Consider the following 288,358-nt stretch of genomic DNA (forward strand, 5'->3'; position numbering starts at 1 on the left):
CCTTTGTAACAACTTCTTCTTCTTTGTGTAGTGTTTCTATGGGTGCTCCACTGCAGTGTGGAGCTCCTGAGCAATATCCCTTTCTAATGGCTGTCAGCTAAGTTACAGATGATAGTACTGTGGAACTGAAAATGGCATTGGAGGCAGAGTTCCAGTGATCGCATAGTGTTCTGAGAAGGTGTGGGCTGACACCCATGTCGCTGCTCTGTAGTTCTCTGAGATAGGGACACCCTTGAAGACGAAGACAGATGAGGAGATTGATTCTGTAGAATACGTACGGATTGAATCGGGGTGGGGGTGGGGGTTGAGGCAAGAGGTTTATTATATCCTTAAGGAACCTTTTAGTGGTTGGTTGCAATAGTGCGGAATACCCATCAATGGGTTGGTGAGAAGCAGCGATAGCTGTTAGATGGACCCTAAGAGGGTTTAGGGATAACTCTGATATTTAAGGGTCAAAGCATATTTCAGAATATGTGGAAGAGTTGCTGAAACTGGAGAGATTTGTTGGGATGTGCACCAAATCTGAAACCGGAACCACTTCTGCAGGTAAGTGTGTTGGGTGAAGGGCTTTCTACTGTGTAATAGAATGTCTTGTACTTCCTTTGAGCAAGAGCTTTCTAGGTGCTAGAACCAAGCAGGAACCATGCTTTGAGGCAGACAATCCCCAAGATGGGATGCAAGATATGCTCTTTGTCCTGTGAGATGAGGTGAGGAATGGTTGGAAGGGAGATCGGAGGGCACATCATGAGCTGTGTCAGGTAAGGCTACTGGGTCTGTCTTGGCCAAGTAGGAGCAATCAGGAGATGTGAGCTCCACCCCTTTTTATTTTTAACAGGACCTTCAGCAGTAGAAGAAATGCAGAAAAGGCGTAAAGAAGATCCTCGTCCCAGGGGAGAAGGAGAGCATCACCCAGAAAGTACTGTCCCATCCCCGCTCATGGTGGCAATGGCTCGATGAGCCTCCTGGAGTGATCAGGCTCTGATGAGACAATAATTCAGATAAGAGTAAATCATTATTCCCTGCAAACGTAGATAAGTGGCTACGAATGAGATAACTTTGGAGAATCTCAGGGGGAGGACTCTGTACTGGTAATGGTTATGTTACAGAGTGAAACTGAAATTGTCTGTCGGTAGTATTGAAATATGAAAGGTGTCCTGTAGATCGAGAGTTGAAAACCAGTCTCCCTATTCCAGTGATGGAATGATCATTGATAAGGTGACTATCTTGAACTTCTGAGCTTTGACAAACTTGTTGAGAGGTCTGAGGTCCACTATAGATCTGCAACCTCCCTTCCTTTTGGGTATTAGGAAGTAATGAGAGTAGGACCCTTGCCTTGAAGATGTTGAGGAACTGGTTCTGTATCTCCTAACTGCAGGAGTCAATCTATCCCTGAAGAGGGATGGAGAAGGGTGTTGTGGAGGGGGTAGAGAGGTGAAGTGGATGGAGTATCTGGAACGGACCCATCTGTCCAACATTATGCATTCCCAGGCACTGCAAAATGCTGCCAAATGGTGGCCAAATGGGTGCATAGTAATAGACAGTGGTGGGGAGTGGTCTTGTAGTGCCTTGAGCTCCCTGTCAAAAGTGGTGCTTAGAGGCAGGGAGCTGGGTTGAAGATTGTGGACTGGATGGCTTATGTTTCAGGAATTTTCCATTTTTACTTTGTGGATCATAATGGCATTGTGATGGGAATTGAGATGCATAAAGTCTGTGTTAGGATTGAGGGCTAAATGTCTCTTTTGCCCCTCTGTGTAGATTCCCAGCAACTTGAGATTGGATTTGGAATCCTTCAAGGTGTGGGGGCAGGTGTTGGTCTTCTCAGTGAAGAGCTTCACACCCTTGAAGGGGAGATCCTCCGCTGTGGTCTGCAACTCTTTGGGAATCCTGACAAGTGGCGCCATGATGCCCGTTTCATAACCCAGGATTAGGGGTTACTGCTGGGGGGGAGGGCAGAACTCTGATCAAGAAGGGCACCAGGGTCCATGAAGGACACGGGGGCCAGCGACAGGTGAGACACCAGCCGGCAGAGAGTGCTCTGGGTTGGAAGAGCTAATTTCCTTGATGACCATCAGGAGGTGCCACACTGGTGAGTCATCATCCCACCACAGGTGTCTAAAGCATCCAAGTTCCTTTGTGGACCAGGCCACAAAGCTCCATTTGAACTCAGAGCCAAAACCACTGAAATAGCTAGAGGGGCAACGTGGGCTGAAGAGAGAGTAAGTAAAGACAGAGACACACATGTTTACATACCCTTCGCATCAGTTGTAAACACCACTATCCTTCAGCTTCCTTGGTTCCTTTCACAACATCTTTATTATGTAACCAGACACGGTCTTGTTTGTTCCTGTTGGTGTTTACATTGGAAAAGTCAGGTCTTTACCACCCTTTTTGCTGAAGGACATCAGCAAGATCCTTGGAGTATCTGCATGGTAACATGACAGGAGAGCGAAACTTGAACTGCAGCTCATGTCCTAGCCTCCAAGTCCCCAATTCACTTGAGCATGTGCATAACTTTCAGCTTATGCCCATATGCTCGAGTGCCCTGCTGGATTGGGGTCCAACTGGTGGCTCAGGTGACATACTCAGCCAGATAGAGTTCCAAGATCTTGCAGTATTCTTCCAGTCATGAAGACAGAAATGAGCACCTAATCATGTAATGAAAAAAGTTGAAACTCTGGGTTTTACGTCATAAAGCAGCGTTAAAAAGCTTCTTTTTGTCTGGTTGTTTCAGAATTCACCCTTAAAATAACCTGTTGGGTAAATCGCCCATTACTGCTATATCCAATATATCCAGTAATGACTATGTTTTCAGAGTAATTATCTCTAGATAATCAACCTAGCAGAAAAACTTTGCTTGGTCTCATACCTCCTTTATATAATACTATTAGTAATGAATGCTTTAGAATTGAACATAATTTTGATTATCTGGCCATTACTTTTGGTTTCTCGAGCTCAGAGACAGCTGGATTTTTATAAGCTCACCCTGCTGTATTGAAGATAACAAATGTAATACAATAATCAAACTTCTGTAACATAGAACACAGAAAGGGTGTGCCTATAGATCTGTCTATCTATAAACACACACACACACCACCTTAAAGGAATTTTATCTTCAGAGGGAGGGGTATAAAAAAATTTGCACAATGCTCTTATTCATTATTCATACCCAGAGCAAAATGTTTCTTTCAGTATCAATATTTAGGCTATGCATTAGGGAATGAAAAACTTATGGTAATTTCATTAAATTATATAAACTTATCCCACCATGAGGCTTACTAAAGCCTGTGTTAATAAAAATCATAGCATTACAAGAATACTGCATTTAAAAAACTTAAAAATAACCCAGTGAAGATGGTGGAATAGGAAAAAAATACTATACTGAAAGAAATCACACTAAATCCTAAAGAAACATAATTTGATACATCACATTAAAAAAGTTAAAAGACAAGGACAACTTAGTTTATTTACAAAGGACCTGAGAATAAAAATAAAAACTTGTAATCAAAGGGAAGGAAGAAAATAAAAATACAAAGTCAGGCTTGCCAGGAAAAGATAAGGAAAGTAAAAAAGGAGAATGAGTTAATGAAAACCAAAAGAGTTTTACAAATATGAAAGCAGAGGAAAAATAAAAATGACTAGAGAGAAATATCATGTGTTACTAAGGGAGAAGAGAAAAAAATCAATTATTCTAAAATGCTTTTAAAAATCAACATTTAACAAGGAAAAAATCAAGGATCCAGGCAACAAGAAAATTATTGACTTTGTCTATGTAGCTGTTGATTAAAAAGCCACTATGGGAATATTAGGAAATACGGAATATCTAAAAGTGTCAGCAAATCTGAATGTGATGCATCCTGATGGTAAGAAGGAGGTGGCCTCTGCATACTTAGGAAAGGAGGGATTAAAGAGGTGCAGCAGTTGTACACCACTCTGGGTTTTCCCCAAACCCCAGGAGTTCACTTTATTCATGTCCTCCACAGATGGAGCTACAGAAGGGCCATTCCAGAGTATGTGGGCAGTGCACATCTAGTGTCTCATCCAGATTATTCCTACCAGGGGGCTCTATAGGAAGTTACTGGGTGAGTTTAAGGGCTTGTATTAATGCTGGTTTTGTGACATTGGTATATATCTTTGTGTGACAAAAATCAAAATAAAATAGCATCTGAATAAGGCTCCAGCACTGAAGAGAGTCAAGCAGTTGCTTTACTGAATTACTGGCAATTGCTCTACAGTATTCTTACAAGGCATAGAGATCTGCAGAGGTACCAGTATATAGGAAGAAAAGTAATTTGTTGTGCTAAACTTCAAAAAAAGGAAGACTGTTATCCTGGCAATTACCATCTGCCTTCAGTCTTCAGCATAATATAGAAACAAATACAGCATTCGGACTTTGATTCAGCGGGTACTTAAAGCACATGGCTAATACACCAGAGGAGGAGAGGAGTCTTTGCAGAGGAGTCTTTGAACCCCTTATCACATGGAAGGTGGCCCCATGTCAGCCTGAAATAGACCACTATGGAAGGGGCTGGCCAGTGTGTGCGTGTGTGTGTGTGGGGGGCTGCTGGATTGATACTTATTCAGATCAAGTTGACCAAACCAGAATGGGGGGAGGGATAGCTCAATGATTTGAGCATGGGCCTACTAAACCCAGAGTTGTGAGTTCAGTCCCAAGGAGGGGTATTTAGGGAATTGGAGTGACAAAAACAAACACACACACACACAAACTGTCTGGAGATTTGCCCTGCTTTAAGCAGGGATTGGACTAGATGATCTCCTGAGGTCCCTTCCAACCCTGATATTCTATGATTCACAGGTGTGCAAAGGGGTAATGCCCCTTATTCTATTTATATACTAGACAAGCAATGATGGACATTGCTGAGTCCATGTGCATAGGCTGGAAAGGTATATTCTGCTTTCCCTTACCACCCCCACCCCTACTCACCTCCCCACTGGGCTGGGTGTTTGTGTGTGTAAGGGTGAATTCCATCCTGTTATAACTGTTTATATTGTAGCAAACTCAGTTAAGATAAGAGTCTCATTGTTCAAGGCCCCATAGGAAGGCATGATCCCTGCCTGAAAGAGTTTGTAATCTAAGACGACATGATAAATGGATGTAACAAACAAGGAGGTGGAGGGTATGGGTAAGCAAGGCCAAGGGTAGTGCTATGAATAGATAGCTGTGTAAGCCACAGGCTACAATATGCATGACTTGATAGTTCTGAGATACTAAAAACTGCATAAATAGATGAATATACATTATTAAATAAATATTGGCACAACCCCAGATCCTTTACTATGTAGACCACCAGAACCACGCACAGTAAACAATACAAATTTGGAAAGAAGAAATCATACCAAAGCTGATCACCTTTGATAGAATTACACAATGAGCAGATGCAGGAAATACCATCACTGAATCTGGCATTTCATAGTGACGCTAAATTGTATTAGACAAATTCATTCTAAGTGGCTTAGATACAATGGGTGAGTTCATTACTGGGCTAAAGAACAGTCAATTAAGTGCCTTCATTTTCCATTTCCAGCCAATCGAGGCCAGCCTGACAGTTATGAGGTAGGATTCTATCTGCCCACCCAAAACAGGACCCATTACCCACCTTTTGTTCCTAAGATAAGGCATGTGAGTGCTTCACCTAGATCTCCTGAATAAAGTAGAGCAGTTTGAGAGTCTGAAAGGAATCTGCATCCAATTCTCAGAAGACTGCTGCATGGGACTATTGAGGTGTGAATAAGAGAGTGCAAACATAGATATTCTTTTGGCTGGGCGAGGGGTTCTGGGTCCCCAGAAACAGAAAAATAAACAAGACAAAAGAAAACAAACCAGCCAACCTCCAGAGCAATAGTTGATTTCAAATGGCTCTCAACACCAAAGCAACCATGCTGCCCTTGAACTGAAACAGGTGAAGTAAGAGAAAATAAGCTATCTAAAATGTTTTCATTTGCAATTAATAGAGAAACATTGCCTCAAACTAGTGCAATTCAAGCATTAAGTTAAACATTTCTTTTGGCTTAAAATGTAGTTATAAACATTTTATAAAGGTAATGCCAGACAAAGGAACTGGGGGTGGGTGAGAAATAGTTCAGGTTGTAAGTGTTAAGCAGTTACCATCTTGCCAGTACAGATTTATAGAGTACTTATGATTCAGAAGGATCCCAAAGCACTTTACAGCTACTGCACTGCCATTAACTGGATCAGCATCTGCTCTGGTGAAACCTGCAGGAGGCGGCTAAGGGATCCCTTCGTGTAGATTCTGCCATGTCATTCTGTTAGTATGTGATAGGTATGTAATTTTCTCCTTTGTGGAATGAGCAGCTGAGTTCATCTCCAAGCTCTAAAGACCTCTGATGATCCAAAGGAAACCAGATCCATCCATACACAGGCACTGTGTAGCCATGTTGGCTCTGTGTCCCCACTGATCACACCCTGGTAATGTGTCTCTAATGGATCCATGCTATAACAGACTCCCCATTTAGGAGACTAGCCATTGTGGAGAGGCTGACATGGGGAAGATGACATGGCTTTACTTTTTGCCAGAAATTTTCAAAGGATATGGACTATGTGTGTATAGGGGGAAATACATGTTCTTCAAACCCACTACCAAAAATGAGGCTGCCTATTCTCAAGTTCCCAGATCCCAACCCCATGGAGCACCTCTAAAGGGCCTGGAGGAAGGGATGGTGCTAGAGAGATGGCTGACCAACTACCCTTCTGCAGATAAGTCACATATCATGGAGATCCCTGCATGAAATATGGGAACATAATCTACCACCAGGCTTTTAGGGAGGGAAGAATAAACTTGAAATTCAGGGGAAATATAAGCAATACACTTTGTCTTGTAAAATATGTTATGAAATCATCAGTGGCCGTAAGTGCGAGGACCTTTCTTTTGTCTAGTAGACAAAGCAATGAGTTTTATATCCACTACTGCTAGATTCCAAAGTAACTCTAGATTGAATTGTGTGACTACTCTGATAAAGATAAATGGATATCTCTCTTCTCAATGGATGTATGTAACTCCTATTGCTGTTCCTAAGACCTCTGCATTCAGAAAGAGATGGCTATCATATTCCAAAAGAAAAATGTGATACAGAATAGCTGTAGTATAGCAGGTTTGGCATTCTTCACATTTCCTGCTACCCTCCCTTGTATTTAATGTAGACCGGGTGAATATCTTTGACTGACCTTTCCATTTCGCAGCTACTTGGAAAAGCAGCAAAAAAATTGGCCACTATAATTAAATACATTTCTGCATCAATTATAGCTGCTGGGGAAGCAATGAGGACTGCTGTATGTTAATAGGGGCCTTTTGCCTACCTGTATCATTTGCATGTATAAATCTAGCTTCCTAAAACATGACAACTTTGCTCACTTATGCACACACAATCATGTCTTCATTTGCTCATTTTCAACTGTCTATACATCCTTCCTCATCTCTAAATAATAAATATACACACATTTTTAATAAAGGAAAAAGCTCATTGCTAACTTTCACACCTTATTTAAAAATTAGACAGTCAGAGTTAGTTATGATTAATTACAAATATACAAAACATCTAAATAAAAGAGCCATGGGATGTGGAGACACTAAAAGGATCCATTCTGATCCCATGCACATCTATGCCAAAGTTTCCATTGATTTCAATGTGAGCAAGATTGGGCCATAAAATGAACAGGTTCATGAGGAGCCCGTTTAAGAAAGTACATAGTCTGTTTGGTAACCCCAGTGACATAGGACAGGCTAAAGATAAAGCTCCATTACTTAGATTGCCGGCTACACCTTTAGAACTTGTGTCCAAATCCTGAAAAGAGCCTGTGCACACAGGAAATGTGTATAGAAGGCAATGGGGCTGAAGAACAGAATCCTTAGCCTCTCTATGCAGTTGTGTGGGGACCCTAGGCTATGTCCCATTGACAGTACCAGACCAGAGACAGCTGCCACACTATCTAAGAGAAATGAAGACCTTCACTGCTTGACTCTCTCAGCACACAGAGAAAATGTGACGTTTCTGCTAAGGTGCTTTTCAGAATTTGGCCCTTAACGTCTGAAAAAGTATGGATTAAAAATGGGCAGCGAATAAATTAATTTCTGTGCCTACTACATTCATTTGATTTGTAAATCAGTCGTTAAGTTCGAAGTTTACCTAGTAATTACTACCTACAAATAGTACTTTTTACAAATATCATTATTCTACTGAAAAAAACGTATGATTTTAAGGAACAATTTGAAGGGCTTGATCTTACTCGTATGGGGAGTACGGACGTGGACTTCAACATAAGCAGTGTTAGGCATTGGGTGATTTGCCAGGAACTGCAAAGCCTTTCCAACCTATTATTATATAACCAGTATCATAATCATCCCATTATTAAACCAGAAAGTATTCAAAGAGCATGCCAATTTGATTCTTTGGAAAACGTATGGTAAAACTAAGGAGCCATCCATTTATTTCAAATGAGTTCTCAAGGTTTTGCCTTAATAGTAACACTACAGCCTATTCCTATTTCATTTCGACACTCTGCTTCCAAACTTATAACAAAATTCCGACCTTCTCCTAGCTTACATATAATTTATTCACAGATCACATGTACTGAATGATGAAAAACTACACACACTTTTTCACTATTATTCAATGAAGCTTTAGTATCTTGTATTTTTTTTTTTGCTGCAACCAGAGCTGCTCAAGTGCAAAAGAAGTCCAAACCAGCCACTAGATCCAAAATTAGCATTTTATTCAGAACGTTGGGGTCAGAGGTGTATCATTTATATTCTGGTACACAATACAGAGGCAACGCTGTTGTCAGAAGTCTTTTCAGTTCAAAAGCTCCTTTTTCCAACATACTGTGTATTTACTAGTACCACCAGTATCAGGCCACCCCATCTTCTTTTTGGTACAAATTATGTAAAACGTTTGTGCTAAGAACTTTTCTCCCGCCCCAAACAAAAAAAATTAACATAAGAAATAAAAAATAAAATTGAGTACTCTAACTACAGTTCAACAATTGAATCAATGTCACTTGTTTGCAACCTGTTTTGTAAATACTTTATCCATAACGAAAGATATAAACATGCAAAAACCTGAATCCATAGTCCAAATAATACATACACATGTTCTGAAGTTTCTGCACTTCCCAATAGACTATGCCAATAAAACATTATGTACACATACCATTTTTACAGTGAAGTGGGAAAAAAAACAGTACCAGAAATTTTAAAAAAAGTGTACATGGATTAAGACCAAAATGTGCCTAACATTCTACCATAAGGAAAAAAAATCAATTCTGCTACAAACTGGTGATATGAAAACTCCCTTTATTTGCAACCAGCTGCATAAGTTTTAGAATTTTAGTGAAAAAAACCCTAACATCTAAAACTAGAAGTAATGTACATTTTTCAATCTCATGGTCATCTCCCCCCGATAATAAAATGGCTCCATGAGGGTTTTTTTTTGTTTGTTTTTAAAATGTCCTTATTTTAATAAAAGCAATGCAATGTAACAAAAGCATGTTGAAGCATACTGTGATTTAATTTACTCCTCCCCACCCCAACATATTTTGTCTCTTTAATGCATCATTTCAGAAATCAGTACCATTAAAGCCTTAAACATAAAACTAATTCCGATCTGTAAAAGGTACAAAAAGGCACATAAAATCCCAGTGCTTCTGTACTGTAAAATTCAAGTGTAACTGAGCTCAATATTTTTTTCCAAACAGCATTGGATTACTGATATTCCCACTGAGCCCAAATTGGTTTGCAGCCTATGCCAAAGCCTTCAGCAAGCACTTGTGCTAGTAGACTACAAAGTTAAAGCCTAGCTTCTGTATGCTTTTTGGGAATATCAGTTGAAATGTTTGTACTTGTCCAAAAACAAAGTTCACTTTGAAGTTCAGTCATCACCTCCACCATACATATCAGCAAGTTTCTTGAAACGTGGGCCCCAGTCATTTAGGTAGTCATAGTCTTGCTCACCACCACTACTTGAAGAGTTAAGAGAGCTCAAAGATCCAGCAGTGGAGCCACTACCTTCATAGTCAAAGACTAGGAGGGAGTCATATGGTGGGGCTGTAGGGTCATTGTCAGCTGCTTTAAGTCCCTGAAATAAGGAGAAAAGAAGAAAGACAAAATTCTATATGTGATACAGGGAGCAAAAATGTAACAAGAATTTCTCAATTCTATCACATCCACTGCAGGCTGAAGAAAACAGATTCTTGCTCTTATCCATTTCCTCAGATTTCAACTAATGAAACAGCATTCATAGTTTTGAAACTTCAAAAATATAAGTAATGAGTCTTCTGTTCTTATGGTCAAGTTCCCAGCATTAGCTGATTTTGAATTTAATTGAACATATGGTTACACTTCTTCAGAAAACATTATTATTACTGTTCTTTCTATTGCAGTAGCAACCAAACAGGGATTAGGTGTTGTACAAACCAGTACAGACATTCCCTGAGCCAGAGAGCTCATAATGTAAGATATACAATCGGGACCATCACTTGAAGAAGAACTAAGATATGGACAGTTTATGATAACATGAACAAAACCACAAACCATTGGAGTCAGGGGTGTGGATGGGTAAAGAAAGGAAAGGTTATAGGACAGACAAGTGTGTTTGTATAGATAAGTTACAACAGTGGTCTCACATGGTCACATGTAAGACAGTAGGCCTTTGGTTAATCTGCATATGCCACAAGACACTAGTATCTCCATAAATAAGTAATTGGGAGATATTTAACTTCACTTCTGCTCCCTAGTTTTCAGCACTCAGGTCACTTACCTCTAAGCCCCACCACGAGGAAGAGAGCATTAATACATAATGGCCTAGGCTTTATGGGTTTTACAGTGATCACACAAGAGCTCTCGTGCATCACGTCACAAGTGCAAATAATACATTTCACAAGAGATCAATGCTATATGTACGATAAAAAATCTAGACATGTGTTAATGTTTTATTCAATTATTGCTTTCTTGTGATTGTAACCTTTGTTTCAAAGTCTTCAATCTATCAAACAGCCAAAAGATAATCCATAATTTTAAAATTCTGCTTCTAAGGTTGAGGAACATAAACCAAAGAAACCCAGCACCCTGGGTGTCACCATAATGATCAATGGCCCTCCAAGGTTTGGTGAAGAAGTAGGAATAAGACAGATCTGGCAAATACAACAGCCTGGGTTTGCTTTATTGGTGGGGCTTATTTCAAGGCAGGGATAACAGACAGCTATTGCCAATCTCATTTTGGAGAGACGAAAATATTTCATTTTCTGGGGACATTTTGAAATAAATACAAAGCTGAGCATGACTTATGTTGTCTTCTGTAGATGAAGGATTTCAGTTATCAACATCCTGAAGATAATTTAGAAGATCACTTCTTTAGCCTGTCCTGAGGAAGTAAGTGACTTGAATTTCATTTTTTAGGGGAAGGCCTGAAGGGTTTGGAGCACGCCCTAGAATTCAGCTTTAAATGAGAGACTGTATTTTGGTGAAACAATTTGATGCGTTAAAGGACAGATGTCATGGCCATCCATATCTGCCAACCAAGGAGAGAGCCAGAATGCTCCATGACTTTTACAGCAGAGCTTCTCAGCCCACAGGATACATCTTCAAATGAGCTGCAAGCAGAAGTGGATGAAGGTCTTCTACCCTAGGTCAGAAAAAGTGGTGGGCCCCATGCCAGAACTGTGGCCCCACGCCTCCCCTTCTGCCTGTGGCCCCACCTATTGCCCCCCCCCATTCCATCCCTTTCCCCTGCAGCCCTGTCCATTCTGCCCACAGTCCCGCCCAATTCTACCTCTCCTTCCCCACTGTGGCCCCAAGACCAGAGAAGCTCTGTCCCTCTGCCATTGCCCAGGGGCCGCAGCGGGAAGTGATAGTGTTGAGTGGCTGCAAAGAAACTTGGGATTTAGAGGGTCATGGCAATACAATCGGAGACCATGGTTACACACCTGACACTTCTCCTCAGCAGCTAGTGGGTGGGAGATTAACAGAGCCATTGTTGAAAAGGACTACAGCCAAAGCACTCCTCCCTTGAAGCAAGGGCAGAGTAGGGAAGGAAATCTCTCTTTCTTCTCCGCTCTCTCTCTGAAACAATTCTCTCCTGGGGCTCCCTGAACCAGCTTCTTACCCAGGTTTATGCCTAAAAGCTCTGCCTGGCCTTACAGATTTTAGAAGGTTAAATTAGCGCCCTTTGCTAGAATCTCAGCGATAATGAAAGGAATGGCCACAAAGGCTCAACAAAGAGGGTTGACGCGTGGAAGACAATATAAATAGAGTCACTATCTTCAGGGGTTTTCAACCCTGCAGTTTCTTTCACTGGACGTGCAGAATTTTTTCAAGGTTTTCAGCTGAAGTATGTACTTTGGCAGCCACTGTCCACAGATTAATTGTCAGCCAAAATGCTAGAAGGCTTAGTGAAGAATTTAAGAGTGAGGGCCCTGTCAAGCCTTTCACTCTTAAATTAGCACATAAAAATTTCTCCTAGAACAGCTTTCTGACAAAATAGATTATCTGCAAGATTGAGTATTTCCTTGGAGATTATCCCTTTTCGGTAAACTTCATTCAATATGGTTTGACATGGCATGTTGTAGGTCTAATCATGTGATGTAACAGTCTATTGCATGGATATTGATTTTTCTAGAAAACATCACTAAATCAGTTAATCAGGCCACATGTCACATCTGGATAAGAAAAGACACACCAGTAAAACTATGCACCTGATTCTCTACTGCCTTGTGTAACCATTCATAAATATGTAAAATGAGTGTACAGTGTTAGCAATATGATTTAATAGCACGTTATGCCCCCTTTGCATGGGTGTACATGACTACACAAGGCAGCAGAGAACCTGGCTCTGCATATTTAGTTTTGTATATTTATGATACTAATAACCTCAGCCAAGAACACTTCTAGATTTTAAATAAATGCTTTGGGTTGTACAACATCACTGAACTGGTAATCAGTAGCCAGCACTCCAGTCATCTTTTCGAATTACCTAACCAGGATAATTGGGACCCTTTGTTATATTTCTTTTCTGAGTTTTCTATCCTGATAGCTATAATAAGGACAAATGAGTCCATCAACCTAAATGTCTGTAGCTGGAGTGAAATGTCTTATCTGGTCCAACTTCAAAGCTCTAGTCTTTTTTGTTCATTTCTGCTCTTGAAACAGAAACACAATTTTACTTACTGAGCTATATATAGCTGGGTCTACATTGTTGAATGTTCTTCTTTTCAGTCAGTCCTTTAAGCTTGCTCGGGGCTACAGACTCCCATCCTTTTGGATGTAGGTAATGGGGAAGGAAGAGAAGTCCTGCTTCAGCCGAAGAGGTTATATGGAAAGTATCAGAGCTATCTTGTAAAAGCCACTCACAATGCTGGCCTGGAGCAGAAATTCTCGAGCTATTCCTAGAGAGTTTTCACAGTTGATCCACTCTCAGGATGGCCAGCTTGTGAGTCTGACTCTGGGATACTAGCTTAATCGGTATCTGTAAATAAAAATAGTTTTCCCATGCAACAGTAGAAGTTCTGCCAAGCACCAGACATCTACAGCATGAAGCCAAGCTTACATACTGAACAATCTCTTATTATTTTCAAGTTGGTACTTGGATTTTCCTGGTTCAGCATCCATTGCTGGCAGTGGACGAAATAAAACTGTTGCTGTGCCATTGAGTTTACAGGATAGAATGACAATGAAAAGTTCACTGTTCCAGAGGCTGTACTTAATGTGCAAACTGTGTTCTTGAGAAAAGGTACCAAGAGGCAGCGTTACGGTGATATCAACATGGTTAAACTTAAGTTGACATTTGCACTTAAAGCAAGGTTAAAAATCTCTCTATTTCATCTTCTGATGCTCCAAATTTAAACACAATCACTCTTGGGAGGACAAGTGAATTTTCCACAATATATCCTTGGCAAAATATTCACTAAATTTTACAGGGGAAATTTAAAATGAGACAATTTCCCCTTCCTGTTGCTGAATACAATCACCACACTAACCCAATCTTCCATCTACTTCTGTTGTCTGGTGCTATTTCTATGACTAGCGAGCTCTCCATGCCTTCTTCAGATCTGTTCAGTACCAGGAGGAGTCCCTGTCTAAAGGAGCCGGTAAGGTCATTTGGACTGGCCTTTCCAATCTTAAGAACCACAGAAGGTTTGCCAGATGGCTAAGCTGCCTGGCTTCAACTTTCCCCTCTTTCTGCCCAGGCCCCGGCTCCTGTTACTCAGAGGAGGCAGGAAGGAGAAAGGGGAATTTGCACCCAGAGTTGACCAAAGAGGTTCAGCAACCTTATGTTTACATAAGCTAAGCACACACAATGCTCTCATTTTAGCTATTGTTACCAAATGATAGGAAAAGGTAAACTACAGAATCCTGAACAGAAATGGGGAACATTAGAAAATCAATGTTCTTGTGCTTACATTTTCATAAATTCCTAGTTCTTTATCAGATCTGAGAGATGTGTTTGGTGGTGCTTGGAGCGGGATTGGGAATAAGGAAGGGAAGCCTAAGGGTTATATGAACAATTGTAACAATCTAAGAGTTGGCTTTTGAAGAGAGAGCACATTGAAGGGCTCCATCTTGCAAAGAACTTAACACTATCAACAACAATTTTACTTCAAAGTGAGTGAAGGGTCCTCTGCTTCTCATGGGATGGGGCCTTTGGTTTGTGATTTACATTTAATTTACCTCAGGCTATGTCCTGTGTTGATTAGAAATAGATCTTCAAGATGATTTAGTTGGTGTTGATCCTGCTTTGAGCAGGGGGTTGGACTAGATGACCTCTTGAGGTCTCTTCCAACTCTAATATTCTATGATTCTAAGATTTCTGTTCAGGGACAGTTGACTCTTGAAAATGTACTGTTAGCCTGAATAAAGCTATTGCACCGTATGCTTAATTTACACTGGTATGTAAATCCTCAAGTATTCTAAGTGTTAATAATGTTCCACTTTTTAAACTCAAAATAGAATGCAGAATGTCTACAGAGGATTGCTAATAACACATGACTTATCTTCCCAACTTGTTTGTACACTGGACTGGAAGAAAAGGAGTTTTTTCCTTAAAATTAGAGACTCATCTATCCACTGAAACAGACAAAGCAAGCAAGTCCTTGTGGTAATTTTTGTTTATGCCCACAAAACATATAACTGAAAGTCACAACTGGAATTCTTTTCTTTTTGGAAAGTGGTTATCGATTAAAAATAACTGTTTTAATATTTTCAAAATGCTTGAATGTTTTAAAAGTATTGCATATTTTAATAGTTGTTTTCAACTGACAAGTCATTAGGATGGTACAGCATACTCAGTTATATATTCCTCATCAAGATGGGTAGATTTCCTTGTGTATTACTTGAGTAATTTGGACCATCTCAAAAAAGATACATTAGAAACGGAAAACATATACAGAAGGGCATCAAAAATGATTAAGTGGGTTGGAAATCTTCCATATGAGGAGTGATTAAAAAGACTAGGACTGTTCAGCTTGGAAAAGAGATGGCTAAGGGTGATATGATAAAGGTCTATCAAATCATGACTGGTGTGGAGAAAATTAATAAGGAAGTGTTATTTACTCCTTCTCATAAAACAAGAACCAGGGGTCACCCAATGAAATTAATAGGCAGCAGGTTTAAAACAAACAAAAGGAAGAATTTCTTCACACAATGCACAGTCAACCCGTGGAACTTGTTGCCAGAGGATGTTGTGAAGGCCTGAACTGTAACAGGGTTCAAAAAAAGAACTAGATGAGTTCATGGAGGATAGGGCCATTAACGATTACTAGCCAGATTGGGCAGGGATACATCCTCATGCTCTGGATGTCCCTACCCTCTGACTGCTAGAAGCTGGGAGTGGATGACAGGGGATGGATCACTCGATGATTGTCTATTCTGTTCCTTTCCTCTGAAGCACCTCGCATTGGCCACTGTCAGGACACAGGATACTGGGCTAGATGGGCCATTGGTCTGATCCAGTATGGCCATTCATATGACTAGGAATCTAAGCCTTGCACTACCTGCATTTTTATAAGATTCTCAGCACATACGGTAGAATGAAAGGAAGAGGCTTGTATAGAACTTTGAAGCTCCTGTATGCAAATGCACATTACAAAGTTTCATTCCAAAGACCTTTTTTAGATGCTGGTAAGTAGACAAAGGGACTGCATTGCCAATTCTGGTAAAGACAGTTCAAGTTCTTTTGTATTCTTTGCTGCTAATTTCTCTAGCATTTCTCCCAACAGCTTTTCACCTGTGACTTGGATGTGCAGAGTATCCACTCTGATGACTGCCTGCTGTCCATGGATGTAGGCACAGCTTCCTTGTAGCCACTGAATTAGAGACCTTGTTCTTCAAGCAAATCATATTAAGGCCAATAATTTACATAAACATTGGTTGGACCTGTCCAAAATCTGAACCCAGTCAAATTCGCACAAAGCAAGCATCATTCTCTGAGGCTAGTAAGTCACCAGGTTACCACAAACATATTTTCCTGAACAATGACAAGGAATCCTTTTGATTCTTAGATCCATAGCTGCTGATCCTGCAATGTCTGTGATTGCTAACACTATCTACGTAGCTGGTGATGAGGGCTTCAAAGAACTTCCCACAAGATGTCTTTTGTCTTAAAGTCTCAGTAATTTTTTGTATATAAGTCTGTGTGAGGCTACTCCTCTTCTGACTTTAGGGACCTGTGGTAGTTCATGTAAAGGTATGAGATTTTTATGATTCTATTTAACATTTTAATTTTAACTAGGACTTCCCATTCGGAACCTACCATGTCCTTCAAGGAGGAAAATAGGTGAAACATCGGTGGGAAGATATTTCTCTTTAGTTTTGGGACCTTCTTCTTTCATTTTGCCTGGTTGACTGCCTTGCAGCTGTAGTATTAAAGCACTCGGTGAAAAACCTGAGTGTATGGTTCTCCAGATCATCACCAGATGCAGAGAGCTCGCCCTCCTTAGAAGCATAGCCAGCAGGAGAAGGGAACTCTTTTGTTGTAGTTTCTCACGAGTGACTGCTGCCCTGTGCAAATGGGGGTGAGGTTGCAATACCCTGACTGGACAAAATCTTGCCATGGGGCCCTGGGAACCATCTGAAAAGACATCTTCCTGCTTCCCAAGCTCGTTAACTTCCATTTGAGTACTTAAGGAAAGACTTATGAGCATTTGGGGGTTTGCTAAACAAAATATTACGTTTTTTGAGAACAGAAAGACTTCCCACTGCTGAAAAACAAATTAAAACTGAAATTATAATACAATTGTTCAGGATAAGCCAAACTTACAATTTGTTCAACTGGCAAAACCTGAGGCAGATGTTCATGAGGGGCATGGCTTAGTCTGAAGAGCCCCAGCAACAACACTGGACTGTCTCTAGCTTCCACAAGCAAGAGGTGTAACTCATTGTTTATGGCTGATGCCACGTGCTAGAATGATGCACTGTGGTAAGGACTGCAGAAGGTGCTGAAAACTTGAGTCTAAATGGTTTAAAAAACCCTTTTAGCATTAGAAAAGTAACTGTTATAAAGACTTCTTAAAAATAAAATGATGTGTTTCTGAAATTTGTTACATATTCAAGGATCAGTCCACCAACCCTTACGTACATAGCAGTCAATGGTACCACTTACATTGGTAGACGTTTACTCATGTGAGTAACGGTTTGCTGGAACAGCTCTCTACATTGCAAAGTAAAAAAAAAAAAAAAAGCATAACACTGAAGTATAATTATAACAGGGTAGTTGGCCCCTTAAATGGAATTGGGCCCAGCTCTCTTGTTCCAATCCAGGTGTGCCCTAGTTTGGTGTAATGTCCCTAGAAATTAGAAGTGAGAGACACCCCAAAGGCAAGGGAGAGTTTAGAATGCTGAGTCCATAAAGAGAAAGAGAGAATCCAGAGTTCTGAGAGGAGCAAGAGCTCAGAGCTTCAGGGAGGGGAGGCCCCTAATACCGGGAGGAGTGGCGCTGGTGAAAGCAGGAAGCAGGAAGGCAATCAGGAGGTGACCTACAAATGTCCCCAGACCAGAGAGCCAGAGCCAGAGAGAACAGCAGAGGGAGATGCCTGCTGGCTCTTTCAGCAAAAGAGCTGAAGCCAGGAGTCCAGAGAGGGTTGAATCTGGGGAACAACATAGGGGTCAGCCCGCTGACATTTCTGGGCAAGTGCTGGAACCCTATCCAGGAAGGAAACAAGGTGGAAACCAGTGGGGTTGGCATGAAGAGTGGTGAGAGACACCAGAAGTGTTTCTGAAAGTCTAAGAGAGGCGAGAGATCACTGGAGTGCGGTGAGATGCCAGAGCTGTACTTAGTGTGTTGATGGACTGTTGGGCCTTGAAAGACTCGATGTTTGCACCGTGCTGGGGAATTCTGGATTATGGTTGCGGGACTTCAGAAATAAATTAACCTTGGAGAAGTGCTATTTATATGTGAAAAGCTTTTGTGGAGTTACTGGGGACTCCATCATGTGAGAGGCAAATGGGGAAGGCAGTCCAGTCATGCTGTGGGCTGCTGCAGAAGGGCACGCACCCAAGGGCCTCCATATGCCATTATGAAGGAGGATGCAGGCAGGCAATCCGCTCCTGGGCAGAAGACACCAGAAGAGGTAAATCAAAGCGGGCAACCACTTGCACAGCCAACCTGAGGCCATGAGGAGAAGGTGCCTTGAAGGTAGGCTCCCTGCCTCAATTTCCCCTTTCCATGGCCCAGGATGTCCACAGTCACGATAAATCACAACTGGATAGTATAACATCATTGTACAGCACGCAGAAACTATGTCACAAGAACAGCTGGATGAATAACATGTTAGAAATAATTAAAATGAAGCTAGACCATCTCTGGCCCTTGTTTGGTTGTGCAAGGAAGTTAGGATCATCCTTAGAGAGGGGATGGAGACAAGGGACCCATGATGAATTTCACCTTTCTCCCCATTTGATTCAATACTGTCCACAAGCAAATCATGATTTTCTCAAATATTTATTATTTGAAAAGTTAGCCATGTGACTGGTTATCTTGTCACATAGTTGGTTTCTATCCCCTGATTCGAAGAATGCTACTCTCAGAATCAGATTTCTAATGCAAATTTTGAATGCTCATCAAAACTGAATATAGACACTTAGAAAGGGAGGTCTCCGTGTTCATTCTTGGGATTAATCTTGTTGCATCCAATAAATATTCTAGCAAACACAAAAGAGGTATGAACATCATAGCAGGGATTTTGTTAAAAAAAAAATCAAATATTCACAAGAGCATTTTTGCAAATTTTTCCTAGCTCCAATCAGCGGTTACCTTAAACTGTTTATTCAGGTAACAAACACTTGAGAAAATCAGAGAATATAAATGACAAGTTATTCTTTAATATTTTTTCTGCTCAAAGTAATAAGCATAAAGAACACACTGAAATGTTTAGCATTTTAAGTTGCACAAAACAAATGACTTAAATATACCCAAACATTTGGTCAATGATAACAATAATTTTAAAAAAAAGGTTTGTGGGCAAATACTTCTTTCATAACTGAAAATATCTTTTAAAGTACATTCTAAATCTCCATTCACTGTCAATTATCTGTTTATTACTTTGCAAGAATCAAAAAGGCACAGAGCCTCTTAAAAACTCTTTGACAAGGAAAGTACTTAAAGCACTTACATAACATTTAATTTAGCTGCCCTACTCACTAATCTTGTTTGCTGGAACTCTTTTGGTCTTTTTCAAGCATTGAATTTCCACTATTATCTGGATTCAAAGGGTAATGTGTGAGGAAAATCAAAATGAACTTCTCCCATTATTAAATTAATCTGCATTAATAAATGAATTTAGGCTAAATTATAATTTTGTTAGTCTATTTATTACTTGGAACCCATGGTATAATCCCTCTTGTAGATATTGTGGTTAAGGCTGATAACATAGTGTGAATTCAATTAATACAAATGTACAAAAGTTAATTGACATATCTTCTCTTTCTATTTGAATGAGTTAATTAAATTTGTCTGCACTTAAAAAGGCCATATTTATTTCTATCCACCAAGGTCATTTTAATTGTATAAGCAAGTTTTAAAAAGTTCTTATGTTCCAAATGTAACAGCTATTCATGCAGAGTGCAATTAGCAACATAGAAAAGCCTATCTGATCCTGCAAGGAAACGATTTTTTCTCCTTTACCTCGTTAATGAAGTCCCCGATATCCCCAGGATGAGGAGCAGCTGATCTGACTGGGTACTGAGGTTCTGCATGGATTGGTCTTTCATCAAGTCGTCTGATCCCCACAGGTTTGATGGCATCTGGTTCTATGGTATCAGGTTGCTGAAGCTGGCTTAAATCATAGTCCTGAAAAGAAGGAAACAAAGAAAATGGGTCTAGAGATTTTTCAATACTTTTTATAGGAAAATAAAATAAAAAGCACACATTCAGCAAAAGACATACCTTGCAAATCATAACATTTATTGAGAATGATTCTGTAGGTATCCTAATGGAAATTTTCCATTTACATTCATGAATAATGAATAAAACCATCATTTCTTTTATACTCCGTGTGTACCTTCGCAATATCATGTCAAATGTCTACATCCCATCAGCTTTGCAGTGCAGCTCATCAATTTCCCATTGAGAAACAAAGATTTGGAGTAGCACTATTAAGCAACTAAACAATTTGCCTAGTAAATGCTGATTTACAGCATGTAGCACAAATGCCAAATCCGACTTGTATTTTTCAAACCAAATAAATGCCAGACACTCTCATTCTGAGACATATGCAAGTGCAGAGTGCTGCAGTTTTATAATATCTTCAAAGACTGAGTTTAAGACTGCTTGCTGATTTCATGTGGCTTCCATAACAGGAAAGCTAAAGGGGGAAAATGTCATGAAAAGTACAAAGCTTCTCAGATTTGGCTTTAATTCTAAGCACTTTCTGGAGATTACTCTTGGATCTGATCGTTAAGTACTCGATTCTGCAGATTCAGAACTCTGGCTGATTGATGACACTCGCATAGCATTATGAATTCCATGTCAACAGAAGAGAAAAAAAACTTTCATTAGTTAAATATCTATAGATTTAAGATATAAATCCCCATCCTAGGCTGCATCTGAATAGTACCCAGCAGCTGGATGCCAGTCCAGTCCCTGGTATATAAATAGCATAACCTCAAGGCTGCTCTACATTATGCCAGCTGGCCACTGCCCCACGGGTCATTCCAGCAGCCAGGGGTCACCCGGCCACTCACTCCCACATTTTCTGAGACATGCCTCCTATTCTGGGACTTGGGTTGTGAGGCGTGTAGAAGCTGACGTGGTGGTCCTCTGCCATCAGAGTCTCCCCTGTATAGATGAACTCCTCATGGAGCTGGATCCATTGGTTTTCTGGATGCTTTGCACACTGAAGGGGGGGATAAGGATCTGGCTCATGAATCTTCAGATTAGGACTATGCCATGTCTGGCTATCATCTGAATTCAATATAAAGATTGTTTTTTAAAATTATGGTCCTGAAGATACTTTCAGAGGAAGATGTAAGGAGTTAAACCATGCCAACTGTATTTACTGGAAGTGTTAAAAATCCCATAATATCATTTAACATTACTTTCCCACATAGAATTGGCCCAGTAAAGATTATCATTTATAATCGAAGCTCTCTGTATGTAGTGGGTCTCATTAAAGGCAACTGAGAAAATGTGACATAGGCTGTTTCTGAAAATGTTAGTTTTTGACCCTCAGAAGATGACTAATAAAAGGGGTCGTGCAGATGGGTTGGTGGACAGGTCTGCTGATAGCAGTAAAATTTGTTTGGAAGAATTGTAACAAATGGTCATTTGCACTCTCCATCCCAAAAATTGTTACTGTTCCTCAGCTTTGGGATTGAGACCTTTTGATGGCCATAAATATGTAGTTAAAAAAGGTGGAAGAGCATTGATGAGCTCTGGGAATGGAATTGAATACATTTAAAATTTATTGCCTGTTTTTTAATTAGCTGCTAAACTCTTCCTCTTTAAAGTGCTCAATACACAAAACAGAATAATAAAGCAGTCTCTACTAAATAGTATGTGTGGTCAATACAATGTAAGAACTGATGAAAGGTATACAAAAGGAGGAAAGAGCCTTTCATCCTTTTCATTCTTTCCCTCTATTAAGTAAAATAAGTCAAAATGTCACTATTAGAAAATTTAAGTAGAGGTAAAGCAGAATTTAGACTTAAATTTTAGAAAGTATGAAAACAGATTCTAAGTGTACTTCCCACACCCACACAAAAGACAAACGTGGAAAATGTCAGAGTACTCAGCATTTCATGAGGACACTTGAGAAAATATGGTTAATAATCAATTTAATACAACTGTGAGAGCCTCTCTGATCATTTAATTTTTATAATGATGTTAAAAAAAGGCATTTTTTGAACAACAATCATACAGCAATACAATAACAGACAAGTCAGGCACAATAATTTAAATATGTTAGGGCTCTTTTTTTGTAAGTTTCTAAATATTCCTGGTCTCTACAACTATGCAGGTTACTCCCTATTGCCAGTGGGTACTACTAATGCCAAGTTTGTCTTTACACAGCCACCTAGACCTGTTGGTTCCCAGGGCTCAGTCTATGATACTCCCCTGCCTTGTTTTCCAGCTGTGGAAACTGGTCTCACAAGAATGTCATTATCAGGGATGGCATGGAACATTCACCAAGGTACATATTGTGCCTATTATCAGCATATATTATTCTCTGATACCATTAAAACATCATTAAAATCAATACCTACTATATCTATCTATCTATCTATCTATCAGTGAGCCATGTGCAGGAGCCTAATCACTCCACCAAAATAATTCTAAATTGGCCCAAAGCCACACAAGCAGCATTTCCAACTACTTGTCCAGCCTGTTGCTATAGACAGTAACACTTTACGACCAGAATGAGAAAAGAGATGGGCTCTTCACTTTGATCTGGAGTTCTGGAAACCAGACAACCGAAGTGAATTCCAGAGTGGAGAACCCGACACCAAGAACATTCTATCTAAAACCAATTCTACTTTTTGAATTAAGGGAAATGGTAGATTTCAATATGCTTTTGAAATCAGGTAGAAACGGTGACTCAGTGCTTTTTACCCAGCCATTACAGCTTGATGTGTCCTTTCTCTCAGATATGCCGTAAGTCTCCATGACCCTTGTCACCCTCTGGGGTTAACTGTTTTAGCACACACTGCTTAGGACTACCCCTGAGGACAGCTCCTGAGTTTCATTTAGTGCAGAAAATGTTGGCCTATCTATTTAGTAGTGCAATCACTGTTTAGCACCTACCACATGTGCTGCATGTATTGCATTGGCTTCCTTTTAGCAATTCATGGAGTTGATATTAATCTAGAAAGCCCTATATATATAGCCCTATACAGTGTGGGTCCTGACTATTTAAGACATTTCCTTTTTTCCCTCTTTAAACATGCAGCCAAATCACTGTTTGGCCCTAGTTTACGAACATTATGAACAAGGCTGGAAGACTATCAGTAAAGACAGTAGGCAACGCCTGCCAAATCTTTCAGGGTATCTCTACACAGCCAAGGTTGACAGCCTCAGGCATGAATGGCTCACGCTAGCATTTTAAGGGCTGATCTACACTACGGGGGAAAATCAATCTTAGATATGCAACTTCAGCTACGTGAATAAAGTAGCTGAAGTCGAAGTATCTAAGATCGAATTACTCACCGTCCTCACGGGGCGGGATTGATGTCCATGGCTCCCCCTGTCGATTCTGCAACTCCGTTCAGGTTGGTGGAGTTATGGAATGGATATAAGCGCGTTTGGGGATCAATATATCGCGTCTAGATGAGACGCGACATATCGATCCCCGAGCAATCGATTGAAACCCGCCGATACGGCGGGTAGTGAAGACATACCCTAAGAATAGATCTATAGACAGCACTTTGAAGTTGTGGCTTGGGCTGGAGCTCAGGCTCTGATGCCTATGGAGGGGGGCAGGCTTCAGAGCCTGAGTCCAATCAACACACTGTCTCCTCAGCTATTCTTAGAGTTCTAGCATTAGCCCCGCAAGCCTGAGTCTGTTGACCTAGACTGAGAGATTTGCTGCCATGGACTGTGTAGACATATCCTCAGAGGCTTTCTTTACTTATCAGCATCTTCATCTTCTGTCTAGCCCAATCTCCAGCAGCTCTCATATTAATCCCTCCCAGGGGCTTTCACATCAGGTAGATCAAATTAATCACAATTTATGACTAGGTGTAAGAAAAGACAGTTAATTTTTTCTGTAACTGGTGTTCTTTGAGATATGTTGCTCATGTCCATGTCATATTAGGTGTGTGTGCTCGCCACATGCACTGGTGCCAGAAGTTTTTTCCTCAGCAGAATCCATAGGAGACCAGCTCTGGCGCCCTCTGGAATGGTGCCCGCATGGCGCGGTATAAGGATTGCCACCGGCTCCCCCCATCCTCAGTTCCTTCTTGCTGGAACTCCAACAGTGGGGAAGGAGGATGGGTCATGGAATGGACACAAGCAACACATCTCAAAGAACAGTTACAGAAGAAGATAACCGTCTTTTCTTCAAGTGTTTGCTCATGTCCATTCCAAATTAGATGATTCCCAAGCAGTACCCATGCAGGCGGGTAGGATTTCACAGAAAGGTATAAAAAAATGAAGAGGATGGATCCGGGGAATAGCCTGGTGCAGTGGGGGGCAACCTGTGGCCTGCACATGGCCCATCAGGATAATCCGCTAGTGGGCCACAACACAGTGTTTACATTCACCGTCCGCAGGCACTGCTGCCCGCACCTCCCAGAGGCCATGGTTTGCTGTTCCCGGCCAATGGGAGCTGCAGTAAGTGGCGGCCAGCCAGTCCCTGCAGCCGGCGTCACTTCCCACAGTTCCCATTGGCCAGGAATGGTGAACAATGACCACCGGGAGCTGCAGGCGGCTGTGCCTGCGGACAAGCAATGTAAACCCTGTTTCACGGCCCGCCAGTGGATTATCCTGATGGATTGTATGCAGGCCGCAGGTTGCTCACCACTGGTCTGGTAGGTTACCTTCAGGCACACCCTCAAAATGATCACTTGGGCCCCTGCTTGTTTTGGGTTGAGCTTGACTGAGCAGAGGGTGGAGGAGCGTGATTCAGACAGCGTTTATGGCCCTTGGTTTTCTTGTGAGGCAAGTCCTGCCGAGGTTGGCTCCCTCTGAGGCTGCTGCGGCTTGAACTGCTTATGTGTCTGGCCTGGGACATAAAGCCCCAGAGTTTTCAGGGTGGTTTGGGAGTCCTTTAAACCATGCAGCTTGCTGTCTGTCTGTTCTGCAAACAGGGCCTGGCTGTCGAAGGGAAGGGTCGTGTATCAACTGCTGAGCCTTGCTGGATAAGCCTGAGAGGAGCAGACAGGAAGTCTGCTGCATGGAGATGGCAGAGCCCATGGAATGGGTGGCACAGTCTGCCATGTCAGACGCTGCCTGGAGGGCCGCCCTGGCTGCGGCCGTGCCTTCACCGAGAATCACTCAGAATACCTTCCAGGATCCTTCAGGAAGGGAACCCTCGAACTTCGCCATGGCCTGCCACATGTTAAAGTCAGAGCGGCCCAGGAGGGCCTGGTGGTTGGCCACTCTCAGTTGCAGACTGGAAGATAAACAAACTCTGTGTCCAAAAAGATCAAGGCTCCTTGAGTCTTTCTTTTCTGGGGTAGCACATGCCCCATCCCCAGGCTGAGTTCCGTTTGGAACTCACAAAGACTCTAAACTACTGCTAAGGGTAACTAATTCAACTACTGACTATATACAACTAAACTACAGGTTATGTAAGTTCACAAGAACGGAGAACAAGTAACACTAGTCGAAGCAGCAGACGTTCCAGCACCCTTACTGGTGGCAAGAAGGAACGGAGAGTGGGGGGAGCCGGCAGCACCCCTTATACCGCACCATGCGGGCACCACTCCAGAAGGTGCCAGAGCCGGTCCCCTATGGATACTACTGAGGGAAAAAATTCCAGCACCAGTGAATGTGGTGAGCACACACACTTAATATGGAATGAATATTAGCAAGCACTTGAAGAAGAACCAGCAGGACTAGAACCTGAGATGTTCTTGGCCAGTGTTACTTCTGCATTGCCATTGGAAGCTTGGGCTGGGTTTATGCTGGAGGACCCTGTGAAGCCAGGCTCTTCAGGAAGTACCGCTCTGCATGGCCTGATTGGCAGCCCCTCACAGCCCACTAGTTGGCTTATCCTGGTTACTGGGAAGCCATCATGGGGAGCTGTTTGAGCAACAATTCAGACTGCCTGCTTGCTTCTAGACCTTTCTTTACTATACATCCTATATTTTCGCTTCTGACCCTAATTTGTCCCTAACTCTGCTATTTGCTTGCTGTCTATAACTTGGGGCCTGACACTAACTTCCTGGTATCCTGACCTAACATGACGCCGCTACTCATCTCCTGACTGCAATTTACTAGCTGATCGGTGCCCACAAGCCACTCAAAACCCAGCCCTGACACTAGGCAGCTCTTGCACTGGATCAGATTCAAAAAGCTATATCTCCTTCCCAGCAATCTCCTAGGTTAGGTTCATTGCCGTACCCCTTTGTACTGTGCCAGTATTGTGCCAACGAAATTATCAGACCAGATCTCCATAATATAATCCTAGATGATTGCATTATATGGTCAACTTGAAAAAAAATTACCTTTTAATAGGAAATATTTTGCCTATTATTGCTGCTAAATACTGAAATAAGTTTGCTAAATATATGATTTCTCACTATTTTTCAGTTTGTTCTCTTGGTGCATTTGGTGGCACTTTGTATATTCTCACTCTCTTATACATATATGAGACAGGAAGCTCAGGTTGCCTTTGGTATTGTTTCTCAGCCTCACTGAAAATACCCTTGTAAATATTAGCACTGAAGCAGAAAAATCTTAATTTTTTCCCTTTCTTTTTTTAAAGAAAGGTATAAAGAAAAAAAATCTGGACATATTATTGAAAGGGTGCGCTAACAGAAACTTGAGATTTTTGAATTAGGCTATTTAAAAAAAATAAAGTTGACATTATGCCTTTAAATCATGAGTGGTGGTGACTTTGCTAGGGACAGCTCTGAGGGGAGATGTGGGTCACTGTTAGATCCTGCCCTGCATTCCTGAACCCAGACACTGGACGAGACAAGTATTAAATGTCAACAAATTGGCCAAGCCCTAGAGATTAACCACTTCCTAACTAGGAGGTGGGTAAAAGGGTCCAAAACCCCAAAGTTGATTCCTTTCTGGATCTCCAACTCCATAGAACCTGGAAGCACATACCAAATTTCTCAACTACCAGAATAAGATAAAATGTCATTTTACAATCCTCACAAATCACTCATCCAAGAGCATACCCCACTCCAAACAAACAGAGAGGTTCCTCCCCAATTCCCTTGACATATGCCTAAACAACTTTCTCCTGACACTACAGAGCAATTGACCTCCTCCAGTCCTTAGTCCTAAATTGAAAACCTCTCCCCTTTCATGGTGTAAGATAGCTGTAATCCAATCTCAACTTTCCTTCCAAAGACCTAGGTCAGTGAGTACCAAAACCTGACTGTAGGAAACTGGGGAAGGTCCCCCGGATATGCTCACTTGTCTCCAAAGGGGTAAGTAAAAATAAAAAAAGCTTCAACTTCTCCCACAGCAACAAAACACTCTCCCTCAGCAGTTCAATTACATGAAGATAGTAGTCTTCTCAGCAGCCTAAGAGAGTGTTGTCACTGTAATTTCTCCCTGGCTAATATCTTCATTATAAATACCACTGAAGGACAGGAGACTGGGTTGGGGGCGCACCCACCTGAAGGCTCTTTCCCATCATGGCAATGAAGGGAAGAGAAAGGAGCAATTCTCTACTGAGCAGGTGAAACTTCCCTTCTTATAACAGCACTATGGGATCAGGTCTTGATCACTAATTGGGGGCAGGAAAGGTCTCACCATTGAGTCTCTGCAGAATCGCAGCAGATGAGGAGACAGATCAGGAATCAGGAAGAGTGGTGCTCAGTGGCCACTACACAGATGCTTTGAGCCCCTCCAATTTATTTTGCTTTGGACAGTGGGCAGAGCTTTTTCAGGAATAGATACGTCTAATGTATGTGCTGTATTCAGGAACAGCTATGATCCCAGGAGCCCACCTACATTTAAACTTAATAGGTCCTAAATCAGAAAAGTATGGTAAACTACATTAAACACATACCTAGAAATACTCATTTGATGGTTATTAGAGTCTGTAATGCTATCATTATAAGGGGAAAAGCATATACAGTGCTCATATAGTTTCTCTGTCTCACAACCGGCAGACAACTATCTCTGACTGATAACTGAATGAAAAATGTTTGAAAGTGGTTCAGTTTAACAAATGGCGCTGTCTGCAGAGAATATTATCAAGAACAATCTCTTATGTAATTTCAAGGACCAACAACTGACCTTCTAATAAGTATGTGACACTACTGCTTGTGGGAAAAAAAAAACTAATTATGCCAAGGAATATATAACTGGAAACTGGGTTTCAGCAAAGTATCAGGGGTAGCTGTGTTAGTCTGGCTCTGTAAAAAGCAACAAAGAGTCCTGTGGCACCTTATAGACTACCAGACGTATTGGAGCATGAGCTTTTGTGTGTGAGGAAGTGGGTATTCACCCACAAAAGCTTATACTCCAATACGTCTGTTAGTCTAAAAGGTGCCATAGGACTCTGCTGGGTTTCAGTAAGTGCATCAGGAATACAATACAAAGTACTTTTATGCAACATCCTTCATACTAAGCATCTCAAAATGATTTACAGATAGGAGAAATTTTACCATTCATAAAAAACCCAAATCAGGTGTATTTGAAGGGAATCCAATTACAATGTATCAGTTCTCCTAAGTAAAACTTAAAGAGTGGACTGCTGCCATGCATATTTAAATTATACAGATAAGCACACATTATAGAGGTTATAGTGTTAAGCAAAGAATACGGTCATATTCCCAAATTTAATGTGTGAAAGCTGACACGGTTCCATTGGCTGGGGCAAAGCAAGTATTTGATACAGCTGTGCAATCCAAATTGGAACAAAACAAAATAATAGGAAATATTTTGATATGCTCAGTACTTGAAAGCTGTTAAGAGTTTGGAAGATTGTAGCTCTGAAATTGGCCAAATTATACCTTATCCTGTCTTCATGTCTTGGAGTGAAAGAGGGAACAAGTCTAGCAGCTGAGGGGGAGGTTGTACAATTCAATAGGATGGAACCATTGCCCTCTCTTCCCCCAGCATATACCTACAGGCGAATGTCTCATAAGTGCAGGCTACATCTTTGCAACAAGGGTAGCAAGAGACACTGTGCTGGGACCCCTGGAAGTATACTCATAGTCAAACCAAACAAACGTATATCTAGCCCAATATCCTATCTTCCAACAGTGGCCAAAGCCAGGTGCTCCAGAGGGAATGAACTGAACATCTAATTATTAGTGATCCATCCCCTGATGCCCATTCCCAGCTTCTGGTAAACAGGGGCTAGGGACACCATTAACATGCCACAGTTAACATGCATCCTTCCACACTACTCCAGAGAAGAAGGTGCTTCTCGTGCCACAAAGTTCCACCATGCATAACATCTATAATTTAATTTAATCTAATTAGAGAAATGCTCAGCAAAACACTGGTATCTTTCAAGATTAAGTTTCCTCAAAGAGGATTTTTATATACCATGTTTTTTCTTAACGTGGAAGCAATGTCCTAGCTCCGAAGGTAATTTTAAAAAATGCTAAAAGGCTATGCTTGTTGTATTTGATTGTGGCTAGAAACAGCTAAAAATGGGTAGGTAAACCTGACAAAGTATTAGGTATTAATACTACCAGACTGGGTAGTGTCCCTTCTGTCTGAATTGCAGGTTCATGCAGACTCCCGATGAATGGGGCAGCTACGACCTTCTCTTCCTGTTCTGGACCAGCTGCTCTGGTTGTATTTGAATGTTAAGATATTTACTTAAATCATTATCAAGAGTTTAACAGATTTTTGTTGTGGTACAGTGAATTATACTGTGTGTAACTGGATAACTGGATCTGGTCTACATGAATATGTATCATAACTGCACAAGCCAGATTCTCAATCAAGTGAACGGGCTAGCAACTGCTGTAAAAATACAAAACAGTGCACAAGTAGGGCCAATTTTTCAAGATAATGCTCAGATCCATGAATAAACTCATAAGAGTTCAAATATGACTGTCCACAATTCCCGTGACTGTGTGCATAAACTGCATGACTGCATACCCAAATGTCTAGTTGGCCACCTAACTAGCTATTTTCAGATACAATTACCCAAGCTGCATGCACAGCCAAAGCAACTGTGTGTAATCACAACTGCCTTTTATTTTAAATGTAGAACTTTTAGAAATTATTCCCAGACACTCCATATTGCAATTTGATTTGACCAATCTCTAAGGCTCAGACCCATTCACTAGAAGAATTATCAATTTCAGCAGAATTTGTCTGCTGTTGCACCCACTTAGCTTAAGTTACCTCTTAAATAATATTAAAACACCCCCAAACCCTAACTTGGGAGGCAATTTACACTGAAAATATTGGCCCCGATCCTACAAAGTGTACTTTGCAGGCTGAATCCTAGACTGGCTCAAGTCTATAGGCTACAGGGAGTGCAGTGATCTACACAGGTGGTGCAGTTTTGCAGGAGTGCTGCTATTTATGAAAAGCCGTATCTGCACCAAGAGTTGATGGCTTTTTTTATTTGCCATTCACTTTTCTTTTACTTTCTGCTGCTTTGTTTTTTCCCATTCATTTTTATTATCAATCTATCTGGAGCACAACAACTTTATAATTTCCTAAGAAAACCAAGGAATCAGCTATCATTTTTTATTAATAAAAAGTGAAAGTTAAACCTAAGCTGCAAATAAAACTCTATACAAGGCCCCAGATTCTAGATAGGATAAAATATATTGCAATGATTTTTTGTAATGGAATTAAGAAAATATTACCTTTTATATAATGAGGTAATGGTTCATAAAGGAATGAAAACAATTCCTGCACATGAGCATTGTATGTAATCATTCAGAAAACAAAGTCAAAAATTTTAATACACAAAATTTGATCCCAGTAGGAATTTCCTTTTAATGATAATAATGAAGATGCCTACTGGCTTACAACAGTTAGTTTATTCATTATCATTAAGAACTTGATATAAAATTAATGCCAATCTTATATAACACAAAACATAGGTTAAATGATGAAGGAAAATGATCTGATAAGCTCTTTTATGTCATTTTCTGATAGGAAGGTGAAAATAAAACATGATAGTTTACACTTTGATAAGGTAAATGAGCAATATCTTAATATATAAGAAAAATACCAGTAGGGTCCACAGCACAAAACTGAACAGGTCTTAAAAACTAGGTATCTATGAAAAGATTACTTAACATTTCCTTAAGTATATTTTCTTTTGGTACATTAAAGAAGAGAGCAGAAAGAGTCAAAGGCTGGCTGGATAAACCCAGAGGGCTACTTAAATATAAAGCATATTTCACTAATTAAGTGCTGGAACAAGTTTGTTCTTCTAATTGTCAGGAATTATAAATAAGCTTGATCATTCTGTAACATGTCAAATACTTCATGTGCAATTTAGAAATTAGATCCATTCTTGCACAAGTTCATTCTGTTTTTATTTTTAATCTTCTGAGTAATATTTATTTTAGAGGTGATAATAAGTATAATAATGCTAGTGAATGATTTCTGTCTCTCTCATACACAAAATAATTCTTATAATCAAAATGATGACAAACATCTGAGCTGTGGGCTTTCTGAATAGTTTTTGAATAAGAGAGAACTAAGATCTTAAGGGAAAATATACTCAGAAAAATCTTAACATTGACTTAGAAATTCTTGAAATGAGGAGGGTTGTAGGCAAGATAAAAATACAAGTCTAAAACCATAGGTCCAAATCCTGCAGCATATATAATGAGTAGCACTTACTCACTTGAGCAGTCCTGCTGACTTCAATGGACCAACTGCATAAATGCTATTCAACAGGAATAAGGATTCCAGAATTGGTCTCAGAGTTAATAGGGGATTTGAGTATCAATGTATGTAATATACTAAAGAAAAATTGTTATATAACCTAAAACAATGAGAAAAGAATGGAAAGATTCAATGCTGTTTGGTCAACGTTTACTTTGACATCCAAGTGTAATATCCCAGTGGCTCCATGTAAATCACATCAGTGTCCTGATTTATATTTTAAAATGAATTACTGATGCTCATTGGTTGTGAACGCTATATACATCAACTGTGTTGCACGCATGTGATAAGTGCATTAACACTGAGTCAACATAAGGTTTTGATATTTAGAGTTGACTGTAGTGGTTACAAACTGAGTGCACATCATGTCAAGGGAGAGCATTATAGTGTCAGTCATCTGTCTATTGCACCTATCACATTTACTAACGATGGCAACCTCAGAGTCATGAAATCCGTTCATAATCAGTGTTGCCACTGGTGACTACAGAACTTGTCTAAAACCTAAACTAGATATGCAAATCCAGGAGATAAGTATGAGATAATATTCAGATTGCAACGATTTTCATCCCCTATAAAAATGTTGGGCTAGATCCTCAGCTTTTGAAGTCAATAGAACTATACCAATTTACACCAGCTGACAATCTCGTGTCTTCTACTCAACTGACTATATCAACAAACATTGTAAAATAAACAACTTCCTCTCCTCCCCCCAAAAGTCAACAGCTGTCTTCAGTACTTAGGAGATGTTTTCTACCCATCTTAAATGGAACATCACCTCTTTATGCTGGGCAGTCTCTCTTGCCAATCTAAATGTATTTGCCTATGATACAGTGGTGATATTGGGTATGTCTACACTATGGGATTATTCCGATTTTACATACACCGGTTTTGTAAAACAGATTGTATAAAGTCGAGTGCATGCGGCCACACTAAGCACATTAATTCGGTGGTGTGCGTCCATGTACCGAGGCTAGCGTTGATTTCTGGAGCGTTACACTGTGGATAGCTATCCCGTAGCTATCCCATAGTTCCTGCAGTCTACCCCACCCATTGGAATTCTAGGTTGAGATCCCAATCCATGATGGTGCAAAAACAGTGTCGTGGGTGATTCTGGGTAAATGTTGTCACTCAATCCTTCCTCTGTGAAAGCAACGGCAGACAATCATTTCGCGCCCTTTTCCCCCTGGATTGTGCTGGCAGATGCCATAGCATGACAACCATAGAGCCTGTTTTGCCTTTTGTCACTGTCACCGTATGTGTACTGGATGCTGCTGACAGAGGCAGTACTGCAGTGCTACATGGCAGCATTCATTTGCCTTTGCAAGGTAGCAGAGATGGTTACCATCCCTATTGCACCGCCTGCCATTGTAAATTGATGGTGAGATGACGGTTATCAATCATTTTGTATCGTTAGCAATTGGAAATTGGTGATGACAGTTATCAATCATTTTGTACTGTCTGCTGCTGTCATGGGTGCTCCTGGCTGGCCTCGCTGAGGTCAGCCGGGGGCGCATGGACAAAAATGGGAATGACTCCCCAGGTCATTCTCTTCTTTATGTTTTGTCTAAAAATAGAGTCAGTCCTGCTAGAATATGGGGCAAGTCTACTGGAGAGCCAGAGAGCACAGCCGTTCTGGGTCTGAGCCCCAGAGATCCCGCAGAAATGATGAGCTGCATGCGATTTTAGAGAGAGCCCCCGCAACAACCCCACCCATTGCTTCCCTTCTCCCCCAACCCTCCTGGGCTACCATTGCAATGTCCCCCCATTTGTGTGATGAAGTAATAAAGAATGCAGGAATAAGAAAAACAGACTTTTTAGCCATATAAAATGAGGGGGAGGCAGCCTCCAGCTGCTATGATAGTACAGGCAGGACATTAAAGGGTGGAGGGGACAGGAGCGCAGCCTCCCGCTGCTATGATAGTCCAGGGAGTACAGAATCTTTTCTTTAGACACGAAAGGGGAGGAGGGGGAGGCTGATGGAGCTCAGGCTCCAGCTGCTATGATGAGGATGGTTACCAAGCATTTTGTCCTGTCTGCCAGGAATGACAGGGAGTCATGACATAGGGTGACACTGAAAAAAGCCAAGAAATGATTTTTTTTCCCTTTTCTTTCACAGAGGGGGAGGGGAGTAAATTGACGAGATATACCCTGAACCACCTCGAACAATGTGTTTGACCCTACAGGCATTGGGAGCTCAGCCAAGAATGTAAATGCTTTTCGGAGACCGCGGGGACTGTGGGATAGCTGGAGTCCTCAGTCCCCCCTCCCTCCCTCCATGAGTGTCTATTTGTTTCTTTGACTTTCCATTACACTTTCACGTAGCACTGTGCTGAGTCCATGCTGTGGCCTCTGTCTATCATAGCTTGGAGATTTTTTCAAATGCTTTGTCATTTCGTCTTCTGTAACGGAGCTCTGATAGAACAGATTTGTCTCCCCATACAGCGATAAGATCCAGTATCTCCTGTATGGTCCATGCTGGAGCTCTTTTTGGATTTGGGACTGCATGGCCACCCCTGCTGATCAGAGCTCAACGCTGGGCAAACAGGAAATGAAATTCAAAAGTTTGCGGGGCTTTTCCTGTCTACCTGGCCAGTGCATCCAAGTTCAGATTGCTTTCCAGAGCGGCCACAATGGTGCACTGTGGGATACCGCCCAGAGGCCAATACCGTCGATTTGCGGCCACACTAATCCTAATCCGACATGGCAATACCGATTTCAGCGCTACTCCTCTCATTGGGGAGGAGTACAGAAACCAGTTTAAAGAGCCCTTTATATCGATATAAAGGGCCTCGTTGTGTAGACGGGTGCAGGGTTAAATCGGTTTAACGCTACTAAATTCAGTTTAAACGCGCAGTGTAGACCAGGCCATTGTCTGACATCAGAAGGATATATCTGTTGATGTGCTGGCCATGGTAACCTTCACACTCATCTCTAGCCCTCTGCTTACCACAGGACAAGTCAGTGCTGAAGGGACAGAAATCATGCCCCTTGCCAGTGCTGGGACATAGGGAGAAAGTGCGATACATGCAGAATCTGTAATACAGTTTGTAATACAAGGCTATCGCTGCCTTGCTTTTAAAAATCAGAATGACCAAATATTGCCACAGAACCATCAGTATTATGTACAAGATGTAAAACTGAAAATAACATGACGCTGCTCTCAATGCTAATCTGAAAGAGATTTCTATTAACTAGAGAAAGAACCAATGTTTAGTTTGTATTCAAATACTGCCAGTCACATCCCATCCCTTCAAATACCATTGTAAAAATCTCAAACATCAAATAGCATAAGGCAGTGTTTCTCAAACTTGGGAATCCGCTTGTGTAGGGCAAGCCCCTGGCGGGACGGGCCGGTTTGTTTACCTGCCGCGTCCACAGGTCTGGCTGATCGTGGCTCCCAGTGTCCGTGGTTCGCTGCTCCAGGCCAATGGGAGCTGCTGCAAGCAGCGCGGGCTGAGGGATGTACTGGCCATCACTTCCAGCAGCTCCCATTGGCCTGGAGCAGCAAACCGTGGCCAGTGGGAGCCGCGATTGGCCAGATCTGTGGACAGGTCAGGTAAACAAACCAGCCTGGCCTGCCGGGCTTTCCCTACACAAGCGGTGTCCCAAGTTTGGGAAACACTGGCATAAGGTATTCATTCACATGACTTGTGAATGAGAGCTGTAGCTGGACACAACATTCAAAGGCAGGCAGTCATGCCATTGGTTACTGAAAACTCCATTTTGATTCTTTGTAGGACAGTGAGACGGTGACACACGTCTTTCAGGAATTTTGCAATGTTTGCAACAGCAGCTCAGAAAAAAAAAAGACTGCATGACTGGTAATAAAAGAACATCTCTCAGTAATTCAATTTCAAATTGCACTACAACAACTATTTAATGAATTAACTGACATTTCTATGGCACTGATCACCATATCTGAGCACTAAGATGAACCACATGTAATTCAAGTGCCCCAAGGTACATGAGGGAAAAATTTAAAAATGTCACGTGCATCATTATTAGCTGTTCAAAAAAGTATACTGCTTAAACAATTTTTAAATGACTGAGATGCAAAAATAAATAAAGTGTTAAAAAGCCATTGGTTGGGGAAACATCTATTGCTGTTAAAATATGCAGTGCTTTCACTGAGCTGTGACAGAAGCTTTGAACATGGAATCTTATTCTGCTGTGGAAGACAAGGTTTGGTTTGATTCCTCAGTGTTCTGGAATCATATTATTGCTTTCCATCAAAGCTTTTTGCTCAGTCAATCCTGACATTTTTGGCCTAAAGTTAATATTGATAAAAAGCAGTTTCTCTGTCATTCACTGGTCACTTGTGGATGTGGAGTAACAATACAATTTTTCCTTCATTTAATTTCACACTGGATTGACCTTAATCGTACTAAAAGGACGGCAGTTTTCTCTAGGAGGCCTTATTTTGAAAAGAGACTAGAACTGCAATTTCAATTGCTATTCTGAAAGTGTTGGAAATATGGGAGCTAGCAGAAGAAAGCTCCCTTACTATCGTTTATGGCAAAGACACAAACATTAAGAAATGGCTAATGGCTAACGTCTATCATTTACAATGTTGTATAGGTAACTCTGCATCTGCAATACCTTGCTATGCCCAGTGCCTGTGGCAGATGTGACTGCTACTTGCAGGGAACTTGTTGGGACATTTCAAACATGCATTTCCTATATCAACATTTTCCATTACACTGTACAAAAAGAACTATGAATGCCTATTAATCAGTTAAACTCAGATGGAAGTCTAGATTTTACATGGTAAAATGTCTTAGTGGATCCCTTCCTTTCCCCACTCCCCTGAAGCCACTCCTCACCTCAGTATTGAGTGTACATTTTGGTTAAGAACCTAACACTACTCAATAGAACTTTGCAGTGACAGGGCTTTGTGTATGAGCCACATGAGGTATTAACTCCAAGATTTATCTTCAGGAGGCGTCCATGGGGTCATGCCCCAAATCCCTTAATTTTACAAAAATATCCCTCAGCCTTCTTGTTTGCAGGTATGAACCTTGACTCAGTGGGAGACAAGGAGACTCTCCCTTCCTTCCTTCCTAGCTGTTATCATTTGCAGCTCCTTCTTCTACCACATGTTCAGTACCCAACACTGGTAAGAAAGCTCCATCTATGGAGGGTATGCACATTCACCAGAAATATGTCTATCTGTCCCAGCATCCTGGTATTCCAATGATGGTGCTCCCAGAGGTGGAGGGGAGATGGATGCAACCAGTACCAACTTGTAATCATATCATAGGACAGCATTCTCCTTTGGGGATGGAATACCCAACACCCTTGTCCTTGACATGCAAATGAAGTGTAAAAGGTTTCCAATCTGCTGCTCCAGCACTGGCCAATCTCTGAACAGCTAGTATTTACAAAGGACTTTTCATCCACAAGAACCCCAAAAAGTTTTATTGACTTTAAAATATAGGAAGCATTCACTTACCACTGAAATATAGTGATGTTCAGAGTGGAGTGCATTAGCCATTCTGCACCAGTGACACTACACAACAGTATTTTAGAGAAGTAGTGAAGAACATCATTTAAAAACAGAAATGACAGAGTATTTTAATTTTCTTTTAAATGTAATTACCCATATTGGAATTTGGCCAGAATGTGAAGGGAAGTTTAATGCCTATAAGTGGACAAGATACTGCTTTTGTATTTCATGCAAAAAGCAGGAGTTGGACACCTGTAAAACTGATGAGACCTCACTGGAAAACAGTGTCTGCTTTCAGGATTCATTGCAAGAACCGGCTATGTTATATAACGTGGTAATGGAAAAGAAGATTTATTGCACCTTCAGGTCTAAGTCCACATATTAGAAGCACTAACTACATTTCTTACCTGGTCTTCTTCTCCACCACCTTCTTCATCATATTTCAGAATATTGTCCCTTACATCATCTTCTGGATCGATCAACAGTTGTTTGGCCTGACGCTCCTTATCGCGGCGTTTCATCCACACTACAAACATCAAAACTAGAACTAGATTGGAAAGGGGAAGACCAGAAACAAAAACATTACTACTCTCCACATTATACCATAGTTTACACCTTACGAAAATCACCTCCTTTGATATTAAATCAAAATTCTACACCATGACATGGTTTTGAGTAAGAGATTTCACTGAATTATTTCGGTAGCTGAAAAACACTGTATCTCACAATCCATACACTAATTATCCAGGATCTGAGGCATATATAATGACCTGACTCTGGAATTACAGCCAAAGAAAAGGGGGAAAAAGTGGTTTTAAGTTAGAGGTAGCTTTAAACCTAGGGGCTACTCTACTTTATGATGGATTTGAGTGTCCACAGGTGGATCACTCCAACCGCCCAGAAGAGCCAGAGATCGGAGTGGTCTGGCCAGATTTCACCTCCCTTCAATCTACCTCCTCCCCCCTGCCAGAATACCTCTCCTTCTTGGGGTTGTGTGGGGTGAGGGCAGTGTGTAACTGAGGGCAGTGTGTAACTGATCAACTAGCCCTACAAGACCTGATGAAGTTCCCTATGCATGTGGTATTTGCTGGAAGATGATTAAGCCACCTTTCTGGCCCCTTTGCTTGCTGAATTAATATAGTAAAAGGCACGCAGCAGAGTCCAGAAATAGGATTTCCATATTATATTAATTATCATACAAAGAAACTGTGTTAAAAAACTACTGTTAAGGCTGTAAAGTTAAGCACTCAACGGTTGGGATGTTTCAGAAAATGAAGGAACTTTGACTTTTCTAATCTTATTTGTAAGGGCAGTGTGCATAGTTTTGTTTTCTGAAGTTGAGAACTGCTCTCAAAATAAAAAAAAAAGTTTGTGTAAACTCATGTGACAAAGATGGCTGCACACTGCTGATGATTCGTGGGCTGAAGTCCTAGGTATCCTCTCAAAGTGTTGGATTATCTCTGGTCTCTCTCAAGGAGGAGGTCACTCACTAGTGAAGGCTCAGTGGAAATGTGAAACAGACTATAGTTATTTTACATAAAAACACTCTAAGAGCTAAATTCAGCTCTCAGCTATGTCAGTCTATCACCAAATTATTTCTACTGACTTCAGTGGAGTTACTTTGATGTAACACAATTCAGAACTTAGGACCTAAAATGGCATTTCCCCTCTGAAACATAGAATATCAGGTGTGGAAGGGACCTTGGGAAGTCATCTAGTCTAGCCCCCTGCTCAAAGCAAGATCAATCCCCAGGCAGATTTTTACCCCAGTTCTCTAAATGGCCCTCCTCAAGGATTGAACTCACAACCCTAGGTTTAGCAGGCCAATGCTCAAACCACTGAGCTATTCCCACCCTCATGCTGAACCTCAGTACTTTTGTGTTTTCTGTTTGGTGGGACTCAGTTGTGCCTTAAAGGCACAGCCTTGCATTGGGGGCATTACAGAGTTGCAGCACTCCATGAGCAGTGCTAGGAATTTTGTCTGAATGAGGAAGAATGCCTCCCAGAGCCTGTGTGTGTGCAGCAAATGCAACCACTGCTTGCTAACTGCTGCACATGGTGGAGCTTACTACACTGCCCCCAACTGCATGGCTGTCCAACTCTACTAATATTAGTTGGACTTCACATAATGCTTTTCATCTATAGATCTCAGATAACTATTACAAAGATGGAGAAACTAACAAATAGGTTAAGTGATTTCCCCAAGATCAGAGGGACTGAGACAGTAAGAGAACCTAGGTCGCCTGACTCCCAACCCTGTACCCTAGCCACTAGATCAAGCCGCTTCCCCGTGATTTAGAAATTAATAATTCATTGTTGTACAATCTTTTAAATTTCTTATCATGATACTGCTGTTTCAGTTCAGAAGTATTTAACAGAATGTTAGTTCTAGTTAGGATGATATTCTCTGCAATTGCTGCATTTCTCATCAAAATGAAACAGCTTAAACTCAGAAATACTTAGGCCTAGCTCCAGTTAAGCAATGACTTGAACACCAATCACTTGTTCCAACAATACAGGGTCACAAACCTGTCTCCTAGCCAAGACTGCAAAGTAAGATGCACACTACAGGCAAGAATGATTTAGACTGAGTTTCATAATGAGATGATTCACCAGTGAATCTCTCTCAGAGAGAGACTGAGCTCTGAAGTTGTATATTATTTATTTATACAGTGCCACAACAGTGCATGGCACATCATATGCTCTGAAGAGTTACAGTCTTTGACTTTGATCCAGAAGTCTGAACCATGTGGATGCATGGTACGGGGTCAACCTGAACAGATCAGTTTGCAAGACCTAAGTTTAGACTTGGGTTTGGAGGCAAAAAAAAGAGTGACTAAAAAGGGAAGCTGTGTTTTTTGTTTGAACCTTGACAATTCTCAAACTTCACTTATTTTGTTAGTTTATAAGCTAAAGTTGTTGAAAAAGTAGTATAAAAAGGTAATTCTTGTAGCAGGAGGTGGGTGACTTCATTCCTAGTACAGAATGTACATTTCAAATTAGAACTAAAAAAGCATCCTGGTGGCAAGAAATCTCAATTCATCTGCCATGTAACTGTCTGAAAAACATTTGTAATTGATTTGGTAATTATGATAGCACTTCACTAAATCAATGGCTAACATTTTAAGAATGTCTCAGTAACACAGAAACATGTTTAATGTATCATCTCTGTGCACAGCCTGCTTTTCCTGGACAAACTCTACTATGCAATTCTTTGCCAGGCATGGAAAGTTTACTCTTCTTTATGACTCCACTCCATCATTCTGTATATTCAGGACTGGTGCTGAGTACTCTTAACAGGTGAATCCCTTTCTTGTGTTTCCATTGCAATCAGAGATCAGCTAACCAAATATGTAAGAGAGTTATAGTGTCTAATTTTATTACACTGGACATATAGTCATGGTGTTTGGTCATTTCCCTCATCAAATGCACTAGATACAAAATAGAATAATACCACTTTCAGCTTTATGCAGCACTTAGACCAGGGGCGGGCAAACTTTTTGGCCTGCGGGCCACATGAGGTTTCGTAAATTGTATGGAGGGCGGTTAGGGGAGGGGGTCGTGGCCTGGCCTCCACCTCCTATCTGCCCCCCCCGGCCCCCGGGACTCCTGTTCCATCAACCACCCCTCGGTCCCTGACGGCCCCTCTGGGACCCCTGCCCCATCCACACACCCCTGCTCCCTGTCCCCTGACTGCCCCCAGACTCCTGTTACCCCAACCAACCCTTCTTCTCATTCCTGTTGCCTCCCCCCGGGACCCCTGCCCCATCCAACCACCCCTTCTCTCTGTCCCGACTGCCCCCAGAACCCCTGCCCCTGACTGCCCCTTGCTGTCCCATCCAACCCCCTTCCTTCCTGACTGCCTCTGGGACCCCTGCCCCATTCAACCTCATTTCCTCCGACCACCACCCCCACCCCCGCCCCCGCCCCCTGACCACTACCCCAAACTCCCCTTCCCTCTATCCAATCCCCCTGCTCCCTGTCCCCTTACCGTGCTGGCTGGAGCACCAGTGGCTGCCGCCACCACCACACAGCACAGAGCACCGGGTCAGGCCTGGCTCTGCAGCTGCGCTGCCCCAGGAGCTCACAGCCCCGCTGTCCAGAGCACTGCACCAGCAGCGGAGTGAGTGAGCTGAGGCTGCGGGGGAGGGGGAACAGCGGGAGAGGGGCCAGGGGTGAGCCTCCTGGGCCGGGCAGGACGGTTCTGTGGTCTGGATGTGGCCGATGGGCCGTAGTTTGCCCACCCGTGACTTAGACAAACACATACCTCTGCTCTTGCATGACTAGCTGCTTGTCAGGCCTTGTAGAAAGGACTGTGATGTGCCACCTTCCCAAATCATAAAGTACTTCACTTAATTCCATTGGGTTTGAGATAACAAAGCCAAATTGTGCCTTACAGGCACTGACTCCTGTTGGGGATGGTGTTGAGTCACACCTGCAGCAGCCTGGGGAGAGACTGGGCCTCTGATGGCCATGGCTGTGGCCTCTCCTCTACTCCACCCACATGACGCAATGCGTGTCCCGCAAAGTGCCTGGAGGAAGGAGTCTCTGCATTCCTATTAGCACAGAGTGTGGTAAGCATAAAAAGGTAGCTCCTGAACCCCCAATCTTGAGGTGCTCACACAAAGGCCACTTGCCAGCTGGCTCACATATTCCTAATATTGTATTAGTAATTATCACCAGAAAATCTTAACACTGCATCAAAGCTATAAAGCTGAATATGGGCAATTCTTTAGGAGGCAAGATCCTTGTCTGGTCCTGCTAAGGGCAGAGAGATGTGCTCTAGGAATTACTTTGGGGAAGTTCTATGGCCTGCGTTATATAGGTGGTCAGACCAGATGATCACAATGGTCGTTTCTGGCCTTGGGATCTATGGATCAGCACTTGGATGGCTGAGGGGTAGGTATACTATTACCATACACGTAAAAATCTTTTTGAAAAAAACCTCATGTTCTCTGTTTAGCTTTGCTCTTGTGAAATACTATGAGAAGAGCTTAAAGAACTAAATTTCGAAAGACTCATGTACTTACTGAGCAAGATGATGATACAGAGCAGAATTGCAATGATGGCACCCGTGCCCAGTCCCGCACCAACAATCCGATCTACATCAGTACAGTCTCCATTTATGTCACACTGGCAAACCTTCACCTTTAGAACAGATGTGCTGGACTTGGGAGGATTTCCAGAATCTGTGATTATTATAGGAACATCATAGATACCAGCCTCAAGGAACCTGATCCTTAACGAAAGTTGGGCATGATCACCTATATGAGAAAATATATTAGGTGTAAAAATAAAATTTACTGCTTATGTGGATGTTAAACAATGATGGGAAATTTACAGGTTTCTGAACTTTATATTAACCTTCTGTTACTGGATGTACCAGATGCCATCTAGGGTGCCAGAGACTTCGTATTACTGTGAACATTAGTTTCTAAATCTTACTTTTAAAATATCTTTCTCTCATTCTCAAGGGAGCTCACTTTAATGGCATTTGGTAACATTTCATTCACATTAATCTAAAAAATCCGAGCATCCAGGGAAATAACCATCGCCAGACAAAAAGAAAAGAAACAAAATGCAGGCAGCAGTTCATTTAAAAAGATTAAAGTTTCCATTGTGTAAATTAATTTTACCACTAATACGAATGATGGTCCAATTCCTCTTAATACTAGGAGGAGTTTCTGGCAGTTCAAAGGCAAATGGTCCTGCATTCGGATCAATATCACGGTCTGTTGCTGTGATGTTAGTTGCATTGGGCTGTAGCGTTTCACAGGTTGTAGCCTCTTGAGGATGTACTTGGGGTGCATTATCATTAATGTCAAGCAAATATATCTGAAGAGTGCCAGTTCCACTCATAGGAGGAATTCCTTAAAGAAAAAAAAATTGGTATCTTAATTTTGCTTCCTATTAGAAACCTATTTAAATATTTCACACAAGCATATTTCAGCTACCCATGTACATGTGTTCAGTTACAATGTAAACTGAAATTTGATTTGAAAGGATAATTAAAACACCGACAACAAAACACGCTTCTTCTACCCCTACGTTACTCAAAATATACCAAATTGTTTTATAACGTTTTTCATGTTTGATGTCTCAATGTCACCTATTCATAAACCTTACACATGCTTTTGAAATAACTGTGAACACTTCATGCTAGACTCTGACTGGGCCTGCCCAAGAACTGCTTGAGCCGAGCATTGATAGCAGTATCAGTGTTCCCTGAGGACAAGAGTGGAGCCAACTGAACAGGACTGGAATTGATGTGTACTCTCTGCAGTCTCTGAAAGCACAAAGCAGGGGCTGCTTTGACCTGCCATCAAAGCAAAATACCTCCAGGAGCTCATGCTGGGGCAGTGCACTTCCACATATCTATATTTTAGGGCTCTGGCTTTATAAACAAAATCTAGTGCTTGGCCTCGAGGCTGCAAATCTGCACATGAGTAGTTTCACTGTCTTCATAAGGAATGTTCTTTGAAGGCACAAGTGTCTGCATGATTAGGGCCTTGGCTGGTGAATACAAGAACAAAGGAATTGCCATACTGGACCAGAACAGTAGTTCATCCAGTCCAATAAGCTATCTCCAACAGTGGCCAACACCAGATGCTTCAGAGAAAGAGGGTAACAACCCTGCAGTAGCCAGATCTGAGATAATCCCACCCTCCAGAGACCTTTCCACATAACCTCCAATAATTAGATTGACCTAAACCCCTAAGCATGAGATTTTACATCCCTTCCAAAACTTTTTTTTTAGTATTTACTTTTCTAACTCTGGGTATTCTTATCTGTATAGTATCTAATACTTCTTTAAATCTTGTTAAATTCTGTCTACAATGACAACCCATGGTAACAAGTTCCACAATATAATTACTTGTGTGAAACTTGCCACTTTTCAATTTCATTAAATGCCCCTCTGTGCTTATGTTATGAAATAAGGAAAATATAAGTTTCTGTTCTACCTTCCTTATACCATTTACTATTTTAAATACTTTTATGATATCACCTCAATCATCTCTTCTAAATTTTCTCTTCATATGAGATGTTTTTCCACACTCTGAATATATACCCATAAATCCACAAAATCCTTTTTGGAGATGAGGTAACTAGTAAGTAACACAGTATCCCTGGTGAGGGTATATCACTGATTAATGAAATTGTAATACACCTCTACCCCGATACAACGCTGTCCTCGGGAGCCAAAAAATCTTACTGCGTTATAAGTGAAACTGCGTTATATCGAACTTGATTTGATCCACCGGAGTGCACAGCCCCGCCCATTCGGAGTGCTGCTTTACTGCATTATATCCGAATTCATGTTATATTGGGTCACGTTATATCGGGGTAGAGGTGTATTTCCCATATTAGTTCCCATCCCATTCCTTGTGCATCCTACAATTTTGTTTGCTTCTCTAACTGCAGCTTAACATAGAGGAGAGATCTTCTCTGAGAAATCCACGATGATGGCCTGGTCTTTCCCCCCAGGTGTTGCAGTCAGTTTAGAACTAGAAAGATATAGTGCACTTTTTCATTCCAACATGCATTACTTTGCATTTTAACACTGAATTTCATCTGCTATTACGTTGCCCATTCACCAAGCTTGATTAGAGCCTCCTGCAGCTCCTCACAGCCTTCACTGGACTTCACTGTCCTAAATAATTGTGTGTTATCAGCAAAATTTGCAACCATACGGGTTAACCCGTTTTCCAGATATCTGATCAATATATTAACTCCAATTTTAGTACCTTCTGCCATGGTGAAAATTGACCATTTATTCTTACATTTTTGCTTTCCGTGCTAGTACGATATAATGTTATTCAAATATATAGAATTAAAACTTTCTGAATATATATAAATGTGAATACATACCATTGTCAGATGCAAGGAAAGTCGCATTATACATGTTATTTTCCACATACTGTGACTCTCTGTCCAAAACTGCAATTGTAGTTATCTGTCCACTAACTGGGTCAATTTTTAGCCAGTTTGCAGGATCTGAAAGCTTTGAGTACCTACATATTTGACAATAAGAAATGTTATTTATCCTCCAACAAGGTTTTCAAAAATGAAACAAATATATTTTAACTCATTTTCTGAAAACGCATATATCTGGTACTATAACAATATTTTATGAGTTTCAGTTTATTAGCTTGCATTCTAGAGTTTTTTTGGATACACGCACTGTTTTAATAAAGTTTTTAAAAGCCTTGACATGTAAGTAAGCTGTTACCTAAGTCTATTTTAAATCAGTTATATACAACTGTCTGAAAAGTGAACATACACGTCATAAATTAGTAAAATGCATAATTTTCTTAAGTTGCATACGACTTAATCACTACAAGAATGCAGATTTCACATTCAACCATTATTAAACTATTTTAATAGGAACTCCTACTTCAGTTATAGCATGAGAGCCATTATTGCGGCCTTCTCAATTCTGTTAACCATGTGTGCATACATGTGCAAAGAGAGGGAGGAGATACTACACATATTCTGAGTACACATATTCTGATTTGACAGAAGTGACTCCATTATTTTAAGCTCTTTCAGTTCCAGTTGATGACAATAAATCATTGGTTTTCTATGGATACTTCAGTGTATCCAACTAGTTTTACTGTACTCTCTGATTCTGATTTGAAGGAATAGGGTCATTCAAAACCACCCTTCCTTATAAAAAGTTGTCATTATATCAAGTATTAGTTTAAATAAATTACAAATGATCTTAGCTCATGTGATATTTAAAATAAAAACAACAGTACTAGGCTACAAAGTATAGACCGATATATGACTTTTATGGCCCCAAATGAGCAAATATCAGCAACAATAAAAGACGGTTACTCACCTTTGTAACTGTTGTTCTTCGAGATGTGTTGCTCATATCCATTCCAGTTGGGTGTACGCGCCGCGCGTGCACATTCGTCGGAAAACTTTTACCCTAGCAACTCAGTGGGCCGGCAGGTCGCCCCCTAGAGTGGCGCCACCATGGCGCTCCATATATACTCCTGCCGGCCCACCCGCTCCTCAGTTCCTTCTTGCCGGCTACTCCGACAGTGGGGAAGGAGGGCGGGTGCGGAATGGATATGAGCAACACATCTCGAAGAACAACAGTTACAAAGGTGAGTAACCGTCTTTTCTTCTTCGAGTGATTGCTCATATCCATTCCAGTTAGGTGAATCCCAAGCCTTACAAAGGCGGTGGGGTCGGAGTGAAACGTGGCAGAATAAAACTGCCGAGCCAGAGGCTACAGCCTCTCTTGAACCAGGCATACTGCGAAGCAAAGGTAAGGACCGAGGACCAATGGAGCTTCGCGACAGGTCTCGTGGGTAGAAACACGAGCCAGCAAGGCGGCAGATGAAGCCTGAGCCCTGGTAGAATGCACGGTGATGTGGCTTGGGGAAATATGAGCCAAATCATAACAAGTGGGGATGTCCGCCATCACCCAAGATGAGATCCTCTGAGAGGAAAACAAGCAAGCCCTCCCTTTGGCCCGCTACCGGGGCAGAGCTGGGGCACCTTAGGAAATGATTCTGTCAGCACAACATAATGCGAGCACTCCACAGATGTCCAAGGAGTGCAACGGTTATGCCCATTGCGTTGAGCTGTGGGTAACATGAAAGGCCAAAACACCTTAGGGAGGAAAGCCGGGTGCGGTCATAACTGCACCTTGTCTTTGTGGAACCTTCGTAAGAGCTCTGATCTCAGAGACCCGTCTGGCCAAGACTAGGTTGAGGCCCCAGGGCGGGGCTGGGCGGCGCACCCGAGGGTGCAAGCGCTCCAAGCCCTTGAGGGACCTCGAACCCATAGTGGGACACTGAACGTCCATCTTAGCCTGCTGGAAGGTAGGGATGGCTGCTGAGAGTATCCTCAGCGATGATACCGCCAGATCCTGCCGCTGAAGGCCAGAGGCAGGCCAAATAGAGGGGATCGAGACCTCAGCAGGAGCAAGATCGAGCGTACTGCAGCTGTAAAGGAAACGCTTCCACCTGGCTTGGTACGTTGACCAGGCGGAAGGCTGCCTGTTACCCCGACTCAGGTACGTGAGGCGAAGAGGCTGCAGGTCCAAGTGACGAAGCCTGTCATTGCCCTGAGTGATGAGGTCTGGGCTGACAGGCCGAGCAACGTGGTATGTCAGTGCGTAACGAACCAGTGGGAACAGCGGGAAGGCATAATGCAGTTGGCCGTTCCACGGCATCAGGAATGCGTCCAAGATCGATTCCGAGGAGAGACCTTGGAAGGAGCAGAACACCTGGCATTTCCTGCACTCGCGGTGAGCGAACAGGTCTGTGTGAGGAACCATTTCCACTTCCGGAAAGCGGGACGCCTCACATGGGGCAGAGTGATGACTCGTAAGACAGGAAAGACCTGCTGAGTCAAAGAGATAAGACGTTCCGAACGCCTGGGAGAAAGGACGTCGCCAGCTCCATCGAGTGGGCCATGCAAAAGACCCGGAAATGGATGGCCTCCTGACAAAAAAAGGGGGGAGGACTATGTCCCCCCTGAATGCTTATGAAGCACCTGGCCATTGTGTTGGCTGTAAACACCGAGATACAACGGCCTCGCAGCTGCCGCTGGAACCCCTGGCATGCCAGGCGGACTACTCTCATTTTTGGGGCATTAATGAGGAATGCCAGCTCCCTAGAAGACCGAAGGCCTTAAGCTCGGAGGTGACCATGAGCACTCGAGCAGAGAGATGATGCGTCCGCCGTCAGGGGCAGTGAGGGCTGGGGCGGATGAAACCGCATCCTGTCCACACCAAGGAGGGAGTTAGCCACCACTCTAGGGAGCCTAAGGCGTTCGAGGGAACGGTGACTACCATGACCATTGGCTCCCTGTCCAAGCGGTACGCCGAGGTGGGCCGGACTTGGAGAGGACGGAGGCGGAGCTTGGCGCGTTTGGTTACAAACTTGCGGGCAACCATGGACCCAGGAGACTGAGACAAGAACGAGCTGAGGTCGTTGGGAAAGCCTTCAGACCTCAGATGATTGATGCCATCGCCTAAAACCGCAGTTGCGATAAGCAGGCTCCGGCTAGGTAGGAGACCAAGATAGCCCCTAGGAAGCCCAACCTCTGCGTGGGAACCAGAGCGGATTGCTCTAAAGTAATCATCAGGCCTTGATCTGTGAATAAGACCGTGACGATGCCCACGGGCTGAGTGGTTTGTGTGTCAGAGTCTCCTCGGATAAGCGAATCGTCCCAATACGGAAAAACGCATATCCGACATAGCTACGGTAGGCGGCGACTATGGCCGTAAACCGGGAGTATTCACCGCTGGCTATAAAGCGGAGGCATCTCCCATGCGGAGGGAAGATGGCATTGCGAAAGTACGCGTCCTTCCTATCCAGGGCGGCATAGTAGCCCCCCGGAGGCAAGGATGGAATAATGGTTCCCAGGGATACCATGCAGAACTTCAACCTTATCCCAAACCGGTTGAGTCCATGCAGGACCAGGGAGGTCTGAGACCTGTGGTCGAGTGGGGGACTAGGGCATAACGGGAGTAAAACCCCTAGCCCCTTTCGTCCGCTGAAGGGGGACAGGGCTGGAGCAATTTAAAGGTGGTACCTATGCTCCATCGTGCGCAGGACCCAGCGATCTAAAAGTAACTGGGGCCATGCCAGGAGAAAGCGGGATCAGGATCCCGTCCTGCGACTGGTACACCGCCCTCCGGCGAACCTTGGAAGGTCCGTCTTTGGTCCCAGTGGTAATTGCGAGGGACCTTGACTTTGGCTTTTTAGGGGGCCTGACGTTTGTCTGCGACCACCTTGGCCTTGCCGTTTTCCAGAGTTCTGCCTCTGGCTAGGCACAGAGTATGGCGGCTGGGGCCATAAAGGCCTGCGTTTGGTCGCAGGCGTATACATGCTGAGACGCATTAGGACCCTATTGTCCAGCAGGCTTCGCAGTCTGGGGCTGTCTCTGCCGCGAAGATGCCTTTACCAACAAAGGGTAAATTCTTTCCCCCGTCCTCCAAGACGGCAGCGAACTCTAGGTGGGAGGTTCGAGGGAGAAACTCCTCCACCCAGGTGCTATAATTATCGCAGCTAAGCAAGGCTTGTTGCTTTGCTACCCAGAGGTGCAGGGCCCCTGCAGAGTACACCTTGCATTCGCCAAGGCTCTTTCTGCTTCGGGGCTGGCGCCCGCTGGCCATGATATCAGGATCGTGGTCCTGAGCATAAAATCCGCGCATATGGGGTGACACGGATGCGTGTCCGGACGGCCATGGAGGTACTAAAAGAGGGCACGGGCCGAGTCTCTGACTCACTCGGACCTTGCCCAACTCGGCACCGGGGACCGGCATCGGGAGGCGTATCGGTACCTGGAACGAGATCCAGACCCGCAACCAGAACGGTGTCGGGAGGTCGACCGAGATCTCGAGGCTCGGAGAAGAGCTACAGGAGTCAAGGTACCTGCCCCGGTGCCAGATGTCGGAACGGTGCCGATAGCGGGTCGGCAAACGGGATACCGACCGGTGCAGTGAGTGTGACCAGTACCGAGGAAAACAGTACCGGAACTGCCAGTGGTGTCCGGCGTGCCGACAGGACTTGGAGCGTCTGCGGGACCGTGATCATGGACGGTGCCGCTCTGCTGTACTGACAGGGGACAGTCCCTTGAAGAGACTGTATTACCCGTACCGGCGGTGCCCGGGTCAGGCAGCACTGACTCCGTCATGGCACTGAGAGCCCTCGCCGTTGGTAACATCTCCGGCGCGCAGGGAACAGCAGGCTCAACCACAGTGCGTACTGGGGAGCTGTCAGGCACCGGATTCGACGGCCCTCGTGGGGCCGGGATCCATGGTACCGAGGTCATCAGAGCTTCGGTAGGTGCCGGTGCCGGGAGAACCGAGTTAGATAAGCCGTCTGGCTGGGGTGCCGTCAGCACTGAAGCAGCGGGAGTAATACGCTCAACCACGGCGCGTGCCGGGGAGCCGTCGGGCACCGGATTCGATAGCCCTTGTGGGACTGGAATCGACGGTGCCGATGGAAGCAGCCGGAACAGGAGCTCAACCACGGCGCGTGCCTGGGAGCCGTCAGGCACCGGATTCTACGGCCCTTGCGGGACCGGGATCGACGGTGCCGACGTCATCGGTGCCGCAGCAGGTGTCGGTGCCGGGCGATCCGACTTAGACTAGCCCTCTGGCCGCGGTGCCGTTGGCACGGAAGCAGCCGGAGAATTAGCTCGACCACGGCGCGTGCCGGGGAGCCGTCAGGCACCGGATACTACGGCCCTTGCGGGACCGGGATCGACGGTGCCGACGTCATCGGTGCCGCAGCAGGTGTCGGTGCCGGGCGATCCGACGTAGACGAGCTCTCTGGCTGCGGTGCCGTTGGCACGGAAGCAGCCGGAGCAATACGCTCAACCACGGCGCGTGCCGGGGAGCCGTCAGGCACCGGATTCTACGGCCTGTGTGGGACCGGGATCGACGGTGCCGACGCCATCGGTGCCGCAGCAGGTGTCGGTGCCGGGCGATCCGACGTAGACGAGCCCTCTGGCTGCGGTGCCGTTGGCACGGAAGCAGCCGGAGCAATACGCTCAACCACGGCGCGTGCCGGGGAGCCGTCAGGCACCGGATTCTACGGCCCGTGTGGGACCGGGATCGACGGTGCCGACGCCATCGGTGCCGCAGCAGGTGTCGGTGCCGGGCGATCCGACGTAGACGAGCCCTCTGGCTGCGGTGCCGCTGGCACGGAAGCAGCAGGAGCAATACGCTCAACCACGGCGCGTGCCGGGGAGCCGTCAGGCACCGGATTCCACGGCCCTTGTGGGACCGGGATCGACGGTGACGACGTCATCGGTGCCGTAGCAGGCGTCAGCGCCGGGCGATCCGACTAGACGAGCTCTCTGGCTGCGGTGCCGCTGGCACGGAAGCAGCAGGAGCAATACGCTCAACCACGGCGTGTGCCGGGGAGCCGTCAGGCACCGGATTCTACGGCCCTTATGGGACCGGGATCGACGGTGACGACGTCATCGGTGCCGTAGTAGGTGTCAGCGCCGGGCGATCCGACTAGACGAGCTCTCTGGCTGCGGTGCCGCTGGCACGGAAGCAGCAGGAGCAATACGCTCAACCACGGCGCGTGCCGGGGAGCCGTCAGGCACCGGATTCTACGGCCCTCGTGGGACCGGGATCGACGGTGCCGACGTCGTCGGTGCCGGGCGAGCCATCTTAGACGAGCTGTCTAGCTGTGGTGCAGCTGGCACAGAAGCAGCAGGAGCAGTAAGCTCTACCACGGCGCGAGCCGGGGAGCTGCCAGGCACCGGATTCCCTGGTCCTGGGGGACTGGAATCGACGGAGCTGAAGTCATCGGTGCCTCTGCAGGCCGGATAACGCAACTGAGGCGAGCTCTCTGGCTGCGATGCAGGTGGCACGGAAGTAGCGGGAGCAGGGGGCTCAACCACGGCGCGTGCCGGGGAGCCGCCAGGCACCAGCAGGAATCGTAGACTCTCTCGACCTCGGAAGAAGGGAACGGTGCCGAGTCGACATCGGTGCCGGCGACGGTCGGTGCCGAAAGGCCTTGGTGGTACCGGCGGGGTCCGGTGCCGAGGAGGCGCTTCTGCCCGCCGCTTGAACATCGCTCCGCGCCCAAGGTGGAGGGGCAAGTGAAAGTCCCGCACCTTTTTGTTCTCGGCTTAAAAGCCTTGCAAATGGGGCACTTATCTGTCAAGTGTGATTCCCTGAGGCACTTCAAACAGGAGTCATTTAGGTCTCTCTTCGGCCGCGGCTTCTGGCAAGCCGGGCCCCTTTTGAAAACCCGGTGAGCCATTCATGGCTCCGGCACTGGGCTCATGGAAGGGGCTACTTCCTGAACCCCGCTAACTAAACTAACCATGTTAGCAAAGGAACACGTATAACCATACAAATATATATATAAAAGTGTTATAACTGCATAATTATATACGAGAAAACGAGTAGCTAGGGAAGTGGAGGTCAGCTAAGCCGCGCTCCACTGTTCCAACGACCGACACGGGCGGTAAGAAGGAACTGAGGAGCGGGTGGGCCGGCAGGAGTATATATGGAGCGCCATGGTGGCGCCACTCTAGGGGGCGACCTGCCGGCCCACTGAGTTGCTAGGGTAAAAGTTTTCCGACGAATGTGCACGCGCGGCGCGTACACCCAACTGGAATGGATATGAGCAATCACTCGAAGAAGAACTAATTAACTAAGGCTAAAACGCAACAGTGGCATAGCTGCTTATTTCTCCCGTCATTCTAGTAAATCCACCTCCCTAAGAGGCAATAGTTAGCTGATGGAAGAATTATTGTGTTGACCTAGCTCTGTCTACAGGGAACTCAGGTCATCTTAACTACATCGCTTAGAGGTGTGGATTTTTCACACTTCGAACAACATAGTTGGATTGATATAATTTTCTAGACCAGCCCTAAATAATATAGAAACAGTAAAATTATATGAAGTCTCATTTTAAAAGGAAAGCACAAATGAAAGATTTTTTTGCCTGCATGAATTGGGGATGGGATAATGAATCCTGATCTGATGCAGGGCAGCCATAAAGTTGAGCCACAGCAATCACAGCCTACGACTCTGATCAGCAAGATATGTCAGCATGAGCATAAACTAAAGCCTGACTCAATTCACTGGGATAGCCCATATGCTTAAAGTTCTGTATGTGTTTAGGTACCTTGATGAATTTGAGCCCTATGAGCAGAAGATGTCATAGTTTGCTCCAGATGCAGATTTATTTGCAGTCCACCCATAATTCCCTCTCTGGGGTGCTGCAGTAAACAGAGAAATCATACATGGGCTCTTCACTTCATGGCCAACCCCAAAGAGAAATACAGCATTCTGTATTCTGTTTCAAGCCTTCGGAATCTGCGCAGAGGGCTAGGGAATTAGGCCCAATTTTGAGATTAACAGCATGGGATAAGACGGGAATTATGCTTTACATCATACCTTAGAGCAGTTTGCTGCATGTAACGATCTGGGTCCTGAGCGGTGAAAGTAGTTAACATGTTACCAGCAAGAAGCCCTTCCTCCTGCCTGATAAGCTTAGGATTTGGGACAAAATATGGACTCTCATTCACATCAATGACGGTAATGGATACAGTTGCTGTTGACTGAGGAGGATGCTGAATTCCCTTGGCCAAAGGCACTTGATTTTCCGCAGCTACAGTAAGTACAAACATCCTGTTGGTCTCAAAGTCTATTGGCTGGCAAAAACAAAAGGGGCAAAATATTAGCAGTTGTTCATAATAGTGACTGGCATGCAAACAAAAAAGTATTTTAAAAGTTCTTCTGTTTTATAATGCTTATATTGAGCTAGATGAACACAGAGCCTAAACAAAAGAGAACCACTGCAAAACTAGTACATATAAAGTTTCTATATGTTTTTCTGGACTACGGAATTCTGCAGCACTTTAGGACAATTTCTGCAGCAGCTCTTCTAGTGCCAAGGGCAGCCAGGAACATCCATGGGCAAAGGGATTCAAGGGGCAATGATAGCTTATCTGACCCCTGCTTAGTGGGTTCAGCCACTCCTTGTCCCTCAGGGAGCACGTTCCTTTTTCACTGTGGCTGGTGAAGAATCTCCTGCCAAATTCTGCCCCCTCAAAAGTCCTTAAGCCAAATTAGTCCAAATTGGTACTTACAACTTTTCGGGGGGGTTTCCCCAGAATGTCATTTATTTACCTAGATTTACTTTTTTGCCTCTCTACTGTCAGTTTAAAAAAATAATTTAATTTTAAGTATTTCAAGCATATTATGCCCTTGGAAATTTTATTTGATTCTCTATACTGGTTTGATTTGAGTATTATTTTGTTTGCTCTTTCAGAGGCTTCAAGTTTCTAACTGTCAATAGATCTGAAACGGATTAATACGTTCCTAAATACAAGGAACACAGGCAGTCAAGTGTGTCTTGTCAGCAGAATCAAACACAACTGGTATCTCTCAAGAAATGACAATTATACAGCATAGGGACTTGTGGAAAAAAAAAACAAGCATGCAATGTAGCCTAGATTGCTGTATAAATCCGTAGATTCCCCCTGCTCCCCCCCCCAAAAAAGTACTGAAGGATAAATAAATAAATAAATAAATAAATAATGCCACCATATCCCAGACTGGAACACAGGCATTTCAAGCCCGAGTGCTGGATTTCATATCCTGTCACCCACTTGAGTGGATGTATCCAAAAATGAACCAGACAAACTAAGAGTCAGGACCCTTATCAGACAGATGAGAGGAAAGGGGACTACTTCTTGACAGATTCAAATTGTAGTACTGCCTTTTTATCATAACTTAAAAATACAAGTCATTCCTTCAGTCCATGACTTTTTTGGCTGGTGAATGAAGATGAAGAACCTGCTCCATACAAGGCTTTTGAATGAGGTCTTAAAAATAGCATCATCCTTTAGAAGCCTGTTGAAAAGTAGCTTCCTGCCATTACTAACACCACTCTCCTTCCCCTCTGATATCATCCTGATTGGCTATTTTGAGTCAGCTGCCTAATAGGAACAAACTGGCATCTTATTTGTGGGGAAAGGCATCCCTAGGCCTGGAAGATCAATGCTGAACAAAAGATAGAGAGCAGTTTGTTTATTATTCCAACAGATAGCCGTTAATGCTAGTTCTGATGCCACCGCTAGGCGCATGGCTTTTTCATAGGCTAATTTTTATTTGTGGCAAATAAAGATTTTCTAATCTGCCATTTAAACCTGATTTTCAGAATTGGTATTTTAGATTGTCCATGGTAATGTAAGTAGGAGGACCATTCAAAAGGTGAACAAAAGTTACTTTCAGAACAAGCATGGTGCACATTAATTTTAATTTCATATTTCACACTGGACTCAGGATTAAACAGCAGGGAGATACTTATTCTCAGTGCTCTCCTACTTCTCTGTCTCTGCTTAATTCAATGAGTTGTGGATATCACTTACCTTCACAACAGTTACCAACCCATCATTACTATTTGGATCAGTTAGAATAGTAAATCGGCCTGTAGGATCTCCACCAGTTACTCGATACATTGCGTTCCAGGCAGGAGTGTGTGGCTGATCCTTATCAGTTACAGTTAGATTAGCTACTATGATGTCCACTCTATTTTCAGGTACCTCGCCATAGAACTACAACAAAAACACATACATTTTTACATATTTTACATTCTGTTTGACAGAAGCTGGCAATGGGCAACAGTGGATGGATCACTTGGTGATTACCTGTTCTGTTCATTCCCCTCTGGGGCACCTGGCATTGGCCACTGCTGGACGACAGGATACTGGGCTAGATGGGCCTTTGGTCTGACACAGTATGGCGGTTCTTATGTTCATATTATATATATATCAGTGTATAATAGCACCATGAAATACTCATCAGGGCACAGAAAATGGTATTCATCTTAGTTCAATTGTACACTAAGAGGCAGAGCCTCAGCTGGTTTAAATTGTCTTCAATGGAGCTATGACAATTTATATCACCTGAGGATTGAAAACCTGTGAGGATTCCTGATGTCTTGCTTTAGTCGATTTAATCAAAATTCTCTGTGATCCATTTATTTGGAAAAAAAAATCTGACAAATACTTTAATAAAGGAGACCACCAACTGCAGTCTACCATTATCAAACAGGAAAGTGAGCTAGCAAACTAAAACCTATCTGAAACCACCTAGAAAACGAGGGGGTTGATTCCTTAGCTAAATATTGTATTTTGAATTAAGTATGGTATGTCCTAAGGGACAGGTTCTCCTCTTGGTTAAATCCCTGCAACACAGCAGGTTATTAGATAAGTAACAAATATTTTCAATTCATATTTTATATATATATATATAATGTGAAAAATTCCTTAATAACAGCCATAAACATTCATACCCTTCATTTACTTCTATCTTGTACTTACAGTCATAGCAGTGAACTCTGGAGGATTGTCATTGACATCTGTCACTGTGATGACAGCAGTTGCTGTGTTTGAAAGACCATATGTTGGGTTTCCTTCCATGTCCGTAGCTTGAATTATTAATGTATACTGCTGTACTTTCTAAAACACAAAATGACACCAACATAAGTTATAGACAAAAACAACATTCCAGTAGGACAGCAGGTGTTCCATAAATTGTGCTTTATTACGCAAAGAGCCTATCATACTGTTTATTCCAATTAACATCAGTTGAAATGACTGAAGCAAAGTTTATATCACCAGAAGTACAGCAGTGGTTTGCATCTAAATATATTAAATTGCCTGCATTTTTCATAGATCACTTGTGATTGGGGAGGCTTGCATGATATGCTCTTACTATGAATAATGAAAGAACTTTATACAAGTTACTGTTATTACCACAGAGGTAGATTTTTGACTAAACTTTTTTTTTGTTTTGTTTTAAATGGAAAAAAAATATAGTAGTTCAGCCTAAATACGTAGTAAATCCTAAAGGGTTTTATGAGATCTGAGCCAAAGAATATCTTTGTCCAAAGGACTACAACTGCCAAGGCTTTATTGTAGCAAAGCCTAAGTATTAGAATGTAGCTGCAACTTCTTGATATCACTATGGAAACTGCAGCTGTCAAGGCTAACAGAAACTAGTAAAGTGACTGGAACACCCCCTTCCCTCCGTTCCTGATTATTTCTATAAATGTTAAACATTCCAAACAAGCTATTCCCTGCCTTCTCCCAATTTGCCAGTGCCAGTTGCTTTATGTGTTGTTAAAAACAGCACACAGTAAAGAGAATTTGTATTCTTAAATCATTGCTGGAAGTATGCCAGATCTTTCCGAGGCTCAGTGTTAGTTCTATGAAAAAGAATTGCCTGACAGATTAGATCTCAAAACCAGCTAGACCTTACTACTGAATGTATAAGATTTTTTAAAAACAAATTACGAAGATTTTCTGTATATTTCTATTGCAAAATGTAAATAAAGTTTTTTTTAACACTTAATTTACCAATTCAACTTCAGCTTTAGCACTCCCTAGCTTGGTGGGATGATACTATGGCATGAAATTCAATTCTTCCTCCAGCAGAAAACTGGCAATGACATCAGCATTTGTTATTACTCTGAAATATTACTTTCATGAATGGTTTATGGAGACAGCTAAAGAATTTTTTTCTGTTAAAATAAGGATACTTAAAGAAAAGCAGTTTTTTTTTTATTTCCTACAAAAACATCATCTCCCCCACACATTCTGGTAGCTTTTAAACTGGAGGTATACAACTGATTATTTCACAACATAAGTTATAAGACAGCAATCTTTGATTTAACCCTTCTCCCACAAGATAATTACTTTTAAGAAAACTACCAAGGGTCCATTCAATTAAAATTTCTCATTTGCTTTCAAATCTTGGATTTATATTATCATATACATAGTGGCCTAAGTTTTTAAAAGAATGTACACTTGTAAGAGTATGCACACTTGCACCTGACTTTCACACGCAAAAGATCCAGGGTCCAATTCACGAAACCATCCCTATTTAGGGAAGCACTTAAGTGCATGTTTAAGTCCCTTAAGCATGTACTTCCATCCTTTTCTATACAGGACCCTGGACAGTGAGAGCAAATAATTCTTTATAAAACAATATTGTTTATACATAAAACTGATTCTGCTTCTTCAAGAAAATACAGGTGCAAAAATCCTCTTAAGGGTTTGTTCATGACACATAAACAAAACATGTAGTGATGAAAGAATCAAAGGAATACATTTGTTACATTTATGCTATGGAACAACTGTGCATTGCTTATTGCAAAACAATAAACATAACACAAAAATATCAGGCCAAATCCTGGGCCCAGATTCTTCTGTGGCAGAAAGACTGCAGGAGCTCTATGACTCGTTTTGGCTCTGATGTCACAAGTCCTGAAGCGCTGGAGAATTGTGTTAGGATTATATGGCTACCCAAGTCCTCCTCTTTTCCAGAATCATCATCTTATTTATTTTTGATGTGCACGCTACATATCGAGCAAACATAGGGTCCCACCCCAATGACCGTGCAATCTAAATATTCTTCTTAGTCTGACCTTCATGTATGAAAGATGAACTACTCGGGATGAGATTGTTGGGAGGCACTGGGCATGCACAAGAAAGGAACAAGCCCAGCATGCTTCAGCCTCTGTAGGAACTTCACAGCAACACCCCTGAAAAAGAACTGTCAGATAGGGAGAGAAGACAGTCCCACTGGGTGAAATCTTTCCACTCCCACCCCAGCCAGGCAGGAAGAGAAAAGAGCACTCCACCTAGCTAACCTCAGGGTATGTCCAGACTACCCGCCATATCGGCGGGTTAAAATCGATTGCTCGGGGATCGATATATTGCGTCTAATCTAGACGCAATATATCGATCCCCGAGCGCGCTTATATCGATTCCGGAACTCCATCAACCCCAATGACGTTCCGGAATCGACACGGAGAGCCGCGGACATCGATCCCGCGCCGTCTGGACGGGTGAGTAATCCGATCTTAGATATTCGACTTCAGCTACATTATTCACGTAGCTGAAGTTGCGTATCTAAGATCGATTTCCCCCCCCTAGTGTGGACGAGCCCTCAGACACAAGGTAAGAATAATTGGTTATTGTCTACCCTACAGTGACTACAGTGGCACAGCTCCGATGTGGCGGCAGTGCTGCAGTAGTGCAAACAGTTCCTACACTGGGGTTTTTCCAATAATGTAGGTAACCCACCTCATAGTTAACTTTCACCTGGGAAGTGAGTGTGGGTTCTCTCATTTCCCCTTTTACACATCAGGTCCAACACTCCATACCATGGGTCAGCTTGATATTCAGTTGGTTCATCAAGCTACCTAAAGCTAACATGCCCCTTACTACTCTGTAAACAGGCCTAAAGGATCTGGCCCACATAGTTTAAACTTTTGCAAAGAACAGGTATATGTCCAATGTTCTACAGGCCAAATTAAAGCTCTTACAAGGGGAACAAGATGTTGTACCCAAGCCGGGGTAGACATGAAATGATAAAACAGTAGTCAGGTGCAGCCCAGCACCTTCAGGATGCTCACTGGCAGCTCCTGTAACACTGCAGTATGCACTTCCCCACTCTGGGTTAGAGCATCTGGCTAGTGAACGAGTACACATCCCTCTACTAGCACTATTAGAACTGCAAAGTATCTGGCTTCTTCAACATGATCTCCTTTATTGAAGCAACCAACCGATGGCTGCCTCTGCCTGGGAGGAACACTCAATATCCTCTCCACTCCAGGGCAGTTGTTTTAGAGCAGCCATAATTTGCTCCTAAATTTCCAAATGTGCATACCATTGGCTCCCATCATCTGGAAATATACTAATGTTGTTTTAGTCTATTATGGATTAAAATGCCTTTATCTTATTTTTGTCTAGTTCAGTATTTTAAATGAATATTTCTCAGGCACTTTAATGCAACAATATTCAACAAAGATGTCAAAAGCACTTATTTTTTCCAAACAATTATTCATTTGGACATCAGTAAAGCAATCAGTGAGTAGAATTAATGGCAAACTACTGTGGTGGAAGGCTTCTTTTATTGTTAGTTTGAGGGTCTACTGGGAAGTCCTGATGTGGCAGCTGATTTCTCCTATGGTAAATCAGGTACTGCTAATTGCTATGTAGTAGAAGACAGAGATAGCATTTATACAGACTGTAAGCCCTTCTGAAAGTACACATGTCAAAGAAGATCCCAGGGTTCCAAAACCAGAGGTAGATGAAAACCCAAACCTTTCTTTTAGTTTAAAGGGGCAACATCAAGTGAATCTAAGTGACTTTTCCAGCACCACATGGAGGAATTATTCTTAGAGCCATAGAAGAATTCAGAAGTTCTTAGATACTAGTCCTGGGTTCAGAACAACTGACTAAGACAACTATGACATTATTGGCATTACTGAAACTTGGTGGGATAATACACACGACTGGAATGTTGGTGTGGACGGGTATAGTTTGCTCAGGAAGGATAGACAGGGGAAAAAGGGAGGAGGTGTTGCCTTATATATTAAAAATGTACACACTTGGACTGAGGTGGAGATGGACATAGGAGACGGAAGGGTGGAGAGTCTCTGGGTTAGGCTAAAAGGGGTAAAAAACACAGGTGATGTCGTGCTGGGAGTCTACTACAGGCCACCTAATCAGGCGGAAGAGGTGGATGAGGCTTTTTTCAAACAACTAACAAAATCATCCAAAGCCCAAGATTTGGTGGTGATGGGGGACTTCAACTATCCAGATATATGTTGGGAAAATAACACCGCGGGGCACAGACTATCCAATAAGTTCCTGGACTGCATTGCAGACAACTTTTTATTTCAGAAAATTGAAAAAGCTACTAGGGGGGAAGCTGTTCTAGACTTGATTTTAACCAACAGGGAGGAACTTGTTGAGAATTTAAAAGTAGAAGGAAGCTTGGGTGAAAGTGATCATGAAATCATAGAATTTGCAATTCTAAGGAAGGGTAGAAAGGAGTACAGCAGAATAGAGACAATGGATTTCAGGAAAGCGGATTTTGGTAAGCTCAGAGAGCTGATAGGCAAGGTCCCATGGGAATTAAGACTGAGGGGAAAAACAACTGAGGAAAGTTGGCAGTTTTTCAAAGGGACGCTATTAAGGGCCCAGAAGCAAGTTATTCCGATGGTTAGGAAAGATAGAAAATGTGGCAAAAGACCACCTTGGCTTACCCTTGAGATCTTGCGTGACCTACAAAATAAAAAGGCGGCATATAAAAAATGGAAACTAGGTCAGATCACGAAGGATGAATATAGGCAAATAACACAGGAATGCAGAGGCAAGATTAGAAAAGCAAAGGCACAAAATGAACTCAAACTAGCTATGGGAATAAAGGGAAACAAGAAGACTTTTTATCACTACATTAGAAGCAAGAGGAAGACTAAGGACAGGGTAGGCCCACTGCTCAATGAGGAGGGGGTAACAGTAACGGGAGACTTGGAAATGGCAGAGATGCTTAATGACTTCTTTGTTTCGGTCTTCACTGAGAAGTCTGAAGGAATGTCTAGTATAGTGAATGCTTACGGGAAGAGGGTAGGTTTAGAAGAGAAAATAAGGAAAGAGCAAGTAAAAAAGCACTTAGAAAAGTTAGTTGCCTGCAAGTCACCAGGGCCTGATGAAATGCATCCTAGAATACTCAAGGAGTTAATAGAGGAGGTATCTGAGCCTCTAGCTATTATCTTTGGGAAATCATGGGAGACGGGGGAGATTCCAGAAGACTGGAAGGGGGCAAATATAGTGCCCATCTATAAAAAGGGAAATAAAAACAACCCAGGAAACTACAGACCAGTTAGTTTAACTTCTGTGCCAGGGAAGATAATGGAGCAGGTAATCAAAGAAATCATCTGCAAACACTTGGAAGGTGGTAAGGTGATAGGGAATAGCCAGCATGGATTTGTAAAGAACAAATCATGTCAAACTAATCTGATAACGTTCTTTGATAGGATAACGAGCCTTGTGGATAAGGGAGAAGCGGTGGATGTGATATACCTAGACTTTAGTAAGGCATTTGATACAGTTTCGCATGATATTCTTATAGATAAGCTAGGAAAGTACAATTTAGATGGGGCTACTATAAGGTGGGTGCATAACTGGCTGGATAACCGTACTCAGAGAGTAGTTGTTAATGGCTCCCAATCCTGCTGGAAAGGTATAACAAGTGGGGTTCCGCAGGGGTCTGTTTTGGGACCGGTTCTGTTCAATATCTTCATCAACGATTTAGATGTTGGCATAGAAAGTACGCTTATTAAGTTTGGGGATGATACCAAACTGGGAGGGATTGCAACTGCTCTGGAGGACAGGGTCAAAATTCAAAATGATCTGGACAAATTGGAGAAATGGTCTGAGGTAAACAGGATGAAGTTCAATAAAGATAAATGCAAAGTGCTCCACTTAGGAAGGAACAATCAGTTTCACACATACAGAATGGGAAGAGACTGTCTAGGAAGGAGTATGGCAGAAAGAGATCTAGGGGTCATAGTGGACCACAAGCTTAATATGAGTGAACAGCGTGATACTGTTGCAAAAAAAGCAAACGTGATTCTGGGATGCATTAACAGGTGTGTTGTAAACAAGACACGAGAAGTCATTCTTCCGCTTTACTCTGCGCTGATTAGGCCTCAACTGGAGTATTGTGTCCAGTTCTGGGCACCGCATTTCAAGAAAGATGTGGAGAAATTGGAGAGGGTCCAGAGAAGAGCAACAAGAATGATTAAAGGTCTTGAGAACATGACCTATGAAGGAAGGCTGAAGGAATTGGGTTTATTTAGTTTGGAAAAGAGAAGACTGAGAGGGGACCTGATAGCAGTTTTCAGGTATCTAAAAGGGTGTCATCAGGAGGAGGGAGAAAACTTGTTCACCTTAGCCTCCAATGATAGAACAAGAAGCAATGGGCTTAAACTGCAGCAAGGGAGATTTAGGTTGGACATTAGGAAAAAGTTCCTAACTGTCAGGGTAGTTAAACACTGGAATAGATTGCCTAGGGAAGTTGTGGAATCTCCATCGCTGGAGATATTTAAGAGTAGGTTAGATAAATGTCTATTAGGGATGGTCTAGACAGTATTTGGTCCTGCCATGAGGGCAGGGGACTGGACTCGATGACCTCTCGAGGTCCCTTCCAGTCCTAGAGTCTATGAGTCTATGAGTCTATAAGAATACCATTTCCCCTGTTCATTATTAATCCTGATGTACTCATTTTAATTATGTTATCAAAATGTAAAAGTAGTAATATTTTTCTGTTTATTTTGCTCAAAAAGTTTAGATCAGATAACATTTGTTAATTTTACTACATGGTGGCATTAGAAACCCTCAACGAATCCTCCATCAATCTGAGTGCCAGAAGATTTATCCTACATGCCACTAGTGCGGTCCAGGGATGGAAGGAAGGTTAGATCCTTCCTCTTCATGTGGAGCTCCTGATCACAAGCCACGAGAATTGGCTCTATTTCCTATCCCCCTCTTTTCCTGAGGAGCTGAGCAGGAAGAGGAACTACTGCCACTCCTGAGTCATAGCTAGCTCCGGCTGTCCTTGTCAGCACTGTTCTGCCACAGCATTCTCTGTGTGCGATTTTTAATTCAAAAAATGCAAGCTGGCAAGCGTGTCTGTGAAGGGTGAGCAATTATATCACGGTTGTGTAAATTAATTAACACTAAAATACTGGTCACAGGACAGTTCACAAAAAGTTTTGAGTTATGTGCAAAGAAATGTAAAATGAACGGTGTTCAATAAATATATATTAAATAACGTTAAAGAAATAAATATATATTTTTATAAGAAAACACAAAAGGGAACTTTTCTGCTTTCTGTATGTGTCTTATAGATACAGTTTTCAAAGGCTGTAAAAAAATAAATCAGAAAGTCAGTTTTTGTCTTTTCGACAGTGGATTCTTGGTCTAAGTAGAGGACAGGGTAAACAATGACTAATTTATCAGCCAGGCCCTAATCCCGTTAGCAAGACAGACTAGGGAAACTGGATAATGACTGGACAGAACTAGCCAACCACTCCAAGGCTACAAGAAACAGAGAAGTAACAATAAGACAGCTGTTGTAAAAAATAATGAATACATAAGAGCAATGGTTTAAAAAATAAAATAAAATGACAGTACCAATTAGAGTTGTAGCAGAATAAAGTAAAAATGTATTAGAAAATATATTTAGAATGGAATGTTTATAAATGGGGCAATTTTAATATTTTGAAATCGTGTGCCTTTACGAGACAAAGTATAAAAAATGTGTGTTTAACAAAGGCAGGTGTGTGTGTGTGTGGGGGGGGGGGGGCGCAACACAGGACATACACCAGATTGGACCGGCATAAAGTCGGAAACAGCCTACCTGCGCCCAAGGACTGGGTAATTCATCACTACACTATCCTGCTCCTCTGCTTTACTTCTGTTTTATCCTTAATTAAGGTGGTAAAATCTTGTCTTAAAATGTTCTTATTAAACCTTTAAACTAGTTAAGCTCAGTAAACGACGCAGACTGTGTTTTTTATCCAACATACAGTAAGGACGTTTGCTGGAAACTGCAGGATGAGTCTGTTTCTAGACTGAAGTAAACTCACTTCCAGGCCATTCCATCTCATCCTCTCCCCCCAATCATATCCATGGCAAGACCCCCACCTTCCTTACTCCTTCTCTCCAAGATCCCTTCCTCTTTCTGAGCTAACTCCAGTGAATGTGAGTGAGATCAGATGCTTTACATTCTATGCAAAACAAAGCTTTAAATATCTTTTACCCCTAGGATATTTGCCAAAATCCAAGTTTTCAAATCTTGGAGCTGGCCAGCTCTAAGGGAGTACTGGTTAGGCAGTGCTGTGCAAGGGGGAAAAAATTACATTTGAAAAAAATGTGTAAATTACCTACAAACTATTTTACATACGCACAAGAATGGACAGCATTTAAAATACAAACTATAAAATTCAGGCCCGCCTTACCTCTCTATCAAGTCCAGCTGCCACTGTGATAATGTCACCAGTTTCATTGTTGATTGTAAACATGTTCGGTGAGGGGGTGCTTGGGGCCTGTGACAAGATTCTGTATCTCAGCATCCCATTCAGTGCATTAGGATCATCAGCATCAATAGCAGTAACAGTCATCACATAGGTTCCTAACAGCACGATACATAATTAGTGTTAAATAAACAGTTTACTTGAATTACACACGGTCACTTACAAGCACAAAAATGGTCAAAACATTTACTTCTTTTGATAAACATTACAAATTATCTCTCTTACCCAAAGGAAACTGAGTAGGCCTGAGTCCCAGGATTAATGAAGCAATTAAGATACATAACAGAAGATAACAGCACTGGTGTTTATAAAGTATCAAACTTGCTTATTACTGACAAAGGTCCACAGGCAATCAAACCCTGCATTTCTGCCATAAACATATTTAACTAACAGTGAAGCTTCTAAAGTTTAAATAGCAGGCTCAATCGCTGGGCCAAATGAAACATTTGATAATCAAAACATGTTTAATTTTAAAATGTGCCGCATGTGTTAACTGTGTATGAAACTCAATGCAAAATCAAAACAAGGGCTTTTCTAGATACTAATGCTTTCCCTTTGCAATCCTGTTTAAAATCATGTTGGTTCTTGGCACTTGAACTTGGCATAATATGTCTTGAAAGAAACTGAAGGAACATGTCAGTTGTCCGAAGAATTCCTTGTTGCACTGCTAAGAAAATGGCTTCTGACACAAAATTTGCATCTAGATGTAAATCTGAACTTATTCCAACTTTGAAGGTGGTTCAGAGACATAATTTTGGTTCTGGAGAAAATCCTAAATTGCACAGTTTGGTTCCAAATCCAAACTTCCCCAGAATTACTGAGATTCACATCCAGGTCTATATATAGGCTCCAATCCTGCAATTAATGGCATGGACTGTACTACTGCACTTGTGTACTATCAACTGCATGATTGCATCTGTATATAGATATAGACTCTAATTTTAGACTCTCATTTTTGTCACCCTTGGCCTAAATAAACTGTATCATACAGATCACATACTCTGTTATGTAATACATACTATATTAGCTGTATTTATTTTATATATAAAACAGAGAATGGGCTTAAAATGTATATATATAATTATATAGACTCTCCAGAGATATTACATGGCATTTCCTTTCTAACAAGGAAGCTATTGTAAAACTTTTGTTTTTAAAATGTCAACATTGTCTTTTCTAGACATTGGGTCACTGGTTTCTTGCTTCATTTGAAAAGGACACTCAAGTAGGTTGCTAGAGTACAACACATACAAATCTTCAGGATGTACAAATACCCCAAATTGCCACAGGATAAGCAGAGAAAAATTTGTTCCACAACCATACATGGTATCATTACTGTAAATCTGTTCAACTTCTTTTAGTTTTTATTTTTAATCCCTTAGTGTTCTTTTTATTCAAAAACTGACTAGTCAGGGGAGAGAGATATTTTACAGGAAGAGGCGTATTAAAAGGTCACTAATCAGTTGTCTAGCAACAAGCTAATCTTCAAAGTTACAGAACAACTGTTTGGTCTCCTTTATTTTTCCAATCTTGAATGGGTGCTGCCATAATATAAATATTTGGGTGCTATCCAAATAAAGTAGTCCTTCCCCATTTTCCTTCTCTCTGCTTTGTCCCTTACTCATTCCCTAACATGTGTAATGAAGTCTTTCTTTTAAACTGATTTTTAGCTTGCAAAAATGTAAATTAAAAATTAAGGGTAGTGGCAATCTAGCTTCCTGAAATTTTTGTCAATTGCATCTTTCAAAAATATTAAGACTTCTAAATGTATTTTCCTCCAAAACTAAAAAAACATCTATTTTCACACACAAAACCTGCTATGTTTTACCTGGCTTTGATCCTTCAGGCACTGTCCCATTCCAGACTTGATGTAAGAACTCAGGCCTATTGTCATTCATGTCAATAACATTAATGACAATGTCAATAGGATTCTCCACCTGGTTTCCATTTACATCCACTGCATGTGCTCTCAGCTGCAAAAGCCATTGGGAATTGTGTGAATGTGCAAAACATATGAACATATATGGACATTAGCACAGATAGGAAATTTTACACTAACCATTTTAGCCTGATATATTTCAATATCTTTTACTGCTCCCCCATCTTGATGACTTAAATTTTCCGTTTATTGAGGGAGCCTTTGTAGACAAAGTTCAATGGGCCTAACACGTGTAACTGAGGGCAGAACTGAGCCCTTTACATTTAAGGAAGGATACCAATTTCTTTGTTTTTTCTTTCTATTTTTGAAGGCCTTTTTTCCTTCTGGAAATTTCTTGGCTTGAGAAAGGAAAAAAAAAACCCTGAATAGTTCACCCAGAGGGGACAGATTTCTGTGGGGCAGGTTTCACATTCCCATCAGCCTAATTTACAGACTCCAAATTACTTTTGGAATAATAATACTACCTAATGCTTTATAGGCTTTTGTACTTCTTAACCCTGATTGCCAGTGGAAAGTCTCCAGGAACATCCAATCCTGCACTATCCATATAGAGGTCTTCTGTCCTTCATCAGAAAATGTTTGTTGGTAATCCATCTGGAATTAATATTGCTTTATTTTTGTAAACTTTGAAATGGTATTATGAAAACTGTATTGCAAGAATATTTTAAAGGAAAGAGAAGACTCTAGACAATATTTTTAATTTAAAGCCTAAAAAAGAAAAAGACTAATTGTGTATATGTATTTAGTTTTGCTGGCAGGGTATGGAAAAAACTGTTCTTACTAAACAGCTGAAAATTCAAGGGTCTAAAATTTATGCTTACATTTTCCGAAGTGGTATTTGGTTGCCCTACTTGAGACACCTTAAAGAGCTGATATAGACAGAGTTATGTTGTGGGAGAGCTTCTCCTGCCAACATAGCTACCACCTTTCGCAGAGGCAGGAGTTATTAAGCCAATAGCAGAACTCTCTCTTGTTGGCTTAGAGTGTCTCCACCATAAGCATTACAGCGGCATAGCTGCCTTGGTGCAGCTGTGCCACTGTAAATGCTGTAGTGTAGGTGTATCCTAAATTGAAAATTTGGGAGGTAAAAACTTGTCAGTGTAGCTCAGAAGTAGTTTTGACACAGAGTTATAGGAGGCAGGGGGTGAGATTAATCTACCATATACTGGAAATGGTCTTAGAAGTTGTCATAAAATTCCTTAGTCACTATTACTTAAACTGGAACTGAAAGGGAAAGACCTAAAACAAATTGTATTCGTTAATCCAAATTCTTGGTAAAATCCCATGAATTCTAGAGCTGCTGCACCTTAACTTCGTCAAACTCCATCTATGAATAGCAACTGCTAAATCTTCTGTACAGAAAGTAGGATTACACTTGCTCCTCAGATGGGCCAACAAATTGTGCACTAAAACTATTCTACTCTAGAAATTCTCTCCAGGAACTTCTCTCTTGTCTATTGTTTCAAGTGGGGACCATTTCAGGTCAAACCTTGGTTTCCTGCTTTGCAATCAATTTTTTTTCCCTACTAGTGCTGCAGAAATATTTGGTCCACTTTGCAATTTCTCTAAAGCAAAGAACATAGCTTTCATAAACAGAGAGATCTAATTTACAAATATAATTCCATTAAAATGCTTAGATTTGCCCTGAAAATGAAACCTCATAGTTTCTCTTCTCATCCATTTCTCAAATTTTAGCTGCTGCAATTCCAGTATAATTATGCCCAAGTTAGGGTGTTATATTCAAAATAAACTTCTGTCAAACAAACAATATGGTGGAATTTGTAATCAATGGTATAAATCAGGAAAAAAAACTACAGCATTCACATTTCAGCCTTCTTTAATTATCTAAATACACTAACTCACATTTGTTAAGCTGTTTCAACATGCTAGAAGTTCCCTGTATTATGTATAATAAGTAGAATAAATATAAATTCCAATCCAGTATAAACTCTTTAAATCACATCTTGTAGAAAACTGTGCCAGATGCATGAATCAAATTTGAAGCAGATGTTAATCTTTGACTTGATAATTTGGTAATGGTAAACTAAAATCTTACATGAAATGAAGCTATCTGCTCCCGATCTAAAGGTTTCGTCACTGACAGTTGACCTGAGATGGGATTGATGATGAAGATTCCAGTTGGAGGTTGGTCAGCTCCTGGTCCAGTAACACTGTACCTCAGTGAAAGACTTTTATCACGATCAGACCTAATCTAAATGTCAAGAAGATGAGGTTTATGTTAGTTAAACCGAACAGAACAATGTTTGGGCTTTTCAATAATATAATACATTGTCAGAAAATCAGTCACTGAATTTTTCAGAAAAGTTTTCATGTAAAGTGACCCTTCTTATAAATCTCTACTTTTTACACAGTGGGATGAATTATATAACTAAAAACAATTAAATACTCTTATCTTTAAATCTATTGTTTAGCTCCTAAAACACTACACAAGATTTGTGAACACTAAAATATACTGTAAGACAGTCTCTTTAATTTACCTTTCAAAACCCATGTCCAGCATTCTGCATTTTTTTTATAACACAGTAACTCCTCACTTAATGTTGTAGTTATGTTCCTGAAAAATGCAACTTTAAGTGAAATGATGTTAAACGAATCCAATTTTCCCATAAGATTGAATGTAAATGCAGGAAGTTAGGTTCCAAGAAATTTTTCTGGGGGCAGACAATAAGCATTATATACTATACAGTACTATACTATACTGTGGTGAGGAGGTGCTGCTGGCTTACCCCTGGGGCTCAGGGCTGGAGTGCAGGGTCTGGGAGGGAGTTAGGGTGTGGGAGGGCACTCAGGTGGGGGTGTAGGAGGAGGCTCAGGGCTGGGGCAGGCAGGAGGTGCATAGCACTTATCTGGGGCAGCTCCTGTTTGGTGCAGGGGGTGTGCAGGTGGCTCTGAGCAGTGTGGCACCACCCCCATGGCCACAGTTCTGGGAGTTGCTCCTCCCCCCGCCCCTCCCCGGGCAGGCAGGGCCACCCGGAATGAAGGGGTTTAGGGTCTTTAGGGCAGGGCCTCCCAGAGAATTCAGGGGGTCTGGGGTCTTCAGCAGCAGGGGTCCTTTCGCTCTGGGACTTCAGGGCTCTTTGGCGGCGGGTCCTTCCGCCGAACCGCTGCCGAAGACCCGGAGATGAAGGAGCCCTCACCACCGAAGACCCGGAGTGGAAGGAGCCCTCACTGCTGAATTGCTGCTGAAGACCTGGAGTGGAAGCAGCATCGGGTCTTTGTCAGCGGGTCCTTCGCTCGATCTGTGTGAGTTCAGCAGCACTGAAGGACCTGCCACCAAAAACCTGCCGAAAACTCACTTGGGGGCCCCTGAAAACTCTCATGGGCCCAGGGCAAATTGCCCCACTTCCCCCCCCCCCGCATGTGGCCCTGCTGTAAGGCCCTGGGCTAAGGGGGCCCAGGGGCCCTGGCCTGCAGCTCTAAAGCCCCTTTGGGAATGCGGCCCTGCGAGCATGGGCCGGAGAACTCAGGTGGAGCAGGGGCAGCCACACAGCCAGTGCCTGGTGAGAAGCAGCACTTTCCCCTTCAAAGCTGGCCGGAGAGAAGCAGCGCTTTGAAGGGGAAAGCGCCGCTTCTCTCTGGCCACTGGCTGCGTGGCTACCCCTGCTCCACCGGAGTCCTCCAGCCCATGCTCGCAGGGCCGCATTCCAAAGGGGGCTTTAGAGCTTCAGACCAGGGCCCCAGGACCCCCTTAGCCCAGGGCCCTGCAGACGCTAAAGCCCCTGAATTCCAGGTGGCCCTGCCTGCCTGTGGGGGGCTGGGGAGGGGCAGCTTCCCCGCTCACTCGCTTGCTCCCTCCCTCCCAGAAAGTCCTAAGCACTGCCAAACAGCTGTGTGGTGGTGAGGGGGAAGCGCTGGGAGGGGGAGGAGGTGAAGAAGAGGAACTTGTGCAATGCTCCCTTGTAAAGTCAGCCAAACGACGTTATGAGGGAGAACTGCACAACTTTAAACGAGTATGTTCCCTAATGGAGCAGCGTCGTAACTTCAAAACAATGTTGAGCGGAGAACGTTAAGTGAGGAGTTACTGTACTCGATAGTATTACTACCATTTAGGTGCTTGTGATCGCATGGTTATTGCAGGGGGAATACTGAACTTTGAACTGAGTTCCTGGCTAACAAATAAAGTAGAAACTGATTTTACAGTATGTTCACTGGTAGCCTTTGCTACACCTTTAAGAAAGTCACTTGCAAGTGCATAGACAGGGTAGAGCCATGTTCACACATCTGTTACCCTGTCCACACAAACACACACACCTTTTGGTAAATTGACTGTGCGGGCAACACTAATGGAACACCTCCCCGCAATCCCCATGCATCTTGTGCAGGAATGCCTGGTAATAGACACCTACTTGCTGTGCATTCCTGCACAACAGGTAGTGTAACCTCAATCAGCCTTCCCTGTTCCCTTCCTCTGATATGCTTAACTCTCCCCTCCCTACCCTCAACAAAAACATACACGAACACAAAAGTGGGGAGTTCCAGTGCAGGATGCCGCAGAGTTGGCTGAATCACAACTGCCACCTTTTGCACCAGCAGAGGTTCCCCCTACTTCAGGGCAATTGCTGTCTGATTTAAATTCATTGTAATTCAATGTAAGAAGAACAAAGAGAGCTTGGCAGACCACAGAATTTGGCCCAATATCTTTTATGTATAGATGTAACAGCAGAATTTGGTCCTTTAATCTTTGATAAGCAGAAAGACTATCAATGACACCGGAAGTTCACTTCCAAGGAATTCTGAAATAACTTCTCTGCCTTCTTGGTTGTTAATTACCTTACCCTAACTAATTCCTGAGGAAAAGGTCCTCTGGAGTTTTCTGGTAAGTTGATTGGAGGGATGACCCAGTCTCTCTTCTGTCTCTGCAGATGACTGCTGGGCTTATAGTGTTGCTGTGGAAATACTATTTCTTCGATTTTCTTTTGGTCCTTAAAACAGACATTAGAATGAGAATTGGTAAAAATGTGTATATTGAAGAATGCTTTTCATACTAGTACATGACTGCCTGGGATGCACTCTTCATTACATGTTTATGAAGCTATTTGTTGGGTTCGGTTCACAGTACAATATGGAAATAAGCAATATTATTACATTTTTCCTATGAAACAGTAGCAATTCCTTCATTTTTCAGCATGCCACTTGGAGGTCAAATGGAATTATAAGTAATTTATTACCCGGTACTGCTGTGTAAACTACTTTGCACTTTCTATATTCCAGTTGGATAGTAGTTAATATTGTGCAGAATTTTAATAGGATGCCTTTATATGTATATAATCTCATTAATTGGAACTACAGTACAGGTAACGTGAAGCTGTATATTAAATTTAGATCTGGGTGTGCTAAAATATAATTTGAGTTCCAAGAGAAGCTTAATACATACTGGTAAGGAATGTCTGAAATATTTATGACCTTATTAAATCCCATAGAATTAATGCTGTAATTATTTTAAACCTATGTCACCCATGATGGATGTTGTAGATGACCCACTTTGCACAGTGGGCATTAATCTCTGCTGGGTGTCAACATTGCCTTTATACTCCTCTCTACATCTGCAGTTATTTCAGCATTTAGCTCTTGATGCACATGTGCATGCAGACATGTTATTCTGGGTAGGGAAAAAAGCCCAAAATACATTCTTCAGTTACTTTGGGGAAAAAGGTTATTTTTAATCAAGTAAATGTGTTGTAGGCTAGAAACCGCAGGTGCAAACTGAGGGCTAGTTTCTGCTACCCTCACTCCCTTTGAGTATGCCTTACAAGTGAGTAGCCCAAATCTAGTAAGGCTACACTGCAAAGAAAAACCCATGATGCTGAGTCTCAGAGCAGAGTCAATTGGCTTGTGGTCGTGGGGCTAAAAATAGCAGTGTAGATGTTCGGACTTGGGTTGGAGCCCTGGGTCTGAAACCCAGTGAGGATGGAGGGTCTCAGAGCCCAGCTTCTAACCCAAGCCTCAGTGTCTACAGTGCAATTTTTGGCCTGCTGCTCAAGTCCAAGCCCAAATCAACTGACCTGGACTCACATTTGGTGCAGCAGGTTTCTCTCTGCAGTGTAGACAAACCCTCACGCGTAAGGCACTCTCCGAGTGTGACTGAGGGCACCAGAACTGGGCCCAAAGAGTTTGTCTTTGCTGCAAAAATGTGACCTGGGTTAAAATAGCAATGATGACACAGCAACTTGGCTTGTAACTCTGGTTAACAGCTGGAATTCGACCTCAGGCTTTCCTAGAGGCTCTAATTTGAGTTGCTAACTCAAGTTAAAAGCTGAGTTGTCACTGCTATTTTAACCTGAGTTTCTTAATTCATGTTAGCAAATCCAAGTTAAGGACACTGCTTTCTTCGCAGAAAAGACATGTCCTCTGAAAGGAACAGTTTCTTGTGCGCATATTTAATGTGAACCACCACATGCTTTATTAAGACTTGGCCTTAAATATCTCAAAAACCCAGAACAATTGCTTATTCTTAGAAAAATATCTAGCACAACTAAATGCAATCTATTTTGAAACAGATACTTAAGTCTTTGATCTGTAACTGTAAGTTTAGTGTGGCTATATCAACCTATGAAGAATATTTATTTTTGTAAAAGATGCTTTGTGAAAGGAAGTAAAAAAAGCAGGCAGTTGTATAAGGGGTGGGTGTAGTATAACTATCACATTTACTATAGAGAGTATATTAGGTTAACTGTATATTGGTAGGTTCGATTTTGTGTTACTTTGGCTTGGCTTATACTGGTTTCCACCAGAGGGAGACTATCTTCCTTAAAAGTAGGGCTGGAATCCTAAATAATTTCCGGTCCCCAATTTGATTATTAAGGGACAATACAAAAACTCTGTGTCAGGAATGCTTTCCCGCTACTGCTGTAAATCTACAGTTCCAGTCTAATCTTGACTGATGGATTCTAGCAGAGATTTGTTTATTTTGTGGTTATATTTAACTGCTTGAATAAATACTGTAATGCTCTCCAGCAATTTAAAATAAAGAAATGACCACTTCCAATTTAAATTCAGGTACAAATCTCAAACTGTACAAACAATATGTTCAAATACAAATGATTTCTGGTTCTTTAAACAGATATGGGTTTCCATGACTTTAGCAGGGCTACAAAATAATAGATTGTGGAACATTAAAGACTACAGCTTTATAATTATGTATGCACTAGTTACCCACGAGCAGGAGGTCAGATGTTGAGGTGTGTGACAGATGTAGTCTAAAACCTATTTTCAAAAACATTTCCAAAGGCAAATGTTTTACCTTCTCTGAAAGCTCTGCAAATGTTGGCTTGATGCTCAGCTTCACCACAACTTGCCACTGTTGCTGGGTTTCCTTGTCTTGAGCGTATATGATGAATTCTGTGGGATCTGCAGAAAGCTGAAAGCTTCTTGCTGCATATACCACACCATCTTCACCTACTGTAAAATCCGCTGGCTCGCTGATATCAAACTGTACTTTTCTCTTTTCATCACAGCTTCTAAACCCCACTGTAAAACACAAAAACCATCAAGAACATAAGAACTGAAAGAGACAGAGCCTGCTTAAACTCAGTCATCAGCTGGTGTTAGGTCAAGAACAAAAACCTGCATCTTAAAAGCCTATTCTCCGCAGTCACAATAAACGCACTGGCATTTCATCGTGTTAAGTGCATACATTATTTAGGAATTAAAAATCATATTTTATGGATCAGCCCATATAATAGTGACATCCTTCAGAGAGGGAAGACCAAGTTCTATATCCCAATCAGATTGCCTATCTTCTACTAGAGAGGCCTTGAGCTCCACAACAACCATCCGCGCTCTCTCTCTCGCAAAGGAGCAGAACTGATTGGTTCCAAATACAGCTCCAGCCTCTTTGACCTTGACTGGATTTACTATCACTAATAAGTATATATGACAGTAGAACCCAAGGGGTGTCAAAGGCAATAGGGGATTAAAATGAAGAAAACGTCAGGCTCTTCTACCCCACACAGAGGAGCTCCTGTCAAAGGGAGAATTTTGTATTAATAACTTTTTTTAGAAAAGGATAGTTTTTTCATATCTAGAGTTAGACTGCACCATGACCTCATTAGACTTTCTGCAGAGAATGACAAAACAAGTGCACAAAAGAACATGCATTTTGAAAATTTAAACTGTTTTTTTCCCTTTATGAACACCTAAAACTAGTGAAAAGGATTGAGTGGAGAGAAAGTAGTCAAACTGCTATCATGGACGGGGGAAAAAAAATGCCCCAGATATTTTTAATACGTGGCAATCATCATCACAAACATGGTTTAGATTCAGCACCTCTGGTGCTAATGGCTGTGAAGTAGCAGCCTAGAGGGCAGTACACAACGCTGGGAGTTAGACCTACTTTCTATTCCTGTCTCTGCCACTGCCATGCTTTATTACTGCGGACAGATCACATAACAGCTCCGGTCCTCAGTTTCCCCATTTGTAAAAGGGGAATTATAATATACGCTTACCTCATAGAAATGCTACAAGTCTTAAAGGGATACAATTAACTTGAAATCCAGTCAATTTCAAAAAGAAGATTAAAAGCAGTTGCAGGTATTAGTCCTGCCTATAAACTCCCTTTAACAATCACATTTTCCTTCTTTAAAATATTTTCCTATTTACACGTTTTCCTCTCCTCTTTTGCTATGTGAAAGATCCACAGTGAAACAGAATATACACACAGTACTGTAAACGCACTAAGTACAACTGATTTTTTTCTCTCTGACCCCCTTCATTTCTAGTTACCATCAGTGTTACGTGTAACAATAGCAAGTAAAAAATATCAGATGGAAATATGGCTTTAAAATTGATGACTTTCCTTTAATGTTTTCGGAACATTTTGAGACCATTAGACTGTATGAACAACAAAAGAGTGAAGCATTATTATTAAAGGCTGGGCTGAAATGCAGATAGTGAAGATGAATCCTATCCTTGTGCCTCATTCCAGTTATTGGACCTTTACACTGAAATGAACGATGCACAAACAATAAGTCTCCAAAAATCTAAAGATTCCTCTCAAGAGAAGCCCTGCTAAACGCTGCACATTATATGCTTTTTTTTTCTTCTTTTTTAAAATACTGTCATTATAAGGAAGGTAGTGAGAAGAGAGATTATAATTTTTGGTACTTGAACTCCAAGGACTGGGACCGACGTTCAGATGACAGATAAATTTAGTTTCCTTGCTAATCCTTTTGTGTTATGCTGGATCTCCCACATGCCTCCCTTTGACCTTCTGACACACACACGCACATAAAGATGATGACAACTGGAAAATTATATATATAAAACTTTATTTCTTTTTTCAAAAATACAGCAAATTCAATAGAAATTTTAAAATGTCAGATTTGAAGGAAGATTAAACAAACATGTTCATCCTTCATGGCAGTAAAACCTGCTTGAGTTGTTCAGGGGGGTGGAGGGAAGAATCTCCTTGAGGAATATTTCATGAAGTTCCCACCATATCATTCCATCAGGGGCAAGGTTCATTTCCTCCAGGGAAAAAGGGACACGAATGGCCATCCAACCTGGCAGATCTCATTGAATCTGGGGAAAGACAAGGCTATCCATGCAGAAGCTCTGAATCTCTGCGCTGTTTCTGGCCCCTTTTATCCCTGCCTGGCTCCTTGATAATACTGCTGCAGCTATCCCATGCTGTTTGTGAGGATGCTCCACCAAAAATTTCATCCAAATTGGGACTCTACTATTTTTTTTTTAGGAAAGTTCCCTGGGGCTGTCCCTCCCAAGTCCCGACTATTTCACAAGGTAGAGCCAACCCCTTCTCCAACATGGCTCCACAGATTTACAAAGAGGGCTCTGAGGGAGGAAGGGACAGTGACATGGGGCAATACAACCCCAGTTCCACATGGGAGGGAGGAAGGAAAGCCACATGGAGAGGATCCCCTTCTTAGATGTGAGCCAAGCCAGTAACTTCTTATTCCATTATCCATACTACTTCATTATATGACCCAATTTACCAAGGCAAGTTCAGACTCTGAATTGCAACAGCTAGCCAAAGAAATATATGCCTTCTAAATCAAGTAAAATAATTGGTTACAGTAACTCTAGCATTATAAAGAAATTGTTATAGTCCTAATTAGACATACTTCTGTGTTCTGACCTTCTAACCAGAATACAACCTCACACTAGACTCTATTAATTATAGAAATGTAAGAATAAAAGTACCCAGAATGGGCCTTCTTAATTATCCTGAAATCTACTATTGCAATATCCTCAAAACAGCATTAAAATAAACTAAGGTAACAGTATTCCACATTCCGCTTTAGACAATGCCATTAAGAGCAATCGTGAATCCTATTTACAAATAATTAGATCAGTTGTAGGGCTCTGTGGAGAAGAGAGGATCTTCTCAATGACTTTTTAAATCGTTTCAAAGAAGAAAGTGAGCAATCAGAATGGAATGGGACAGAAGCTAGAGTACCCAAGTGCATGTCTTCATGCTGGCTCTGCTCCAATGGAGATGCAGAACTCCCAGTGGAGAGGGAGCCCTGCAAGACACTTTGTTAAAAACAGTTATGTTTGAAAGGGTCAGCAAGGAGTCAGAACCATGCACACGACCAATGGGTCTTTGTCAGCCTTCCCCCACTGGCTGGGGGCTCCTACTTAACAGGGGCTTTCTCTTCTGGGGAAAGGAATAATGATATTAGTCTGTGGATCTTGGGGGCATGATCTAACTATTGACAAATGTGTGGGTGTGTGTGTGGGGGGATTAAATGTAAATTGTAACCTGATTTCTTTTTTTCCTTTTTCTTTTTTAAAGGTAAGACTTAAAATAAACACTGCAATGAGCATGGTTCAAAAGAACTACTAAGATATAATGATATGAAAAATATAATTTAAAAAATATTATTCAGGAATTTGATGAATCCAATTTTATATACTAAAATCCATGAGAAAGTGAAAGATTCCCCCCCCACCGCACACACTCATATAGATACTAATAACTCAAAAAAAAAATTAAGCTGCAATCCACTACATTGAAATTCTTCCTCCAGGCAACTATACGTTATAAGATTCAACGAAAATCGCCGTCATATGACAGCAACCTGCCTAAAATGTATAAAATTGTCAGTGCCCTGGCAGAATTATCCTCCTTCTGCAAAGAGCACATTAACAAATTACAGAGAAGTATAACTGTTCATAATTAAACTACCTTGACAGAGTACAGGTTGAGTAGTAGCTACCTTCTCCCCAACTGCATGGCTATTAGTCTTGTAAATTTGATTCAGTTTAGTTTGCTTCATTTTTCAGTGCTTAACTGGTATCAACAAAGATGGAATCCTAATTATTTATTTCAATGCTAATTAGTAGTAAGATTTTGTAGCAATAGTAAGGAAACATTTTTCATTGAGAATAGACATTACTGGTACTAATCATGTTCCAAACACCTTGAAAGGGATGCATCTTTCCAAAACAATGTTACTTTCAAAAAATAATTATAATGGATATTTTTCACTTTAAACAGATTTATCAGCTATATTTTTACAGCACATTGTTGTTTCAGTGCCAACAAAAATAACAGATATTTACACACTCTTTTATTGTCCTTTATTAGTGGTATCCACATAAATAATCTAATACAAATCTCTGCAAGTTAAAGGAAGCATATTAATTATGAAAGGCTGAAATTTAGATTTCAAAAAGTCTTAGACCACAATCCTACCAACACTAACGCATATACTTAACTTCAATGATGTGAATATTCCCATTGAAGTGAGTGGGACTACTCATGGGTTTAAAGATATTCCGGTGTATAAGTATTTGCAGGATATGGGCTTTAATCCAGAAGCAAATTTTATATTTATGTTATTGTTATTCGTATTGTTATTATTTTGCTGTTAAAGATGGAGTATTTTAAAAGGTAATCCATTTGACAGTTTTGAATTTAGAGAGTAAATCAAATTTAAAGATTTAAGATGGCTTTTTATTATATGCCAACCAAAACAAATACATATTTGTTGCTTAAAAAGGAAAAAAAATGATGTCTGCAACCACAAAAAGATAAATTAGATTCCTGCAGCTCTGTAGTATTAAATAAAGCTCTCAAATTTTCTTGTATGCAATTAACAAAAACATATGTCTTAATGTGTAGTGTACAAAACCTGAAGTACTACTAAACATGCAATTTCATTTAGAGTACACTAGAGAACTAAACCTTTCACACACTTGTGTCTAATGAAATGAATGATTCATAATATCTGTAAAATACATCTCTGCTCTCATGTACCTTACTAGTAACCTTCAATTAACTAGCATAATTTCTCATACAATTAAAATATACTTTCAGCTGCTCTATTAACATGTCGGTTTGCAATTTGACAGCCCGCTTTTGCGATCTTCTCTCAGGCAAAACTCCCACTGAAATCAATGGGAGTTTTAACTAAGGACTGAGAAAAAGAGTATAGGAATGGGCTATGTTAGTATAATCAATAAAAACATGTTCACACAAAACATTTATTTGTGCTAATCCCAAGACAGTGAGGGGGTACTTTGCCATTTATATTTTTCAGCTTTAAAATGTGAGAGTCTATGCTTTCAGGTTAAAGGCAGAAATATGATTCAACACTGGTTTTATTTTACAGAAGAAACATTACTTATCTTAGCCTAATGTTGTCCTCAGAGCTCATGTCCACTCAGTGGATATTTTGGACATTATAATTTTCAAGTGCTATTAAACACATACTTCCTAAAAATAGCAAACAAAATATGTCATAAAATGGGAAACCCAAATATATTTATCCCTGCAGGATAACTTCTCAGTGAATCAAACAAATAGCAACAAAAGTAACCATGATACAATTACACATCAATTACCCAATTTACACATTTCTAGTCATGTTTCTTTACTTCTGACAGTGCAAGAAAGCATTTAGGGATGCTCTGCCTTGATTTCTGACAGTCTAAAGATTTTTAACATCTGAACACTGTACTGTTTCCACAATGGAAGGACTATTTTTTAAGCCTCTCTCGTTTCAGGGATAGGGAAACTGCAAAAAAATATATTAAAAAATATATACACTGCTTTATAACACTGTACTTTGTTCAGACTGGTTACCCCTTTCTTTGTAAGGGGATCTGTTACCCAATTTAAACATCTGAATGGAACCACTCATATTTCAACTCGTGGTACAGATTGACACAAGAATCGTCCATGAGACATCCTTCAATACAAACATAGGTAATCTTCAAGTAATATATAAAGTTTGATTTGTTTATACTACCAGAAGTGTAACATTATTGTAGCTATGAAGAAGTATATTCTAGCCTGCCTTATGCATCATTTGATTTCAGAATCTTTATTACTGATAATGTACATAGAAGAAAAAACAAGTTTGGTTTCTGGACAACAGGATGAGCTGCAGTAATTGCACTTAAATATATCTTGTGTTCACCTGCAAGACAAGCAAATTTGATAGGGAAATCATTAATTGGAGAATAAATATCAAATATTAGGTCATTTTTACATTGTCACTTTTCTGATTATAACCATGCTTAAATGTTATATTTAAACTTTTCGTTGTCTCTTTCACAGATGCTTCAATATCAGTATTTGTTTTAACATGTTCTTTAATTCTTTTCTGTAGTACCTTTCAGTTCTGTCCTTACACACATGCACTACATTTTATAATTATTCCATGCACTACTGAAAAGATTTTCTTAAAAATCTAGTTACTTTGAGGTGCTTCTGTTATTCGGGTGCCTAACTTGAAACACCTTAAAGTGGACTGTCATAGAGAAGTTCCTTAGTGCTTTCAGAAAAGTGAGCATACTAATCCACTAGTCACTTTTAAAAATCTTGGTCTACAATCATAGGGCATCTCTACAGAGCAAAGCAAAACCTGCGGCTGGCCCATGCCAGCCGACTTGGGCTCATGAGGCTTGGGCTGCAGGGCTGTTCCACTGCTGTGTAGACTTCCAGGCTCAGGCTTGAGCCTGAGATCTGGGACCCTGCCACTGCGTATGTCCTACTCCAAGCCCAGAAGTCTATACAGCAATGAAACAGCCCCACAGCCTGAGCTCTGCGATCCCAAGCTGGTTAGCACAGGGCAGCTGTGGGTGTCTAGCTGCTGTGTAGACATACTCTATGTGCTACATTCTGACATCCTTACTCATGTTGAGTAGTATCTAACTTCAATTAGTCATATGTAGTACATATGATACAATGGGAGTTGAGATGCTTATTAAGGGCCATATACAGCTCTTTGATTGCAAATCCTCTCCTCTCATATCATGCTCTGCAAATTTGTGCAAACTCAGGGCAAGATTGTGAAACCCTTACTCACGATGATGTGGAGTTAATCACACAAGCAATACAACTCAAATCAGTGGGACAACTATTCATCTGAGTAATTGTAATGTTAAGAGTTCCACAATCTGACTCTTACTAGCTCAGCGTTCCACATCTTCATGTTGTGAGGATCCCTCACTCAGTTCACTAATCCTTTAGTAACAAACAAAACAAAAAGTCTAACTAAAGGGAAAAATATATTTGCAGAGTTGAGACCTAAGTCACAGGGTTTGTTTATCTCATCAGCTGAAAACAGTACTAATATAATGGTTTAAAAACAAGTTGTGATATGTATCAGTTTTAACCTACTGCTAGAATACAAGTGTTACTCTATGAAATTTATACACTTTTATACTGTGGATGAGTTATAAGGGCAATATCCTGGAAAAACACTTTGTGCCAGTTTCTGCTATTTTTTTGCCATTCAGTACAAGAGCTAATTTCTTTCCAAGTAGCAACAACACTATATGCCATATCATCATCAAACACATTGAGTATACTAAACACTGTTGTGCCAGTCAGAGTGCCCAGGGTTCATGGCACCCAATCAGGCATTGTGGTATATATGTTGTCCTGAAATACTGCATGTTCAAGGTAATCTCGGTGTTTATGCCAGAGACAGAGCAGAGACAGACAGACAGAAGTTTCACCTTTATTTTTCTTATTCTCAGTGAAGTTTTACAGTTTTTAATTTTAAAAAGTACCCTTTCAGCTGTACTGAATATTTTTGTTGCAAAATATAAATGAGAAATATTGAAAACAGAAATGAGAAATATTAAACCTTACAGTCACTTTTTAAAAGGGCAAATTTTCATATTCAACACTACTTGGTTTCCTCTTAAGCTAACTAAATCAATATAAGGGCCCTATATTTTAAAAGATACCTGTGAACGAAAATACTATCACAAGACTGTTCAGTCCTTCAGTTTGCAGTGAAAGACTTGCACAGTTCTTTAATAAAACATGTCACCTACTTTCCATTTCCCATAATCCTCTTTGCTTGCTGAACAATGTCATAATAGGCATGCCAGAATGAAAATAGGGATAAAGTTCTTTCTGTTTGATAGAAGTGCCTATGCAGCTTTTCAAAACAGGAATACTGGCCGTCAGCAAAACACAGATTTGGTATCTCAAACAGAGCCCAAATTACATCTGATTCACTGATCCTTTTCAGTTCTTTTTCCTACCGCTCACTAACACAAAGTCTTCCTGAGCTCCGACATCCCTTTTGTCTTTATTTCAGAAAAAATAAAATGCAAGAGAAGAGAGTAAACATCTTGGGGTGAAGAGGGAAAATGTTTATATTTAGACAACTACTTTAGTTATATATATGTATATATTAAGAGATTGCAGTCCTCCTTCATGTCACATTATTTAATACACTGCTGGTAAATATAAGGCTATGCATCACTGCAGAGCTCTGCTGGGTTTTTTTTTAACTGGTGCCAGCTGGAAGAAAACTCAGTAATAAGTATCATTTCTGTACTCTGAGTGTGCAATACACCTGCAATACTTTCTCAAGTATACAATATTGGATAGTTATAAAAAGCAGAATTAAACGCTAATCTCATGTGCCCACAATGCATCAGCTCACTACAACTGCTAAAATCCAATTTGGTAATTAAAGAATATCTGTTGAACAGTCAGACGACTGAAGGGAAAGTGCAGCCTTTCACACAGCCAGCACAAAATAGACCACCTTCACAGGCTCTAAGTAGGGACATTTCTTTGTCTTCAATATATTGTAAAATAATGGCTTCTTTTCTAAGGCAGTTTTTTTGTGGTTTAAGAAACTGAGATGCTACTACTTGTCAGCACATTATAGAATTCAGTAGGCTGTTTAACTACAATAAAAATAATTAAATATTAAATTGTAAAAGGAAAACAATGCATGTTTTCTGTTTGTTTTTAGTCATCCCTAGAAAATGCAAGAGACAGCTCTTCCCCTACTCCTAAATGCAAAAGCCCAGGGTGCAGAAGAGAGTAAGTGTCTGTGTCCCCTTTGCTATTTTCTCCCAGTCCCAGTTCCTGCACTGTATTTTCCACCATCTCTACATATTCAGGCTCCAAGTTCTATCTTATTTTTTGCTCTTCCCTGTATCCTACTTTCTTATTCTGCCTGAGTTTTCTGTTTTCATATTTTTTATGATTTTGTCTATCACTTAGCCTCTCTTTGCCCCACCTTTCAATCTACAAAATTTCCAATATCCACTCTAAATTAGGAGGTGCTGTGGCTGTCCTGCCAGTAGGCTTGCAACCTGCAATCATGCCCAGTCAGAGTGAGTTCATCACTTCATGTGATCTGACTCTAAGTATAGGGTAAAGATGGCTTGAGAAGTGAGGCTTTGTAGGGTTAGCAGTATGAGAACAGGCCTGGTGTGTTGATCTTTGGTTGCTACACATGCTTTCAGCCAATCTACTGTTCACGTGTGGATGAGACAATGGTGTTCAGTGGACAAATTTAGGTTTGTTAGGAACTGTGGAACATTTTGAGAAAGGAGGAGCATATAAAATTAAAAAGGTGGGAGAGGAGTTTTTAAACTAAGGCTGGGGTAAAAGCCACCAGGTACAGAGGAACACATGGTTTGCACAGACACATCCCTTAGAGGAGGACTTATTAAAGGGGATACTCTGTATCCTATTAAAGAAGAAAGGAGAGCAGTTGATAAAGCATAGATAAGAGCTGAAGAGAAACAAATGAAAATGAGTCCCATTCAATTACATCATATGAAAACAGACAACTAAATATTGACAAAGTTGATAAGTGATTGTATACAAATACAAGCAGTTTAAATACTAAGATGAGTGAACTTGAGTGCCTGGTATTAAATGAGGATATTGATATAATAGGCAGTGGAATGATGTTAATCAGTGGGATGTGGTAATACCAGGGTACAAAATATATAAGACTGACAGAGTAGATCACATTGGTGGGGGAGTGGCACTATATGCAAGAGAAAGCATGGAGCCAAATACAGTAAAAATCTTAAATGACTCAAACTATAAGAATATAGCCATAGGAATATACTACTGGCCACCTGATCAGGATGATGATAGTGATTGTGAAATACTCAGGGAGATTAGAGAGGATACACAAACAGAAAACCAAGTCATAATGGGGGGATTTCAACTTATCACAATATATTGACTGGGAACATGTCACCAAAGGATGGGATGCTGAGAGAAAATTTCTAGACACTGCTTTAGTTAGTCTTGGATCCCACAAGGGGAGATGCAATTCTTGATTTAGTACTTAGATATAGCCTAAGAAGTGAATATAGCTGAATTGCTCAGTAACAGCAACCATAATGTAATTAAATTTAACATCCTCATAGGGGGAAAATACTAAAGAAACCCACCACCGAAGCATTTAACTTGAAATAGGGGAACTATAAAAAAATGATGAGGCTCATTAAATGGAAATTAAAAGAAACAGTCACAAGAATGAAATGCCTGCAAACTGCATGGAAACTTTTAAAAACATCATAATAGAGGCTCTAACTATATGTATCACTCCCCCCTCCCAATAATAAACACTCAGGGAATCAAAAGAATGCCACCATGGCTAAACAATAGAGTTAATTTGGAACTTAAGAGACAAAAAATATATCCTTTAAAAACTGGAAATCAAATCATACAGAGCAAAACAGAAAGGAGCATAAACTCTGGTCAATCAAATGTACAAGTATAATTACACAGGCCAGTGACAAATCTGAGGAACTGCCCCTGACTGAAGTGTCAGTAGACGCGGTTTTGGAACAAAATGATAAATGAAACAGTAATAAGTCACCAGGATGGTATGCACTCATGAGTTCTGATGGAACTCAAACACGAAATTGCAGAACTACTAAATGTGGTATGTAACCTATTGCTTAAATCATCCTCTGTACCAAATGACTGGAGAATAGCTAATGTAATGCCAACTTGTTAAAAGGCTCCAGAGGTGATGCTGGAAATTACAGACCGGTAAGCCTAATGTCAGTACCAGGCAGTTGAAACTACAGTAAAGAACAGAATTATCAGATAGATATATTCTGGAGAAGAGTCAACATGCCTTGTGTAAAGAGAAATCATGCCTCACCAATCTATCAGACTTCTTTGAGGGGGTAAACAAATAGACAGACAAGGGTAATCCAGTAGATATAATGTAGTTGGACTTTCAGAAAGCCTTTGACAAGGTCCCTCTTGGGTCTTAAGGCTCTTAAGCAAATGAAGCAGTCATGGCATAAGAAGGAAGGTCCTCTCATAGATCAGTAACTAGTAAAAAGATAGCAAATGAAGGGTAGATATAAATGGCCAGTTTTCACAGTGGAGAGAAGTAAATAGTGGGCCCCTCCAGCATCTGTACTGGGACCAGTGCTGTTCAACATATTCATACACGATCTAGATTAAAGGGTAAACAGTGACGTTGCAAAACCTGCAGATGATACAAAATTACTCACAATAGTTAAAGTCCAAAGCAGGCTGCAAAGAGTAACAAAGAGATCTCACAAAACTGGGTAACAAAATGGCAGATGAAATTCAATGTTGATAAACGCAAAGTAACGCTCACTGGAAAACATAATCCCAGCAAGAGATACAAAATGATGGGTTCTAATTTAGCTGTTACCACTCAAGAAAGAGATCTTGGACTCATCGCTAATAGTTCCCTGAGAATACCTGCTCTATGTGCAGCAGTGATAGTCAAAAAAGCTAACAGAACGTTAGGAATCATTAGGAAAGAGATAGATCATAAGACAGAAAGAAAAATGCCACTATATAAATCCATGCTACACTCACACCTGGAATACTGCCAGCTATTCTGGTCACCTCATCTCATAAAATATATATTAGAATTAGAAAATGTCCAGAGAAGGGCAACAAAAATGATCAGGGGCATGGAACAACTTCTATATGAGGAGAAGTTAAAAAGATGGACTGTTCTGCTTTGAAAAGAGATGACTAAGAGGGGATACAATAGAGGTTTATAAAAATCATGAATGGTGTGGAGAAAGTGAATGAGGTGGTGTTATTTACCCCTTAACATAACACAAGATCCAGGGGGCAGGTCACTCAATGAAATTAATAGGTAGCAAGTTTAAAACAAACAAAAGGAATTACTTCACATAATGCACAGTCAAGTTGTGGAACTCGTTGCCAGTGGATATTGTGAAGGCCAAAAGTATAAGTGGATTAAAAAAAAAAGAACTAGATAAATTCATGGAGGACAGGTCCTTCAGTGGCTATTACCCAAGAGGGCCAGGGACGCAATCCCATGCTCTCGGTGTCCCTAAGCCTCTGACTGCCAGAAGTTGGGACTGGATGACAGGGATTGGATCACTTGATAACTGCCCTGTTTTGGTCACCCCCTTTGAAGTATATGGCACTGTCAGAAGATAAGATACTGGGCTAGAGAGACCATTGGTCTAACACAGTATGACCGTTCTTATGGTTCTTATGTTATTCTCATCACCACAGCTGGCTGGTAGCTCTCTCAGATGGCCAGTCTGCAGGGGTTTAAAAAAACAGAAAAAAAAAAGAGTTGCTGTATAAAACTGACATGGATGCTGAGACAGGCCCTGAAATATGGACACTCTCACTGTCTCTCTCTAGTTTATGGACTACTTGACAATTAGGCTATGTCTACACTATGGAGCTTACCGTGGCACAGCTGTATCACTGCAGCTGTGCTGCTGTAAGGTCTCCTGTGTAGCCACTCTATGCCAGCAGGAAAGAGCTCTCCCATCAGTATAATTAAACCACTCCCAACGAACATGAGCGCTTTTGTCACACCCCTGATCGACAAAAGTTCTAATGCAGATATAGTCTTAATCATTGTCATCATACTTAGTTCTTATAGAGAAGTTTTCCATTCATAGATCTCAAAACAATTCACAAAGGATGGTGAGTATCATCATCATCATCTTTATTATATAAGTAAGAGTCTGAGGGATAGAGATGAAATTATTTGCCCACTCATTACATGCATCTTTCACCACTTTCTAGCCAACATTTCTGCAATAAAAAAGTCCTATTACCCAAGGCTGTATGACCATTAAAATGTACATTTTAATTAAAGGCTGAAATCTTGGAGATTTCAGCCTTATACTTTGTAAGGGATTTCATATTTAAAAGCACAATCCCTCCCCAAACAGCCCAGTGTGCAGAAGACATTGGGTTCTGCGTGTTGCTGTTTGAGCCTGTATCCTTATATATCTGAGTTGCTCTCTCAGCCGCCTGCTGTGGGAGTGGTGAGGGAAGGCAGACATCTTTTCAGAAGTTGCCTGATTCTTTAACCTTTGAAAGAGGTGCATATTTGTGATGGAGGAATGCAATGAACCAGAGCTCATGCTGCTCTCTCCACCTGACTTGTGTCTCTCTGTCAGCTGTCCTATGCCCGCCCTCTCCTAGTCTGGCACACTCAAAAAGACCTTCCCCTGGGATTCAAATACACTGTGGTAATAATTTCAGAAACTGTAAATATTTATGACAATGCAGTGGCCTCTATTAATCTTTAATACAGAACAACAGTGTTGTGTAATATGTTCTGGTGATGCTTTTAATTTCCAGAAGATGTCTTGTTTTTAAATAGCAAACCAGTTCTTTAGAGAGTCTAGTGAAACTCCTGGAAAGTTTAATTAATGGGGAACACTGACACAGCTCTCTCATATATAAGTATTAAATATAAATGTACTTGGTATTATGCATCAGTGTTTCCAGTCAAACTGTGAGTACGATGGAACTTAAATAAAATAGAAATCCAGATCTAGAGATTAACTTTTAACCTATATTTTAAGAAAAAATAAAATATATTTTTCAGGAAAAAAATCCTTAATTGTACAAAAATATCTTACTTGTTTTAACTTGGTGATTTTATATTCAGAAGGCAAGGAATCTGTAGTTACTGCAGAAGAAACGCAGTGTAACAATGTTTACACCGATATATTAAAGAGACAGAGCAATAAAACTCATAAATAATAAGGATTATATTAATAATGCATTATGTCCAGTCTACCTATGGCATGGAAAGTAGTTGCAGTGGTTGCTTAATGTTGACTCAGAGTTTTTTCTTTAAATGAACAGTTGCACACTGATATCTACCCTTAAAAACCATCCAGTAAATTGGTGAGCTAGTGCAGTACATTTCACATACAAAGACTGCCCTAGAACAGTTGTGAAATTTCAAACAAATTGTTCCTCTGGTATTTTCTAGTACACTTAAAATAAACTAAAGATAAGATAACTAGCAGTACTTAGACTGACAGTGAATTGATTGTATTTGAAGAGTATCAATTACATTTTCATAGTCATTTGAATGCATTTTAAATATATTTTATGCATATATATGAATGAAAACATAGCTATAGCCATTTATAATAGTAAATTTAAGGAGAGCATGTCTGCAACATAGTGATTAAAGAAAACAAAGACGTATAAAGATACCAAAGTCATTGACAAGGTAATACATGTCTCTCATGCTGGAAGGAATCTGTTAGTATCTAGATTTTTCACCATTCCGATGGCTCAGTGCTCCTGCATGTATACATTCTTGCCCCCTACAAAGGTTAAATAGCCTCAGCGAGTTTCATTATTCTTAGAAATAAAGAAAGAAGGGTTAATATTAGGCCTCACATTCATTACAATTGAATAAAATTAATTGGAGGGCTTCTTCTGATACCACAAACCCTGAAAACTCATTTAAGTTTTATAAACTACAGCAGCATCTCATGGATGAACACAGCCTTATGTTCATTTTAGAGTTAGACAATACTGAATATGTGCTTTTTAATTTTAACTTTAGTTCTTTTGAACTAAAACATTAAGAAAAAGTATAATCACTAGAAGAAATCTACTGCCTAAACACTCTGCAGTGACTGGTACTCTATGGATACCATGGATGACTGATTATCTATGAAAGAAAGGGTATCATATCCTCATTGACATCAAGGGCAACACTCTTCTAGCTGGCCCAGTAAGCAGAAAAGAAGAGGAAGAAAAATGTGGGTCTCTGGTGTGTCAGCACAAAGAGATACCACTAGGTTACTAGACCAGCTTTGTTACTCGTGTTAATTAGAGTTCTTTGAAGGCCATATTTTTGACAGAGTCTCATGTTAGTGTCGCTTTTGCCTCAGACTCAGGCTTCTTTACAAAATACGTAAAATTACTGAATTCTTTTACATAAGGCTCACCTGGCAGTAAAGCAGATAGAAATACTGATTGTAGAAAGCCATTGTATCTTTCCTTTCATCTCCATGCCTAACTACACCATAAAGTTCAAGCCCTTGAAAACGTAAAGAGCAGATAACTGTGCTTTTGTATGAGAAATGTCAAATTACAGGTAATAATTATTTTCTTTCAAAGACGACGTCCCTCCCTCATATATTCAGTCTAGGAGACTACAAAATTGCAAGGCTCAAAAATAAGCCACTTCAATTAGCATAAACAGAGAATAACCAAAATTAGAACAAAAAAGTGTAATGCTAATAAAAATAACAGAGAATTGTTTTCTTGTTGAAATGCAGATGAGTGCAACAGCTATACAACATGAATACATATGATAATACAGGATAGGAAGAAGATCCTTGGATGTGAAATGCAGACAAAGGGAAGGGGTTGCAAATTTTACAGCATTCATCTAAGAAGCATCTTATGTTCTTATACAGTCAACACAAATTAAGACATACTTTAAGTGACAGTATCAAGACAACGCTGTGCTAATGTATGCAATATATTCCAGGTAACATCTTATTAGGGAACAGACTGCCACAGACCTGGCTGAATATGCTTTAATTTAACCACCATGATTCCTTCCAGCAACTGAAGAACAAAAAGGGAAATGAACAGACCTTCTGATATGTTTGAAGATGTGCTTCCTGTGACAAATGAAGCAAATTTTTATCTGGATTTTCCAATGGGTCTTGCTAAGCGCAAAAGACAAGACAGTGTCATTGAGATTCAGCTTGTGTTGGATTGGCATATTGGATGAAAATGGCTGGAGGGTTGATTGATTAAAGTACAACTAAAAGTCTACTTTCAGAAAACCGTAGGGGCAGGAGTAGAATATTACCTTTCTGAAATCTATTGCAGGGTGACCAAAATTACAAGAGTTTGGAGATTACCAATTACATGTACCACAACAAAAATTGTACTGAAATGTTGTTCCTGAAGGATTTTCATTAACATTATCAGAAACAATCCTTAACCTCTTATTACCTACAGCCAGCAATACATTTTGGCCTGTGAAATCCTGATTCATGAGATTTTCACATTTCTTCTGTGTCTGAAGAGAGATGTTACACATCAGAAACTTGTTTGCCTTCCACTACCTAGACTGAAAACTCTGAGGCTGCAATTGTCTTCTTTGCTCTATAGTGACTAGCACAACGGGGTCCTGATCTTTGATGGGAGTTCGTAAATACTACTGACAAATAAATAGTAATAATTTCCAAAAATATATGAGTTATTCTCAAGCATGTACCAACATTTGGGTAATGGAAATGCAATGTTTGGTAATTTGCAAAGAAAATAACATGTTTGTTTTCCCTAAAGGCTACTACTTCTACTTCTTCCTCTTTTCTCAGCTATCTGGGGTCAGGTTGCAGGATTAATCTTTTTCCAAACTTTCCAGTCCATGGCCCACTCCATATGCACTCTATCCTCCCGTACACAATCAAGCCACAGTTTACTAGGCAATTCTCTTATTGTCCGCCTGCCAACTCTAGTCTCAAATGCTTCCCTAACAGGATTCCCTTCATTCATGCCCATACCATCTCAACCTCCTTTCTTGCAGCTTCTCTCTAATATCACAGACCTTGGCCTCACTTCTGATGACATCATTCTGCAGATGGTCCAACAATATCACCCCCCACATACACTGCCCTCAACCATCTCATTTCAATTGCTGCAAGTCTACTCAAGTGCCTCTCTTTGGTCACCCATGTCTCTGACCTGTACAGAAGAGATGGTCTTAACCATGGTTTTGCACAAGTGTTCCTTAAGTAGTCTAGGCCTCCATTTATCATAAATAACTCCACTTATCATGACCCAGACTTCCCCCATACTCAGCAGCCTTGCTTGCAGTCATCCTTCTATTTCTCCACTTGTCACTAACCAGCCCAAGGTACTTAACCACAAAAACCTGATTTAGATGCTAGCCTTTGATGCTAAAATTCATCTTTCTAGATTGCACGTGAGTCACCCACGACTTGTCTTTTCTTTACTAATTTTATAGCCATAGTTTGTTAGTACCCTGTGCCAGACATCAAGTGCCTTGAGCGATTACTACTCATTGATGGCCATTGACACAATATAATCTGCCTAGACCAATTTCATACCACTTTCTATTTGGATATATTTACTTACAAAGCCCATCACAATTAAGAATAGTAATGGACCAAGCACTGATCTTTGCTGGAGCCCAACTTTCATCTCACAACCCACCATTACACCAAAGTGCATCCGCACTTTTGTCCTGGAACCACCATGAGCACCTATAACCATCTGGATAAGATCCTCTAGTACTTCATAGAATCATAGCAGAGGCACCAGCAGTTGCCTGCATACTTTGCTGAATGCTTTCTCCAAATCCAGGAAAGCTCAACTGTGTGCAACATTTCCCTCCAGCTTCTTTTCCACCAGCTGTCTAGCAATAAACATACCACCTGTCATACCTTTCCCTTTTCTAAAATAAAACTGATCCTTTCCTACAGTGGGCTCCGCTATTCAACAAATGTGGCTCTCTTTGATTCTCTCTAGTAGTTTTATGCAGTGAGACAACAGCTTCATTCTTCAGTAGTTCGACCAGTTGTGTATGACACCTTTTTTTTTTGCACACCAGCAGCAGTATAGACTTTCTCCAGTTTCTTGGCATTTAATTCTCTTTCCAAACTGCGTGCAGGACTTGTGTGAATCAGCATATACCAACCTCTCTCAAGGCTTTGATCATTTCCACCATGATGTCGTGAGGACCTGCTGCTTTTCCAGGTGCCATCTTCAGCAGTGCAGTCTTGATGTCTGCCTCTGACATCCATAATTATTGATTCGCATGATGGTAATATAGCGCATAAAGGGTTCTCCTCATTAAGCAGACCTGTATTAATTGCCGTATTAATTGCCATTAGTTACGTACCGTGTCCTCTGTCACAAGCAGTCTACTCCTGGAGGAAATCCGTGCCAAAAAATTTAAAATACTGTGCACAGTATTTTAAGCTTCTGCAAACTTCTGCATATTTTATTTGTCAAAATAACACAATATAATCATGTCAGTTTCAATTATTTTGGTAATTGATTTCAAAATACCTGTCAGCAAGTATGTTTGTAATAATACAGACAACCAAAAAGATTCAAGAAATGTTTTTTAACAAATAGATTCCTTGTTAGGAATATTAATACAGAACTTTGAGAAATAATTCATTTAAACTACAATACTGAAATGTACTTCCTGCACCCCTCAGAAGCAGTGAAGGCTTGGGGGAGTCAGGGCTAATGGAGAAACTTAGAGAGAGGGAAGTAGTTTCTGGGAAGGAGCCTGGGTGTGAACTTCAGGGGGCATGGGTGGGAGAAGTATGAAACAGTTTTTTGAGGGGGTGGGGAGGGCAGGGATTGTTAGGGAGTTGAGGAGCCTCCCCCATACAAATCCTGGTTGACCCCTAGCCTCCCTCATTCAATCAGGCTCATCTGCCCCATCCTCATTTGTCCCTGCACCTCCACTCAGCAAGCCCACTCTCCCCATGTATTGCTGAGCCCCCTTCCCTCTTGTATCCCGGCACCCACACTCGGCCATCCCCGAACCCCTACTCCCATTCAGCCTCCACTCCAGTCTGTCCTCCCACCACTAACTGTTCCGAACCTTGGTCTGCGATCACCTCTCCCTAGCAGCCCCATGTGCCCAACACTGTCTGTACCCCCATATCACGTGTCTCCTGAATTGGCCCCATGGGCAGGAAGCTGTGAGGAATGCAGTTTTTCTCTTCTCTGTTCGCAGCTGGGGCTGCTGTCTGTTCTGATGCCAAAGTGGCCCCTGGTTGGCAAAAGGCGTAACTGTAGCGCTAGCACTTCTGCTGAGAAAAAAAATTCTGCACAGCACATGAATTCTGCACATGCAGGGTGGTGCAGAATTCCCCCAGAGTAGGAGTCTACCTCCTGTGCTCTTCAGGAATGGTGTGTTCACTCTGTCTTCCTTTCTTTTCTTTCTCGTCTGCATGATCACATATATTTTCTTTTCGGCAAGTTGAAGGTAGTTGTTAAACTCATTACACAGCTCCCCTAAAGTTAGGTTTATTGCCTGACTGTTTGCTTTGGTTCTTGCTTGGAGGCACTATATGTGGCAATCACTTCTTCTGAAGGGTTATTTTCCATCACCTTTCTGGCATCTTTTTAATTTCTTACTGCTTTCTGAACCTCTTTTTTCCACCACGATTCTTCAACAAACTGCGGTCTACCCAGATTAGCTCGTCCACATAGCATCTCAGATTTTGGATCAATACATTCTTGAAGAGACACCACTCCTCTTCTGCTGTTCTAATTTGTGTATCTCTTGACTCAAACTTTATGAGTGTCTCAGTAAACTTGTCTACAATCACACTGCACGGTTTAAACATTCCAATGCATGTTTCATTGGAGCAAAGCTTACACTAGGTTCATTTGCCAGTCTTGTCTTCGGGTGCGACAGTGTTGCTTGCAATCACTAACCATCTTTCTCTAGTTCTTTTAGAATAGCTAGAAATCTATTTGCACATTTACTCCACCACTTCGGTAAGTGTAAAGATGACTTTTTTTTTCTTAAATCAAGTATTGGTAATCACCAATTGATTGCCATGTCAAGCAGTGCAACACACTCTGTGCTCTGCAATCCCAGTTCATACAGTCGCAGAGTCTGCTCATAGCCTGATCAACCTGAGCCAGTCTGAGCACTGAAGTCTCCCAGAATGAATAGTAATTCCTCTGGTCTGGCCATTCCCACTAGGTTCTGTAAGCTCTGACTGACCTCTTCCTTCTCTTCCTCAAGGTAACCTTGTTATGGGGTCTATATTGATACCACACATAACTCATACTCCTTCACTTGTATTTAGATAGCCATTAATGGTCATTCACCCTGAAGATTTCTCAAACAGTTACCCTAAAGGAATCTGAGATGAAAAGCCACACCTGTAACCAAAACCAAACATGATGGCTTTTAGAACTGTGGTTTCCTCTCAGTTTTTCACAAATGTTTAAATCTGTAGAAAAAGCACATGTGATTTCTTTCCTACTGGAGGGAACATACTGCATAGATGGTGTCAATGGGAGGGCTTCAGCTTCCTCACCATGCAGTGCTGTCCCAGAAAAAATATGAAGCCCACTTGACCAAGAAGAGGAAGAGCATCTTTGCGCACCAACTTACCAATGTACTGAGGAGGACTTTAAACTAGGATCAAAGGGGACAGGTGACAAAAGCCCATAGGTAAGCATAAAAAAGGTGACCTTAACAGAGGACTAAATGTTGACGTGGGGGGCATGGAAAATTACGATAGGATCATGAGAGCAACAAAAAGGAAATTAGAGAGGGATTCTGCTCAACATCTTAGATGTCTATACACAAATGCAAAGAGTGTGGGGAATGAACAGAAAAAACGGGAAGTATCAGTACACAAGCTAAATTATGGTGTAACTGGCATCACTAAGATTCGGAGGGATACGTCTGATGACTGAAATACTAGTATAGAAAGGTATCGCTTGTTCAGGAAGAAGAGGCAGGATAAAAAGAAAAAGGGGTTGCATTATACGTCAAAAATATATGTATTTGTTCTGGGGCCCAGTAGGAAGTGAGAGACAGACCAGTCGAAAGTCTCTGGGTAAAGAATAGAGGTGAAGTCATGGTAAGGGTCTACTACAGATAGGGTTCTACCAAATTCGTGGCCATGAAAAATGCATCACGGACCATGAAATCTGGTCTTTTGTGTGCTTTTACCCTGTACTATACAGATTCCAGGGGGGAAACCAGCTTTTCTCAAATTGAGGGTCCTGACCCAAAAGGGAGTTGCAGAGAAGTCACAAGGTTATTTTCAGGGGGTTGCAGTATTGCCACCCTTACTTCCCCACTGCCTTCAGAGCTGGGCGGCTGGAGAGTGGCAGCTGTCAGCTGGGCTCCCAACTCTTAAGATAGCGCCCCACCAGCATACCATGCCACCCTTAGTTCTGCACTGCTGACTTCAGAGCTGGGTGGCTACTGACTGAGGGCCCAGCTCTGCAAGTAGCAGTGGGGTAAGGGTTACAATACCATACCATGCCATCCTTACTTCTGCACTTCTGCTGGTGGTGGCTCTGCCTTCAGAGCCAGGCTCTTAACCAGCAGCCTTTGCTCTCCAGCTGCCCAGCTTTGAAGGCAGCACCGCCACCAGCAACAGTGCAGAAGTAAAGATAGCAGGATTGCAAACCCACCCGCCCCTACACAACAACTTTGTGATCTCCCCACAACTCCATTTTAGGTCAGGATCCCTACAAATTACAACTCCATGAAATTTCAGATTTAAATAAATGAAATCATGATATTTACGATTTTAAAATCCTATGACCGTGAAATTGACCAAAATGAACCATGAATTTGGTAACGCCCTAACTCTAGATCACCAAATTAGGAAGAGATGTATGAGACATTTCTATAATAAACAACAGAAATATCCAAAACACAAAACTTCTAGTGCTTACAAATTGTTCCAGTATCTTTACAACTAATGGAGTCAGGCTGACTGATCTATTAATCCTTAGGTCCTCTTTGTTCCCTTTTTTAAAGATAAGTACTATGTTTGCCCTTCTCTAGTTCTGTGGGACCTCACCTGTCCTTCATGAATTCTTGAATTTCCAACTGTTCCAAGATTGCTTCAGCGAATTCCTTAAGTACCCTAAGATGAATTTCATCAGGCCTACTGATTTGAATACATCTAACTTATCTAAATATTTTTAATTTGTTCTTTCTCTTATTTTGCTTGCATTCTCACCCCCTAGTTGCTGATATTAATTGTGTTGAGTATCTGGTCACCATTAACCTTTATAGTGAAGACTGAAGCAAAACAGGCATTAACACCTCAGCCTTCTTGATGTCATCAATTGTTAGTTCTACCTCCTCCCTAAATAGAAAACTTACACTTTCCTTCATCTTTCTCTTGCTCCTAATCTATTTAAAGAACTTATTGTCTTCTATGTTGTTTGCTAAATATAACTCATTTTGTGCCTTAGCCTTTCAGATTTTTTCTGTACATGCTTGTGCTGTTCTTTTGTACTCCTCCTTAGCAGTTTGTTCATACTTCCACGTTTTGTAGGCTTCCTTTTTGATTTTCAGGTCATTAAAGAGATCCTGATAAAGCCATATTGGCCTCTTACTATTCTTCCTACTTCCTTTGCATTGGGATAGTTAGAAATTGTGCCTTTAATATTACCTTCTTGAGAAGGTTACAGCTCCCCATAACTCCTTTTTCCTTTAGATTTTCTTCTCAGGAGAATTTTCCTACAGTTCTGAGTTTTGTGAAAGTGTGCTTTTTGGAAGTCTATTGTCCTTTTTCTGCTTCTCCCACTCCTTCTTTTCCTTAGAATCATGAAATCATGATTTCATGATCACTTTCACCAAATTGCCTTCCACCTTCAGATTTGGTAACAAGTACTCATTCTTAGTCAGAATCAAGTCTAAAAAGGCTGTTCTCCTGGTTACTTCCTCCACTTCCTGAAATAAAAAGTTGTCCCTAATACATTCCAAGAACTTACTGGACATTTTTTGTTTTAACACATTATTTTTCCAACAGATGTCTGGGTAGTCACCTAGAGGGGGTGAGAATGCAAGCAAAATAAGAGAAAGAACAAATTAAAAATATTCAGATAAGTTAGATGTATTCAAATCAGTTTTTTAAGAACAGGTTGGACAAACCCCTTCCAGGTTTACTTGGTCCTGTATCATCACAGGGATCTGGACTTGTTGACTTCTCAAGGTCCCTTTCAGACTCTATGTTTCTGTCTCTTGCCTCCTTTGCTCCAAGAGAAGATTGCCAGTTTTCAAATGGAATTTATGGCTAAACAGCTTGACTGCACTTGAGAAAATACATGCCCAGCACACCCTACTGACATGACTACTTCCTCTGTGAGGTTTTTTCCCCCATACATAGGACATTATTATGAATATCTTGTATAAGATCACCTAAATGTGGCATCTTGAAAGCTAATATAAGCATATTCATGATCTATCTACATGATTGTTACAGTTATACATGAAAGACTTCTTTTTTCTTCCAGTGCATGAAGTGCAGTTCACCTCTAATAAATCTCAGACACTTACTACAACCACATTGTGTTTTTATATGCATATGAAAATGCTTCTGGTCCATAAAGGCATCAGTTTCCACTATCTAGACTATAGAAAGTTGTTCAGTGAAACAATATACTGAATTTCTGTTGAAACAAAACTGCAAAGTGTAAATAGCAACCTGTCACCAGACATTGGGAGCTTGATGTTCATCAATGGAAGGTAAAACAAGCCTCCTCTCCCATCTGTGTCTGAGCAAATTGACAAATACCATCTGCATGGCAGTGAGAGTGCAAGTTCTGCCAATCTACTTACTGCACCCCAGGACTATATTCCAGCTCTGGATTGCTATTTGGGGTCTATTTCACTCTCTGAACATGACTGTTCCTCCAGGTTGTGTGATTTAGGAGAGAGAGATTAAAACAACCAAAACCAAACTTTCTTCTGCTGGTATCATATTGTTTAATGCAGAGGTTCTCCACTGTGATTGCTTTATTTGGGAACATCTTGCGGTAAAAGACAAGTTTGAAAATTATGGTCCCAATTCAGCAAGGTTTTTAAGGTCATAACTTTAAGCATGTGAGTAATCCAATTAAAATTAACCATGTCCTTATGTACCTTGTTGAATTAGGGCCTAATCATATGCTTAAGTGCCATCCTGAATAGGTATGGACCTGCATGAATCAGGGCCTTAGAGAGCTGAGAAGTCAATCTGACCAAGTCAGTCAATCGCATCATGTTACAATGTGTTTACTGCAAGTCCACATAGAAAAACTTACAATGACATGAGGTGTAGGCATGTAACACACAGATTAGATGGCTGCAGAGCTAAAATTATCTGTGCATACAGTGTCTACATTATATAATGGTGTAAGTTATAATTTTGGCATACAATAGATATGATAGCTGGGAGTGATTGATATTCTGTTCAGATTCTCTCCTCATGGCTTAAAATATGGTCTTTAAAGCTCACCTTCTGTGAGAGATGGATCTCAAATCAATTTTAGTGGCAGCAGGGGCAAGAAACAGCACTAAAAACATGAAATTGAGCAGCTATGACCCTACATTAGGCATTTGAGCTAGATTTTAAAATACCAGCGCCAAAAAACTAGTCGTTTGCTTTGATATGCTGCCAAAGGAAGCCTGAATCCACTGAAAATTCAATGCTATGCAAAACCAAGCATCCATTATTAAACAATGCTTGTAATTCTTTAAACATAAGCTGGTGATTTTACAAAAGACAACAGACTGTGATATCACAAAGTCATAATGTTAATGTGAAAGCCCCGACGGTTCATTGTCTCTCATCAGGAAACCTACAGAGGTACATTCAATTACAGTGTGCCATAACTGAGCAATGTACAGTACCCGGGACATGGTGAAATAGGTTTGGGTCAGCAGCCAGCCAGTCAAATTAACAATTTTCTTAGCCCACAAATACATGATATGGCTGCTGGTCTTTATTAGCAACATTTGACAAAGTTCATGACATGTTTCAAGTGGACAGATGTGCCTTTTAGTGTCCATGACTGGCACAGGTTCATTACAAACGTAGTTAATCAATTTTCAAGAACTTTTTGCGTGACTACATTTTTCTCTAACCTTTCAGTTGCTGCAGTGCATTTTTTTCAGCGCTGCTCTTTCATTTGTACTGACAATACCAGAGAAACAGACTACATAATCTAAGACATTTGAATATATAAACCATATATTTGTGCAGGATCCACTAAACTCACTAGTGAATGCATATATTGGCTTGTCTATTTGTTTCCAAATCACAGTCAGACTCCTCATCTTCAAGGTACTACACAGTTCTGCTTCTCCTATATCTCAGCTTCAGTTTCTCTATTCCCTTGCTCTTGCCCTATACTCTGCCAAATCAGCTTGCTTTGACACTCCACAAATGACTCCATATCTTTCCTCATGCTGCCCCTGTGCATGACAGCACCTCACTCTTCACCTTTGTGTTTTAGAGAAAAAAAATCTCTCAAACAATATTTAATTAGCCTGAAAACTAGTAGTGCCCTTACCATGAAGTCCAATATGCCCGTGTTAAGAGGGGCAATGCTGGTGCTATATCAGCCAGCATGTGTTAGGAGTCAACCATCAGTTTTCCTCACCCATTGACCTCTCCCTGAGTTAAAGGGCCAGTTTCTAATCTCTTTTCCATAGGGTAGAGCTCTCCAGGCAGCGACCAGAGACATGAAAGGGCCAGCAGGAGAAAGGACAGCTCTGCTTAGGAAAACAGTCAGCTCTTCCTCATGAAGGCTGTAGGGGCATAATATGGAATATGAAAAAAAATCTCTGAACTACTATTCCCTTATAACATAGAATGAGCAATCTTAACTCATTCTATGTACATAAAGGTTTCCTACAGGAATTCCTTGATTATTTCTCTGCACCAGACAAAATAGGAGAGAACTGAATTCAAAATCCTTTCATAAACGAATAAAAAAATAGTTCTAAACTGGGCACGATTCCTCAGGAATAGGGGATCTTGTGGCAGCCTCTGATCCTTATCTAATCAGCCAATGCACATTGAAATTTGCAGGACTTTTCTACAGAAAATAGAATAAACTAGGTTTTAGCTGCCATCTAATTAACTCCTTTTTTTAATGTTTAAATTTACAAGGATTAAGGCTTTGTCTCCACATAAAAGTGGTATCACTTTAACTGTATTGGTAAAGCAGTACACAATCCCACTTGTGTGAACATAGTTATACCAGTATAAAAATGTTCATACCCATTTAGATATTCCCACACAGGAAGGGAAGGAAGCTGTACTTCACTTGCATTAATATACCATTTTTATTTCACAAAAAATTACACTCATAAGTGAAATAGTTATACCGGTACAAAATCGGTGTGTAGACTAAACCTAAGGGACATCTTCCTAGTCCCCTCTATTATACTGAATACCATGATTTGTGTTAAGACCATCTTCCCCCATGCTCATTTTTTAGTAGATTACTACTATAGTTCACATAAAGCAATCTTCACCTGGTAGGAAAAAAATATCAAATTTATTTCGTGCTTAAAACTAGTGAAGGGCTATATACAAAAAGAAGAAAGGAAAACAACCAGAATGAACAAAAAGCAAAGAAATTAATAAAATAACCTTCACAAAATGCAGACATTTCAGCTACTACAGTTATGTTGAATAATACACAACAATCATGTTCTTATCTAACAAAAAATCATTAAACAGGTTAATTTTATCCATATGCTCTCTCCTGATCAACGGAAAGACTCCCTCTTGCTAGCCTCAACAGATCAAAACTGTAGTTGGACATGATAGTCATGTAAGGGAAATCTAAGCCTTTAAAGGAAAGTACTCAGCTCAGCTCCCAGTAGTCCTCTCACTGGCTGAGTTTGGGATTTTGCTTCCCTTTCAGGGAAAGCATGAATCTGTCCCCAAATGATTTTTCAGTCAGACCGTATTTTCAGCACTTACGATATTTATTTAAAAAAAAACATACACATGCCTGACATTTTTTTTCGGTCTCATATTCATAAATTGAGAAATGTTGAGACACTCTGGCCAACTCCATTTGATTGCATCTGCGAAGACTTTGAATGGGTATACAGAACAGTTTGGAAAGTCTTAGAAAGAAATCTTTGACAAAGTACAACATTTACAAAACTAAATACAGTTTTGATTACAGTTTAGTACCAGACTCAAAAATATTTTCCTTTCTGATGTTAATATTTAAGGTTCTGGAAGGTGCATCAGTGCTTCTTGAAGCTACTTGACTATGCTTTGGAGATCCACAAGCCAAGTCTACATTACCCACTGAATAATATATATTTGCATATATAAAATTGCAAATAATTTGCCTGTTATCGTTCCCATCCCATTAACTTCCATCTACTTATCTGACTCTGGATTGTGAGCTCTTCAAAGCAGAGATCATCCTTCTTGAGTGTTCTGGAAACTCTCCAGAACAAAGTGTATGCTACTGTAAATATATATATATATTCCACATCCTCTCTAGTTCCTCTTTCAGGCCCTGGTACTTCTGCAGCTTCTCATACTCCTTCTTCCTGATGTTGCTGTCACTTGGCACTGCTATATCTATCACCATTGATGTCTTTTGGTCCTTATCTATTACCACGTCTGGTTGATTGGTCAGTACCTGCTTGTCCGTCTGGATCTGGAAGTCCCACAGAATCTTAGCCCTCCTATTCTCCACAACCTTCTGTGGAATCTCCCATCTGGTCTTGGGAGGATCTAGCCCATATGCCGTGCAGATGTTCCTGTACACAATGCCAGCCACTTGGTTGTGCCATTCAGTGTATGCTGTTCCTGCCTGCATCTTACATCCTGCCACTATGTGTTGGACTGTCTCTGAGGCCTCTCTGCACAGTCTGCACCTTGGGTCCTCTCATATGGTAGACCCCTGCTTCAATGGATCTGGTGCTCAGTGCCTGTTCCTGTGCTGCTATGATCAGTGCCTCAGTGCTGTCTTTTAGTCCAGCCCTTTCCAGCCACTGGTAGGATTTCCCAATGTCAGCCACCTCAGCTATCTGTCGATGGTACATCCCATGCAGGATCTTGTCTTGCCATGGCACTTCTTCTGCTTGGTCTTCCTCCCATGTCTGCTGCTGCCTCAGGCATTCTCTCAGCAACTCATCTTTGGGGGCCATCTTACTGATGTATTCCTGGATGCTTCGGGTTTCATCCAGGACAGTGGCTTTGACGCTCACCAAGCCCCGCCCGCCTTCTTTCCTGCTGGTATACAGTCTCTGGGTGTTGGACTTGGGGTGGAAATCTCCATGCATTGTGAGGAGCTTCCAGGTCTTCACATCAGCAGCCTCCATGTCCTCCTTTGGCCAACTCACTATACCGGCAGGGTATCTGATAACCGGCAGGGCGTATCTGTTAATGGCGTGGATCTTGTTTTTCCCACTGAGCTGGCTCTTCAGGACCTGTCTTATCCTTTGATGATACTTGGATGTTGCTGTCTTCCTTGCCTCCTCATCGTGGTTTCCATGTGACTGTGGGACGCCAAGGTACTTGTAGCTGGTCTGTATGTCTGTTATGTGGCCCGCTGGTAGTTCCACCCCATCAGTCTTGACTACCTTCCCTCTCTTCACTACCATCCGGCCACACTTCTCCAGTCCGAATGACATCCCGATATCCTCACTGTAAATCCGCGTCAGGTGGATTAGTGAGTCGATGTCTCGTTCATTCTTAGCATACAGCTTGATGTCATCCATGTAGAAGAGGTGGCTGATGGTAGTTCCACTCCTAAACCCATACCCATATCCAGTCCTTGTAATTATCTGGCTGAGGGGGTTTAGGCCTATGCAGAACAGCAGTGGAGACAGTGCATCACCTTGGTATATGCCGCACTTGATGGCCACTTGTGCAAGCTGCCTTGAGTTGATTTCCAGTGTCGTCTTCCATAGTCCCATTGAGTTCTTGAGGAAGGTCCTTAGTATCCTATTGACTTTATATAGCAGCAGACATTCACAGATCCACGTGTGTGGCATTGAGTCGCAGGCTTTCCTGTAGTCAATCCAGGCTGTGCTCAGATTGGTCTGTCTAGACCTTGAGTCTTGGGGTGACTGCTCTATCTATGAGCAACTGGTGTTTTGAGCCTCTGGTGTTGTTCCCAATGCCCTTCTGAGCTGTGCTCATGTACTGGCCCATATGGTCCTGTAGCTTGGCGGCTATGATACCTGATAGGATTTTCCATGTTGTGGGGAGGCAGGTTATTGGCCAGTAGTTGGATGGTTCTATTCCCTTGCAGGGGTCTTTCATGATCAGCACTGTCCTTCCTTGTGTTAGCCAGTTTGGGTGGGAGCGTGGGTTCATCTGTGCTGCTAGGCGTTCATGCACTGCTGTTAGTTTCTTTAGCCAGTAGGTGTGGATCAGGTCTGGTCCAGCTCTTCATGTTCTTGACCCGCTGCTGGGTGTCTTCTACTGTGATGGTAACTGATTTCTGTTCTGGGAGATTGCTGTGCTCTGTTCTCAGGTCCTGCAGCCACTTTGCACTGGTGTTATGAGTCTTCTCTTTCTTCCATATGTTCTTCCAGTACTGTTCAGTTTCTGCTGCTGGTGGCTGTGCTGTTATTGTGTTGTTGCACTGTAATTGGGAGTACACCTTAGATGGTTCTTTAGAGAACAGGGCATTTACTTTTTTGGCCTCTGCTTCTCTAGTGTATCTCCTTAACCTGGTAGCCAGTGCTGTGAGCCTTTGTTTAGCAGTTTCTAGGGCTTCAGATGAAGTCAGGCCCTTGTATTTTTTCAGTAGCCAAGTCTTATCCTTAATCTCTACACCCTTCTGTAGTTTCACCAGCTGACTAACTTCTCTCCGAGTCGCCTTGGTCTTATCCTCCAACCTCATTTTCCAGGGTGGGTATATACTGTTGTTCTTCTTGATCGTACAGCCAAGCATCTCCAGGATTACAGAGGCTGTAGCGTATACCAGTTCATTGGTTTGAGTTATGGTGGTAGTAGGGATTGTCATGAGGGCCCTATTGACATCTTCTAACATACTATCTGATGGTACTTCTCCACTGAGCCTTGGTAATTGGTCTCGAGGATTGACTGTAGCTAGTTTCTCCATGATCTTATGCCTCATATCAGCTGCTGTGCTCTGCAATGGAGGGGGTGGCAGTGAAGTTTCAGCTTCAGGAGTGGGCTGCACATCCACTTGTTCTTCCAGGCCTTCTTGAGTCTGGGATGTAATGTGGAGTTGGTCTATCTCAAGCTGTGAGAGCAGCTTCCTCTTTACTATGTTGAAGCGTTGGGTAACTAGCTGTTTCTCAGTAAGTGTGGATGTAGGTCTTTTGTCTAGCCATAGCCCCCTCATACGTTTCATATATCCCCTCTCCTTAGGTCTACTGTTATAGTAGCATTCCCTCAGTTCCAGGTTCTCTTGTCTCGTCCATGAATGGTTTGTTCCAGTAGCCCACTTATCATCAGATTGTCCTGGTTCCTCGACATCTGGCGCAGACCTTGTTAATCCAGGTGACGTCCGAGCCGGTATGGCTCTCCTAGTTCGTGTTGCTCTCATATTTGAGGTAGGCAGGTGACGCATTAGGGGTACCAACCGGGATTTGAACCCTGGTCTCCTGTATCAAAGGGCAGCGCTCTTAACCACTACACTATGTCACCTGCACCCTACACCCTATATATATTCTCCAGTAGATAAGAAAGAGAACTGGATATATGTTTTTTTCCTGCCTCTCTCATTGATTCACTGTGTGACCTTGAATGAGATACTCAACCTCACTGAGATAGTTCAAGTAACCTCTGTACATAATTTTTCATATTTATACAAACTGGAAATAAATAATGTTTAGCAAACCTTTATGAAGTGCTTGGAGATGAGCTGATGAAAGATGGCATGAAAATGTTAAGTATTCATTATTATTACAATTATTGTAGCAGAGGATTACTCGTATTATAGAACCCACTAATAAGAACGCTCTGATCTGGGCGGAGAAGCTTGCTAGCACATAGGTATATAGCGCCTTAAATATTTCTCTGATCTCAATGGTAACACTATTTCTGCACTTCCTTTAAACGTCAAGAACTCCTCTCTTCTTTCCAAACACAGAAATGAGCTTCCACTTTCTCTGGAATATGAATTCAAACTTGGCCATATAAGCATTGATAGGTAAGAATTTCAGTGGAAAATGTAAATGCCACAGAAACGTTTCAGCCGCTGAGTTTTCCATCTTTAAGCTGCTGCAGGGTCAACGTTACCATTTAGGGAGAACAAGAGGTCATCAAGGGCAACAAAATACCAGGGGCAGCAAATTGTTTAATGACTATTTTGTTTACTGTGCAAGTAACTTTTGCCTAGGAGGGGAAGTAATCTTTCTGGTTTGCCTGGGCAGTCAATTTATAAAAGCATTTGTGCTTGACTGGTGTCTGGGGAAATCAGAGATGGAGAGTTCTAGATCTGCTTCTTTATCAAATCTGCCAAGTCTTCTCTTGCATGTGAAAGACTTCTATATTTTTCATTTTGCTCTCACTTTATTTCAAGTCATATGACCAAGAACATTACTAAAGGTCTAAATAAAGGAGTATGTATTTGACAAGTTTCCCTTTCCAAAGGTTTGCAGTTTAAACAAATATTTTTGCCTTGTTTCTAAAAGAAAAAACACAACATATATATTTTACATACAAAAAAATTCAATACTGATAAGTACAAAGTAATGTACATTGGAAAAAAAATACCCCCAACTATACATACAAAACAATGGGGTCTAAATTAGCTGTTAACACTCAAGATAGATCTTGGAATCATCATGGATAGTTCTCTAAAAACATCCACTCAATGTGCAGCAGCAGTCAAAACAGCCAAAAGAATGTTAGGAACCATTAGGAAAGGGAAAGATAATAGAAATAGAAAATACCATTATGTTACTGTATAAATCCATGGCATACCCACATCTTGAATATTGCTTGCAGTTCTGGTCACTCTATCTCTAAAAAGATATATTAGAATTGCAAATGGTACAGTGAAAGGCAACAAAAAGATTAGGGATATGGAACAGCTTCTATATGAGGAGAGATTAAAGACTGGGTCTGTTCATCTTAGAAAAAAGTCAACCGAAGGGGGCTATGGCAGAAATCAATAAATTCATGAATGGTGTGGAGAAAGTGAATGAAGTGATGTTATTTATCCCTTCACATAACACAAGATCCAGGGGTCATCCAGCAGCAGGTTTAAAACAAACAAAAGGAAGTACTTTTTTCATACAACACACAGTCAACCTGTACAGCTCGTTCCTGGGGGATATTGTGAAGGTCAAAAGTGTAAGTGGGTTCAAAAAAGAGTTAGATTAAGTTCATGGAGGCTAGCTCCATCAATGGCTATTAGCTCAGGTGGCCAGGGACACAATTCCATGCTCCAGGTGTTCCTAACCCTCCAACTGCCAGAAGATGGGCCTGGATGACAGGTGATAGATCATTCTGTTCATTCCTTCTGAAGCATCTGGCACTGTCCACTGTGAGAAGTCAGGATATGGGGATAGATGGATTATTGGCCTGACCCAGTATGACCTCAAGGTTCTTACGTTCCTAGGCTGAGAATTTGTATGGCAAGTTAAACAGAAATTATAAATTAGTGAAAAATTATTTATTTGTAAACTGACAAAAATTTATAGCTATACTATCAGGTACTGATTTAATAACAATAAAGATTGATTTTTTTATTATTTATTGGTAATTTATTTTAAATTACATTGCTTTCATATTTTACATATGGGAAATTATAAACACAGTTGATGGCAGAGGACCTTTAATAATAACCTTGAATATCAATTTATCTCTCTTTCACAAATCTTATCTAGGCAAAGGAGCTATTTTTACCAAAACTACTAAAATAACTGTATGAAATGAGCCAAATGTAAATCATTCAATTTCTTGAAGACTGAGAAGGTGACTTTGGTAAATATTGATCTAATATCTATTTACAGAAAGGCACAGTCAACCTTTCCAAATGAAAATATTTGTTTAACATGAAACACAGAAATAACTAATCACAATTCATAATCTCTTAAATAATTAAACTCAAATACTAACATCATCTCTGAGAAAAAGCCTTAGTTTTGTCTTTTTCATTATTTTGATGCACACTAGATGAAATTATAGTTTCAAGGTCTTCATAATTATGTAAACTATGCTCACAACATCAGTTGATTTACTAAAAACAGCACATACACATGAAACAAAATGATTTATTGTGCAATTGAACGGATAATGCTGGGCAGACACATTATTAGTGTGAAATTATACAAAGGCTGAAAAGCTTATTCTAAACAGAACCAACAAGCAATGTCCTGTTAACGCCCAAAAGGGAAGCAGATTGGAATCCAATCAAATCAATCTCATATTTTCAAAAGTCTATACAAAATGTTGATAATATCTAAAAGCTTATAAAACTTAAATTGAGAAAGCCAGACTCCAGATAAAATATCATTTCACTGTTCCATTAAAACTGTTGGACAGTATACTTGCAGTATCTTCTTGCTATTTAATGTAACCTCAGCTCATGAAAATCAAAATCTGAAACTGTTAGAAGGTTCTTTGTATTATGCTTGCTATAAATGCTACATGAGAGAAATAACTTAGGAGAATACTGACACAATAATAATTAAATAAATGCTAATTTTCAATTGTGACTTCATTTTGAAAGTAACACCAAGAATATCTTTGGACTACAATCATAAAGCACAACTTTGTTTTTAAAATCTAAATAAATAAATGCCAACAATAAAATAAAAGAAAAAATTCTGAGGACACATATAGTCACTGCTGTAGAATAAAGTGACTGGATCTGCAAAGACAGCGCTAAAGGGAAGCAAAAGAATATTGCAAATACTCCAGTTGACTATACCAACTGATTCCAAAGGGAGTTTTGTGTGAATGAGCACTACAAGAATCGGCCCATACTTGTCTATATTAGGGGAAAGTCCTCAGCTGAAGTCGATGGAGATATGACAGTTTACACAAGCTGAGGCTCTGCCCCTAGGATTTTTCTCTCTAAAATTTCCCACCATTGTTACCCCCCGGTGGTAGGAAAATGGGAGCACTAGTATCGACAGGGCATCAAGCAGACATTGGCATTTCAAGCACTGTACCATATAACCTTGCTCAGACCAAGTCTAGATGACAGTTCTTAAACCGCTAGCTACCAAAGGCGCCTGGTCTATGCTAGAACTTCCATCATTGCTCCTGTCAGGGCAGTGGAGTTAGTGGTAGCATTGGTAGAAAATATTCCAAAAATCCTAATATAGGCAATGTTTAGGGAGTACAAGAGTTGGTCTCCTTAACTGCAAGTGAAGAAGAATGGGAAATTTCTTCCAAATTATTTATGGTAATGCTCACACCCAAAAATACCATGTTTTGCTCTCATCAATGGCACAGAGCACAAAAGCTTCATTAATACATGCTAACCAATGCCTTAGTATTCCCATCTACATGCAAAACTGAAAGTCAGTGGGAGCCAATTTACCCTGAAGATGCCAGTGTGTGAAGTTTGAACATATTAATCATCCGCAACAGGGGGTTTAGACCAATTTAGTGATCTCAAACAGATGGGAATGCATATACTTATAGGCACTTCTGGAAGCATCACATTTAGTTAAGGTTTCCTAAACCCTTCTATTATAAAAGACTCTCCTTTTTTCAACAGCTTATAAAACTTTCCTAAACTTCAACCATTCTGGCTGAAATTTTCCATGCTGGGCATCTGCCCTGGATTGCATTTTTTTTTTAAAGGTTCTGAAAAATAGTTCAACTACTGCTGAGAATGAGGTTAGGAGGAAAAATGTTTAAAATTTTTGTACAGTTGTTGATCTAAGAGGCTCCTCTATACTAGGGAGCAGGGACTCAAAATCTAGCAGAGCAATCACCCTAGTATTGAAGGGGTGTCTTTTGCTTCCCTGAGAAAATCTGGTTGAATTATACACCTCAGTCTGAAAACAGCCACTTGTACATGCTCAGTAGAGGCTGGCAACAAAATTCTGTGAACATTCCATCCCCACTGAGAATGCTCCACTCTTACAGAGTCCCATGCTAAACACTATGAGCTTGCTTCACATCCACAAAGCACCCTGAGCATGTTCCAGCCTGGGGCTGTGACTCTCCTCTTGGCTGATGGTGCTGCAAACCAGAACTGAAAGAATGGAAACCGTCTCTCCTGTGTTCTCAATTCTCCTTTCCCAGTACTCAGGCAGTGAGGAGAAGGAGGAAGCAGCCTGAGTGTTGAATGGAGAAAGGTGAGGATTTGGGAAGGGAGGATAGGGTGACCAGATCACCACACTAAAATATCGGGACACACTGGAGTGCCATCAGCAGTCAACCCCCGCTCCTCCCAGACTCCACCCCCATTCGGCCCCAGGTCCTGCCCCCTCCTCGCTCAGACCCCCCACCACACCCTTCCTCATCCCCCGGCCTGCCGCTGGCTTGCTGCATCCCTCCTCAGTCCCCATCCATTGCTCACTTCTCTGCCCGCTTGCTCACTCGCCCGCCGCTTGCCTCTTCACCCCTCTGCCTGCCGCTCATTCCTATGGTGCTGACTTCCCCTCTGCTGGGTGGGTGCTTGCCCACCCCTCGCCTCTTCCCACCCCTGCACACTGCCCTCGCCCCACCCCCATTTCACCCCTTTCCCCAAGTCCCCGCCCCTGCCCTGCCTCAGTGTGCCGCATACCCGCTCCTCCCCCATCCCTCCTGGAAAGTGCTAAGTGCTGCCAAACAGCTGTTAGATGGTGGGAAGCACTGGAGGGGAGGAAGAGCGGGTATGTGGCGCACTGGCGGGAGGAGGGAGAAGGAGACGAGGGGGAGGAGAGCTTGGCTGCAGTTTTTCCCCGTTGGTGCTCCATCCCTAGAGGACCCACAGGGTCAGCACCTCCCTCTCGCTCGCCTCATTAGCTGACTATCAGGACAAATGGCATCCCAATCGTACATTGATTGGGACGCAGGACAAAGGGTTAAATATCAGGACAATCCTGATTTTATCGGGACATCTGGTCACCCTAAGGGAGAGAGAAGGGAGAAACAGGTCAAAGGGGGACTTTTACAAAATAGAGGATGGGACAGCAACAAAGGTGGGGGAAATGCAAGAGACAGAAGGGGACAGGCTAGTGGAGACAGGAGCATAAGTGTCTAATCACTAAAGAACACTTCCCTCCAGAACATGGGTTAGAACCCATGATGTCTGAGTCCCAGTATTCCTTCCTTGCCCACTGGCAAGTGTTTATCTCACTCCATCAAGCAGATAACCGACACAGAGGACAACAGCCTACTATTACCACCAGTTACTCAGTGAGCTCAAGTGACAGAACACTATAGGGTTAGGAAATACCAAATTTATGGCTGTTCATGCAGCCTTAATTCAGTCCTCTTTTACATATGAATTATGATCTAATCTCTAATTATGTGATCATATTCTGCTTTTCCACATCAACTCTGCCTCATTCAGTGCACAAGATGGATAATAATACCACCAAGCCCGTGACTGAATACACTGATACACTGATTTAATTGTTCACTATACTTATTTCAGTGTCTATTTGTATGTGATCTCTGCAATATACAACATTCTGTTAAACATTCTCCATAAAATTTGTGAACATGTATATTTTTTGCATACTTAAAACATTAATGTATTATGTAACACATCATATGACAGATTGCTACTGATAATAAAGAGAGATATTTATCTATCTGTAACCGTTGTTCCCTATCGCTATAACAGTCACCACTCTTGGGGCTGGCTCCTGCTACAAGAATAGCGGAATTTTCCATAGCTTAAAGTTTCAAAACCACTGACTTAACAGCTCCTGAGCTGCAGCCTCTGGAACCCTTAGCACTTCCAACTATTAGCTCTTTCTGAGCAAAACGTGGAATAACATGCCATTAGGAAAGTTTGGAGGGCAGGTGAACATGGACATGCAAAATTATGTGCATGTTTTGAAAGTCTAAGCTTAAATTTGCGACTTGCAATGATGTAAAAAAATACAAAGATATGTTAACGCAGCAAAGAGCAAACAGAATAAATCTGAAAATGTGCCTCCCATCACCCAAAGAAGAGCACTAGGTAAGCTCAAAAGCTTGTCTCCTGCCAACAGAAGATGGTCCAATAAAGGATATTCCCTCACCCACCTTGTCCTTTCATTCACTGGGTGAGAAAACTCACCCACTGAATGAAGAATGCTTAATTTTAAATTCAAAACTGGCCAAAATGTTATACTGTTAAAACAAACAGTTGAGAAAGTCCAGCCACAAAATAATTAGGAGACAGAAGAGTTGGGACACTCAAAATTTCTTTAACATCGATAAACCAAACATTTTAAGTCTTGTGTTAAGCCTGATTCCAAGCAACATTGCACTTGCAAGAGTATACAGGTACCCTATGCACTTTACGTGGCTGTTCTAAAACTCTCCTATATAAAACATGACTGGAGGTTGGCTGCAGAAGCAGACCTACCAGTAAGCCTATTACAGAGCAGCAATGAGAGATGCAGTCAGACAATCTTTTCAACATGGTTGTCTTGGAGATAACAGAACCTACAGTATTGGTTACAAAAGAAACAAAAAGCTGGGTGCATTTTCTAAGGCTTTTAGTCTACTCCCTTTCATGTTGATTTTGCAGAGAAGCGCCTTGCTAAGATGGGCATGCAAAGAATGTTGGCAGGATGACTAACTGACTAAGACTGAATTCTAGCACTAGCTTTGGACAGCATTTAGGATGGGTTCACAGCACCACTTTATCCTTATAGAACGTAGTATTTCTATTTGGTGGTCAATTGACAGATTGAAGATGGCTCAGTTGGAGAGTTTAACACTGCAGACATGTTACGCCTTCCATGTAAGAAATTTAAGCTTGCAAGCTGAAAAAGAAGTCCCATCAGCTTTGTTAGGACCATATTAGTATCCCATGCCACAAGAAGTTTTCTGAATGGGAGATTTTAAATGCAATTAGCCTCTCATGAATCTGAGTGATGAGTAATTGCAGCTAAATTGATAAACTTTTAAACATGATTATGAAAGCCCAAATAACTGCAAAATGTACAGTTAGGGAAGAGGTCTGTGACGCAGATTGACAAATAAAAAAGGAAATGTCTAGCAGCTTGTCTAAAGAGATTCACACAGACCTTTTGGAACCAAACTGTGAACTATTTCCACTTGATTGGAATGCTCTTCTGATAGATTCCTTCAAGCAGCTGGAAGCAATTCAGATATCCAACCTCTGGCCATGTGTGTGTGTGTGATACAGTGGCCACTATTGCAAATTAGCTTTTGTCAACAAGTAAAGCATATTGTATCTAAGAGACCAGTTTCCCACTATGCATAGAATAGGAAAGAACTGTGGTATCTGTGTGTTAACTATTCTTGGCAAATGATAACCATTTTACTTCATTTTCTTATTTGCAATCTCTGATTTTTTTTAAGTGGGCATTACTGCTTCACTATATTAGTAAAAATATCAAAGTATCAAATTTTACAAATCCCCCTCACTTTTGGAGTAAGACAAAGCATGAAAAATTTCAGCTCCGAGGGATTTTTTAAATCAAATTACAGTGGAATGAAGACAGAATTCTGCAGTTCTAACTACAGAGTTGCTACCACAACTCCATAATCCAGTAACTTCTCTACTGAACTATTCAATTAATTAGCATATTACACCTTTAAATATCTGATCCATCCCATGCAAGTAACTGTTCTGCACCTTTTAATTGCTAGGAACGACTACAGCAATAAAGTAGCATTCAGTTCAAGCTGATCCCTCCTGGGAGTTTCTATCAAGTGCATGCTGGATAAGGATTGTTTCTATTTTTCATCATTTTTCTTAATAATCTAATTCAAAACTAAGTTTTACTGAGTATAATTGTCTTATCTTGAAAAAGTTAAAATTTAACTAAGGAGCCATCACCACTCATGTTGTTATTTGTTTTAAACAAAGGGGCTAAAAATCACAGTATTACCATTGCAACTGTGGTGATTAATATCAGTATCAGGATCTTCAGGTACATGCTGCCATCCTGCCTGTAGTAGTGGTGGGTGGTGGCTGGCTTCCATGACATCTACCTGAACATATGTGCTATAAGGACGTTGACACGATGATTACCTACCCCCCTACCTGAACGTCTCGCAGGACAGACTTCCTATTGCTTTGCACTGTTGTAAAGAGGTGCTATTAGAGCTGTACTCATTTCTGATAAATAGGATTTGGATTCTACTCCTGTACTGGGTAATTTGTTTGTGTGTGCATGTGTGTGTATTTGTAATTGTCATGATTTTAAGAGTTACTGATTTTTTGTACATTCATTTTAAAATTCTATATCTACACTAAAAATTTGGCTCAATACATCCACATTAGTTTTGATTAATGTAGGGGAACATGCGATGATCTAGAAAAGACAATTGCTCACTGATAATACTCCTCATCATAGTCTCTTTCTTCATGCTACTTCCCTCTTCATCTTATACTATATTGTTTCTTGACTGAAGAGGAAGAGTCTAGCAAAACACACATCATTAACGTTAGTGACGGTTTTTGTCCGCCTACTCCTTGTCTTCATAGACTCACAGCCTTTAAGGCCAGAAGGGGCCTCTGTGATCATCTACATCACCTCCTGAACATTGCAAGCCAAAGAACTTCATCCATCTACTCCTTTAATAGACCCATACATCTGCCTGAGTTACTTAAGTCTTTAAATGATGATTTGAGGACTTCAAGTTACAGAGAATCAACCATTACTGTAGTTTAAATGGGTAAGTGACTCATTCCCCATGCCGCAGAGGATGGCAACCCTCCCCCCACCCTGGGTTTCTGCCAATCTGACCTGGGCCCTCCCCATCTGGTATCTTGAGCCCTCCCCATCTAGTATCCCATCCCCGGCTGTTGGGGATATTTACAACTAGCAGTTGTATATGAGTATACAACGATATGTGGCCATCTCATTATACCATCCCCTCCATAAAAACTTATCAAGCTCAGTCTTGAAGCCAGTTAGTTTTTTTTGTCTCTAGCACTCCTCTCCCCTCCCGCCCCCTCGGAAGGCTGTTCCAAAACTTCACTCCTGTGATAGCTAGAAATCTTTATCTAATTTGAAGCCTAATCTTGTTGATGGCCAGTTTATATCTATTTGGTTTTGTGTCAACATTGGCACTTAACTTTAACTCCTCTCCCTCCGCGATATTTATCCCTCTGATGTATTTATAGAGAGCAATCATATCTCTCCTCAGCCTTCATTTGGTTATGTTAAACGAGCCAAGCCACTTGAGTCTGCTCTCATAAGGTAGGTTCTTCATTCCTCTGGTCATCCTACTAGCCCTTCTCCGCACCTGTTCCAGTGTGAATTCATCTTTCTTAAATGTAGGAGATCAGAATTGCACACAGTATTCCACATGAGGTCTCACCAGTGCCTTGTATAATGGTACTAATACTTCCCTATCTATACTGGAAAAATGCATCCTAGAATTGCATTAGCCTTTTTCACAGTCACATCACATTGGCAACACAGTCTTCCTATGATCAATCAATATACCTGGGTCTCTCTCCTCTGTCACTTACAACTGATACATCCCCAGTTTATAGCAAAAAATGCTTGTTGTTAGTCCCTAGGTGCATGACCTGGCACTTTGCATTATTAAATTTCACCCTCTTCTATTACTCTAGTTTTCAAGGTTGTCCAGATCTTTTTGTATGATATTCCGGTCCTCCTTCATATCAGCAATACTTCTCAATTTCATGTCATCCACAAATGTTATTACCATAACCATGGCACAAAAAGTGGGACTATCAATGAAATATGAAATAAGATTGGTCCAAAGATCAATCACTGAGGAACTCCAGAAGGGTACTCCTGGGGGAATTGTGCGCCAAAAAATTAAAAATTCTGCACACAATATTTAAAAATTCTGCATACTTTATGTGTTAAATAACACAATGTAATCACGTTAGTTTCAATTATTTTGGTAATTTATTTCAAAATACCTGTCAGAAAGTATATCTGTAACAGTACAGACAATAAAAAAGATTCAGGAAATGTTTAACAAATAGATACCTTGTTAGGAATATTAATATAGAACTTAAGTAATAATTTAAACTACAATATTGAAACGTTCTTCCTGCACCCCTCAGAAGCAGTGCAAAGATTTGAGGGAGTCAGGGGTAATGGAGGAGCTGAGGAAAAGGGAAGTATTTGCTGGGAAGGAGCCTGGGTGTGAACTTGGAGGGTTGCTGGGTGTGGGTGGGAGAAGCATGAAATAGTTTTTTTGGGGGTGGGGATTGTTAGGAAGTTGGGGAGCCATCCCCAATAGATGATGACTGACCTGTAGCCTCTCCCATTCAGTCAGGTACATCTGCTCCACCCACGTGTCCAGGCACCTCCCTCCCCAATCCCCATGAGTCCCAGCACCCCCACTCAGCCACCCCTCCTCATGTGTCCCTGCACCCTCATTCATCCACCCTTCCTTCCCCCATCCCCATGTGTCCCTGTACCCTCACTCGGCCACACCTCACACATCCCCATGAGTCCCTGCACTCACTTCAGCCACCCCTTCCCCCCGTCCCTATGTGGCTCTGTGCTCCCCCACCCCATTCCCATGTGTCTTTGCACTCTCACTCCCACTCAGCCCCTGGCTCAATACTGTCACCCCACTAGCTCCTGTGCCTCCACCCCAGTCTGTCCCACCCCAGTCTATGTGAACCCCCCAGCAGCCCTGTGTGCCCTGCTCTGTCCAGCTCCCCCATATCCCATGCCTCTTCACCTGGCCTCCCTCTGCACAGCTGACTGAGCCAGCCGTCCTCTCTTTTGGCACCACAGCATCCCCTGGTGGGCAGAAGGTGTAATTGCAGTGCCTACCCAGCAGAATGTATTTTCTGAGGGTGTGGGGAAATCTGCAAGAGACATGAATTCTGCATGTGTGCAGTGGCACAGAATTCCCCCAGGAATACCACTGGTAACCTCCCTCCAACCTGACAATTCATCTTTCAGCATGACCCACTGTAGTTTCCCCTTTGGCCAGTTCCTTATCCTCCTTTCAATTCTTAAATTAATCCCCATCTCCTCCAATTTTAACTAATAATTTCTTATGTGGGACTGTATAAAATGTTTTACTGAAACCTGGGTAGGTTAAATCTATGCATTTCCTTTGTCTAAAAAAATAATCAGTTAGTTATCTTTTCAAAGAAAGAGCTCAGACTAGTCTGACCTTTGAAAAAACATGTCACATTTTATCCCAATTACCATTTACCTCTATGTCCTTAACTACTTTCTCTTTCAAAATTTGTTCCAAGATCTTGCATACATTTGAGGTCAAACTAACGGGCCTGACGTTTCCGGGATCACTTTTTTTCCTCTCTCTTAAAAATAGGTAATATATTAGTAGGGCTTAAATTCTCATTGAGTATTTCCCAGAGGCTCGGGGCTTCAGCCCCGTGGGGAGCACTGGGGATCCTGCAGGTTTGGAAATATTTACTGGAGCTTTGCTCCAGACAGCTCTGTTGAATTTAAGCCCTGTATATTAGCAATTCTCCAGTCATAAAGGTATGATTCCTGAGTTTATGGATTCATTAAAAATCCTTGCTATTCTTTAATATTCTTAGATGGAGACTTTCTGGGTTCTCTGATTTGGTCCCATTTAACTGTTTGATTTCAATTTCTACCTCTGATGTGATAATTTCTACTTCCATATCCTAATTTCCATTAGCCACCCTGCTGCTACTCCTATGCTCTTCACTACCCTTATTAAACACTGACACAAAGTATTTGCTTAGGTGTTGGGCCATGCCTAAATTATCTTCAATCTCCACCTGATCCTCAGTGCTTAGCAGTCCTACTTCTTCATTCCTTGTTTTCTTCTTATTTGCGTGACTATTGAACCTTTTATTGTTGGTTTAAATTCCTTTGCAAGATCCAATTCTGATTGGCTTTTGGCAGCTCTCACTTTTCCCCTATACTTTCTGACCGCCAAGAGGTAGCTTTTCTTACTGATCCATCCCATCTTCCATTCCTTGTAACCTTCCTGCTTCCTCTTAATCTGTTGGAGATGCTTGCTCATCCAGTTTGGTCTGCAATCCTTCCATATTCTGTTCTGACTGGTTGTAGGATAGATGAAGAGATGGCACGTGAATAAAGGCTGTTTCAGTAAATTAATGAAGAGTAGAATCTCTTCCATTATTTTCATTTACAATGATATGCCTTTCAAGTGGATATATCTGAACCAGCTAAGAGATTTCAGAAGCAATAATGACAGGGCCAGAAAACCTAGGTCAGATTGTACCTGGTTGTGCAATCAGATGAGGTGAGACGAGAACTTCATGGATCAGTTACTACCAATCCTCACAGGTTTAAAAATCAGATTTCCCTCAGCTGTAAGAGGCTGTTAAGACCATAGACATTGTCTCTCTCCTGAGCTCGGTCAGGATTTTTGCTACCAAACTGAGCAGAGTAAAAGGCACACTGTGTTAGTTAAAGTAACTGGCGACTGGCTGGGAAAATAATTTTGAAAAATCAGGCCACTTAAACACCTACATATGAATTTAGGAACCTCACTTTAGGCAGCCAGTTTTTTTTTAATCTTGGTCCAAATTTCTTGATTGTGGGCTTCCTCTTCAGGGTGAGTGCATCTGCAATTACTGTACTACTACAGATCTGGAAATCCTTTCCCCAGTGTAAAGCGTATCTAGACTGTGAGTCTTGGAAGGACTCCATTACCCAGAGGCTGTGGTTGCTTCTATGTGTTTCTTCACCTCTGAGTCCTCAAAATCCACGGAGGGGTGCTTTTACATGGAGGCATGCTGTAGATATCACAAATGTTACTGTAGCTCTACAGCCTGATTCTTATCTAAACCAGTTAACTCTGACAAATCTTATTTGCTGGATTTCCAATGTCATGGATCTGGTCTTGAGTCAAACCAAGTCTACCAGGATCCCAGTTGTCTCTTGGGTTCTAGCCAAGTATCTGGGAAGTTTAGAATGAACACTTGTAATTCCAGCCCTCTGATGATGGTACAGATTGATGGTTGGATTTCTTCTAAAGTGCAGTCCTTGATTAGCCAATCATCTGGGTAAGGGGAAAATATTCACACCCATTCTGTGTGTTACGACACTGAAGCATTTCCCCAGTGCCAGCCTGAACATGAACATTGTGAACTGACAAACAAGATGTGTCTGGTGGTAAACATACCACTGCATCGCAGTATGAGTGCACTGTCTCAGTATATAATCTTCCTCTAGCAGAGGTAGAATTACACTTGTATACCTCATTTTGAATTATTTTTGCAATGAGCAAGTTGATGAAATCTGAAATACAGATGGGACAAATGTGTCTTTGCATCTTAAAGCATACTTGAGAGGGCAATTTGGGAGGATTTATGAAAACCAAATATTATACCTCCACCTAATAATGTTGAAGACCCAAGTATACAAGCTGATCATGTCACATCATTGGTAGATGACTCTGATCTTGCTCCCACAGAGAGATCCTCTAAGATGGATATAGGGGCATTTCATGGGACATAACATCTAGACTCTTGTGGTAAAGTTTAGGAGAACTAAATAATCAAGTTGTGCCTTCCCTTTTTCATGTATCAACACCAACAATAAAGACTGAACTCAGAAAACAGATGATCATTTTGTTGATGATTCGTGAGGGAGAACAAAATATAAAATACTGTTCCTCAGTTCTACTGAATTTTCAGAAATAAAAATATGTTTTGTCAATAAACTAAATAAATATTTGAAATACATACAGATAGCATTAATATGTATAATACAATGATATTTTTATAGTCACTTTTCAGGTCCTCTGCACACTTTAACGAGCAGGAGCAGCAGCTGTAGGATTTAAAATATGCACACTCTTCGAGATGAAAATTCTTCCTTTAATGCAGTGGTTTTCAAACTTTTTTTCTGGTGACCCAGTTGAAAAAAATTGTTGATGCCCGCATTCCAACGGAGCTGAGGATGGGTTTGGGGTGTGGAGGGACTCAGGGCTGTGGCAGGGTGTTGGGGTGCGAGAGGGAGTCAGGGCTCTGGGCTGGGGGTGCAGGATTTGGAGTGGGGCCAGGGATGAGGGGTTTGGGGTGCAGGAGGCGGCTCTGGGTTGGTGGGGGGGTCAGGGATGGTGCAGAGGGTAGGGGTGCAGGACGGGGTCAGGGCTCTGGGGTGGGGCCGGGGATGAGGGGTTTGAGGTGCAGGAAGGGGCTCTGGGTTGGATGGGGGGCCTCAGGGCTAGAGACTAAAGTGCGGGCTTCCTTTGAGTGGCTTCTGGTCAGCGGCACGGGGGGGGGGGGGGTGCAGAGGCATGCTTCCTGACTGTCCTGGCACCATGGATTGTGCTGCGCCCTAGGTCCAGCTCCTAGGTGGAGGCATGCATTGGTTCCCATCCAATGGGAGTGTGGAGCCGGTGCTCGGGGCAGGGACAGCACACGGTGCCCCATGGGTCCCCTGCCTAGGAGCCAAATCTGCTGCTTCTAGGGTGCAACATGGTGTCAGAACAGGTAGGACTAGCCTGCTTTATCTGGGCAACACCACCAACGGGACTTTTAAACGGTCCAGTCAGCAGTGCTGACCAGAGCTGCCATGACCCAGTCCCTTCCATTCCACGACCCAGTTCTGGATCGCGACCTACAGTTTGAAAACTACTGCTTTAATGTATGCTTACCACACACAATGCATCCCTTTTGGGGAGAATATCTTCAAATAATTGCTCAAAATTAGCCCATGTGAAATTGCAACATAATGGCAGATCAATCCATAAAAAGTTGGTTAAACAAGTAGATATTAACAGTATTTAATTTAGCTTATTCTATTATTGCAATATTTAAATGCAAACTCTCTTCAAGGAGATGTGGAGAATTTTAAAACCCTCTTCTCTTGTTCCTTCCACCCATGCCAAAACAATACAAAAAAAATTAAATCGGATCCTTTCTCATGCCCCCAGAAAAGCCAAAATTTTAATCCGGATTTTTCGTATTGTCCATCAAGGACATTATCAGGAATTAGAATGTCTACTATCTCTATTCATAGTCAGGTGACACAGAGAAGTTGGTATTCATCTAGTGTTTGCTAAACTGTGCCACTGTACTCATGTCATACCAGAGAGAGTCTATGAAAATTAATTCATCATAGCAAAGTGGGGAAACAGTGATCTTCAAGTTACCTGAATATTTATCATTTCTTTCGTCGCCGTTTGAAATCTATAATGTTATTTTTTTTAGAATTTACAGGAATGCTCAATTTCCAAAGGCCTTTATTGTAGAATTCTTTGCTGTGTGTGGCAGAACTACATGGAATGCCTAATTCTAAAGTTATTAGCCCACCTACCAGGCTTCAGTAACACCGAAACAAGCTCATTTAAGAAAAACATAAACAAAACGTGACATAATTATAAGAACTAGAATCAAGAAGGTTCCCTCACCTTAATTTCTCTTTTCATAGAACAGAATGAAATGCTACAAATGTATTAACATTTAGATTAGCAGACTCTGCGTGCTCTTCATAACAACAGTAATTGGTTAGCCAATTTATAGAATCTTATCAAAACTAGTGAGTAAAATAAATATTTGCAAACTTATATCTTGAGACTTTTATTACACTAAATGGAACAGACCTTCCTCGTCTTCTTTTTTTTTTCCCCTTCCTTTTTAACAGAAAGCCACTAGTTTCCATTAAAATGTTTTATGGGAATTCCAATCCTTAGTCTGTAGTATGAAGCTTTATATAGACTATGGATAAAATTCCAAAGCCAGCTAGCATTTATCCTGCCAAAATTCTCTCGGGGAATTTGAGGTTCAAAGTTCAGCTCTAATACCCCTTTGACGTAGATTTCATGACATTTGAAATTTACAGACTGAAGCCAAACCTCCAAAATGTTTTCGAAATCAAGAGATAGCTAACAGATCAAGATGAAATTGCTAGAATAAAGGGAGAGGGAAGAGGATGAAGAAAAGAAAGGGGTTGGTATAGGTGAGAGTATATAATATTAAATAATGTCTGCAAAACCAATAATGGCCTGATCCTTCAACACTTACTCATACAAGAGTTTGTGGTGAGATTCTGTATCACTAAAGCGTGGAGGATTGGGCAGTCAGGCCTTGATTCAACAAACTGCTTGAGTATGTCCTCACTTTAAGATGTAAGTAATCCCCAGTGAAGTCAATGGAACTACTCATATGCTTCAAATTAGGTATATGCTTAAAAGTTAGGGTTATAATTATCTTTGTATCCTGATGTTAACTGAAGCAGCCAAATTTTAGTGCATGCTTGATATTAAATCCAAGATGGCAACGCTGTTATGCAGTTCATTTTTACCTTATGCTTATAGCTCAGTTCCACATAGCCTTTCCTCCTTTCTCTCCCTTTCTCCTCAATCCTCTGTATTCTGTCCTTCTTCCCCCTGCTTCAGACAATTATTCCACTGTGCAGAAGCAAAGAAAAGCCAGAAAGTGCAAAGGAGCCTAGTTTGTATCCCAACTCTGGGATTCTATTTCAGCAAAAGCAGTGTCAGATTCACTCTGTTTCCACTGACACCACTGGGAAGGCTTCATTGTGGAGAAGAATAGACACTACAATGCTGCAAGGAGATTTTTGCAAAGTTCTTGTCAATGAGTAGGGGGCAGTATGTAGGGAGGTGGGGGTGCCAGGAAAAATGGGATTCCTTAGATTCAATAGAAGAACTGAATGTAAACGTAAACCGGCTTCATACAATTTTTTTTAATTGCTGTATAAGACAACATTAGAAAAGCACTTACAATTGGACATGGCTGTTTGTTGTCACCTCATTACATCCTCTGGGACATAATAAAAATTACAGACTACATTGTCCCATGCAAAATTATTGTTAGTTAAACCACATTCACATGAACAGAAGCAAGAGGACTGCAATTCCTGTAACCAACACTCAAGTACTTTATACACCTGTAATTTTTGATACTCTTATCTCATATTATTAATCACGGTTCAAAGCTAATACATTCAAATAAAACCACACATTTAGAAGGAAATATTTGTTTCCTTAATATAGTGTTTACATATCAATTTTGATAACAGCTTCTTTTCATGTAGAGACAAAGATAAGTAAACTTCACATAAAAGAGATCTGGTTGCCAGAGCTGTTATTAAATAGTCTCAAAATGATCTGAGTTTGCACAGCAGAAACATTTAAAAGTTTCTCACAGAGATGAGTCCTTCATTTTGTAATCTATTTTTAGATCTTTAAAATCTATACACTACTGTTAAGCTAATACATATTCCAAGTTGAGTAAAATTTCTACACAAAATAAAAGTCAAGAATATCAAGGCTCCTGAAGAATTGTGATTACAGAAGATTGCATCTGTAATTGATACTCCATATTTAACCTTCCTTTTGGAGAGCGCAGTAGGAGACTGCAATACTGATTTTTCACAAATATATATACTTCTAAATGTGAAAATTTTCTTTGGCCCTGATTCTGCAAAGGGTTATACACATGCTTAATTTTACAGGCATTGAGCTCAGCAGAACTACTCATATGTGTCAATATTTTCAGGATTGGGGCCTTAGATTGTCAACTCTTTGGGGTAGAGATGAAGCTCTTGTTGTCATTGCAACAGTTAGCTGAAATTAGTTATTCCATTACACTCCAGCTATTTAGGCCTTGTATATACTTGAAATGCTACAGTGGCATAGCTGCACTACTTCAGGGTAGATACTACCTTCACCGATGGGAGCGATTCTTCTATTGGTATATGCAATCCACCTCCCCAAGAAGCAGTGGTTCAGCTAATGGACCCACTGTCTCCACTGGGGGTTAGGCCATCTTAACTATGACACTCAGGGATGTGGAGATCGGCCGACCCTTCATGCACTCAGTCAAGGCGATGAACAGATGCAAGGACTTTCTGAATGGCTTAGTCTGCTCCAGGTAGAAAGTCAGAGCCCGTCTCATATACACCATGTGGAGGTGGCGCTCCTCACTGGTCGCATGGGGCTTGGGGCAGAGAACTGGCAGAAAAATGTCCTGACCCATGTGATACATGGAGACCACCTTCAGGAGGAATGAAGGGTCTGGGTGGAGCTGGACCTTATCTTTATGAAGCACCGTGTATGGAGGCTCTGAGGTCAGGGTGCTGAGTTCCGAGACCCGCCAAGCCAATGTGATCGCAACCAGGAAGGCCACCTTCCATGAGATATATGACCAGGAGGATGTAGCAAGAGGCTCAAACGGGGGTCCCGTGAGACGGGTCAACGCCAGGTTTAGGTTCCAATGTGGGACAGGGGGCCTAACATACAGGAAGAGAGGATCCAACCCCTTAAGGCATTGGCCAGTCATAGCATGGGAGAATATTGTGTGGCCCTGCACCGGTGGGTGGAAGGCTGATATGGTCACCAGGTGCACCTTGACTGACAAGGGCGCCAGGCCCTGAGCTCTAAAGTGAAGAAAGTAGTCCAGAATAAGCTGGATCGGGGCAGCCACCTGGGAAACGCCCTACTCGTCCACCCATCTGGAAAACTGGGGCCACTTTGCCAAGTAGGCTCGGCGCATGGAGGACCACCTGCTTTCTAGGAGGATGCTGAATCCTTCTGAGCATGTCCTTACCTCTCTACCTAACCATTGAGCAGCCATGCTGTGAGGTGGAGTGCCAATAGGTTGGGGTGGAGAAGTGGCCTTGGTCCAGGAAGAGCAGGTCCGGGTTGGACGGCAGTGGCCACGACGGGGCGACCGCCAGGCCCATAAGGGTCCTGTACCAATGTTGCCTGGGCCATGCTGGGGCAATCAGAAGGACCTGGGCCTTGTCCGACTTATCTTTTCCATGACCTTGCCGATCAGCGGGAACAGAGGAAAGGCACAGAGAAACTGGCTTGATAGGACAGAAGGAAGGCATCGGAGATAGCACCCCATTCCAGCCCCCACCCCGGAGCAGAACCAGGGACAGCGACGGTTCTGCTGAGTCACAAACAGGTCCACTCGGGGAGTTCCCCACACTTGGAAAAGTCTGTGCACCGCTTCTGGGTGGAGAAACCCCTCGTGCTGAGAGGAGAAGTCCCTGCTCAAGTGATCCGCCCGTGCATTCTGGGCACGCAGCAGATGGAAGACCTGTAGGCAAATATTGTGGGCTATATAAAAGTCCCACAGCCTGAGGGCTTCGCGGCAGAGGGCAGAGAATCGGGCCCCACCTTGCCTGTTGATATGGAATATTGAGGCTGTGCTGTCCATGAGGACCCTGACCACCCGGCCCTCCAGATGGAAGCAGAAGGCCATGCACACCAGCCATACCGCCCTGAGCTCATTGATGTTTATTTGGAGTGTTAGATCCTGAGCCGACCACAGACTTTGGGTCTGACGTTTCCCACATGGGCCTCCCATCCTAAGTCCGATGTATTGGACACTAGTTCCAGCAACGGTGCCCTGCCCCTGCAGAGGATCACCACCGTAGGGAGATGATCCCTGGCTCGGGCACCGTCAGGATTTGTCCATCCTGTCCCTGGCTTGGGAGAACTCTGAGGCCAGCCAGAGTTGGAAGATCCTCATCTTGAATCTACATGATGGACCACATACATGCACGTTGATGTGGGACCCAAGAGCTGGAGGCACACTCTGGCTGTTGTCACCGGAAACCTTGTAATCGTGTTGATGAGTCCCTGTCCAGTGGGAGGGAGGCTTTGACTGACAAGGCATCCAGGACCGCCCCGATAAACTCTATGCGCTGTACTAGGATTAATGTGGACTTGGTGTTGTACACCAACAAGCCCGAAGTGATGGATCTATAAGAGTTGCTTACAGTCACAGCCTGGGTACTCCCAAAGGCAAGGAAGCAGGGAAAAGGCTGTTTTGAGAGGATGTCTGGGGCCACCCTGCCAGCTCTCATCAGGGATCCACCTTCAATAAAGCTTCCCTTCTCCAATTGGTTGTGTGCTTTCCTCCCAGAGTGGACCCATGACAGTGAGACACCAGTGATTGAGGCCTGGGGCTGCGGAGGCGGTGCCGTGGTGAGGTCCTGGAGCAGGACGACAAACGGGAACAACATTGCTGTTCGTGCCGTGACTGGCTGCGATAGCCCCTCTGAGACAAAGACCTTTGGCGTCATCTGCTTCGGTCCCATCAGTGTTCGCTCCTCAAGGCAGAGCAATGCCAAGAGTCTCAGCCAGATGGAACCCAACCAGATAGCCTGGTGGGCGTTGAGGGCGATCCAAGTGGACTTTGCCCTGAATGGTCGCTGGGCAACGAATGGCGTTGGGAACATTCCCTCGATTGAGACTGGTACCAAGCCGGGAGTGACTGGGGAGATCCCAGAGACAGCTTGCCTCTGGAGTTCAGGGCTGACATTGGTGGTGCCCCTAGTACCGGCATGGACATAACATCCTGGGCTGCCTGCAGGGCCTCTGGTGTGGAGAGCATCCTGACATCTGGGGAGGCGTGCTCCAAATGGGCTGGGCTACTCCGCTTGAGTTGAGTTGGAGGCCTAGTGGCTGGTGGGGATTGAGGATTGCCCGACATGGGCCTAGCCTCTGCCCCGGGTTTACTCCGGTGCCGCAGTGAAGAAGGGCTCTTTCTAGTCTTCTTGGCATACCAGTGGATGGGGAGCGCTGATAACTAGTCGATGGTGCCGAAGGGTTGCCGTGCACCGACACCACAGTGCCTGGCGCCAACTCGGAGCGGCGCACTGGAGCCGGGTTCAGCACCGACTGCATCAAAATAGACCAGAGCCTAATGTCTCTCTCTCTTTTGGTCCAAGGCTTAAACGACTTGCAAATCTTGCAGCGATTGCTGAGGTGGGTTTCCCCTAAACAGCACAGACAGTCTGTGTGTGGATCACTCAGTGGCACAGGTTGCCTACAAGTGTTGCACGACTTAAAACTCATGGCACGGGGTATGTCCCAGCCTGGGCACTCTATGCTAAACTAAACTAAACAACTAACTAACTACAGGTACCATACACTGAACAAGCAAGCAGTTTTTGGGACGAGCTCTAGCAAAGCTGGAGCAGAGCAGTTCCAAAGCAGCTTCACTGGTGGCAAGAAGGAACTGAGGGTAGGGGGAGCACGCAGCACCCCTTATACCGTGCCATGGTGGCGTTACTACAGGGGGTCGCTGGGACGATCCCCTACGGGTACTGCTAGGGGAAAAACTTCTGGCACCAGTGCATGTGGCCAGCATGCACACCTACTGTGGGATACACATGAGCAATCACTCGAAGAAGAAACCGAAGTTTTCAGTTTATCCTATCTCCATATTTTATTTGAAGGCCCTCATCTAAAATAAGGTAAATATGATCACATTTAATTCAACAAATAAAACACATCAGAGATTAGATGTAGTTTATTTAGAAATATATTAGAGACACAGGATGGGTGAAGTAGTATCTTTTATTGGACCAACTTTTGCTGGTGAGAGAGAGCAGCTCTGGAGCTCTTCTTCAGCTCCATGTAGCTCAGAAGCTTGTCTCTTTCACCAACACACATTGGTCCAATAAAGAATATTACCTCACCCACCTTGTCTCTCTGATATCTTGGGACCAACATGGCTATACCACCACTGCAGACAAAAACATGTTACGTACAACTTCTGCATAAAGTGACTCACTGAAGTATTTCAATGCACAAGAACTAGCAAACAGATTCTAAAAGTTATGGAGTTGCATTTTCATATTAGAAAGTGCATCTTAGGATTGTTTTCCCTCTCTTTTGCGAAGACAAAGTCAGAAGATCCTTAGAATTCTCAAAGATCATCAACAAAAAATCTTCACTTTTTTCAATAGAAAAAAAATAAAAAATAAAAATCTAAAAAGAGTATATTTCATATGCTTTTTCCTGATAACCTAATCAAAGTATTTGGTATCGTTTTAATTCTTAGGCTTTATTAGGAAGTCAGGACACTGTTTCACAAACACAGACTCCAAAACATATCAGTCATTCCACAAATGAACATCTGAGATATTTTAAAAGCAAGTATGCAAATGAATATGGGTTATAAATTATTTGCTTTTCAAAGCATGCAGTTGTTTTTTTTACATTAAAATATGTTTAGTTTCAGAGTAAAAAGTAACATTTCACACAAGCAAAGAGATAAGGCAGTGGTTACTTAAATAACTTACCAGTAATTCATGTCCGTTTATTTATTGAAGGAGATTTTGCATTTAAGTACATACAGTAGTCTCTCGATATTATGGGTTTTTGTGGGCAAGAGATTTTCAAACTGCGCCTATGCCCTTGACACACATCCCAGAATGTATATGATAACTCTTCAACTTAGCCAAATAAATGCAAGCCATAATGTGCGAATATTGCAACATTATTTGTCTCTCCAAATCAACCATTTCAAATACAATTGTAAGGGTCAGTCTAGACTAAGCAGATTGTGTTTGCTGCTGTAAGAATAAGAGCTATCATAGCCAATGTTCACCTGTTGCATAAGACCCATGGTTTCTCCTTTGTCATTAATAAGGAGTACATACAAGGTCTAGAGATTCAGAAAGGGGCTCCTTGGAAGCAGAATTCAAGAGGAAAACAAAAACCAAACAAAAAATAGTTCTAAAAACATCTATCTCAAAGGGTGCTATCAGAGTGATTTACATACTGACATCCTTGATTCTCCCAAGTAGCACAAGAATCAATGGCATCAAAATTCAAAGAGGATCCAATTCAGGAGGCATCTTTAGCTGTCATTGGATAGCAATCCTCTCATCTAGTGCAGAAACAAGGACAGAGGAGCACAGACCTAAGTAATAATTAAAAAACAAAACCCTATTTAACTATCTTAGTCAATGAATGACAAGCACCACCTATCTGTCAGGCAAAAGTTCTTAAAACTGTGCAGCTGCACATTTCCATGTACGCTGCTAGCCAAGAAGGAACTGCATAGAATCTCTAGAGAGACAAGGTGGTTGAAGTAATATCTTTTATTGGACCAATTTCTCTTTCTAGCTGATCATCCAAAAACTGGTTGGATTAATGGCTAAACCCATATTTTTCTCAGAAACTACTGTAATTTTACTGTTATAATAGATCTTCACATAAGTAAGGACATCTTTAAAGTTTGAAAGAGATTGACAGAAAGCTAACAATAGATAGCATTTTACATTTTCAAAGCATCATACAACCCCCACAAGGGCACTTTGAGGTAGATTAAGTATTCTCATTTTACAGATGGAGAAAAGCGACACAAAAGGTTAAATGTCTTGCCTAATGCCACAAACAGCAAGTTGATGGTAAAGCAGACATCAGAGCTTAGGAGTTCTTGATGTATATTTCTGCGCTCATTCCTCTCCATATTGCCTCTCCACTCCCCTAATTCTGTGCTTGCTATACATAAGAACACAGATTTTGAAACTAGGTTTGCCTAAAGTGAGTTTCTCTGCCCAACATTCTAGCACTGGTCATAGCCAATCTTTATGGGTGTGGGAAGTATGCTCTTCTGTAGGTCAGAATTTAAGTCACCAGTGGAAGGACTCTTGATATGATCCACAACACAAATAGATAGGCATATCAAATCACATTGACACAAGCCACAAAAAAACACTAAAAACTGCACAAATGTATAGATGTACTAACTCATTTAAACAGAGGTACTTCAAGTTCAGTGGACAGCCTTCTGCAAGGGAGAATTAATATTTTTTTCTATTAGAGCCCAATATTGAATGTGATTTGTTCTTACTAAGGAAAACAGGAGAAAAGAGGAAGTCTGTTTGCAGCCAGTGACTGATAAAGTCTGTACAGATTACAAGAGGGTTATATACACTGCTACCTGGAGGGGAAAAAATTACAGATACATTTGTTTACAATTCTGAGGTGGAGGACTGCCTGACGTTAGAATCAATGTCTAAGGGAAACCGGTCTTCCAAAAAATCTCTGCTCTGACACAACCCTTCGAGTGAACTGTAGATAGATTTTAAAAGCAGAACTTCTGTGCAGTTGTCCTTAGGGACTCATAGGCTAACCTGACCTTGGATGGATAGAGGCTGACCTGGCAAAGGCTGCTAGCAAGGGATCCAAAATAGACTTTATAATATGGCCAATTTGGGTTGCAATTAGCACTGCCACTTGGGGAGGAGCAATGCCCTCATCTGGCTCGAAATGGAGTTGACAGGCACAAACAAAAAGCCTCCCATAAATTGCTGAACTGTGCCCAACTGAGCAGGAAGAACCCAGAGGGAAGCTTTAAATCAGCCATTGAAGAAAAACTGGATGAGCTAAGTATGCAACTGGTAGGCTACTGTGGCGCCAAGATGTAAGCCAATTGTATCCAATGGTGCAAGGCCTAAATCCATGGAATGATAATGCCAGTGTCTAAAGCAGGCAGGAACTAGTGCGGGGGAAGGGCAGAAATGAGAGTTCACAAAGCAACTGCTGGAGCGATAAGTCACATCAGAACCTGCATGCCTAGTTTACCGTTACATGCCTACCATATATTTGGCCTCATTGCCTAATGTTTTATTATTAACCGTTAATGCTTAATGGTTTCTTGTTATTAAATCATGGCTTTTAAAATAAAACGTAAGAGGGGTTTTTTTTAATTCATTTGTCTCTTGTTTCAGTTAAAGGAGACATGAAAGTGCCCAAAGCACCACAAATTGCTGCTTGAAAGGGCAGCATAATTCAGACAGACACAGGCAGTTTAAAAGTGTCAACTTCCCCCCTTACCCCACTTTGTAAACTCTGCAGCTCAGGAAGCTGATTTGTGACCCTCAAACCAACTCCCTTCTCAGCTTCTCAACAACATTCTTTAAACTGAAACCTGTCACGCTGCTGAGCATTGCAGCCAGGCTGAGAAGCATCCATCTTCCTTTGAAGGACCTCTGCATAAAGAACACGAAGAGTGTGCTTCAAAGGGACTCTGCTTCACTCTCAGCACAGCCTTTTGGTGCGCAGCAGTGCTACAGAGGCTTTAGGAGTGCTTTTAAGATAAAAGTACATTGAACAAACCTGAATTAGAAAGTGATTTAAGGCTCCCAATTCAGTTTCTTAAAATGCAAAGTTCAGCAGATGTGGGAAAAGAAGGTCTTGTGGGTACAGAGAAAAAAACCCATAGGTTTAAGGGCGGGAAAATACACTAGAAAACATTTATTTAAAAAAAAAATTCTGTTTAAACTAACGGATATCTGAGCTTCCTTATTTTGTCTTGATGAGGTCCTAGCTTTGCACTTTTGAGTTCACCCAAAGTCCCAGCTGACCAATCAGAACATAGCTGTGATAATCAGCATCCACAGACAGTCTTCAACATGCTATTTAATTAATTAATTATTATTATTATTTAAGAGAACTAGCTGAAGAACACCAGGGCCTTGCGCCAACAGAGAAATATATTTGGGTGCGTCTGAAAACTCCAAATCTAGGTCAAACTCAGAAAAAGCCAGTGCATTTACGTGGCCAGATATTGCCGCCTTAAATAAAGAGAGTTTTATTTCCTCTTAGGCTTTCTAAGATTCTGAGGTAGGGTGAGTCACAGGGAATAAATGATCAGCAGCTTTCATAGAAGTCTGCATCTATGGCCACAGAAGTAGGAAACACACACACACACACCTCAAAGACTCACAACTGTAAATGAGGTGCTTCTAAGTTATACGTTTCAGATAATTAGTGCCATTTCTATTCTAGCAAAATCATAAAAATATAAAAAAATAAATATTTGCTAATAACTTCCATTTCTTTAACTAATTTGGAAGTGAATGGCTCTTTACATTCACTCCTCAGTTGACTAACAGATGGGAAAGAAACACACACACACACACACCAGTATGCTCAGGGAAGTAATTTACTGGTCCTGCCACTGGCACAAGTCTGATGACTATTCAGGTTCTTGTACTTTGTCCACTACTGCAGTATGTAATTGCCTGATAATGATAGGAGAAGAAAAAAACATTACTTGCTAGAGCTGGGTTCCTAGGTTTGCTCCAGGACCTTCTTCCTGCATGACTTATATAGCTTAAAATGTTATTTAATAAGCACTTCAGTCCTATTGAACATTTTTTGACAACGAAGAATCTTTGGGTCAAATTCTGCTCTGTTATACCACGCTAAAGCTGGAGTAACTTTACTAACATCCATGAAGTCACTCCAGATTTACAGCACTGTAATGGTATAAATGGTGCAGAATTTGGCCCTGGTGTCTGTAAGGCATGTATTGTTACAAACTCAATGCATATGACATGAAAATATGGTTAATAAAACACATATCTGCTAACTCCATTTGTGTTCTGATGTGATTTTGGGTTATATCACTTGAACCCTGTACCTGCATGGGTAAAAGCCATCTTTTCCATCTACAACTAGTAAATTAAATTAAAACCCTACTGGTGATGATTTAGAGAACGTACTTTTAACAAATGGGGATGTACTATAAAAATTGGTGTAACTGAGGGTTAACACAAGATCCACAAACCAAATAGCTCAATATATGAGGACAAAAGAAATCAATTTGTAAATTTAAAAAAAAAATAGAGATACACGAAGACAAGTTAAAATTCCATAATTCTTCAATAGCAATAGCATAAAAGCAGGGCAGTCACTTTAAGATTCTAGATCAGCATTTTCAGTGACAAATTCTGTCTAAAGTTACATGTGGCATAATTTAGCTTTTAGGGTGTAAGGGTTTGAGACATTTTTATTTTTGTACTTTTATAGGCTGTTATTTAAGAAACTACTTTCAATAAAACATTTCAAAATTAGTGATTAATTTAAAATAATTCAAAATCATTAAACCTACTAATTCACATGTCATCTGAAGAAGACAAAAAAGCTTGCTTATGTGTCAAACTTTTGAAAACAGTAATATTTCTGGTTCTTAGTTTTTAAACTACTGTGCTATCCCAAGAGCCATATCCTCATTGTCTAGAATCCTGTTGAGGTGTCAGTAGTCTGAATTTTAAAAATTACTCATTTTATAGGCTTTATGTTTTTTCACAGTTTACAAGTAACCCTGTAAGTTTTCATTTTATTCATATTTACTTGGACATTTTTATGGGCTTTACATTTTTTTAGTGCTTTATGTTGTGCGCTATACACTAGTGGCATGATTCTCAAAGCAGTTGAGGCTCCTATTTCTCTCAGAGTTCCTTTAAATCGGTTTATTTTTTTCTACTATTTGCTGGACTGACCAAAAACAACTACCAGAAGTCCCCAGCCTATGACCTCCTAACTCACTGTCCAGTCCCTTCTGAAGACACAAAGTGGTTGGAGAGCCATCCTAATCGAGCAGCTGAGGATTCCCTTGGCCTTGGTGAGTCCCAAGATACCACAGAGCTGGGGCTTGCCAGCTCTACAACACTGAGGCTGTCCTCCCTTTCTCCCTCTCTTGCAACTCAGAAGCTCAGCAACTCTGAAAACCAAGCCACACAATCAATTACACACAAATCGCTAAAGGTTCCTGTTCATGCTGCAGTACTGGGCTTCTCTTTTAGACTCAGTTAAACCAAAGTAACTGAGTATGCAGGTACAGAAGGTAACAATATATTATGTGGTGGAGGACATCATATTAACAAATAGAAATCATACCTTAAAAGAATAACAGAAAACCAACCTCCAAAAATATGTTGGCTTTCATTTTTGCAATATATATATATATATATATATATATACACACACACACACACACACACACACACACACTGAACAGCCACTTGGCCTTTATCAATCTAACACAAGAAAAAAATGAAATCAATTTCTTAAAAATAATTTTCTCCCATCACCTCTCATTTCTACATAACTAAGTTATTCCTTATTAGATGTCTACATTCAAAAAACCAAAAAGTTAATCTGCAATGCTTTAATTTCTTTTAGTCTCCCAGCAAGCATTATTCCATTTTCTTGCCTTTGATTGTTTAACATTCCTGCACATTTAATTTTCTATTTCTGAATTTAATTTGGAGGACATGTCTGTGAAGGATTATTTAGTGCACAAAATAGAGATTTATCAGAAGTTACTGCTTCATAAAATCCCAAGAGAGGAAGATGAAAATTTCATGTGTCCGAATTTAATTGATCTATTTTTAGCAGGCTCTAATCTGTGCAAATAATGTTTTAAACATACAATTATTTTCCTATTAATTTTGCAAGAAAGCTAAAAACAAATGTACAGTGCAATAGGCAGGATATTTAAGCTAATATAACAATAATCATTACCAATATTAGCACATCAAGCTGCCTACATGTACATATTTACTTCTTTAGGCTTTCAATTTTTTTTGTGTTGTCTAAAGACGCACAGAATCCTAAAATCAGTGTATGTTAGATGCAATGCAATCTGTATTCTCTTAGTTTTTAGGCCCAAAGCCATACAGTTAAGTGCAATCAGCCATCCTAATGTAATCCCAAGACTATGAAAAATTAAGAACTCTTTTAGTTTCTCCTCAAACCTAGCTATGACTCTTGTTCTAAAAGAATGATCTCTCACTTTTTTAGATTGAACATAATTGTTTCATGCCATGATGTAGAGCACACAGTCTCTGTTAACCACTCTATTTACAGTCAATCCAAACATAAGGGTATAATCAATAAAAAGGAAAAAAGTTTAAGAAGTAATTATTTTAAATACAGTATGTACTTGCACACACACACTTATATGTGATGAGGGTTCTGCTCAAGTTCAATGGGGCCTTGTATTCAGTTACAGTTTCCTAGCCTATGCTCTCATCTGATTAGAATTTCTGTATTCTCTGGTCTTGCAGAATTCCCGTTACCTTCTTTTGTGTTAAGGCACTAAAGACGGCAATTTACGTCTAATTAATGGAACTGAGTCATAATGAGCTCTTTTCTTTTAGACATGATTTGAATGTTAAAATGTCCAAAATAACCACTAAGACTGGGCTTTTAGTCCTGCTTCATCTTAAGTATTTGCAACACAATGCTCTCATTCAGGCTTCCTGCTTTGCATATAGTCAGAGGGTTGGAGGTTATCCACATTGAGAAATTCTTAAGATGGTATGCACAAAGGGATTTAACAGCATGCCACCAGCTTTAATATTTTAGCTATGCAGCCATGTTGAAGCAGGCAAACTGACTGTCTCATCCTTCAGAATCTGTCGATCTCCATTCTACCTTTGAAATGGTATCCTTTTACCAGTTCCTGAATTTGATAGCATTCTTTATGAGGGATCAATTTCCATGCAAAAGAGACAAAAGGCAGGATGAAAGACAAGTTAGAAGCAAAGCACACAAAGAGCCGTGCATCTGTGTAAAGAAAAGCATGATAAAGCAGTTCTACCACTGATCTGTGATGATGAATGAAGATGTAATGGTGAAAATACAAGACTGCAAAGAAACCAAAATCTAAAGCCAGAACAAGACAAACAACTATATTTTAAGTGAAACAGTAGCTGAACTTCAGTTTCAAAAAGGAGAAAAATATTACTGATTCAGCAGATCTTGATTTTAACTGCTGATACAGAATGAATAAAAATTTTAACACCCCCATTAGATAATATTTTCACCCACTAAACGTCATTCAAAATACAACTCAAGATTATATTTTGCACTCCTGTATTTTTGCCATCATGTGTTCCAAAATATATATAGTAGCACACACAGAAATAAAAAAGAAGTATATGCATAGGGCCAGATATTCAGCCAGGCCAACAACCCAGCCTGGATCTTTTGCACATACAATGAACAATGGATGGAATTAGTCATTGAAAAGATACGTCAAATTTAAATTCAGTAATTCAAAAAATAATATAAGAGCAGTTTGATATTATATCCATCCCTACACCAAGAACAATTATTATGGTGCGTCAATCACATCTTTTATCTATTTAAAAAAAATTGTCTCTCTCTCTTCCATTATGCAAAAGAACAAAAAACCATGAAAACTGAAAAAAGACCCTCATATTGCAAAATGGTTTATGACAGACCCTAACAGCTGCATAGATGCTTGATGACTTTGATATGAGTTTGGACGGGCGTAGCAGGGCTCAAAAGTACACAGGCCACTTCGCAGGAATGGGGCCCTATCAAATTGACTCTACAGGGAAAACAGGGAAACTGACTATATACAAACTGAAAAAAAGAAAGAAAATACTTCTTTCTAATCACTTTTTTTCATTTTATTAATTGTACTTGTAAGAATAACAAGTTAAAAAGATTTTCTACACAAGTGTGGTTTTAAACTGACAGAATCCTTTTAATACTTAACTAGATTATTTCATTGCTGAAGATATGTAAGTAATTATATATCAATCTGCTAATATTTTTCTCTACATTTCATTGCAAGAGCAAAGTTGTGCCTGTAAAAATATTAGGATTACAGATTATAAAAACTTTTGAAATTCAGTTTTTTAATAATTAAATGTGTAAATTGTCCAGTAAAAAGGATCAGAGCCCAAATATTTCTAGATTGTAGTCTGTAATACTAAAAGCCAAATATTTTACATAGAATAACAACACATGTATACAATAGCTATGCTATATAATTCACAGTTGCCTTATATCTCTTTTCCCCACATAATCTTCCTATGAGATCCAAACTTTGCTTGTAAAAGCACTGGAAAAGGGGAATAACAGCTTTGATGGTGTGAGTTGAACACAGGGCAGTGCTTGCTTACAAAGTTTAGTTTTACTTTTGCAAGGATAGATTGTGTAATTTACACATGAAAACCCCCTCCTAGTGCTGAGATTCTAGATTTGCCAAAAGAATTGATGCCCTATTAGCTAAAATATTAAAACTGACAGCATTTCAGAAAAAAAAATCCATAATAATTCTGACTTGGTTAAAAGCACCATTTACAAAAATAATAATGTAGATATGCAAAGTTGTAGTTTTGTTAAGAACTCTTTCCACTAATTCACTATTCTACTTTTCACCTCTCTGCGGTAGTAATGGTTTAGTACACACTGTTCCCACTGAAATATACAAAAGAAAGAAAGAAATCAACTACAAACTATAGCATAAACTGTTCTTCATTTTGTAAATACACTCAAAATGCCTAATTTCTTAACTCAAGGCTTGTGAAACAGTAAAACATCAATTACAAAAGTTCACCTGCAGACATTACATGTTAACAAATATTTAAATAAATCAGTATCCTAGTTAACTCTAACTCTAAATGTCCATTTAAAGGTGCTAATCTCTAGGCCTTTACTTCACATGGTGAAGTAAACTGGTATGTCCATTAATGTCTGGCTTCTGCTACGATTCCTACAATTTAGTTCAGGAAGAAAACACATTTGAAATACAGTAATATAGAGAGGAATTTGAAGACACACATGATTTTAACACTTTCTGACTTGGACAGTATATACGTGAAGCATTTTTAGTTCACTTTTCACCTTTGGAAGAAAACAGAGGCACGTAAAACATCTTTTCACAGATTCATAGATTCCAAGGCCAGAAAAACGACCACTGTGATCATCTAGTCTAACCTCCTGCATAACACAGGACATATTTAACATCATATGACTTGATTAACTGTGAAAATCAATTCAGTGCACGAATCATTGTCATAATTATATGATTTTTTTAGAAATAAAAACTAGGATCAAAACCCACTGTGACACTTTTTTTTTTTTTTTTTTAGTGTTCTAGATAAGGGCATATAAATCTTAGCATAGGGCACCATTAAAAATGTTTGGCAGTCTCACTCTTGTTCCTAGTAGACAAAAATCAACACATGGCCTCGTATAATATAGCACAAAATTTGTATTTGTGCAAGAGAGCCCTAGGACAGAAATATCATACATGTTATGAATAAAAGACTGATGTTTTGTGACAGAGCTACAAGGGAAAGATTGCACATATCACCTATTTGCACTATACTTGGCCAAAACAAAATGAACACAAAAATACCTGCAAATCTGTGAGAAAAAACAAGTTTAACTTTGAATACCTGAGACTAAACATGACTTCTATTCTTGTGAAAATGGTAACAGACTGCAATCCAATATTTATTGCAGCATCGTCTCACTACTACAGTCGGCTATGACAAGATTCCAGAAAGTCCATTCCTGCCATGTCCCATTTCTGAGTCAAGTCTTTAAAGATCTCAGGGGGAAGCACCATCTAATACGTTTCTAATTAGGTGACCAGTTGGGTGCATGGAAGTTGAGTCTTTGAAACAGAGAGAATAGTCTGTGGACTTCTGTTGCAAGGTTTCTGCTCTTGATGCTTCCTCAGTTCCCTATGTAAGATACCATGTCAGTGTTGTCAGACCTGATTAAGACCGATATGCTCTTGGTTATATGTTCAAACCTTAACCAGGAGAGAAGCACAACTGTGGTTTCAAAAAATATTACTCAGAAGCTGAGCTCTTCTGCTTGACCATAAGCCTCCAAACAAACAATAACCTGGGACAAACTGTAGCTATCCATGCAGACCAGCATCTCTCAGAATGTCTGTCAACAATTTCTGCTCTAGTTCATAGATTTTTCCCCCTAACTTTTGAGGGAAAGTGCACATGAACTTTCAAAAGTTTTACAGTAGCCAAAGCTTGTGGCAAAATGACTTTGTACCTAGCCAGCAAGCCTACAATACTCCTTTGAGATTTGCCACATCCCATATCCAGGAGTCAGAAAATTAGGAAAAAATTAGGAAAAATGAATAAGGAATCTTTCAGTCTCAGTATCCATCAAAAAATACTTTCTATATAAAGACAATATAAGAGAACTTGTAAATATTTCCCTGTGGATTTGAATATTCTTTGTAAGGCAATACCTAAGCAGTTATAATTAAAAATAAATAAATATTCAGCATTTGCAAGCAGCTACCAAATAATATCTGATTTATCACAAAGTTTGCCAATACTTAAAATCAGAAAATAGCTGCGGTAACTGTGTTAAATTTGCCAAAGGAAACTTACATATCCACGACTACACCTCTGCAAAAACAGTTATTGGATGGGGAACTTGGTGTTTGGGAAGAGGTACTAATCTCAGAAGGAAAGTTGATAGTTTGCAAAGTAAACCCAAGATGTTGCCTGTTTTCAGAGCCCAAGAGTGAATCTTCCTGTGCAGGATGGGCAGGAACTCTCTTCAGGAAAGAGTACTGGTATCTGTAGTTCCAGAGCAGCTGGGACTATACATTAGAGCCTGACAAGGTATTTTGGGAAGGAGTTAGGGTATTTAAACAGCACTCTTTCCCCTGAACAAGGGTGAGACCTAGAGGAATCCAGAAGGGCTGAGTCTCTCTCTCCTTTTGCTACTATGGTTCTCGGGAGAGCCCTGCGGTTCTGTGGATAGCAATTTATATCCGTGGATACCCGCATCCGTGGGCATAAAATTTGTTTCTGCTCAGGGCTCTCCTCATAAGCATGTTTCTTAGAAACAGCTGATAAGTTTTGGACAACATTTCTGAAACAGGACAGCACATATTAGTCCACATATGACCTCATTGTCCATAAAGATCTTTTGAAGACAACTGCCAGATGGGACTAATTTTACAGTTCCTTCTGAATATGTTTCACTATCAGACACCTCTTCTTCTTTGCCTTCACCTTGTCCCATCAGTAAGGGTCTTGTTCTTCATCTCCAAGGATCCTTGTCCAGTGCATCTTCCAAGCTGAAATCAACCTTCTTCATGTACCTCATCAGTATCTCAAACCACCTTCTTCTAGGCCTTCCTTCTTTGCCCCACGAAATACTCACTCTTGCATCGTCTGCCCAACATATTCCATATCTGACTCACATGATCCAGCTATTCCAGTCAACACTCCCTCAGCTTTTCTGTGGCGGGATTACCCACATCATGATTCATACCCATTTCTCAGCGTAGCCGTTCAGCTCTCATCTTACCCAGCATCCACTGAATATTCCCATTTTGGCAGTGAGTAGTAGTAGTTCTCTTCTCTTCCTCATTGACCAGCATTCTAACCAATACATCATGGCTAGCCTAACCACACTTTTCTACACTTCACTCTTCAGCTTACGCGGCAGGTACCTACTGCAGAGAATTTCCGTCAACTCTCTCCATTTACACCAAGCGCTCTTCATGTGGCTTCTAACTTCCACAGCCATGTTCCCATCAAAGACCATCACTGAACAGAGGTATTTATTATTGCAAAGACTTTAACTCTAAATCATCTAGTTTTGCTAGCTTATGGTTGTCTCTCTCAACTAAGCATCACTTGTTTTTTGACTGTAACACAGTAAATTGGTCCTTTAAAAGTAAAGGGGGATGGATGGCCCAATTCCAATGTCTTTTGCTGGCTGATTTGTAAGCCATTTTCTTCTAATGCAGCTCTCCATAATTCTAGATCCCTTTCCACCATTAGTATTTATCTTCACAACACAGCATAACATCATCGGTGAAAAGCGTGGTCCATGGAGCTTCTCCCTTACTCTCCTGTGTAAAGTTGTCTATTAAAGCTACAAATAGAAATGGGCATACAGCTGATCCTTCAGGTAGACCTGCCCTCACAGTGAATGAGTCACTACTGTCATGCTACCCTCAGGTATGTCCATGAGAGTCTGAACATGTAAGCGCAGTCCCTTGTGTTTTTTCCTGTACATCCTCAATATATGAGTTACGCCTGTGGAAGTAAGTGAGTACACAACCCAGGGCTTGTCTACATCAGAAAGTTGCAGCGCTGGTGAGGGAGTTACAGCGCTGCAACTTTGAAGGTGTACACATCTGCAGGGCATCACCAGCGCTGCAACTCCCTGTTTGCAGCGCTGGCCGTACTCCCGTTTTGTCTCGGGTGTAGAGGATCCAGCGCTGGTGATCCAGCGCTGGTAATCCAATGTAAACACTTACTAGCGCTTTTCTTGACCTCCGTGGAAGGAGAAAGCCTCTGGTAATCAAGCTGATCGCCTTTCCCGGTTTGCTCTCTCGTTCCCGGAACCCCGAGCAAGCAGGTCTCCTTCCCTGCGGTTTGCTGGGTGGCTCCGGGAACGCGAGAGCAAACCGCGGCGAAGCTGGTCTCCTTCCCCGGTTTGCTCTCTCGGTCCCGGAACCCCGAGCAAGCAGGTCTCCTTCCCTGCGGTTTGCTGGGTGGCTCCGGGAACGCGAGAGCAAACTGCGGCGAAGCTGGTCTCCTTCCCCGGTTTGCTCTCTCGGTCCCGGAACCCCGAGCAAGCAGGTCTCCTTCCCTGCTGTTTGCTGGGTGGCTCCGGGAACGGGAGAGCAAACCGCGGCGAAGCTGGTCTCCTTCCCCGGTTTGCTCTCTCGGTCCCGGAACCCCGAGCAAGCAGGTCTCCTTCCCTGCTGTTTGCTGGGTGGCTCCGGGAACGGGAGAGCAAACCGCGGCGAAGCTGGTCTCCTTCCCCGGTTTGCTCTCTCGGTCCCGGAACCCCGAGCAAGCAGGTCTCCTTCCCTGCGGTTTGCTGGGTGGCTCCGGGAACGGGAGAGCAAACCGCGGCGAAGCTGGTCGCCTTTCCCGGTTTGCTCTCGCGTTCCCGGAACCCCCCTTGAAGCCGCCCAACAGCGCTGCAGTGTGGCCACATCTAACACCACTTGCAGCGCTGGTTGCTGTAAGTGTGGCCACTCTGCAGCGCTGGCCCTATACAGCTGTACTAATACAGCTGTAACAACCAGCGCTGCAAAATTTTAGATGTAGACATGGCCCCAGCACTTTTCTTTCACCAATGAAACTGACAGTGCAAAAACTCTGCAAGTGTAGACATACCTTAAATAGCCTTAACTGTCTGCATTAAAATGTCTGGAGGTAAAAGAGATCTTTTCTTTTATAATGCTAAGCTTCCACCAGAATGGTAGGTCTTTCAGCAGCTTGACATTTAAATGCACAGCAATGTTCTATACTCATTGTTAATTACTCCTTTGTCACTCATATCTCTTCATGGGTCTGAAGATATGGGGATCATCACTTCCAAACCAAATGACTGTTAGCGTCCAGATCAAGGAAACAAAGCTATGTAGCTATTTGAAGTTACAGTCTTTCAAGAACTGTTAGGGTCCTAAAGCTGCTACAAATTAATTCACTCTGAACAAGAAAATCCTCATTTTGAGTATTATTTCCTTTTTAAAACCAATCCTCTATCTCTCGCTCCATTGCCAATGCAATTTAAGGGTTGGTCTCTGTCCCTCTTCTCCTAAAAAAGGATAAGGCCATTAGTGCAAGAGGGCCAGAAATCTTACCTAACATAGCAAATGGAGGCTCTATCAGTGTGAGGGAATCCCAGGAAGGCATACAGCCAGCACAGCTGGGTCTATGCCACCTGTTTTCAGTCTTCTGGAATAACGAATAGTGACATGGTCACAGCACCTTACATTTTGGCAATTTTCAGCTGCATAACATTCCCAAGGGGATCCTTATCACAATGGGCCTGTTCTGACCTTCATCAGGTTCTAATTCAGACTCCAGCTGCCCTGAAAGCACAAAAGTGGCTAGACATATTCTCTGGTACTGCAGCTTGCGCAGGGCTAAGATATTATCAGAAACCCAGCTGCCTTTGGGCTTGGTCACCCAGCAATCCAATGAGCTCAGCTGGGCCCAATAAACCTTCACTAAGTAACTATGCTCCCTGATTTGTCAGAAGAACCAAGAAATCACCATTTCCATGCTGCAGCAACAGCCGCACAGTGGCTGCTCAACGTGTCCACAGTTGTACCAGGCCTCCTTCCTGTCCAGCCCTTGCTCCAATCCTTACCCACTCTGCTCCACTCCTAGTTCCGTCTTACCTCTGAACTCCTGATTTCAGACTCCAGGCTCCGACCATTGGCTTGCTTCCTGACCATGACTCCAGTTCTGTCCTCTGATTCTGTTCCAACTACTAGGGAAGACTTCTGCTTCGACCACTAGATTGTACTGCCTGTGCCTTCATGTGTGACAGATATGACCCTGTTAATCCTGCCCCATTCCTATCCTTTCCTTCTAGTTTTTTAGCATCTTTATTTCTGAAGGGACAGAGAGCATGCCTCAGTCTGGGGCGTGTACTGGGGGACAAGCAGGGACATGCCAATAACTGGTGGGGGCACAGAACTCCTCCGGACCCAGATTGCAGCGGAGAGCTGAGAGCTTCTCTGACCCCAGAGCCATGGCAGGGGCACAAAACGTGCTCCTCCAGAAGTGGGACCGCTAAACACCCAGGATGGAGTGAAGGTTAAGGATAATCTAGGCATGGCCCAATAATTAAACAAAGACTTTGCCTCAGTCTTTAATGAGGCTAATAAGGAGCTTAGGGATAATGGTAGGATGACAAATAGGAACGAGGATATGGAGGTAGATATTACCACATCCAAGGTAGAAGCCAAACTCCAAACTCGAACAGCTTAATGGGATGAAATCAGGGGACCCAGATAATCTTCATCCAAGAATATTAAAGGAACTGGCACATGCAATTGCAAGCCTATCAGCAAGAATTTTTAATAAATCTGTAAACTCAGGGGTTTTGCCGTATGACAGGAACTATGTTAGCAATTCTCCCATCTTTAAGGAAGTGAAATAAGGTGATCTGGGCAAATACAGGCCTGTCAGTTTGACATATGTAGTATGCAAGGTCTTTGAACAAATTTTGAAGGAGAAAGTAGACAAGGACATTGAGGTCAATGGAAATTGGGCCAAAATACAACATGGTTTTACAAATGGTAGATCGTGCCAAACCAAACTGATCTCCTTCTTTGAGAAGGTAACGGATTTTTTAGACAAAGGAAATGCAGTGGATCTAATTTACCTCAATTTCAGTAATGCATTTGATACAGTTTGACATGGGGAATTATTAGTTAAAATTGGAAAAGATGGGGAAGAATATGAAAATTGAAAGATGGATAAGGAACTGGTTAAAGGGGAAACTACAATGGGTGGTACTGAAAGGTGAATTGTCAGGCTGGAGGGAGGTTACTAATGGAGTTCCTCGGGGATCGGTTTTGGGACCAATCTTATTTAATCTTTTTATTATTGACCTTGGCACAAAAAGTGGGAATATGCTAATAAAGTTTGCGGATAACACAAAGCTGGGAGGTATTGCCAATACAGAGACAGACCGGGATATCATACAGGAAGATCTGGATTACCTTGTAAACTGGAGTAAGAGTAACAGGATGAAATTTAATAGTGAAAAGTGCCAAGGTCATGTATTTAGGGATTAATAACAAGAACTACTGTTATAAGCTGGGGAGGCATCAGTTGGAAGTAACAGAGGAGGAGAAGGACCTCGGAGTATTGGTTTATCACAGGATGATTATGAGCCGCCAATGTGATATAGCTGTGGAAAAAGCTAATGTAATCTTCGGATGCATCAGGCAAGGTATTTCCAGTAGAGATAAGGAGGTGTTAGTATCGTTATACAAGGCACTGGTGAGACCTCATTAGGACTACTGTGTGCAGTTCTGGTCTCCCATGTTTAAGAAGGATGAATTCAAACTAGAACAGGTTCAGAGAAGGGCTACTAGGATGATCCGAGGAATGGAAAACTTGTCATATGAAAGGAGACTCAAAGAGCTTGGCTTGTTTAGCCTAACCAAAAGAAGGCTGAGGGAGATACGACTGATCTCTATAAATATATCAGAGGAATAAATACCAGGGAGGGAGAGGAGTTATTTAAGCTCAGTACCAATGTGGACACAAGAACAAATGAATATAAACTGGCTATCAGGAAGTTTAGACTTGAAATTAGACGAAGGTTTCTAACCATCACACACAGAGGAGTGAAGTTCTGGAACAGCCCTCCAAGGGGACTAGTGGGGGCAAAAGACTAAGCCTGATAAGTTTATGGAGGGGATGGTGTGATGGGATAGCCTAATTTTGGCAATTAATTCATTTCTGACTACTACTGGTAAATATGCCCAACGGCTTGTGATGGGATGTTAGATGGGGTGAGATCTGAGTTACTACAGAGAATTCTTTCCTGGGTGTCTGGCTGATGAGTCTTGCCCACATGCTCAGGGTTTAGCTGATCGCTATATTTGGGGTCAGGAAGGAATTTTCCTCCAGGGAAGATTGGCAGAAGCTCTGGGGGGCTTTTGCCTTCCTCTGCAGCCTTGGGAACAGGTCACTTTCTGGAAGGATCTCTGCACATTGAAGTCTTTAAACCATGATTTGAGGACTTCAGTGGCTCAGACACAGGTTTGATACAGGAGTGGATGTGTGAAATTCTGTGGCCTACACAGTGCAGGAGGTCAGACTAGATGATCATAATATCCCTTCTGACCTTAAAGTCTATGATTCCTCCACACATCTTTGGCTTCAGTTAACCTGCTCCTCTCTCATTTCCTTTCCTAATTCCCTAGACTTTGCTCTTTGTAGGTTTAAGAAAGAGGAGAAATTGGAGAAAGTTGAGGGACAAAAACGAGATGGGAAGACTGATTTATGAGGGATGATTAAAAGAGCAAAATATGCTTTCTATATCTTGGCTAAGTAACAAATGGGGGAGTCACAATAATTATCTGCAAAGTATTTGAAGAACATAAATATCAAAGAAGACAAAGAATGATATAAGGCAGTGTAGTCCAAGAGGGAATAACTAGGGCAAAAGGCTATTTTAAAAAAAATTAAAAAGGGAACATAGGCAAACTATCAGGAAAAACACTTGAAAGTAAGATTCACTTGGCTGTGCAATTGTCTGTTCAAAGAGAAGAGACGGAAGTTCAATTTCATGGAAATTTTTAAAACCCAAGTATAAATATATATGACAGGAACAATCCTATGCTGGCTGCAATGGGGAAAGTGAACTGAAATCCCCCCACCTACCCCCGACATCTGTAATTTCTATAATCCTATATCACCTCTAGAGAGAGAACAAACCTTTCTGCAGTAGAGTTTCTTCTTATAGTCCTTCACAAGACTCATAATGGTGGCAATTATTGTGTCATTCACTTGTAGTGATCATTCATTTATCAAAGGTGAAATTAATTTTCTTACCTGTAATTTTGGTGTCTCCTAATATATCTCCACTGCTCTGGACAGAAGTCATATCTCATGGGAAGTGGAAGGCACTGACCATCATCCACCAACCATGTAGAGAGGGTAATAAAGTAGTGAACAAATACAAAAATATTCACTACAAATAAAGGAAAGCCAGAGGTGACTGTGCGTCAAAGAGTAAAGCCCACTGAGAATCTCTCTGGTAAACAAGAAATAGCCTTTGAATTAAAAAAATTACTATTTCTCAGAAGGAATAATTTTTTCTCTTTTTTTTTTTTTCTAATATTGACATCCACTTTTCAGAATTATATAGGTATATAAAGAATTAAGTTAGCTTGGCTAAAGAATATATATTCACTGTGGTTTGTATAGAGTATAGCTTAGCAGTTGTTGGAAGGCCTTGAAAGATGGTATGCTTAACTAGAAATACTGAACTTGGAATTTGGCTTAATTGAAAATACTGGATCTGGAGTATGGCTCTTAAGAGAGGAGGAAAATCTCTGAAGAGATAATTATCAGGAATTGGTTCTAACCCGTTTTAACAAAAGAAAGAAATTCAAGGAGCAGGGATTATAGTCACAGAGGTTCCGATAGTAAATGTATAAAAGGATGAACTCAAGAGTCCATTGCTAATGTCCAGCTGGACCAAGACAACATGGGTTTGAGCATCCCAGTACTAGTCCTGTTATAAGTACCCGATCAGTACTATAACTGCATGTTATCGTATGGATGTGATGATTGTTTAGTCATTTAAGGCACATTTGGAGCAGCTGTATAAATATTGTTCATCCTTTTGGATTGAATAAAGGAATTTATGGTTAAATTAGTGGTGGTATCTTGCATTATTAATAATAATTCAAACAACACTAAACTGGAGAAGACATTTGCAAAGAACAAAATTTATGAATGTGACCTGATGCAGAGTTGTGTAATACTGTGTGTAGACAGACACAATAACATCTCTCCACACAAAGGCCAAATAATTCAATCCCCAATCCCTGGGCAGACCATCACTCCCACGCACATCCATTACAGAGATGGACATTGTGCCAGTAGATGTATGTAAGCATTGATCTGCTTCCAAATTGCCACCAGTTGCTTATTCTGGGGGTTTGAAGACCCCCATTCCATCTACCACAGACATTCCACCCATACGCATACCATGTGGGCAACTGTCAGCTGGATTAAGCAGTACTAAGGGCCTTGCATGGGCCTTCCACACTAGGGTGAATTTCATCTTTAGACACAAATGATAACCAACCTTGTTATTTATTAGCAGGGCTGTCAATTAATTGCAGTTAACTCATGTTATTAACTCAAAAATTAAATCATGATTAAAAAAATTAATCATGATTAATCGTAGTTTTAATCGCACCATTAAACAATAGAATTCCAATTGAAATTTATTAAAGATTTTGGATGTTTTTCTCAATTTCAATATATATTGTATTCTGTGTTGTAACTGAAATCCAGGTGTATATTATTTTTTAATACAAATATTTGCACTGTAACAATGATAAACGAAAGAAACAGTATTTTTCAATTCACCTCAGACAAGTACCATAGTGCAATCTCTTTGTTGTGAAAGTGCAATTTAGAAATGTAGATTTTTTGGTTACATAATTGCACTTAAGAACAAAACAAAGTAAACTTTAGAGCCTACAAGTCCAGACAGTCCTACTTCTTCTTCAGCCAATCGCTAAGACAAACAAATCTGTTTATATTTACAGATGATACTACTGACTTCTTATTTACAATGTCACTAGAAAGTGAGAACAGGTATTTGCATGGCACTTTTGTACCTGGCATTGCAAGGTTATTTACATGCCAGATATGCTAAACATTTGTATGCCTCTTCATGCTTCGGCCACTATTCCAGAGGATGTGCCTCTATGCTGATGATGCTCATTAAAAAAATAATGCGTTGATTAAATTTGTGACTGAACTCCTCGGGGGAGAATTGTATGCCTCCTGCTCTGTTTTACCCACATTCTGTCATATATTTCATGTTATAGTAGTCTCGGATGATGACCTAGGACATGTTCATTTTAAGAACACTTTCACAGCAAATTTGACAAAACTAAAGAAGGTACCAATGTGAGATTTCTAAAGATAGCTACAGAACTTGACCCAAGGTTTAAGAATCTGCAGCGCCTTCCAAAATCTGAGAGGGATGAAGTGGAGCATGCTTTCAGAAGTCGTAAAAGAGCAACACTCCAATGTGGAAACTACACAACCTGAACCACCAAAAAAGAAAAACAGTGCCATAAGAACACATGTTCTCACTTTCAGGTGATGTAAACAAGAAGCAGGCAGCATTATCCCCTGCAAATATAAACAAACTTTTTTGTCTGAACAACTGGCTGAACAAGAAATAGGATTGAGTTGACTTGTAGGCTCTAAAGTTTTACATTGTTTTGGTTTTTAATACAGTTTTTTTGGTACATAATTCTACATTTGTAAGTTCAAATTTCATAATAAAGAGATTGCACTACAGTACTTGTATGAGGTGAACTGAAAAATACTATTTCTTTTGTTTTTTTACAGTGCAAATGCTTGTAACAAAAAATATAAAGTGAGCACTGTGCTTTGTATTGTTATAATTGAAATATATTGGAAAATGTAGAAAACATCCAAAAATATTCTATTCTATTATCAAACAGTGCAATTAATTGCATGATTAATCACAATTAATTTTTAATTGCTTGATAGCCCTATTTATTACACATTAATATTCTACAGCACATTTTGTACACATATTTCACAAAATACATTGAAGGCATTGGTTTAACTTAACTATGGTTCACTTTATGTTCATATGAAACCAATTACTGACATCAACAAACAGGGGACTGAGTAGAAAAGCAGGTAGGGAGAGAATTTAATGGAGTTTCTCCTGGAAGTTGCTCAGTATAAAGGAGGCAATGTCATGTAAACTGCCTATCCTAGGGCCTGAAGGAGTACACATTTTTTTTTTAAACCTTTGTTGTTTTAAGGTTTTTAATGCACTTGGCCTAACTATGCTTATCTCCAAGAGTTTCAAATTGGCTAGTGACTTTCGGGTGCCCCACCTCTTCTATTCTCTCAGATAAAGCCATTTTCAGGGAGTTCATCAATTTAACCTTCATTCTTCTTCCTACTCTCCCCCATTCCACCTCACTGTTCAGGGATGGACAATCTAGATTACCAAATGATATTTCTTCACTAAATCCATGTAGTAGGGAACCCTTGAGCTTCTAGCTACTGCAACCTACAATTTAATTAGCGGGTACTTTTTTCAGCTAGCTGTTCTTTTGATTTTGTTTCTGAAACCTTTGCACGGTGTGGCTACCTCTCTACAGCAATCTTATGCTGTTGGCCGCACCACTGGCAAATGGAATAAAATTCAGACACACTTACTGGTTTGCAAGCCCTGTTGTAAACCTCTGAAGATGCAGGAGAGCAAGATTCATGGCTGCCTGACACCAGTCACCTCCCAATCACAGGATTCACTATCTAGTCCACTTTGCCTTCAACATTTCTCAATAGCTTCTGCCTGCAAGCCTTCAGATGGTCCCTTTAGATGACAAATCTCCTTTCTTGGCTATTCATCTTAGAGGCAGGAAAAAGAAATCAGCATCTCTGAACCCCAAATATATATTAAAAAATATACTGGATATGTTTTTTTTCCAGATACTTCCCTCCAAGAGCAGAGAGAGTATTCAAAAATGTTCCATACTCTTTTTGACACTTTATTTTTCACTCAATGTTACTTTCAAGGTTAAAATAGAAAAAGGAGGAAAAGAGATCATGGTAAAAAAAACAAGTGTAATACCGAAGGATTTTTCACTGATGTAAAAATATTTGAATATATTTAAAATAATCCAAAACCAAAAAAATTGTCATGCTTGTAGACTTGCATATCAAGAAACTCAAGGTGAAAGATTCTGTAAGTAACAAACATTAAAGCATGGAACCTCTTGCATTTCATAACTGAATGTTATTTTCAGTGGCAAATTATCTTAACAAGAAAGGGAAAACTGATTGGTAGGAGTACCTATTGTGGTTTTGGTCATATGCATGAGAAGCAATTTTTCTTTCAGTGTGTTAGGAAGCAGCTTTCATGTAAATTTCTATCTATTGGTTGCATACAAGGATCAAGCAAATAATGGGAAAAGTGCTATGAATATACATACGTGGATTAATTTATTATTATAGGGTCCCAAAATTGCTCACTATCTATATCAGGGGTCGGCAACCTTTCAGAAGCGGTGTCCCGAGTCTTCATTTATTCACTCTAATTTAAGGTTTTGTGTGCCAATAATACATTTTAATGTTTTTAGGTCTCTTTCTCTAAGTCTATAATATATAACTAAACTATTGTTGTATGTAAAGTAAATAAGGTTTTTAAAATGTTTAAGAAGCTTCATTTAAAATTAAATTGAAATGCAGAGCCCCCCAGACTGGTGTCCAGGACCCAGGCAGTGTGAGTGCCACTGAAAATCAGCTCGTGTGCGCGTGTACCCTAAGTTGGCTACCCCTGGTCTATATATATACACTTTCACCCAACACCACAAAAGTAAGGAAACAACGTTTTTGCAAATGAAGCAACTGGAAAATATTTTTCCTTGAAACGGATAAGTGAAACTTTCCTCATGCATTTTAATAAGCCAGCTTGCAAAAAAGGAAGCAGGTGAAGATTACCAATTAACACCTTCTGTAGCTAGCACTTTGTTGTCTAGCAAAAGAAAAGCCCTCCCACTTCTGGCCATAAAAGACTATGCTTTCTTTAGCATGCTTCCTGAAGCTACCGACAGAATTTATCTTAAAAAGAACTGATTGTTTACAATACAAATATTCTCTTGTTACAAATTAAACTCATTTACCCTACAGTTTCTATTAAACACATACCCTACCCCACCCCCCTTGGGAGGCAAACAAAGCAGGAGCCTATCAATTGTTTTTTCTGCATCTGAAAGGCTGCAGATTTTGAGAAGTGAGACCTACTCCTTATGGGTTAAAAGCATAGGTGTTCAATGAGTATAAACTGTAAAAAATTTAAACTGACTAATTTCCTAATATTTTAATCTTGGAATTTGACCAAAGTGTCCTTTCCCTGCAATATAATAAAGTACTACAAACTACCAGTCACGAACACATTTAGAAATATAAACTTCTTTAGTACATTTAGTCCTTTTTAGCATATGCCCTTATTAACTTTCTTCTTCTAATTGCAACTGGAATTTTCAGCCCACTACTTAAGGACGAACCACAAGTATCCAGCTAAACAGGTCCAGCTGTCGAGATACCAAACAGATTAAATGCAATCACACACACTTGGGACCCTGCCAATTCTAACACATCCTGATAGGCTGGTGCTCAGTTTTTAATCACACAGCTGCTACAGGACTCTTTTGAGCCTATTATAAGAGTTAACTTCAGCAATAAAGCCAAAGGCAGGGTTATCACAATCAATTTTGCTTTAAACATTTAAGGATTTCTTGCGATTCACAAAACTTGTGTATGCACTGCAAGGCTACATGTCAACTAAAAACAGTACACTATGGCATCTCGGTGCAGGACAATAAATTTTGATAAAACAAACTCCCCTTCTCCCTCTCAAATTTCCGGTTGCCATTTCTGAAAGACCAAATTCCTCTGGTAAGGATTCAAAAATCCTATTTAAAGTGGCAGGAGGCACATCCAGCTATTCTTTTTTTTTCCTCTACGAGTCTTGTATTTCTCTTAAAGCAACATATGCAATAAAATGTTAATTGTTCGGTAGATTAGGCACCTTTCTCCTCCCTGGAAGTCTAAGCTAAAATTTGAAAAAAACAGAGGGTTGAGATAAGAGCAAGGGTTAATGTAGTAGTTAGGGGGAGAAAGCATTGTATTTTGAACCAAATGGCTTGTATTTACAGGTGCATATCCAGCATTCCAATGAAACAGAGGATCCAAGCAGAATTATTTTCCTGACCCCACTGCAACTCCTGGCATGATCAGCATCAACCAAAGGAGGGCATTGATCTGAGGAAACAATACTTTATATTTAGCATGCATGCAGGTAAGCTGATCATCACAATTCTAAAGGCTAGTCCATACTGTATCATTCCATTCCTCAAAACAAAACACCACACATAGAGTAAGAACACTGGTATAGTTGAACTATATTTAATTTATGTATTTAGGTTTGATTAAAAGCTTGTAATCTCCTAAACATCTCCAGAAGGCTACATAAATACAAGTCACACCGTCCCCTCTCATCTTGCTCTGAGACAACATATGTGGATGTAAAAATGCAGACTAGCATGAATACACAATCTAATTTTAACATTACCAGTAGAAAATCAGAAAGGATATAAACAGCTGACAACACCTCCCTCCACCCTGCAATCTTACTTTGAGAATGAATATAACTATGAGTTATGTATCTTCTGGAATGCTTCCTACAAAATTATATCCACAATCATCTAAGTAACAAATTATGGGGTTTATATGTCAAAATAAGCAAATTTGGATTCTGCCCCAGATCCTTAGACAGCAAATGACGTCTGTAAGAGAACTTTTTTTCATAGTTCCTTTGCACTCATTTCTGCCTCTTTATCATGTAATCTCAGAATTTCTCTTTCCTTATTTTATCACCCAGGATGTTTTATATGAAGTTACTCACCTTATTTCTGGTTAAGCAGTAACTATTTCAATAATTAAATTATCTCATTAAATACATAATCTATATAACACCTAAATACACATAACACTTCACAAAATAGTGTAAGAATTCCTGCTCCAAAACAGAAAAGGCAGTCCTTGCTCCAGGCTATAGCATCACAAAATCTCAGTTTTTGATATCACAAAGCTAAGTTTTGACTAATCCTAATACAACTGTGCAGAAGTGTTAAGGTCCTCTGCACCCCTCCACAAGACTCTGTTAGAGCTCTCTCACACACTGTGGCTTGGGGGTCCCAGGGAGATGGGGGTTGTGTGTGTGTGTGTGGAAGAGAACTGTGCATCCATGATCACCTCTCGAGCACATGAATAGGGAAGAAGCAAGGAGTTTGAGAGAAGCCATGAATCTAAGCACCGACTAAAATACTTGACTGGATACCAGAGGGGAAGTAAGCTGCACTCTGAAAAGGGATAAAGTAACTTTTCTTCCTCCTATCACTCCCTGCAGAAGATGAATAGAGGGTATGTCTACACTACAGGATTATTCCGATTTTACAGAAACAGGTTTTATCAAACAAACAGATTGTATAAAGTCGAGTGCACGCGGCCACACTAAGCACATTAATTCAGTGGTGTGCATCCATGGTTCGAGGCCAGCGTCGATTTCTGGAGCGTTGCACTGTGGGTAGCTATTCCGTAGCTATCCCATAGTTCCCGCAGTCTCCCCCGCCCCTTAGAATTCTTGGTTGAGAGCCCAGTGGTTGATGGGGCAAAAATCATTGTCGTGGGTGGTTCTGGGTAAATGTCGTCAGTCATTCCTTCCTCTGGGAAAGCAACGGCAGACAATCGTTTCGCGCCCTTTTTCCCTGGATTGCCCTGGCAGACGCCATAGCACGGCAACCATGGAGCCCATTCAGCTTTTTTTTTTTTTTTTTTTTTTTTTTTTTTTTTTTTTACAGTCACCGTATGTGTACTGGATGCCACGGACAGAGGCAATACTCCAGTGCTACACAGCAGCATTCATTTGCTTTTGCATGATAGCAGAGACGGTTATCAGTTGTTCCGTACAGTTTGCTGCCATTGTAAATTGCAATGAGATGACGGTCATCTGTCCTTCTGTGCTGTCTGCTGCTATCATGAGTGGCCCTGGCTGAGATCGGTCGGGAGCGCAAAGGCAAAACTAGGAATGCCTCCCCGAGTCAATCCCTCCTTTATGGTTTCTAAAAATAGAGTCAGTCCTGCCTAGAACATGGGGCAAGTATACTAGAGAACCAGTGTATCAGAGAGCACAGCTGCTCTGTGTAGATCCCACAGAAATGATGAGCTACATGCCATTCACGGGGGGTGCCTCTGCAACAACCCCACCCATTACTTCCCTCCTCCCCCAACCTTCCTGGGCTACTGTGGCAGTGTCTCCCCCATTTGTGTCATAAAGTTATAAAGAATGCAGGAATAAGAAACAATGACTTGTTAGTGAGATAAAATGAGGGGGAGGCAGCCTCCCGGTGCTATGACAGTCCAGGCAGGACATAAAGCGGTGCAGGGGAGAGGAGCCCAGCATGCCGCTGCTATGATAGTCCAGGCAGTACAGAATCTTTTCTTTACACAGGAAAGGGAGGGGGCTGATGGAGCTCAGCCCCCAGTTGCTATGAGGAGGACGGTTACCATCTACTGGGAATGACCGAGAATCATTCCTATTTTCACCCAGGCGCCCCCAGCCAGCCTCACCTGAAGCCAGCCAGGAGCACTCAGGGGTTGATAATAAGGACTGCTACCAGTCCTACTGCACCGTCTGCCACCAGGCAGTGGAGAGGAGTGGATACTGCTCTTCACTGCTGCAGCATCACGTCTACCAGCAGCATTCAGTAGACATAGGGTGACATTGAAAGAAGTCAAGAAACGATTTCTTTCCCTTTTCTTTCACGTGGGGGGAGTAAATTGACGAGCTATTCCCTGAACCACGCTGGACAATGTGTTTGAACCTACAGGCATTGGGAGCTCAGCCAAGAATGTAAATACTTTTCGGAGACTGCTGGGGACTGTGGGATAGCTGGAGTCCTCAGTACCACCCTCCCTCCCTCCACAAGCATCCATTTGAGTCTCTGGCTTCCCTTTACACTTGTCACGCAGCACTGTGTAGCCTGGAGATTTTTTTTTCAAACGCTTTGGCATTTCATCTTCTGGAAGGAGCTTTGATAGAATAGATTTGTTTCCCCATACAGCGATCAGGTCCAGTATCTCCCGTACAGTCCATGCTGGAACTCTTTTTGGATTTGGGACTGCATTGCCACCCGTGCTGATCAGAGCTCCATGCTGGGCAAACAGGAAATGAAAATCAAAATTTCGCAGGGCTTCTCCTGTTTACCTGGCCACTGCATCTGAGTTCAGATTGCTGTCCAGAGCGGTCACAGTGGTGCACTGTGGGATACCGCCCAGAGGCCAATACCATCAATTTGCGGCCACACTAACTCAAATCTGATATGGTAATACCGATTTTAGCGCTACTCCTCTCGTCGGACAGACACCGTACAGACACCGATTTAAAGAGCCCTTTATATCGATATAAAGGGCCTCGTACTGTGGACGGGAACAGCGTTAAATCGGTTTAACGCTGCTAAAATCGGTTTAAACGCTTAGTGTAGACCAAGCCTTAGACCGAGCCATAATTCCTTCTCAGAACTCGTCCATAGCTAAGTGGTGCCCCATACTCAGGACTGAGCCTGAAGGATCAATCTAGTCATAGTCAGCAGCTGTGCAGAGCATTATGATGCCCAAATTATTGGACCTTCAAGTGGAAAACAAATAGTGGTGGCAGATACATTCTGGAAAACAAGTTTTGTTACATTATCCTGAGTAGCAGCATATAGAAAGAGAGAAGGGAAATACAGAAAACAAAGGAAAGAACAAGACTCTGTAGAGAATGTCTTCTAAAATTTTCCATGAAGCAACATCAGCTCTTTAAAGAGAATCTGGCTGACTAGTGGAATGGGCATAACAAACACTTAGTGGAATTTCACCAGCATTCTCTGTCCAGAAAATAACAGACATCACAAAATGTGTATACTGTGCACCAGACAGACCAAGGATAGACGTAATAGTACTCACTTCTTCTATACTGTTTTTTGTCTTCTGTATGCTTTGCAAACAAAAATCATCCTCACAAAATCCCTTTGAGGTATTTTGCGCACAAAGGCCATGGAAGGAGCTTACAGATCAGCTTCCCCCAACTGTTTCTGCTCCTCCTCCCTGTCCAGTAGCGATAGGCTCAGTTTCTGTTCTCCTTAAGAACAATTCTCACTTCAGTGCTATCTAAATGTCTTAAACAAAGCCTCTGAAACTCCACATTTACTCCCATAAAGGATAAATCAAGATTGACAATTATCCACATAATATTTAATTCCTTAGGAGCCAAGGGTTTCAAAGGACTGGTAATGGGAAACTGAGGACTTGATTCTCCATTCACTGAAACCAGGGTAAATCAGGAAGATGACATGAAGCTACCTTGGAGTGCAGGTGGTCTGAGAAGCAAACTGGCCCTGAATCTTTCTCCTCCAAATCACTGTTTCAGCTCCAACCTGTGTCAGTAGGGACCTAAAGCTACCAATTGCTAAATGGTCTGTCTCAGTCCAGCTATTAATGAATATTCACATTGCAAAAACACATCCTCCTTTGGGGAGCCCTGTTATCCAATCTCAGCAGAAAGATTAAGGGGCTGAAAGGTCATAAAGAATGACCTGCCCCCTCGCGCCTTCGGAGATTTCTCCACAGCAGGTTTGAGGCAAAACAAGCGTGGGGAAGCATGCAATACCACTGTTCATAAAGTATTTGTTACAAGGTAGAGATCAACTTCCAGTACACCTAAACCAGCAGCAGACATGTGTACTAGATTTCTTTAAAAAAAAAAACAAAACCCTAAAATCCAGAGCCTACAAATAAACCAAGCAAAGCATTTCTTAATTTTTTAAACTGTTGTATGGGCAAGGGTTAATCTTTAGATGAAAAAAAAACACTTGTTACTAGCACAATCAACAATTTTTAAAGACAATACACTAGCTGAAAATTAAAATGGAGAGTGATTTTTTTCTACAATGTCAAATGTGCTGAACTGCAGCAGAATATTCTCCACCCCTTAAATATTTCTTTGGTCATTTTAATGGCAGGGCTCATTTAGCAGGCACTAGATAGAGAAATGCCTTACCCAGCTTCACCTGACATTAAATAGAAATTACACCTTTACCTCAATATAATGCTGTCCTCGGGAGCCAAAAAAATCTTACTGTGTTATATCGAACTTCCTTTGATCCATCGGAGTACGCAGTCCTGCCCCCCCCAGAGCACCGCTTTACTGCATTATATCCAAATTCGTGTTACATTGGGTCATGTTATATCGGGGTAGAGGTGTACTTGAAATTCTTTCAAAATAGTAATCTTACTATTCTACTTGTTTTTCTAAGTTAATGGATCTATATTTTAGTTTTATTCATGTGCACCAACAAAAGAAATGGGAGTATATTATACATGTTCTTGTTGTAGAGATTTTTCTCTGTATGTTATGGGTATTTCCTTTAACTATATTTTAATCTCTTAGACCTGATTTTGTCACCTTTACTCACAATGAGTAGCACACAACTCAAAAAAAAAGTTTCATGGATTTCAAAGAACTAGTGGCAAACTAAGTAATAACTCAAGTAAGGGTGCCAGAATCTGGGCCTGATTCTTCATCTTGCAATTGTACATATGTGACGTTCACAAAAATAAATCAATCAAAAAAATCAAACATGTATAGTATATTTTTTTCTAATTTTCATTAATACTCATGTCAAATTTGTGTAAAAAGTCTTTTGAGTTTGATTTGGTCTTTGCTTTTGCTTTAGGTCATACGTGAGATTGGAAGTGTTTCATCTCTTTACCATTTAACTTTAACTGATGTTATAGCATGTGTGAATCTATTAGCTGTTTGCACCCAGTGACAGATTTAGTAGAAATGACATTCAGTATCTATACATTGACATATCTGGAAAGCCTTGTCACCCATAGATAACTTCTTAAATCACACCCACTATGGGTTCCTTGAAGTATGCAGGCCTGTTTATTTCATATTTCTGCTATGTGAACATAAACTCATTGAACCAAAATAAACCACAGCCAGTTTCTGCCTTTATTGTTCTACAAGCTAGTTAGTGATCATTTGAAAAGAATTCCACATGGTGGGCTAATGACCTCAGCATAGCTGAAGCAGAGTGACTGTTAGAAATGATATATGTACGTACACACACACACTCTCACTCTCTTCCCCCCGGCCCCTCATCCCGGATCTGATATCAAGGTGATGGCTAAAGCTAAAGACGGTTTTGTTTATGTTTTACTTCTTCTCTTTTTAGATAATTTGTTTGAAACAGGATTAATGTTTGTAATAATGAAAGAGGAATTTTATATATTCTCTCTTTTTACTTGTGCTGTACTTCCTCAAATATACTTTATTATAGATCTGCGATTGAGCAATTGATGTATAAATGTTATACCTAAAAATAAATCAAATATTCAAGACTATAGAATCACTTACACCTGACTCATGTCTGTGTATTTAGACAGACATTTACTGATATCAGTCACCACACAAACTCTATCCCAAAACTGACTATTAGAGGTCTGATTTAAGCCTACAAAATTCAGATAAGTCCAGCTAAAGATTGAAATGTTATCCTCAACTTTTTGCCTATAAACTGACTGTTGGGGAAAAAAAATCAAAATCAGTAATGGTACTTTGAACCTCATGTTTTTCACAATATTTTCTGCTCTTCTCCCTCTGATGCTATGCTTCAGTTGAATTTGTATCTGGGTTTTCTTTTGGGTTTTTTTGTGGGGACTCTCTGCTGTGGTGTTCTATCCTGTTATGGGAGGAAAGCTCTCTCAAGTCAGTCTAGCTCCTCCAAGAGCCTAGTGCATAACCAGAACCCTTTGAATAACAACACTATTGTCAGTGGCTTTTACGAGCTGCATTGTCCCACGGCCTAAGGTGGTTTAAGGATAGTGGTATGGTTACAGAATCAAGGTCTTGAATTGATAATCAGAAGCAGACTGGGAACCAGTGCAGGAAATGGAGGATGGGAGTGAAAAGTTCATGGTGTCCTGCCCCTTTTGCATTAACTGGAGTTTCCACGTTACAGTAGTCCAGTCAGGATATGACAGATGTGTGGATTACTGTGACCAAATCCTCATCATGGTGGAAGGGGCAGTTTTCTAGCAGGGTGAAAGCGAGCTGAGGCTTCATACCATCTTGACAAATGGAGCATGGGAGGGGAAATTAGCTCCATGTAAGGAGGAAACAACAGTGTCATTGTTCTTCTGTTTTCCCCTTCCAACCAGCATCATGCCAGTCTTGTACATACAGAGTTTGAGCCAGCTCCCTTTCATCCGTGTGCTAACCTCCTGTATGTACTGTAGCATCTTTGTAAAGAATAGTATCAGTTCCATCTATGGAAAATGAGGTATACTGCTTCATCCTGTTTTATGGAGAACTGGATGTTATTGTATAGCATTGTGCCAACACAAAACACAATAAGTACCCTTTGGAGCTACTGCACATATGGAATATTTATCACTTAAAAAACAAGTGGGTTACTCATAAAATATTAAAAAGTGAAGTTATATAAAGAAATAACTACACTGCCCCACAAATAGTGGATAAAAAGGTCAAAATTTTCAAAAGGGGCCACTAATGCTGGGTGTCTCAAGTTTTGGGTACCCTGAGCCTGGTTTTCAGAAGTTTTGAGCACACACAACTACTATTCAAGTCAAACAGAACTACAGGTTCTCAGCACCTCTGCAGCATCTCTGAAAATCAAGGTCTAAGTATCTTGAGTCGGGTACCCAAAAACAGACACAACCAAAATGAGTGGCCACTTGAAGATTTGCCTGTGAGTTTGTAAGCCTTCTAACAGCTAAAGAACATTCTTTAAAAAAAAAAAATAGTATGACTGACTATTCATAGAACTTCCCAAAAAGTCATATTTCCCTTCTTTTGAAATATAGACAAGATGTAATTTAAACCCACACACAAATTTAAAGAAAGATACCAATATTAATAACCATGTTGGATATGAGGGGTGGAGGAAAAGAGTCTGAATGTTTTTGCTAATTTAATTTTTTTCTATTATGCAATTATGAATGACACAAATTTGACAGTAAAATGATCTCTTAAAAGAGAAGGCAGCATCAGACCTGCACACATTATGTGCAGCCTGCAACATTTTCTCATAGCTTAATTTTGCACAAGAGGACCCAGACACTGTCACACTGCAGGGCCCATTCTCTCACTTTTACACGAGTGCTCCCATTCAGCTAGGTAGATTATGCTCAGATGCAAGGAGTAGAGAGAAGGCATTTCATGGACTTCCTTTATTTCAGGATGAAGAAGCTCCTGGGAAACTCCCCTTAAGGGGCAGGGTGCTTGAAGAAAGAAATGAGAAGTTCCATCTGCCTGCTGGGAGGGCAGAAGAGTGGAATTCCCTCAACCGGCAGCCATCCCTCAACCAATGCATCTTGCATTAAATGCAACAAGTACTCTGATCATCCCTCCAAATGACAAGCGACCCCTTGACATTCTTCAGACACAAAAAAAGGGCTATGGGCATTTGTTGCTGTGACGTAAAATGCCAGACATTTCTTCCTAGAGGTGAAGGGGGATTGGCTGCTAGTGGGATGCTGCTCTGTGAACGAGGGTTTCATATGGTTCTTTCTTCTCTCCTTGGGAAGGACCTGGCAGCTCCCACAGGAGCTAGGTCTACTCTGCCCACTATGCTCTGCTCAGTGGGAAGCACACTTGTCAATTAGAAAGAGTGATGAAGCCTGAGACTTAGAACAGACTTAGTTGCAGCCCTCAGGCTTCTAGCAACTTGCCAATGTGGCAACTGACACCACTGTATCATCATACTTTCTTTACTGTGGGTGGGTGGACGAAAGAAAGAACTTATTTGAGAACCAAAGGGATGGACAAAGACCAAGGCAAGTGACATGCACCACTATTCCAATCCCCAAGCGAAGGGATACAATGTTGGGTACGGAACAAATCTTCAGGGTTAAGTATGAATTTCTACAAAATACAATGCATTTTAAGCTCTGATTACATTTTTTGTGCTGACTGCAGGTTACAGTCAGTAACGACCTCTTACCATTTGCTGCTGTCAATGATTTTAGAAAGAAAAACACAAATTCTAGTGATGGTAAAGCCAGTATCACTTAACTGTTATTGACACATTGCATAATTATGCAACAAAATCAGCCTCACGTTTACTCAAATTTATTGCAGCTTACAAGAAAGATGACAAAAACAGCAAAGTGATTTGTAACTATCAGGGTATGTCTACAATACCTGCCGGATTGACGGGCAGCGATAAATCAACCCCCAAGCACTCTCCCGTCGACTCCTGTACTTCACTGCTGGGAGAGGCGCAGGCAGAGTTGACGTGGGAGGGGCAGCAGTCGACTCACCCCAGTGAAGACACCACGGTAAGTCAATCTAAGTATGTCAACTTCAGCTACGTCAGTCACGTGGCTGAAGTTGCATAACTTCGATGGATCCCCCCACAGTGTAGACCAGGTCTCAGATTCCTAACAATCAGTAATGAAAGGTAACTGGGGAATAACAAACTTTTATATTTGATCTTTTTGAAAAATATATTTTATTGCTTGTAACTGCATTTAAAGAGATACCCATGGTAAAGCCAACTACATAAGGTTTTCTCATGGGAACCACAGGGAGCTCCTAAGTCTTTTCTTCTTCATGGCACCCTCTGCTCATCTCCCAAAAGATGGCATTTTAATGTTCACACTTTTTTACACAACACCTTTTATTAAAGACTCGGAAAGTGCTACACAAATATCAATCCCTGCAAAGAATGTGAGGGAGCTATACTTGGCCTCTTTTTATGATGCAGAAATTAAGATAGAGAGTGAGATTTTAAGGCTAAATTTTAAAAGGTGACCTCTAATCTTGGGCATCACAATTTCTGAGGGCCCAAATTTAATCACCTGATTTCAAAAGGTCCTGAACACCAGCAACTTCTGTGAACTTCAAAAGCCAGCACTTCTGAAAAATCAAGCCCTGTGTGTCCAAAGTTGGACACCCAAAATAAGATACCACTTTTAAGAATTTGGCCCCTACTAACTTCTCCAAGGTCAAAGTGCCAGTCTCTAAATTCACATGAGAAACCATTCTTTAATACATGTCAAAAGATGACTGATTTATGTTTTAGTTGCAATGTTAAAGTGCTTACTCCTAGATTATAAACATATTTCAAAACCAGATCACTGTAAATAAAAAGGAAATAAGAGTTAAAAAGAAATGTTACTTTCATTAATTTTTGGTCCCATCAATGAAAACTCATTTAAAAAAAAAAATCTGTTCAGGAAATCAGAATTATTGGCATAGTGTATTTCATAATAAAGGCCCCTCTGGCCACAGCTGTCAGCTTTTACTTTTGGAATCAGGATCTGCCCACTGGCATTGAGATAGGTTGTAGATAATAGGCTCATTACAAGTCAAGGACAAATAAAAAAATCCATGGAAACCATTAGGAAACCCTAATGTTACTTATGTTCACATTATGCAGTTGCATATCAGTGCTCCAAGACTAACAATGCTATTTTATTACATATCTAGCTTTCAATTAACTAAAATCCCACATAAAAAGATATCAGTCTGTCACAGATAAAAAACGAAAAAGGAAGAAATAGTTCCCCTGACCGCAGAGGTAATGATCCAGATTAAAATAAAACAAAAGAGAGGTATCACAAAAATCAGTATATTAGGAGAAAAATATGTATAATATCAGATGTACATCCATTATATTTCAAATTCTAACACACACACATACACACAAGTGCAGTAATCACCAGATGTAGCTCATCCTTGCCCAAACCAAAAAACAGTATCAGTATTCTTTACACAATACAATATTGACATATATATGGTTTATAGGAGATAGTAAAACCATCTACATGATCTTTTTTAGAATATCTTTTCTATGCAAGTTATTTTGTTTCCTTTTTGTGCAATTTTCTTAATAAATAAAAAACTAAGCACAAGAAACCCACTGAATTTGTGTCTAATTTTGGTTCATACTCAGGTTTGCTTTGAGTTAAAAGAATATTCTTAAAACATATGGGTCTAATTCTTCTGGCACTTACGAAAGTTTTACACTTCAAGAGTCTATAATGACTACTGATATGAAAGAAGAATCAGGTCCTGCTGGGTAAAGGTATTTACAGTAAATAATTAAGAAAGGTTTCGGGTTTTTTTAAATACTTTTTTTTTAATTTGTACTAGGAATTTCCAAGTATTTTTAAAGACTACAACTTAACTCTATGATTCTATGAAAAAGAAAAACTGAAGCGTTCTAGCTGTTGCTCTAAACTTCAGACAACCCATGAACTGATTATAAATCATGTCACCCCCCGAATTAGTCAGTCAGTCATTCTTGTTCTCATTTAGCTCAAGTACTCATCTTCCCATCTCAGTTGCCATTCACTACATACAAAACACTCGGGGCATCTGCACCGGTCTACTTGTGCCTTAAAAACTCCCTAATTCCCCCAGCGCAGAAGACAGCTACAGGTGCTTCCAAGGATTCCCTTCAAAAGCCCTGGTGTAGGAGGAGCATTGAGGCAGAGCGGTAGCACTGCAGCCGACAGAGCAGCCAAGAAAGCAGCCATAAATTAGACAGGCCCTCAAAACTACTTACATCAGTAGGTCTCAAACTTTTTTACTGGCGGCCCCTTTCACATTGCAAGCCTCTGAGTGCAAACACCCTAATAAGTCACACACACTGTTTAAATATATTTAACACCATTATAAATGCTGGAGGCAAGTGGAGTTTGGGGTAGAGGTTGACAACTCGCGACCCCCCATGTAATGACCTTGTGACCCCCTGAGGGTCTCGACCCCCAATTTGAGAACCCCTGACCTAAATTATGCTGAGGACATCTCTAGCCTCTGGAACAGCCCAGGATTGGGAGGGCGCAAAGGTGGCTTAAAGCCATCATAGCTCGCACCAACTCCCCTTTTAGAGGCATGGCACAGAATCTCACCCTCTGAACAGACTGCAGGTTTGTCTGCAGTGCAAATCCAGGCAATCTCACACTTTGAGGGGGGGACATCAAAGAGATTAAAATGGAACACTTGGTTCTTATATTTCATATGAGGGTGTTCACTAATTGTCAAATAACTGTGATTTACACATTCATTAAAATGTAATGGCAGTGGAAAGGTCATCCTGTTTGCATATGAGGTACTGAGTCATTCACTATAGTTCTGCAGATCTATTGCGCCTAAAATGACAACAAATCAACGCTCTTCCCCAATAAGAGGCAGCTAAGCCATTATCATATAAATCTTTACATCTTAGGCAGTCAGTGTTGGCCATTTTCCAAGTGTTCTGAAGCACTCTATCCTTATGTGTCATCATCCAATACACTGAATAGTTACACATGACCTTTTGGAGCAGAGAGCAGGGCCCCATACATTTGGTGTTTGCACAGTCATGACACTGCTGCAAAATTGTATTAAGACAATCTAAGCTTTCTTTTTTGTTACATTTCTATCCCCTAACGCTGGAAAGTAAACCTTCCAAATATGGAGAGTAAACCCAGTCAGAGCTGAATTCCTGATTCTGCAAATGGTTTGAAGCAACACCTCAAAGGTATGACCTACCACATATCTGAATGTGCATTAACTCTGAATGCTAATGATGGCATATTAAATATGAACACTATTGATTAGTCAACTTCTGATCATTTTAGTAAAACTATTCAGCTACTAGTTATCCAACAATACAAAATTACCTCTCAAGCAGTCTTGTGTGCTAAATGCCCAACAATCCTCTGCTGCTTTTTTTGACAACTTGTACACTACAATTGTTTTGTTACTATAAAACATCTATTGTACACTGAAAACTGCAAAAAAAATAAATCAAGTTTGACATCAATATAAACACTACAACGAATACTTTGCTGACTGTGCTCTTTATTTCATATTTACTTCAACTATTTTAATTTGCTGCAGTGGAGTATCACTGAATTTAAATTCAGCTTGCCATGGAGGGCACTGAGTCTTGGCCCATAAAGATGTCAGCAAAGAAAATTTTAAAAAATGAAAGACTTCCATATTCTTATAAGAATAATGATATCAAAAGGTCTTTTGATATCAAACTTTTTATTATGAATTCATACTATAAAAAAAAACAGCAATAAATCCCAAACCCAAAAACCCAATTTTTACCTCTCATGTAACTACAACATTACATACCACTTATATATTATTTTCCATTTCACAAATGGATACAAATGGCTAATCATGTTGAGAGGATTGCATAACAGCTACCACAACCACTCCACTACACCTCACCATCGTCACACCTATTCTATTAACAAGACAGTACTTTTATATAAGATGTGCCCACAAGCATGAATGCAGGATTATATTAAAACCTTATCAGAAAACATTCTTCTGCTATGCCCACAACCATGCATTTTAATGTAAAAAAATGTTATCTACTCTGATCCAGGCAAAACAAAATAGCCAAACAGAATCCCACAAAATAAGGATTATTCCATTAAGTTGCATTTTTATTTTGTTTTTTAATAAGACTCGGATGGCGATAAATTTAGCTCACAGCATGATCATTTTAAACAAAAACAAAATCTCATGGAAAAACTTTGGAGTTCATTTTCAGGAAACAAAGATTATATATTGAGGATTTTCAGAAATGGTGTGGAGAAAAATAAGAAACGTAGTTCAATCCTTGCATAATAGGAAAAAACTTCAAACATAATTTTCACTGTGCTTTATAACAGAAAAACAGACACCTTCATATCCCCTGCAGTGATCCTTTGCAAGGAATTGGAGCACAGACTTCATTACAAAGTATTGATCTTATTAAACAACAGGCTCTGAATTTATTGATCAATTCTAACTATACCCCTTACTGTTTGCTAGGCCATGCATGATGTACAGTTCTGGATTACTAAACAAAAGAGCAATATGACACTGTCCTCCCCATTGGTCAAACAGTAGGTTTTTTTTTTTACAGTAACATGTAACAAAAGTTACAAGTGACCTACTAGAAAATAGCACAGTTGTAGCCACGTCAGCCACGTGTCAAAGGCTTGTCTCTCTCACCAACAAAAGTTGGTCCAATAAAAGATATAACCTCACCCTCCTTGTCTCTCTACTAGCAAACAGCATACAGTATTAAAACTAGAGTTATTCTGCACTCTGCCTCTGTTACTATACAAAATGTGCAGCAATATCTGAAAGTTAGGTGCTGGCTGGTGACTCTTGCCCACATGCTCAGGGTTTAGCTGATCGCCATATTTGGGGTCGGGAAGGAATTTTCCTCCAGGGCGGATTGGCAGGGGCCCTGGAGGTTTTTCGCCTTCCCCTGCAGCGTGGGGCACGGGTCGCTTGCTGGTGGTTTCTCTGCAGCTTGAGGTCTTCAAATCAATTTTGAGGATTTCAATAACTCGGTCCTGGGATAGGGGTTGTTATAAAATTGGATGGGTGGGGTTCTGTGGCCTGCCTTGTGCAGGAGGTCAGACTAGATGATCAGATTGGTCCCTTCTGACCTATGAGTCTATGAGTCTATACTAACCTTAAAGGGGCACTAACATTAATTATTCAGAGCCCATATAATTTTTGCTACTTGAAATCTTATTTTAAAATGAGGTTCCAAGATTAAGATATCATTTTGTCCATTTTCATTTTTATTTAAGGGAATCAAGAATTTCTATCTTGATACTCAGTACACTTGGCTTTAATTTAAAAATAAACTGGAAAAATGCAGATTCACATTACAGTGGGTGATGGGGTGCCTGCCCCACACTGGGCTATAATGGGTTACAGTCTTTAGGAGGCTGCACAGAAGGCAGCCAGTCAGAGTTGGGCTGGCCCATATATGTAGGGCTGCAGAGCAAAGCAGTTTCAGTCACTCTCTGGAGCTTGAGGAGGACTGGCTGCCTTGCAGGTTGAAGGTAGCAAAGCACCCCAGACAGAGCAGTGCTGCAGGCAGACATGGGGAGCTAAAGGCAGCTTTTGGCAGACTGCAGGGATCTGCAAGCTGAGACCCTGAGGCAAGGACAAAGAGGGTGCTGGGGACCATGGGGAAGTGGCCCAGGGAAAGATATTGAGAGGTTGGAGGGGATGCAGCATGTGGCTGCTGTCTACAGGGTCCCTGGACTGGGAGCCAGAGTAGTGGACGAGACAGGTTTCGCCCCTCCCCTGCCAGGTCACTGAGGAAGTGGCCTGACAATTGGCTGCTGACACTGAGGGAAGTGGCTGGACAGCAGACTCTTACACTGTCCCCCCGGAAGGGGGAGCACAGAGTGTGGCACAACCAAAGGGCTGTGTCACAAAGAGGAAACCATGGACCTGGGAATGATGTGGGTCCCCAGAGCAGAAGTGACAGCAGTGAGGCAATATCAGAAGAGGGCGCACTAGCGAGAAGAACTAACCCCTGGGTCAGCCTGCAGGAGGCGCTTCAGTGGTGAGTCACACCCTGTCACACACTGCAAGACGTTGATCCTGCAAAGTAAGGCCCAGATCAAGCACTATGATCTGTGTGGGTGCACTATGACATCACATGGAGCCCTGCTGACTCCCAGTACCTGTCTGGATCACAGTGTAGGCTATCAAGACATAAGGGTCTGTCCACAAAGATCCCATTTCAGAACTTTGTTCTAAAAATCACATCCATTGTTTGTAGTTTTGTCACAGTTTTACTTTGCTTATAAGTAAAAATCTCTTCAAAGCCATGAATCTCTAGTTTTACTTTTTTGGATGGGGGTGGGCGGGCTGTGTAACATATCTCAGGCATGAGGTTTGTTCTTGTTTTAAAAAACAAAAGAATATTTTTAAACATGATCTTTGGCTCTGTAGCTATTGAAGTATAAGTACAAAATAGAAAGAGAATTTGGAAACCAAATATATCATCACATGAAAGTAACTTTTTAATTAAAGGGAAATAATGCATTTTAATAACAAGATTTATGCAGAGGTCCTGGAACAATCTGTATAGTGGAAGTGCTGAGAGCCATTAAACTAACCTCCACACACCACATATGATGGAAACCACTTCAAGCCACAGGGTGGGGCAGCAGTCCCAGCTCCCCTAGTTTCCGAACCTATGGCTATATGCATGAAATATTTAAGTAAGGTTACTTCTTTATATGAATGCAGGGCTCATTAAAAAATGCTGAACTGACAGTCCTGGAGACTGATAAAACAGAGAAAATACTGGAAATACTTTTTCCAACCTACCCCATGTACCTCAACTCTGACTTGGATGGAGTCCTTCCAGTTGAGAACAATTACTTGCCACTCTCTTTTACTTGTTTCTTTTTCTAGCAAGTTTAACAATTAGTGCTGCAGCCTTTACTCCAGTGTTTTTCAAAAAGTTCGGGCTGTGACCCAGTACTGGGTCGTAGCATGTAAGGCACTGAGTTACCTGGCTCAGCCCCATCAACAGTGCTGCCAGCTAAGGCAGGCTAGCGCCTCCCTCTTCCGACACCATGCTGCACCCCGGAAGCAGGTCCAGCTTCTAGGCAAGGGGGCCAAAGGGCTCCACATGCTGCCCTTGCCCCAAACACCAGCTCCATACTCCCACTGATGGAGGGGGGCGCAATACCTGTGGGCGAGAGCTGCTTGCGTGCCTCTGCCTAGGAGCCAGACCAGCTGCTAGCCACTTCCGGAGTGCAAAGCGGTCTGCGGTGCCAGGACAGGCAGGAAGCCTGCCTCTGCACCCCAGGTGCACAGCTGACCAGGAACCGCCAGAGGTAAGCCCGTGCCCCAACCCGTGCCCAGTCCCCTGCACCAGCCCTGAGCATCCCTAAACCCAGAACCCCCTCCTGCACCCCAAACCCCTCATGCCCAGCCTCACCCCAGAGCGTGCACCCCCAGCCACACCCTGACTCCTCCCATACCCCAACGCCCTCCCAGTCCCGAGCCCCCTCCCACACCCTGAACCCCTCATTCCTGGCCCCACCCCACAGCCCTCACCCCAACCCTCTGCCCTAGCCCGGAGCCCCTCCCACACCCCAAACCCCTCATCCCCAGCTCTGCTGGGTTGTGGGCATCAACAATTTTCTTCAACTAGGTCCCCAGAAATTTTTTTTTTGAAAACCACTGCTTTACTCTGTTCTGAAACCCATACTCCTGTGAGTGAGCCTTACTCACATATGGGAGCCCACTTCCCACTGAACTCAGTTATACTACTAAATGTAAGGATTAGTCATCTAATTAATGGATGGTGGCTTTTGTGACATGGATACATATCTACCAGAAACTGGATTGAGACCAACACATTTTTTTCACAATAGGCTACTGAAGAGTCATCAGTTAGTAAGTCCTTTCATATACAACTGACAGATTGAATTTGAACAAGTGACCTAGAAGTGAAAGGCTGTATTCCCCATTACCAATCTCTTGAGAACTGAATTAATCAATTTTATAAAAGCAACTGTGTGCATTACAGCACTGTATTATTAAGTAAGAAAGGAAAGTGTTGTTCTTTGAGTATAAGGGCATATGCTCAGTAAGAGAACAGATTTGGGTTGGCATTATTATTTCTACAGCACCAAATAAGCATGCTTGTTGCTTTATAGTCTATAGACACAATATCCCCTTTTTGAAGAGCTTGGAAGTCTAAATAATAAGCATAACATTGCAGGTTCATTCTAATAATAATAATAAGTAAACAATAATAAATGGGTTTGACAAAGACACTTGATAAGAATTGTTTATAAAAATGTTCCAAATAACTTACTACTATGAAAGCCACGTTGAATGACAAATACTATGGACTTCAAATCAAAGCAGGAGTGAGACATGATTAATGATTAGTTGCTATCCTCATGCACTCACACTTATCTATTCAACAAACTTAATGTGCACATGAACAAGGAAAGACTGACGATAGTTATTAAACAATCAACATGCCAATGATTCTCAGAGCAGAACAGGATTGAACAGGGACTTTTTTAAATTGAAATCCAAATTTTAATTGCAAGAGCTTTATTTACCTTTTGCACAACAGTTTCCCCTTTCTATATTTATTCTGAGGTGGTGTTTTGTGGAAAACTATACATTAAATTTAAAGGTTCAAAAGCAGTGTTCCTTCTGCAATGCAAACCCTCAGAACAAATATCAGACGACATTTTAAGTGTCATGTTTCTTTTTGTGTTATGTCTATAGAGTTGTAGTAATTACTCCATATGCAGGCTAAACAACATCAGTAGAAAGAATAGAAATAAAATGGAATACAAATTTTACTACTTTTATTCCCACTGATTTCAGTGGGGCTTTGGATCAAACCCTATTGGACAGAACCAGTAGGTAAGCTCTGGGAAAACAAAAAAAACCAAACAAACCCTAATCTCTATATTTGACTTTTAGTGATGCTTAACAACCACACATTTGTCAAAGACAAGTTCTGTAACCTTTTCATTAGCCCATTTTAAAGCTACACCTTGATTTAGATCCAATACTGTTATTAACAGACACCTCACTGAAAACGACCAAGAATTATATTTTTCAATTTTGACAGAAGTATGCTAAAGGCATAAACCAAAAGTGTATTTGGATGTTTTGCCTCCATTTGATTGCTAGTTTACTTGTATCTGAATATCAGTTTTCCAGTAAATTAGAGAACACCACTGATCCCATTAGAGAAAAAGTAGTGTTTCACTATTAACTGCAGCGCCCCAATGCCTTTATAGACAGTCTTCAATTATCTGCATTTGCACTGAAACAAAATTAGTATACATTTCAGATTTAAAACTGCACAGAATCCAATTTTTAAACACTTTTGTATTAAAAACTTTCCATTGCTACTGTCAGATTTTCTGTGACAAATTATGCCTTTCAGAGATTTTTATCCTTTTAAAACCACACTAAACTTAAAACACACGCAGAGCTTGAAAATGCTGCCTGTCTGTGGCAAGTAGGAATCTTTTACGGGCTATTGTCATTAACGTCTTCGTTTAAAAACAAAAAATAAAAATGTACTCCTTATGGTTACAAGGGTAATACTGCACACAAGGAACAACTTTCTCATGCAAATAAGGCTTAAGTCTGCAGGTGGACAGCTCCAGAATCTGTCACTGCTCAGAGCTTTTCCAAACTGCTGCAAATGGAAACTGTTCCTACTCAGAACCTTGTGGGCAACAGAGAAACTGACAAGAATCAGGTCAATTTCATTCTGCTGACCCTCTACTAAGAGCTAGCTCTCTCCCCTCTCCCCAGCCATGCCACCAGAGAAAGTGATTCCAGCCCAGTGATGGACTAGGTGCCTTGGTTCTCAGAGATTACCTGCAACCAGACTCAGGAAGTAATGGAATCGGTTACTACCATTTGCAAAGAGTTGCGAACTATGGGCTTAATCCTCACTATGTCTTAACATAATGTTGTGTAGAGCTGAGAACTGACAGGGAGCAAATTGTGTCTTCCAAATCCTCAGATGTCCAGGCCTGGCATAAATTATAGCGAGGACACCTTTAAATGATAGTACTGGCAGAAGACCTCCCACCAGCAGAGAATCCACCATAGTGGAGTCTCCTTCTGCCATGCCCTCTTCCCACATCTGTCTCATTTTCACAGTAAGACGATCCCCTTTTGCTGGGTGGTGCACCTCTAGCAGAGACAGCAGTAGTGAGAGAGGAAGAGGCCACAGGAGACAGAAGAGCCTCTGTCAGCTTTACACTGGCTGAAGATTCCCCTGACAGAGAGGAAGTTTTCCAACGGAAATCTCTAGCTGGTGTAATTTCACTTTGCACTGTAGAAGGGCTGGATCCTCTGTTCCTATTAGCCAGCAAGGGGCCATTAAGATGATCCAACCTTTGTATCACCTGAACTTAGTTAGGACCCTCACTACTTCTGGCAAGAAGATGAAACATCGAATTTTCCTTCACAGGGGACAGGGAAGACGGGCTTCACCAACTGTGATCTCTTTTTCAGCACTAGAGGCAGATGATGGATGGCATTTTGTTCAGGGGTGTGACAGAGTGCTAGCTGTAGAACCCTGGTCACTAAGATTGCTACACCATAGAGATGGCTACAAGTTCAGCTGAAAGCAGTTAACCACCTTCTGTTGGGGGGATACAAGCATGTGAGTGGTAATTACTAGGCTACTGACACAATTGGCAGTAACTGGGAGGTGGGAGGAACAGGTAGCAGGTGAGAGCAGCTCAGTGAGTGAGCTGTGTGGAAAGCTTCATGCCTATGTCATGTTCTGCTTGCAAAAGAACTGTGGAATAAAAGGTACATGTGGTGAAAGAGAAAGAGCCTGTGCATGTTTATGACCACCAGACAATGGGAACAAGGCAAGGCAGCGTGGCACACAGGGTAGTTGAAGAAGTGCCCTCTGGCAAGGTGACTGATGAACAGCTGAACTTCTGGGATCTCCTTTTGGCAGAAGATCTGTTGCAGCACTCCTTGGTCCAAGGACCATTTCTGATAGTCCATCACTGATTCGCTTAGCCTGTCAACAATTGTTTCACGCTGAGGTAGACTGCACTATGATCTAGATGAGAAGTGCTGAAAGTATGTATTACTGAAGTCAGGTCATCATCAGCAGTGACAAGCAGCAGTTTTCTAGCTAGTTCTTACAGACACTGCTATGTGAAAGTTCAGCTTCAGTGCAGAGTCCCGAACTGCAGACTAAGAATGATTTGTGGATGTGCATCCTTAATCAGTGGAGGTCATACTATGGCTGTAAATTCTTCAAAACTATTTCTCTTCTATTTACAAGTAAACTTCCATCTTGTCAGGGCTCAGCTTCAACCAGTTATTCTTCATGCATTTGCTGATCTTAGTTAGATACTGGGATAATGAGGTCTCCACACTGTTATTATAGGTTGCAAAAAATGGGACAGATAAGTGCATATTATCATCATATGAACCCATGAAGTCCCCCCAGGTTCCCCCAGTGGATATATTTATATATTAAATAAGCCTGGGAAGACATGAGCCTCGTGGGTCTCCACAAGCAAGGGGTGGTGCAATTCTTATCATTATCTTCTTAATGCCTCTTTCCCAGAAAGAGTTAACTCATTTTAGTGAGTTTCCTTGGAGCCCTGCCATTTCTCACAGAATGGATAAGAGTAGCTTCTCAGTGACTGTATTGAATGCCGGGGAGAAGTCCAGGAATATTAAGGTCAATTCCCTCTTTAAAATGGGTGAACAATCTCAGTCTAAAGAGGACTCAACCGATCAAGGCTCTCCTTTTGCCTATCTGCCTAAGCTACTTGGCCATGGGTCTTCAAGGTCACTCCCAGAAGGTCGCTCACCTAAGTCAATGGCAAATCTCCCACCGACTTACAAGATGCAGGATCAAGCTGTAAGTCATTAAAACAGAGCACATTCACAGTTAAAGCTACCATTCTGCTTTTTGCTCTCCTAGCAGTACTCTAGTTGCCTCTGTAATACACACTTCTTTGTGCTCTATCCACTATACAAAATATACATTAAAATAATTTTAAAAGGCCACAAACTACTTAAACACAAGTCATTATCTGAACAGTACCAACAACTGAACATACTGTAACTGAGATACTAAAGAAAGTGCCTTTTCTCAGTCTGTTTACATTTTGTCTAGTTTCCCTGCGTTGTCAGTCAGTCTTCCCTGTTTGCATGGGGTTTTTTTGGACTGCATAAGGGAGAGAAAAACATTTAAAAAATAAGAAAGTGTGACTGTAAAACCACAAGAACTGGCAGGGGACTCAGCCATATGTCCTACCTGAAACTACTTTTAACATTTTTTAAAAATAACTAAAATTTCAAATTGTCAGTGTCCCTTCCTTCTAAGGTTGCCCATGCAATCTTTACTCTGTCTCATACAGTGTATGCATTACAATGTATTCTTTAATTACATGGTTATATAAATATATTTCCATAGGAAATAAACTGGATACTGATCTGTGAATGAAGCAGCTGAATTATATTTTTTACTTTCATTGTTCAATGAGTGGTCCCCTGATCTCATTCATTACTCCAGGTCCATTCAATATAAGTGATAAAATCTGGTCTCAGTTATAGCAGTGTAAATTCAAAGTCCCCAGCTTTCAAAAGATTTAGTCCATATTTACATTTTGGAATCTGCAATCACAACTTGGCCCAAAATCAAACACTGATCTAGACAACTCCTGTTTCATTCAGTACATATTGTCTGTGTATTGACATCCTGATCTCTAATCATGATAGTAAGTTAAGCACATGCATAAGTGTTTTCAGGATCAGGCACTGTCTGAGATAGGATCCCGTGGAAGCAGTGTGAGAGACTGCATATGTAAAAGCAAATCATCAAAATATGTGCAACCGCAATATTAACACTGCCTTAACACATGCATGCTTTTTTCTTCAACCTTACTTTTTTGTTAACATTGCTCTTCGTATGGAGTTTCCTAGTTTTTCTTTTTAAGGAAACTTGTAAAACAAAAATTCCATAATATGAAACTATGATAGACAGCAACAGAATACTGTGGCCTGTACAACATATGCATTTCTACAGAATCCTTGCCTCTAATCTGTGAATTAGGAATAGTAACATAAAATATAGTAACATCTGGCATAACTCCATAGTAATCACTGGAATTACATCAAGAGTGAATTTGGCTCACTGCATAGAGTTGAAGTCAGAGTGGCTCAAAATAACTTAGTATTTGTTGACTGATGTCAAAAACTTTAACACAGTATTATTTAATTTAGTCATTAATATTTAGCTACTACTGGAATTCAGTTATATTTAGTATGATAATATGTTCGCAATACAGGATATTTCCCTATATCAGTTCAATTGGAAGCTTTAGTAAGTTTGTCTCGTGGGTTGTTAGAAAGATGACAAGTCAACAAAAGATGCCACTAGTGGTATTTCTAAATGATAGAACAGAACGTATAATTACACACACACAATGTGAAAATCAACAGGGATTCATGTAGGAATTATGTGAATTCATACTCACTTAATACAGTGTTTTTAAAGTTTTTGTTTTTAAATTGGAGGCGTCCATGACTAAATTCCCCACTTTCAGGGCCAAATCCTCACCCTTGTGTGTTCTGGTCCCTGTGCAAAACTCTGACATAGCCATAGCCTTCCCACAGAGAGAGATGGAGCTAAAGAATGCAAAACTCCAGTGATACCAGGAGGTATAATGGTCCTTAAAGAGCTATTACCAACTGGCATAGTTTAGAGCAGCACTAAGGCTGCTCTAAATGACATTGGAAACGGTGTAAAACTGGCCTTAAGATCACAGTCACAAACAACTCCTTTCCAACTCCCTGTTGAGCTGTGCCAAGGGCTTACTGGGCATAGCAGAGGATACAGCCCTTATACTTCATATTTTCTTACATATGAAAAACACTATATTTTAGATCTTTATAAGCATTTGTTCATACAGTTAAAGAGGAAATGAAATACCATGAATGAAGTACTTCTCCCCACAAATAACATCACCATAAGCAAAAGCTCACTCTTAACTAGAATAAGAATTTACACATTCTAACATACTGTAACAATCTAGGTGTCAGAGTAGCAGCCGTGTTAGTCTGTATCCACAAAAAGAACAGGAGTCTCTAAGGTGCCACAAGTATTAACAAATTTATTTCAGCATGAGCTTTCATGAGCTACAGCTCACTTCTTCGGATGCATAGAATGGAACACACAGATAGGAGATATTTATACACACAGAGAACATGAAAAGGTGGAAGTATGCATACCAACAGGAAGAGTCTAATCAATTGAGATGAGCTATCATCAGCAGGAGAAAAAAAAAAAAAACTTTTGAAGTGATAATTAAGATGACCCATAGAAGGTGTGAGGAGAACTTAACATAGGGAAATAGATTCAATTAGTGTAATGACCCAACCATTCCCAGTCTCTGCTTAGGCCTGAATTAATTGTATCTAATTTGCATATTAATTCGAGTTCAGCAGTCGCTCTTTGGAGTCTGTTTTTGAAGTTTTTTTGTTGCAAAACTGCCACCTTCAAGTCTGTCACTGAGTGGTTAGAGAGGTTGAAGTGTTCTCCCACTGGTTTTTGAATGTTATGATTCCTGATGTCAGATTTGTGTCCATTTATTCTTTTGCGTAGAGACTGTCCGGTTTGGCCAATGTACATGGCAGAGGGGCATTGCTGGCACATATCACATTGGTAGATGTGCAGATGAACGAGCCCCTGATGGCATGGCTGATATGATTAGGTTCTATGATGGTGTCACTTGAATAGATATGTGGACAGAGCTGGCATCGGGCTTTGTTGCAAGGATAGGTTCCTGGGTTAGTGTTTATGTTGTGCGGTTGCTGGTGAGTATTTGCTTCAGGTTGGGAGGCTGTCTATAAGCGAGGACTGGCCTGTCTCCCAAGATCTGTGAGAGTGAGGGATCAATTTTCAGGATAGGTTGTAGATCTTTGATGATACGCTGGAGAGGTTTTAGTTGGGGACTGTAGGTGATGGCTAGTGGCGTTCTGTTATTTTCTTTGTTGGGTCTGTCCTACTACAGGACAGGCGCAACAAAGCCACCTACTACAGGACAGGTAGCTAGTCAAACTATATTAGAAACCAGCTTATCTGGAGCCTAAGCTATGGCTAACTCTGTCTGAGTTCCAGTTTAGACCCAGTTAAAAGGGTTACTTTTAATATGCCCTGAGGATATTGAACTGGTGTTTGTGATGGGGTGGGGCTGGAATGAAAAACTCCAGACTTTGGTTTGGAAGGTCATGGTGCTGATATGGTTTTCTTCTGTTAGCCACTATGGTAGTTCATATGCAGCAGCATTGGAGCTAGTAGTTCTAACAGATAAAGGCCCCTAGATGCTTATTTATGCAGTGATCTCAACTTCATGACATAATCTTTAAGGAGATTGTGACATTTTGCTGGTTTTACTGATTAACTCATTGGAGCAGCTGAGTGGCCAATGGGTACAAGATACATTAAGCCACCTGCACCATACAATTTTTGGTGATCAAATCACTTATGAAATACAGTACACACTTGGTAGTTTTCTTTTTTTACAAGCGTTTAATAGTGGCTGAAAAAACAAACACTGTTTCATGTGGCACAAAATAAAGGAAGTCTGTATTACACATTACCACGTATGATTGGATTTCCACTGTGGTGCCCTTTGTGGCCTGTCAGAGCATGACCGACCTGGCAGCAGGGCTGCACTGGTATGGTTCTGTCCCTGTGAGGTCTGAGGTAGTGAACCAAGGCCCACTTCAGTCCTACTCCCTCTGGGATGTTAAGGCCCAAAAGGAAATCAGGATCAGATTAACAAACTCCCACCCCTGAAAGGAGGGTGATTCAAAGAACTTTCAATAGTCCTCTATCCCTCCATTCAGGGGCATCTCCAGCCAGCAAGCTAGCTCAGTCTTGGGGCTGTAACCAAGCATCCCTCCCCTCAAGTATTAAGTATTTAGTACCTGGGGGAGCAAACAGCTGTGCATATCTCTCTATCCACGTTATAGAGGGTGGACAATTTATGAGTTTACCCTGTATAACCTTTTATAGAGTAAAACAGATTTATTTGGGGTTTGGATCCCATTGGGAGCTGAGTGTCTGGGTGCTGGAGACAGGAGCACTTCTTAAGCTGTTTTCAGTTAAGTGTGCAGCTTTGGGGCATGTGGTTCAGACCCTGGGTCTCTGCTGGAGCAGATTGGTGTGTCTGGCTCAACAAGGCAGGGTTCTGGAAGCCCAAACTGGCAGAGAAAATGGGCTCAGAGGTAGTCTCAGTACATCGGGTGACAGTCCCAAGGGGGTCTCTGTGACCGAACCCATCACAGTAGGGTTCCTTAAAATAGCAAGAGGATCCTCTTCAGGCACCTTGGGAGAATGTGGCTTCTTTTTCCCCGCCTGAGATGGGAAGGCTGAGGAAGCAGCAGTAGAAAAATACACCAGCTGGTTTCCTTCAGCATCCAGGGGAATGAAGAAATGGCATTAAGGAGTTCACTCCAACCCCAGCCTGCACAGGAATGCATGATTGGCTGTAGAAATTCCAGAGGAATCCCAATTGGTTCATTTCTCAAGTTGCTAGAAGTTATGGGAGCATAGCATATGGCCAGCAACCAATTGTCTTTATATTCATGCTACCTTCCATCTCCTACATTTCCATTTCCAGACTCCATAACATGGACCCCATACAGAGTCTGAGATAATGAGAGACATCAACACAAAGAAGGAATTAGAAAGCCAGCCAACAGGCCCCAAGTAACAGAATTCTCCCAAAAAGTAAAGCCTCATTCATGCCGCTGATTTACCATTCTCCAGCCAGTTACTTTTTTTTTTTTAAATCACCATCGATATTTTCACTAGAGCTCATTACAACTACAAAAAAATAAATCATAGATATGCCAAAACAAAAAAGTCTTGTTAGTAATAGTGAAGACTGTGAAGTGTTTGTACAAACAATATTTACTATTACACACATCTAAAAAACAAACACTAAACCCCACAGAAATCATTAGCTATGGTTAACTAAACAATTCAGAACCCTACTTTAAAAGACCATTAATTAACACATACCTACATACAGACAAAGCTTTTCTGTGTAACACTGGACAAAAAGTAAAATTGGGTTCAAAAAAAGATTTAGTTAAGTTAATGGAGGAGAGGTCCATCAGTGGCTATTAGCCAAGATGGTCAGGGATGCAACCCCATGCTCTGGGTGTCCCTAAACTTCTGAATGCCAGAAGTTGGTACTGGACAACAGGAGATGGATCACTGGATACACTGCCCTGTTCTATTCATTCCCTCTGAAATATCTGGCACCTGCTACTGTTGGAAGAAAGGATACCGGTCTAGATGGACCATTGGTCTGACTCAGTATGGCTAGTCTTATGATCTTAACTCTGCCTTGTAATGATGTCCTGAAGAAGAAAGAAGAAACATAATCATTGTTTCATCTCAGTAACCAACACTAGGATACCTTCTCAACCATTCTGTAACTGTGCCAGCTCTGAACATTATTATAAGTACATCATCCACATTAAAAAATCCTGATTAGAAAACGAACTCTCTTAGCACAAAATTTAGAGCATACGTGCAATAACAGGACCGACAAAAAATAAAATATCTTCATAATCACTATCACAGACTAACAGATCAAGCGTCTGTAAACGTAGAGTCTGATTTTGCAAACAGGAACCCAAGTAATTTTACTCAGGTGAATGACTTCAGTGGGAATGCAACTTTACTCACCTGTGCAACTGTTTGCAGGATAGACTCCAAAAGATTTAGCTAAACAAGCTAGAAATTTATTTGTAATAAACAAGATCTTAATTCTTTTCTCATGCTAAACTAAAAACAAATTAATATGACAAATCAGCACAAGCAAGGACATCAATATTTAAAATCAAACTCCCTCCTTAACTTACCTTCTTTTGCCCCAAGTATTCCAAGGCATATGTTATGTCACCTAAATCACTGATTATACTTCCTTGGAGCATGCAGGCACAAAGGGTCAAGACAAGGACAGAGTAGGCAGTAAATTAAAGGTAGAGTTTTATCTCTCTCTGGTTTTTGCTTTCATTTGGGTATATCAGAGGTGGGCAAACTACAGCCCGTGGGACTGTCCTGCCCAGCCCCCGAGCTCCTGCCCCAGGAGGCTACCTCCTGCCCCTTCTCCTGCTGTTCCCCCTCCCCCGTAGCCTCAGCTCGCTCACTTCGCAGCAGGCGCAATGCTCTGGGTGGTGGGGCTGTGAGCTCCTGGGGCAGCTCAGCTGCAGAGCCCGGCAGTAAGGGGGCAGGGAGCGGAGGTGTGGCTAGAGGGCAGGGGAGTTCGGGGTGGTGGTCAGGGGGTGGGGGTATGGATAGGGTTTGGGGCAGTCAGGGGGGTTGAATGGGGGTCGGGGGGTGGGAGAGTCAGGATGGGGGGGCAGGGGGCAGTCAGGGCAGGGGTTCCGGGAGCAGTCAGGGGACGGGGAGAAGGGGTCCGGGGGGGGGGCGCGTCAGGAATGAGAGGAAAGGTTGGATGAGGCGGCAGGGGTTCAGGGGTGGTCAGGGGACAGGGAGCAGGGGTGTGTGCATCAGGGTCCCAGGGGGGCCGTCAGGGAACAGGGAGGTTGGATGCGGCAGGAGTCCCCGGGGGGGAGGGGGGCACAGCAGTTAGGAGGTGGGGGCCAGGCCACGATCCCCTCCCCTAACCGGCCCTCCATACAATTTATGAAACCTGATGTGGCCCTCAGGCCAAAAAGTTTGCCCGCCTTTGGTGTATATCAAACTTTTCAAACTACACCTCTATCCCGATATAACGCGGTCCGATTTAACATGAATTTGGATATAATGCAGTAAAGCAGTGCTCTGGGAGGGAAGGAGGGGGAGGGCAGCTGAGCACTCCAGAGGATCAAAGCAAGTTCGATATAACACAGTTTCACCTATAACGCGGTAAGATTTTTTGGCTCCCAAGGACAGCGTTATACCGAGAGAGAGGTGTATTTTAACCTTTAACTTCCAAACTGGAATTGCTTCTGAATTGTGTCTAGGTTTTACTATACTACCCCAGTTTTGCCCTCCAGTAAAGAAGTCCTATTAGCCAATAGATCACACAGACTCAAAAGAATCAATTTTTGAGTCTAGCCCCTGAAAGCCGGAGAATTGTCTTTAGAGACGCTCTAGGGTGAATCTCTATCAAGAAAGCATACAGCTATGTCTGCAGCTAAATCATAATAGGGATTAGAAGAGAAGTGAGGGGCTCTTTATACCATTTTGTTGTCATAGAGATTTCTAATTTTCTGCAAACCTAGTAAGTGTGATTCTGAGCTCATTTAAACTTATGTAAAGCCAGAGTAACTCCAATGAAATGATTGGAATAATAATGGTGTAAAACATTTGAGAATGAGTACAAAATCAGTCCCCATATCTTCCGTTTACTTTTAGGAGCCATTATGAATTCGGGCATAGTAGCATGACCGTACTGCATCTTGATCATACGGACAAAGTAATTCTAAGATAAAAGGACAGCTAGGATTCTTTAATCCTGCTGTGAACTTTAACTTGCAAATGAAAGAATGTTTACCTCCCACCCCAAGGGACTGCGTGAACTCAGACAGCTGACACAAGTGAAATGGAAATAAACAAGAGATGCTTGAGCCTGTGGGCCGAGCTTATCGGAGCCTGCACCCCTAAACATATAAACAGTTCCCATTGCTGCTGGCTCTAGGAGCTGCTGTAGAAACAGGAAAGGAAGACAGGCAACAATTCAAGAAACTACCTACTCCTCTACCTTTAGAAAGAGGCAAGTGTAGTGTGAGGACAAACACAAAAGCCATGCTTTAAAAAGCAGCAATTAGAAAACTCCCTGACCAAGAAGTTCCTATCTTTATAAAGCTCCCCACTGCAAAACATCCTCTTGGATTGTTTCTACTGCTCTTGATGATCTGCACGCTTTTTGCAAAATGTCCCATTGTGAGGCACCTATTACATTCTGCCTCTTTTGCTGGACATGGTTGCCATCTGTGGCTTGGTGTCTTGCCACAGAAAGCCTATGCTGTGAAAGCAGAGAGTGGGGGTAGAACTATGCAGCCATCTCTGCCCGTACTGCTCCTCTCTTCTCTTCTCCTCTCCCCAGCCTATTCCTGTGCTCCCCACACATCCCAGACTAGTCTGAGATTTGTGACAGCCTTACAGGTTAGGAAACTCTGTATTAGAGGCACATCTGCTGGAAAGTGTAAATATTTTTTAAAGATTGATTTTTTGTTTCATATTGCAAAAATCTCCCCACCACCTCTTTAGAACAGACTACAGGTGAAGGAACCTAGAAATAGAAATATATATAGAAATATATATAGAAAATACAAGACCCAGTGTGGTTCATTAGCTGTGGAACATCACCCAACATCTTGTACAGTAAACATCCACATAAAATATTTTAAAACAGATTCCCTGTATCTGTTGCATCTTACTGAGTGTGCAATTGAAAGATCTCTCAGGCCTGGCTCTCTGTTCAACATTCACATAAGTTTGACTTTTATTTAAAATTTGGAAGGGAGAGGAACATAATATTCTAAAAATAGAAACCTTAAAGATGTTGGCTGTCTAACCATTAAGACAAAAGAGAATTAACGAAAAAGTGTTAAATGCTTGGTCATTTTCTGAGTCAACATTTTTTATGAAAGAAAACAAAGTGTGTGGTCATTATTATCCTCTTTTCAAGAAGTAAAATAGACAAAGTCTCTTTGCCTGTGATATCCAAGTGCATAGCCAAAAAAATCTTTGGTGCTCTCGTTTCTGAAACCCTACAGGAAACCTATCATTACACAGTGAATCTGAAGTAACTCCACTGACTTCAAAGGAGTTAGAGATATGAGGCTATTTACTCATGAGATCAGAATCAGAACCATAATTTTTCTTTAGAAAGCAAATGTCATGCAACTATACTTAACTTCAATTGTCATCTGCATCTAGCTTAATAATCAGAAAATAAGCTTTTCACAACAATCGTATTTCAAAATGAAAGTATAATTACATTTAAGTCAAAGCCACGCAATGATGGACTGTATGTTTATGTGTAACAGCAAATTATATCCTTTTAAGCATGTCAAAATTTTCAAAAGAATTAACCATTATAATAATTCTACTGAGGAAGTTGTGGTAGGAAGACAAACTCCCCCAGGTCATTTTTCAACTAGTTCATGCTATCTCACATAATGTGATACATATTGTATGCATTGCACATTTTTTCAATTCCTACTTCCATAAAATGTCATATATTTTAATATCTTTCAAGGGAAGATTGGCTATATTGCTTCACACACTTAGTTAAAAAGTAAAAATCAGTAGCGTAGTGAGTGGCTCATGGGGCTGGTAATGAATGGGGAAGTCTTTCATCTGTATGGCACTGTCTCAAACCCCGCTTAGATTAGTAGTGACAAAGTCATTACCATCAGATGGTTGATATGAAATGAGTTCAGTATGTCAGTACAATTCTTAATAGACAGGTATCCAAACATTTAAAAAAAATCAAAGGAAAAAGCTTTGTCAGAAGTTTCTGAGGAGAGCAGAGACTGAATTGCCAAGGAGACAGACCAGAGCAGCGTAAGGGAGATTTCGCTGTCTATCTGGTGTCTGTTTTATGATTAACTAGAAGCATTCTGTCTCCAGTGCTTCCAAACTGGAACCTTCCACAAGCACTTGTCTTCTTAAATTGCAGGTTCTTCAGGGCAGGGACAATGCCATCTGATGTGTTTGTACAGCACCTAGCACAGTGAGAACTGTAGGTGCTACTGTAAAATAAGCATTAAGTAATAAAAATATAACCAATTCACATACGGGGGAAATAAAAAAAAATCTCCATCTTTATTCATAGCAGACTACCTCAATTTGGTAAAATATTTACTTCAATTTATTATATTAATTTCTAAGCTACCCTTTTCACAAAATAAGGTCTGCAATGGAGAGTGTTTAGTTGCTTGAAATAAAGCAGAAGAGTACTTAAATAACTCCGTTTCTAATACATTAAAGTTAATCAATTATTTCTGCATTCAAATTTCCATTATAGTTGTAAAAAACACAAAACAGGTCTGTAAAATATAATTATAGGGAGATACTGCTACATAGAGTTTGCTAAACCAAGACTAATGCTTTTGTTTCAATGATCTGTTTGTGTTTTGGCTTCCTTTAAGAAAGATCTTTTCATTTAAATGTCTTGATCTGTGTAGCCATATTCATATGGGAGAGAAACAATTAATGGAATTAAATTAGTCCTTATTTAAGATGTATTTGAAACTGCCTGAAACTAATCCTGTTGATCAGCTCCACAATTTCTAAATTAGCTAGAAAACAATTTCTTTGATATTCACAAATTATAAAACTGCAAAATTAATGCATATTTCTTACATTTTAGACCATCTGCTGACCTCTACTATTCCACTTAAATATAACTATTGAGGTGCAATTTTATACACTAATAAATACTTAGGAAATATGCCACCTTGCATTCTAGAAAGAGAAACAACATCTGTATCTCCCCAAAAATAGACATACAGAACTGCATATTAAATCTCCAGTCCAGAAGATACCTGGGCCCATGGAGAGTCCCACTAAGTTCAGTTAAATTCTGCATAGGCACCAGAGTCTGCACTTGCAGAGTTCCTTGTGAGTTTAGGACTTTGTTAGCTTCATTCTGGGCTTTGTGCCATTAAGACATAGATCTGTATTGGGGAGATGAAGAGTCACGCTGCCCAACAGGTATCACTGAAGATATTCTGCCTCTTTGGCAGAATTCCTCCCAGAGACCCCAGTGCACAGGGGGACCAGGCACACTGCTACACCTCTTGCAGGGGTACAGAATACTCCGCTACATGCATGTGACTGGTAAACTCCACTGGCCAACACATGGAACAGCGGAGCCATGACTCCGTCTTCTCTGTGCCTCTTCCCACCCACTTTGGAGTAAGGTGGGCCTCCAAAGGAATGGTAAGAGAACAGCCTCTGTGCTTCACTGACCACAAGGACTGCAGTTATGCATGATCCTTTCATGTAAGCGCCCTTTCTAGTAACACAGTGAGGACGTATGCTAATAGTGCAATTACTGGGAGGCAATATATAAGAAATACAGTTCAGTATGAAGTCTTTGCTGAGGAGTACATTAGGAGAGAGTCAAGGGAATGTTTGCCAGAACTCACATATCTCCAAATTATTGCCAGTGGGAGGTTCACAAGTTACTGTTGAGGGAAAGTTTGTTGACCTTAAGTCCCTTTACAATAAGTTGAGGAAAAAATCAAGTAATATAGCTGAAATAAAAAAGGTCTTATTTAAGAAGTTTAAAAGAATCCCTTGAGTCCAATTTATGTTCAAGATTACAAATAATAAGAAAACAGAATGTCTCTTCTAACAATACCATTGAGAAGAGGCTGTCCTTCGTTTAAACCCCTTGATATGACTGCACTGTAAACGTCTTCGGGAAATCCAGTCTTGCATAATATGCCTTCACAAGTTGCTTTTATTGGTGCCTGAAATGCAAGACAAAATTTATGTAATACTTGCAATCCCATTCAGCTGAGAAACATTCCACTTGGCATAAACCCGTTGTGTTACCACACCATCTTTGTTTCTAAATAGCTGCAATTAGAAGCCTGAGGGCAAAGGGTTAATCTTTTTGATAACTGGAATGGAAGGAACAAATCCCACTTGTCTCGTAAGATCTAAATAACACACAATCTTGATTCCTTTAACAACTGAACATTTCAACTAAAACAGTCATTGAGACTGAAGTGGAATCACAGAGGAGCCCAAAAACATTCCTTCTACTGGAAATAAACATTGCACAAAACTGATCAACTTTTTCAGACATGGATATGTTACTTTCGAGAGGAGAGATTTAACCATCAGTTTAAAATGTTTGGCTGTGGGTACTTTTCTGCGTCTGCAGTTGCTCAATGGCTAAATAGCTGGGAGAAAAAAATCACAAGTGCAACATTTTAATCAGCTGAACCTATATTTAAACAGATCACAGAAAGGCCACATACTTCTTCTACAATCACCTTCTATGAGAAAGAGAGAAGGAGCTATTACTAAATCAGCATAACACAGCAATATATTAGCCACTGAAATTGAGTTTACTATCTCACTTCTAAAAAATCACACATCATTTTCACAGTTTGAAGAAAATAACTTCCACAAAAGACATTTAAAATGGGTATTTTCACTTTTCTCCTTTATTTCCAAGCAGGTTTTAAAGTTAAAGAGTTAACCTATCAACTATGCATAGTCCTCAGTAACCACATACAATACTATGAGGCAAAGAACTAAGGTTTTCTATTTGGTTCATTTTTTACATTAATGGCACACATATAGCAAAATTCTAGTTTACATGTGGCCAAATAATACTGTATGGTTACAAACAGTCGTGCTGTTTAAGCCACAGTGGCATCTTTGGTATGATCCTAGTACTTACTTTGTTTAAAATAATATATCAAACAAAAGAAGAAGTGTTTGTGATCATAATAGAACAACACATTGGACTTCCCTTAGATCAGTGGTTCCCAAACTTTAACATCCTGTGAACCCTTTTCACTAAAATGTCAAATCTTGCAAACCCCCTCCTAAAAATGAATATTTCCAGGGATTTTCTCCTTTACCAGAGTATAAATTATGAAAACAGTGATCTTGGAAGTATAACATTTGTTTTTATTACACAGTATTTATTATTAATCACTACAGTATTTTTATTACATTATGAAAATGGCAACACTCTTCCAAGATCTTATTTTCATAGCTTGTATCACTTTGAATAAGCCTGTTATAAGACAAGACTCCTATGTTTCATCAAGGAGTATCTGATGTGAAACAGCATGAGGTATTTAAGAAGCCAACTCAAAGAGTCCCTGGTACACAAGCATTCAGGTCTTGAGCAGTCCAATCAAACAACGCACGTGACAACAAAGCTTAAACTTGTTATTCATAATCATTTAAAAAATACTAACTGCCTATTAATTTTAAAAACAGCAAAAAATATCCACCTCCCTTTCCATTTCTTATAAGGAGTCTTGAAGTTTAAAACTCCTCAGTGTGATAGATATGCTTTCTTTGAACTGCCTAGCTCTTGGAAGTCCAGGGGCTCCCGGCTGCTGGCCTCATGCTGCCCGGGGTTCCTAGGGACTGTTCTGTCTGCCATTAGGGAATTCCCCCCCCCCCCCCCCCGAGAACCCCATGTAACATTTTGCGAACCCTTAGGGGTTCATGAACCCCAGTTCAGGAACCACTGCCTTAGATGGTCTTATGGGACTCAAATGTATTTATTTTATGGCTCTTGGGTCTTTTCACTCATTAGATAAATGCACCAAAGTCTTTTTTTCCATTGGCACATATTGGTAGTCAGCATTCCAACTCTTATTACAAGAATTTTATCACTTGGAGAAATTCTTGAAGTGTTCAGCTGAACCCACATCCAGCTGATCCTGGTTCATTTCAAGAGTTGTACCAGAACAGCAAATCTGTCAGCATACTGTAATTTTATTTTTAATTAACCTACCATCCATTTGTGAGGTAGTACATTTTATAAGAGTAAGCACCTGTAAAAGGGCTCCTAGTTGTCAAGTGTGTCTGTGTCCAATTAACTTTAAACTGTGGACTGGATTTAATTGTGACTTAAAGTGCACCACAGATCTCCCAGCTAAGTTATAACTCTAAGTTATGAGGGACCTGTACTGAAAGCTCAGCTAAGTATCATATTTATAAATGACAAAGATGTTTAGAGGTTTTTTTCAATATTGAAAAACTAGTAAATCAAAAATAATTATGACTGAATCTTCCTCTTTTCCCAGCTTTATAACTCAATTAAAATGGTTTCATATAGCTTCCATAATTTTAAAAAGGAACTGTTTAAACTACTGTGCAAGGTGATCTCAAAGCAAACATGATAGGGAAAAAAAGGGAGGGGGGAATAGTCTTTTATGGTATCCTTGAAACAAAGAAATCCAGGGTGGGCAACTGACTAGGTAACAGGATTTTTAGAAGTCTGCACTGATGTGCCTGGGAACCCTTCAGCCTTTCCGACAAGCTATATGTACGAAACAACTCTTATCAACTGAAACAATGCCCAGTGAAACAAAGACTTTGGGACATGAATAAAGAGACCTTTTTATTCCTTCATTTGCAAGCCCTCAATTTTATCCAGAAACAAAAGACAGTAGCTGTTCCCAAATACAGTCCATTGTAAACATTCTTTGGGAATAAAATCCCAAGGGGAGGCAGAATTCTAATGCTTAACAAAACCTGTGTTATGCATTTTCAATTAAATAAAGTCATAGCTTGAGCCATGGCAAGATCTGGGTCATATCAAGTTCAGCTCAGAAGTATTAAAAATCATTGCTAGGTTTAAAAGACAATATCTTCCAGAAAAACAATCTGAACTAAAAGTATGAAATCTTATGATCAATATTGAAATTTATTTTCCTCCCCTTACTGTCTGGGCCAAATCAAGAAGGAAACGGAATTTATAAGACGTATTGTTGTAATTTACAGGGTTTTTTCTGACTAGCACAGTCCAGAAGACCACCTCGAGGAGAATATAATATTAACTGTATATTCATCCACAAGAGGAGATTACTGAAACATCTACGTTTTAATACAGATAGCAACTGCAAACAATGTTACCAATACAAAACCTTCTGACTTAAAGGGGAGTTTTAAAGCCCGTCCCAGCCTCTTATCTGGGCTTTAGCTCAGCTCCCTCTACCATCTTCCCCCCCCCAAAAAAAAAAAAAAAAAAAGAAGAAACCCACAAACTTTTTACCAGGGTTTGGAGGTGCTTTAAGCCCTGGCTATCTTATCCAGATGGAGGCATAGGTCAGAGCCCGGATTACACTTTAACTCAGACTAGAACCCAGCCACTCAGCACTGAGGATGCAGGCTAAGTCACTCAAATGCTGACAGTCTGACTCCACTTTTCCCATTTCTGCCCCCAAAGACAGACAAGTTCTCCCACAACTGAACAAAGCATGGAACATCTCAGCACTAAGAACAACAGGATATGCCCCCAGGCATATACACGTGAGGGAAGAAACAGTCAGGACACAGTAATGCAGATAGGGCTTTACACCCAAGCTAAGCTAACCTCGGTTATAGTTAGTTACCCTAACTATATAGGTAGTTTCTAATCATGTCTATTTTCTGGTTTCCATGCATTACAGAAAGTTGCAATGTAAGACACAGAAAACTACTGAGTAGTTCAGCTCTTTCTTCTTAATAATTGCACATTAATTTGCAATTGTGGCCAGACACAATGTTACATTTGGGCCGCAATCCTGCAAACATTTATGTATGTGCTTAACTTCAAATAAGGATGCAGTCCCATTAAAGTCAATGAGTGAAATCCTGGCCCACTGAAGTAAATGAGAGTTTTTCACTTTAATGCTGACCAAGATTTCACCTTGTAGGAGGACTACTCATAAATTTAAACCTAAACTTATGCGTAATTCTTTGCAAGTTTGGGACATTGTTTTCCACTGTTGGCCTCAACTGATGGAAGAAATGTTCCTTTCGTTTAAGTTTTTATTTTGTAAACTCAATGCTTCCAAATTCAGCTTCAGAGCAACCTCTTCATGGTTATTCAGTTGGCTGTATTTAAAATGCTCCTGATTTGGTTTTCAGTAAAAGTTCTTCAGATCTAATCTGGTGTTGTATCCTATTAAGCCAGGGGATTTCAAATGAGAAATTGTTGATTCTTAAACCAACAGTTAAGTTCTCTTTAAAATACTTACTTTACCTCAAATGACAAAAATCTGCTTTTCCACCCATTCCTATTGTAAAACGAATTGCAAGGCAAAAAGAAAGTTGTTGTCATTGACTACTGCTTTTCAGTTCATAAAGAACTCCAAACACCATTTTCTTGCTTTTGTCCCATCCCCACACACCAGGTCCTTACTTCACTCTCTTTGCTAGAGCACAAGTGCATCGTTGGGAGTACCTGATGTAACATGAGGCTGCTAGAGTTGCAGCTCTCCTTTCGTACAACTGGGAGAGCAGGTGATATAGTTAAACTTCTAAAATATTTGATCCACCAAAGAGGCCAAGGGTTTCCATTAAGCATAGAGAACAAAGATCCCAATATTCCAATTTTGAAAAGAAAAAAACGAAACGAAACTTTGGAAAAGCTTGAGGCCATCTTTATATATCTTAAAAGAATATAAAAGTACAAAACTACTATTTTGAATTGTGCTCCACAGTTTAAAAAGAAAACACACACACTTCCTAAATCTGATTTGCTATTATGTATAATGCTGCTCCTTACAAAATATTTCACTGTTAACGTATCTAAAATCTACTTTCAGGACTGTCCTCAGGCATATGCAGCATACGCAGCTGCGTAGGGCATCCGAAAATTTGAGGCACCACCCTCGCTGGCTGCAGCGCGGACTCCACTCTGGCCCCTTCCCTGCACTAGGCCAGCAGGCTTCTCCCCGATCTGACCCCCTGGCACCTCCCCTCCACTCACTCTCTCCCTCCTTAGCCAGCCAGCCGGCTGAGGGCTCCAGCTTGGGAGGGGCCAGGAGCCAAAGTCTCCATATGAGCGAGCAGAGGGAGCCAGGCCGGGGGGGGGGGGGGGAGGGCAAGGCTGGGAACAGAGCGGGGGGGGGGAGGGGAGAATACCCGGAGGCTGCGAGGCGGGAGCTGAGCTCAGGGGGATAGAGCCAGGCACAGGACTTCAGGGAATGGGGGGGGGGGTGGAGGAGGAACTGGACTGGGAATGGCTGGGGGGAGTTGGGCTGGGAAGGGAAAAGAGTGGGGGAGGTTCTCTATCTGGCTCAGTGAGCGAGCAGCAAACACGCTAGGGCCTTCTAGGGAGCAGGCTGGTGGCCCTGGGGGAGAGCAACTGTTCCAAGCAGCCCCATGCTGTACCTGCATCTCTCCCCTCTTCTGCCCATGTGCCCTGACCGGCAGGCAATTCCCTGCAATTTCTCTCCTAGGCTCCTTTTCACTCCACCTCCCACTTCTCTGAAGTTTAAGTCCAGATGCCAAGGATCCCCTTTGGACCATCACTTTTCTCTCCTTCCTTCCCCAGGGATTAGCAGCAGACGGGTGCTGGGAGGAGGGAGAGGCACAACCAGGCTGGCGAGGAGGGAAAGTTTAAGAAAAATAAAAGAAGGTGGCATTTGCTTTTCCTGCCCATTCACAATATTCGGGTGTCAACAGGAAGAAACTGACACTAAAACAAAAGGAGGGGGATGTACCTGGAGGAGAAAAGCAGCAATCAGGGCTGCAGAATGCAAGGAAGGGAATGACCACTTAGCTGGGAAGGAGGATGGACTCGCACTTGATAAGGCTGGAATAGCTGAAAACTTTTTATTTAGAGAAAGGGATTTTTTTTTTCTTGTAGATCCAAGTATCTCAAAGGCTGTCTCTCAAGCTGGTAGCATTTTGAACACGAGAGAGTTCTAAACAGTGCAGAGTTGAGCGGGATTTTAAAGGTCCCTTCACGAATACAGCACCTTCCTCCTCACAAGATCTTTAAAAACTGTCTTAAATAATCCAAAACAAGAGCCACTGTTCAAATGAGACTTGGCTGGTTATGGCTCCAGTCCTACTGTTGAAGCACTGTTGAAACTGCGTGCTGAGTTATACCCAGTACAATCCCATGTGTGGCAACCAGGTGTGTAAATCAAGGCAGAAAAAAGACTGGTGTGTGAATATAATTCCTTTTCTTTTTAAACTGCACATCCCAAGCACCTGTTTACTTTTCAGGATTAGAGGGAAATCCTCTATTTTAGGGTGAATGAACGGCCATTTGGGAGTTGATGGCCCAGTGCGGTGGCAAGCAAGGACCTGGATGAGGGCTGGACTCAGCCATTGGTATCAGCTACACCTCTACCCCGATATAACACGACCCAATATAACATAAATTCAGATATAACGCAGTAAAGCAGTGCTCCGGGGGGTGGGGCTGCACATTCTGGTGGATCAAAGCAAGTTCGATAGAACATGGTTTCACCTAAAACGCAGTAAGATTTTTTGGCTCCCGAGGACAGTGTTACATCAGGGTAGAGGTGTATTTCTTTTTTGTCATTCAAAGGGATTTTGGGTCATGGCAGACGTCCCAGACGTCATGTAAAACACTTCCCTGTGGCTTTTTGAGGTGCACACAGAGGTATCTTACTGCCAAGTCTCTATCCTCAGAGAGGAGGGGAGGGGAGGGAGAAGGGTGCAGGGTGATCTCCCACCTCTGTGCAGCCAGTGACCTATGCTTGCCACTGCCATGCTGGAGCCTCCACATTTATTTATTGACAAAATTTGTAGAATTTTAAAATATTGTGCACAGAATTTAATTTTTTGGGGCTGAATTCCCTTAGGAATATGGTGTGCTGGGCAGTGGGGGGGCTGTGAGATGGGCACTGAGCAGTTTTGGGGGGCTGTGGGTGGGAGATCACTGGGCACAGGGATCAGAGATGGAGATCTCTGGTTGAGGGGCCACTGGGAATGGGGGCTGCTGGGCATAAGGGGGTGGAGAGTCCTGGGCAGGGGGACGGTGTGGCAGGGCATGCTGGCAGCGTGGGGTTGGGGGCGCAGGTGGGAGGGAAGTGCACGGATTAGGGATGAAGGTGGCACAATTAAACTGTTTTTAATAAAGTGCATGTGGCAAGTTTTCCAATACTGTAAGCTTGTTTGTGTTGCAAAGAGCAAGTCAGGCATAGGGGCACCAATTTAATAATACTGCATAGGGCCCCATAAATCCTTAGGACGGCCCTATCTTTTTTATTGACCTTCAGAGCACTTGCAAGGCCTACTTCTTTTTCCTAGCTGCCAGGGATTGGTGGGATATCATAAGATCTGAACTATGTTAAGCTGCTGGGTGATGATTATATATTATTGGGAAAAAGTGGAGTCCCTGGAGGAGTTTGTACAAATGTATTTTTTAAATATGTCAAGTCATGCCTAGAGGAAAGGATAAACATTGCTTTTATGAGTGTGTTTATAAATCAGATATATAAATATTGACTGAAACAAAACAATAATTTAGGCAAAATGTTCAAAAGACTTGGCAGTGATGGACCTGCCATTTTGGAAGCTGTAAACCCTGTTCTCATAAATCATTCATGAAAATTGAAAGCCTACATTTTCTCTCCTCACTCAGGCCAAACCAAACTCCCATGGACTTGAGTAAAAATTGCAGGATCAGACCCAATCGTTAATCATGAAGATTAGGGTGTTGTCTTGTGAACTGGTAAAAGAATTGCAAAGTGAAGTTGAGTAATCCTGATACCCAGACCAAAACTGATCCTTCTCAAATCAGTAACAAACTAAAAATTCATTCAATAGCTGGTTTTGATACAATATAAGATTTCCTTGAATTGATCCATATTTAAGGACACTGCCCCTTCCTCCCACATTCCCTCAAGGCCAACCCTCTAAGGAGGCCGATATTTAATCAGTCAATTAACAAGGGCTACGCTGAGGCAGAAGGGGATAGTTGAAATTTAGTTTATAATAATAATAATCATCAATCATCTTAAAGCAAAAAAGGTATCACTTTCACACACACTTCCTTTCATCTGTGACTTATCTTCTTGCATCCTACACTATACACACATGAGTAATCTCACCCTGAGTTCAATGGGACTATGTGTGTATAAGAAAGAATATTATCTTTTCCTCCTAAAATTAAGTTAAAGACATCTTTGCAGGATTGGGGCACACAGGTTGGGGAAAGGACCATGATTTTTATACATTTGTTGAGAACGACACCGCCTCTATCCTAATCAGGTGCCCTGTGCACTCATGAAACTGTAAGAATGAGTTTTTAAATGGATATAATATTGGGTTTCTTTAGTAAAGGGCTTCTTTTTTTAAAAGGAAGTGTAACTAAAAACATGTTATTCTAAGGCATGTCAGAGAAGTTATTTAACACCCCTGCCCTCCACTGCCTCACCTCCCAAAAAAAGGAAATGAATCTTAAGGCTGAACTCTGGGCTGATTAACTAGCCTTACAGGGACAAATTGATATGCAGTACTTTGGGAGTTGTCCAAAAGTACCACTTTTAGGCTCCAGTCCTACAAACTTTTATGTACATACTTATCTTTACATCTGTGCATAGTCCCACTGGGACTACTCATATACACAAACTTAAGTACGTGTAAAAGTCTTCATTGAATTGGGAACTTCAATATTCAATCAATATATATTTTATTTTTTAACATAAGAAAGGAGGAGGACAAAGACATAACAGAAGGAAGATATATATTCCATAATATATTTCTCAAAATTATAAATAAAAGAACAAAGCATGAAAATACAGCATTATTCAGCAAAGTGTATAAAAAAGCCTTTGATGCTGTACTTTTGTAAAGTTAACTATAGGTCAATAGCAAAACTGGGAGGTGATTTTAAGCCATTCAGTTATCCAAAATACTCTTGTATGTAGACATTCTACTGCACTCCTCATTCTCTATATAAACTGGAAAAAAATTATATGGTACAAAAGACTATACCACACATGGGGGAATAATTCATTTTCACAAATGAATGAGTACAAACAATTACAAGATGAGAAAAGAAGCAGAGCATGAGTCACTTATGTATGATCTCTAGTGAGTAAAAATAACTTCACTCCTAACTTCCTCAAGCTATTCTTATATTTATACAGTACGTTTTTATAGCTTGCATACTTATTTAAATAATTTTTAAATAATTAAAGAACTCTATAAGTTTCACTTGCTCTGGAAAAAATCACCTGTATTACGATGGAGCCTGACGTGGCTCACAATGAAGTTACTGGGAGTTTGCCATTGACTTGAGTAGAAGCCAGATGAAATCAATCAAGAGGTGAAACTAAACATTTGGATATACATATCCTGTGCCAAATTAATTGCAGTTTTAAAATAAGGCCACTTCACTAAGTCCCCAAACATATTTATTCTGACATCTTAAGCTGAATTTATTTATTGGCCTGTATTTAAAAATTGCAGCAGAGCAAGTTGTGTGTATGTGTGAGGGAATGGCAATGGGGGCTTAAAGGAAAGAAGAGGGACGGTGTATAAACAGATTAAAAATGTATGGTTTATTTATAAGCTTACTTTAACATCCTGAACATATGTAATATTAACATAATATATGATGCTAATGTAACTCTATCATCTTAACAGCAAAACAAAATGAACTGGGTTCATGCAGTATGAAGTAATTTATGTGTGTCAAAACCCAGTTATTTTATCTCAAAGAAGTAAGTTTCAGACTTAAAGATCCGATATATTCTAAAATAAATTTAAAAAGTTGCAAAAAAGATCCCAAATCATTTCACAAAACATCTTTTAATGGTATCTGCAAGTTTAATAATAGGAGTAAGACAATGTAAAAAGACAAGAGTTCCTTCTTTTTTACTTTTCTGCATTTTCCCAGGAAGTGTGGATGACATCACTAACACCTAGACCATACCATGACCGTAGCTCCTTTGGTGGTTATAGGTTTTAGTGATCCAGGAGAAAATAAAATCTGGACATCAGATCTTACCAGGTTAAAAGTTTTCCACATACCCTAAAAGTGGATGTACTTGGAATAGTAATAATAATGTTTTGCACCTATATAGACCCTTCCACTGAAAATCATGAAAGTCTACACTTGGCAAGTATTCTACACAGGAATTCAATCATTTGGTTCGCTTCAGAGGGGTAGCCATGTTAGTCTGGATCTATAAAAGCAGCAAAGAATCCTGTGGCACCTTATAGACTAACAGACATTTTGGAGCATGAGCTTTAGTGGGTGAATACATGACATGCATCTGACGAACCCACGAAAGCTCATGTTAGTCTATAAGGTGCCACAGGATTCTTTGCTGCTTTTGGTTCTCGCTGATGCTGCTAGCAGGGATGTCACTTAGGCTGGTGGTTTTGCCACATGGATAAATTTACTATGAAATGTAATAAAACCAATATAGTCATCAAACAGTATTAACCTAGAATGACAGAATGAAAGTTAAGTTCAAACCAGCAACTTAGGAGTAAAAGGCTCCATAGCACATTATTACTTTTTTTTTCTAACATGTCCATCACCATAGTCTGAGCACATCCAATCATCTTTCATAGATTAAAAAGTATTGTCCCCTTTTCTGAGTACTTAATTGCTATTCCCCTTCCCAACAAATGTTTGAAGGGTAGACACATTTCTGTCAACAGCACCACTCCCTCACCTTATTTCTTCAATTCTACATCCAGCTTTCCTGTTTCCATTTCAATTTTGTCCTTATCCTCAGTTTAAGCACCAATGGTAGCAGCTGATGTTTTCATAGATTTGAAGGCCAGAAGTGACCATCCAATCTGCCCTCCTGTATTAGCCATAGAACGTCCCCAAAATAATAGAGCATATTTCAGAATAACAGTCAATCTTAATTTAAAAACAGTCACCAATGGAGACTTCACCACAACCCTTGACAATGGTTAATTCCTCTCTCTGTTAAAAATGTATGCCTTATTTCCAGTCTTAATTTGTCCAGCTTCAACTTCCAACCACTAGATCATGCTATCTGATAGACAGAAGAGCCCATTTTAAAATATTTGTTTCCCATATAGGTCCTTATAGACAATAAATCAAGTCACCCTTTAACCTTCTCTTTATTAAGCCAAATAGATTGAGCACTTTGAGTCTATCACTGTAAGGCATGCTTTCTAATCCTTTAATAATTCTTATGGCTCTTCTCTGAACTCTCTCCAATTTATCAACATCCTTCTTGAATTGCGGACACCAGAATAGGACACAGTATTCCAGCAGCAGTCACACCTGTGCCAAATATAGAGGTAAAATAATTTCTCTACTCCTACTCGAGATCCCTTTGTTTATGCATGCAAGGATCACATTAGCTCTTTTGGTCACAGCATCATACTAAGAAATCTTGTTCAGCTGATTATCTACCAAAACCCCTGCAAAAATTGTCCGGGGTCTGTGCTTCCCAGAATACAGTTCTCCATTGTGTAAGTATGTCCTACATTCTTTGTTCCTAGGTGTATAAATCTACATTTAGCCATATTAAAACACAAATTGTTTGTTTATGCCCAGTTTACCAAGCCCTCCAGATTGCTCTGTATCAATGACCTATCCTCTTCATTATTTAACACTCTCCCCACAATTCTTATAGTAAAACAAATCTCTCATTTTGCCTTCTCTTTCCTCCTCACCCCACTGCTCTGATATTAAGCTTTTGCATAGCAGCTACAGAATCACATTAAAATAGTTCATCACCAGAGACTAAGGGCCGGTTTCTAATCTCAAATGTTCTGCATATGTTGCTGAAAAACTGAGTTTAGTATCTGCTCTTAAATCCCACCTTTCTCAAACATAAACTGAAGTTACAAAGGTCTGACTCCTGACATTTTTTCCAGTTCTAATGATCTTTCAAATAACTCAATTCTGACTGTTTCACTACACCACTAACAAATGATGAAGTCATCAATAACTTGCGGAAATAATTTATGTCTTCAATACAACAAAGATTTGAAATGACAAAATAAACAAATTAACAGCAAATAGGAAGCTTGGACATTTTAGAACAATATCTCACTAATTAACTTGTATTTACCAAAAGCAGTCAATATGGAAAGAAGTTAGAATGCATCTCTGAATTGTAAGTTTTTTCTTAGCAGTACACAAGAAAAAAAATCTGTTAAAATAAAAGACTGGTTTCCAGATATGGGGTTATAAAACTGATTTCATACCTAAGTTCCAACTTTATCACACCCTATTAAAAACAGCCCTAACCTGAATTAGTAGATACCCAAACAAGGGGGAAATTGGATTTCCCAACCATAGCTGAGGCTGAGTGATACACAAAAGCAATTAGGCTAGTTCCTGTCCTTAATTCATAATTTGTGTTTTAATTTAAAAATTAGTCCTGCATGAAAAGGTGGTAGAATAATAGCCTACTGCAGAATTCATGACCTAAAGATTTACTAAGTGATATGGTGTATAAACAAAAGCAGAAAGGCACTTACAAGAAAGGCCACACAAAAACACCCATAAAGAAGCTGCAGGTAGGCTCTGCCAAGTTAATAACACAGAAACAACCACCATCCAGACTTCCCCACACAAACTCAGATAACAAAACCAACCTTTTTAGTGACATATCAAAACAAGTTTCTGAGAAGGGCAGCAGTTTCATATGGAAGGAACCTTGGCACCCAGTCAGACACTTTTCTGTCACGAGAGAAACTAACATCCTCTTAAGCTAGAGAGAAAATCCCCCAGCTGTTTAGAATCAATGTTTCAGCACCTCGTATGCAGGGGGTGCAGCCATCACACCCTGGTAAAGGGGTAGAGAATGTCGGGAAGAGGCAGAAAAAAGTGACTGGAAATGGGTGAGGGGGGAAACGAGAGGGGAGCTATCTGAAAAACAAGGAGAGACTTTGGTTTGTTTCAGTGTCACGGTGTAATCCAGGCTCTGCACCATGGACAGTGACTCTGCTGCTGCTGCTACCGTCTCCGCCTCCTTCTACCCAGTCACCAGCCCCTGCAGGACGAGGGGGAGGCCAGCCACAGCTACCAGTCTGCTCCACTCAGCATACACACACTGTCCTGCTAGTGATACCTCCTTCTCCTCATAGCACACACTGTGCTCCCCTCCCCCAGAGAGCCAGAAATGCCCCAACCATAAATACCATTAAGGGGGATGATCTGTGCCATCTGTCCCTCAGATTTACTGCCCTCTCTGCCCCTTGCACCCAGCTTCACACTCAACTCATAGCAATGCCAACAACCCAGACAATGACATTCATCCCACACACCCCACCCAGGAGCACTCAATCTCCAACCATAGAAAAGACAAGCGAATTGGGTAACCTCACTCCACCACAAGAACCCCCATTTCTAATTCTGAGCGCACCCAACCACCAGAAACACAATATCCCACCCCTAGCCAGCAGCACCCAAACCCCTTATAGAGGAGGACATACGGTGGGGATACCCATCCCGGAATTTAGGGACCTAGTCACGCACTGATCACTCTATCCCAAGTACACACTCCTCCCTCGACCTCCAAAGGATATTTCCCCCTCCTCCAACTCAACATACAAACACACACAGAGGAGTCCCATCCCAAAGACACTCACCCACTCTAGGGACACCTAAACTTACCTCCCCTCCAAACACAGGCTGCACAGGACCCCAATCCCGGGAGCACCAGCCCACCCTAAGACTACTCAGCTCAACCCTTCCTCCACAGCCACTCCCCCTCACACTGAACGGACCCCTACCTCAGGGACACCCTGCCAGGCGCCAGACACTCCCTGGCCTCCCAGGCGCTAGGGTCCCCTCCCGGGAGAAGGAGGCAAGGCTGTAATACACATTCAGACTGAGGAACTGTCCCAATGGAAATTCCCCGTTAGTAGCAGCGGGGGCAGGCGAGGCTGCCAGGCGGAGGAGGCGGCTGATTAAATTCTTCCCGGGAAAGGATTAGCGGGCACATGGCTGGGGGAGGCGGCGGCGGCGGCGGCTATGCCTGCTCCTCCTTAGCGGAGCTCAGGGGGCGATCCCCGGAGACCCCTCCCCAAAGCCGGAGCTCCAGCAGACGGGCTGCAGGGCGCAGTGCCCGCTACCGATAGCACCTCGGGGGTGGCGCCCCGAAACGGGCTGGGGTCCCAACCCGAAGTCCGCCCCCTGCCTCCCTACTAGCCGGTCCACCAAGCAAAAAGTGAACCAGCTCCCAGCCCAGCCCAAGCACAAGACCCCCGCTATTGCCCTCCCCCCCCCAGTCCTCCCAACCCCAGGGGACCTCCGCTATTGCCCTCCCTTCCCCCCCAGTCCTCCCAACCCCAAGGGAGCCCCGCTATTGCCCTCCCTCCCCCCAAGTCCTCCCAACCCCAGGGGGCCCCGCTATTGCCCTCCCTCCCCCCCCAGTCCTCCCAACCCCAGGGGCCCCCCGCTATTACTCTCCCTCCCTCCCAGTCCTCCCAACCCCAGGGGACCGCGCAATTGCCCCAGCCCTAACACCAAGCATAATGGGACGCCCCCACTCCCGCTATTGGTCTCCCTGCCCCCAGCTCCCAGGCAGAGCGGACCTCCTCTCCCACGCAGCAAAGCACCAGCTCTCGGAAAAACTAGCCACCAGCTCCCATCCCTTCATCGTGGTGCACCAGCTCCTCGGAGTCCCTGCCCGAGGCGGGGGTATCACGGGAATGGGGCCCCAGCTCCGCCCTCTCAGCCCGAGGCTCGGGCACCGGCTCGCGTCTCCCCAACCTTTTTTTTTTTTTGCCCCTCGGCTCGCCCCGGCCCCAGCCGTTGAAAGCAGCCACCTGCTCCCTGTAGCCCCCTGCCGGGGCAGAGAAAACAGACCCAGCCTACGGGGCAGCGCAGAGACACCCTCCGTGTCCCCGTCCCCCCCGTTCCCCTTCTCCCGCATCGCCGCGAGCAGGGGAACAAAGAGCCACAACCCCGACCCCCCTCCGCCTTTACCTGCTGCAGGGCTGCCAGCAGCAGCAGCGGCGGCAGCAGGCTCCGCGGCGGCGCTCCCGCTATCCGGCACATGGAGGCGGGGTGGGTGGCGGGAGGGAGCGGCGGCCACCAGCGGTCTCGGGATGCCGAGCAAGTGCGGGGATCAGCGGAGCAGGGGCGGCTGCGGGCGCTGTCTGCCCCCCCGTTGGGCTGGCGCCGAGCCCGTGGCGCTACTGCGGGGGCTGCTCTAGCTGGCTCCTGTGCAGGGTGCAGCGGGGCGGCGACGGAGACTGGGTGAAACTCGGCACCGGGTCAGGCGGCCGCTCCTCTGCTTCCCTCGGTCCTTGGTGCAGGGAGAGAAGGGGATGGGCTGGTGGAGAAGGAGGAGGAGGAGGATGGGCAAACAAAAGGCAGGGGGACGAGTAATGCCGCTGCCGGCTCTGGCTCGTCAGCGGCTCCTTTGCTGCTTTCCTTGCTCCTGGAGCGCGTCCTTCTCGGCTGAGTTAGGGCAGGCAGGTCTCCTCGCTGCAGGCAGCCCACTGTGCACCGCCAGCCCCGCCGCTGCTGCCGCTCTGCTGCATGCTCCGCTCCCCACTCTCTCTCCCTGGCACTTTCTCACTCCTCCCCTCCCCCGAGCAGCCCCGCGCACAAACCCCTCTGCTCGCACAATGATAACAATGCCAGCCGGAGCAGCCGCTGCCTCTCTCTCGGCGTGCGTGTGTGTGTATACGCCTTCCCTGCGCCTGGCAGCTTCTCCTCCCTGGCTCTCCCTGCCGGCCGCGCGGCCAATGGGAACCCAACTACCCGCAGCAGCTCAGCCCTGCCTCGCCAGGCATCATCCGCCCACAGGGTGGGCAGCAGCTGCCGCCCAGGAGCAGAGGGTTTGCTGCAGCCAGAGGGGAGTCACGGGGGGTGTCTGTGAATTGTTTGCAAATGTAGGTTGAGCTCTTCTCAGCCGGGGGAGGGGAAAGTTCCCCGGCACCCTGTGGATATCGCGACCAGACAACAAACAAATAATACAAATTAGCCCGGAACTTGGTCTGTAATTAGGGAAACAACAGAGTGAGGAAAGGGCTGGGGGGCGGAGGGGGTGGGCGGGTGAGAAATCGCCCCCTCTCCCGCCTCGCCAGGGAAACGAATGTGCAAAAGAAACAAACAAACTCCGGGCGCCGGTAGGAAGCGCCGAGCGTGTCCATTGTCTGATGCAAGGCGATCGCGGCGAGCCACCTGCTGGTGGGGGGGTTGGCGCTTGGAGGCTTTGCCTTTACACCTCTCGCGCCCTCGCCTAGCCCTGCTTTGAGCAGCCCCTTAGGAAGTTGCGGTCACTGTTTGTTACTTGGTTAGCGAGTTCAGTTTGTTTGTAAACTAGCGGCCTAATTTATCTGCAAATGTTTCCAAAGGCTGGAGCAAGGGTGATCCCTTAGCAAGGGTGAAAAATGAGGGGGGGGGGGTGTTATAGGCACCTATAGCAAACAAAGCTCCGAATATCAGGACCAGGGGTCAGCACCACCATGTTGTACAAGGGACACTTGACAAAATTACTGTACATAGTGACGGGGGTCTTATGTTAGTCAGTCATTTAATTTTTTGAAAAATTATCACAGACCTCAACATTTTTACCACGGACACTTGTGTCCATGTATGGACACATTGCTGACCCCTGATCCGGATGTTTGATCACCCTAGGTGGGGTTGAGCTCCAGCCTGTGGCTCTGAAAAAGGTCAGCAGGCATAACAGAAATGAGGAGGGTTGCTGAGTGAACAGTTACAGAAGCATGTATCAGTGCTGGGTCATTTGCTGTGCTGGCAAGAATTCCCCCTCACCCACAGGTCACTGAGCAAAGTTGTTTTGTGTCCATGCATCAGAGCTCCCATCCTGGAACATAGGACGGGGAGGATTTATAAGTGTTAGCCCCCTAGACACTCTCACAAGCAGCAGATACAAAATGGTGCATTCCTCATTTTAAAGCATCTCATTTTACACTTGAACTTTTTTTTGAAAAACAAAATCTTTGATTTGCTCATTGATTTGGAAATAATAATGCAAACTGCCAGGCAGAGATGTTGAGAGGAAGGCTTGTATGTATCTTTATATTTAGTTATTGATGGGGAGGGGAGAATCTACAAACTAGTGCAATGTTGATTTCATTAGCTTCAGCCTTCAAAATACCAATCATTTCTGAATTATGATGCAGCTCTTTACCCAGCCCAGAGAGAGAAAGAAGCCCTCTCTGCCGTACTCTCCTCACCTTAAACCCTGACGATATGCATCCGATGAAGTGGGCAGTAGCCCACAAAAGCTTATGCTCAAATAAATTTGTTAGTCTCTTAGGTGCCACAAGTACTCCTGTTCTTGTTTGCGGATACAGACTAATACGGCTGCTACTCTGAAACCTTGTTATATGGGCCATGAGAAGCCGTACTCCTTTCTCTCCCTCTCCTTTCATGCCACACCTTGTCCCAGCCCCGCACCCTATTACAAGCTGGGATGAAGAGGCTTACTGCTGTGCTAAGCAGTTCCTTGTCACAGGAGGAGCCTTCTTAGGGTATATCTATATATACAGCGCTGCAGTGGCGCAGCTACCGTACAGCTGTGCCACTGCAGCGGGTCTGGTGAAGACAATGCCAATGGGAGAGAGCCCTCCTGTTGACATTAAAAAAACCACCTCCGTGAGTGGCATAAGCTATGCTGGCAGGAGAAGCTTTCCCTCTGATGTTAGCTCTGTGCACGCAAACACTTATGTCAGTGTAATTTATGTCACACGCACACACCCCAGCGACATAAATTTTGCTGACATAGGCTGTAGTGTAGATATAGCCTTAGGCTAAAAGTATATCTTTACTACCAAAAAAGTATTTTACAGTGAGATATCAGGCATGTGTTCACAGAGGTGTAGATTTTATGGACAGAAGGGACCATCATGATCATTTAGTCTGACCTTCTGCACATCATAGGCCACAGAAACTCACCCACCCATTCCTGTAATTGACCCATCATGTATCTCTTAATCAGCTGTCTTGATGTAAAATCCTAGTGGATTATTTATTGGAGCTCTTTATGTCAGAGTAGTATTAAAGGGTCTTAGCAGAAAGAAAAATCAGCCCCAATGTTTTGCAAAACAACTTTATGACTTTTTAAAAGGCTGTGGGTCCATGGGCCCATAATCTTGTATGTTGTCACAAACACCTGGGATTAATTTCTTTAAGAACTATAAATAATAGAAATTGCAAAGGCCAATAATGAGGATTTGCATAGAAATTCAGTCCATGACTCATTGAAAGTAACCCTGAGCTGCACTGCTGCAGTTTGGAGTATGGGATAAGGATAGAAGGATGAGTTTACCACATTTGCACTTGAGCAAACATTGTGTTGGATTCAGGTAGCAATATCAATTTTTATCTTTTCCCCAAGCTTCCTTGGTCTAAGGCTATTTCTGTCTTATCTATATTGCATTTGTTAGATAGAGTGTGACTTTTTATGGGTAATAGATTTGTATTTGTATTTTCTGTGCAAGGAGACATGATTAATAATATTTGCATAATTATTTTATTTATTGAGAATTATTTTCAATTATCTAAAGCTTTAGATGTTTTACAAAATGCAAATCATACAATATAAACAATCTCTATATATGTAAAATAAACAGAATGTCCAATAACATAATAAAATAGCAATTACCCAGGATCTAATCAGCCCTGGTCCTTCATATCTCTCAGCACATCCATTTCCAAAATGTTTGGAAAATAATAGCAGTGAGCCTGGAAGGTTACCACATGCAGGTTCTGGCTGACACTTTTCATGGTGCTGTCACTGCCATTAAATTACTTAACAGAAAAAGTCATACTTCGAAATAAAAATTGCTTTCACGAAACCATTCTATTCAGTCCTTCAGCTTTCAACAAGCTGCTGGCAAAGGATCAGATTCTTTCTTCATTGACACTATTGCAACTAAGATCAGTATCTGGCCCATGGCATTTTCCCACTGCTGGAGATGCTCCTAGAGCAATGCAGTTCATGGTTTTTCAGACCCACCTGCTCAAGAGCACATTTTAATCTAGCTATTTTAAGGTGAATGTCATGCTTATGAAAGGTGCCAGGATCACCACACTGGTGACTCTTGTCCTCTATCCACAGAACATGCAGAAGTGGAGCATTGAAAAGCTAGTTTAGTCTATGTTAAATCTGCAACAAAGGTGCTAGCCGTTTGTCACCAGAGTTTCTGTGAAATGGGAACTGGGAACCGGACTAAGACCACCAAACCTTTTCATGTAGGTCACTCAACAGCCAGCAGATGGTGGCAGAGGTGATGTGCGGGGGTAGAAGGAAGAGGATGCAGAGTCACATCCCCCGCCTCCCCCGATTTCTGCTAGGGTGGGAATTGGGCTGAATGTGGGTGAGAGGGACAAGCCTGGGAAAGGCACTGGCACCTAGCATCCCACTAGGCCCCATTACCTGGAAAGGGAAGAGAGACCAGACTGGTAGCAAAGCTCTGCCAGAGTGGGCACAGGGAAGCCCGCTGAGTCCTATCCCTTCCTTGTCCACAGTTACCAATGCTCAGCAGTACAGTGTCCGGAGCCCGCTCCAGCACATGCCGTGCCCAACAGGGAAGCGATGGGAGAAGTAAGTGGGGAAGAAGCTATGAGGGGGTAGAGCAAGGTGGTGCCATCTTGGAGTGGGTGTGGGAGGCGCAGGGGGGGAGGAAGTGGGAAGCACCTCTATAAATCAAAACTCCTTTGTCTCTTGTGTGCCTGCCCTGAACTCTGCTGCATACCACCAGAACCTTAAAATTGTGGGGCCCCCCATCAATAGTTATGTGTCACGTTTGGATGGCAGTAACTTCCAGGGTGGATTGATTTAAATCAAAGTGATTTAAATCACTGATTTTAATAATGATTTAAATCACCAAGCAGGAAACCTTGATTTAAATTATTGATTTTAATCTTGTTTTGCATCTGTATTTTTTAGTTATTTCCTAAAGAAAAGTTGATTCTCATTTTCTGATAACCATTAAAATGTTGATTTGCAAATAAATCCAGCCTTTGTACTAAATTTGATATTTCCCTTGGCTAACCAGGAGGATACATTATATTTAGACACACTTAAGTAATTATGTAGCTTACCACACACCAAAAATTCTTAGTTTTTATTGTTTTTATGTTAGCAAATGGTGAATGTCTCATTTCTTATTTATTAGATTTTTTTTTTTACTCATGATTTTTATTCATAGAATGGAAGAGGAAAACAAGCTTTTCTCCTTTTTCAGTTCTTAGTTGGTTTCTTAGCTTTGAATAAGTTGGTCACTGGAATGAAGAAAGTATTCTCTCTTTGTACCTGCAGAAGAAGCTGATTAGGTACCTTATCCCAGATCTTTAAAGGGAACTCAATGGGAATTAGGCACCTAAATAACTTGAAGGATCTGGGCCTTCAACAACAAACTCTGGTTTCAGGTACTTAACCAGTGACTTCCTCCAGTTCAGTGGTTGGACTTTCTTTAAAACTTTGGCTGCAAGCAGGTACTGCTTAATATTTTTTATTTAATTTAAATAATGTTAATAAATTATAGTAAGTTTAGGTCTTAATATAGGTAGTCAGTTTCAAATTTAATTTTAAGTAAGTTTATTTAAAAAAATAATAATGTATGCAATTTACGTTAAAATTTATTTAAATTTAAAAGAAGAATTTTAATTAAATTGTTGATTTTAATTCACCCTGGTAACTTCCTGTCTACATTTGAACTGGTGATCTAATGCTAAAAAGCTTTATGCCATAACCAATTCACTGTTTACATTTCCTTTTTTTGTTGTTGCATAAGGATAATGGACATAACTTAGTTCAGCCTCGAAAAACTCAAGGGGTTTCAGAAAACCCACATTAAAATCCCATGGGAAAACTAATTAGTAGATTCCCCAGTCCCTCACCTCTTTGCTCTGTGAGTACACACAACTCTAGTTATTGAGGTTATCACAGTCTAAGTGAAAAAACATGGCAGTGGTAACTCCTTGCTAGGTTATGGACAGGCAGTACAGCACAGGGAACTAACCTTGCTTCCAACGGTTATACGTTAAATAATATAAAGAATGTTAACAAAACAAGCTTTCTGGGAAGTAAAGAATCATGCTATAGAAACTAGCCAGGAAAGATGCATATAGCATCTATTGGACTTCTCTTTCCCCGGTGGCAGTGTGCTTTCACTGCTTCCCCAGCAAGTGCCCAGAATGTGTAAAGAAGGAGGTAGCTTGAGTAGAACACAGAGGGGTGAAGTGGGGGGTGGGACGGACGCAGTAGTCCTTTTGGATGTAATACTGAAAAGAAATTTGTACTTTAATATTTCTCAGACATGAAGTGTTAGAAGCATTCACAGACTTTCAGGTCCACAGACGACTATCAATACAAATAGTAGTTCTACTTTCTAGATACTTTATAAACTCATTGACTAAGGCCAAAAGGATCATCTAGTCCAGGGGTAGGCAACCTATGGCACAGGTGCCGAAGTCAGCACGTAAGCTGATTTTCAATGGCACTCACACTGCCCAGGTCCTGGCCACCAGTCCTGGGGGCTCTGCATTTTAGTTTAATTTTAAATGAAGCTTCTTAAACATTTTAAAAACCTTATTTACTTTACATACAACAATAGTTTAGTTAGATATTATAGACATAAAAAGAGACCTTCTAAAAACATTAAAATGTATTACTGGCACGCAAAACCTTAAATTAGAGTGAATAAATGAAGATTCAGCACACCACTTCTGAAAGGTTGCTGAACCCTGATTTAGTCCAACCTCCTGCATATTGCAGACCACAGAACCTCACTCAACCAGTCCTGCAATAGGCCCATAGTCTCTGGCTGAGTTATTGAAGTCCTTCAAATCTTGATGTATAGACTTCAAGTTGCAGAAAATCCACCATTTACTCTAGTTAAAACCAGCAAGTGACCCGTGCCCTATTATGTCTTCTTTTGTAATGTAATTGTATTTTCTATAGAGGAAACTGGGAGATGAAGAGTACAAAGCTGCCCAGCATCATGAAATGATTGATATGCTGTTTATGTCCTCCTATATTTCAAAGAAAGAAAGCACAATTACATGAGTTCTAGATCTTAGACTGTGTTCCCAAAATTTTAGATTTTTTAAACAAAAGACCAGAAGCGGTTTCAATGGTCTGGTCCAGTGGTGCTAGAAGTTTAGAGCATTCAGAAATGTTGTAAGATGTGGATTCATGATTCACAGGAATTGCTTTTATTGACAACTAAGGTTAATTATAATGGTGCTCCTCTTCAAAGCCTGGCAATTTGGCTGTAAAAATTCACTCCAGGTTAAAATTTGATACACTGTGGAAAATCCATCGCAGTAATAGTCTCCATACTTTCAGAAAAATCTGTTTGATGATTAAAAAAGATCTTTTCCTGGTGTTGACTGCTTTTTTATATTTGTTGAACTTCAAAATGGCTTTGTTCTTTGAAATGACATTTTGGAGACTTTTTTGTTGTGTTGTGCAAATAATGCAAGTTTAAAATATCCCTAAATGCTGTATGTATTTACATGAGCAGGTCAGCAATCTGCATTTCATTAAATCTTTAAAGCCTTATTTAGTGTGGAGGAATACTCTTGTGATTAAATAACACGTTTGGGAGCTTGGGGATGTGGGTTTCATCCTGTGCCATAGATTTTCTGTTTAAAACTGGGTGACACCCTTAGGGATAACCATGTACTGGCATATGTACCTAGGCAGGGATGTAACTGGGAGTAAGACACCTGATCCCCATCCTTTGTGCCCCTCCCCACCCCCTTGTGTGGCCCCTCCCGATGTTAAGATCATTTAGGAACCTATGGATTTAGGTGCTTAATTTTAGGCTCTGGTTTTTGAAAAACTTGACTCTGTATTTGCTTCTTGTTTGCCTTCTGTTTAGGAGTGTGAACTGTAGTGAGATATGCTTGAATAGCTTCTGAAATGATGCTAGGGATTTTAATTCCTTAACACTTATTTTAAGGTTCTTTCTAATTAGGGCCCATGTGCTAAAAAAAAAAATCCCATTTCTAAAGTGTCACGTTGAAGTTTTTCATAGATTTTTAAGCCCAGAAGGGATCATTATAATAATCTAGTCTGACCTCCTGAAGAACACAGACCATCAAATTGCACTCAGCAATTCCTGTATTAAGCCCAATAACTTGTGGTTTAGCTAGAGCATATTTTAAGAAAGATGTCCAAGCTTGATTTAAAGTGATGGAGAATCCACCACAACTCTTGTTTAGTTGTTCCTATGCTTTAGTTATTTTCATGGTCAAAAAAAGCCCTGTGCCTTTTTACTTGATTGCTTCCCATGAAGATATTGAATTTGGTTATTGTGTGGTCGTTATTACTTCACAGGTCAATTACAGTCACGTCTTGAAGAAAATCCTGTGTCAAGACTAAGTCTAGAGTTGTTTATAAAAAATGGTGAGAGTAATATGAGGCCTTAGTTATTAATGTTTGTAAATCGCTTTGTGCTCACAGGACAGAAGATGTTTTATAGTATAGTAAATATAAAGTATTATTATTTATCTAATAATTGAACATTAGACTGAGACTTGGGCTACACACCATGCAATGGTGAGTAAGAACCACCATTTCCTGAAATTGTTCAGTGAACTACCTGGACCTTATATTTCACCACACAGGGATAAATAAGTCCTGCACACATACATATTGCTGAGTGATGGGGAGCGAACAGGGAATGGATGGAACACTTGCTTCATGTAGCCCTGCTGCCCTGAAGTACTACCCAGTCCAACTGAACTGATGTGGGGAGTGTCAATTTGCCGTTCGTGTAGGGCTACAGCAAATTACTATTCCACCTGGTCAATGTGGAAGGAGGGAGAGTACTGAGTCTCAGAGAGGTGTCTGAGTCACAGTGCCTCAGTTTTCTTACTTATTTACTCTTTGCTGAGCGCTGTGCCTAAAACAAACAATCCATATTTAAATATGGCTAAATGTAAATGTTTACATCTAAGAACAAAGACTGTAGGCCATACTTACAGGATGAGAGACTACAGGAATTCCTCACTTAGGCCACATCCAGACCACCCGCCGTATCGGCGGGTTAAAATCGATTGCTCGGGGATCGATATATCGCGTCTAATCTAGACGCGATATATCGATCCCCGAGCATGCTTATATCGATTCCGGAACTCCATCAACCTCAACGGAGTTCTGGAATCGACAGGGAGAGCTGCGAAAATCGATCCCGCGCGGTGTGGACGGGTGAGTAATCCGATCTTAGATATTCGACTTCAGCTACGTTATTCACATAGCTGAAGTTGCGTATCTAAGATCGATTTCCCCCCCGTAGTGTGGACCAGCCCTTAAAGTCATCTGGTTAAGGTTGTTAAGTTGCTGAACAATTAGGGAACATGGTAATTTAAAGTTGTGCAATGCTCCCTTCTAATGTCGTTTGGCAGCTGCCTGTTTTGTCCACTGCTTGCAGGAAGAGCAGCCCATTGCAGCTGGGTGGTTGGAAGCAGGGTGGATCAGCAGCCCCCTATCAGCTCCCCACTTCCCTAAGTTCCCTGTGCAGCAGCTGTCCCTCCCCACACTGACATGTCCAGCTCCTGCCCTCTGCCTTGGAGCTGCTCCCAGAGACTCCTGCTTGCTATACAGGGGGGGCGGGAGAAAAGGGGGGAGGTAATATTAGGGTGTCTCTTCGTCCCCCCTGCTCCTGCATCCCACTTACCACATCTTCCATAGAACAGGGGGGACACACAATGGAGGGGGGGGGGACTTCTAGGCAGTAGCTGTGGTCTCAGGTCTCAGCAAGCTGATTTAATTAACAAGGCAGTGTACTTAAGCCCAGGGTGAGCTACTTAAAGAGGAAATGCACATTTTTTCTCTCACATACAGGGTGCGTGTCTCTGTCTGCCCTTCCTCCTTTCCTGCTGCCTTGTAGAGTGTTGTCAGAGTTAACCCTTGAGGAATCAGTCAATTGCAAGTTCATGTAGCAGTAAGGCATTCCCTGGGAAATATCCCACCCCCTGACTCCTCCACCTCAACCAAGCTTCACAATCATTATCACTGTGTACCAGTATTAATTTTTTTAAAACTTACACTGTATGTGCATGTGTGTGTGTGTGTGTGTGTCTGTCTGTGTAATATAGTCTTTTGACTGGTTAAAAAAAATTTGCAGGAACCTAACCCCCTCATTTACATTAATTCTTATGGTGAAATTGGATTCACTTAACATCGTTTCGCTTAAAATCACATTTTTCAGGAACATAACTACAACATTAAATGAGGAGTTACTGTACACTGGAAAGCAGAAACTCTGAAAAAGATTTGGGAGTCAGGGTGGATAATCGGCTGATAATCCATGAGCTCACAGTGTGATGCTTTGGCAAAAGGCTACTGTGATCCTTGGATGTATAAAGAGGGGAATCTCAAGTTGGAGTAGAGACATTATTTTACCTCCATATTTGGCACAGGTGTGACTCCTGCTGGAATACTGTGTCCAGTTCTGGTGTCCACAATTCAAGAAGGATGTTGATAAATTGGAGTCGGTTCAGAGAAGAGCTGTGAGAATGATTAAAGGATTTGAAAGCATGTGGTATAGTGATAAACTCAAAGAACTCAATCTATTTCATTTAACAAAAAGAAAATTAAGGGGTGCAGTCTATAAATACCTACGTGGGAAACAAATATTTAATAATGGGCTCATCAATCTAGCAGAGAAAAGTATAACATAATCCAATGTCTGGAAGCTGAAACTGGACAAATTCAGATGGGAAATAAAGCATATATTTTTGAAAGCGAGGGTAAGTAACCATTGAAACAATTTACCAAAGGTTGTAGTGGAGTCTCCCTCACTGACACTTTTAAAATCAAGATTGGATGTTTTCCCAAAAAAATATGCTCTAGGAATTATTTTGGGGGAAATTCTATGGCCTGTGTTATACAGGAGGTCATATTAGATGATCACGGTGGTCCCTTCTGGTCTTGGAATCTATGAAAGAAAAGGCATAATGTATTCTCTAATAAGTATCTGAGGAATCTGTTTTATTAAATATTATGGGCCTTTCCCTCCACTCTTTTTTCATACTTTTAAATTTCACATCAAATTTGTGACACACTCACAAGCACTTGGAAACTGGGCTGATGCAGGGGGGGTGGGGAGGGGAGGAGAGGAGTCAATTGTACCGGGCTCTGAGTTCAGCGACCCCTACCCCCAAAATGTCTGTAACATCTGTGTAAACAAAGTGAAATGGGAGAGGGTAGGGCCCTAATGTTCATGATGTAATAGGCCCAAATTTCTCTCAATGGGCCTGAATGGAAATACAGAATTAAGCCTGAAACTAAACTGAATACACCTTAGGACTCCTGCAATACTCCTGCTCAGCACGATTCTACATCATATGAATATGAGCTGTATAATATTCTTATAATGCAAAATCCCATCAAATGAAATTATGTGTGTGTTTACTACAAAGTAATTCACATTATTCTAACTATGTGAAATCACAATAAATAGAATACTGTGCCGATGCATCTTAAGCATGCTATGTAAAATCTGAGCAAAAGTTTGACTCTGCCAATGTTAACTGAAGGACAGCATTAAATTTATTCGTATCAAAGTGAGTCTGAAAAAAATAAATATGATATCAATGTAAGGTTTTGTTAGTTTGAAACTAAGAGGAAATGAAATAATAAAAACATATAACCATAAGGCTCTCCAAAGAGCCACTGATTCATCTGTATTCACATTTTCTTTGAAAAAAAAAGTCTGTTAAAATAAATACACTATTACAAAATCAAGCAACACTCTTTATTCTGTTTCTGTGACACAACATGCTTTGCTGGAAAATCTATGGTATAGCCCTTACATTAAAAAAAAAAAAGATATTTCATGCAGACCTAATCACCTTAACATCCCATATGAAGAATAATTTGGATAGTTTCCCCCGTATGAAGAAATGGATGAGAAAAGTATAGGAAACTTATTATTGAACAAAACCACTGTAAATAAAGGCTGTGAAGAAGCAAAGCAATTCAGTGCCTTTTTTAACTTTAAGTACTTAAGTAGTCCCACTGACTTTAATTGAGTTACTCACATACAAGTTAGGCACCCGAGTAAGGATATACTAGGTTAAAAGTGCTACTAACTTGTGTTAGCTAACACAGTCTCCCTAACAGTTCTAAAAGTCTAGAATAAATAAGGCAGTGTACTTTCAGCGTATGCTAGCTGGTTAAAGGAGAGTTCCACTGAATATAATGGGCTTAGAATCAGGCCTAGCAGATGATTTCAGAGTAGCAGCTGTGTTAGTCTGTATCCGCAAAAAGAACAAGAGTACTTGTGGCACCTTAGAAACTAACAAATTTATTTCAGCATGAGTTTTCATGAGCTACAGCTCACTTCTTCAGATGCATAGAATGGAACACACAGACAGGAGATATTTATACATACAGAGAACATGAAAAGATGGAAGTATGCATACCAACAGGAAGAGTCTAATCAATTGAGATGAGCTATCGTCAGCAGGGGAAAAAAAACTTTTGAAGTGATAATTAAGATGACCCATAGAAGGTGTGAGGAGAACTTAACACAGGGAAATAGATTCAATTAGTGTAATGACCCAGCCATTCCCAGTCTCTGTTAAGGCCTGAGTTAATTGTGTCTAATATGCATATTAATTCGAGTTCAGCAGTCTCTCCTTGGAGTCTGTTTTTGAACCTGTATCCTATTGAAGCAAATGTATATCAGCTCCACACACCGGCCTATGTTGAAGTGGGGTGGATTTCATTTCCCCTTCTCCTCCATAGTCAACATGCATAGAGTCTGAATATTTAGATTTTATGTAGGTAGAGGATTGAATTTCTCTCTAGAAATAACTTTTGTATAATCTTTTAAAATTCTATAGACTCCTACTGGTGTCATCTCTATCAAATTCTGTAGGACTGTTTCATAAGACTCTGGACACTACATTTTAAAATAAACACTGCCAAGTTTCTTTCACCATGACAATTGACCCATACTGTAATTCGTGTGTTGAGGATTCCTGTATATATATATTTAAATCAATCTATATCCAACAAACATCATACTTTTTATGATAGATGATGGCCCATATACAGTTTTTAGTGAGAGATGCAGTAAATCTTCTTAATGTTATTATTCAGCAAAGATATATCCACATGTGTGTGTATAAATTATTTACTCCTGGAGATAAAAAACACTCGATGTGGGGTAACCTTCAAAGACTAACAGTGTTGACAAAATGTGTCCTTTTAACAAACCTCTTTTTCTCTTCAGGTCTCTTTAGTGAGAGGATAACTCTGTTATTTTGAAGAAGTTAATTGTAGCTAACACTGAAATGATAAATAAAATATTTGACTTTCTAGAGGAGGCTATTTCCTCAACTGATAAAGCAGTAGCAATGCCTTTCACATAATAATGAGATTAATTTAAAAAACAGGCTCAGCTTTGGACATTATGTCCAAAGGCAATGACAAGATTTTATTATTGTCTTGAAAGAAAATAAAAAGTCTTATTTTATGGAAAACAAAATGCATATCAGGAACATTAGGCAGTAGGCAATCCTGTGACTTTGGGGACTTAGCAAATGAAAGTTACTTTTAAAGTTGAAGACTGAACTGCTACAGGGTACATTTTAAAAGGTTTAGATACATGCCTCCTATTGATTTTATTGAGATTCATGCAGATAAAAACCTTGCACAACAAGTCCAGGATTTTCTTGAGTTGATTGCTTTGGAAACTGTTTCACAGGCAAAGCTAAAACAAGATGAAGGACAAGGAGTACTTAATACAATTCTAGTTTTATGTACTACCTTGTACTTAAGAAGACACTGTGTTCTTAAGGCTGCTAAGATTTCCTTTGCAGTGAATTCTTCCCTACCTTTTAATCTATTTATATTTATACATTATAATAGGATGTTCTGTCACATGATCACAGAGTTTTTCAGTAAAAGACATTTGGCCTACACATAATGGAGCAGAGTTAAGGATGCTATAGGAAGCTTAATTCTGAATTTACTGACTTTAGTACAACAGAATTTTAAACTTTAACTGGTGTTAACATAGGTTTTCCCCCATGTAAGATAGTTTTATTTGAATATTGTACAGTATGTTGTAAAGTCCCAGCAAATGGAAATGGCAAACCTCCAAAACCTGACAATGCTAAGAAAAGAGATAATTTATCTTTCCTGAAGACGTGAACAATTGCTTTTTGTTTAGAATTTCTCTCCTATAAGAAATGTAGAGCAAATACTAGGTTTTGCACCACAACCTCAATCCAATGTCCTCTGGAGCAAATGAAAAGAATCCCATAGACGTCAGTTGAATCAGACCCCATATAAGGTGAGCTCTGTGTTCCATTCAGAAATTGTCAAAAGATTTTTTGGAGAAGGTATACATGTAGCAATTATTATGGACTACAGCTACCGATATATTCCTGGTTTTCTTCTTTTAAGGAAAAGAAGTGACCTTCTGAATGATATTTAGTATACTATATACTGTATGAACAATTTAGATGAACAGACATTTTAGATTAATATTAATATTAATATCATAACTCTAAAACAGATAACTTTTTAAATGTTATAAATGAATAAAGTATCTTCAGAGAAGTACTCTTTTCAGAACAGAGATATAGTTGTCCAATATATAAAGGCCTAACACTACCATTGGGCACACATATATACAGATGGGATATAATGACTTTTACACTGTGCGAATTCCTTACTATTATTAAAATTTAAGTCTTCATTGCCTTCTGTGTCAGACAAAATGAACCATTTTATAACTGCAGATACTATTTTCTCTGATGCCTTTGTTTTCCCCTCCAAGACTTCTTAATGCTATTTTAATGATAACATTACATATTATGTTCTTTTTTGTTGCAGTTTGCTGACATGAAATTTTATCATATGTGATATGGAGAGAAAACACTAGAAAGCTATTTGAAATACCAATTTAAGACAGCAATAGGCTCATTCACTAAGTACTGTTTATTTCATATCAGCTTTTGCCATTTTATTCCTGATTACTGCTCATCTTTCTCTCTCATCTTTCTCTATTTTTATTTTTCCTCTCTCTTCCACAGCTATGGCTTCCTTTCGTTGCCACATATTTTTGAACTTAGTTCTGTTATATTTTTCTCCCTGTTAATATTTAGAAAGGAAAATATACAGTGTTGCATTACCTGCTCATTAGTATGGTGGGCTCTTAAAAAGATTTGGGAATGTAGCTAGTATATATTAAAACGAAGTTTTAGCAGCATTAGAGCTAGGTGTAGGCTTGAGCTGCCTAAGCCAGGGCAATAAGCCTTTTTCACAAGATCATCTTCTCGTCAGGCACCGGTTCTCAAGGATGCACAATGGGATCTCATCACAAAAACAAATAAACAAAAAAAACCCTCATTATGTTAAATGGATTAAAATATGTGAATAAATGGTAAAAGGGTAATTTTCACCCAAAGGAAAAAAATCAAATACAACTGGTATAATAGGGATCACCTCCTCCTTATATTATAGGCTTTAAATACAAAGGCAGCCAAAGTATTTAACTCCCCTACATTCCTGCTTGTCTTTCAACTTCCCATCCCTTTTCTCCCCACATCTTCTGCTTTGGCCTTGCAGCCCCAACCTATACTTAGCCACTTAGCTCAAGAAACTGAACTAGAGGCTTTAATTCACCTCCTAGTTCTACTCCCCACAGCTGGTGGCCCTTCAAGCACTACTCAGTGCTGTTAGGGAAAGAGGCAGCTTTCATGGAGTCCTTCTGCCAGGGTCGCCTGGGGGGGGGGAAGTGGGGCAATTTGCCCCGGGCCCCACAGGGGCCCCCATGAGAGATTTTCAGGGCCCCTGGAGCAGGGTCCTTCACTCACTCTGAGGGCCCCGGAAAACTCTCGCGGGGCCTGGGGCGCCAGAGCTTCTTCCGCTCCCAGTCCTCGCCAGCAGGGGGTCCTTACTACCGAAGCGGAACCCGCTGCCGAAGTGCATCCGGCTCTTCGGCGGTAATTTGGCAGTGGGGGGCCCTTCCATTCCGGGACCTGCCACGGGTTTTCGGGGCACTTCTGCGGAAGGTCCTGGAATGGAAGGGCCCCTCGCCATCAAATTACCGCTGAAGGCCCAGCTGCTTTTCTGCGGCGGGTCCCGCTTCGGCAGTAATTTGGCGGCGGGGAGTCCCCACTGCGGGTCCTCAGGGCACTTCTGCGGTGGATCCTGGAACGGAAGGGCCCCCTGCCGCTGAATTACCACTGAAGCAAGGGTCCCTTGTCGCCGAAGACCCCAGGCCCCCGGAATCCTCTGGGCGGCCCTGCCTTCTGCAGCAGAAGTACTACCGATAGTACTTCAGAGTGTACATGTTTTAGGCCAAGGGCTGTCTCTTGTACAGCACCCAACACAATGAGGATCTGATCTTTGACTGGGGCCTCTAGGTGTTACTGTAATATAAACAATCAATATACAAGGAAGGCAGTCCTTCCTGGCTCACCCCATGTTCCCTTCATTCTGTATGGCTATTTGCTTTCCTGTGCCTCCTTCCTCAAATATTTACCCTCTTTATTTCTTATACAGCTGCACTGAATGGTACATTTGGGCATTTAGCTTCCTCAATGTAGGAACCTCAATACATTTAAACTCAAATATTTCAGTATTTGGATAAACCCAAATAACATGGATAAGTTTGTGTTTTCATGGCCTTTTTGCCTTGGAGAGGAATTGACGGGACTAATAAAATAAAACTTGGACATAAAGAATTTCAGAGGAAGGTAACCACATCCCCCATGAAATTAGTAAGCTTCCTTCTGAGTCCTTTTATTATTAAATATCTATATTGTGGTAGTAACCAAGAGCCCCAATTGGGTTTTTGGACTCATTGTGATGGGTACTGTACAAACATAGAAAAAAGATAATTCTTTCCCCGAAGGGTTTACCTCTTGATCCTAGCCAAGGCGTGTGGCTCACTGGATATAGAATTGTTGAAGAGTGGGTGAGCAGGAATTACACACATTCCACCTAGTCTAGTTCTGAGAAAAGACAGCTGAAGCCCACAGATGAGTCAGATTATGAGCAGATGCCACAGATTACTTTAATGAGTTCATTTAGAAAACCAAGAAAAGGGGACTGTGTGGGTTGAGAAGGTTCTGTCCTGACTAAGAACAAAAGTAATGTACCAAATTTTATTAGGATGTGAGAAAAGACAGGAATTAGAAAGGATTTTTTCAGCAATAGTGAGATATTTCATAATAACTTAAACTTAATAAACATTGACTCACACTGCTGCAGTACTGATAAGTACCTACATTATAGCTATTATTTAAAAACTCTGCTAAGGTTTCATAAAAATTGACAACTAGAAACTGGCAAAAAGGTTTTACTTAAAAAATGACAACCAGATGCTTTTTTAAAAACATGTAGTTATACCTGAATAAAATAGAACAAGAATTTTCATAAAGAAATTTGAAATGCCTGCTATAATTTTGCACTAATCTTTTGTAGCAACATTTGCCTCTTGTTTTATAACTTCACTGATTAAAATGCTCTTCAGCTTGCAAGACCAAATTCAATTACTCCTCCTTCCTCATCCCACATTACCAGATAATGTCTAAAATATTTGCTGCTTCTTCCCACACAAGATTTCTAAAATCCAAACTTCTATCTGTTCATATCACTAAAACTCTTATCCGGTCTCTTATCAGGTAGAAGAAAAGAGCCTCCTAAATGACACACCGAATTAAATTCACCACAATGACCAACCACTTTAAACTTTTGAACTTTACCCAATTCCAAAATGTATTCATAAAACCCAGCCTAATGAAGGGGTCCAGAAGTAGTTGTACTAGGAAAACATGACAGCCCCTTCCTGAATCACTCCTTTCCACTCCATCACCCACACATTGCCATGGTATTTGGATAGACCGATATAGAAAAAGTGGGAAGAAAGACTATGTGGGTAGGAGTATGGAAAATGTGGGCTGATATGAACAGCCTTGGATGCAAGGAATTTCTGCTAGTTTATGTCACTTCTGTTTATGTGAAGAGGTTCCAGTTCTTCTGGATCAGAGATAGCAAAGTCATATTGCCTCCACTCAACCACAGAACCTAGCACCTCTTGTTGTCAGGAGTTATCTTGTTGTGCAAGATGGCCTTATGAACCATCAGGAGCAACAAGCCAAGCATGGACCTGAAACATAGGACCTTTCCTTCCAAGAATTTGTCCTATTCACAGAAGAAGTTGTATATGGAGCACAGACAGCAATCAGGAGCAACACCTGCAACTCTGACTCTTGCTTCTCCTGGCTAGTAAAAAATAGTAGGGAACATCTGGGTCCCTCAGGATGTCTGAACAGTAAGCCTCAGTCCTGCTTTGACCATTGCAACTGGCTGATGTATTTGGGCCATGTTCCTCAGCCCCAGCTCCCCAATCATGGTTAGCTGTCCTGGGTTGGAGAAGTCCAAGGATTCTAGCTGGTCAGTGCTGCCTGGGCTGCTCTGGAGGCTCTACTAACTAACCTAGCTGGAGTGATTTCAGCTGCCCACAGCAGAGTCCCTTTGGTAGGCTGCTGCTCTGCATCATCTATCCCATTGAATGTGCCGCCGCTTTCACTTGTCTGTTCCTTCAGAAAAGCTAACAACCTTCTCATGTTTAAACTCTAACTTACCTTTGAAAAAAATAGTTTGTGTGGAGATATCATTGGCCAATGCGCTTTGCAATATACCTTTAATTTCTGGTTTTTATTTTCTTTGCCCCTAAACTTTATAATTCTTTAGAACTTTAGTGAAATTAGAGTTCACTATTCGCCCTTTCAAACTTATTCTGGAGTAAAAAAGAAAGTAGTCAGATTCTCATTCTCACTGCTGGATCATGAACGTATTTAGGCAGTAGGATATTGCTTGCATTTTTTTGCTGCTTCATACTGGGTGCCATTCCTTCCTCCTCCTCTGTATTTTAACTTCTTCTTGAGCTAGTGGCAAACTCCACTGCAGAAACAGTCTCAGGCTTAGATCAAGAGGATTAGATCAAGCAGCACTTGCAGCTGTTCATCATAGTATTTCATCCAGACACTGAAATTCACTCCAGAGAGATGAATGTTTGTCTGCAAATGCTGTCTCTGAGACTTAGAAAGAAGTAGGAAACAAGTTAAGATTCTGAGATAGCAGCCACATGGAATGAAGTTTAAAGTCATTCCCAGGAGTATGATCCTGAACTTTTGAAATCAATGTGAATTTACCATTGACAGCAGTGTTACAGGTCCACTTCCATGTGGAACTATTTTTCAAACAGTGTGGCAAGCCAATATCTTAATTAAAATAATGATAATATTACACCTAGTTTGATGTGTAAGAAAAGTGTCTCATGTTTTTGAATGAAAAGAAGCAGGAATGATTGATTCCTTTCAGTATATCACCAGGCTTGGAAAGATTAGATTTTTAGCAGTAAATGTCAATTTTACTGTACACAAACTGACAATATATTTCCATCATATCAAAATTTATAGATAGGCAAAGAAAAATGACGCTTGAGAACTTACTAGAGAGTTTGATTTAAGGATATTTACTTTGTAAATTTTGACATGTGATGTTGATGATTTGAGTTTTAATTGTTATAAATCTTTAACTTTTTGAATCTCAACATCTACAATCATAAATAATTATAGTCTGGTCCCACCGTAATTTCCTACAACTGTGAAAATGTAATAGATAAAAATAGAAAAAAATGCTGACACCAATAATTTTGTGCAACTGTGAACATTTTAATGGATAAAAATGGGGGGAAATGCTTACAAATTATCAATATTATCATTTAAGATTACTCAAAAAATAAAAATCAAATTCTGCCAAGCCTATATATAGCCTGCAATTTCGGTAAAATGAATACTCAAACCCTTTTCTTCAAGTGTGACTTGTTTTGCAGATCTTATCTAGTTTAGGTAAAAAACAAAACAGGTCCAAAGACTGTATACTGTATTCTAATTTACTGTTTGGAAGGTTGTACAAAAATTCCAATGTCCATTATATATTACATTTTGGAGACATCAACTCAGCTCCTTAGTCAAGGGTCAGGTGAGTTTTGCATGTAAAGCAGGGATTCAATTTAAGTGGCATTACAACCCCATGCACCAAGTCACAAAGCCACTCACTCATGTGAGTGAAATTTTCAGTTCATGCACAAATCTGCACCAGTAGGTGAGTGAGCAGACAGTCTCCTCACACGGCTGAGACTCATTTTGCAATTCCCAATGGAACCAAAAAGAAGAAACCTTTTCCTTCTCCAGCAGTAAGTGAACAGGCTGGGGTTGGAATTTACTTCAGTAGCATGTATGCAAGGGAACATCACCGAGTGTATTTTCCCCTTCTTTCCATTTATTGCCTATTTGTTGTTGTTGATGTCAGAAGGTAGAGGCCCAGAAGTGTATGTTTGCCCAGAGCCCAGTGGTGGCTTAATCTGGCTCTGCAGATGAGCTTTACCCTTATGGTAGAAAGTAGAGATGGATGAAATTTTTTCAGCAAATACTGTATTTGCCAAAGGATTTCCCTTATAACCTTTCACCCAATGAGGTGGGAGTCAACCTCTCAAAAGCAAATGAAAGATGCACCATAGGATGGGGATAAGCCATGAAGGGCCTTGAAAGTGAAGATACCTCGCTTATGTTCTGATGCAATGGAGAAGGGGAAGCCAGTGGAAGGATGCAAGGAGTGGGATGCAAAGCAACAGGCTAGGAAAATGATTTTTGCAGTAGAATTCTGAATGGGAGAAGATTGCATTTGTCAAGGCCAGAGAAACAGACACTGCAGTAACTGAGACAGTATATGACAGCCTGGATGAGAATTTAAGTTGAGTGGATGGATAGAAAAGGCCATATTTTAGAGATGTTATGTAGAAAGAATCGTCTGGATTGAGATATAGTCTGGCTGTGAGGATCTGGAGAGAGAAAACCAAGTCAAAGATGATGCTCAGGCTATGATCCAGAATGACAGGTAGGGTGATGTTGTTATCCACGGTGATTGAGGAAAAAGGTAGCAGAGAAGATGTGGCTGAAGAGGTGGCATGTTTTAGCCATGCTGAACTTGACCTGACTGCTATACATCCACAAGGAGATGTCAGAGAGACAGGCCAGAGATTTTAGTTTGGTGAAGTACTGGTTCTGAGATTTAGCTAGGACAAGATCATTAGAGACTTTGGCAAGAGGCGTTTCAGCTGAGTGCAAGAGGCAGAGGCCAGAGTGGAGAGGATCTAGGATGAAATTGGAGGAGGAGACCTCAAGGCAGCATTTGTAAACAATCCATCAGTAGCAGGGGTTCTCAAACTGGGGGTCAGGACCTCTCAAGAGATTGTGAGGTTATAACATAGGGCGTCGTGAGCTGTCACCCTCCACCCCAAACCCCACTTTGCATTCAGCATTTATAACGGTGTTAAATATATTTAAAAGTGTTTTTAATTTATAAGGGAGTCACACTCAGAGGCTTGCTATGTGAAAGGGGTCATCAGTACAGAAGTTTGAGAACCAGAAAGGCAGCAGGGACAGTAGTTGGAGAGCCAAGTGGAGTTAAGGGTGAGACTAAAGAATGCTTGTGTTGTGAGGGAAAAGAGCCAGAGGAGAATGAGGAGTTAAGAAGAGTATGGGAGGGGATGAGTGTGGGAGATCAGGTGCTGAAATGGGATGGGATCACTGGTTGGAGAGGTTAAAAGAGAAACTTTTGGATCTCTAACAGGGAAGATGAAGGGGGTTCTAGGGGTAGAAGAGAAGGCAAGATGAGGGGATTGGGAAGGTCACATCATATTTTGTCAATTTTCTCTTAGAAGAAATCAGTGCTATCCAGTACACAGAGAAGTGGAGAAAAGAGAAGGGGAAGTTTTGAGGTGGGAGTCAAAGCTGATGAATAGGCAGCTGGCATTGCAGGAGTGAGATTCAGTTAAACTGAAGTCAAGTTGTTCAGTAAGAAAGATAGCAGAACTGAAAGGAGAGAATGAATTTGTAGAGGAGGAAGTCAGGCTGGTTGCAGGGTTTCCACAGCAAGATAAGGAGCACTGGAAGCAGTTGTTGGGATTCAGCTAGAGGTGGGGACTGGCAAGGTGGACCTTGTGATGGAAGAGAAGGTCTAAAGACCATATAAGCCCACAGAATATTTGTTTGGAATATATAATGTATTACACACCCATATATTTAACCTGATAGCGTCTCCTTTAATAATATAGGATGTGTTCTATTGCTAAAGTAGCTTATTGGGAAAAAAACATTTTTAATCTTACCAACATGCTGAGTGAGCTGTAGTTTGTTCTGGTTTACGCATCATCAATAGAAATGTAAAGTACATTTTAACTGAAGAATCCTCATCATAGGTGGTGGATGGCATGTGATGTGTGAAACAGAAAGAACCCAACTAGTCTGAATTTGCAGTGTAGATTGTTAGATAAAAGGCAGTTAAATAAAGTCTCCATTTCACTTGTAAACTGAGGAGATTTAATCTGGAAGACACAGAGGGAAAATAAATGTGGTACATGATGGATGTCATTTTTATAGTTTCATTTTCTCTGACCAGAATTACGCTATAACAGTTCCACTGATGATATATGGGCACCACAGGATCCTCATGTCTTATAGAATGTTAACTGTAAATCCCCATCCTTTAAAATAATCCCAAATCCAACAGCAATAACGCACGCTACAATCAACATTAACATAATTTAAACCCACATCAACAAGAAACTAAAGAGCTACAGCCAGCATTGCTACGTTAATAAGTTCCTTTGTTTCTAAGTATTTCCAGATGATCTGAATTCAGTCTGAGTTTTACTTTCTAATAAGTATTTATAAAATGCAGTGGTACCCACAAAGTGGTATTATTATCCACTTAGTGTTATTCCAATATCAGGTAGAATGTTCTCCCTTTTAATGAGAAGAGAGGAAGAATGTTGGAACCTGAAATGTTGAGTGTGGGGAGTGGCAACTGGAGACAGTATGTTTGCCACGGAAAGACCACCTTAATGAGCTAGAGTGAGGAAATGGTTCTAGGAGGCAGAGTATAGCATGAGACAAGAAAAACAGTGAAAGGAAAGTAAAAATGAGTTGAAGAAGGAAAAGAGCAAAATAAAGAACACTAGAAACAGAAACCAGTGAGAACAAAGAATGTGGCAGGGAAAAAACAAAGAAATCCAGCTGAGTAGAGGCAGTATGTGAGCACCTAGATATCACTGAGTGCACCAAGGGTAAATTTAAAATTTATTACAAGCATCTGTGTGGTCCCAGGAACCACAGTACCTGGAACCGTGCTAAGATGTTTTCTTTCATTTTTACTACACCCCAAAAACATGTCAGCAGTACCTCATGACTGCAGGTTTTGAAAGCCATAGATCTGAATGCCTCCTCCATCTATTGCAACATCAACAACTGACAGGTTTCAGTGTGGTAGCCGTGTTAGTCTGTATCAGCCCCACAGTGGGCTTTAGCCCACGAAAGCTTATGCTCAAATAAATTTGTTAGTCTCTAAGGTGCCACAAGGACTCCTTGTTCTATCAGCAACTGAGAATTACTATTTACTGAGGTCTAAAGCACTAGAAGACTTCTGATGTGCGAAATGGCCTTTTCACGTCCCTTTTCTGGAAAAGATCATTGAAATGTAATGAGGACAGTAATATCAAGAAATGAATTCTAAAACAAGAGCTGGATGTTAAAGGGCTGCAGGCAGCTTGGACTTGCTTTGGAAGGCATTTTTATTCCTCACTCCCCCGCCATGCCCCAGTAGTGGATCTAAGTATTTCCCTGATATTCACAAGGATGTAGATCCAATTGGAAGATAATTGAGTGGCTGTAATGAATTTTTGACTGGGACACTGAATGAAATTCAGGGAGAGAAGATGGTGCAATTAGTCTCCCCTGCATTGTCACAACTACAGTAGCTTCAGAGAAACACTCTTGGCTCAGACTGATCTTTGTGGATGAGCAAATTGAGATTTCCTCATAACAAGAAACAGTTGGTTTTGAAGTCAGTTGGAGTAAATGTGTGAATCCAATCCTCTACCAGGAACAGTTCTGTGCAGAGTAGCAGCTTTTTTAAAAGGTTAGAGAAGAAGGTAAGTTTATTGTACAACATTTTCTCACTCTTCTGGCATTTGCTGTGGTAGCAACATGGGGTGCTGTCTTCTTGCCTCTAACTGTTCCTTATGCATCTGGCGAAATTCTGTATAACACATTGCAAAGGAAATGTAGTTATGTAACAGAATGTCACCTTAAAGAACATTATCATAGAAGAAATATTGGAGAATTTTTATATTGTATGAAAAAAAAAGTTTGGGATACTGTACACAAGATTCTACTAGGTGTAGCATGTGTGCTGTGGGGTTACAAGAGAGCCAATTGTGGCTGTGAGAGCCTGGGGCCAATTTTATGCAAATTGACAGTCACCACCACAGGGTCATCTACTAGCCAGGAATTGCTGGAGTTCATCATGGAGTTCATCATGCTCTTGTGACACTTCCTCCTCACCCCACCTCATCCATACCAGGGAGCATCAGGATGGGAGGTACCAGGGCTAGCCGCATTGGCTCCACACCTCAGCTAGAAAGATCTGGTTATCTTCAGGGTTCTTTGCACCATCAGGTTAGACAAGAGATTCTGACCCTTTGAATTCACATAAACAGTATTTTTCCCTCTAAAGATGTTATTACTGGTGAAATTGAAAACACAGCATGAATTACAAACTTATTGTAACTGTGGAGTGTATTTGATTTTGTAAACATACTGGCGTACAAGGATGAGAAATAGTTCAAGCAGAGTCAGCTGAGGCCTTCATAAAGGAATTTGGACTCTGAATACACAGGAGAGACCAGCAATGTATGCTTCCCACTGCTTGCTTGGCTGAGCGCTACCTGCCCTTGAACAGCATCTGGGTCGCTAACCCACTTTTCAATTCTTTTAATAGAAATAGAACAAAACTCATAATGAAAAATCTTAACTCTAGTGAAATTATTATTATATTATTATTTTGAGTGATGTCCAAGGTAGTGCTCCAATAAAGAAAGATCATTTTAGGGTTTTATTAAAAAAAATAAAATTAAAGGAAATTTCAAAATGAAAAATCACTTTGAATTGAAACTTTTCATTTTGAAAATGTCCAACTGAATCATGTTGATTTTTAAGTCCCCGTCCTCCCCAACTGAAGCAATTTGGTGAAATTGACACAATTTTATAAAGTGCTTAGTTACCACTGAATCTTGATTTTTCTCTGGAAAAAAAAAGTCAAAACATTTTGCTCAGCTCTGCATTGGATATTGAACTCTGTCATGCCTTTTGACACAAGAGTAGGAGAACTTGAATGTACAGCTGTGTTATATCAAGGGCCAGCTTAGTCAAAATTTCAGAGCTAGTTTATCTCTACTCCACGAAATTCTTGCTCTCTTTTCCAGAGCCAAGTTCCATGGAAGTCCTTTATTTCCAACACATGGGAGCTCTGCATGGGCCAGGTTAATCCTACAGAAGGATAAAGTGACTGCTCAGAACCCTAGAGGCTCAGAAGTAGGTGGAGGACACATGCAACGGAATTCCCATCACCTCTGTTGGACTTCACAGGTCCTTACTTCTGCTCCTTTCATACAGCAGGCCAGAAGCTAGTACTGCCTGGAGAAAACAGGAATGCCCATGATGCTGCTTGCATGGAGGAGGCAGCGGCAGGCAGGAATATACCTGAAACTATCTGCCAGAGCAGCTGCTTAGGGGGGTGGAGTGGAGATAGGAATGTTTGGATGGATGTTCCAGAAGCTCTGCTGCCATCTGCTAACTTTTCTCTGTATAATTGGCTTAATGGCCTTTTTGTCATCTAAACAGACCCTGCTTAACAGGAGGTAGCAGGTAGAAGTTATTTGTTCACCTGACTGTCTCCCAGCTGTCTGCCAGCTGAAGATGCCCCAGCTCTCATGTAAGATGTCAGGTACAACACCACCTCTTTCCACATTTGACTCTTCTATATCTCGCTTTCTTATGTATGGATGGAAGCCCCAGGAAAAGGTACATTTTGGTTCTCTCCTGTAATAGGCAACTGTAATTGAAACCATTTAGATACTCTCCTTTTTTTTATCATTTTCAACTCTAGCTACTTAAATTAAAAAAGTAAAGCAGTGGCCTCACCATTTATACCCTCAATCATGCTTTGCAAGTGCAGCTGTTTGCTTATATTTTGTAAATAAAATTTCACTTTCATTTTAAAATGTTACTCTAATAGATTTTTTAAAAAATCTTTGATGAAGCTGGTGTGGGTTGCTTTCAGATAATGTTGTGGGGAACAGAGTAGAGAAAATGAGCAATAAGTTATGCTGGTCCATTGTACAGGTAATTTGCTCTCACTTGCCTTCTTCACTAAGGCCTAGAGGACTGAACTGTTCCTGACTAATTTAAGCACAATGATTCAATATATCCACACTAGTCATGTTTACTCATGTGCTGAACCATTGTGTTTTGCCACACGTCCATACTAATCCTGCTCTAAACCATTACAATTCAAAGCTTTGTGGGTAGCTAACCAACAGCCCCCAACATAGATTTCAAAAGCAATGAATTCTGGGGGTGTTCAGAAGGACCGTGGTGCACACTGGACCAGTAGGAGGAGAACTGTCTGAACTATTTTAGTATTGGCTGCACTAGCACAAAAGCAAGTTCAGCCTAAACTAGTATACAGTCCTGGTGAAAGCAAGTATAATCCAAGTGGTATTTGCAGGAGTGCAAGCCATTTGGAGCACTTTAGTGTGAGGATATGAGTTGTTTTACCAGCACTTTAAGAGATTTCTCTAGTGTAGACAAGGTCTGAGAGTGCAGATATGGAGGACCAAACTGACAGAGTTATTACCATTTTGGGGAGACGAATGCCAAAAGTGGAGGGATCAGAGAGCCCAGAGGGAGGAGCAGTAGCTGCTGAAACACATGTCGTTTCTAGATTGCATAGGAGGAAGCCAGGTGATGACCTTTGATCATCTTCAACAGCAGTGGTGGCAGCATGCTAAGGGCCTGGTTGCAGAACTGTTACTCGCGTTGTTCACTAAACAGTTTAGCACTACCCAAAAATTGGATTGAAAGAACGATTGAGTAGACAGAGGAAAAAAGTATATTAAAATAGACAGGCCAAGAAAAACGGAAAAGAGCAGTAGAGAAAAGTAGAGTGGATTGAAAAAAATCAAACAAACCCAAGAGAGATATACCAAGGAAACTTTTTAAATATTGAAAAGCTAATACCAAAGCACTTGTGTATAATGTGAATACATGTGATTCTTGCAGAGGAATCAGCTTTTGAGAGGAGCTCCCACCTCCCTAGTCCAACACTGTTCCATCACTCTCAATCTATGCATCATAGTCTCCTTCCAGCCTGTGATCCATTGCTCCCGATTTGCTGTATTCCTCTTTATCCTCCTCTCCTAAGCTGTAGACTGGGCCCTAATATCACCTGCCTTACAGTTTGTTTGTCCACTGTACCCTAATCCTTAAATCCATTCCTATAGGAAAGAGGTTAGGTCATTTAGTCCTTTCCTCTGCTAGTACATGTAATACGTATTCTCTATAATGCACTATACAGAATTATCTCTAGGGTTTTATCCAGTCTATTTTCAAAATACATTAAAATGCCCCTCCCCACAACATTAGATTTGTTTAGGTTGCAAAGTCAAGCACCTGAAAGTTAGGAAATGGCACTTTTACAGTTGTCCAGGCACTGTAATTCTGCTGCCTTGTGCAGCCAGCCTGTGCACTGAACGAGACAGACAGAGGTCCAGTGAGGAAAATAAAAACAGTATGTCATCATGTAATGGAAGACTATGATAATGGATATACACAAGGGAGATGAATGAAGCTTGCGAGGGCAACCATAAATCTGGTGTTTTAAAATTTTTTGAGTACTTATCTTTGCAACCAAAATAACATTTTTTGCATGTAATTTCTTAGGGTTCCCCCTCCCACTCAGAAAAACAAATTTCTTATGTACAATTATAACAAAACCAAATTTTATGCATCACCAGCAGCATTAGGACACTGAACCTTCAACACTGTAGCACGGATACCATGCGAGCTAGAGGCATAACTATGACAGCTGGCAGCCAGCAAAGACTTATCCCCAGGGTGGAGGAGGAAAGAGATGGGCCACTGACACCCCATATGCTGGACTATAGAGTTTATGGAAGATGCCTGGCCCAGCTCTCCCCCTATTCTCTGGGATTTTGAGAAACTCTTGTCCCATATGGGGCTTCCAGAATGGGGATGGGCTTCTGGGGCCATGCACCAGGTATGGCGATGAAGTCGCATGTTGGTATGGGGATCCCAGCCAGGACTGACTCTCTTTACCTCCTGCTGCTACAATTGCTTTGGCAGCTCATAGTACTTCCCAGTGCAGCATGTGCTGGTCGTCATATGGCAGAGGTGAGGGCTTAGCTTGAGGACTTTCCCCTGCTGAATTTTAATGACTAGATGCAAATAACAGAGGTGTTAAGAGTTTCTCTTAAAAAAAATGACAAAATTCTTCTATAATGGAAGGTGATAGACAATCTAATTAGAAAGGTCTCTACGAGCTCCTAGACTTTCTTAGGACCACTATTTCACACTCACAATAAGTTTTCTAGACCTGATTGAATGTTTTCTACTTGAACATTTTTCCATCTCAGAATGCCTTTTTGACAAAATTGAAACTTTCTGCAGTAATGTTGATTTTGACAAAATTTCATTTAAAAAAAATCAAAATGAAGCATTTTAGTAAGATCTGTTTTGGCCTATCAGAATGGAATGCTTCCTTTTTTTGTTTTGAAATGACTTTCAAAATTTTATATTATCAATGATTACAGTATAAAATAAAATATGGAAATCAGAACAAACGTTTCAAGTTCACTGAAATGGAACATTTCAATTTACAAAAAATTCTCAAAGTTTGTTTTGTGGAAAATGTCAATTTTTTGCTGTTATTCAGAGTTGGAATGAAAAATTTTTCAATTGTAAAATTTCCCATGAAATGAAAATTCTAATTCCCACATAGCTAGTTTTCCCTATTTTTTGGGGATTAAATTTTCCTTTTCTTAAATTTCATCCCATTACCCCACCTGCCTCTCAGGGCTCAAAGTGAACAAGCAGGGAGGGTGTAGGTAGGAAGGGGGCAGCCTCCTGGGAAAGGAGTACACTAAATGGGATGTGAGTAGTGTTTCACTATTATTCCCTCTTTGCCATCTCATTTGGTGGAGAAAGTAAGACTTCAGCAGGGAGTTTACTGCATTTCTGCCTACACAAAGGCTCTGGCCTCTGTCACAGTGCCAGGCATGCTAATGTTTAAACTAGAGCCTTCTGCATGTATTTCTACATTTTTATTACTCAATTGATGTCCTAGATGCAGACCACAGTTTAATGCACTTTCATCAGTAAGTGTTGACAGTTGTTCTTTTGATAAAACTGAAGGATGCTATCAGAATATCTATCATGTGTAGCACTCAGAAGTACAGCAACAATTTATTCCTCTTAACACTTAACAGATGAGGCGATAGAAATGTTAAAAATGTTTCTGCGTTGGAAGCATCAAAGCAAAAAAACCAAAGCCTTCCACACTCCCCACAAAACCAAACCAAACAAATAGGCTCAAATTATTCTCTGAGTTACACTACGTAAAATCTTGACTAACCCTTGGAATCACATTGTCCTTTTCAACCCTCTTTGCCACACCCCCATTTACAACTTTTGCTTGACATATTTGGCTAAGTTTTAGTAGTTCTGCTTTTCAGGCAGAGGCTGAGAGCACAATTTGGTCCCATTTGTCTATCTACAGGAATGAGAAGGAAACTGAAATGGGCAGAAATAGTCAAGATCAATGGAGATGCCAAGAAATATGCAAAGGTAACTAAATAGATAGCCCTAAACCAAGAAGATGACTTCTCACTTTTAGGCACAATTTGCACAGGGTGTCTTTCTGCCTCAGGAAGACAGAAATTTTTCTTGTATTCTCCAGATGTAGGGAAAAGCATATGAACTATTATACTTCTTGACAGTGTTGGGTGGCAGAACTGAGCAATGAATGCCCCATCCGCTCACACAGGATAACAGTTCTACAGGACAACAGTTCTACCTGGCCATTATCAGGGCCATACAAAGGATGAGGAGGTCTGGCTGTGCCCTTCCTCTGCCCACAAACTGGGCACCCAACATAAAGGCCAGACAGAATATAGTCCTGGGACTTCATCCCTGGTCTGAAGGATGAAGTTGCAAGGGGAAGAAATTAAGTGTGGAACAAAATCAGACAAAATAGAAGCTTAATTTTCTTTCCCCAGGATGAAAGGAAAATCTTTCTTGGTGAAAGATATGGATCTTTTTTTTTCCAAACATGAAATTTGACATCTTCCTCCAAGTTTTGCATTAGGAAATATACTGGAAAAGTTTAAAGGAAAAGAGTGGGATATTTAAAGATCTTGGTGAGAGTCCAGACGAGTTGGAGAAGTGCTTTGTATCAATGAGAATGGTATTAGGAAATTAAGCACTACAAAATTACAACTAAAACAGCACTATAGCTTACTATTATACTGTTTCTAAATGTGGGTGATAAAGTGAATGGAGACAGTTCTCTAGACAGATATTTTTACTGAGATTATGCTGCATTTATGCACCCCTTTTGGAAAAAAATAATTTTGATATACTTAAGAGCAGTAAAGGATAAAATCCTGATTGTAGCGCCTAGCTTGTACAGTAGATCAACAAAATATAGAGGTTTTTTTTCATTGCCTTACTCTGAACACAAATCTAAAAGCAAACCAGACAATAGTAAGGTAAAAGGGGACTTTTCTGAAATGGTGAGCTAAATATTGATCAACAACTAAAGATGAAAAGTAACTGTCAGATCTACCTGTGTTGTTTTGATATAAACCAGTGAGAAGAAATTATTTGCCATTAGTTATTCATTAAACATTATGCTTCATATACTGTGCACAACCTACTTAGTTTTGAAATTCTTCTAAAAAAATTAAGAAAATTTAAGTTTTATCTGTAGAAAATATTATAAAAAGTGACTGACAAAGAGGTCTAAGACAAGACCATTATTCAGTAGAAGTAATGAAGGTTGTATCCACAACAGTGATGGTGAAATCTTGCCAGGCAAGTCAAACAGCCAACCAAAGAAGACCTTTTGAGAAATGGCATGACTGAGGCTTGATCTACACTACAGACTTATGTCAGTATAACTATGTCACTCGGGGTGTGAAAAATCCACATCTCTGAGTGATGCAGGTGTACCGACCTAACCCTTGGTGTAGACAGCACTATGTCGACAGAAAGGTTTCTCCTGTTGACATAGCTACCGCCTCTAGGGAACGTGGAATACCTGTGCCGAGGGACAAACTTGCACACTGGTATAGGTACAGTCTTCACTAAGCACTACCGTGGCACAGCTGCATTGGTGCAGATGTGCTGCTTCAGCATTGTAAATGTAGGCAAGCCCTAAACAGAACTTCTCTCCTCTCCCACTAGGATTCTAGAAGCTGTTTACATTGCTCACTCAGAAAGCAGCAAACTGAAAGTTCAAATGATGCCCTCAACTTGTTTCTTCCTTAATGATATTCTAGTTTTGAATTTAGTTTGTTTTTAGAAAATGATTATCAAGTGAATATAGCAAAGTAAGTCTTATTAAAATCACTGTTAAAATATTAAACTATAAAGCCTACTGCACAAAACTAAGTTAAAGACTCTAATCTGGTATAATAAAGTTGACTAGCCATGCTTTGAAAAAAATGGAGGTAGAAAATTGACACATTATCACTTTTCAATTCCAATGATCTCCTTTGATAACCTGGTGCTTCTTTCATTATGCATTGTGTTGGCAGAGTAAGGAACTGAAATAACTCTGAATCTGGTTCTGTTCTGCTCTTTCAACTGTGAAACATGGAAGTATAAAAATGCAGCCTGTTTATCAGTTTCATATGCTTAATAGCAAACCACCACTGATGTCTATTTAAATCTAACTACACTAGTGGAATGTACTCATTTCAAGTTTTATTTCAGCTAATGCCATGGTTTCAGAAGTCTTGTTATTTACCACAGGGCAAGGGAAAACTCAAACATAGCTTTAAGGAACCCAGGTCTTAACATCTACTGTAGCCACAAGCAGACAGTACTTTTTCTGCTCGTTGTACTAAAAGTGTTTGATATAAATGTCATCCAGTTACAGTGGAGCATTTTGGTTGAATGGCCTAAAACTGAAGAGTGGGGAAACATAATATGTCAAACAGGGTCTTAGTGACTGAAATTCACTGGGATTCCTCACTCTTAACTCCAGTGGTAGCGTGATCCAGAAGCATATGTTTCTACACTGCTGTGTAGTGTGAAGATGGGATCTATGAAAGCCCCAAACAGATTGGAATGGGGATGATAGTCTTTGGGGGTAGAATGAGGGAGAGGCAAGTGGATCTAAGACTATGCAGATCTAGTGCTTGGGACCAAACCAGAGAAGAAGCCGCAAAGAGGTAATATTGCTTCACTGTGACAGCTGGGCAAAATATTTTTGGCCAATAACTGGTTGGCCAAAAAAATGCATTTGGGGCACCAAAACTATTTGTGGATTCAACTAATAGTTTTGACTGGTGGGAGGGGAGAACCTGGAAACAAAAGTTTCAGAAAAGTCAAGATAAACAGTTTTGAAATGCCATATTTGAAACATTTCATTTGACCTGAATGAAATTTCTTTGGTTTGATAAGAAAAACTGAAGAAAAAAAGTTTTTGTTTGAAATGACTGAAATTTTGGAGGGATTTTTTTAGTTCAGCCACCAAACTGAAGATATGCACATATTGGAGAAAGTCCAGAGAAGAGCAACAAAATGATTAAAGGTCTAGAAAATATGACCTATGAAGGAATATTGAAAAAAAATGGATTTGTTTAGCCTGGAGAAGAGAACACTGGGAGTGGGGAGGGGACATATGATAACAATTTTCAAGTACATAAAAGGTACACAAAGTAGAGGGAGAAAACGTATTCTCCTTAACCTCTGAGGATAGGACAAGAAGCAATGGGCTTAAATTGCAGGAAAGGTGGTTGAGGTTGGACATTAGAAAAAACTTCCTGCCAGGGTGGGTAAGCACTGAAATAAATTGCCCAGGGAGATTGTGGAATCTCTATCACTGGAGATTTTTAAGAGCAAGTTAGACAAACACCTGTCGGAGATGGTCTAGATAATATTTAATCCTGCCTGCTATGAGTGCAGGGGACTGGACTAGATGACCTCTCAAGGTCCCCTCCAGTTCTATGATTCTATGAAAAAAGTCAATTATTCACTCAGCCATAATCCCTGTACCCCTGATTTAGGAGGCGGTGGAATATTTTATTCCCTCAAGATTCTTGAATTATTCCAGCATTACATGGCCACAAATGAGGCCTGGTCTTCAGCACAATCCACCAGTGGCTCTCATGGTTCAGCACAAGCTGTGCAACTCGTGGACCTGCCCTGTCTCCACCTCTGAGCTCATTGCTGAAGGGAGAGAAGATGTTTGCTACATCCGTTGGATACTGTCCTTCCACTGATAAATATGAAGAGGAGAAAGGCTGATATAGGATATTATAGTCCTATGAGTCTGATGTGGGCCAATATGTCATTATTACAACAGTCTCCAGGGGCCTCATTTCAGATGGGGGCCCATCACATCAAATGCTGCCCCAAAAGACCACACAATTTAACTGAAAAAACGAGAATGAAGGAAACAGGGACTGAAGCACCTGGTTACTTAGAATAGCTATGTACAGAATTAGATTGAGAAAGTTTTATTTTTGGTTATATGTAAAATATAAATAGAAAAATATTGATTTCAGTAATTCCCACTGGTCTAACAAGTCAGATAAGTTTATAGAAATAGGTCATGACAAACCAAATAGACTTCTTTAATATAATTGCCAATTTAATAGTCAAAGGGGACATGATGGCTATATTACAGTATATTTGAATTTCAGTAAGAGATGCCGTAGAGCACTATATAAAAATCTTATCAAGAAATTAGATAAATGTCAAATAAAAAAAATACTACGACAGAGTAAAAACTGGCTAACAGGAACATCTGTGGGCTTTAATAGTAAGATCTCCAAGGGGGAACAGTGACAATATCAACTTAGGTGCCATATGGATTATTAGACTATACATTTGCAGTCTGTATGTATATTGCATTTTACATCATGAACAATGATATATTATGCTACTCTACATATTTAGCACCAGATTTTGGCTCCTCTTGTGTGGGTGGTACAAGTAGGAGGATGACACTGGCAACCCACTCTATCAATTCCTTTTTGGCATGCAGGGAATCCTGCATGTTGTTCTGTGAGCCAGAGAGAACTGAGGAGGGGTGTTTGTTACAGTCAGCAGAGCTAGTAACCAGAAAGAGGATGGAACAAGGGCAACGGTCAAGACTCTCTTGTACACTGGCTGAAGGTCTAGGCTGGAGGAAGCATACATTGCACCCCGTTAAAGGGTATAGCAGTTGCCACTTTTCCATGCACTCCTTCTGCAAGCTGCATTCTATGGGGTTTAGTCGGTGGTATTGCTGAAGTCATACTCTGTCGGTTTGAGATTTTAAACTGTGCAATCTTAATGTTCCATTAAACCTAGAGTTTGATATTTTATGAAGTTTTCTTTAAAACAAAAATATTTTAGAAGTTAGGACTTAAATGGACCCAACTAAGCCCAAAGTTCACACTTCGGGGGACGCATTGTCAACACTAGACTCTTTTGTTGGAGGTAGCAATGGCAGGAGCAGTAGTGTAGAAAGACCACTGGGAAATGCCAAGGTTTTAATGAGTGCGTCGTCTACACAGTGGTTACAATCAGACATGCCAAGCCCATGAAAAAAAAAGCAGATTTGGGCTTGTTTTTGGCGTAATTGGCTTATGAGTTGCTTGTAGGCTAGATTTTGGCTTGTAGCTTGTTGTAGCTTGCTTCTTCTTTTTTTTGATTTGCTCCTGGCAAGCAGGGGCAAGCAGGGACAAGGGGCAAGCAGAGCCGAGGGGGTGGGGGAGAAGAGAGTCAGGGATGCACAGTGGGCCCACCACAGTCCCAGACTTTACACATGGTGATCTAGTCACATAGAGTTTGGGGTTCTTAGGAATTGGCTTGCTTTTGCCTTGTTTTGAAATGGGATTAGCTTGATTTTTGGCTTATTGTGAAAGTTGGGGTGCTTATTTACCACGTGAAGGTTGGCAACTGTAGTTACAATGCCAGAAATCTGTCTACACTAGCGCTCCCACCAGTGGAACTGCACTGATTGTAGCAATGATAGGTAATTTAAAGAAAATACTCTAGCGTGGACAGCTAGTCTGATGAATGTTTCGGGTGAGTGGCAAGGGAGTGGGGGTGGTGGTGACAGTGACATGGAAGAGAATTCCAGCTTATGTTGTCGATAGTATTAGGATTCAGATAATAAACAAAAGGTCCAAATGTTGAAGTCTCACAAATAAATATAAATTTATGCATTCATCATTAAATGCAAGCCACAGTGCATCCAGGGCCCTAAAATATACCCCAGCACACCCAGGACCCTACAATTCTTACTGGTGTGGCTTCTTCAATGTAGTTACATCCATGCCTACAGTAGGGGTTTGTATTGGTAGAATTACATTGCTATAGTTACACTGTTGTGAATTTTTGAAAGTTTTCCTAGAATGGCTGGCCTCAAGTTGAGCTGACACTGGCTAACAAATGCACACCATTGAGTGGGTTATTGCTTACAGAAAAAATGACATTTTCCTTAGCCAACTCCAGCTGGCATCTTGCCTCAGCATAGAGCCCCTCTTCTCAACTGCAAAGAGTTCCATAATTAGGAGATAGTAAGTTCATAACCCTTTAAAGTACAAAAACTAATGGTTATATTGGATTGATAAGAGGAAACTGCTGAGGTCAGCAAGTGGATCGTGGGCCCTCTACCACTTTGGGATCTTCTGTTTTATCATCTGACAAAAGAAAGAGAAAAGACTGTCCTAGAAATGCTTCTCTTCTGCTAGCTATTTCTAAGTTCAGCATCAATAAGATTTGATACAGGTTTTCATAATGACATGGTGAATGAAGAATTTTTCACTTGTAGACATGCTGGGAAACTATCTTCTGAGTAAAATATTATCAGAGTAAAAGGCTCAGTCAAAGGAACAGAACTGGAAGGCTTAAAGCTTTTCCTCTTAAAACTGAAGATTGAAGCAATTTTTCATGAAAAATGAAGGATTAATACAGTGATGCCTTGCTTTGTTTTTTTACTATGAGACCCGATTCCTGAAGTTCCGTTTCAGTAGTACTCATGCAGGAAAAGCATGAAATCTGAATTCACAAAAGTAGTAAATCAAATCTCTCCCTCATACAATATTAAACATTCAAAATACACCAAAAGACCACACCCTAACCAACTATGTTTTTCTTTCCCAAGGATGTGATAATACCACTTACACCACTGTTGTTTTCTGAGTTAGTGGCTGCCCTCCACAACACCAGATGTATATTAGGAGTAACAGTGTTGAATCTGGGAAGAACATAAATATTAAAAAAATAAAGATTTACAGATATGGACATTATGTACTTCCACAAAATTCTATTACTGGAAGCTAAATCAAAGTTAAAGTACTTTCAAAATGAATTGGAATAGGATGGGAGAAGCATTAGACTTCAATCTGTGAAGTTTAGTGTGTGTGTGCTGGGGAGCGGTTAGTGTTAGAGCCTTATGATTATATTTTAATATAATTTTAAGACCCAAGGAGGGTAATTTAAAATGATTAACTAACATCCTACTGTGATGGGGTGGGGGAGACCCCATCCCATGCAGGATGAGTTCACTCTGTCCTTCAAGCTGCACTCAGTCTCCAGGCCGTGAGACCTAAGGGAAGAAGTCCATAGAGATGCCCCGATCCGCAGGGCTTTACAGCAATAGGGTCACATGACCGATGTCTGGGAGCTAGCCCTTCTCTGCTGGGCAGTAATGCCTAGCAGACAGAATTCATAGGGGCACCCCGGGGTTTGCAAGGCAGTAAGGCCCGATGGCCAAAGTCAGTAGAGATACCCTGGGTCTACAGGGTAGTAAGACCTATCAGCCAGAGTCATTAATGATCCACTGGATTCACTGGCAGCCAGGTCTAGCAGCCTGAGTTGATGGAGATGCCCTCCAGGCCTGGCCATATGGCCTAGCTGCCAGCGTCAATAGGTGGGGACATAGGGCCTAGCAGCCAAAGTCAATAAAGTCATCCTCTAGGCAGGGTTGCACGGCCTAGCGGCCAGAGTCAATAAAGTTGCCCTCCAAGCGAGCTGTATGGTCAAGTGTCTGCCATGGGAGGGGGGGTGCAGATAGGGGGATCCGGACCCTCCCTGCTCCACCAGATCCCAGCCCAGGGCCCTTGCCATGGAGAGTGAATCTGCCACTGGCTCAGTGGGGATCTGTCCACAACATGCTGACCGGCCTCGGGACAATGACTTGTCCTCTCCTGGGCTACTTCCTACCTTGTAACTCCAGTCTGTAACCTGTGCATCTTCAAGGTCTCTGGGTTCTTCAGCCAGTACAACTCCCTGTAGCTTGGACCTCCCTGGGGTGTCCACAGGTATCTGGGTGTCTGTGTGGGTCTCAGCGCCTCTGCTTCCACAGTCCAGGGCTCCAGTGGTTCCTGGGCAGGAGACAGCAAGAAGCATCCTCCCTCTCCGGCAGTCAGCCCCAACTGAGCTGGTCTGCTCCTTCTTATACAGCTGCTAAACCTGGAGCATGCCTGGTAGGGATGTGGAGGCCTGACTTCCTCTACCCACAGTGAGGAGTTAACCCTTCCCTGTCCAGTGTGGGGTGAGTTCACCATGTCACACCCACACTGAAGTTTTTGTATTGGCGCTGGATCTACTTTAATGGAAATCTGCAAGTTGCTCAATCAAACTCTCAGCGCTTCTTAAACCATGGCCATGTGCAGGGCCGGCTTTAGGCCGATTCCCCGGAATCGGGCCCCGTGCCTAAGAGGCGCCTTTTTAATTTTTTTTTACTCCACCCGGCACCTGGGGGGGAGGGTCTTTGGCGGCGGTGGGGGGGTCCACTCCGGGTCTTTGGCAGCATTTTGGCGGCGGGGGGTCTTTTGGTGCCACAGAAGACCTGGAGTGGACCCCCTGCAGCCGAAGTGCTGCTGAAGTGTCGCCGAAGCCTTGAACTGCCGCTCGGTATTCGAATTGGGCCCTGCAATTCATAAAGCCCGCCCTGGCCATGTGACTCCATCTGTGCCCTTGTATTAAAGGACTGTAGTACAATTTTTGTTTCTATAAGTACTCCCAACAATATTGAGTAGGATTTTGGACTACTTGTGCACTCTAAGTCTGGAGATAGGACAGTGGGACTCATGGAGGCATCTCACCAAGCCAGTTAAAAAACTGGCAGTCTCTAGTAAAACTCTGAGCGCTCAAAAGGATACTATTGGTATGTAAGTGGTCATGATTAGACTTAGGCACTGACATTCTATTAAGACAGAGGAAATTTGCACTAGGCTATTTAGCCAAGCATTTCTCATGGTTGTTCAAGCACCGGTTCAGTTGCACTATCAACAGTGGGAGCTTTAGGGGGCAACAAGGCATTAGTATCTGCTGGTGTTCTAACCCCAGCAATGGCTGATCAGGGCACGGCTAGGCCATAAAAATCACAATACCTGCTACCACTGACTGCTTTCTCTCCCATTCAGACTGTTCTTGCTGGCTGCCCCAGTGGTTGAGCTCTGAGGGAGAATGGCAGGTTTTCTCCAATGCAGGACACTTGACTATGGAGTTTATTTCCTCCTGCAGTCTAATAGAATCTCACATTGATTTGTTTTTTTATATGTGTAACATGCATGTACTCTCTGGTGTTTCCATAGTTTGAGGGTGTAGCAGGGTGGGGTTGGGAACTGTGAAATGAAGGAGTCAGAGCTGAGTGTTAGATGCACCCTGTGTTGGCAAAAGTTTGTTTACATTTTTGATAATATACCTACATATGATGGGAACAATATATAATTACATAAAAAGAATAAGACCCAGTGGGGCTAGAAATTAAATTTTTAAATGAAAGCTTACATTCTGTAGAACACAATGAAAATCTATGGGAAATAGGCTGGGAGATGCTGCATCCTCTGAATTTGTGGATTGTTCTCACAAGAATTTGTCCTTCTAGCCCATGATCTGCACATTATGTTGTCCCACTCTTATGCCTTCCAGGAAGGAGTTAAGCAAAAACAAAGCCCAATTGTTTAGAAACAGGTCCTTTTGAGGGGCAATAGTTGTAAGGCAGAGATTCTGCCTTCTAAATTTCCTATCTGAATATTAAATATCAACAAAGCTTTTAGTAGCAGGAAAATATACACCACATTATTTGGAAAGTATATAGCATTTTAAAAAAAATTAGCGATGAGCAGCCTGGTTTGGTGGGCAAATGAGGAAAAATTGGCTCAGACCTCAGGCCAAACCTTAAATTAATTTTTGTCCAGCTGTATGTTGTCTTTGTATTTTGCGCACTCCAAGGTTCCCTGGATAAAGGGGATAGACGCGAATGTTGCCTCTGATTTAGGGAAGCCCCATAATTCATGAGATTTTTTTTTTAAAAAAAATCTGCTGGTGAGAGCCCCCACGGGGGCTGAGAGGAAGGATGCACAAAAGACAGAAATAGGATCCAAGTTCCTCCAAAGTTGTTTATCTTGTCTGTTATCACGAGATGATTCAGAAATAACCAACAATCCACTGCACTAATAGGAGAGGTTGTAAATGGGGGAGGAAGGGAGTAGGAAGCATCTCCTTTTACGCCGAGTCACCTGCCAGTGTGTAATACTAATGTAAGTCTTCACATCCAATTCCAGTTATCTTCAATAAAAGCACTGTTTATTTGCCATAGGGTAGACAAAGGTCAAACCAAAAATCACACTAAAAGTCAGACAGAATGCAAGCACAGTACAGCAGTGGGTCTCAAACTGAGAGTCGGGACTCCAAAATGGGTCACGACTCCATTTTAATGGGGTCACCAGGGCCAGCATTAGATTTGCTGGGGCCAAAGGGCTCAGACTCTTCCCTGTGCACCCCTCCCTGCTGCCTGGGGTCATAAGTAATTTTTGTTGTCAGAAGGGGGTTGCGGTGCAATGAGGGTTGAGAACCACTGCAGTAGACTGATAGGTTTGACTCAGCTAAAATCACCGCAAAAGGTGTTTCAAGTGGTATGAAAGCCAACATTTTAAAATTTGTTTACAGTGCCTAAAGTTAGGTAGCTAAATCCTGTTAAACATCTGTAAAAAAGGAGTGTTTTTCAGAGGCACTGAGTATTGGCAGTTGTCATTTACAGTGCAGAACAACCCCAGTTCCCATTACTACTATAATTCAGGCCACTTACCTGGGTGCCTAATTCTAGGCAACCACGTTTGAAAACTTTGGTTAAAGTTTAAGCTTAAAATACAGTTAAGTGCTGTCTCATTCAGCTGCTGCTACATTTTTGGTCTAAACATCCAAGCTTCAATCTCTGGGAGTTTGTGTGTGTCTCACATTTGAGCAAGGTACGTAAAATATCACCTTTTATTCCTTGATGCACCTTTGCCTTTGATCTGAAATGAAGCAGTTTCCAGTTCAATATCCTTTCATGGAGAAGATCCATCAACTTTAGAGTCCAGGTCCAGTAATGCATGCTTTTCTTCTCGTCACTCAAATGCAAGTTACTTTTGCTAGAACACAAGTGTCACCGCAACACAGAGTTGCTTCCTCAGAGCCTCACTTTAGCAGCCACATGCCCTAGCCTGTGGATTCTGGAATCTTTCAGAAGTTGTAAAACCAATTATCTGCCATTGTTCCATTGTTTGTTTTTTGCATTTTTCCCCCAGTTACATTGATTACAATTGAATGCTGATTTGCATTTAATCAGATAATTTCTGGTCCAGTTCCATTGAGTAAACTGGACCGCCAGGTGTTCACATAAAAACCCATTAGTGTGTTTTCCTTCAACATCTCTTGAGATAGAATGGCCTATTACCATGAAAATGGAAACAACCCCAATTCTCAAGCAGGTTAAGTGTTGCACAGCATAACTTCAAATAAATATTAATCTTACCAATTTTTTTAACAACACAATTCAGATCAGACAGGCAAGACACTGTCACACATAATATCAGCCTCAAGTTGAAGGATTTTTAGAAAAAAGGTAAAACAAAATCAATGTAGCTGTTTCAGAATTATGAGACCAGGGGAAAAACAAGGCACACACAACTCCCATATGTTCCAAATTAACTGTTGTGTTTATATAAGCAAATGATAGCTGAAAATAGAAACTTTGGCCTAGATCTTCAGCTGGCATAGCTCCACTGGTGTTAATTGGACTATCTCCATTTATATCATCTGAAGATCTGGCCCTTTAAATTTCATTTAATAGCCTTAGTAAGAAAAAGCTATGCTAGCTGGTCATATTTTATACATCTTTTAAAATGTTCAGTCAATATTGTAAAAGACATATAGTCGTGCTTGTACATTATACAGGAAAATCCAGGCCCATCCACTACTCTGGGTTCCAGCCCAGGGACCCTTTGCACAGTAACAATGGTCTGCTTAAGCTCAGACCTTGTTGTTGCTTCCCTAGGCTTTTTCTTCACTATTTTCTGGCTCATCCTCTAGTTTACCACTGGAGCTTCCTCCACTCCCCATGACCACACTCCTTAGGGTGACCAGATGTCTCAATTTTATAGGGACAGTCTCTATATTTGGGGCTTTGTCTTATATAGGTGCCTATTACCACCCAACTGCATCCCGATTTTTCATATTTGCTATCTGGTCACCCTAACTATTCCCTTCTTGGCTTCTTGCCAGAGTCTGTGGTCCAAGGGAGAATCCCAGGGCCTACTCAGTGCCTAGACCACCTCCTTATATGTAGTCTATACCCAGGGGCGGCTCTATGTATTTTGCCACCCCAAGCATGGCAGTCAGGCGACTTTCGGCAGCACGCCTGCGGGAGGACTGCGGTCCCTTGGATTCGGCGGCTTGCCTGCGGGAGGTCCACCAGTCCTGCGCCTTCAGCGTAGCCACCGCTGGATTGCTGCCAAAGCCGCGGGACTGGCGGACATCATGCAGGTATGCCGCTGAAGGTTGCCTGACTGCTGCCCTCATGGCGACCGGCAGACCCCGCCCTGCAGCTTGCCGCCCCAGGCATGCACTTGCTGCACTGATGCCACCCCTATCTATACCATTCCTTTCCTGGGAGTGACTACAGAGCTCCTCCCAGCAGCCCTTCAGTTGCAAACTTCCTGTCTTTATATAAGCCCAGCTTGGCCCTGTCCAGCTGGGCTTCATCTTCAGTTAGTCTCTCTAGCCCTGGCTCTCCCCCAGGTGCAAGTTATATGGTTAATTGGCCCCTTCGGAGCCATCTTAATCCCATCAGGGCTGGCATGGATGTACCCCAGATCACAAGCACAAACAAGTGGAGAATCACTGATGACTTTTAAAAATCTTGGTATAGTTATGTTCTATGTTTTCATAATGTCACTAAGCTAGAACATTAGGTATGTATAGTTAAGAACATTTGAATTACAGATAACTCAACCAACCTTGATTTAGATAGGGGTGAAGTGCTTGAGTAATGGAGCAATATTGAGACAGCTACATAAACGACAGTAGTGCTAAGCTCCTAGTGTATTGCCAGTGTGATCAAGCTCATTTGTCTTGAGGCCTAACACTGGAGCTAGTGAGACCCACAGAGGTAAGCCAGAGAATGTTGAATGTAGACATATTCTGATATGTGTAGAAATATGATTAAATAAAATGGGATTACTGAATGCACACTGATTTCTGCCTTTTGCAAGTCTTGTAGTAAGTCATCTTTTTTACTCACTTTGTGAATTACAGAAGTTAAAAAGATCATGCAAACACCCAGCAAATAAAATGTTGACTTTTTCACCTATAAGTGATGCCTCAGATGTTGCAAAGTGAGCTATATTAATGTTTCTGAAGAAAGCAAGCTTTATTTTGGGAGAGAATTCTTGACAATACTTCCCAGAGAGTTGACTCCTAAAGCTGGATGCCCTCCCCCACCAGCAAGAAAACCCAAAACCAGTGTGTATTCATTTTGCACCACTTATCCTCTCTCTCCACAACTCACAAAAGTGCTCTTTCAATAGATAAGCTCAGCCAAGGTTATAGAAGGAACAGAGAGTGAATTTATGCATGATGTGAATCTTTAGGGAGTTAAATAAATGAAGTCTGAATTCTTTCCATTTATTGTAAATCAGAGTACTGATAACAAAAGCCCTGTCTATATCATGGGTGGATGCAGCCCATCCATTTTTAAAACCATATTTAAAAGTTATGTTATAGCACAATAACGTGTTGCACAGTAGCTAGTCAAACTATATTAGAAACCAGCTTATCTGGAGCCTCAGCTATGGCTAACTCTGTCTGAGTTCCAGTTTAGACCCAGCTGAAAGGGTTACTTTTAATATGCCCTGAGGATATTGAACTGGTGTTTGTGATGGGGTGGGGGTCGGGGGGTGGAATGAAAAACTCCAGACTTTGGTTTGGAAGGTCATGATGCTGATATGGTTTTCTTCTGTTAGCCACTATGGTAGTTCATATGCAGCAGCAACGGAGCTAGTAGTTCTAACAGATAAAGGCCCCTAGATGCTTATTTATGCAGTGATCTCAACTTCATGACATAATCTTTAAGGAGATTGTGACATTTTGCTAGTTCTCCTGTGTCATAAACAGATAAGTAAGAGTTAATAGAACAAAAGTACTTCACATCTCTTTTGCCTGTAAAGGGTTAAGTTCAGTGAGCCTGGCTGTCACCAGACCAGAGGAACAGTCAGGGGACAGGATACTTTCAAATCTTGAAGGAGGGAAGTTTTTGTGCTGTGCTGTTAGTGTTTGGTTGTTGTTCACTCTGGGGGCTCAGAGGGACCAGACGTGCAACCAGATTTCTCTCCAATCTCTCTGATACAGGCTCTTATAAGTTCAGAATAGTGAGTATTAGGTAGATAAGGCGAGTTAGGTTATGTTTTTTTTCTTTATTTGCAAATATGTATTTGGCTGGGAGGAGTTCAAATGTGTATTTTGCTGAAAGGATTTTAATTTGTACTTGTATACTTAGGCTGGGAGGGTATTCCCAATGTCTGTAGTTGAAAGAGCCTGTACCTATTCCATTTTAAATTTACAAAGATAATTTTTACTGTTTTTTCTCTTTAATTAAAAGTTTCTTGTTTAAGAACCTAATTGTTTTTTTCATTTTGGTGAGACCCCAGGGAACTGGGTCTGGATTCACCAGGGAATTGGTGGGGAGAAAGGAGGGAAGGGGGAGAGAGAGGCTAATTTCTCTCTGTGTTAGGATTACTGTCTCTCTCAGGGAGAGTCTGGGAGGGGGAGAGAGAAGGAGGGGGGAAGGTGCATTTTCCTCTCTGTTTAAGATTCAAGGAGTTTGAATCACAGTGATCTTCCAGGGTAACCCAGGGAGGGGAAGCCTGGGAGAGGCAACAGTGGGGGAAAGGGTTTACTTTCCTTGTGTAAGATCCAGAGGGTCTGGGTCTTGGGGTTCCCTGGGCAAGGTCTTGGGGGGACCAGAGTGTACCAAGCACTGGAATTCCTGGTTGGTGGCAGCGCTACAGGTACTAAGCTGGTAATTAAGCTTAGAGGAATTCATGCTGGTACCCCATCTTTTGGACACTTAGGTTCAGAGTAGGGGTTTATGCCATGAAATACTGATTAGCTCATTGGAGCAGCTGAATGACCAATGGGTACAAGATACATTAAGCCACTTGCACCATACAATTTTTGGTGATCAAATCACTTATGAAATACAGTACATACTTGGTAGTTTTCTTTTTTTACAAGTGTTTAATAGTGGCTGAAAAGACAAACAATGTTTCATGTGGCACAAAATAAAGGAAGTCTGTATTACACATTACCACGTATGACTGGATTTCCATTGTGGTGCCCTTTGTGGCCTGTCAGAGCATGACCCACCTGGCAGCAGGGCTGCACTGGTATGGTTCTGTCCCTGTGAGGTCTGAGGTAGTGAACCAAGGCCCACTTCAGTCCTACTCCCTCTGGGATGTTAAGGCCCAAAAGGAAATCAGGATCAGATTAACAAACCCCCACGCCTGAAAGGAGGGTGATCTAAAGAACTTTCAACAGACCTCTACCCCTCCATTCAGGGAATGTGTCTAAACAGCCCACACTTCTGCCAATCCCCCAGAGTCCTTCTAACAGGGGCATCTCCAGCTAGAAAGCTAGCTCAGTCTTGGGGCTGTAACCAAGCTTCTCTCCCCTCAAGAGAAGCAGTTCTACTGCTTTCCTTCCTGGCCTAGGTCTCCACCTTTTACCTCCGCCTCCACACCCTGCATCAGGGCAGGTCAAGTGGGTCACAGGGTCTCCTTTCCTGCTTCATTGCCAGTGTGGGACCTACTTACCTCATCACACCATTTTTAAAAGTTATCCCTGTGGGCCAGATCCATCCTTAGTATAACTCCACTGAGTAGAATGGACACACAGTTGGGGGAAAAAAGTGGCCAAACTGGATGCAAACCAGGGATCGGCAGTCTTTGGCACGTGATCCATCAGAGAAATCCGCTGGTGGGCCGAGATGGTTTGTCTACCCGCAGCATCCACAGGTTTGGTCGATCGCAGCTCCCACTAGCTGCGGTTCACCGTTCCAGGCCAATGAGGGCTGCGGGAAGTGGCATAGGCTGAGGAATGTGCTGGTCACCGCTTCCCGCAGCTCCCATTGGCCTGGAATGGTGAACTGCAGCCACTGGGAGCTGCGAGCAGCTGAACCTGCAGATGCTGCAGGTAAACAAACCATTCCGGCCCGCCAGTGGATTTCCCTGATGGATTGCGTGCCAAAGGTTGCCGATCCCTGATTTAAACCATCCAGTGAAGAAAGTCTTAAAGAAACATTGTCACAGAAATATGGGGATGGATCCCTAGATCCACCTAGACCTGGGTGACTCAGACCTGCCCCTGAGAGTATATATATCTATACTGCAATGTAAGCCCATGCTTGAGCCTGGGCTCAAGCTTCCCCTCCCCCACCCCCCTGTCTACACTGCCATTGCGATAACCCAGGGCTTGGACCCAGGGTCCCTGGACCCTGCAGTGCTGGAGGGTCTGAGCTCAAGTTAAGCCAGGACCCAGGGTCTGAGTCCTATTGCTTTGCAGCGTAGATGCTGCCCTGCTTGATTGTGGTCCTGGGAGTCGGCCGGAAGTATCCCAGAATTCCATGGGACACCTTCCTTAGTTCTTTCTATCCCAGAAATCTGCAATCCATTCTGTTGAGAATGGGAGCCACCCACCTTTTGCAGGTGGCAGCCACTCAGGTCAGTGTTAACCCATTGTCCTCTGATCACCAATCTGTAAGCACACTATCAGCGAATCTCCTGGGTTTGCAATGGAGAGCAAACAGATCAAGCTTTTTGAAACACAAACTGCTTCCTTGGGTTGGGGGAGGGGCAGTAAAGTTTTCCCACAGTGCATCACAGTTCTAGGGGTAGAGCAGCTGCATTTCAGGGTGGGGCGCACTAGGGAGTCTGGGATATAGTTACTTTGACTCAGGACTGCTCACTGCAATGTGGATGCCAGAGTGCTAGGTTCAAGCATCGGTTAGAAAAGCTGTAACATAGGATTAAAATACAATATAGGTTCCCTAACACAGGTCATCTGACTCAAGTCCCACTAACCCTTGGGTTACATTGCAATGTAGACATGCTCAGAGAGATAGCTTGTGAGTCTGGTTTGTTCTTACACTTTGGCAATACTTAAAGAGCCTCACTGAACTGATTTTTAAAAAAAAAAACCCATCTGTACTTGACATAGGTTTCAATGGGGGAGAGGGTAGGAAAGGTATTTAAGCAATATTTCTGTCCAAAGCTGAGATCATTCTTGCCTAAATTATACTGGAAGGACTGGGATTATTTCACTAGTCACGATCACCAGGGTGCAAAGTACTTTGGCCACACACCCCTGAATCCCCTGACTAGCCTTGACATGCCCCCTACCATGAATGGGCAGCATAGAGTCCACTATATCTGCTTTACATTGCCTGGGAAATTCACCACTGGAGAATCCTCCATTGTTCTGTTGGAGCAGATTACTGGCTGCCTTACACAGTCTGAATAGCACAATGCAGCTAGCCAGAGGGCTGGGGATCTGGTTCATAGCTGTGGAAACAGACACTATATAATGTGTCTAAATTTAATTAACCTAGTAAAATATGAAATGTATCATTGCTGCTGTTGTGTATGAGCCAACAACATTATGGAAATAAGAAGGAGAGGGCGATATGTTGCAGTATTTTTATGTTTGTAAATTACACACATTCCACTCTCTTGGTCCACTGTCACTAAGTGCATAACACATATGGGGAATCAATGGCAGAGCGTACAACTCCTGATCATCTTAAAAGGTGTGTGCGGAATACGGGCATTGGGATGGAAGGAAGAATGGATGATGCTTAGTCAGAAGCCTTGGTCTCCTGTTTTCTGAATAGGCCACAATATCAACAACCATCCACTATCATTTTAATTGCATAAGTTTAATAGGGTATGTGGGTGTGGGTGTGGGTGGTGAGAAACAACAACAAAAACAGTTCAACATTCACATTTTCATATTTCTGATTCCTTCTCCTTCACTCCAGAAAGCAAACAATACTAATGTATTCTATTGTCAATTTGCCTATGTGGGATATTGTCCCCCAAGCCTTGAGATAGAAGGCTATTTCTTCTGCTAATCCAACCCTCTAGAGGCATTTTAGCAACTAATCGGGATGAATCAAATCATTCCTGCTGCATATAATTAATTCTGAGCCAATCTAATTTTTATTAGTCATGGGTTTCAGTTACCTAGATTTGCATGACTAGAATTGCCCTTGACCACATGAAATTTCTTTGTAGATTTGATTTGAAAATGTAGTGGGTAGCTCCCCCCTCATTCAACCCATTTTTGATGATTGCTAATCCAATTGTGTCTAGATTTGCATCCTTCTTGGTACATGTTGTAAAATAAAATCTTTGTGGTGGAACTTGAAAAATCAACTTACTTACCTGAGATTTTTTAAAAGTGAATTTAGGCCTTGTGAATGAGATGTACGACATCTATGAAAGGATTAGTTGATGGAAGTCAGCTCTTAGCAATTGCTAAACAAGATTCACTTATTCTTGGACCACTTGGTCTGTGAGTCAGAGTTTGTTCTCTAACTGCAGTTTAAACTAGCTGAGGATCTGTGTTTCAGTGGCTGGGTGCATTACCATGTGTCCTGATAGGAGTGAGCGTTCGGTGAGAAGCTCACATGGGCTCCATTTTCTGCTCATGCAGTTTGAAGTAGCTGGCTTCTGATTATTTAGTGGAATTGATCTGTCTTAATAAAGGACTAGACTGCCTTTCCCCCTATCTATTTGTTGCCACACAAAATATGTTAAACCAAGACAGCCTATGATTCTCCCAAGATCTGCATAGAACTTCAGTGATCCTTTACACGTCAGGGCTTTGGAATGAGGGTGCCAACAAGACAACTAATTGGCACTAATACTGATGGTGGTTTTTTGGGCATTGAGAGTGGAGCCAAAGTGCCAACCCCATTCACAGAGGCAGCCATACCACATAGGGCAAAACAGAGGTGGTTTGGAACCAATGATTTAGAAGTTAAAGGCTCCATATACTATTACAAATCCCCTAAGCCATCCAGTCCCCATTTTATTTCTCCCATTTGGAACATCTGATTCTAGATAGATATATTTGATTATTAAACAAGAAGCAGTTCTGACTCTTGCCACATGGTATCAAAACAAATGCAAGAAAAGCTACAGCATTTCCTTTAATAACATTTTCTCTTTACAAACGTCCCATAGAGATGCAGCAGACATATGTGATATTAATATTATGCAACTTAACTGATGCTTAGAAGCATTTGGGAAAACTTTGACTGACTGGCGCTTACAATTGCTAATGAGGGGATCTCAGATACAGGCATACAGTAGAATAAAGCAGTTTATTTTTCAGCATGACATTGCTCCATCTGAGTGGGGAAAAAAACCCAACAACACACCAAACAGACAAGCTACATACGAGATAATGTGGGCCACTGAGCTGTGCAGCAGTGGGTTTGTGAAGAAGCTAATGACTGGAGGCCAATCTCTGTAATCTAACTGTGTACACATGCATCCTCTCCCTCTCATTAGCAGTGTCTGAACATTCATCTTCCCCACCTGGAGACAGCAGAGTGCCTGGGGAACAGCCAGGAGAGAAGGCAACTGGGACTACTTTTTCCTACACAGATCAACTTCACTCCAGCTGGAGACAGCACCTTCCCCTACTTGTGAGAAGCAACTCCTCAAAATAAGACTAGAACAGTTGCCCTTTGAGACACCAAAACACTTCATTTCTTAAAGGAAGAGATGCTGTTCTGGACTCCTTCAACACAGTGATCAGCTTTGTCACATTTGAGACCCTCTATCGCTCATATGGTCCTTCCATTAGCCACCTACTTCCCCCATGCTCCCTGGTTCATCTATTAGAAAATAGCTCTGATTTTGCAACTGCAAGGGGGAGAAGGGGAAAACTTAAATATATTGGTTCTTTACCTTTTTCCTTTAAAAGTGGTTGTCATAAATAGAGTGTTAAGGGTTAATGTCTCTTATACCTGTAAAGGGTTACAAGCAGGAAACTGGACACCTGACCAGAAGACCAATCAGGAGACAAGATACTTTCAAAGCTGGGTGGAGGGAAGTTTTTGTGTGAGTTCTTTGTTCTTTCTTCTTCTCTCAGAGGGTCTGAGAGAGACCAGACATTACTACAGGCTCTCTAAGTTTCTTTTCATAGAGTAAGTAAAACAGGCGGTTTAGGCTTTTTAATTGTTTTAACTCTATTTGCAATTGTGGATCTGCCTGGTTAACTTTTATATGTGCAGTTGCTGGGAATATTTTGATTTGTATTGGTACTGGGGGGGAGGTCTCTTCTGGTATCTGTAAGCTATAAAACCCTGTAATATTTACATCTTGAAGTTACAGAGATAATTCTTTACTTTTTCCTTTCTTTTATTAAAAGATTTCTTTTTAGAGAACCTGACTGATTTTTTTTTGGTTTCCCTTGTTTTATCCCAGGGGATTGGGATAACTCACCAGGACGGGTGGGGGGAGACGGAAGGAGGGAGTGATAAACTCTCTCTCTGTTTTCCTTGAATCTGTTTGCCTCTTTGTGGAAGGGAAGGGAGATGCTTCTCTGTATGGTGATTTAAGAGGTTAGATCAGTATCTCAGGATAGCCCAGGGAGGGAAGTTCTGAGAGGGGGAAGGTGGGGGAATGGTTTATTTCTCCTTGTTTTAAGAACTCAAGGGATCTGGGTTCTTGGGGTCCCCAGGGAAGGTGGGGAGGTCAGAGTGCCCCAAAACACTATATTTTTGGGTGGTGGCAGCCTATCAGATCTAAGCTGATAATTAAGCTTAGGGAAATTCATGCTAGTATCTCATTTTCTGGACTCTAAGGTTCAGATTTGAGAATGATTGCTAGGACAGTGGTGCTAGGAATTTATGCATAGAGATAATGCAGACAGATTGATCTACACTTGTCATAAACAGATAGCTAAGGGTTAATGTCTCTTTCACCTGGAGCACCTGACCAGAGGACCAATCAGGAAACCGGATTTTTTCAACTTTGGGTGGAGGGAATTGTGTGTCTGAGGTCTTTGTTTTCTGGCTGCCTGCTTTCTCTGAGCTTTGGAGAAGTAGTTCTGTTTTCTAATCTTCTGTTTCTAAGTGTAAGGACAAAGAAATCAGATAGTAAGTTATATGGTTTCTTTTCTTTGGTATTTGCATGAATATAAGTGCTGGAGTGCTTTGATTTGTATTCTTTTTAAATAAGGCTGTTTATTCAATATTCTTTTAAGCAATTGCCCTGTATTGTGTCATCTTAATACAGAGAGACCATTTGTATTTTTTCTTTCTTTTTTTTATATAAAGCTTTTTTTTAAGACCTGTTGGAGTTTTTCTTTACTTCAGGGAAATTGAGTCTGTACTCACCAGGGAATTGGTGGGAGGAAGAAATCAGGGGGGATCGGTGTGTGTTGAATTGGCTAGCCTGATTTTGCATTCCCTCTGGGGGAATAGGAAAGTTCTTTTTGTTTCCAGGACCGGGACGGAGAGGGAGAGTCACTCTGTGTAGTTTCACAGAGCTTGCGTCTGGGTATCTCTCCAGGAGCACCTGGAGGGGGGGAAGGGAAAAAGGATTATTTCCCTTTGTTGTGAGACTCAAGGGATTTGGGTCTTGGGGTCCCCAGGGAAGGTTTTTCAGGGGGACCAGAGTGCCCCAAAACACTCTAATTTTTTGGGTGGTGGCAGCAAGTACCAGGTCCAAGCTGGTAGCTAAGCTTGGAGGTTTTCATGCTAACCCCCATATTTTGGACGCTAAGATCCAAATCTGGGACTAAGGTTATTACAACACTAAACTAATCTCACTGACAGCTCCTGTGTTCAACTCTCATTTTAAATGCCTTTATTGTCTTGCAAAAGCAAAAAGATATTCAACCACTAGATTTTGCAGAGCACACAACTCTTCATTTCTCAGGGGAAAACAGTCACAGAGAATTCCATATTGTAGATTCACAAAGAAGAAAAAGTTGGCACCTTTGCTCCATTTATAGATGTCAATAAACATTCAGATTGTAAAACAGGCATAGTTGCTTGGAAGTACATACCATTGCATTTTGATGCAGTTGTTTGTTTACTTCGAATGACTTCCTCCCAAAGAGGAATTTAGCTACAAGACTTTACCCAGAGGTGTAAAGTTTTGCAACCGAGTGCTGACAGCTACTCTGGCCCTGCTTCTTCCTGTGACCCAGCTGGAGGGCTGTCACATGGAGTTAGGCTGGGCAGAAGTAAAAACTGGAGGAAAAATCTTAACAATAAAAATGGACTATTTTTATGTTTTTTATGTTTAGCTAACCTTGTAGGGCTAAACTCTGAAGTTGATACCATGCACAGTCCCATTGAAGTCAGTGGAACTACTTGTGCAGTGAAGTGCTACTCACGATGAATAAGGGTGTTAAAGTCTGGTTCCTAGTGAAATTTATATAAGCAACATTTTGTTTTTTAAAATTGAAGACGTACTGTAGGTGTTTAATATGACTTACATTTTGTATCCTGTCTCCTGCAATAATTTGAACAGAGATGAACAGAAGAGAATCAAACATCTTGCTCATCAACAGCCATCTATGTACCCAGCTTTTCCCCAACTGAAGCAAAGATACAGGAATTTAGCTACAAACTTGATGAATTCCTTTTTTTTTTTAAAGATGTAAATTAATAATGCTCTAGGCAGGCATGATTTTTCAGGGGATGGAGAGTATACACTTGTTTTTACTTTAATTCCTGCCATGGCTCACTTTTTATTTATTTATTTAATTTTTAAAATGTATGTACTGGATGACAGCAGGTTTAGTTTCCTCTCATGTGTTAGAATTCTGAAAGAAGTTTCCTCCTGTCCACCATTCATGTGTAGAAATGGCTCCAAGTAGTTAAAGTACTGGTGCCACTCCTGTCGTTACCTGCCATTTGTCCATTATGCAACATCAGTGTGAGGATATGAAGAAACCCATAAGTAGAGTTTATATGAAGTTTAAATGGAGCATATGAGTGATTTAGTTTAATTGGAAGAGTCTTAATATGCAAGGGACAGCTTTCCCACACTGTAGAAATCCATATGTTAGAATACTTCTGTTTTTAGAATGTCATAGCATAACAGCCAAGAGTTGCCAGAATGAGGCCACTGTGACTGTCCGGCTTTGAAAATAAACATTTGACAGAACTGCTCCTTGTGCTGCAACCACCACATGCACAGCATATTTACAAATGCAAAAATTCAAAGTGGTTCAGTCTGCTTCATTATGACAACACAGGCAATTCAGTGGGTATGTTTTCGGAATGGCACACAGGACGTTAGGCACAAAACTCCTGCTAATAAGAAGAAGAAGTGGGCATTTAATGCCATTTATAGATTGGGAACATATGAAAGCATGCGTAGTGATAGAGACAGATCAATAGGAAGGATTTTTAAAATCAGAATGCAATTTCTCTACCACACAGTTGGCAATAGTAAGTATTTCCTAGTAATAGATCCAGTCTGCATCTACTGAAACAGCATCAGTGCTATGCATTTTAATGAAACTTGCTCTCCAACAAATGCCATTTCCTCCCTCTTGGGTGGGTTCCAGTGATTCTGTAAAAAAGAAAAGGGATCTGCTTTGATTTTTGGAAGATTTCCATGTTTATTTTCATGACATTGGGGTACCTGGATTCCCTGAAACTACAGGTTGAAATCCCAGCAGGATTATCTGTCTGGATATGTAGGTTTTTATAGGGTGTCCATCTCTGTGATATGCAAATTCCTAACTCAGGTCTTTATTTTTTTTTCCATTTGAACAATTTATTAGTATGCCTGTTTTACAAGTTTTAGAAAAAGAATCCCAGGATTTTGCCTCCTGTGTGTTTTCGTCTTGCTTCCTCATGGTCCGTGATGCCAGCAGAAGTTGTCAGCACTATGTACCCAAACTGACCTGAAGGCAAACGTTTGTTCTGCCACTTTTCAAGGTCCTTCAACTGAACATCAAATCTGGGACCGATCACACTACACTTGTTCAGTCTGGCTGTGAGATTAACAACAATTTTCCCAGCTCTGTGATCATCAGTGATCTCAAATTCACCAATGTAACCATGCTTCATCATCACAGTTAAAAAACTGCAGCATTACTTTAGAGAACTTGACTTTTCCACATTTCTCTGCATTGTTGATGCTCTTAAGGGCATTGGCCAGAACATTCATGCGCACCATGATGTCGGTGCAGCAAGATGACAGAAAAAAGCTTTATCACAGGCAGATGGATTGAGTATTATGCAGAATACCTTGTGAAGGGTCTTTCCAATGTGACCTTAAGAACCAAGGTTCTGTCTGCTGCTCTGATTGGACATAAGAAATCTCTTATCACTTCAGTACAGTAAGGATTCATTATCCTTAGCCCACATTCCCTATTACACTGTTGTGTGCCCTGCTCCATCCTGGTTAGATGCCAACCACCGCACCACATGTGGCCAGATTTCTGAGTCTTGTAGTTTACAAAAGGCTAAAATCACTGATGTTGCTGCACAATATACCTGGGTAAGTCATGAAAGAAAAGAAAGTAAAGACTTGAGGATTTGGCCCATGGTCTGCATTTGTTTTTAGCACTTTTTATTGTAGTGATTTAGCAAACCCAGTATGAATCTTGATCTGTAAACTTCCACATGATTTAATTTGGGAAACCGTATTTAGGTCAATTCCTTCGTGCTATGATTACTGTGGTTTACTAGCACAAAATGCATCGCTGGCCATTAATGTACTAGCAATTACTGGACTGAAATGAGATAACTACTTTTTGCTAAGGCCTTCTCCATCTAATTTTGAACACCCAGTACCTCCATTGGACATCTTGAGAGAATTGGAATGCTCCCATATTGAGGCTTATCCTAACCTTTTTGTTCAGAAAGTCACTCAATTCTCCCCCTGCCCCCATCCCACCCAGAATTCAATAGGAAACAGTTGAAGTTTCCTGTCTCCATTACAATCAGGTATTTAGAGGTTGCCCCATACCCTTTTTGAAAAACAGAAAGAATGTGTCCTAGAACTTAGAAGCAACACTTATAGGATGGTACCTGAACTTCCTACATTTCTAAGTTTACATTTCTAAGTTTCCTACATTTCTAAGTTTCTAAGTGGGAATGATGGGCTGAAAAACATGCTAACATTTTGATATTTCTGCTTTAGTGCAATTTGAGGAGCTTTGTTGCAGTTTAATTTACTGTAGTGAGTTATTGTGCCTTGTCACATGTAAAGCTGTGAGGTCATTATAGGGGAACTTGTGACATTTTTAACTTTTCTGAAGCAGTTTCGAAATGAACATAAAAGTAAAGGCAGACACTGTGTCTGCTCCAAGCTGCTATAATTAATGATAAGGGGTCTGATAAGTAAAATAAGTTATGGAGCTTTCATAGAGGATTAAATCCTGTTCATAAAGAAGCTACAGGCCATGCAATTGGGATTGTTGTGCTTTATGATTCAGAAAGGGTGGACAATGCTTTTAGCCATGTGAAATGCAACTTTACTGCCTTGCTAAAGTGCTTTCTTCCTGTATGCCAGCAACACTTATTCATAATGCCTCTGAGGGAGAAACAACTCACAGTGAAACAATCAAAAAGAAAAGGCACAGACTTTGATCTAAGATGTAAAATGTAATGAATGACACCTGCAAAGACCACTTTACTTCAAATGCTATTGTTAACTTGCTTTGGTCCAAAACAGGGGTGATGATCCAAATAATTTTTTTTTTTTAAAGAGGAAACTTTATAGATCCATCATTTGCTCTAAGTGTTGAAGAAAGCTGCTTGGCATTTATTATAAATTTTCTCTTTTCAGGCGGACAGTGTCCCTTTCAGATTTGTCTCACATTTCTACCAAGAACCCCCAAAGACAAATAACTGTGGTAAAATTACTGTATATGATATTTTGTATGCCCTCCCCCATAGTTAGCTTACATTTGTAGAATCAATCATTGCCAACTAATAAGAGTGCCCATGTAACAAGAGACCTATATTTTGTTAGAGTATATAACTGCAAAAGGGAAAGTTACTTTGGGGCCATAACTCTAAATGTCCTGACTTCTGTGGATTTAAGTCCGAGCCTTAGAGTTCCATTAATATCGCTCTCTGAATTAGATGTAAATAGTCCTTTGACAATCTCAGCCAATAAATGTAGTGTTGCACAGGTTAACTCAAACTAAGGTTACCCAAGAAAAGCTGGCAGCTTGTGCTACGTGACTCTTTATTGTGTTGTTTAACAAGCCAGGGGATATTTACCAGATAAGTTGTTCTGATAAGTTGTTGTACAGAAGGTGAAATTCAGTGAAAATTGAAATCAGTGGAATTTCCGCCATAGATAATGTCATGGCAATGGGATTGGCACAAGAGATGAGCCAAACACATTTGGAAGGGTTTAGCTATCTCCATTTAAGTGCTCAGACACCTGAAAGAAGGGTCAATATCTTGTTACACTCCTACTTTCCATGGCAGCATAAAGCCTTTCTTGGCATCACTGAAAGTACTGTCAGGGTCTATGTCCACTGCGGTACGATATGGGGACATTAGGGTGAATTCCTGGTCTCACTGAAGTCAAAGGTGTATGACCCATCTCTGGTAGCACTCCCACTGCTGTGACGTTAGCTCTAATTTTTACTTAGACTGTAAATAGATAAAGTTTTAGGTAACAGTTCTCATATGCTTCAGAGATGCCAGATTGTTCTGTTAGCTAGTTTCCAATGATAAAGAAACTATGCTGCAAAAGTTAAGAAATGCTCATCTAATCAGAGCACAAGAACTAATATTATGGTGTAAAAATCTGAATAGAATATGGCCCTGCTCCTACAATTATTTATGAACATGCTTCTCTTTTTGCACAAGTACCATTGAAGTCCATAGGACTGGTCACATGTTTAAAGTGAAGCACAAGCCTGTTTGCAGAGAAAGGACCTATATTAATTAAATCATGTGATCAGTTCCTGCCAATCCAAATTGCAACTCAAAAATGCATCATAAAAGCTGTATGGAAATTTCTGCAGGTGCACAGGCAATGGGAAACAGATTGTGCCCATTATTGCTGAAGTTTTCATGAATGTGAAACATTATACAAGAAAATGCTGGTGTGGAAACTTCACAGCCTCAAAAAGGGAGAAATCTGGAGTGTTTTCAGTTCCACTGTGAATATTTTGTATGGCTCTATTATGTAGAAAGTGAAGGCTATTATAGAAAACACTTCACTCACCCATGAAACACAGTCACCTCTGGATAAGTACTTTTAGAAGTTCCCAATTATAGTTGTAACTGACAGAATGTAAAGAACAGTTTCATTTGAAAACTTGTAGCTTCTTTTTTATTTTGTGAAAAATAAAATGAAGTATGGCTATTAAATATAAGCTCTATTTGGAATTAAAGTGACATATTACACATTACAGCCAGATATTAAAATTTCAGGCAACGGTGTTCAGTACTGTGTTGATTTCTTTAGAGAGAGCTGTGTCAAACAGTGAGATGTTCAAATCAATGTTCAGCATACAATAATTTGCACCTTAAAGTTTTACTCATAGCTTATTTTAGTAGCTTAATTTCTACTAGACACAGCTTGCGTGGTGATCCAAGATCCCCAGATTTCTGTATGAGTGAATTGGGAGAGTTCTGTTAGGATGATAAAAAAAAAATCCAAATGAAAAATTTCTGGTAAACTATTTAGTAAATACAACCTTTCCTTTTACTTCTTCTCTACATTCTAGAAAAGAAGGCACTCTGCTCATAAAGGCTAATAGGTCTGGTAATTCAGAAAAACCTCAGACTTCTATTAATTTAAAAGTCAGCCATTGTGTAGCTAATCAGCCTGTGAGTATTCTGTGTTACACTGCCATTTTATTGACCTTACCTTGGACTGCAGGTACAAACATGGATGGGCTGAGTGATAGCACAAAGTTTTAATGTGCTAGGGAGGTGAATCATCTACCATGTTGATTTCTGTACTTGGGGTGGTACTGAATATTGTGACCTTTATTCCATAGGAGCTGCGCTAAATGCAGTGAATCTGGGTCTTAACACTTAGAGTGTGTCTACACTGCAATTAGACGTACATGGCTGACCTGGGCCAGCTGACTCAGGCTTCCAGGGCTGTACAATGGTGGTGTAGATGTTTGGGCTCAGGTTGAAACCCAAGCTCTGGAACCCTCCTACCTCACCAAAGCCCATATGTGTACACCCCCATTAAACAACTCTTAGCCTGAGCCCCGTGAGCCCAAGTCAGCTGGACAGGTCAGCCATGGGTTTTTAAATTGCAGTGTAGACGTACCCTTTGTTAGTGTGGCAGAATCATTCTTAATATGGCTCACAGAAAAAGCCTGATTTTAAAAAACAGAGCAATGTTCCTTTGAGCATGCCCCACTTGAGAGGCTCACTGGTGTCAACAATTACCCTTTCATAATCAATTGTCAGCTTTCTCCCCTTCTTAATCAAATTGGCATAAATAGGTCAGGAATTCTATCTACAGGTTTTATTCAATAACACCTCTTTATCTCTTACTTGTTCCAAGTCCTGTCCAATTTTCTCTTACTTTTCCATGTGTTCTGCCCTCCCTATAATCACTTCTGTTTGATTACTGCCATTGAGTTCCTGATTGTAATTCTTTCCTGATGAGAGATCTCAGAAAGTCAGTTTTACTCCAAGCCTTGCCAGTGCCTGACCTTAGGCAAGCCATTTAGGAGCAGATTCGGATACCTTTATTCACAATGAATAGTACTTTACTCCAAGAATAATCCCATCAAATACAGAACTAATCCTAGAGTAAAGTACTATTCAATATAATTATTGGTCTATGGCCTGGAATCTCTCTCTAACTCAGATCCCCACCTGTAAAATAGGGATAACGACACTTCCCTCTCTCTTTAGAGGATATGTTCATTAGCCATTGTGATGTGCTTTACACCTTTGAACAGAATGACAGCACCGTGGTAAGTAAAAGCCTATATATAAGAACACTGCTACTTTCACCTTTTACTCTAATAATAATGGGAAATGTTCTCTCAGTTCCCTCAGACTTCCCTGCAGTTTCGTTTCCATATGTTATGCATGTTTCAATAGGATTTATTTTTCTCCATTTTGTAAAGCTCCAAGTTTATTGTTTGAGGATCTGACAAGATTGTACAAGTCTAGGATTTATTAACTGTAAGAATACAAGTCTTTTCTCCCTTGGGAGGAAGTGTCATCTAGTGATTAGAGCACAGGGCCAGCTGTCAAGAATTCTAGGTTTTATTCCCGGCTGTGCCACTGACTTGCTGAGAGATCTTGGACAAGTTACTCTAGCCCACGTCCTCAAAGGAATTTAGGCACCTACCTCCCATTGAAATGTACAGGACTTGGGCACCGACATGCCTTTGAGGATCTGGGCCTTTGTGCCAAAGGCAAAACAAGGTTATTATCCTCAAACAATAAATCTTAGAAGTGTTCAGAGGTTTAGTTAATTAGGGCTCAGTTAAGGCTGAGGTTGTGCATAATTATGTGGTGCACTGTGACTGAAAACACCCCTTTTTTCACACCCTAGTGTAATCGTCGTTGTACAAAATAGGCCTTGTGAGGTATCATTTGAGAACTAACTCCCAGGTCAATAATATCATGGTGGAATGTATGTAGCAACATTATATGTAAAGTTATGAAATCCCCCTGTGCGATGTTCTTAGCACATGTTCAAAACCAGACAGCTCTGCCCAGGCAGAAGTATCCTGAAAGAAGAAATGTGTGTTTCCCTCAATTTACATACAAGTAGTAAACAGGATAGGAGGAAGAAGAGATGTCAGGAGACAAAGCAAATTTGCATTTCAGCCAACACAGGTGAGAAGAACAAACATGGAGCCTCCTTCACCAGCAGAGTCCATGTCACCTTCATTACAGTTTCAGTAAATGTTGCTTTGAGGGGTAATAATCAAAAGAATCCACTTCAAAGGTTAACTGGACTATAAAAGAGGGGCAGAAACCCCCAAGCTCTCTCTTTCTCCTTCACCTAAGACAAAGGAACCAGGACGGGTCCTGATCTGAGGATTTAGGGTAAGGCTACATTTGGAATTTCAAAGCGCTGCCCTGGCAGCGCTGCGGGAGCGCTGCCGCGGCAGCCCTTTGAAGTGTGAGTGTAGTCAGAGCGGCAGCGCTGGGAGAGAGCTCTCCCAGCGCTGCATGTAAACCACATCCCTTACGGGTGTAGCGTGCAACGCTGGGAGTCGCGCTCCCAGCGCTGCTGCCCTGATTACATTGACGCTTTACAGCGCTGTATCTTGCAGCGCTCAGGGTGGTGTTTTTTCACACCCCAGTTGCAGCGCTGTAAAGTGTGAGTGTCAGCCATGTTGCTGGGAACACCTGGTAAGGATTTTACCTTGAACCCAAGTCTAGCTTGTTAAGTTTTAGCTACTAGAAAGTGTTTTCTCTTTATTGGTTTTATAAGCATTTCTGACTTTAATACCTTATGCTTGCTCTCACTTAAAACCTCTTGTAGCTAAATAAACTTTTTTTATTTTTACTCTAAGCTACTCTAGTGTTGTGCTTTGTAACTCCAGTTAAAGCAGCAAAATGTTGAATATTGACCTTTTACTGGGGCAACGGACCTTCAGTATTTGAACAGTCCAGGAAAGCACTGGGAAGAAAAAAACATGTTTTGGGGAAAAGTCAGGATTGGGGTCACCCTGCAAGTAGCAAGCAAGGCTAGTGGAAGCCTGAGTGGGAGACTGATGTGTTGCTGAGAGATTGCTGGGGTATGAGCTGTAGGACCAGGGCTGGAGCTATACACAGGCACTCAGGGTGTGACCTGCATGCTGGAAGGCTGTTTGTGAGAGGCCCAGGTTGGGAGCTTAGGGTTGCAGGGCAGGTGGTGACAACCCCTCACTGGTCTGGGTTGCACCTGGAATGTGACATGCACCTTCCCGTTCAAACATTTTACTGGCAGTAGCTGGAAGCCTTATGCCTACCCAGAAAGCTACAGCTTGAAGTCTGGTGCTTACAGTGTGCAAAAATGGAGAAGAGGAACCTGGCTATGGTCACAACCCTACATCCAGTCACTCCCAGTCTTGATTGATCAGCACTGCTGGCAGTATTTGAGGCTCCTCTTGCACTCTGGAAACATGCAACAGCATTATGGATTGCTACATGATGTGCAGACCACAGCATCCACATGTGGTGAAATTTACCCAAACTGAACTTCCAGACCTTTTGAGCTTTGCCCATCGCTAATTTATTAATACTGTCAAATCTAACATCGTCTCAGCTCTATTTCTCTGGAAAATTAAGAGTCATCTGGGGAGAAGAAAGATTTAAAAAGCTATAAATCTCACACATTGCCCTGAAGTATTATGGGATGCCAAATGCATTTGTTTTAATTCAGCTGAAGCCAATTACTTCTTAATTTTTCAAACCCATTTATGCATAATATCTTTATGCCATGAGCAGGTGTATGTTTCCTCCCTCCTCCATAGTAAAATTGTATGGTTATATAATCATATGCCAAGAGAACTGTGGAAGAAAGAAGATTCCAAAATCTTCAGAGAACTAGAGTGTTTCAAGAACCATCAGTCTTGTTATTTATTTCTCTTGCACACATGGTACTATTCTGCAGAGTCTCCCTTTCATGAGCTAATCTATTTCATGGGGCATTGCCCTCTGCAAATGACTAATTTTACTGGTCACAATCTGGTATTCACAAAATAAAATGAAAAAAGTATCAGGGATTGATTAGTTGATCTAGGCACTGGCAGTCTATACCTACATTGCTGCTCTGTGTGTATTCACAGCAGCAGTGCTTCTGCTGTTCCAGCTTTGCTGTTTTGTTTTTTTGTTTTTACCCTGCAGCATTAGCACTGATTGCAACAACTGATCGACTTGGTTGCCAGTGTGAAATATAAAACAACAAAATCTATGGTCTGGCTAGCTCTGTGGATAATATGCTGTAGCACCAGTCATCTCCTGCCTGTGGCTATGTCAGCTGAGCCATCCACAGTCCATTTATTCCATTGGTGTGGGGGTTTTTTTGTTTGTTTTTTGTTTAATTTCTATGAAATCAGGACTGGAACCCAGAATGCTTGGAACTTTTCCAGGGTACTGGCGAGTTAATAGAATGGAAAGAAAATAAGAAGTACACTGACCCAATTTCTTGGACTAAATATACTAGCAGTGACAAGAAAAGCTACTCCAGTATTTGTTCTTAAAATGATTTTTCAGACTGAGGCTTAGGACAATACATTACAAATGGAGTTAGGGATCATAGACTGAAGAATATTCTTTAGGCTCTTGATTAACTGCAAAGGGGTCTTAATATCCCAGGATCTCAGTTTTAAATACTCTGTTAGTTTTCAGTCTCTGCACTGCTTTCTGCCCAATTCCATTTTGATTCAAGTTTCTGTTCACCTTCTTTGCCCCCTTTTAAATTAGAAGTTTTAAAAGACCAACATTAAAAATAAGCATGTAATTTCCCCTACATCTCATGAATGACAGGTCCACGGAGGCACTTAAAGGAGCACATACCCATCGTTCTTTCGTGAGAGCAAAAATCCATCCATCTGCATGTGGTGAGTAGGGTGACCAGACAGCAAGTGTGAAAAATCAGGATGGGATGGAGATAATAGTAGCCTATATAAGAAAAAAACCAAAACCAAAAATCGGGACTGTGCCTATAAAATCGGGACATCTGGTCATCCTAGTGGTGAGAAACATCATAGCATTAAAGTGTTTCAGATGCAGAATGGGGGATGCTCTTAAAACCTGATCATACACTGAACAGGCGTACTTGAGCCAACCTTCCCACTACCCCAGACCTGGTCCTGTCAAAATGTCATCCAAATAGGCACCAAGGTCCAGAGAATAGTGCTGTGGACTATCAGGAGACTGTTCAATTCCTGGGTCTGTTCCCCCTGCAACCTTAGGCAAGTCACTTCATGTCTTCCTGCCTCAGTTTACCACTCTATAGAATATACATGGAGGTCCTTTGTAAAACACCTGGAGATCTCTGAATGAAAAAGCAATACTACACAATAAGTGCCAAGTATAACTACTCTCAGGCTCAATATGGCTTGTCAGTTTGTCAGCATTCATAACTAAATATGCCAGAGTAATTGTACACCTCACCCCAAACTATTTAAAACTAATAAAAGTATGTATATTTCAAAGTTGCCAGTCAAACAAATGTTCTGGAATAGCTCGTCACCTACTGGTGCCAGAAGCAGAGCTACAGGAGTACTGACAATGCTGTCAATAGCTCCTCCCACAAAACTCCCCTGCAGTCCTTGCCTCCTTTAGTCCAGAGGCATGGAGTCTTGCCTCAACGCCTTGTTCAATGCTTTTCAAGCTTTTTCCTTCCAGTGATCATTCCAAAGCTGATGGGAAAAAAAGTAGAGGTACTAAGGAGGAGAAAGAGGAGAACTGTTTTTTGGAGGTATTCCACAGAGTAGATTTATATCAGTGTAACACAGCAGAATGTGGTTTAGTAGACATGGAGACTAAACTATCCCCCTAAAGCAAGCAATTGGCCCTAAAATAGTTCTAGTGAGGAACTGCATACAAAGAAATAATCTAATTTAAGAAATCTCTTATTTGTAAGGATAAAATTTATCCTAAGTGCTATTAGCATGCGTTTACTAGGTCTGGGCCCATGTTGTCAGATATACAGTTAGTGTATTTCTACATTAATTTATGGATGTTTTGTTGTATGGGAGCCCTTAAAAATTCAATTCATTTTAAGAAAGCCTGGATAAGGAAACCAGATGGCTGGAACAAATAAAGGGAAAAAAAATCAATAGTCCTCCTTCTGATACATCAGTACTTGGGGGTGAACACATTCAGAATTGTTGTCTTGATGTTCAGTCTATTACGTGTCACCTGGTCCCAATTTGTCACCTTTCAAAGCCACTCGTCTTCTAATCTTTCCTTTAATCCAGGAAACGGATTAAAGCTCAGGAGTTTTACTAAATATTCCACACCCCTATCATATGCCCTGGGGAGTCAGGAAAGGGGGAGCGGGAGAAATCACTGCCCCCAAATTTCCCTCTTATGCCATTCCGTGACAGTAGCAAAGATGGAAGTTGTAGCATGGGCAAGACACAAGCTCAGAGCATTATGATAAACATGCTTATGCCCCATATACCTTATAATTTCCAGCATTGCTATCTCCAGCGAAGCTGCACGAGAGGATAATTATGGGTCTGAACTTTTCCAAGTGCAGAAACATTTCATATGGATAAAATGCTTTTATTATTCAAATCTGTGAAAGATACTGTAACCACTGAATTATGCTGTGAGTTTGATATATTATATGGACATATGTTTTTCATAGTTTAAAGAATATTTTGGGTAGAGGTTTGTTAGACTGAGCTACAAACTACTAGAAGACCATGAAGGGCGTGTATTTTATTTACTGGTGTTTTGTATTTAAATTAGACCACTGAAGCCAGAAGCTCAGCTGATACAAAGTGGCGTAGCTTCATTTCAAGTCAATCGAACTATGCAGAATTACATCAGCCGAGGATCAGAGCCCTGTAGTTTAAAATGAAAATGATGCAGTTGGTACAATAAATATAGAGTAGGTGGAAACACTTCAAGCTTTCATCTTGGGCCTTGTCTAGATGAAAAAAAGTCCATGTCCACTGTTGTATGGATCTGTTCTTCACTGCCTTTCACCTTGAAAAATCATTGATGTCTGTGGAAATTGGGCATAAAATGTTACTATGTGAAATTCTCCAGTTGCGTGCAATTTTCACAGATAACAAAAAAAAAAAAAAAAAGACTATGGGTATTTCCACACTGCTATCGGAGTTAAATGGGGGCGGGGGTGAGGTTACAGCACATGTAGGCAGACCCGAACTAGCTTTAACCTAGCAATGATGCTGTGGCAGCATGGACTTGAGCGCAGGCTAGCTGTCTGAGTGAGTACCTAGGAGGGCTTGTACAGGTCATGCTGAAGTCCACACTGCCATATCTTCACTCATAGAATAAAGCTAGCTTGCATATTCCTATATGTCCTGATCCACACAACTGACTGCAGTGTAGACATATCCTAAAGGTGCAAGGGCAAGACAGAGTCAGGCTCTAGAGGCCAGCTCCTGAAGGACATTAACAGCTTTCAGTTTCCCTTCATTAAATTGGAGTGTAAGGGTGCTCAGTGCCTTTTGTTTTCTCTCCGCTGCATTGTGTATTATAAATGATTATTGCATGGTAAAGAGACTACTAAAATGATTCTTGAAGTGCCAAATTGTAAATTGTAAGACTGGAACAAAGCTTGTCAACATTTCAAAGACCCCATAAAGGAAAATCCTAAGGAGTTGTTTGAAAGCAACTCCAGGAAGAAACAAAACCGACTGAACTGCCAAAAAAGCAGAAAAGCCACCCATGCCTACACTCTACAAAAAGGAAATCTTCAGGGCATTTGAACTGAGGACAGAAATTATCTGGAAATCCCAGGCTGGCAAATTCACTTGAAAGCATTCTCATTTGAAGTGAATTTTGGACATGCATCTGCCAGGCAGAAGAATCCAACCATTAGGAGAACAATGGAGGACACAGCAGAGGGAGGCATGGCCAATCTCTAAATAGGCATGACTGCCTGGGATTGACATCCAGCTGATCAGAACATGACAGAATTATGAAACATTCAAGCACACTCATCAGTACATAAAGACTAGTTGCTCCCAAACCCAAATCAGCAAGCCAGTGGCTAGGAGCCAATCTGGCAGGTCTGTGCCAAGCAGACAGCTTCCACGGAGGAAGAGGCTAGAGTCCTGAAGACCCACCATAAGATAAAGGTAATTTTAGGATTTGAAGATGGGTTTAATTCTGAGAGATGTAGCATTAGGCTACAGGTCCCAATATCCATATTAGTAAGGGAGAGATTGAAAAGCATTTCCAGAATCAAATCTTTCTAAGACACCCTAGCAAACACGATGGCTCATCTGGTGGGGAGGCTGTTCTGCAGTAAGCTCTGGCAGAGAATTTAGACTAATGATGTACCTGGTTTTCCTTGTCTCTTGTGCATCCTGCATAAGGAGAAGGGACACAACTCCAAAGAGTTAAAGTGGGGCAGACCAGCACCTACTCATGGCCATGTACCTCATTTTCGCAGTAATCAGTTCTGTGGGATGGCCACATCAAAAGGAACATGCTACATTACCCTAAAGGCTGCACCCAGGGGAGCTCAAAGAGAGACTGTGCCATTAAAAGCATAATTAGCATTGTAAATTCACATACAACATTTTGATTGTCTGCTGGATGGTTTTGTCTTACTTCAAAACTAACATTATCATTTATGTTAGATAAAGCTGGTAAAAGTGAGTTTTACTTACTTGAATTCTTGCCATCTGTGAGGAGATCACTTTGATACCTCTTGCTCCATACCTCAGAGTCCCCTCTTCAACTCCCTGCATCCCTCAGTGGCTCTCTGGCTGTCAGCACTGTTGAACCACTAAGGCAACTTGGCCCATTTCCCAGGTGTGGACAGTTGTTTTACTGTAGTACCACCCTCTGGCATCAGCTTGTAGCATTGCAGTGGTCTTCACTTCTACCCTCTCCCCCCATCTGGTGACCACTTCCTTGGCCCCATGACATGATGGCCTGTCTCTGTCATCTCTGTCCAAGCCTTAAAAGTTCAATCCCTTTTCAGACTAACTAAAGATCCGGCTGAAAGCCCAGACAAATTTCCAAATACTAATTCTTCTGCCTTCTTGGATTACACTGCAGTTCTCTGCCTCTTGGCCACTACTCCTGGACTCTGCAAAAAAAATTCTCACACTACATCCTCCTAGCAGGTTCCCATCCTCATTGTCTCCCCTCCCCAGAGATTCTGTCACCTTCCCTCTGGGATCTCCCTGCAGACCCTAGCTCAGAGCTCCCCAACAGAAGGCTGTCTGTCTGTCTGTCTGTCTGTCTTGCTCCCTGTGGGTGTTCCAGCTTGATTTCCCCAGGCCCTTCCGAAAGGAGGAACTCCCTTTGCTCCTCTCTCCTGGGTCTCCTCCTTTGACTGAGTTCAGCTCTGTTTAAGCAGTTCTCTCTCTGATCATCTACAGCTAGGGTCAGTCATTCTAATTAAGCTCCACCAAACCCAGCTGGGCTCACTAGTTAACACTAAGTTGTTAGCTCTTGGGCAAGACTAATGAACAACTGCTAAGTCACAGGCAAGGCTGAGCCTAGCTTGCCTTGAAGTCCTCATGTGACACCATGTTACAAAAGTCTACCCCTTCTAGAGTTAACAAAACAAGTCTTGTAGAAACAAGCTTATCTTCCCACCTTTCTCAGACTACATAGTTTTTTCTATGGTTTGCTCAGTGTGCATTCTCATAGGATCACACAGTGTCTTCTCCTTCACTGGGCTACAGCTCCTCATCCAGCCTCCTCCTGGGCTCAGCAGGCCCTTTGCCCTTTGGGCACAAGGCCATGGAAAGAGAACATCTGCCACCCTCACTGAAAGTCCAAGTCTAGAGCCCTAAATAAGTATGGGAATAAATTCTGTTTACATACTCCTCTACACTATCCTGTCTAGGATCTTTCCATGAGTCAATAGCCCTCTTCCTAAATTCTATCTCCATCTATTCCGTAGTACACCCAGCCTTTTCCTGACACCATTCCACCAACCTTCCTGCTTATTACAATGCAGATCCCAAAATTAAATCATATTTCCAGTCCCTATCCTCTCCACTAGGTCTCAAGCTCCTTCTTATACAGACTTGACCAATCACTTGACACCTCCACAGAGTCATAAACAATCCCTCCTGGAGATTATATTTTCCAGGGTTTCCCCTTCTTAAAGGACCAAACTCTCAATAACGTCTGTGCTCGCACCTGTCACTATTACACATTCTTTTCAATGTTGAGGTGTTTTCCAAGATTTAAATCAAATCAATATACATTACTAATAAATAAGGGGACTACAGCTTGATTCTAATTGCACTTGAAACTATTATTAACACCACCTTCTTTCTAGATTACGTTGTGTAAATTTTTAAGATAAAATATCAAGCATCCCATCTATTGTTCCCATTCCCTGAATATTACAATCGGATTCGTTTCTTCTCATCCTTGTGCAGGCCCCTCTAGAACAGTCTGAGGCTCAGTGATGCCAGTAGGTGGAAATTTACACAACTATTTCCTGTGTTGTGCTTGTTCTGTGGATAAACAGAGGACTTTAGCTTCCAATACCATCATTAGTATCTTTCACGAGTACTACCTTTTACTAAAATTGATAAGGATAAATCTATCTTTTCAGCTGGATATAGTTCCATCTATGCTACAGCCAGGGAGTCATTTAGTGTAACTTGGTTTTCACACAGCCATGTGACCAAGTTATAACAAAGATGATTCAATGTGTTCTCACTCCAGATTAATCCTATTGTGTGTAATCTGCATTTGTCAGTCCCCAACTATCTGACTGCCTGCCTGAGTTTTCCCAGTGCAGTCTGGGAAAACTATGCAGCTATCCCATAATACAATCAGTGTGTCCATTACTTCAGCAGGTGTAGATTGGGGGTGAAATGTGATTTCTGAGAGACTAATGGGGTAATATATGGGGTATTTTTCTCATTTCCTTTGTAGTAGGGTCTAATTAATTGATGCTATATATGGTAAAGGTTGATGATCATTTGATCTGTGGGTGTGGTTGTGGTTTAAATAGCTGTCAGGGTGCCTACAGTTTAGGATAGGTGCTTCTTTTCCCCTTCCTATAAATTTAGATAAATAAATATATAATCTTGATGACAATGACCTTCATTACATCTTAGAACAGATTATTGCTCCCTGTGGTCTTCATTTTCTCAGTGAAAGTAATAGATAAAATTCACTCCATAATCAGAGGGCCCAAAGTTGTTCTGGTTTAGTAACCTGGCACCACTGCTGTGCAGAGTGGCAGGGTTCAGGTGAGGGATTCAAGAGCTCAGAGAGCAAACCAAAGAAGGAGAGCCTTGTGCCACTCATTTACAAATAGGATGGGGGATGAGAAAGAGGCAGAATGAACTGTCTACCTCCCAGCTAGAACCAAATCACTTCCAGTTAGTATAATACAACTATACTTGTATTGCATTAGTATTTGTGAATCACCATTGTCACCTGGGTTAAAATTGCAATGAGATGAGATTCAGACTTTTGTGTAGTCAAGGATAATATTTTGCATTTGCCAGTGGTACCTGTTGGTATTGTGATAGACCCAGGCCAGTTGGGTATAGCAGAAGGCAGATATACTGGCCACTGGGTTAACAGTTTTCTGTTTCCTGACTGACCAGAGCAGGGGCTGCTCCAGGCTAATGAGAATACCTGACTCTAATTAACCTGCAAAGAGTCAGGTGAGGCCATTCAGTTAATGTGACCACCTGACTCTAATTAAAGCCCTGCTGATACTATAAAAAGGGCTCACTTCCCTCAGACAGGGAGGAGCCAGAGGTGAGGAAGTGTGGCTGAAGGATGGGTTACTGAAGACACCCTCAGACCATTGTTAAAGGAGCCCTAAGGTAAGGGAGAAGCAGGAGAGCTGTGGGGAAGTGGCCCAGGGAAATGTAGCAACTCTGGCAGTGAAAGATTGGCTGCCAACAACTGCTACCAATAGGGTCTCTGGGCTGGAACCTGGAGTAGAGGGTGGGCCCGGGTTCCCCTCAACCCACCACTACAAGAACATCTCCTGGGAGGGGAAGTCAGGCCCCTGTCAGGACAGGAGGCTGAACAGAGACTGTGGGAGTTCTCTCACCAATCTTCTTGCAGGCTTATAATGAAAAGGACTCAGTAGACTGTAACCCTGGCCCTAGAGAGAGAAGGGCTACGTGGAGGGTCACAGTGAGCTACTGAGGCTAGCATAAGCTGCCTAGAAGCGCAGGACCCACGGGAGCAAGGTCAGAGCTCTGCCACAGTATGTATATTTAGTGAACCATCCATAGACCCTACCATCTTACCACCAACTGCCACATATCCAGAAGTAAGGATTATACTTCATACCTTGCTAGTATTGGTTTCTCAAGAAATCACAAGGGCATTTTTTTTTTTTTTACAAAGAAATTAACAACGGGCAAGAACTGAACATACTTAGAAAATCCAATATCCTCAGAACCCACCACTCAACTTTAAATCCTAGGACAAAATTAAAATGAGCAACACCATAACATACTTGGCAAGTACCATAGTGCTCACCTGGGAGCCCACAAGGAAGGAGTGTATTAGGGTGGGATTTTTAAAGGAGTCCAAGGGTGTATTGACATTCTGTGAGAGCTGGGCAAGTATCTCCCATAGAGATCCCAGCCTTGGCTTGTATGAGTGGGTAGGGAGAGAGCACTAGGGGTACAGGGCAGAAAACGTAAATCATTTGATGGAACCTGCCTGTTTTGATTTTGCAAGGGACAGAAATAAGGTGTTGCTGGGTTCGTGAGGCCTTTTGTTGCAATGGGACTCTGAGAGCAGGCGTCATGATGAGGGTGGTGTTAATTGTTTCCATCATGGTGCCAAAGGTGTGGCTGATTCTTCCTCTGCTGCATTCTCTTCTTTCTTTCTCCTCCTCTTACCATCCCTCATCCTCTTTCCCCACAGCTGTGTCTTGTATTCCATCCCTAAAGGACATGCTACTATACTCCCCATTCTATTACTTCAGGATTCTACTTCATCATCTAGGGTATACTGACTGAAGGAGATTTCTGCCAGCTTCTTCTTTTTCCTCCCTGGCAGAGATATTTGAGAAAGCCAGAACCCTGGGCTTTTTGCTTCTTACATGTGGTCTCTGACACTCTGAAAGCTGCTGGTTGTTTAATGGCCACCTGTTGGTCTTGTCTGGTCACCAGTCTGTCACTGGCTTCTCCCTCCTCCTTTTGTGCCTCTGTGGGTAAGGAAAGACTTGCAACATGTTCAAAGGAAATTTACACTATATTTGGCAGCAGCATCAAGTCAATGGGTGCCAAGAATATGACTGGCATCATTTTCTTGGGTCTTTCTCTAGTCTCACATGTGGGTTTGATGTATATTCAGGCAAGCACATATGGTAAAATAATTTTAAGAAAGTTTTTTCTACATATAGCTGGGTGAATATTGCAAAGAATGTTTTGCAAGAACTTGCTCAGATATTAAAATGCATTCCTCCAACCATCATCACATCCACTTCTGTATTTGTTGTCTATGAATAAATTGTGCCATCAAGTTTTACTGGGTCTGAGTGTTTATAGCAATCAAATTTCAGAGCTGGATGCATGAGTATTTATGCCAGAAGTGTTTACTCCCTTGCCCATTTAGGGAACAAAAAGAATACTATGAGATTACTAATCAACACAACTGTGAGCATAGGTGTACCATTTGCCTTGTTAGTGTTACAACCTGGTTAAATACTGAATCAAATTTTGAGTGATGACCGGTGGGGTCACATTTTTCTTTCCTACGATAAACACGTGTCAAGCTTTTTTCCCCACTTTGAACTTTAGGGTACAAAAAGTGGGGACCTGCATGAACACTTTTAAGCTTAATTACTAGCTTAAATCTGGTACGCTGCCACCAGCCAGAATTTAGAGTCTGGCACACTTTCTGTTCCCCCAAAACCTTCCCTGGGGAGCCCAGACCCCTTGGGTATTAAAACAAGGAGGAATTAACCATCTCCCCTCCTTTCCCCCCACCAATCCCTGGTGAGTTCAGACTCAATCCCTTGGATTTTAAAACAAGGAAAAATTAATCAGGTTCTTAAAAAGAGAGCTTTAATTAACGAAAGAAAAAAAGGTAAAAGTTATCTCTGTAAAATCAGGATGGAAAATGCTTTACAGGGTACTCAAATTCATATAGACTAGAGGGACCCCCCCGCCAGCCTTAGATTCCAAGTTACAGCAAACAGAGGTAAAAATCCTTCCAGCAAAAAAGACACATTTACAAGTTGAGAAAACAAACATAAGACTAATCCGCCTTGCCTGGCTACTACTTACAATTTTGAAAAATGAAAGACTGATTCAGAAAGATTTGGAGAACCTGGATGTACGTCTGGTCCCTCTTAGTCCCAAGAGTGAACAACACCCAAAACAAAGGGCACAGACAAAGACTTCCCTCCACCAAGATTTGAAAGTATCTTGTCCCCCTATTGGTCCTTTGGTCAGATGTCAGCCAGGTTTACTGAGCTTCTTAACCCTTTCCAGGTAAAAGAGACATTAACCCTTAACCATCTGTTTATGACAACACATCGTTGAAATCCTGATGCCATTTTGATCAAACCAACTCTTTCCCCCTTTTAGTAAGCAACCTGTAACCAGCACTCAAATTTGTGATTTTTAGGGGTGTGATTCCCAGCTTGTGTACACATACTTGCACTTGAGTCTAAATTGCAGCATAGATGTTGTAGCGCTGGCAGTAACAGCATGGCTTAGCCATACCGAGTACGTAACCACAGGTTCAGGTGAGTTTGTACTCAGCATGTCCAAGCCGTGCAGCCTCTGCCCTTGCTACCATGGCTACACTACTATTTGTACTCATGCTAGCTCTCATAATGCTAGCACGAGTATGTGTGTGCAAGAGGGGAATCACACCTCTTGCTCGGAATGGAGATGTAGCCCCAGTGGGAAATTTTCAAAGTGGCTCACAGGTATTTAGTACCACTGCTTCAATTAATCTCAGTGGGTGTTGCATGGTTGAAACCCTTGTACATTGCTTTACGAATTTAGAGGGAGATGGTCAAAGGCAATGGGAGTTGGGTGCTGCTTTGTGCCTTTGAAAATCTCCCCCCTCCCTCATACATAAAATATGGACAAATACTGTATTTACCATATTACAATGTGCATCTTCATGTTACAGTGTTCTCTCTATACTTTATCAAGGCCAGTTTCCTTCTGAATAGAAGATCAAATCAAAGGAAACAGCAATTAATTTTGAAATAATTGGTAAATTAGTGTCTAGGATTGCTTTTCCAACAAGAGAAGGTGAAAACCCTCACCCACTGTGCTCAACTGATGACAAGAAAACATTAGCAAAAATAATATTAAAAGAGCAGAGAAGGAGCAGGGAAAAAAACTTTGACTTTGGGTCAAACAATAAGATTCCCAGGTTTTAGCTTTGTAGAGTAAGAGAGGGCATAGTAAAAGAGTAAGAGGCAGGGCCACAGGGAGATAGTCATGAATCCTAGCATTACTGTGTGCCCAGAGAAAAACTCAGTTTATTCTTCTGGGGTAAGGCAAGTTCCATCACTTGATTCCCTTGAGTCAGAAATCCGTGTTTAGAAATAGTAATGTGATGGCTACAAAGGCACTCAAAGGACCCCCAAGCACCAGGGTTGGTGACAGTGGTGCACTGGAACCAGTACTAACTTAAAAAAACCCCACTGAGGATTGTGACAAATTCTTGAAAGGGATGTGATGTAAGTGACACAGAGAGGAGAGACCTCATCACAGTTAACAGAAATAGGGGAGAAAAGATCCTTAAGCCTGAGTTTTGAAAGAAAAATAGGATGGAAATAATGAAACTGTACTGACAGATGTTACCTAAAGTTCAAGGGACAGCCAAATTCTAGAGCCAACTCATAAGAAAATAAACTGGAATAAGGGTTAAAATTTCAAAGACTAGAGAAGACAGTCTCCAGTTGGGTAGATGGATACCACAGATGGGCAGCTTGTGAACAAAACAGAAGTATTACTGGTGCCAATTGTCTTCTCACGAAGACAACAGTTTAATGGATTTGAGGCTGCCTGTAATGATTTATAAATATTCAGTCTTGATGGATTTATTTTGTTATTTACTGCGTGCATACACTGAGCTAGTTCAATAGCAGGACTCTCAAGAAATACACCCAGGAAGAAGAATGAGGAGTACTTGTGGCACCTTAGAGACTAACAAATTTATTTGAGCATAAGCTTTTGTGGGCTACAGCCCACTTCATTGGATGCATGCAGTGGAATATACAGTAGGGAAAAATATATATACACTAGGACCAGCTCCAGGGTTTTTGCCACCCCAAGCAGCGGGGGAAAAAAAAAAGCAGCGATTGCGATCGGTGGCAGCTCCACCACACTGCTTTCTTCTCTGGCAGCAATTCGGCGGCAGGTCATTCCCTCTGACAAGGACTGAGGACCCGCCACCGAATTGCTGCCGAAGAGCCCAACGTGCCGCCCCTTCCCCTTGGATGCCCCAAGCATCTGCTTGATGAGCTGGTGCCTGGAGTTGGCCCTGATATACACAGAAAACATGTATATCTATATCTCTTCCTACTGTATTTTCCACTTCATGCATCTGATGAAGTGAGCTGTAGCCCACAAAAGCTTATGCTCAAATAAATTCATTAGTCTCTAAGATACCACAAGTACTCCTGTTCTTTTTGCGGATATAGACTAACACAGCTGCTACTCTGACACCCAGGAAGGAGAGGGGTGGATTCTGATATACTTTTCTCCTCAAATACTTGAGATACAATGCAAGAGCAATCTGCTTTGAAGTTCCACCTCCAATACTCTGCTGAGCTCACAAAATTGGCCTTGGGCAGTCGGTCCAAATATGTGAACTGAGACAACAAAGATTTGTGGCTTGATCTAAAGACACTCTCTGAAAGATGGAGAGTGAAGGTGAACCCAGACTCCAGAGGTTGGCATCCTGGGGGAAGTTAAATCTGCTTGTGTTCCCATGAAGAGAATAGTGAGACACTAGGTAAGACAGACACATGTGTAGGCCTTTCGTTGCTTTAAAAACCTTTTCTCGTATATTATGATTTATTATTATTTTTAGAAGGTTGTTTTTGCTGGAGTCCTGTGTGGTCACAAGCTCCAGAAAAGAAAGAACCACAGGTACCCAAACACAATCAGACTTGTTGGGATAAGCACAGCTGATCCACAGGATACTGTAGCCCAGGACCTGGTCTACATGATTCAGCCTCATTAGAAGAGAGGTGTATTCAGATGAAAGAAGTGGTCGGAAGAGCAGCTAGCACTGTACCCATGAAAAATGGCAATGGAATATGTTGTGAGTGTAGAAGTGGCAGGAGGAGTAGTCACATGAGAATATCCACTTGAAAAATAACTTTGTGGTAATATAGCAGAAACCTATGAACAGCAGGTAGCAGACTACCTCTAGCACTGTAGTAGATGAGACAGTGGACAGGAGAAGACTGGGAGTATGTGTGCATCTACATTCACAGCAGGCAATCTACTGAGTGTCAAAAATTCTCTTATCCCATTCCTAAAAATACAGATACTACCTGTTCAAGGCCAGATGGCATACATGCAAATTGCTTACCAGATGGTACAACTGCCTTTGGAAGAAGCATTAGAAAAGGCAGCAAAATATGGTGGAAACTATATTGCAGTGTGCAAGCTAAATGCGATATATTGGCAGTTGACTTGCTGTGGTTGTCTTTTTAGAAGCCAAGAGTTTTATTGGGAACTGAACATCCAGCAGAAGCCACTTCTCTCTGATGCCCCAGATTTGTATCAAAGCCACCAAGCAACAATAGTGTTGAAAGCATTTGGTAGTGTCAGGAAAAGCTTCGTCTCACCATGGAAATTTGAACCAACAGTCAGATATCTGATGTATAATGAAATTGGTGAAGAGTTTGTATTTTTGTTTGTCTACTCTGCCCCATCAATATACTTACATGGCCCCCATTACCATAACATCTGAGTGCCTTCCTAGTATTTAAAAATAGAACTGACAACAAACCCTCCAGATTTATGGCTTCAGAAAACTGACAAATGTGATGCGTGCCACCAAGAATGAGCAATGTACTATGTGCCACATTTTGCACATTGCACTGATTTTATTGCCCATGACTTGCTATGCTGACAAAACAATGTAGAAAACTCTCTGTCTTATGCATACAAAGAGCCAATATTGCATGTAGATGTATGCACAGAGAGGGAGTCTCACACAAATGCATCTGAGGGAAGAATTTGATCTAGAGTCTAGTCACTTGAGTTGCACCTTGCCTGTTCTCTATTTTCTCTTTTCTATTTTTGTAGTTGTTTTTAGTTCAAAGACACCATGGCAAAGGTACTTTATTGATATGTCTGAAGCCAGCATAGAACACTATTATAAGATTGCCAAAAAAAAAAGTTAAGAAATGATAAACAAGAATAGTGGAAAGTTGGATTCCTACTGACCATTCTTTTTCATGTTTGTATGACAGTAGCACCCAGAAGCTCCAGATAGTCAGAGCTTCATTGTACTAGGTCCTGTGCAAATTGTAAACCATGTTTAAACATGTCTGCCAGGCTTGGCAGTGGTGCAAGTAGGGTGACCAGACAGCAAGTGTAAAAAAATCGGAATGGGGTGGGGGTTAATAGGAGACTATATAAGAGAAAAAAACCAAAACCAGGACTGTCCCCATGAAATCGGGACATCTGGTCATCCTAGGTGCAAGAGCCTATGTCTGGGGGCAGACATGACATCCTGACAATATTTTCATTCCTTACAACTAAGTGGTCTCTTAAAAGTGAACTAGTTCAATAAACCAAAGCTAACAAAAATCCTGGCAACTCATTATTTTTGTCAACTTCCATCTCTTCCTGCATCTTCAACATTTTCTTTGCTATTATTCTCCCAATCTTCCTCACCATTTAGTTTACCTCCTGTGCTACACCAGCTGACAGATGTATCTTTTTTCATTTCAAATGCTTCTAAAGCCTTGGGCACTGCTTCCTGAAGAGATTGATACAACTCTGGGACCCAATTGTTAGAAAAGTAGTTTGTACTGAATATTTGCTACTTGTTCCATAAGTTTCTAGGCATCCTTAGCTTGTACTAGGGCTGCCAAACCATTAAAAAAAATTGCAATTAATTGCAAGCTTATTCACCTCATACAAATATAGTAGTGCAATCTTTTTATTGTGAAAGTGCAATTTACAAATGTAGATTTATTATTATTTTATTATTATTTATTATTTACATAAGTGCACTCAAAAACAAAACAATGTAAAACTTTAGAGCCTACAAGTCAAAGCATGAAGGGACATGTGAATGTTTAAGATATCTGGCTACAATATCTGGCAACACCAGCTACAACAGTGCAATGCAAACGCCTGTCCTTGCCTTCAGGTGACACTATAAATAAGAAATGGGCAGCATTATTTCCCATAAATGTAAAAAAAAACTTGTTTGCTTTAGTGATTGGCTGGACAAGAAGTAGGACTGAGTGGATTTATGAATTGAAAAATACTCTTATCTTTTTTACAGTGCAAATATTTGTAATCAAAATATCAAAGTGAGCACTGTACACTCTGTATTCTGTCTTGTAATTGAAATCAGTAGATTTGAAAATGTAGAAAAACATCCCAAATATATATCATATATTTAAATTGGTATTGTATTATTGTTTAACAGTGTGATTAAAATTTTGAGTAATTGTGCCTTTTTTTTAAATCTAGTCAATTTGTTGTGGGTTAATCACATGCATTAACTGGGATTAATTGACAGCCCCAGTTTGTACAGATGAAAAAAATATTGCTTGTGTTTTGCATGTATTTTGTTCACTTTTGCAATGTATATGGGGTTTTGTAAGATGGACTTTGCTGAATTTTGCTAGTCTTTCAAATATTTCTTCAGTAGCAGAATGGATCATATGAGAGACAATTTGCATATATTCCATCCTGCCTTCAGCACCTGGTGCAACACTTTACCACTCTGCTTCACTTCCTCCTCTCCTCTTAAAGATTACCACCAAACAGAGAATGGACTCCCTGTGCCTGATCTACATTGTTGATTATATATCCCACTGTCTCTTATTTTTATTTCCTACACTACTGCAGCATGATGCCCACCCTCCCAAATATCTCAAGAGCCATCATGAAATGCATCTGCAATAACACACACTGCTGAATCTAATTCTCCAACATTAGTCAATATGATTCATCAGATCATGTGCAAAATAACTGATGGCTGCTCCCCCTTTGATCAACACAGAATAAAGTGTAGTTGGTATAAGAGCTGGGGGTGAATTAAAAAAAAATTATATAGAAATCTTTTTACCAATATATGTAATCCTCATTCAGATTACTTTATTGGTTCAGCTCACTGATGTATCAGTGGATGGCTACATATACTGAAGATCCTTTTTCCTGAATACTATACATCTGCTCTCTCTTGTAGATGATTCATATGAAAAAAGAGATAAACATATAAAACTTGAAAATGCCACATCTGAACCCTTAAGGTAAGACAGCTGGCTAATACTTCAGTTTCTGGGACCCCATTTTTAGAAACATTAATTGTTGTAATTATTGAACATTTTCTCAAGGAAACATTTCCATCATATTATTTCATCTTTGAGTCCATATTAGCATACATACTTGCTTTATGACTACAATTTGGGAGTTTTAGAAGCACAAAGGACATAGCTGGAGAATAAGAAACTTACTCTGGAAAGCCTCTGCATTGCCAATTGCATGACTGGCTTGCTAGGGTCAATTAACATTTTTTTTTATTTTTTCCCTTTGATTGACTTACCAAAATATTCCATACTTTGAGAATCAGTCAGGCTCCTTTTTCAGGGTTTAGAGATACATAGCAACATGAAGCACGTTCATGCAGAGTAAGTGCTCTTTGGAGTATTAAAAACCACTTAATCTATATAAATACGCTTCAGGTTGCTCAGTTTTTACACCACCTTGAGAATGAACTGTAGCGGTTAGAAGCTGCATAATGCATTTATTTAAAAGGAAATATATAATCTGTGATACATGTATCTTCCAAGTGATTATTGTCAGAACAGTAACTTATTTTTTCTTATATTTTTGTACTTCACTGCACTGTATTAATGCAAGCGACAAAGAGAATTTCACATTGTATGCCCTCTTACATTCAGAATTTTGTTTTTATCAATGTTGATTTAGTGGATGAGCATGAGATATGTATAAGTATGGAGTGATTTTTGCAAATCAGTGCAGCAAGAAGGATTTATACTTTTAAACAGCAACATGTAAACAGTATTTATTTCCTAATCCAGCTAAATACGTTTGCCCATGCATAACAACGCATACCTTTTTAGTCTCCATTGAATCTAATTTTCATTTTCAACAGAGCTGAAAGAAATGATGTCTGACACATCACTAAGAGCATTATATTGGAATGTCAACTATTTTGCTTTTGGGGTTTACATCACCACATAGTCTAATAACTCCTTACACCACAATTTAATTATTTCCAAAAATAGAAAGTATGCTTGTATTGTGAAGCATTCCCACAGGATATCTTACATGCCCTCAGAGGAATCTAACTTCTATATTTAACATCTTTACAGTGGTAGCTGTGTGTCACAGTATAACGATTTGGTGCATAGATATAATCCAACTGTTCTCAGTGGTATATGTAATAGCGCATCCATAAATCCTATCTACTCTTAGATATATAGTTCTTAAGTATAATACAGTTTTGGTTAAAAAATAAGGGGCGAAATTCTGGCCCCTTTTTAGTCAATGAGTGTTTTGTCATTAACTTTAATGCAGCCAGGATTTCACCCAAGGAATAGAATAGAATAGATTGCATTCTATTTCATCACAACTTTTGAGGTTTGGCATCAGGAAGTATATTACTAAAACAAGCATGGAGGAAGCTTGTAAGAAAAAACAAATCTACATTCTGTGGGCAACGGCATAGGGTGATTCAGTAGGCTCTCCTCTCTCCTGAGTGTATGCCAAGGCCCAGGATGCCAGGGGTTATTGTGCAGTTGGATATTCTGGGTCTGGGTCATTAATGCTGAGCACAGGAAGGTGAATACTCCCCCCCGTCCCCTGCAGCCTTTACCAGTGTGGTTCCCTGCATGCCAGCAATGATTTGCCTTCAAGTAAGGCAGGATACATTATTCCCATTGGTTTTCTTAGGGGTGAAGTGGCCCTTTTTATTGGCTCTTGTGGCTGGGTTCCCATCCCAGACAACACCATCCCCTTTCGGGGCTGCACTGTCTCTAACAGCTCCATGCCGCCAGTTATGAAGGAGGTTGCAGATAGAGCCCTGAGCAGGACTATTTTTTAAGTTACGTTTCCGTCCTGCCCTGCAATACCCACTCCTACTCACTCATATTCAAATGATGACATTGTTTCTTGCATTTTTATCCTGCTCCCAACCACAAAAACCTTAGATTACAAATTCCGCAAGAGAGACTGATTCCCCATGCTACTTAAAAAATGAAAAAAAATGGTTGGATAGATATATAAATGGTATTCAGACACAATTTTACTACTAAAAATTTTGCTTAAATCATGTCAAAAATACTTTCTCTTGTTAAAATAGACCTCAAATCTCTTTCTATTTCTTGCTTAAATTTAAGTATTAAAACCTTTATTTTTTTTAAAAAGAAAAACTTTCTTTACATTGCCAAAATTCTATTGATGACAAACGGACGAGAGATTTAGTGTTTTCCTGCAAATTCCCACAGACTATTATTTTTTGGCCCTTCCAATAATGCCTGCAACAAAGTACATTTTACCCACTCCTGCTATTATGACAGTGGGTCCTGTGGAACTTGTGTGGTCCCAGTGCAGCTGCAGGCTCTAGTTGCAGAATCCCCAGATACCTGTTTAGGGCAGTTTTAACTCTCCTGTGAGCACATCTGAGCAGCATTTGCTGGATGCAGAGTTTAATTTTGCCTTATCTTGCTCATACACACAAAAAATGAAGATATGACCTGAGTCACAAATGATGCAGCCACATCTTTGTCTTGCTCATTTAGTTGCTTCCCAGGGTTCTGCCCACGGGCTGCTCCAGGTCCCAGCACGCCAAGCACGTGCTTGGGGCAGCATGCCACGGGGGGCGCTCTGCCAGTCGCCGGGAGGGCGGCAGGCGGCTCCGGTGGACCTCCTGCAGGCATGCCTGCGGAGGGTCCGCTGGTACCACAGTCCGCAGGTCCCGCAACTTTGGTGGACCTCTCGCAGGCACACCTGTGGGAGGTCCACCGGAGCTGCCTGCCGCCCTCCCGGCGACTGGCAGAGCGCCCCCCCCCCCGTAGCATGCCACCCTGCTTGGGGTGGCAAAATGTCTAGAGCCGCCCCTGGTTCTGGCCAGAGGTTTTGATTTCTGAAACTCTTTCCCATTGTAGTTGGTGGAATAATATTTCTCAAATAATTTCACAATATTTTTCAAATTATTCAGGTTTCTTTTCCCCCATTATTCATCCATCTTAAAAACAGGCTGAATAACTCTCTTGCTCTCTATGTACATGAATTTCATGATGCATTTTGGAATAAGCCATATGCATATTTTTCCCATTGTTGGTCCAGGTCTAGTACCCTTCTACATAAACTATATGACTCCTGGTGTTCATATTCAAATGTTGTGTGAGCTCACCGCTGTGCAGGGGTTTTTCTGTTTGGAGGTTAGTGCAGGACAGGGGTCTAACATTTGTTTCTCTGCTGATGGCTAAAGATTCTACTATACGGTGTCATAATTCTTGAGCTCTGTAAATGTGTTTTATAGTCTGGATCATTTAATTTTGTTAGGCAAATGTGCTTCATTTTTAATGATAAAATGTTCTCATGCTCATCTCTAATAACTGTTTTTCTCCTTTGTAACAACTGATGCATAAAGTCTAATCTTTTGTAGTTGAAGGAAGATGTTCTTTGAGGATTGATTTAGGATCTGCCTTTGTCTTACTAATTTTTAATTACATGCAGTCAGACTTGATTAATTTGAATTAGTATGCAAAGCCCATTTTTAGAACTAAATAAAAATCAGATTAACAAGTAAAGGGTACATACAAGGATGTGTTAGGAGATTGGTTAGAAGTGAATTCCTTGTTATTCTTAAATATACACATCTCCATCTGTACAAAGTCTGCCTCCACACTGACTATTTAGTTCTGCTGTGTTATGGAGCTTTAATTCCTTTTGGTCCTGACTGGGCCTCTAAGCATAATAAATAAAATAATACTAATTTTTTATAGAACAGAAACATGAACGTAACAAGTTCAATCCAATCAAGGCCTTTATGAGCAAATAAGTGTTCAAAGGCTTTTAAAAGCCATATGTGTTTAAAGGCCACAAGGCACTTTGCTTAGCCCTTACCACAGGAGTGGTCTCATTGATATCAATGGGACTTAAGCACATGCTTAAAATTAACATTTATTGAAATGCTTTTTCTGAACTGTGGGCTTCTGGAATAGGGCTAGATTTACTCATCTCTGAACAGTGTGTTCACAGATATTCTGCAAGTAGAACATTTAACTATATTTGTTATTTTCAATTAATGATTGCATTTTACTCAGTGAAATCTAATTATTTCCAAGAATGACTTCTATTTGTCAAAACTGTCCAGTGTTGTAACACTTCAATAGCAGCTAATTCATATAGGTTATAGAATAATCTTAATCTAAAACATGGTATATTATACTGTTAACATTATACTGGAATAGATTTTTATGAAAAAACTTTGCATTTTCTACGGTATTTGAATCCATACAAAGCTGGTAGTACATTAGCTACTTTCATTTCAGATGACAAATAGACATTGGGTGTAGACAACAAGGGCTTTATTCTTGACTGACCTATGCCCTATTCATACTCAATTTTTTGTTCTTTTTTTTCCTCCTGGAATTTATTTCCATGTTGTGTACAAGAAATTAAAAATGACTCAAATTATCAAAATGGTTTTTAATTGGCATGCAGTAAGTAATTTTGCTAGTACATTGTCAAGATGCCAAGATGAAAAGGGACTGAAGCTCATGGAAAAAGACAGAACTGACGTGAATAGATAAAAGCACTTGTCCATGAAAAATAAACAAACTTAGAAAAAGGTCTATGTGCAAATTACATCCAGCTATGTGACTGGGCTCACTGAGCCATCCCTGTAGATTATTAATTATTATTATTTATTATAATAATAAAAAGCTGAACAAGTTGAAGATGCAGGTGGAGACAAGGTGTAGGTTTTTTTTTTTTTTGGTGATTCATGAGTAAGGCTACGTTTTAGTCCTGGGTATTTTTAGTAAGTCATGGACAGGTCATGCGCAATAAACAAAAATTTACAACCCGTGACCTGTCCATAGCTTGTACTATATATCCCTGACTAAAACTTGGGACGGGGGTGGGGATACTGCGGGTGCTCATGGGGGGTGGCCTGAGGGGGTGCTGCGTATTCTTGGGGAGGTGGCCCAGGGGTGTTGTGGGTGCACAGTGGGGGAGCAGCCCGGGACTCCTGCTGGTGCTGCGGGGGTAGGCAGACAGCGGTGTGTGTCCCAAGCCCCCTGTTCGTGCTGGATGGGGGGGATTGGCGGGGCTGGTAGTCTCTGTACCTGGCTCCTTGCAGCTCCCCGGAAGCAAGGACACATCTCTCCCTCAGTTCCTAGCTCCGCACATTGACCCCGCAATGGCTCCACACCTCCCATTGGCCAGGAACTGGTGGCTAATGATATCTGCAGGGCTAGTGCCAGTGGGCGGAGGCAGCGCATGGAGCTAGGAGCTGAAGGAGAGAGGGACATGTCCCTACTTCCAGGGAGCCCCCCGAAGGTAAGCGGCACACAGAGCCCTTACCCCTTCCCACACCCAAACCCCCAGCCCTGAGCCCCCTCCTACACCCAAACTCCTGCTGTTGCTGGGGGAGTGGGGTGCGGTGACCCAAGACAGTGTGGCCAGCCCAGAGGTTGCCTGAGCTGCTCAGGAGGCCTCCAGGCCAGCTGCACTGTTCACTGCAGAAGTCATGGAGGTCTTGGAAAGTCACTGAATCTGTGACTTCCATGACAAACTCGTAGCTTAGCTCATGAGCATTTTCTCTAAGAACTTTTGATATATACAGATGAGATTAATCCATGACCATGGTGATACACTGTTTATCTAATTTCTCCTGTTCTTCAACTCAAAGGTCCTGATACTGCAAACACTGGATTATGTACTCAGATGATGTACTTAGGTTCTTTGCTTAACTGGTCCCTAAGTCAGGAAAACTCATTTCTTTTCCTTGTCTATGAGAAATGCATACATTTCCCATTGATTTGTATATCATCTTTGGGTCTCTAACAATGATCACATTATTGGCAGACCTTGTCTCATTTTCCCATCCTCCACCAAAAAAGAATAAATAGAATGGCTGTACAGTTGTTTAAAAATCTGGCACTTGCCCTTATGAACTTTAGCTGTTAGAAACTCTGTTCCAACATTTCTTAAGAGGAAATACAAATCTACCCATTTTAATGTAATTCCTATTGCCCTTAATTCTCTTCCTTCTCTCTAGATAAATAAAAAGATTAATTCTCCCACACTCCTGAAGCTCTGATTGGCTCTAAATTAGATCAAGCTGGGAGTTTTCCTCATTACAGCAGTTCTCCCCTGCTGGCAGAAGGGCTCTTTTCTCTGTCACTTGTCGGCTACATGTCTGCTTGTCCTTACAATTAAATTGTAAATCCCACATGATCATCATTCAGCCAGGAAGAACAGTCTATCTGGGCTTTTAACATATTTTAAAGATACATTTATATAAATAAATTTTTTATATATATTGCTTCTGGACAAACACTGATGCTGCTAATAAGGCTTTAGACACATAGGAAATATATAGCACTCGAAATACAGTGGAAGCTTTAATTTTCAGATTGTGTTTATTTCAACAGAAAGGCATATCAGCATTCAAATATGTTGGGTAGTCACTTGAGTTTTCTGGTTTCTTCCCTTTGTGTAGCATCATTGTTTTCTCTGGGCAAGCATATTCTGCTGCTCCACTTTCCAACATTTTATTTATTTAACTTTTAGGTTTTTTTAATAAAACCTTAATAGGTGTCCAGCCTAGACTCTGGGCCATCCAGATCATAAATGAAATTATATTATTAGAATGCAATACAAAGACCTGACCATATCACCTGGACATACAATGAGATAAATATCCACCAGTGAGTATGAGGTTAGTCAACTAAACCCAACCTCCACCACCTCAAGCAGAAACCCACACCGTCCCCAAAAGCTTAGGGAATAAAGATGAGCAGTGTGCCAGGAAGGCTGACAAATCCCAGTTCTGTCTGACCATGGATGGAGAGCAAGTTTCAGAGCTGAAGGCCCCTCACACTGAACACTCTGCCAACAGCATCCTCCTTTTTATGCTGAGGGAGCTCCTGTTTGAGCACTTTTGCTCATTACAGCTGCAACACTATGGGCCAGGGAAAGAGGTGATACCTCAGGTGATTAAATCCTGAACCATTTATGATGTTATAGGTTAATACCTTGAATTCTTCCCAAGGTCTTACTGGAAGTTAGTGCAGACTCCTGAGCACCGGTGCACTGTGCTTCTGATGTGAAGTGAAGTGCTGGAAGCTCCATTTCTTTCACTGCTAACTAGACTAGACAAAATAATCAGTGCACCACATGCTACAGAATTATTGAATAGTCTCAAGGTGTAACCCCCTGTAGATTAATGTGGATTATTGGGACAAGGGCCACATACTACACTCTTCTTTTAAGGTGCAGATACATTTACAAATTGTGAGAAATTAAAAATAATGGGCGTTCATCTTTCAAAAATTAAGCTGTATGTGTCAAAAATATGTGGAAACACTTTTAGTGTTTATGATTATATTCTACTATGGCCTTACTTATTTTGAGATGAGCTGATGAGAAATCTGGCAATTTTTGAGTCAGCTAAGTATTTGTGACTATGAAAAAGCAAATTTGCTCATCTATCTTTGGAACTCTGAACTACCAGATTCATTAACAACATATCATTTATCTATGCCCAAATTCAGCAAAGTGGTTAGCACATGTGCTTAACTTTAAGCACATACTTAAGTTCCACTGGGACTTGACTTCAGTGGGACATGAGCTCACACTGAATCACTTGCTTAAATTATTTGCTGAGCTGGATTCATATTTCTGAAATGCAGCTATATCTGAAACTCAGACTTGAAATTCAGATAGACAAAAAGACGTGAAACATTAAAGCTTCATGATTTTTCACCTCAAAATTGCATTCCAATATCACTTTGCTCTGTTGATTATTGTATTAATGAAGACTAAGCTAAAGGGTGAATAGGTTCAGGGGGAGTTCAAGGAAGAATAATTCTAATCTCATAGGTTTACTAACCAGTCCTTTTCGTAAACATGAAGCAAAATCAGCATATATAGTAAAAGGAATTGCTCATTTGAATTTTTAAAAAATTCCCCATGCAACTGGTAAATTAACTGACAGTGTAAAGGCATTTTTTGAACTGTAGGTTTATTACAACCATTCTAAATGTAGGTATCAGGATAAGCTTCTGGTGATGTCCTGGTGTAACAGGGCAATGACTCACCCCTGCGGCACCTCCTGTTGGTCGTCCTGGGAATTAGTTCTTCGACCCAGGAGCCCCCTCGGCAGGCCAGTATCTTGCACTGTCGCTGGCCCCCGTGTCCCTCCCGGACCCCGGTGCCCTTCTGCTGGGGTTCTGCCCCCTGCAGTACCCTGTGGTCTCTCTGGGTCTCCCCTCTTGGGGGAACCCCCAACCCCCATCTCCACCTTGCCTCAGTCTTTGGCTACTGCCAGTCACCAACTAGCCCCCACTCACTGGGGCAGACTGCAGAATAATTGTCACTCATCATTGGCAAGAAGGGTTTGGACCTGCTGCCTCTGCCTACCCTTGGGTTGCCCCGTTGCAACCCCAGTACCTTTTCGGCCCTTAACGAGGTCTGCAGCCTGGGGTTTTCCAGGCTGGAGCTCCCCAGCTCCTCTAGCCTTCTACCAGCCCTGCTCCACTTTAGGTAGCTCTGCAGCAGCCAGGACCTTCTCTCTCTACAGGCAGAGAGAGACTCTGTGCTCCCAGCCCATTGCCGTCTTATAAGGACCAGCTGGGCCCTGACTGGGCGTGGCTGCATCTGTGGCTGGCTCCCTAGTCAGAAAAGGCTTGCTGCTTTCCCTAGCCACAGCCCTCTTGCTGCCATAGCCCTCTTGCTGCCTCAGCCCTCTCCCAGGGCTGATTTCAAGCCCTCAGGGCAGGAGCAGGTGAGCACCCCGCTACACCTGGATATCAGGACAACCTTCTAGTTAGATCTACTAAGGTGCAGCTTAATCTCCCTGGTGACATGTTGGAAGCTCCATTTCCTTCATTGAAAACTAGATTAGCCCAACACGAATGAATATATAAGGAAGGACACACCTGATGACCTAATCACTCTTTTCTGTCTCCAGTGTCTGTGATTCTATAAGAAGTATGTCCCTTTACAAGGTAACTTGGGTATCTATATGGCTCAAAACAGTACACCTCTATCCTGATATAACATGACCCAATATAACACAAATTTGGCTATAATGCAGTAAAGCAATGCTCCAGGAGGACGGGGCTGTGCACTCCAGCAGATCAAATTAAGTTTGATATAATACAGTGTCACCTAAAACGCGGTAAGATTTTTTGGCTCCCGAGGACAGTGTTATATTGAGGTAGAGGTGTATTAAAGCTTTTCGCAGTCTGATATTAGAGGATTGTGCTAGGCATCACTCATCTACTCTCTGATAAAGGTGTGTGTGTGTGGGGGGGGAACTCATCTCCAACCTGGCTAACAAAAAAACCCCTTAGAGTAGGAGTATATTTTTTAAAACAACACAGAATAATTATTTCATCTCTAGGCAACTCAACCTGCTACCTCAGCATTTTGTGTTGCCTATATTGCTATGCAGCCCTATTGAATATAAGTTCTTCATTTTGTCCTTGTAGCTCTCTCAAATTAACTATTATAGGAATATTTTTAGGTACCCAGAGCCTTTTGATTGCACTGGTATCACACATGTGATTCTTTTCATAGAAGCTTAGGTTACCACAGGGACTGCGCCAGCCTCGTCTGCTTCTTTGTTTTGAGTTGTACAAACCATGCAATATGGCACCTACTCATCCAAGCTTTGACATGCCAAACGTACAGATATTAGAATCCCAGAGATCTATGACTGACTATTCTCTTTCAGAAAAGTTCTACTCTCTGTTCCTGTTGGAATCAGGCACAAAGATAGTGAACACAAAGGGACCTTCAGCTCTTTGCCCATCTAGGTCTGAGTTTTCTTGGTTCTCTATAGGTCCTATCACTGTGGTAGCCAGGTGCTTCCCAGATAAATTATATTTGTATGGCAAGGTTCCTGGCAGACTTCAAGGAGTCTTATGCTTTTCTCTTCTCTCTGGTTTTGAGAAACTGCTTGGGATATACATATATTTTCCTTTCTTTCTCCCACATCATTCTAGTTATGGTGTGGAAACTTTATCGAAGAGGAAGTGGTCTTGCAGAATGCCCTATTGATGGTGAGTCAAATCTCTTCTGGAAGCATGTTCCATACCTGTAGCCACTCAGTTAAGAAAGGGGCAGGGAGACAGTGGAGGGATTGTATCCCAGGGGTGATCTGCTCCTGCAAGCCTTTCCTGTTCAGGAGGTGGGCAGGAGCTTTTGTACAAGTTGGAGCCTCTACAGTCCTTTTGCCTTCAGCCCCCTATATCCAGTCTGCATATGATATGTGCATGAATCACTGAGGCCAGGTTCTTGTCTCAGAGGAAGCGATGAAGTTTTCTAGCATGCTAGAGGTAAGAGAAAATATTTTCTGTCAGTAATTAAAGTTGATTAGCTAGGCTTAGTAATGACTCCAGCAGGACCCACATTTTGTGGCACTTTGAGGAACAGAAGAAAAATCTCCTTTGTCTCCATTGTCCTCTAGTTTTTTGAAACATTTCCCCATTCTGACTGGCATCACTTTGGCCTTTCTCAGGCTGAGCTTGAGCCAGCTACTGATATCCTGTAGGCTTTGTTACTGCTTTTGGTAGTGTTTCTAGAAACAGGCCCTTACTATGGAATACTCCATCTGTGCATCTATGTGTGTGTGTATGCTTCACATTCTATGGGTGTGATCTACCTTCCTTACATTGGTGTAAATCCCTTGAAGTAAATCCCTCGAAGACTACAGAGTTATTCATATTTGCCCAGGTGTTAATGAGAGGAGCGTCAGGCTCTGTTTGTTGAGAGGGGATAGGATGATATGCCTCGAGCCGGTTGAATACTGGTTGTGATTAGTGTATTCGATAATTATTTTCATTTTCATTTGATGGAGAAATTATTAGTGAACACATTTTTTCATTATTCTACCATCTCCACAGTTGGTTGAACTGTAGTTATTTTCAGTGCCTGAAATTTATATAGTTTTTGTTATTGTTTTTCTTTCTAATAATGTTACTGGCCCTTCGTCTCATTTCTGTATAGGAAGTAAATTGTTAACACTGAAAACAAGAACAAAAAGGAGATCTTTCACTTCACTTACCTTTCCCTAAAAATGTCCTTTATTCAAAATAAACTTGAAGAGTATTACATATGTCCTTTATTCCTTTTATATCTCAAACTTCCACTACTATTGGGTCCCAGTGGTGTGTCAGGTTGTAAGAAACGGAGACTGGTCCTTCAATAAGCATTAAAACTTAGGAAAACATATCATTGTCCAGAGTGCATACTTTTTCCTCAGAACATTTCCTGAAATTTTGATGTATATGTTTTGTATGATGTCTTAAAAGTGACACAGGGATCCTAAAGACTAACAGATTTATTTGGGTATAAGCTTTTGTGGGTAAAAAACCTCACTTCTTCAGGTGCATCTGAAGAAGTGAGGTTTTTTACCCATGAAAGCTTATGCCCAAATAAATCTGTTAGTATTTAAGGTGCCACCAGACTCCTTGTTGTTTTTGTGGATACAGACTAACACGGCTTGTCATAAACAGATAGTTAAGGGTTAATGTCTCTTTTACCTGTAAAAGGTTAACAAACAGTGACCTGCAACACCTGACCAGAGGACCAATCAGGAAACAAGATACTTTCAAATCTCGGTGGAGGGAAGCCTTTGTGTTTTTTGGGTTTTGCTTTGTTCTCTCTGGGCTCTGAGAGTGACCACACGTACCTACAGGCTATCTAATCTTCTATTCCAATGTTGTAAGTATAAAGGTAGAAAGGCGGTATAGTCTTTTTAATTGTTTTCCTTTATGTGTAAATGTGTATTTGGCTGGAAGTATTTTAAATTGTATTTCTATTGGAGGAGGCTATTTCTCCAATTTCTTAAGCTGACAGACCCTGTAACTTTTTACCATCTAAATTGCAGAGATAGACTTTTTACTTCTTTCTTTTCTGCCACTTCCATCCATTTGGCTCCAATCTCCCCCGCCTCCGTTACCGTTTTGGGTTTCCCATCTAGGATGTACCTCTCTATTTCCTCAGGAACACCATCTAAGAACTGCTCCATTTGTATCAGGAGGTGCAACTCGTCCATATTGTTAACCTGGGTTCCTGATATCCAGGCCTCATAATTCTTTGCAATGTGGTAGGCGTGTCGGGGAAATGACACATCTGGTTTCCATTTTAGGGCTCTGAACCACCGACGGGCATGCTAAGGTGTTATCCCCATTCTGTATCTGGCCTTGGTTTGAAAAAGTTTATAATCGTTCATGTTCTCCTTAGGCATTTCAGCCGCCACCTCTGCTAAGAGTCCACTGAGCAGTGGACTCAGCTCTATCATGTACTGGTTTTCAGAGATGTTGTATCCATGGCAGGTCCTTTCAAAATTTTCTAAGAAGGCTTCAGTGTCATCACCTGTCTTGTAGGTGGGAAATTTTTGGGGATGTGGAACAATAACTGGCGCAGGGTTGGTGGGATTGGCTGTGTCATTCTGTTTAGTTTTGCTAATTCCATGGCCTGCTGGTGGGCCTCCCTTTGGAGTTCCATCTGTCTTCGGTGGTCTGCATCTTTTGAAATTGGAGAAATAGCCTCCTCCGATAGAAATACAATTTAAAATACTTCCAGCCAAATACACATTTGCACATAAAGGAAAACAATTAAAAAGACTATTCTTTTTACCTTTATACTTACAACATTGGAATAGAAGATTAGAAAGCCCGTAAGTACGTGTGGTCACTCTCAGAGCCCAGAGAGAACAAAGCAAAACCCAAAAAACACAAACAAAGGC

General features: G+C 41.3%; 1 protein-coding gene and 1 pseudogene across 1 annotated transcript; both read right to left on the minus strand.

Annotated features, from left to right (window-relative positions):
* Positions 1–8,747: 8,747 nt before the first annotated feature.
* CDH2 (cadherin 2) lies at positions 8,748–198,617 on the minus strand. Its single transcript, XM_030552967.1, has 16 exons — positions 198,052–198,617; positions 183,022–183,133; positions 74,013–74,239; positions 71,548–71,694; positions 68,808–68,963; positions 66,641–66,785; positions 64,738–64,910; positions 56,240–56,377; positions 55,286–55,471; positions 53,307–53,563; positions 45,278–45,420; positions 43,045–43,278; positions 42,439–42,672; positions 37,816–37,955; positions 20,143–20,307; positions 8,748–10,107 (listed from the first exon to the last, which is right to left on the minus strand). Exons 1-16 carry the CDS (start codon positions 198,121–198,123, stop codon positions 9,901–9,903), a joined length of 2,736 nt encoding a protein of 911 aa, XP_030408827.1. The 5' UTR covers positions 198,124–198,617; the 3' UTR covers positions 8,748–9,900.
* Positions 198,618–251,353: 52,736 nt separating this feature from the next.
* Positions 251,354–251,806, minus strand: LOC115645180 (annotated as a pseudogene).
* Positions 251,807–288,358: the final 36,552 nt, after the last annotated feature.

Source organism: Gopherus evgoodei, chromosome 2 (genome assembly GCF_007399415.2).
Source record: "Gopherus evgoodei ecotype Sinaloan lineage chromosome 2, rGopEvg1_v1.p, whole genome shotgun sequence".
NCBI classification, from domain to species: domain Eukaryota; kingdom Metazoa; phylum Chordata; order Testudines; family Testudinidae; genus Gopherus; species Gopherus evgoodei.

Bases quoted from the DNA above. Each gene is read 5' to 3' on its own strand.
- CDH2 (XM_030552967.1), bottom strand. From the start codon at position 198,123: ATGTGCCGGATAGCGGGAGCGCCGCCGCGGAGCCTGCTGCCGCCGCTG. The intron at 183,134-198,051 runs GTAAAGGCGGAG...CTTGCATTTCAG, and splicing joins TGCTGGCAGCCCTGCAGCAG to GCACCAATAAAAGCAACTTG. The intron at 68,964-71,547 runs GTAAGGTAATTA...CTTGACATTTAG, and splicing joins TTCCTCAGGAATTAGTTAGG to ATTAGGTCTGATCGTGATAA.